The following is a 251,455-nucleotide window of genomic DNA, read 5'->3' on the forward strand; positions in this document are numbered from 1 at the left end:
GGGGGAAGGGGGAAAAGATGGGGGAGGGGCAAGGGGGGAGGGGAGGTAGAGGGGGGGGAGGGTAAAAGGGGGGGGAGGGGCAAGGGGGGGAGGGTAAAAGGGGGGGGGGAGGGGCAAGGGGGGGCTGAAGTTGCTGTTTTTGTCTCTTCCTCCTCTGATTGGTTTTTCTCTCCCCCTCCCCAATTTTCCTCCCTCCCCCCCTGCGATTTCTGCTGCTGCCCCTCCCCATCCTGTCCCCCCCCCACTTCCTGTCCCCCCAACTCCTTTTGCCTCCTATTTCCTGTCCCCTCTCTTTTCCTTCCCTTTCTCCTCCTCTCTTTCCTGTTCCCCCTCCTTCCTCCCCCCACTTTCCTTCCCCCCCCTCCCCCCCCCCAGGCAATGTAGTTCACCTGGTGGCCGCCGGGGGGGGCTCTCAGCACCCCCTGCTGGCCCCCCCCACGCAGCTCACCCTGCTGGCTCCGGTGGCTGCTGCCCCCCCCCCGCCGGCCCCCGGCCCCCCCCCCGCCGACCCCCACCCCCCCACCCCCGGGACCACCCCCCCAGAGCGGCCCTGCCCCCCCCCTCAGCCTGCCCCTGGCTGCTGCTCAAGGTGAGGGGGGGGAGGGGACAATTGGGGGGGGGGAGGGGAGGGAGGGGCTTGGGGTGCTCTGGGACCACCCCCGACCCATTTGGGACCCCCCCCAGAACCCTCTTGGACCCCAGACCCATTCCGAGTGCCCCATGGGAGCCCCTGCAGCCTTTGGGACCCCCCCCCAACCCCTTTGGGGGTTCCTTGGGGCCCCCCAGTCCTGTTTGAGCCCCCCCCAGACCCATTTGGGACCGCCCAGGACCCCCCAGACCCATTTGGGACCCCCCAGGACCCCCCAGACCCATTTGGGACCCCCCAGGACCCCCCCAGACTCATTTGGGATCCCTTCCCCCCTCCCCCCCAACCCTTTCCAGTGCTCCCAGGACCCCCAGGCCCGGGGGGGGGGGCTGGGGTCAGACTGGTTTGGAGTGGGGGGGGGGCTGGGGGGTGGGGCTGGGGGAGGGGGCTGGGGGAGGGGGCTGGGGGGGGGCTCAGCCTGGCCCCTGGGGGGGTCCTGACGGTTTCTCTCCCTTGCCCCTCCCCCAGTGCCGTCGCCGCTGGTGAACAGTGGGGGAGGGGTGGTGAAGATCGTGGTGCGCCAGGCCCCGCCCCCCGCGCCCCGGGACGGCCCCCACGGCCCCCCCCCGGCCCCCAGACCCCCCCCCCAGAACCCCCCCTTGCTCAGGGTGCTGCCCGCGGGGGCTGCCCCCCCCCCGGCCCCTCCCCACCCTCCCCCTCCCCCTCCCCTCCCCCACAACCTCCTGGTGGCCTCCCAGCCCCCGCCCCCCCCACAGACCACGCCCCCGGGAGCTGAGCTGATTGGTGAGTGCCTGACCCCCCCCCCCCCCCCACCTAAACATGGAGACCCCCCCCCAGACTGCCCCCTTCCCCCCCCCATCAGCACCCATAGGACCCTCTTGAAGCACCCACCCCCCCCCCAGCACCCTTAGGACCCCCCCAGCACCCATAGGACCCATCCAGCACCCATCTGTCCCCCCCCCAGCACACCTAGGACCCCCCTAGCACCTTTAGGACCCATCCAGCACCCACAGACCCCCCCCAGCACCCTTAGGACCCCTCCAACCCCCATCCAGCACCCATCTGTCCCCCCCCAGCACCCACAGACCCCCCCCAGCACCCATCTGTCCCCCCCCCAGCACACCTAGGACCCCCCTAGCACCTTTAGGACCCATCCAGCACCCACAGACCCCCCCCAGCACCCTTAGGACCCCTCCAACCCCCATCCAGCACCCATCTGTCCCCCCCTCAGCACCCCCAAACCCCCCCAGGCACCCATCCTCCCCTGGCCCTCCCCCACCTATGGATGCCTAAGGGGTGAGGTGGGGGCCCTGGGTGCCCCCCCTAACCCCCCCCCTCTTTTCTTCCTCCCCCCCCAGCCCCCCTGGGTGCCCCTCCCCACATCGCTGTCACTGTCGCTGCCCCTCCCCCACCCCGAGAGGAGCCTGAAGGAGGAGGAGGAGGAGGAGGGGGGGTGCTGGGGGGGGGGCCCAGCCCCCCCACCCCACCACCTCCTCCCCCCGCCCCGGCCCCCCCCAGCACCCAGCGGCCGCTGCCCCCCCCCCCGCCGGCAGCCCCCTCCCCCCCCGCGCTCCCCCTTCTACCTGGTGAGCAGCAGGGGGCAGGGCAGGGGGCTGGGGGCACTAGAAGGGGTCTGGGGGGCACTGAGAGGGGTCTGGGGGCACTAGAAGGGGTCTGGGGGGCACTAGAATGGGTCTGGGGGCACTGAGAGGGGTCTGGGGGCACTAGAATGGGTCTGGGGGCACTGAGAGGGGTCTGGGGGCACTAGAAGGGGTCTGGGGGGCACTAGAAGGGGTCTGGGGGGCACTAGAATGGGTCTGGGGGGCACTAGAATGGGTCTGGGGGCACTAGAAGGGGTCTGGGGGCACTAGAAGGGGTCTGGGGGGCACTAGAAGGGGTCTGGGGGCACTAGAAGGGGTCTGGGGGGCACTGAGAGGGGTCTGGGGGCACTAGAAGGGGTCTGGGGGGCACTGAGAGTGGTCTGGGGGCACTAGAATGGGTCTGGGGGCACTAGAAGGGGTCTGGGGGGCACTGAGAGGGGTCTGGGGGCACTAGAATGGGTCTGGGGGGCACTGAGAGGGGTCTGGGGGCACTAGAAGGGGTCTGGGGGGCACTGAGAGGGGTCTGGGGGGCACTAGAATGGGTCTGGGGGCACTAGAAGGGGTCTGGGGGGCACTGAGAGGGGTCTGGGGGCACTAGAATGGGTCTGGGGGCACTAGAAGGGGTCTGGGGGGCACTAGAAGGGGTCTGGGGGCACTGAGAGGGGTCTGGGGGCACTAGAATGGGTCTGGGGGCACTGGGAGGGGTCTGGGGGCACTAGAAGGGGTCTGGGGGTTTCTAAACTAGGTGTGGGAGGCACTGCAGAGGGTCTGGGGTCTCTCGAATGGGTCTGGGGTCCCCCATGGTGTTGCTGGCGGCCGGCGGCCTCAGTGCCCCTCGCTGGCCGCTGGGGGGCGGCCGCGGGCGCCGCGGCTCGCCTTTGACCCGCCCCCGGCGGCGCTGTGCCCAATCAGGAGTCGCTGGAGGCGAGGCGGGGCCGGCTGCGCGCCGAGCGCTTGGAGCGGCTGCTGCGCCTCAACGACCTGCGCTGCCGCCTGGCCCCGGTCTACGGCAGCGAGGTCCTGGCCTTCTGCACCCTGCCCCCCGCCCGCCGCCCCCCGCCCTGGGCCGGCCTGCCCGGCGCCGTCCTCAGCCCCCCGCAGCGCCTGGAGCAGCTGCAGCCCCTGCTCGACAGGTGAGGGCGGGGGGCCCGGGGGGGGGGGTCTGAAGGGAGCCAGAGGGAGGCTAAGGGGGTCCTGGGGGGGGGGGGGAGGGAGTCGTGAGGGGGCCCGAGGGGGTCTGAGTGGGGCTTAAGGGGGTGTGAAGAGGTCTTGAGGGGGGGGAAGGGGGGGGAAGGGGGTCTTAAGTAAGCTCAAGAGAGAGTAAAGAGGTTCTAAGAGGAGCTGAGTGGGGGCTTAGGGGGGCTTGGCAAGGGCTAAGGGGGTCTTAGAGTGGCACAGGGGGTCCTGAGGGGGCTAAGGGGGTCCTGAGGGGGCTAAGAGAGGCCTGAGGGGGTCTTAAAGGGGGCTGAGTGGGGCTTAAGGGAGCTGAAGAGAGGCTGAAGGAGTCCTAAGGGGGTCCTGGGGGGGGTGTAAGGAGGCCTGAGGGGGGTCCCTCTGTCCCCCTCCCCCATCCCCTCCCTCTCCCTCTGTCCCCCCCATCCCCTCCCTCTCCCCCTGGCCCCCCTGACCTGTCCCCATCCCCTCCCCCAGGTTCCTGGTGGCCCTCCCTGCGGTGCAGTCCCCGGGGGTGTCCCTGGCCAGCTGCCGGCCGCTGCCCTGGCGCCTGCGGCAGGCGGCGCTGCTGGGAGAGCGCCTGCGGGGGGCGCTGGAGCCCAGCCCCGGCCAGGGAGCTCTGCAGCGCCTCCTGCAGGCACAGCGCTGCCACTTCCCCGAGCTGCGCCTGGTGCAGTACGACTGCGGTGAGCAGGGAGGGGCTCTGGGGAGTGGCAGGGGGGCTCTGGGGCGCCCCCTGCAGGCTCAGCACTTGGTGACCCAGCTGACCCCTTGGTGACCCAGCTGACCCCTTGGTGACCTGGTTGACCTCTTCATGACCCAATTGTCCCCATGGTGACCCAATTGTCCCCTTGGTGACCCAACTGTCCCCATGGTGACCTGGTTGACCTCTTCGTGACCCAACTGTCCCCTTGGTGACCCAACTGTCCCCTTGGTGACCTGGTTGACCCCTTGATGACCCAACTGACCCCATGGACACCTGGTTGACCTCTTCATGACCTAGCTGTCCCTATGGTGACCCAGTTGTCCCCTTGGTGACCTAGTTGACCCCTTGGTGACCCAACTGTCCCCATGGACACCTGGTTGACCTCTTCATGACCCAACTGACCCCATGGTGACCCAGTTGTCCCCTTGGTGACCTGGTTGACCCCTTGATGACCCAACTGACCCCTTGATGACCCAGCTGTCCCCATGGTGACCCTGTTGTGCCCCCCAACAGGGAAGCTGCAGACCCTGGACCTGCTGCTGCGCCGGCTGAAGGCCGAGAGCCACCGGGTGCTGATCTTCACGCAGATGACTCGGATGCTGGACGTGCTGGAGAGGTTCCTCACCTACCATGGCCACATCTACCTGCGCCTGGATGGCAGCACCCGCGTGGAGCAGCGCCAGGTGGTGCCCAGGGGGCGCTGGGGGGCACCCAGGGGGCAGCTGGGGGCTCCTCGGGGCCAGTCAGGCGCTCGGGGAGCTGCTGGAGGCAGCTTGGAGCCACAGCTTGAGGGGGTCCTGGAGGAGCCTTGGTGGCCAGGGAGGAGCTTTGGTGGCCTGGAAGGTTCCTGCTGCCCCCAGAGGTCCCTGAGGTGGTCCTAGGGGTCCCTGAGGTGGTCCTAGGGGTCCATGAGGTGGTGCTAGGGGTCCATGAGGTGACCTCAGCGGCCCAAGACCTCCATGAGGTGGTCCTAGGGCTCCCCGGGGTGGTGCCCGCAGCCCCCCAGCTGTGCCCGCAGCCCCCAAGCAGTGCCCACAGCCCCCAGAGCAGTGCTTAGCCCCCCAGCTGTGCCTGCAGCCCCCCGGGCAGTGCTCAGCCCCCTGGCGCTGCCCGCAGCCCCTGAGCTGTGCCCGCAGCCCCCCGGCAGTGCTCAGCCCCCCGGCAGTGCCCGCAGCCCCCCGGCAGTGCTCAGCCCCCCGGCAGTGCCCGCAGCCCCCCGGCAGTGCTCAGCCCCCCAGCTGTGCCCGCAGCCCCCCGGCGCTGCCCGCAGCCCCCCGGCAGTGCCCGCAGCCCCCCGGCTGTGCCCGCAGCCCCCCGGCAGTGCCCGCAGCCCCCCGGGCAGTGCTCAGCCCCCCGGCGCTGCCCGCAGCCCCCCAGCTGTGCCCGCAGCCCCCCTGGCAGTGCCCGCAGCCCCCCGGCGCTGCCCGCAGCCCCCGAGCGCTGCCCCTGCCCCGCAGGCGCTGATGGAGAGGTTCAACGCGGACAAGAGAATCTTCTGCTTCATCCTCTCGACGCGCAGCGGCGGCGTCGGCGTCAACCTGGCCGGCGCCGACACCGTCGTCTTCTACGACAGCGACTGGAACCCCACCATGGACGCCCAGGCGCAGGACCGCTGCCACCGCATCGGCCAGACCCGCGACGTCCACATCTACCGGTGGGGGGCGGGGCCTGGGGGGCGGGGCCTCGGGGGCGGGGCCTCGGGGGCGGGGCCTCGGGCCTCCCGTCCTGGCTTCGGGGCAAGGCCTCGAGGCCTCAACTGGGCTCTCGTTTGGGGCAAGGCTTTGGGCCTTGGCTTTGGGGCCTGGGTCAAGGCCTTGAGTCCTCAACTGGACTCTTGTTGGGGTCTTGACTTTGGGGCTTGTGTCCTCAGTTGGACTCTTGGGTTGAGGCCTTGGGGTTTGGGGTGAGGCCTTGGGTCCTGGGTCATGACTTGGGGTCTTGGGTCAAGGCCTTGGGGCTTGGGTCGAGGCCTTGAGTCCTCAACTGGACTCTTGTTGGGGTCTTGACTTTGGGGCTTGGGGCAAAGCTTTGGGGCTTGGTCTTGGCTTTGGGGCTTGGGTCGAGGCCTCAAGTCCTCAACTGGACTCTGGTTTGGGTCTTGGCTTTGGGGCTTGTGTCCTCAGTTGGACTCTTGGGTTGAGGCCTTGGGGCTTGGGTCGAGGCCTTGAGTCCTCAACTGGACTCTGGTTTGGGTCAAGACTTGGGGTCTTGGGGCAAGGCTTTGGGGCTTGGATGCTCTCCTTGGGCCTGGGGTCCCCAGCTGCAGCCCTGGGCTGAGGCCTGGCCCGGTGGTGCCCCCTGCAGGCTGATCAGCGAGAGGACAGTGGAGGAGAACATCCTGAAGAAGGCCAACCAGAAGAGGCTGCTGGGGGACATGGCCATCGAGGGAGGCAACTTCACCACCGCCTACTTCAAGCAGGTACCTGGGGAGGGGGCCCCAGAGCCCCCCCTGGACCTCCCCTGGGGAGCCGCAGCCCCAGGATCCTCCTGGCAGCCACATCTCAGAGGCTTCCCGGTGGCCACTCTGGACCCAGGGCTCCAGGCACCTCCTGGTCCCCCCTCGAGGCCCCCTCGGGGGGGTGGGCAGGGGGTGACCTCCGCGGCCTCGTCCCCAGCAAACCATCCGAGAGCTCTTCGAGATGGCCCCGGAGGAGCCTGGCAGGAAGGAGCTGGACAGGGACAGGGATGGAGAGCTCCAGGAGGAGGATGAGGACCTGGTGGCCACCCGCAGGACTCACATCCTGGAGCAGGTCTGCAGCCCCCTGCCCCCAGCCCAGGGGGTCACCTCCTGGCCCCCCTGAAGCCAACCCCCCAGAGGTCCATCTCCTGCCGGGGAACCTTCAAGGGTTCCTTGGTGGCCGCGGTGGGGTCCTCCAGGGGGGGCTTCTGACCTCCCCATGGGGTCCTTGTCCCCTCCTGAGGTCCCCATGGAGCTCCTGAGGTCCCCCTGCTGTCCCCCTCCCCTCCTGAGGTCCCCCTGCTGTCCCCCTCCCCTCCTGAGGTCCCCCTGCTGTCCCCCTCCCCTCCTGAGGTCCCCCTGCTGTCCCCTTCCCCTCCTGAGGTCCCCCTGCTGTCCCCCTCCCCTCCTGGGGTCCCCCTGCTGTCCCCCTCCCCTCCTGGGGTCCCCCTGCTGTCCCCCTTCCCCTCCTGAGGTCCCCCTGCTGTCCCCCTCCCCTCCTGAGGTCCCCCTGCTGTCCCCCTCCCCTCCTGGGGTCCCCCTGCTGTCCCCTTCCCCTCCTGCTGTCCCCCTGCTGTCCCCCTCCCCTCCTGCTGTCCCCATCCCCTCCTGCTGTCCCCCTGCTGTCCCCCTCCCCTCCTGGGGTCCCCCTGCTGTCCCCCTCCCCTCCTGAGGCCCTATGGAGCTCCTGACCCCCCAGTGGCGCCCCCCAGGCGCTGTGTGGGGCGGAGGACCCCGAGGACATCCGCGCAGCCTCCCAGGCCCAGGCCGAGAGGGTCGCAGCCCTGGCGGAGTTCAGCGACAGCCTCAGCCCCGAGGAGGAGCCCAGGGCAGAGCCTGAGGAGGAGACCTCCAGGGCTGAGCAGGAGATCGCAGCCCTGGTGGAGCAGGTGGGGCCTGGGGGGCCTGGAGGGGCCTGGGGGGGCCCTGAGCCCCCGGAGGTGGAGGAGGACCTGGGGGGGGTTGAAGGTTTGGGGGGGACCAGGAGGTGCAGGAGGCTGAGGAGGAGCTGGGGGGCTCAGAGGGTTTGGAGGGCACCAGGGGAAGGAGGGGGAGCTGGGGGGTTTGGGGGTGTCCCTGGGGTGCCCCTGGTGACCCCCAGGCGCCCCCTCCCCTCTGCCCCCCAGCTGACCCCCATCGAGCGCTACGCAATGAACTTCCTGGAGGCCTCCCTGGAGGACGTCAGCAGGGAGGAGCTGAAGCAGGCAGAGGTCAGAGGGGGGCGCTGGGGAGCACCCCTGGGGGGGGGGGGGCTGTGGGGCGGGGGCACCCATGGGTGGGGGAGGGAGGGAGGGAAGGGCCTTTAGAGTGCTCCCAGAAGCTCCAAGCTGGGCTTGGGGGCAGCCAGAAGAGGGACCCCAAGGTCCCCGTGGGGGGCACCCAGGGTGGGGCTGGCTGGGGGGGTGGTCAGTTCCCCCTGCTGTGACCCCGCCCCCCCGCGCCCCTCCCCCGGGGCGGAGCCTGAGGCCCTGTCCCCGCAGGAGCAGGTGGAGGCTGCTCGCAAGGACATCGACCAGGCCAAGGTGGCCGCCGGCCGCTTCCGGCTGCTGCCCCCTGCCGGGGAGGAGGAGGAGGAGCAGGAGGCCGCCTCGGGCCCCGCCCTGGGCGCGGGGGCCGGGGCGGGGCCGGGAGGGGAGGAAGGCTCCGCCCTGGGGCTGGGGGGGGGGCGGGGGGGGCGGTCCCCGGCGCCCCCGCAGGGTCCGGGGCGCCCCCAGGGCCCTCCCCGAGCGGCCCGGCACCCGCCACAGCCAGCGGCTGCGAGCCCACCGCCCCGCCCCCCCCGGCGCCCCCTCGCCCGCCCCCACCCCCGGGGGGTCCCCCACCCCCCCCAGGGGCTCCCCCACCTCCCCCCGGGTGACCCCCACCCCCCCGAGGGGGTCCCCGACCGCCCCCAGGGTGACCCCAACCTCCCCCCGGGCGTCCCCCACGGCCCCCAGGCCGAGTCCCGCAGCCCCGAGGGGGTCCCCAAGCTCCCCCAGGGTGACCCCCACGGCCCCCAGGGGGTCCCCAACCTCCCCACGGACCCCCCCCGCCTCCCCCCGCCCCTCCCCAGCCCCCCCAGCCCCACCTGTGCCGTCACAGCCCCTCCCCCCGGTGACGTCACAGCCCCTCCCCCCGGCGTCCCCCCAGCCCCCCCCCGGTAGCCGTCCCCAGCCCGGTGCCAGCCCCCCAGCCCCCCCCAGTGACCTCCCAACCGCCCCCCGTGCCCCCCCAGCCTCCTCCCTCCCCACCCCCCACCACCCCTCCCCTGCCCCCTCCTGCCCTCCCCCCCCACGCCCCTCCCACCCCCACCAGCACCACGTCCCCGCAGCCCCCCCCGGCCACCCCGCCCCCGGCCACGCCTTCCCCTCCTTCCTCCCCCTCCCCGCCCAGCCCTCCGGCGGCAGCAGCCCAGGAGCCGCCGGGCGAGGCCGGGGCGGGGCCGGGGGGCGTGGCGGGGGCGGGGCCGGGGCGTGCCCCCCGGCGGCGGCGCAGCGCCGACGTGGAGATCCGGCAGAGCCGCGGCCCGGGGCCGGCAGCCAAGGTCCTGCGGCAGCTCCCGGGGCGCTTGGTCACCGTCCTGGAGACCCCCGCCCAGGGCAGGCCCCGGCGGCGCCGGCACCCCCCCCCCCGCCCCCTGCCCCCCGTCCGAGCCCCCCCCGGCCCCCTCCACCCCTGCCGCGGCCCCCAGCCCCACCCCCACCACCCCCCCCAGCTCCAGCCCCGCCCCCCCCAAACGCCGCCGGGGGAGGCCCCCGAAGCGCCGCGGGGGAGGGGCGGGCGGGGGGGCGGGGCTGGGCGGAGGGGCGGGGGGAGGGCTCCGGCGCCGCCGTCGGCCCCCCCACCCCCACAGGCACCGCTGCCGCCGCGCCCCCCCGGGGCCCAACCCCCAGCCCCACCCCGAGGCCTCTGCCGCCAGCCCCACCCCCAGCAAGCGGCGCCGGGGCAGGCCCACCCGGGGCGGGGCCAGCCTCAGCCCCCACCCCCCCGGGACCCCTCCCAGCCCCGGTAAGAGGCGCCGGGGGAGGCCTCCCAAAAGGGCTTCCCCCGAGGGCAGCGTCTCCCCTCCCCCCCCGGCCCCGCCCCCGGCCCTGCCCCTCCCCCCCCGCAGCACCCGCCGGCACCCCGGGGCCCCCCTGATGGCTCCCCTGGAGCGGGAGCCCGGCCGGAGGCGGCGCCGCTGCTCCCCCACCCCCCAGCCCTCCTCCGCCTCCTCCTCCTCCCCCCCCTCCTCTCCTTCCTCCTCCTCCTCCTCCTGTGACGAGGGCGGGGGCGGGGCAGGCAGCGGGGACGACGGAGGCCGCCGCAGGCCCCCCCCGGCCAAGCGCCGGCGGCGGGCCGGGGGGGGGGGAGGGGCGGCCAGGGCCGCTGCCGGCGCCCCGAGGCGCCGCCAGCGCCGGGGCCACGCCTCCTCCCCGCCCCCCGCCTCCCCCCCGCCCCGGCGGGGAAGGCAGCAGCAGCAGCGGCGCCGGCAGCCCCCCCGGCGCTGCTCGGCGGCGCCCCCCGCGGCCAACACTCGCTCGGCCTCCGCGGCCTCCCCTGGGGGCTCCCCGGCGGCGGCGGCGCCCCCGGAGGTGGCCCTGCGAGGCCGCAAGGCCAAGACGTGACTTCCCCCCTCCTCACCCCGGCAAGATGGCCGACGGGAGGGGCCTGGGCAAGGCCCTCAGCGGTTCTCGGGGGGGCAGCCCCGGTGGTGGCGGTGGGGGGGGTGAGAGGGGGTGAGGAGGAGGAGGAGGCAGGAGAGGAGACGGAGGAGGGGTCGCTAAGATGGCCGCCGGGGTGCCGGCAGAGGAGGTGCAGGGCAAGGAGGGGCCCAGAGAGGCTGCGGGAGAAGGAAGGCTGAGAGAGGGCAGCAGCCAAAATGGCCGACGGGGGACGGGGGGGGGGGCTGAGGAAATGGCCACCGAGGGCAGAGAGAGCGCAGGGGGGCAGCAGAGAGAGCGAAATGGCCGCCCTGGGAGCCCGGCGGAGGGGGCGGCGAAAGGGCTGGCGGCGGTGCGCAAAATGGCTGCCGGGGAGAGCGCAAAATGGCTGCCGGGAGCGCGGCGTGGAGAACCGAGCGGAAGATGGCCGCCAGGAGAGCAGGGAGTGGACAGCTGAGGAGAAAATGGCTGCCAGGAGGCCGGAGAGCGGTCAAGAGGAAGGAAAATGGCCGCGGGGGAAGCCACAAGATGGCCGCCGGGAGACCACGGAGTGAGCGGCGGGAGAGAAAATGGCCGCCAGGAGCCCACAAAATGGCCGCCAGGAGCCCACAAAATGGCCGCCAGGAGTCTGGAGGGAGAGGAAGGGAAGAGAAGATGGCTGACAGGACTCTGCAGCATGGCTGCCCCGGCGCCTGCCCTGCGGCCCACCAGGAACCCCCAAGATGGCCACCTGGGCCTGCAGCCGGCGGCGGATTCCGATTGGCTGCGGCCTGGTGACATCACCGACCTGCGACGCGGTCTCGGCTCAGAGACATCGCTGCCGGCAGCCATCTTGACTCCAATGGACGTCACGGCCGGCAGCCATCTTGGGCTGCAGCTTCCCCCTCCCCCAGCAGCCGGCGGCCATCTTGCCCTCGGCAGCCCTGCCCCTCGGCGGCCATCTTGGCCGCGGCCTCCGCCCCCTGCCCCTCCCCCAGCCGGCAGCCATCTTGCTCCCAGCGCGCCCCGGGCCGCGGCCTTTGCCCCCCGAGCCGGCAGCCATCTCGCCCCCCTGCCGGCGGCCATCTTGCCCCCATCCCCCCGCCCCCCCCGGCAGCCATCTTGACTCCAGTGGAGCTCGCATCTGGTGGCCATCTTGCTCCCCCCTCCCATCTCATCCGGCAGCCATCTTGCAGCATGGGGTGGTGGAGGGGTGGGGGGGGGCTTGGGGGGTCCCGGGGGTTGTCCCCGGGTGGGGGAGGGGGAGGGAGGCTTTTTTTTTACCCCTGTACAGCCCCCTGTAAAAAGGTTTCCTTTTGAACTGAACTATGCAAAGGTTGCTTTGTGCGGGGCGGGGCGGGGCAGGGCGGGGCGCCAGGAGCGGTGGGGAGGGGCTCGGTGTACAGACTGCAGCTGTAAGAAGCAGACCAATAAAGGGTTGGAAACGGAGACTGATGGGGACCCCACCCTCCAGTGACCCCACCCCCCAGTGACCCCACCCCCCAGTGACCCCACCCCGTGCCCCTAGGACCCTCTGGACCCCTCCCCCCCCCCTGCACCCTTGGCTCTCTTTCCTGCATCCCTGGCACCCCCCCACGGCGCCAGGACCTCCTCCCAACCTCTAGGCCCCTCCCCCAAAACCCTGAGACACCTCCCCGGGACCCCCTTCACCCCCAAGGCCCTGAAACCCTCCCCCACAACCCTGGGACCCCCCCCCCCCATGCCCCCAGGACCTCCACACACTCCCAGGACCACCTCCCAACCTCTAGGACCCCCCCCAAAAAACCCTGAGAGTCCTCCTGCCCCCCCCCCCCCCCCCTTCCTGGGCCCCCCCCCCCCCAAGCTCTAACACCCCCTAGAACCCCCCCAAAACTCTGGGACCCCTCTTGCCCCCCCAGCCCTGCAATTCTCCCCCAACCCGGGACCCCCTTCTGGCCCATGGCACACCCCCCCCCCCAGCCCCTAGCACCCTTGGGAGCCCACCACCACCACCAGCCCCCGTGACACACCCCCCCCCCCCCCCCCCCCCCAAAACCCTGGGACCGCCCCCCTGGGACCCTCCCCCCAGCTTCTCACACCCCTGGGAACCCCTGGGGGGGGTTGGGCAATCCTCTGGGGGTCGCGGGGGGGGGGGGGGGGTCGTCGAAGGGGGGCATAGGGGCTGAGGGGGGGGTCCTTTTGGGGTCTATTTAAGTGGGGGTCCCCTAGGGGGTCTCTATGGGGCAGGGGGGATGCCTATAGGGTCTGCATGGGGCTGGGGCAGCTCTATAGGGGCTAGGGAGAGCCCTGTGGGGTCTCTATGGGGCTGGGGGGGTCCCTATAGGGCCTCGGGGGAGTCTCTGGAGTCTCTGTGGGGCTGGAGGGTTCCGCACAGGGGCTGGGGGGGTCCCTGGGGGCTCTCTATGGGCTTGCGGGGGTCCCCGAGGGGGTCGCTATGGGGCGGGGCCGTTTTGCGGCGTTGCCCTTTTAAGAACCGCGCGGGCCCCGTCCCGGGCGCCTCCGATTGGCTGCGGCGTTGCCGCTTTAAGAGCCGCGCGGGGCCACCTCCCTCCACGTCCCGGCCGCCGTCTCTGATTGGCTGCGTCGTTGCCATGGCCACGCGCAGGCGGGCGGGGCCCGGGCGCGGCGCATGCGCAGAGCGGCGGCGGCGCAGGGTGAGGAGCGGCCGGGCCCGGAGACCCTCCCCGGAATCCCCCTCCCCAAATGCCCCCTGCGGAGCCCCCCCCCCGGGACCCACAGACCCCTAGGGACCCCTCCGCGGCCCCGCGGCGGCCTCGCAGCCTCCCCGCGAGGCCTCGCAGCCGCCAGGCCCTGTGCGGCCTCGCGGCCTGGCGAAGCCTCCGGGCTGGGCCGGGCCTGGGGCGGCTCAGGGGGAGGCCTGGGGAGGCCTTGCAGGCCTCGGTGTGCAGCGGGAGAGCCTCACGGAGCCCTGCGGCCCCCTCTAGCCCCCCCGCCCGACACCTGTAGACCCCTGTGGAGCCCCTCTAGATCCCCCTGGGCCCCTACGGAACCCTATAGACCCCTACGGACCCCTGTGGAGCCCCTATAGATCCCCGTGGGCCCCTCTAGACCCCTACGGAGCCCTATAGAGCCCTACGGAGCCCTATGGAGCCCTATGGACCCCTACGGAGCCCTGTGGAGCCCCTATAGATCCCTGTGGAGCCCCTGCAGAGTCCTGTCGCTACCTGCGGGCTCCTACAGACCCTTACAGATCCCTATGCAGCCCCTGTAGCGCCCCCTATTGGCAGCTGCAGACCTGTCTGGGTTCCCCTTCTCCTTCCCTCTCTCCTTTTGTCCCCTTCCATACTCCTCCTCTTTCCCCCTGTTGCCCCTGCGGGGTCCCTGAGCCCCCCCCGTCCCTGTCCCCCCTTATTGCCTTCTCCCTATCTGCTGTAGGTGCTCTGTGGCTCCCCCACATCCCCCCCGGGTCCCCCATTCCCCCTCCCCATCCCCCACCCTAGTGCCCCCCCATAGACCCTCCCCCTTCTCCTCTCCCTCCTGTTCCCCCCTTGCCCCCCATCCCCCCCCTGCCCCCCATCCCCTCTGTCTCCCCCAACCCCTGTTGCACTCTGTCCCCCCCCCGGCCCAGGCCCCCATCCCCCCTGTCCACTCTCCCTGCTCCCCATCCCCTCTGGTCCCTCTCCCCCCTCACCCCTGTGTCCCCCCCAATCCTCTTTCACCCTCTCCCCTGTTCCCTGTGCCCCCAATCCCCCTCTCTGTTCTCCCCTCTCCCCCTCCCCTCTCCCCCTTCCCCCTCCCCCTCCATTCCCTCTCCCCTCTCTCCCAGCTCCTCTCTGTCCTTCTCTCCCCCCTGTTCCCCCCCCCCCCGTCTCCCCCTCCCCCTTTCTCTCCTCCCCCTCCTCCTCTCTCCCCTCCCCTCCCCTCCCCTGCTCTGTTCCCCCCCCTATCCCCCAGCCCCTCCCCCCTCACTCCTCTCGCTGTGCCCTGCCCCCCCCCAGGCCCCAGCATGTCCCTGGCCGGCTCCAAGCGAGGTCCCCCCGAGGCCGGGGGGGGTCCCTCCGGGGGGGGCCCCCCCGAGAAGAAGCCTCCCCGGGAGGAGCAACCTCCGACCACCCTGATCGAGCCCCTGCGGCTCGGCGGCATCTCCTCCACCGTGAGCGGGGGGGCGGGGCGGGGCGGGGCGGGGCCGGCTGGGGAGGGGCGGGGCGGGGGCGGGGCCAGCTGGGGCGGGGCGGGGCGGGGGCGGGGCCAGCTGGGGAGGGGTGGGGCGGGGGCTGGGGACACCTGAGGGGGGCTGGGGGAGGCCAAAGGTGGCCTTGGGGATCCCAGGGGGTGTCTGGGGGTGGTTGGGGGTCCTGGGGGGTGTCTGGGGGACCCAGGGCGTGCCTTGGTGGGGGGTGGTTGAGGGTGCCCTGGGGGGTGGCTGGGGGCAGTTGGGGATCCCAGGGGGTGTCTGGGGGACCTGGGGGGCGGTTGGGGTCCCGGGGGGCGGTTGGGGTCCCGGGGGGCAGTTGGGGGTCCCGGGGGGCGTTGGGGGTCCCAGGGGGCAGTTGGGGGTCCCGGGGGGCGGTTGGGGTCCTGGGGGGTCCCAGGGGGCAGTTGGGGTCCCGGGGGGCAGTTGGGGTCCCGGGGGGTCCCGGGGGGCGGTTGGGGTCCCGGGGGGCGGTCGGGGTCCCGGGGGGGCAGTTGGGGGTCCCGGGGGGCGGTTGGGGCTCCCGGGGGGGCAGTTGGGGGTCCCGGGGGGCGGTTGGGGGTCCCGGGGGCGGTCGGGGTCCCGGGGGGCAGTCAGGCCCCGGGGGGGCGGTTGGGGGTCCCGGGGGGCAGTTGGGGGTCCCGGGGGGCAGTTGGGGGTCCCAGGGGGCGGTTGGGGGTCCCGTGGCGGTCAGCCCCCGGCGGCAGGGCTGAGCGCCGCCCCCCGCAGGAGGAGATGGATCTGAAGGTGCTGCAGTTCCGCAACAAGAAGCTGGCCGAGCGCCTGGAGCAGCGGCAGGCAGCCGAGGATGAGCTCCGGGAGCGCATCGAGAAGCTGGAGAAGCGGCAGGCGACCGACGACGAAACCCTGCTGCTGGTCAACGGCTCCTGGGCGCGGGTGGGCGCCCTGGGGACCCTGGGGAGCCTGGGGGACCCCTGGGTGTCTCTGGGTGACCCCTGGGCGACCCCTGGGTGTCTCTGGGCGACCCCTGGGTGACCCCTGGGCGATGCTGGGGACCCCTGGGTGACCCCTGGGTGTCTCTGGGTGACCCCTGGGCGACCCCTGGGTGTCTCTGGGTGACCCCTGGCCACCCCCTGGGTGTCTCTGGGCGATGCTGGGCGACCCCTGGGCACCTCCTGGCCACCACCCCCTGGGCACACTGCCTGGGCACTCCTTGGGCACCTCCTAGGCCACCCCCCCGGGCACCCCCCCCGCCCAGGCACCCCCCCCCGGGCACCCCCTGGCCACCCCTGGGCGACCCTGGGCGCCCCCTGGGCACCCCCTGGGCACCTCCTGGGTGTCTCTGGGTGACCCTTGGGGACACCAAAGCCCCCCCTGACCCTCTCCCCCCTTCCTCCCCCCCAGCTGGATGCTGAGCTCCAGGCCCTGCTGTGCCACTATGAAGGGGAGGGGGCAGCCCCCCCGGCCCCCCCCGCCGGGGACCCCCCCCCAGAACCTCGGCCAGAAGGGGGGGGCGGGGCCCAACCCCCCCCGACCCCAACCCAGCCCCCCCCAAACCCCCCCGGGGAAGGAGAGGGGCAGGAGAGGAGGGGTGAGTGGGGGGGGGGGAGGGAAGGGGGCAGCTGGGGGCAGCTGGGAGCACTGGGGGGCACTGGGGAGGTACTGGGAGTCACTGGGGGGGCCCTGGGAGGCACTGGGGGGCCCTGGGGGGGCACTTGCAGGCACTGGGGGGGCCCTGGAGGGGCACGGGGGGGGTATGGGGGGGCACTGTGGGGCCCTGGGGGGGCACTTGCAGGCACTGGGGGGGCCCTGGAGGGGCACGGGGGGGGCCCTGGGAGGCACTGGGGGGGCACTGGGGTCACTGGGGGTGCAGCTGGGAGCACTGGGGGGGCACTGGAGGGCACTGGGAGGCACTGGGGGGGGCTCAGGGGGGGCCCTGGGGGGGGCCCTAGGACCCCCCCTGCTGACCCTGGGACCCCTCCTGCTCCTTTCCCTCCCCAGCAGAGCCTTGGCCTGGGCCTGCCCCGGGCCCCCCCCCCGGGCCCCCCCCCGCCCTGCCCCCCCGGGGGCCCTGCTGTGGCCTCCTTCGTGGCCACCCTGAGCCGGGGGGGGGCCGGGGGGGCCTGCAGCAGCCTCAGCTTCGCCCCCCTGGCCGTGGCCAGGCTGGTGGAGGCCCTGGCAGGGGCACACCGCAGGGCACACGAGCTGGGGGCCAGGCTGGTGGGCAGCGGTGAGCAGGGGGGAGGGGAGGGGAGGGGGGGAGGGGGAAGGAAGGGGTTAGGGTTAGGTGGGGAGGGGGTAGGAGGGGAGGGGGAGAGGGTGAGGGGGGGATGGGAGGGGGTGGGGAGGGGGTAGGGAAGGGAGGAGAGGGGATGGGAGGGATGGGGAGGGGATAGGAGGGGATGGGGAGGGGGTGAGGGGGGATGGGAGGGGGTGGGGAGGGTCTGGGGAGGGTCTGGGGGCACTCTGGGGGCACCCTGGGGGCGCTGGGAGGGTGGGAAGGGATGGGAGGGGGTGGGGAGGGGGTAGGGAAGGGAGGGGAGGGGATGGAAGGGGATGGGGAGGGGGTGAGGGGGGATGGGAGGGTCTGGGCAGGGTCTGGGGGCACCCCGGGGGTGCTGGGGGGTGGCAGGGGGTGGGCAGGGCCTGGGGGCACCCCGGGGGTGCTGGGGGGTGGCAGGGGGTGGGCAGGGCCGGGGGCAGGGGGCTGCAGGCCCTGCTGGTGACCCCTGCCCCGCAGGCGAGCTGGGGGAGCCGGGCAGGGCCCTGCTGCGAGAGCTGCTGCGAGAGCACCGCCGGCTGCAGGACCTCACCCTGCAGCTGCAGGAGAAGCACCACAGGGTGGCGCTGGAGGTACTGCCCCCGGCCCCAGGGGCCCCCTGCTGCCCCCTGGGTGCCCTCCCTGACCCCCCCTAGGTGCCCTCCCTGCCCCCTGCTGCCCCCTGGGTGCCCTCCCTGACCCCTGACCCCCCTGGGTGCCCTCCCTGGCCCCCTGGGTGCCCTCCCTGACCCCTGACCCCCCCTGGTGCCCTCCCTGACCCCCTGGGTGCCCTCCCTGACCCCCCCTGGGTGCCCTCCCTGGCCCCCTGGGTGCCCTCCCTGCCCCCTGGTGCCCCCTGGGTGCCCTCCCTGACCCCTGACCCCCCCTGGTGCCCTCCCTGACCCCCTGGGTGCCCTCCCTGACCCCCCCTGGGTGCCCTCCCTGACCCCTGGTGCCCTCCCTGCCCGCTGGCAGCTGGCAGAGCTGCAGGACAAGGCTGGCACCGCTGAGACCAAGGTGCTGGAGATGGGCACCACGCTGGAGGGGCTGCAGTGGGACAGTGCCAAGCGGCGCAAGCGCGAGGGCAGGCTGGACAGGCTGCTGGCTGAGGCCCTGGAGCAGGTGGGCACTGCCTGGGGGCACTGCCTGGGGGCACTGAGCCTGGGGGGCACTGCCTGGGGGGCACTGACCTGGGGGCCACTGAGCCTGGGGGGCACTGCCTGGGGGGCACTGACCTGGGGGGCACTGACCTGGGGTGGGCACTGACCTGGGGGGCACTGCCTGGGGGCACTGACCTGGGGGGCACTGAGCCTGGGGTGGGAACTGAGCCTGGGGGGCACTGAGCCTGGGGGGCACTGAGCCTGGGGGGCACTGCCTGGGGGGTAGAGGCTCCTGGGGGTGGGACCTGCCCCCAGCCTGCCCCCAGCCTGCCCCCAGCTCTCTCTGTCCCCAGCTGGCCTCAGGCTCCTATGGCTCCGGCAGCTCTGGAGGCTTCCAGGGAGGTCAAATCACTCTCAGCATGCAGAAGGTACTGGGGGGGAGCTGGGGGGGGCTTGGGGACAGCTGGGTCCCCTGGGTGGCAGCTGGGGAGGGTCTGGGGTCCCCTGGGTGGCAGCTGGGGAGGGTCTGGGGTCCCCTGGGTGGCAGCTGGGGAGGGTCTGGGGTCCCCTTGGGAGGGTTTGGATCCCCCTGGGTGGGGCTGAAGCCATCTGAGCACCTTGGTGGCAGCTGGGGAGGCTTTGGTGGGGGTGGCCAGGGGGTCGCCCAGGGGTGCCCAGGGTCACCCAGGGGTGCCCAGGGTCACCCAGGGGTGCCAGGGTGCCCAGGGGGTTCCCAGGGGTCGCCCAGGGTCGCCCAGGGGTCACCCAGGGTCGCCCAGGGTCGCCCAGGGTCGCCCAGGGTCGCCCAGGGTCGCCCAGGGGTTCCCAGGGGTCGCCCAGGGGTGCCCAGGGGGTTCCCAGGGGTTCCCAGGGGTCGCCCAGGGTCACCCAGGGTCGCCCAGGGGTTCCCAGGGGTCGCCCAGGGGTCACCCAGGGTCGCCCAGGGGTGCCAGGGTGCCCAGGTGCCAGCCCTTGCCCCACAGTTCGAGATGCTGAACGCGGAGCTGGAGAGCCAGCAGGAGTTGGCCAACAGCCGCATGGCAGAGCTGGAGAAGCTGCAGCAGGAGCTCCAGCAGGCGGTCAGGAGGCAGCAGGGCCTCAAGGTGCCGCTGGGGGGCGCTGGGGGGCGCGGGGAGGAGGCCCTGCAGGGCCCCGGAGCCCTCCTGCACCTCTGAGAGGCCCCAGGGGAAGGCCTGGAGCTCGGGGTGGAGGCTCTGGAGGGCGTGGGGGGGGGCCCAGGGGTCCCAGGGGGGGTCCCAGGGGTCCCAGGGCTCCTGGTGGGGGTCCCAGGGGGGGTCTCAGGGCTCCTGGTGGGGGTCCCAGGGGGGGGTCCCAGGGCTCCTGGTGGGTGTCCCAGGGGGGGTCCCAGGGCTCCTGGTGGGGGTCCCAGGAGGGGTCCCAGGGGTCCTGGTGGGGGTTCCAGGGGCCACAGGGGGGGTCCCAGGGGGGGTCCCAGGGCTCCTGGTGGGGGTCCCAGGGGGGGTCCCAAGGCTCCTGGCGGTCAGCTAAGCTTCCCTGAAGCTCCTCCAGGCCCTGCTGGAGCTGCTGGGGGCCAGCAGCAGGGGCTGGGGAGGGCTCCTGGGGCCCTGCTGGAGCCCCCAGGGGGTGGTGCAGCCCCCAGGGCACCTGAGCCCCCCCTGAGCCCCCCTGGGCTGCGCCCTGCAGGTGGCCCTGAGGTCCCTGCCCGAGGAGGCAGTGAAGGAGGCCCTGGAGTACAAGGTGCTGCAGTCCCAGTTCTCACTGCTCTACCACGAGAGCCTCCAGGTCAAGACCCAGCTGGATGAGGCCAGAGGCCTCCTGCTGGCCACCAAGAACAGCCACCTGAGGCACATCGAGCACATGGAGGTGGGGCTGGGGCTGGGGGCTGGGGGCAGGCAGGGCCTAGGGGCTGGGGGCAGGCAGGGCCTAGGGGGGGCTGGGGGCAGGCAGGGCCTAGGGGCTGGGGGCAGGCAGGGCCTGGGGCTCACCATGGAGGGGCTGAGGGCACAGCAGAGCTCTGGGAGGCCTTGGAGGGCACAGTGGCCAACCAGGGTGGGGGCTGGGGGGGCTCAAGGCCGTGGGGGAGGTCCTGGAGGTCAACCAAGGAGGACTTCAGGGCCCAGAGGTCCTGGGGGAGGTGGTGCAGAGCATTCTGGAGGCCTTGGAGCTCACAGTGGAAGTCCTGGTGGCCAACTCCTTGTCCTCTCTGTTCCCTCCTGCCCCTTCCTGATCCCTCCTTCCCCCTCCCTGCCCCCCTCCCCGCCCCCCGCCCCGGCAGAGCGCGGAGCTGGGCGCTCAGAAGCGGCTGCGCACTGAGGTCATCCAGCTGGAGGATTCCCTGGCGCAGGTGCGGAAGGAGTACGAGCTGCTGCGCATCGAGTTCGAGCAGAACCTGGCGGCCAACGAGCAGGCAGGTGGGTGAAGCTGGCTGCCCCGCCCCGCCCTGGGGTGCCCTGCCCCGCCCTGGGGTGCCCCGCCCCGCCCTGGGGTGCCCTGCCCCACCCTGGGGTGCCCTGCCCCACCCTGAGTGTGCCCTGCCCCTCCCTGGCTGCCCTGCCCCTCCCAGGGTGCCCTCGCCCTGCCCCTCCCTGGGGTGCCCTGCCCCTCCCTGGGGTGCCCCACCCCTGCCTGGGTGCCCTGCCCCGCCCCAGGGTGCCCTGCCCCACCCGGGGTGCCCTCACCCTGCCTGGGTGCCCTGCCCCTCCCTGGGGTGCCCAGCCCCACCCTGGGTGCCCTCCCTCTCCATCCCCTCCCTCTCCATCCCCTCCGCCCCCCAGGCATCCCCTCCCCACCCTGGGCATCCTCTCCCCCTCCCTGGGTCTCCCCTCCCCCTCCCTCCCCCCTCCCTTCATCCCCTCCCCCGCCTGGGGGTCTCCTGTGCTCTCTGCTCCCTTGGGTGCTCTGGGAGGCTCCTCCTGACCCCCACCCTGGGCTCCCCCTGAGCTGCTTCCCAGCCACCCTCAAGCCCCTCCCAGGCGGGGCAGGGGAGGTTGGCTGCGTGCAGCTGATTGGAGGGGAGGCTGAGGCCCCGCCCCCCGCCCCTGCCAGGGCCAATCAACAGGGAGATGAGACACCTGATCAGCAGCCTGCAGAACCACAACCACCAGCTGAAGGGAGATGTGCAGCGCTACAAGAGGAAGCTGCGGGAGGTGCAGGGCGAGATCAGCAAGGTGGGCGGGGCCCCGGGGGCGGGGCCAGAGCTCGAAGGGGGAGTGTGGGTGGGGCTCCAGGGGGAGGGGCTTAAGAGGGCAGAGCCTGAGAGGCTTGATGTGGTTGGAGCTGGGGTGGGGCTTGAGTGGGTGTGGCCTTAAAGGGGCAACGCCATTGGTTGAGGGATGGGTGGGGCTTGAGAGGGGTGTGGCCTCCACGGGGCGCCGCCATTGGTGGAGAGCTGGGCTGGAGGGGGGTGGGACAGGGGGAGGGGAGAGGCTCTCAAAGGGGCACTGTCATTGGCTGCCCTGACTCTGATTCCTCCCCCTTAGCTCCGCCTCCAGGCCAGTGGGGCTCCACCCCCCACCGCCAGCGCCCCGCCCCCTCCTCCTCCTCCAATCAGCTCCTCCGCCGCCGCCGCCTCCGCCCCGCCCCCAGAAGAGACCAATCCCACAGCGGGCAGCGCCCCAGGCCCCGCCCCCATCAAGGAAGAAGAGGGCGGAGCCCCCTCGGGCCCCGCCCCCCCCGACCCCAAAGCTCCTCCCTCCTCATTGGCCGCCGCGGAAGCCCCTCCCCAGCGCCGCCCAACGGAAGAGGAGGACTCGGCTGGGGCCCCGCCCCCCGCCCCCAGCGCCCCGCCCCCGGCGCCCCTCGGCCCTCCCCCGGCCCAAGCTCCGCCCCCCCGGGCGAAGGAGCCGCCCCCGACCCCGCCCCCTCCCCGGCCCAGCCAATCGCGGGACAGGGAGCGGGAGAGGCCCCCCCGGGAGAGGCCCAAGGGGGGAGGGGGAGGGGGGGGGGGAGGGGCAGGGGCAGGACCCCCCCAGGAGGAGCCCAAGAAGAAGGACTCAGAGCTGCTGAAGCAGCTCAGGGCTGAGCTCAAGTGAGGAGGGGGCTGGGGGGGGGGGGGGGCGGGGCTCAGGGGGGGGGGGGGGGCTCAGGGGGGGTGGTTGGGGGGGGGAGATCCTGAGGGGGTTGTGGGATTGGGGGAGGGTGGGAGGGGTCCTGGGGATGGTTACTGGGGGGCTGGGGGCAGGGAACTGGGGCCCTGGGGGAGTCCTGGGGGGGGCAGTGAGGGCCCTGGGGGGGCAGTGAGGGCCCTGGGGGGCAGTGAGGGCCCTGGGGGGGCTGTTTTGGAGCCATCCCCTGGGATTTTGGGGCTGTTTCGGTGCCTCTGGAGACTGGGGGGGGGCATATGCAAATGAGATGCTAATGAGGGCCCTCCCTGCTGTCCAATAGGAAGGCTCAGGAGAGCCAGAGGGAGATGAAGCTGCTGCTGGATATGTACAAATCTGCCCCCAAGGAGCAGAGAGACAAAGTGCAGCTGATGGCTGCCGAGAGGAAGAGCAAGGCCGAGGTGACCTCTGACCCCTCCGTGACCTCCTCCTTGACCCTCTGCCCTCCCTGACCCTTTGACCCCCTGCCCTCCCTGACCTCTCCCCGCTTTGACCTCCTCCTGACCTCCTCCCTGACCTTCTTCCTCCTTAACCTCCTCCCTTACCTCCTGCATTGCCTCCCAACCTCCTCCCTGCCCTCCTCCATCCCTCCTGCCCCCTTCCCCCCTCCCTTGACCTCCTCCTGACCTCCTGACTCCTCCTCCCTCTTTGACCTCCCCCTGCCCCCTGCCCCCTGCCCCCTGCCCCCTGCCCCAGGCGGAGGAGCTGCGCTGCAGGGCGCGGGAGCTGGAGGAGAGGGAGAGGAGGGAGAGCAAGAAGCTGGCGGACGAGGAGGCCCTGCGGAGGCTGCGCCAGGCCGAGGAGCAGATCGAGCACCTGCAGCGCAAGCTGGCGGCCACCAAGCAGGGGAGCCAGGGGCGGGGCCGGGCGGGGCCGGGCGGGGCAGGGGTGGGGAGGGGGCAGGAAGGGGCAAGGGGGAGGCAGGAAAAGGTGAGGCAGAGGCAGGAAAGGATTGGTGGGGACACAGGAAGGGGCTGGAGTGGGACAGGAAGTGGGTGGGGGGAACAGGAAGGGGCTTGGGGGACACAGGAAGGGGTGGGGCAGGTGGTGGTGGCCCCTTGGTGGTGTCCCCATGCCGGGGTCCCCAGGCTGGGGTCCTGTGGCAGGGTCCCCATGGCAGTGCCCCCAGGCCGGGCCCCCATGCCGGGGTCCCTGTGGCAGTGTCCCCATGCCGGGCCCCTATGCCAGGGTCTCCACACTGGGGTCCCCATGCCAGGGTCCCCACGCCGGGGTCCCCGTGGCAGTGCCCCCAGGCCGGGGTCCCTATGGCAGTGTCCCCATGCCGGGGTCCCCATGGCAGTGTCCCCACGGCAGTGCCCCCACACCAGGCCCCTATGGCAGTGCCCCCATGCCAGGGTCCCCATGGCAGTGCCCCCATGCCAGGCCCCCGTGGCAGTGCCCCCAGGCCGGGGTCCCCACGGCAGTGCCCCCAGGCCGGGGTCCCTGTGGCAGTGTCCCCATGGCAGTGCCCCCACGCCAGGCCCCCGTGGCAGTGTCCCCATGCCGGGGCCCCCATGGCAGTGCCCCCAGGCCGGGGTCCCCATGGCAGTGCCCCCACACCAGGGTCCCCATGGCAGTGCCCCCAGGCCGGGGTCCCCACGGCAGTGCCCCCAGGCCGGCCCCCACGCCGCGCCCCCGTGACCCGCCGTGGGCCGGCAGGAGGAGGAGGCTCTGCTGTCGGAGATGGACGTCACCGGCCAGGCCTTCGAGGACATGCAGGAGCAGAACCTGAGGCTGCTGCAGCAGCTGCGCGAGAAGGACGACGCCAACTTCAAGCTGATGTCCGAGAGGATCAAGGCCAACCAGATCCACAAGCTGCTGAGGGAGGAGAAGGACGAGCTGGCCGAGCAGGTCCTGGCCCTCAAGGCCCAGGTGAGGGCTGAGGAGGCCCCGGAGGGCCTCGGGTGGGCAGGAGGAGGAGGGAGGTTAAAGGGAGCTGGAGGCCAGCAGGAGGCTGGGGAGGGGGAGAAGGTTGCTGAGATCTTGAGAAGGCCTCAGGTGGCCAGGAGAAGGTTAAAGGATTGGAGACCAGGAGGAGGTTGGGGAGATGGAGAAGGTTCTGGAGACCTTGAGGAGGTCCAGGAGGGCCTCAGAAGGTTGGGGTGGTGGAGAAGGTCCTCCCCATGAAGCTCCAGGTGGAGCCCAGGCATTAGGGCCAGGTGGGACCCAGATGTCCAGGTCCATGTTGACCTCCAGGCCCAAGGTGATGACCTCCAGGCCCAAGGTGATGCTCCCCTGTCGGCTGTCCCCAGGTGGATGCCCAGCTGCTGGTGGTGCAGAAGCTGGAGGAGAAGGAGAGAGGCCTCCAGAGCAGCTTGGCCGCCGTGGAGAAGGAGCTGGCCCTGCGCTCCCAGGCCCTGGAGCTCAACAAGAGGAAGGTTGGTGGCAAGGAGGTCACCCAAGTGGTGGCCACCACCCTTGGACCTTCCCCAGGAGAGCTCCAGGAGCCTGCTGCCGGCTCCCAGCTTGGAGCCATGGCTCAGGGAGCTTCTCCTTGACCTCTGCTTGGCCTCCTTGACCTCTGCTTGGCCTCCTTGACCTCTGCTTGACCTTCCTGACCTCTGCTTGATCTCTTTGATCATTGATTGACCTTCTTGATCTCTGTTTGACCTCCTTGACCACCTCTTGATGTCCTTGGCCTCTGGTTGACCTCCTTAACCTCTGCTTGGCCTCCCTGACCATTGCTTGACCTCACTGACTTCTGCTTGACCCTGGTGGCCACGCTGGCTCCTGGTGGCCACGCTGGCTCCTGGTGGCCACGCTGGCTCCTGGTGGCCACGCTGGCTCCTGGTGACCTTGCTGGCTCCTGGTGACCACTGCTTGACCTCACTGACCTCTGATTGACCTCCTTCATGACCACTTAACCTTCTTGACCTCTGCTTGACCGCGGTGGCCATGTTGGCCCTCGGTGGCCACGCTGGCTCCTGGTGGCCTCTGCTTGACCCCTGGCTGCCCCCTGGTGGCCTCCCCTGAGCGGTGCCCCCGTGGGGCTGTCCCCCCAGGCGGTGGAGGCTGCCCAGCTGGCCGAGGACCTGCGTGCCCAGGGGGAACACGTCCAGGCCAGGCTGAGGGAGCTGCAGGCCTGCGCCGCCGAGAACCAAGCGGCCAAGGAGAAGGAGTCCCTGAGCCTGAAACGAGCCCAGGCAGGGCGGGGGCTGGGGGGCTGGGGGGGATTGGGGGGGGCTGGGAGGGGCTGGGAGGGACTGGGAGGGGCTGGGAGGGGATTGGGAGGGGCTGGGGGGGGATTGGGAGGGGCTGGGAGGAGCTGGGAGGGGATTGGGAGGGGCTGGGAGGGGATGGGAGGGGATTGGGAGGGGCTGGGAGGGGATTGGGAGGGGATTGGGAGGGGCTGGGGGGGATTGGGCGGGACTGGGGGGGATTGGGAGGGGCTGGGAGGGGCTGGGGGGGATTGGGAGGGGCTGGGGGGGCACTGGGGGGGATTGGGAGGGGCTGGGAGGGGATTGGGAGGGGATTGGGAGGGGCTGGGGGGGATTGGGAGGGGCTGGGGGGGATTGGGAGGGGCTGGGAGGGGCTGGGGGGGATTGGGAGGGGCTGGGAGGGGATTGGGAAGGGATTGGGAGGGGCTGGGGGGGATTGGGAGGGGCGGGGGGGGGATTGGGAGGGGCTGGGAGGGGTTAGGTCCATAGAGGCTCTCCAGGTGATCCATTGGGGGTCCATAGAGATCTGTTGGGGGAATCCATGGAGGATCTATAGGGAATCCATAGGGAATCCCTGGGGGATCCATAGAGAGGCCACAGGGGATGCCGTGGGGGTTCCATAGGGGATCGCTTGGGGATCCATAGGGGATCCCTTGGGACATCATAGGGGATCCCTAGGGGGCCCCATAGGGAACCCACACAAGATCCATAGGGAATCCATAGGAGATTGATAGGGAATGCCCAGGGAAATCTATAAGGGATCTCTAGGGGATCTATAGCTGCCCCATAGGGAATCTACAGGAGATCCATTGGCAACCCTTAGGGACCTGTTGGGGATCCATAGGGAATCCCTAGAGGGATCCATAGGGATCTGTAGGGGTTCCATTGGGGATCTGTAGGGGATCCATACAGAGTCCCCAGGAAGTACATAGAGGATCCAGTGGGAACCCATAGAGGAATCCATAGGGGGCCCACAGGGGATCCACTGGGGATCCACAGGGGATCTGTGGAGAGTCCGTAGGGGATTCCTAGAGGGATTACAAGGGAATCCATGGGGGATCCATAGGCAACTCCTGTGGGATCTGTGGGGGACCCATGGGGATCTGCAGGGGATCGATAGGGGATCCCCAGGGGATCTAGAGGGTCCCTGTGCCCCCCCAGGAGGAGCTGTCTCGGCTGCGCCGGAAGCTGGAGAAGCAGAGGAAGGTTGAGGTCTACGCCGACGCCGACCAGATCCTGCAGGAGGAGATCAAGGAGTACAGGGTGGGGACCTGGGGGGCCCTGGGGGGCCCTGGGGGGCCCTGGGGGGACCCTTGGGTGGCCTTGGAGGAGCTCGGAAGCGTAGATCCCTGGGTGGGGTTCGGAGGCCCTCAGGGCGGCCTCGGGTGGGATCGGAGGTCCCTTAAGAGCCCTCCGGAGCCCTCTGAGTGCGGTTGGAGGCCTTCGGCCCCTCCAGAGCTCGGCCCCGGGCGGCGCTGAGCAGGGCGCCCCCCGCAGGCGCGGCTGACCTGCCCCTGCTGCAACGCGCGCAAGAAGGACGCGGTGCTGACCAAGTGCTTCCACGTCTTCTGCTTCGAGTGCGTCAAGAGTCGCTACGACACGCGGCAGCGCAAGTGCCCCAAGTGCAACGCCGCCTTCGGGGCCCACGACTTCCACAGGGTCTACATCAGCTGAGGGGCCCCGCCCTGCCCCGCCCCGCCCCGCCCGACCTGACCCGACCCCGCCCAACCCCACCCCGCCCAACCCCGACCCGACCCGACCTGACCCTGCCCAACCCGACCCCGCCCAACCCCACCCGACCCGCCCAACCCGACCCCGCCCAACCCCACCCCGCCCAACCTGACCCAACCCAACCTGACCCAACCCAACCTGACCCCACCCACCCCACCCAACCCGACCCTGCCCAACCTGACCCAACGCAACCTGACCCAACCCAACCTGACCCAACCCACCCCACCCCACCCAACCCAACCCCGCCCAACCTGACCCAACCCAACCCGACTCAATCCAATCTGACCCAACCCAACCCAACCCAACCCATGGTCAACCTTGGGTCTCGTTGACCTCCCAAGGGCCTTCCAATGCCACCCACTGGTCCTCTATGCCACCAGAAGGTCTTGGAGATGCCTCCAAGGCAACTTGGGGACCCTCCAGGGGCTTTGTGTTGGCTTGGTTGACCTCCTGGGTTCCCCCTGACCTCCTTCTGGCACCCCCCCCCACCCTTGGGTGCCCCTCGGTGCCCTCTGATTGGTTCCCCTGGCCCTCCCCTACCCAATAAAGAGCTTTGGAGGGCATAGCTGCCTCTGATTGGTGGAGAGCAGGGAGTGGGCGGGGACAGAGGGGGCAAACTGGGAGCACTGGGAAGGGACTGGGAGCGCTGGGAGCCAGACTGGGAGCCAGCCTTGGATCCCTATCGCCTCTTAAAGCGGCGACGCTGGGGGTGGGGCCCACAGGGAGCCTTAAAGGGGCAACAGCAGAACCCCAGCAGCGAGGGAACAGCAGTGGGAGGCAGACTGGGGCAGGATCTGTGGGGCAGAGATCTATAGGGCTGGAATCCATGGGGCAGGGAGCTGTAGGGCTGGAATCCCTATAGCTGGGAGCTATGGGGCAGTGATCTTGGGGGGAGGGGGGGAGGTGTGGGGCAGGAAGCTGTGGGGCAGAGTCCAGCAAGGTCAGCTGTGGGGCAGCCAAGCGAAGCCAATTGGGGGGCAGGGCCCTGACGTCTTGGGGGGGGTGTCCCACCCCAGAGATCCTGTGGGGCAGTGGGGAGAGATCACTTGTTGGGCTGGGACCTGTGGGGCTGGGATCTGCTGGGATGGGATCTATGGGGCTGGATTCTATGGGGCAGGGAGGAGCTGCTGTCAACCCCTGGGACCTGGGGGTCATCGGAGGCTACTTCGGCCTGGTTCTGGCCATAGGCCTGTGGGTGAGTGACCCCCAACTGCCCCCCTCTGCCCCGTCCCTGCCCCACAAGTGCTTCTCCTGCCCTATAGCTGCTCCATAACTGCCCCCTAAGTCCCTCTCCTGCTCCATAACTGTCCCCTCTGCCCCCTGAGTCCCCCTCCTGCCCTGTAACTGCCCCCTAAGTGCCTCTCCTGCCCCATAGCTGCCCTATAACTGCCCCCTCTGCCCCATAGGTGCCTCTCCTGCCCCATAGGTGCCTCTCCTGCCCCATAGATGACTCTCCTGCCCCATATCTGCTTCATAACTGCCCCCTCTGCCCCCAAGTCCCCCTCCTGCCCCATAACTGCCCCCTAAGTGCCTCTCCTACACTATAGCTGCCTCATATCTGTCCCCCCCAGCCCCCCAAGTCCTCCCCAAGGCTTCCTTGCTGCCCCCCAGCCTCCCCTCCCCCTCCCCCCCAGTTAATCTTTACTCAGAACCCCCTGGGGCTGGGCCCTGGGCCCCCAATTAATGAACTGGGGGCAAGTTAATGACTGACTGGGAGCCGGACTGGGAGCACTGGGAGCCGGACTGGGAGCACTGGGAGCTGGACTGGGAGCACTGGGAGCACTGGGAGCACTGGGAGCCAGGCTGGGAGCACTGGGAGCCAGGCTGGGAGCACTGGGAGCACTGGGAGCCCCTCTACTGCTCCTTACTGGTCCCATACTGGGTCATACTGGTCCATACCAGTCCCATATGGGGCCCAACACTGTTCCATACTGGTTTATGGTGGGCTGTACTGGTCTATGATGCTTTATACTGGTCCACACTGGTCCACACTGGTCCATGCTGGTCCATGCTGGTCCATGCTGGTGTCCCCAGTCCCTGCGCCGTGGTGGCCGTGGCACCGTCAGCGGCTACTTCCTGGCCGGGAGGAGCATGGCCTGGGGCCCAGTAAGTGAACTGGGAGCACTGGGAGGGAACTGGGAGGCACTGGGAGGGAACTGGGAGCACTGGGAGGGAACTGGGAGCCTTGGGAACCAAACTGGGAGCCACACTGGTTCCCTATAGGTTCCTATGGGTGGCTGTGGGTCCCCATGGGTGGCTGTGGGTCCCTCCAGGGCTCTCTAGGTTCCTACAGGAGGCTGTGGGCTCCTCATGGGCTGCCACAAGGGCAGCTCTAGGGCCCTATAGGTGACCTGTGGGGCAGCTCTGGGTGGCTGTGGGAGTCTATAGGTGGCTATGGGTGCCCATAGGTGCTGCCATAGGTGGCTATAGGTCCCTAGAGGTGGCTATGGGTCCCTATGGGTGCCCATAGGTGCTGCCACAGGTGGCTGTGGGTCCCTATGGGTGCCCATAGGTGCTGCCATAGGTGGCTATGGGTCCCTAGAGGTGGCTGTGGGTCCCTACAGGAGCTGCTAGGGAGGGGTATGGCTCCCTGTAGGAGCCTATAGGTGCTGCTGTGGGTGGCTCTGGGTCCCTAGAGGGCGCTCCAGGTTCTGCTCTGAGTGTCTGGGGGCCATACAGGTCCCTATGGGTGGCTGGGGGTCCCCTATGGGGCCCTGTGGGTGGCTGTAGGTGCTCTATAGGAGCTCCATAGGTGCGCTGTAGGACACCCATAGGTGCTCTGCTCTCCTGGTGCTCCGCAGGGGTTCCATAGGTGCTCCCCAGCTGCTCCCTGGGTGCCTGTGGGGCTCTGTGGGTGCCCCATGGGTGCCCCCCGTGCTGCCCACAGGTGGGAGCCTCTCTCTTCGCCAGCAACATTGGCTCCGGGCACTTCGTCGGCCTGGCCGGCACCGGGGCCGCCGGAGGCATCGCCGTGGGAGGCTTCGAGTGGAGTGTGAGGCCTGGGCCCCCGTGGGTGCCTCCCACGGGCACCCCGGGGACACCCCATGGATGGAGACCCTACAGATCCCCTAGGCACACCCCACAGGGCCCCTACAGACCCATGTGGAGCTCTGGAGCTCCCTATCGATCCCTACGGACCCCTAGAGGCACCTGGAGATCCCCCTAGACCCCCAGAGATCCCTAGAGATCCCTAGAGATCCCCCTAGACCCCCAGAGATCCCTAGAGATCCCCCTAGACCCCCAGAGATCCCTAGAGATCCCTAGAGATCCCCCTAGACCCCCAGAGATCCCTAGAGATCCCTAGAGATCCCCTATAGAGCCTCTGTAGACCCCTAGAAAGTCCTTATAGATCCCTACAGATCCCCTACAGATCCCCTACAGATCCCCTACAGATCACTACATAGCCCATAGAGACCACTATAGATCCCTACAGATCCCATATAGAACCCTATAGATCCCTACAAATCCCACAGAGACCCCTATAGATCCCCTATAGACCTCTATAGATCCCCCATAGATCCCTACAGACCCTCTATAGACCCCTAAAGATCCCCTATAAATACCTATAGATCCCTACAGATACCTTATAGATCCCCATAGATCCCCTATAGATCACTACATATCCCATATAGACCCCTATAGATGCCCCATAGATCCCCTACAGACCCCTATAGATCCCCTATAGATCCCCTATAGATCCTCTATAGATCCCCTATAGACCCTTCCTCCCCCACCACGGACCCTTCCCCTTCCCTTCCCTTCCCCTCCCCCCCCTTTGCCTCCACCCAGCTCAAGCCCCACCCACGTCTGGGGGCGCGCTCCGGCGTGGCCCCGCCTACTGCCGGTGCCCTCAGCCAATCAGCGTTTTGGCCCCGCCCCCAGGGGATGTTCATTGTGCTGCTGCTGGGATGGATCTTTGTCCCTATCTACATGAGAGCAGGGGTGAGGCAGCTCCCAGTGTCCCCCAGTCCCTCCCAGTCCCTCCCAGTCCCTCCCAGTCCCTCCCAGTGCCTCCCAGTCCCTCCCAGTCCATCCCAGTCCCTCCCAGTCCATCCCAGTCCCTCCCAGTCCCTCCCAATCCCCTCCCAGTCCCTCCCAGTCCCTCCCAGTCCCTCCCAGTCCCTCCCAGTCCATCCCAGTCCCTCCCAGTCCCTCCCAATCCCCTCCCAGTCCCTCCCAGTCCCTCCCAGTCCCTCCCAGTCCCTCCCAGTCCCCTCCCAGTCCCTCCCAGTCCATCCCAGTCCCTCCCAGTCCCTCCCAATCCCCTCCCAGTCCCTCCCAGTCCCTCCCAGTCCCTCCCAGTCCCTCCCAATCCCCTCCCAGTCCCTCCCAGTCCCTCCCAGTCCATCCCAGTCCCTCCCAGTCCCTCCCAATCCCCTCCCAGTCCCTCCCAATCCCCTCCCAGTCCCTCCCAGTCCCTCCCAGTCCCTCCCAGTCCCTCCCAATCCCCTCCCAGTCCCTCCCAATCCCCTCCCAGTCCCTCCCAGTCCCTCCCAATCCCCTCCCAGTCCCTCCCAATCCCCTCCCAGTCCCTCCCAGTCCCTCCCAATCCCCTCCCAGTCCCTCCCAATCCCCTCCCAGTCCCCTCCCAGTCCCTCCCAGTCCATCCCAGTGCCCCGCAGGTCAGCACCATGCCGGAGTACCTGGGGCTGCGCTTCGGGGGGTCCCGGATCCGCCTCTACCTGGCCCTGCTCAGCCTTCTGCTCTACATCGCCACCAAGATCTCAGTACGGAGCTGCAGGGGCCAGGAGCGGCCTGCAGGGGGCGCTGCGGGGCCGGAGGGGACATCCAGGGGGCACTAGGGGCGAGGAGAGGACCTCTAGAGGCGCTAGGGGGAGCTAGAGAGGACCTCTAGAGGGCGCTAGAGGGGCAGAGAGAACCTAGAGGGGGCGCTAGGGGACAGGAGGGGACCCCTAGGGGGTGCCAGGGGGTTATAGAGGACCTCTAGGGGGCGCTAGAGGGTGGGAGGGGACCAATAGGGGGCGCTAGTGGAGTTAAGGGATCTCTAGGGATCTAAAGGGATCTCCAGGGGTCTGTAGGGATCTGTGGTGTCCAAAGGGGATCTACAGGGGCTGGGAGGGATCTAAAGGGATCTGTATGGGTGTGCAGGAATCTGTAGGGTCCAGAGGAGAGCTCTAGGGGCTGGGGAGGGTATGGGGGGGGGGTGCTTGTGCCCTATAGCTGCTCCATGGGGGTGGGAGGGATCTAAAGGGATCTGTAGGGGTCTCTAGGGATCTACAAGGGCTGGGAGGGATCTAAAGGGATCTATAGGGATCTGTAGGGGTCTCTAGGGATCTACAAGGGCTGGGAGGGATCTAAAGGGATCTATAGGGATCTGTAGGGGTCTCTAGGGATCTACAAGGGCTGGGAGGGATCTAAAGGGATCTATAGGGATCTGTAGGGGTCTCTAGGGATCTACAAGGGCTGGGAGGGATCTAAAGGGCTCTCTATGGCTCTGTAGGAATCTACAGAGTCTGGAGTGGATCTCTGGGGCTGGGGGGTGTATGGGGGCGGTGCCTGTGCCCCACAGGTGCTCCGTGCTGCCCCACAGGTGGATATGTACTCCGGAGCCATCTTCATCCAGGAGGCTCTGGGCTGGAACCTCTACGCCTCGGTGGGAGCCCTGCTGGGGGTGACAGCGATTTACACTGTGACTGGTTAGACTGGGAGGGGCTGGGAGGGGCTGGGAGGGGCTGGGAGGGATTGGGAGGGGATTGGGAGGGGCTGGGAGGGGCTGGGAGGGGATTGGGAGGGGCTGGGAGGGGATTGGGAGGGGATTGGGAGGGACTGGGCTCATACTGGTCCTGTACTGGGAGCACTGGCATCATACTGGTCCATTCTGGTCCATATTGGCCTGTGCTGGGCTGTATGGGTCCACACTGGTCCATACTGGTCCATACTGGTCCATACTGGTCCATACTGGTCCATGCTGGTGCAGGGGGCTTGGCTGCTCTGATGTTCGCTGACCTGCTCCAGACCTTCATCATCGTCGCTGGAGCCTCAGTGCTGGCTGCATATGGTGGGACTGGGAGGGACTGGGAGGGACTGGGAGGGACTGGGAGCCACTGGCAGGGGACTGGGAGGGACTGGGAGGGACTGGGAGGGACTGGGAGGGACTGGGAAGGACTGGGAGGGACTGGGAGGGATTCAGGGTCCCCATACTGATCCATACTGGGAAGAGAATTTAGGACCTCTGGGAGTGCTTTTAGCTCCTCCCTGTGCCTCATACTGGTCCTTACTGGTCCCTTACTGGTCCCTTACTGGTCCCTGCTGGTCCTTACTGGTCCCTGCTGGTCCCTGCTGGTCCCTGCTGGTGTTGGGGTCAGTGTGGGGAGCTCAGAGTGCCTCTGGTCCACACTGGGAACGCTGAGAGGAGCCTTCAGGACTCTGGGGAGTGCTGTTTGCTCCTCCCTGTGCCTCATACTGGTCCCCACTGGTCCTTACTGGTGTGTCCTGCTTTGGCCCCGCAGCCCTGGGGGCCGTGGGGGGCTACGAGGGGCTGGTGCAGCGCTACCCCCTGGCCACCCCCCAGAACCTGACAGGGCCCTGCGGGAGGCCTCGGCCGGACGCCTTCCACCTCCTGAGGCATCCCAGCACCGGGGACCTGCCCTGGCCTGGGCTGCTGCTGGGGCTGGGCATCATCTCGGCCTGGTACTGGTGCACAGACCAGGTGGGACTGGGAGAGGACTGGGAGGGACTGGGAGGGACTGGGAGGAGACTGGGAGAGGATTGGGAGGGACTGGGAGGAGACTGGGAGGGACTGGGAGGAGACTGGGAGGGACTGGGCGGGGTTGGAGGGGACTGGGAGAGGATTGGGAGGGACTGGGAGAGGGTTGGGAGGGACTGGGAGGGACTGGGAGGGGACTGGGAGGAGACTGGGAGGGACTGGGAGGGGATTGGGAGGGACTGGGAGGGACTGGGAGAGGATTGGGAGGGACTGGGAGGGACTGGGAGGAGACTGGGAGGAGACTGGGAGGGACTGGGTGGAGATTGGGAGGGACTGGGAGGGGATTGGGAGGGACTGGGAGAGGATTGGGAGGGACTGGGAGAGGATTGGGAGGGACTGGGAGGGGTCTGGGAGGGACTGGGAGGGACTGGTCAAGACCTTCAACCCCAAGCCTTACTGGTCTGTACTGGTCCATCCTGATCCTTACTGGTCCCTACTGGCCCTTACTGGCCCCTTCTGGTCCCTCTTGACCCTTACTGGTCCATGTGCTCTGTACTGGCCCTTACTGCTCCGTGCTGCTCCCTGCCGGCCGGTGCCGGTCGGTGCCTGTCGGTGCCTGTCGGTGCCGGTCGGTGCCGGTCAGTGCCTGTCGGTGCCGGTCGGTGCCGGTCGGTGCCGGTCAGTGCCTGTCGGTGCCGGTCAGTGCCTGTCGGTGCCGGTCGGTGCCGGTCGGTGCCGGTCAGTGCCTGTCGGTGCCGGTCGGTGCCGGCGCTTACCGGTGCGTGCCGGTGCGTGCCGGTGCAGGTGATCGTGCAGCGCTGCCTGGCCGGCCGCTCCCTGTGCCACGTCCGTGCAGGCTGCGTCGTCTGCGGCTACCTGAAGGTCCTCCCAATGTTCCTGATGGTGCTGCCTGGCATGGCCGCCAGGGTCCTCTTCCCGGGTGGGCACCCCCTGGGCACCCCCAGGGAGCCTCCAGGGCACTCCTGAGGCACCTGGAGGAGCACTGGAAGCCACTGGGACTCACTGGGAGGCACTGGGAGGCACTGGGGGTTGACTGGGAGGACATGGGGGGAGCACTGGGAGCCACTGGGACAGACTGGGAGACACTGAGGAGGACACTGGAATGGGACTGGGAGCCACTGGGAGAGCACTGGGAGCCACTGGGGCAGACTGGGAGACACCGAGGAGACACTGGAATGGGACTGGGAGCCACTGGGAGAGCACTGGGAGCCACTGGGACTCACTGAGAGGCACTGGGACTAACTGGGAGCCACTGGGAGCCGTTTGTCCTCCCACCCCTGGCCCGCAGGGGGCTCCCTGCTGGCTGCTGCTGCCAGGGGCCGCAGCCCTCCCTGAGCCCTTTCCCTTCTCTCCGGCGCCCCCTAGCGCCCGCCGCGGGGAGGGCAGGAGGCGCTGCCGCCCCTGACCCTTTCCCTCTCTCTCTGGCGCCCCCCAGAGGTGGTTGGGTGCGCGGACGCCCAGCACTGCCGCCGAGCCTGCGGCACCCCCGCGGGCTGCTCCAACGTCGCCTACCCGCGGCTGGTGGTCACACTGCTGCCCCCTGGTGGGTGATCCTTAGCCCTCATCGGGGGAGAGCAGAAGATGATTAGGAGGCATTAGGGAGTTATTAGGGGGGTAGTAAGAGATCATTAGGGAAATTAGGGAGTAATTAGGGGGTTAGTAAGAGATCATTAGGGAAATTAGGGAGTAATTAGGGGGTTATTAGGGGATTACAGGGGAAATTAGGGAGTTATTAGGAAGTTGTTAGGGAAACTAGGGAGGGATTAGGGAAATTAGGGAAGGAATAGGGGGGTTATTAGGGGATTATATTGGAAATTAGAGGGTTATTAGGGGTTATTAGGGAGCTATTAGGTGGTTATTAGAGGAGTATAAGAAAACTAGGGCGTTATTAGGGGTTATTAGGGAGCTATTAGGTAGTTATTAGAGGATTATAAGGAAAACTAGGGCGTTATTAGGGGTTATTAAGGAGCTATTAGGTGGTTATTAGAGGAGTATAAGGAAAACTAGGGCGTTATTAGGGGTTATTAAGGAGATATTAGGTAGTTATTAGGGAATTATAAGGGAAATTAGGGAGTTATTAGGGAAGTTAGGGAATTATGAGGCAATAATTAGTGAAATTAGGGGAAAGTAGGGAGAAATTACAGCACTATTAGGAGACATTAGGGTGTAATTAGGCAATTAGGGAAATTAGGGAGGTATTAGGGGATTATTAAGGAGCTTATTAACGCCTATTGAAGTGCCCATTAGCCCCTTATTATCAGGTAAATTGCAGAGTTATTGGGGGTTAATAGGGGCGATTAATGAATTATTAGGAGTGATCGATATCTTGGGGGGGCTTCTAAGAGGTAATTTGAAGCTAATAGTGGGTTATTAATGACTATTAGAGGGGATTAGAAGTCATTGAAGACAATTAAAGATTATTAGATGGCAATTACCATTATTAAAGCGAATTAGCGCCTATTAACAGCAATTAAATAGCTATCAATTGATATTAAGTCCTTATTAACGGTTATTAGTGTCTATTAGATACCTATTGTCACCAGCTCGTAATTAATGGTTATTAACTCCTATTCATTGCCATCTGCTTGTAATTAATGGCTTTTAATGCCTGATACCTATTGCCATTAGCTCCTAATTAACACTTATTAATGCCTACTAAATCTCCCACTAGCCCTCTATTAACGCCTATTACCCCTATTAAATCTCGATGAGCTCTCATTAGTGCCTATTAACTCCTATTGAAGTGCCCATTAGCCTCTTATTAACGCCTATTAACGCCTATTGATTCGCCCATTAGCACATTCTTAACTTCTATTAGCGCCTATTAGCCCCTTATTAACGCACATTAACTCCTATTGATTCGTCCATTAGCCCCTTATTAACGCCTATTGATTCACCCATTAGCCCCCTATTAACTCCAATTAACGCCTATTAGCACCTATTGATTCGCCCGTTAGCCCTTTATTAGCCCCTTATTAACACTTATTGATTCACCCATTAACCCCCATTAACTCCAATTAACGCCTATTAGCTCCTATTGATTCACCCATTAGCCCCCATTAACTCCGATTAACGCCTATTAGCACCTATTGATTCGCCCATTAGCCCTTTATTGGCCCTTTATTAGCACTTATTGATTCACCCTTTAGCCCCCTATTAACTCCAATTAACACCTATTGATTCGCCCATTAGCCCTTTATTGGCCCCTTATTAGCACTTATTGATTCACCCATTAGCCCCTATTAACTCCAATTAACACCTATTGATTCGCCCATTAGCCCTTTATTGGCCCTTTATTAGCACTTATTGATTCACCCTTTAGCCCCCTATTAACTCCAATTAACACCTATTGATTCGCCCATTAGCCCTTTATTGGCCCCTTATTAGCACTTATTGATTCACCCTTTAGCCCCCTATTAACTCCAATTAACACCTATTGATTCGCCCATTAGCCCTTTATTGGCCCCTTATTAGCACTTATTGATTCACCCTTTAGCCCCCTATTAACTCCAATTAACACCTATTGCTTCTCCCATTAGCCCCTTATTAGCCCCTCATTAGCGCCTACTAATGGCTGTGTCCCCCCCAGGCCTGCGGGGCCTGATGCTGGCGGTGGTCCTGGCGGCCCTGATGTCCTCCTTGGCCTCCATCTTCGCCAGCGCCGGAGCCCTCTTCACCCTGGATGTCTACCAGAAGCTCCGGCCCAGGGCAGGCCCCAAGCAGCTGCTGCTGGCCGGCAGGTGGGGGAGGGGAGTGGGGGGAGGGGGCAGCAGGGAGGGGGACGAGGAAAGGGCAACCCAGGAGGACCCAAGGGACCAAGTGGTGGCCACCAGGAGCTCCCCGCAGCCACCAGGAGCTCCAGGAACCTTCTGGAGCCACCTTGGAGCCACATCTCGCGGGGGGGTGGTGTTGGGGTGGCCATGGTGGAGCTGCAGGAACTCCTTGGAGCTCCTGGTAGCCACTCTGGAACCAGAGCTCCAGGAACCCTCTGGTGCCACCTTGGAGCCACAGCTCAAGGGGTTCCTGGAGGCCACTCTGGAACCAGAGCTCCAGGAACCCTCTGGTGCCACCTTGGAGCCACAGCTCAAGGGGCTCCTGGTAGCCACTCTGGAACCAGAGCTCCAGGAACCCTCTGGTGCCACCTTGGAGCCACAGCTCAAGGGGTTCCTGGAGGCCACTCTGGAACCAGAGCTCCAGGAACCCTTTGGTGCCACCTTGGAGCCACAGCTCAAGGGGTTCCTGGAGGCCACTCTGGAACCAGAGCTCCAGGAAGCCTCTGGAGCCACCTTGGAGCCACAGCTCAAGGGGTTCCTGGAGGCCACGCTGCCCAAAGTGGATTTCCTTGGGGTGGAGCTCCTCAAGTTGGACCTTCTTGGGTTGGAGCTCGCTGGTGGTGCCCCCTGCAGGCTGTGGGTGGTGGCCATGGTGGGGCTGAGCCTGGCCTGGCTGCCGGTGGTGGAGGCAGCGCGCGGAGGACAACTCTTCGACTACATCCAGGCTGTCGCCAGCTACTTGGCTCCGCCGGTGGCTGCTGTCTTCTTCTTGGCTGTCTTCGTGCCCAGGGTCAATGAACCTGTGAGTGACCCCTGGGGAGGCAACCCCCCACCCCACCCCACCCCTTGGGGACAACCTCCTCCTGCTGGCCCCAGGGTCCAGGAGGCTCCTTGGAGCCACATCTCAGGGGGTTCCTGGTAGCCACCATGGAGCCAGAGGTTCAGGAACCTTCTGGAGCCACATCTCAGAGTGGGACCAGAGCTCCTGCAGCCTCCTTGGAGCCACATCTCAGGGGGTTCCTGGTAGCCACTATGGAGCCAGAGGTTCAGGAACCTTCTGGAGCCACATCTCAGGAGCGTTTGGGGTGACCAGAGTGGGACCAGAGCTCCTGCAGCCTCCTTGGAGCCCTATCTCAGAGGGTTGCTGGTGGGCAGAAGGGAAGCAGAGATCCAGGAACCTCTTGGAGGCTACCTTGGAGCCACATCTCAGAGGCTTCCTCCCCCTGCAGGGAGCCTTCTGGGGCTTGCTGGGTGGCCTGGGGCTGGGCCTCCTGCGCCTGGTGCCGGAGGTGGCCTTGGGGACAGGAAGCTGTGGAGCTCCAGGAGGTTGTCCCCAGGTCCTCTGTGGCCTCCACTACCTGCACTTCGCTGTCCTCCTGTTCCTGGCCTCTGGAGCCATCACCCTGGGGGTCTCCTTCTGCTACCCTCCCATCCCCCAGCGCCACGTGAGTCTGGGGGGGACAGGACACAACCTCCTGGACCTCCTTGGGGTGGTCCCTGAGGACTTCCCAGAGCTTCCAGAGCTCCAGGAACCTCCTTGGAGACAGATCTCAGGGGGAGCCACATCTCAGGGGGTTTGGGGTGACCAGAGGTCCCAGACCTCCAGGAACCTTCTGGAGCCACATCTCAAGGGGGCTGGTGGTGGCCACAGAGGAGTCTGGTGGCCATGGGCCTCTGCTGGCCCAGGGGTGGTCACCACCACCTCTGGTTGTCCCCAGCTCCACCGCTTGGTCTTCAGCCTCCGCAACAGCACAGAGCCTCGGATAGACCTGGGCCAGGAGGGCCCCAAGGAGGCACCTGGGGAGGTCCAGCTCCAGGGTAAGCACCAAGGCATGGAGGAGGACCTAAGGGACCAGGAGCTGCCACCCTGGGACCTCTTGAGGCCCAGCAGGAGCTCCAGGAACCTGCTGGAGCCACCTTGGAGCCACATCTCAGGGGGGTTTGGGGTGGTCAGAGTGGAACCAGAGCTCCAGGAACCCCTTTGGAGCCACATCTCAGGGGGGTTTGGGGCGTCCATGGAGGAACCTGGTGGCCAGGGGGGGCCCAAAGGACCTTCTGGGGCCACCCTTGGACCTCCTGGTGGTCCCCAGGCCCCACCCTGCAGCCACACCTCAGAGGCTTCCTGGTGCCTATGGACCTGAGACCTCCTCCCTCCCTTCCCCCCCAGATGTGGAGGCGGAGCCTGGCGGCCCGAGGCCAAATCCGATTGGCAGAGGGGCGGAGCCCGCGGCGGAGAGGGGCGTGGCCCCGGCGCAGGCCCCACCCCCAGCCCCCGCCCCCGAGGATCCTCGCTGGCGCCGGGTGGTGAACCTCAACGCCCTGCTCCTGATGGCTGTGGCTGTCTTCCTCTGGGGCTACTTCGCCTGAGAGACCCCCAGGCCCGGGCTGAAATCCTCCAGAAATGGGCAAAGGGCCCCAGGGGAGCCAGGGGAGGCCAAACCCACCCAGGTGGGCCCCAAAATAAAGAGGAAAGAGCCAGAAGTGGCTCCAGAATCAGCCTCCAATTGCTTCAGAATGAGCCTGGGGTCAGCCTGGAAGGACCCCAAATGGCCCCAAAATGCAACTGAAAGGACCCAAAATGCCCCCAGCTGAGCCCAGAACATCCCAAAGGAGTCCAAATTGCCCAAAAGAAGGGAAAATGAGAATCAAATGGCCCAAAATGAGCCTCAGCTGCCTCAAAATGAGCCAGACCTGAGCCTGACAGGACTCAGCCTCCCGGAACAGCCCAGGCTCCCCCACATCGATGTCCACCTTTGGCTCCTCCCCTTCCATCCACCTGGACCAATCAGGTGATGGGGGTGGGGAGGGGCCTGTCATCAAGGCTCCTCCCACTCGAGCTCCCATTGGTCGGCGGCCAGCAGGGGTCTCTCTGTCTGCCAACCAGCAGCTGCCAGCCCTGGGGGGGAGGAAGTGAGGTCAGTGGGGGGGGGGTAGGGGGGGGCAGGGGACCCCCGGGGGACCCCCATGACCTCTGCTGACCTCAATGGCCCTTGGTGACCTCTTATGACCTTGGCTTATCCCATGTGACCTTAGGTGACCCTTCCCAACCTTGGGTGACCTCCATGACCCTTGGTGACCACATGACCATAGGTGACTCCTCGTGGCCTTGGGTGACCTCAATGACCCCTTGTGACCTCTTCTAACCTTGGCTGACCCCCAGTGACTTTAGGTGACCCCCTAATGACCTTGGCTGACCTCCATGACCCTTGGTGTCCCCTCCTGACCTTGGGTGACCTCCATGGCCCTTGGTGGCCTCTTATGACCATGGATTAGCTCAGTGACCTCTGCTGACCTCTCATGACCTTGAATGACCTCCATGACCCTTGGTCGCCCCCAGGTGACCCCGGGTGACCCCAGGTGACCCCGGGTGACCTCACACCTACCCTCCAGGAAGGCTGGGCCCAGCCTCTCCCACAGCCGCGAGCTTTCGGCCACCGCCCCCCAGGGCACCGAGCCAGGAGCTGGGGAGGCCGAGAGAGAGGGACAGGACATGAGGGGACCCCCAAGTTGTCCCCCAGGACCCCCAAGTTGTCCCCCAGGACCCCCAAGTTGTCCCCAGAGGCCCCAAAATGGCCTCCAGGGGACCCCAAAATGGCTTCCAAGGAGCCCCAAGGGCACCCCAGAGCCTCCAAAGCTGCCCCAAGGAGCCCCAGAGTTACCCCAGGGACCCTCAAACAGTGCCCAGGGACCCCCAGTCCCCTCCCAATCCTTTCCCAGTCCCCTCCCAGTGCCTCCCAGTCCCTCCCAATCACTTCCCAGTCCCCTCCCAGTGCTCACCACAGGCCTTCAGCCTGCTCTGCAGCGCCCCCAGCTGGGCTCCCAGCTTGGAGCCTGTGGGCAGGACTGGTCCCAGTAGCTCCTCCAGCAGCAGGGCCTGGGAGCAGCCTCGCAGGGCGGCGTCAGGGGGGGCCCCACGCCGCAGCCCCACCCCCACCCAGCCTGCAGGGGGCGCCCCAGTGAGCACCAGGAGCACCCCCAGTGCCTCCCAGTAGCATCCCCAGTGCCTCCCAGGACCTCCCAGTATCCTTCAGCATCATTTCAATCCCCTTCCAGTCCCTCCCAGTCCCCTCCCAATCCCTCCCAGTTCCTCCCAATCCCCTCCCAGTTCCCTCCCAATCCACTTCTAGTCCCTCCCAGTCCCCTCCCAGTCCCTCCCAATCCCCTCCCAGTTCCCTCCCAATCCACTTCTAGTCCCTCCCAGTCCCCTCCCAGTCCCTCCCAATCCCCTCCCAGTTCCCTCCCAATCCACTTCTAGTCCCTCCCAGTCCCCTCCCAGTCCCTCCCAATCCATCCCAGTCCCTCCCAGTCCCCTCCCAGTCCCTCCCAATCCATCCCAGTCCCTCCCAGTACCCTCACTGGGTCTCAGCACTATGATGTAGTCTTTGGGGCTGCTCTCCAGAGCCTTCCTCAGCTCAGCCTCACTGAGGGGGGAACCAAGAGGGGACCAGTATGGACCATTTTGGACCAGTAGGCACCAGTGCCTCCCAGTACAAACCAGTAGCATCCCCAGAGCCTCCTGAGACCTCCCCCAGTGCCTCCCAGTATGCCCCAGCATGGACCAATAGCACTCCCTAGGCCTCCCAGTATGGACCAGTAGCATCCCCAGTGCCTCCCAGTATGGACCAGTAGCATCCCCAGTACCTCCCAGGACTCCCCCAGTTACTCCAAGAATGCACCAGTATCTCCCAGTATCATCCCAGTATACCACAGAATGCACCAGTATAGACCAGTAGCATCTCCAGTGCCTCCTGAGACCCTCCCAGTGCCTCCCAGTATGAAACAGCAGCATCCCCAGAGCCTCCCAGAACTCCCCCAGTGCCTCCCAGTATACACCAGTATGGACTAACAGGCACCAGCATGGACCAGGAGCAGCTCCAGGATCTCCCAGCATCATCCCAGTGCCTCCCAGTATGGACCAGGAGCAGCTCCTGGGCTGCCCTCACCTGGAGACCAAGCGGTGGAGAGGAGCTCCCAGGTGGAGCTTCAGGCGAGAGCTGGAACCTGCAGGGGGCACTGGTGAGAGCAGGGGGGACTGGGAGGGACTGGGGGAGACTGGGAGGGGACTGGGGGGGACTGGGGGGGACTGGGAAGGGACTGGGGGGGGACTGGGGGGGGACTGGGGGGGACTGGGAAGGGATTGGGAGGGACTGGGAGGGAACTGGGAGGGGACTGGGAGGGAACTGGGAGGGACTGGGAGGCACTGGGAGGGGACTGGGAGGCTCTGTCAGTGTCCCCCTGGCGCCCCCTGGCGGCAGCTCACCAGGCAGCAGAGGCTCCCTGGGGTTGACATAGTCAGGGGAGGGGACTTCGAAGGTGGCCCCGCCCCCTCCAGCCCCGCCCCTCAGCGCAGCAGCCAATGAGAGGCGGAGGCGTGGCCGGTTGAGGGTCCGCAGCCGCAGGGCTCTGACTGCAGCCAGGTTGGCCCCGAGGTGAGTGGCCAGGAGCAGAAGCACCGCGGCCCAGGTCAGCCTAGGGGGGCCCCAAATGAACCCAAAATGAACCAAAAGAGACCCAAATTAACCCAAAACGAACCAGGAGACTAACATGAGACCAGAATCAGCCCCAAAGACTCCGAAAAAGACCCAAATTAACCCCAAATCAGCCCAAAATGAACCCAAAGAGACCCAAATTAACCAAAACGAACCCAAAGAGACCCAAATTAACCAAAATGAACCCAAACAGACCCAAATTAACCAAAATGAACCCAAAGAGACCCAAATTAACCAAAATGAACCCAAACAGACCCAAATTAACCAAAATGAACCCAAACAGACCCAAGTCAACCCCAAGTCAGCCCCAAAGGCACCAAAAGAGACAAAAACGAACTCAAAGAAGCCCAAATCAGCTCAAAATGAAGCAAAATCAGCCCCAAATGCCCCAAAATCAACCAAAATTGACCCAAACTTGGTCCCAACCCAGCCCCAAATCCTCCCCACCCCCCCAGGCTCCGCCCCTTTAACCCTGCCCCAAGCTCTGCCCCTTTCCCTTTAGCCCCACCCCTTCCCCTTAGGCCCTGTCCCAGGCTCCACCCCTCCCTACAAACCCCACCCCTGAGCCCCACCCCTTCCCTTAAGCCCTGCCCCCTCTATAAGCTCCACCCTCCCCCATCCCTTCCATTAAGCCCCACCCCCTCTTTAAGCACTGCCCCAGGCCCCGCCCCTTCCCTTTAAGCCCTGCCCCTTCCCCCAGGCCCCGCCCTCACCAGGGCCTCCCATCCAATAGGGGCAGCAGCAGCAGGGCCAGCAGCAGCCCCGCCCCGTTCACCAGCGTCTCCTGCACCGGTAGGGACCAGCCAAGCGTCAGCAGCGCCGGCACGCGCCGGCACGGCGCCAGTCACGGCCAGCAAGTCACCAGCTGGGACCAGCACAGCACCAGCAGCCCTCTCCCAGTGCCTCCCAGGCCTCCCAGGCCTCCCAGTGCCTCCCAGGCCTCCCAGTGCCTCCCAGGCCTCCCAGTGCCTCCCAGTGCCTCCCAGTGCCTCCCAGTGCCTCCCAGTGCCTCCCAGGCCTCCCAGTGCCTCCCAGTGCCTCCCAGGCCTCCCAGTGCCTCCCAGGCCTCCCAGTGCCTCCCAGTGCCTCCCAGTGCCTCCCAGTGCCTCCCAGGCCTCCCAGTGCCTCCCAGTATGGCTTCCCAGTGCCTCCCAGTGCCTCCCAGTGCCTCCCAGTATGGCTTCCCAGTGCCTCCCAGTGCCTCCCAGTGCCTCCCAGTGCCTCCCAGTGCCTCCCAGGCCTCCCAGGCCTCCCAGTGCCTCCTAGGCCTCCCAGTGCCTCCCAGTGCCTCCCAGGCCTCCCAGTGCCTCCCAGGCCTCCCAGTGCCTCCCAGTGCCTCCCAGTGCCTCCCAGTGCCTCCCAGTGCCTCCCAGGCCTCCCAGGCCTCCCAGGCCTCCCCCGGTCCCCTCCCGGCGCCTCACCTGGCTGCCGTCCTTGGCGGCCACGTCAGCCACATTGTCCCTGCGGGCCTGGTGCAGAGCCAGAGCTGCCCTGGTGGCACCCCCTGCCACGCCCACGATGCACTGCAGGCACCGAGATGGACCAGTAGGGACCAGTACAGACCAGTAGGGACCAGTCCGGACCAGTACGGACCAACTGCACCACCCCACTCTCCTTCAGCATCCCACTGATTCCCAGTAGCTCCCAGTATCATCCTAATGTTTCTCAGTAGCACCCCAGTGCCCCCCAGTGCCCCCCAGTGTCACCCCAGTGCTCCCTAGTATCACCCAAGTGCCTCCCAGTATCACCCCAGTATCAACCCAGTGCCCCCCAGTATCACCCCAGTGTCCCTCAGTATCACCCCAGTACTCCCCAGTGCCCCCCAGTATCACCCCAGTGTCCCTCAGTATCACCCCAGTACTCCCCAGTGCCCCCCAGTATCACCCCAGTGTCCCTCAGTATCACCCCAGTACTCCCCAGTGCCCCCCCGTATCACCCCAGTGTCCCTCAGTATCACCCCAGTACTCCCCAGTGCCCCCCAGTATCACCCCAGTGTCCCTCAGTATCACCCCAGTACTCCCCAGTGCCCCCCCGTATCACCCCAGTACCTCCCCATGCCTCCCAGTATCATCCCAGTACTCCCCAGTGTCCCCCAGTAGCACCCCAGTGTCTCTCAGTATCACCCCAGTGCCCCCCAGTATCACCCCAGTGCCTCCCCATGCCCCCCAGTATCGTCCCAGTGCCCCCCCGTGCCCCCCAGTCTCACCCCAGTGTCTCCCAATCCCCCCCCAGTCTCTCCTGCCCCCTCCCCTCCCCGCGCGCAGCAGCTCCAGGGGGCGTTCCCGGGGGGCGTGGCCACGCCGGGGGGGGGGGGGGGCGTGGCCTCACCTTGGTGGCCGCCGCCAGCGTCAGCAGGGGCAGGGCGGCGCGCGGCCAGAGCGGGGCCAGCAGCTCCAGCACGAGCGCCGCCTCGTTCAGCACGTCGGCCGCCAGCCTGCGTGCGCCGGAAGGGGCGGGGCCTCAGGGGCCGGCGGGGGCGGGGCCGGCGGGGGCGGGGCACGGAGCGGGGGGCGGGGCACGGAGTGGGGGGCGGGGCACGGAGCGGGGGGCGGGGCGAAGAGAGAGGAGAGGGAGGAGGAGAAAAGGGGTTGGGGTGGAAAAGGAGACTTGGGGGGGGGGGGGAAGGAGGATTTTGGGTCACTTTGGGGTGAAAAAGGAGGATTTTGGGGTCGGTTTGGTGTGAAAATGGAGAATTTGGGGCAGGGAAAGGAGGATTTGGGGAAAAAGGATTTTGGGGTGAAAAAAGAGGATTTTGGGGTCAAACTGGAGTGAGACAGGAAGGGGCCAGGGCTTAGGGAGGGGCAATGGTTTGGACCCGAAGTGGGCGTGGTTTGGGGGGACATGTGGCTCGAAGTGGGCGTGGCTTGGGGCGGAAATGGGCGGGGCTCACCGCCACTGCTTTGCCTCACAGTCCAGGCGGCTCCTGGGGGGAGAGAGAAAACCAATGAAGGCCTCCCAGTGCCCCCAGTAAGGACCACTGTGACTTCCCAGTGCTCCCAGTAAGGCTCCCAGTCCTCCCAGTGAGGTCCACTGCCACCTCCCAGTGTTCCCAGTAAGAACCAGTAACTCCCAGTAAGGTTCAGAGCCCCCCCCTGGTCTCTCCCAATCCCCTCCCAGTCCTTCCCACTCCCTCCCAGTTTGCTCCCAGTCCCCTCCCAGTCCCTACCCCTGCAGCCAGGCGAAGCTGATCCTGGTCACAATCCCAACTCCATCTGCAGGCAAAGTTTGGGTCAAACTGGGAGGGACTGGGAGCAAACTGGGAGGGACTGGGAGGGGACTGCAGCCTAACTAGGAGGGACTGGAAGGGGACTGCAGCCTAACTGGGAGGGATTGGGAGGGGACTGCAGCCTAACTGGGAGGGACTGCAAGGGGACTGCAGCCTAACTGGGAGGGATTGGGAGGGGACTGCAGCCTAACTGGGAGGGACAGGGAGGGGACTGCAGCCTAACTGGGAGGGATTGGGAGGGGACTGCAGCCTAACTGGGAGGGACTGCAAGGGGACTGCAGCCTAACTGGGAGGGATTGGGAGGGGACTGCAGCCTAACTGGGAGGGACTGGAAGGGGACTGCAGCCTAACTGGGAGGGATTGGGAGGGGACTGCAGCCTAACTGGGAGGGACAGGGAGGTTTGGGGGCCAAACTGGGAGAGACTGGGAGCAAACTGGGGGATTTTGGGGCCAAACTGGGAGATTTGGGGGCCAAACTGGTCCATACTGGGAGACTGGGTGGGTTTGGGGCCAAACTGGGAGGGCTTGGGGCTAACTGGTCCATACTGGGAGCAAACTGGGATGGTCTGGGCCCAGCCTGGGTGATCTGGAGCTCTACCTGGCTCATACTGGTCTGTACTAGTTTGTACTGGTGCCTACCCCTCAGCAGCCAGCCCAGGGTGGCTCCGGTGGCAGTGGCAGCTCCGTCCCCAACCCCCACAGCCTGCAGCACAGCTCTGGTGCCCAGCGCCCCGCTCAGGGAGCTGCACAGGGCCTGCCCAGGACACACCAGTATGGACCAGTAAGCATCACACCCCCACCCTAGTCCCCTCCCTTCCCCTCCCACTCCCTTCCCAGTCCCTTCCCAGCTCCTCCCCAGTCCCCTCCCAGTCCCTCCCCAGTCCCCTCCCAGTCCCTCCCCAGTCCCCAGTCCCTCCCACTCCACTCCCAGTTCCCCCCCCAGCCCCTGCCCAGGCCGTGCCCAGCACTCCCAGTTCACCTGCAGGCTGTCCCAGCACTGGTACTGGAGGTAGTCCCCAGAGACGCTCTCAGGGTAGCCCTGGGGCAGCAGCAGCTCCTGGGGGGGTTCTCAGTAAGCTCCCAGCAGCCTCCCAGTATTCCCCAGTAAGCTCCCAGTATCCACATTAACCCCTCCCAGGTCCCCCAGTGAGCTTTGCCAGGACCCCGCTGACCTCCTGGTACCCTCTCAGTACCCCAATAACCTTCCCCGGGACCCCATCGACCTCCCAGTAACCTCCCAGTATCCCCCCAGTCCCCTACAAAGCCTCACCAGGACCCCACTGCTCCTCCCAGTACCCCATTACCAGCCCCACCCAGTTACCCACCCACAGGACCCCAGCAGCCTCCCAGTATCCCCCCAGTGCCCCACTGAGCCTCACCAGCACCCCGCTGACCTCCCAGCCCCCTCCCATTAACCCTGCTCCCGCCCTCACCTCCAGGGCCCTGCGCAGGGCGGAGCCGGTGCCGTTCCCGGGGGTTTGGTCTCGCAGGAGGCTGCCGCGGGGCCCCCCCCGGTACCGAGCGGCCTCGCGGCGCCCCCACAGCTCCCGGCACAGGCTGCGGGCGGCCGGCCCCGGAGCGGAGACTGCCTGCGGCCGCTGCATGCCGCTGGGGCAGGCCTGGGCCGGAAGCGCTCCCTGGGCTCTGTGGTCCAGACCGGAAGTCCTCCAAGGGCTCTGTGGTTACTATGGCTCGGCCCGGACCGGAAGTCCTCCAAGGGCTCTGTTGTTACTATGGCTCGGCCCGGCCCGGAAGTCCTCCAAGGGCTCTGTTGTTCCCATGGCTCGGCCCGGCCCGGAAGTCCTCCAAGGGCTCTGTTGTTACTATGGCTCGGCCCGGACCGGAAGTCCTCCAAGGACTCTATCGTTGCAGGGCGGAAGTGCTCCCAGGCCTCCATGGTCGCTGTGGGGAGGCCTCGGCCTCAGGAGGCTCTGACCCCTGCAGGGCTCTCAAGTGAGGCCTCCAATGAGGCCTGGAGTGGCTCTGAGGCCTCGGGAGCAGCAGAGAGAGGCCCCCAAGGGGGTCTGGAGTGCCCCACAGCTGCCAGCCACAGAGATCCTGCCCCAGTCCCTTCCCAGTGCTCCCAGTTTGGCTCTCACTGCTCCCAGTATCATTCCCAGTGCTCCCAGTTTGGCTCTCACTGCTCCCAGTATCGTTCCCAGTGCTCCCAGTTTGCCTCCCAGTGGTCAAGAGAGGCCCAGCCTTGTGCTCCAGCCCCCTCCCCAGCCTCATGGCCCTTATCTGGCCATGTTCCAGCCTCTCAATGTCTTGGGTTAGTTTTGGCCTGGTCCTAGTTCAGGTCTGTCCCCAGTTCAGGCCTGATCCCACCCCAAAAGGGACCAAGAAGCTCCAAGTTCACACCACCAAGACCTTCTGGACTGGTTTATTATGGGAGCCAGCAGCAGGCAGAGGCTCCTCAGTGGAAGAAGAACCAACAGCATCCAGGTCCTCCTTGGCAGAGGAACTGGGAAGACCAAGGTCTCTCTGCTGGTCTTTGAGGTCCTTCAGCCACAGATGTCCCTCAAAGCTCCGTGCTGGTGTCCTTCTGGGCTTGCAGAAGGTCAGCCCAGGGCTATTCTTTGGTGCTTCCAAAAGCAGGAGAAGCTCTGGAAGGTTACTTCTGAGGAGAGCATCAACTGGGGGTGAGGCTGCAAGATTGTCTTCTGGTATGGGTCCACCAGGTGGCTTCATCTACTGCAGGGGGTAGATAGGGGCTTCCACCTCTGTCCTCATCAGCTTGGAGGCATGGCTGGAAGAGATGAGATATGGGTGGCCACCAGGGTGAGATATGGATGGCCACCAGGGTCTTCCTTGGGGAGCAACCAAGAGCTTCATTGTGATCCTGCTTTGGAGAGGAACCAAGAGCTTCAAGGTCCTCCTTGGTGAGGAACTGACAGCTTCAAGGTCCTCCTAGAGAAGGAACCAAGAGCTTCAAGGTCCTCCTTGGAAAAGGAACCAAGAGCTTCTAGGTCCTGCTTTGGAGAGGAGCCAAGAGCTTTGTGGGCCAAATGGGTCTATACTGGGCAGACTGGGTTTGGCCTGGGTGAAATTGTTTCAGCTTGACCTGGAATGGTCCAACCTGACCTAGAATGGTTCCAACCTGACCTGGAACGGTCCAGCATGGCCTAGACTGGTTCCAACCTGGCCTGGAATGGTTCCAAGCTGGCTAAACACATGAGAGAAGGACAGCCAAGGAGAAGACACTCACCAGTGGAACGTCCTTGGCTTTGGCTCTCAGTCACTGTGGATGAAACCAAAGAAGATGGAGAAGTTCTTCTTGGAGGCCAAAGAGCAAATCCCTGGGTGCCCCATGGAGTTTGGACCCTACACCCTTGCTCTGCCCATGGTTGCACCACCTCATGCTTCCACCACCTCTTGCTTCCATCACTACCTCAAGCTTCCATCACCTCACGCCTCCACCACTACCTCAAGCTTCCATCACCTCATGCTTCCACCACCAGCTCATGCTTTGAGGAAGGTCTCCAGGGCTCACTCACCACCCTGTGAAGTCCTTGGCCTTCCAGGCATCTACCACCTCCCCAATGCTCCTCATGGTCCGACCGTCAGGGAGCTTCAGGTCATCTCTGGGGTCTCCGTTGAAGTTCCCACATGGAGCACAGAGCTGATTGACCAAGGTGGCCCCAACGGTCACTGTCACCTCCCCACCTGGGCTGAAGAGGACATCCAGCCCTGATGGGTGGGAGATTATGATGTCCCCCAGGGCTTCCTTCAAGGAGATGACTTTGGCCACCACAGCTGGAAGTGGGGTGAAGAGACCATTGACCTGCAGGGGGAGAAGAAGCCCCATGATGGGTTGGAGCCTGCCAGAGGACTCCAGCTTCTCCTTCAGGTGGAACTCCTGAGAACATCTAAAGGACAAAGAGAGGACTCCCACCCCACTTCCATGTCTCCTCCAAGATGGTTGTCCACCCTCCCCTGCAACTCACCCACACCTCCCCATTGGCGTTGACCCTGATGAAGGCCTCCCGGAAGAAGACGAAGGTGGCCGTGGCGGCAGGCACTTGGTCCTCTCTGCACTCGCTGACCTCCACCACCACCTTGAACCAGCTGGGGGACTGCTCCTGGCACAGGGAGGCCACCTTGTAGGTGCCACTGGCCAGGAGCTTTCCGCTGGCGCCGTCGAAGGTGGTCAGGGTGGCGCCGGGGCGGAGCTGGCAGCGGCCTTCCAGCCTGGTGCACCTCTGAGCTCCGTCCTGCGTGGTGCAGCCCTGCCCCGGGGGACAGTTGGTGTCCTGGCAGAGGAGGCCTCGGGACAGGTCGCAGCTGCAGCTGGTGGAGCAGTTGTTGGCCAGGATGGTGTCGCCTGCCTGGGTAGGAGAAGAGCAGAGGGCGGTGGAGCAGCTCCAGAGCTTGAGGTGCTCAGCTAAATCCAGCTCCCTGCAGCTCGAGCGGAACTGGAGACGATGTGGAGGTGATCTGCAGATGATCTGGAGGTGATCTGCAGACCCATCATCTCCCTAGAGCTGGAGACTATATTCACACCTCCAGATCATCTCCAGCTCTAAGGAGATGAAGATGATCTGAAGATGACCTGGAGAACCACCTCCAGATCATCTTTAGATCTCCAGATCCTTTCCAGATCATCTTGATCTCCCTAGATCTGGAGATGATCTGGAGAAGATCTGAAGATTCATCTCCCTTGACCTGGACAGGACCTGGGAGTGGAATTTTCCACCTTCAACTGGAGAAGGCATCCCAGAGAGAGAAAGAAGCAGCAGGATAACCCAACTCGATGAAGACTGACCTCAAGATGGTTGCATCATCCAGATTGGACAACCCAAGGCCTGAGGCCTCCAACCAGCTCCACCATCCAGGTGGGACAGCCCAACCCCACACTCCTTCATCCCCCTGCTCTCCCCCCCTGAAGCCAACCTCACCTTGAGGTACCTTCCATGGTGGACACAGCCACACCTCTCCAGGGCCACGCAGGCGCCGCCATCGAAGAGGAAGCCTTCGTCGCACTCGCAGCCTTCGAAGCAGCTCCAGCTGCAGGGCACCGATGCTGTCAGCCCGGCACAGGTGAAGTCACAGGTCCTGGTGCAGAGCTCGTAGTGGCTGTTGGGTGGGCAGGGGAGGGCTGGGGGAAGGGTGAACAGTGAGGAGCCAGGAAGGTGCCACCTTCAAAACCTCCTAAGTTGGTCTCGGTGGACCTTGAGGAGCCTTCAGAGGTCGTTTGAGGCAAATTTGGGAGGGTCTTGGGCATCTCTGGTGGCTTCCAGAAGAGGTCAACCCAACTGAAGCCTGAGTCAAGGCCCATATTGAAGGGTTGCCATATCTTGGCGGCCCTCAACAGTTAAAGGACAGCGATTTGGAGGTCATTTGACCCAAATTCTGGCTGTCTTGGGCATCTCTGGTGGCCTCAAGGAGAGCTTCAAGGGGGTCTTAGGGTGGATGACGTGGTTTAGGTGGAAAGCAAAGGCAGAAGTGACTCCAGGTGGACCTTCTGGAGAACTTCAAGGGGTTTTTAGGGTGGAGGATGTGGTTTTGGAGGACACCAAGGGCAGAAGTGGCCCCAGGTGGACCTTCTGGAGCACTTACGGCAGAAGGTGGCCGTTCTCCACCTGCCGACCTCGGCGCCGGCGGCTTGGCACGCGGCCGTGTAGGCCTGGAGGCTGTGGCAGAGGACGTCCCTGGCTCCTTCAGCAGCACAAAGGTCGTGGAGGCAGTGGTTGAAGTACTCCACAGGGCTCACCCTGGGGTGGCAGGCCCCAAAAGGTCCCTTGGGGTCTTGGATGAGGCCGCAGGAGTCGGTGGCTCTGTAGGGGGCAGCGGCGGCAGCGGTGATGTCACAGGGGGGGCACTGCTCGGGGGCGCAGCCATCAGTGCAGGCTGCCCCCTCCACCTTCCAGGAGGTGACAAAGTCTTGGGTGCTGCTGGCCAAGCTGCCACCGGGCAGCCGGAAGTCATCCCCGGGGTCGCCGTTGTAGTTGCCGCCCAGGCCGCAGACGCGGCCGCGGTAGGCGTCAGGGATGGTGAGCAGGAGGTAGGAGGCTGAGTTGTAGAGCAGGCGCAGGCCCGCGGCTGTCTGCAGGACGATGTTGTTGCCCTCCTGGCTCACCTTCAGCTTCCTGTCCTCAGTCACCAGGGGCAGGGTGAAGAGTTCTCTGTTCACCTGCCAGGCACAGGGTGAGGGGGGTCGACCTCATGGTCTACGTCTGGAGGGTTGGGGGAATGTCAGTGGGTGTGGGGAGTGAGGAGGAGGAGGAGGGAGAGGGGGAGGAGGAGGAGGAGGGAGAGGGGGAGGAGGAGGAGGAGGGAGAGGGGGAGGAGGAGGAGGAGGGAGAGGGGGAGGAGGAGGAGGAGGGAGAGGGGGAGGAGGAGGAGGAGGGAGAGGGGGAGGAGGGAGAGGGAGAGGAGGAGGAGGGAGAGGGAGAGGAGGGAGAGGGAGAGGAGGGAGAGGGAGAGGGGGAGGAGGAGGAGGGAGAGGGGGAGGAGGAGGAGGGAGAGGGGGAGGAGGAGGAGGGAGAGGGGGAGGAGGAGGAGGGAGAGGGGGAGGAGGAGGAGGGAGAGGGGGAGGAGGAGGAGGGAGAGGGGGAGGAGGAGGAGGGAGAGGGGGAGGAGGAGGAGGGAGAGGGGGAGGAGGAGGAGGGAGAGGGGGAGGAGGAGGAGGGAGAGGGGGAGGAGGAGGAGGCAGAGAGAGAGGAGGAGGAGGGAGAGGGGGAGGAGGAGGAGGGAGAGGAGGAGGAGGAGGAGGCAGAGAGAGAGAGGAGGAGGAGGCAGAGAGAGAGGAGGAGGAGGAGGCAGAGGGAGAGGGGAGGAGGAGGCAGAGGGAGAGGGGAGGAGGAGGAGGGAGAGGAGGAGGGTGGAGAGGTGGAGGAGGAGGAGGGAGAGGGGGAGGAGGAGGAGGGGGAGGAGGAGGAGGGGGAGGGGGAGGAGGAGGAGGGAGAGGAGGAGGAGGAGGAGGGAGAGGGTGTGGCCGTCCCACTTCCTAGCCCGTGGAGACCTCTCCCCCCGCCTGCGTCCCTTCCCCACTCACCATCACCTCCCAGCTGCGTCCCCGCTCCATGCTGATGGTGGCGCCGTGGACGCTGACCTGCACCCTCTTGACCAGCGCCAGGCCCCCGTGGCCGCCCGCGTCGTGCTCCAGCAGCACCGAGAAGTTGGCCAAGCGCCGCTGGGGGCTGCAGACCTGGGCCAGGACGTAGGTGCAGGAGCCGGGCAGGTGGAAGGCTCTGCCGTCGAAGGTCAGGTAGTGAGGGTCTCCCGACACCACCAGGCGCCCGTAGCTGGCAGGGAAGCAGCCCAGGACCCCATCCTCCACCCTGCACTCCTCATGGGCGCCGCAGAAGACCTCCTCACACTCCACCAGCCCTTGGCCTTTGCAGAGGCAGCGCTCCCGGCAAGAGGCTTGGTAGAACTCCTGCCCCTTCTGGTAGTATTGCCCCTGGTGGTCACAGCCACACTCCGCGGCCGGGACGCATTGGGCTCCGCTGAGGACGAAGCCTTGGTCGCAGAAGCAGCCTTCGGTGCAGGGAAGCGAGGAGCAGCCCTCGGGCTCGGCCTGGGCACCACGGCAGGTGGCCTGGCAGCTGGGGCCACACAGCTCATAGTGGGAGTGGCGAGGACAGGATGGACCTAGAAGGAGAAGAGGAAGATGATGAAGAAGAAAAAGGGGAAGGAAAAGAAGGAGAGGGAGATGGCCATAGTGGCCATGGCTTGGTGGTGGCCATGGCTTGGTGGTGGCCATGGCTTGGTGGTGGCCATGGCTTGGTGGTGGCCATGGCTCTGCTGCCTCAACTGTTGGCCTTGCTGACCTCCAAGACCTTCTCCACCCCACCCCAGACCTCCCAGGCTCTGATCCCAACCTTTCCCTGTGACACCCACCCTGGTGTTGCTGCTGCCTCTGCTGGTGGCCTCCTTCTCCCCAACTCACCACAGAAGGTGGAGGTCCTCCAGGGCTCCAGGGCCACCCCCTGGCTCTGGCAGGCGGTGACGTAGGCGGCGATGGCCTTGCAGAGGGTGTCTCGGTGGCCTCGGTAGTGGCAGGAGTCAAAGGCACAATCCTCAAGGTAGGACCTCGGGTTGAGTACCTGGTGGCAAGCCTTGAGAGGTCCTTCAGGGCTGGAGATGACTCCACAGTACTGCTCCCCACGGTAGAGCTCCTTCTGCTCTTGGCTGCAGCTTGGGCAGTCCCCGACGCACCCTGCGGAGCAGCCAGGAACTTCTCCAACCTTCCAGCTGCTGCCCAGCTGGACCTCATCAGCAGCCCTCTGGCCCTGCGGGGTGGCGAAGTCGTCGTCGGGGTCGCCGTTGGCGTTGCCGCAGAGGCCGCAGACGGCGCCAGCGTAGGCCGCGGGGAGGATGACCCTGGCGTAGCTGTACCAGTCGAAGCTGACCCGCAGCCCGAAGGAGGTCCGGACGAAGCCGTGGACGCCGCTGTGGTAGACCTCAAAGTGCTCCTTGTGGCCAAAAGGGAGCTCCACGAAGGCGCCGTTGACCTGGGAGGAGAGGAGGGAGAAGGCCAGAGGTGGGAGCAGCCCATGGGAAGGTCTTGAAGGGTAGAGGTGGGAGCAGCCCATGGGAAGGTCTTGAAGGGTAGAGGTGGGAGCAGCCCATGGGAAGGTGATGAGGTTGGGCTGAGCCTGGAGAGGAGCAGCCTGAAAAGGACCTTCTCAATGCTCTGCTACACCTCAAAGTCTAAGAGGGTGGGGCCAGACCCTTCTCAGTGGTGCCCAGGACAAGGGGCAACAGGCACAGCCTGGAAGCTCAGGAGGGTCCATCAGGAGAAACATCTGGACCTGGAGGATGCCAGGGCCTTGGACCAGGCTGCCCAGAGAGCTTGAGGAGTCTCCTTTTCTGGAACCTCTTGAGGGTCCATCAGGAGAAACTTAAGGACTTGGAGGAGCCCAGAGAGGTTGTGGAGTCTCCTCTAGAGAGGTTCCAAGCCCACCTTGACGTCATCTTGGGCAACCTACTCTAAGAAGTGCCTCTGGTGGAGACTTGTGGTTGGCCTGGAAGGTCTCCAGATGTTCCTCCCCACACCCACCAGGGTGGAATTCTGGGAATTTGGTCCTGTTTTGGCCACCTTCAAATCTCAGGAGAATTCTGGCATCTTGCAACAATGTTCTGGAGAAGGGAAGACATTTCCACCCAGCTCTGGTTGCTCAAGAGCTGGACCTCCTCCAGGAGAACCTGGCCCACCAAGAGGACAACAGCCAAGCGTGGGCTTGGAATTTTGGCTCCTTTGGGCCAGGCTTTGGACCTCTGCCCACAGCTCCTGAGTAATTTTTTTGAGGAGAAGCCAAAATCCAGATGGAAGCAGAAGCCCAAATCCAACATGGAGACAAAAAAGGCCACCAGGAAGTGGACAAGTTGGGACCTGGCTGGTGGTGGCTTTTGGATCTTCTACTTGAGGAGGGACAGTTAGAAGACCTGAAGATGTTGAGTGTGGAGGGGAGAAGCCTAAAAAGGACCTCAATGCTCTGCAGCATCTCAAGGCCCAAGAGGATGTGGCCAGGACCAGGACAAGGGGTAATGGGCACAGCCTGGAAGCTCAGGAGAAACATCTGGACCTGGACCAGGCTGCCCAGAGAGGTTGTGGAGTCTTCTTCTTTGGCACCTGAAGAGGTTCCATCAGGGGAAACTTCTGGACTTGGTGGAGCCCAGAGAGGTTGTGGAGTCTCCTCTGGAGAGATTCCAACCCCACCTCGATGTCATCTTGGGCAACCACAGGGGTGCCCAAGACCACCAGAATTTGGGTCAAATTACCTCCAAATTGGTGTCCAACTTTTGAGGTCCACCACAATATGGAAGCCCTTCAGCTGGGATCTAAACCAGGCTTCAGCTTGGGTCCAAACCAGGCTTCAGCTTGGGTCCAAACCAGGCTTCAGCTTGGGTCCAAACCAGGCTTCAGCTTGGGTCCAAACCAGGCTTCAGCTTGGGTCCAAACCAGGCTTCAGCCTGGGTTGACCTCTTCTGGAAGCCATCAGAGATGCCCAAGACCACCAAACTACCTTGAAGGTCTTCTCCAACCACCCTCCCACACCTCCAGCTGCTCAGTGGGCGCCCACCCGGGCGGTCACCTACCTGCACCTTCTTGGGGTGCTCCTGGCTCATGGTGATGACGTCGCCGTAGACCTCCAGGGTGACCTTCTTGGTGAAGGACACAGCCTTGCTGCCGCGGTTGTTGTTCTCCACGGTGACCACGAAGGGCACCAGGCCGGGGCCCTGCTTGCAGAGCGCAGCCAGCTGGTAGAGGCAGGTGCCCTGGAAGTCGAAGCGGAGGCCGTCGAAGGTGGTGTAGTGAGGGTCTCCTGTCCCCACGCAGGTCAGGAACCTGGCAGGCTGGCAGCTGGGGACGCCCTGGGCCACCACACACTGCTGGTGGGCTCTGCACCCAGCCTCCCTGCAGGTGACCTTCCCGCCGGCCTCGCAGCGGCAGCGGCGCCGGCAGCCCTCGTCGGCCCAGAACTCCTCCTGCAGCTTGTAGGAGCTGCCCTGGTGGGAGCAGGAGCAGGACTCGAGGGGGACGCAGGTGGCCTCCCGCAGCACGAAGCCTGGGTCGCACTGGCAGCTCGGCCTGCAGGGCTGCAGGCAGGAGCTGGGAGCCTGCGGCTGGGTGCAGGTGGCCGGGCAGGAGGTCCCACAGGGCTCGAAGTGGCTGTTCTGAGGGCACCTGGGAGCTGTGGAGAGGAGGTTGGAGGAGAAGGTCTCAAAAGGTCATTGCATGGAGAGGCTGAGCTTGGCTTGGTTGGCTTGGTGTCTACCAGGGGGTTCTGAGAACCTTGTGGGGGTCCTGAAGGAAAGCCCTCCATGAAGTCTTGGTCTTGTGGACATCTAAAGTCCAAGAAGGTGCAGTTTGGGCTGGTTGAGCATGCAAGGACCAAACCTTGGTCCTGGAGGTGTTGGCTGATATCTACAAAGGGTTTGGTGGTCCAGGGACACTTCATGAGGGTGGTCCTTGAAAAAAGCCCTCCATGAAGTCTTGGTCTCATGGACGTCTAAGGTCCAAGGAGGTGCATTTTGGGCTGGTTGGACATGCAAGGACCAAGCTCTGGTGATGGAGATGTTGGTTGACACCTACAAGCCTCCTGTGGTGGCTATCAACTCCCACATACCCTTGACCAGACCTTCATGAGGTCCTCTTCTTCCTCCCCTCCCCCCACAATGCTTGCAGGCCTCCCCATCGGAGCTTACCACATTCTCCTGTGTCCTGCAGCACCTCCTGCTCTCCACAATGGACCTGGCAGGAGGCATCTTGCCAGCTTTCAACCCACTCCTCCAGGCTGGGAGCTGGAGTCCCACCAGGAAGCTTCATCTCATCTTCCAGGTCCTCGTTGAAGTTGCCACAAAGGCCACAGGTGGCCCCGAAGTAGCTGCTGGGCAGGGCCAGGGCTATGGCCCAGGCTTCGTCGTAGGTCACCTGGAGCCCAAACTGGGTCTGGAGGACAATGTGACCTTGGCTGCGGAAGATCTGCACCTTCTCAGCCCCCAGGGTGGTTGGGAGGGTGATGGCTTGGTTGTTGACCTGGAGGAGACAAGGAGGAGGAGAAGACTTCATGGCGTGATCAGCTCATGCAGTGCGTTGGAGGTTGGAAGAGACCTTTCAAGGTCAGGGACATCATCAAGCAGAGAAGGTTGGTCCAAGCTCCACCCAACCTGACCTTCAGCTCTGAGGTTGGAAAGGAGCAACCAAGGCCACCCTGAGGACATCAGCAGCAACTTGGTTGCTCCAAGCACCACACAACCTGCCCTGGCCTTGTCCCTCTGGTCCTTCTTCCCCCTTCTGCTCTTCCTCAACCACCTCAACATCCTCCTCCTTCTCAGGGGTTTGACTCCTGCTGCTGCCTTCTCCACCTTCATTTCCAGCTCCATGTCCATCTCCACCTCCATGTTCATCTCTGATTTCACCTTCTTCTCTATCTCTACCTTCACCTCCACCTCACCCCCACTTCCATGTCCATGTCCACTGCTATCTTCACCTCCACTTTCACCTCCTCCTCCTCCTCCATCTCCACCTCCTCCTCCACCTCCTCCTCCTTCTCTCCCTCTTCTTCTCCACCTCCACCCTCCAGCTGAGTCTCCACCCAACTTAGTCCAGGGTGAGACCACTCCAAGTCTACCTTGATGTCACCACTTCCTCCTTTGTGGATGGAGATGTTGTAGCCATAGACATAGATGTTGGTCAGCTCCTCCTTGAGGTCACCTTCAGTCCTCTTCTCCTCCACACTGAAGGACTCCAGGGTGGGATCCTCACCACAGTACTTGGCCAGGGTGTAGGTGCAACCCCCCTGGGTGTGCAGGGTCAGGCCATCAAAGGTGTGGTACCGGAGGGGTGATGACCCCATGCAGGTGCCCATGTAGTCATGGGCACAGAGAGCTTCACCCTTCTCCACCCTGCAGGTCTCCTTGGGCCGGCAGCTCACCAGGCGGCAAGGATCTGGAAGAAACCAGAGGTGGAGGTGACCCTTGGTGGCCTTGAGGACAGCCTTGGTGGTGATGTCACCATGGGTGAGGGAGGGGAGAGGGAGAGGGAGACAGAACTAGATGGAGGTGGAAATGAGATGAGAGGGAGAGAAGAGGAGATGGAGACAGAGCTAGGTGGAAATGGAGAAGGAGATGGAGCAGGAGAAACAGAGGGAGATGGAGCAGGAGAAACAGAGGGAGATGGAGCAGGAGAAACAGAGGGAGATGGAGCAGGAGAAACAGAGGGAGATGAAGGGGAGGCAAGCACTGAGCACTCACCGCTGCTGCAGATGGCCACCAAGCCGTAGGCCTTCTGCTCCCGGACCCCAACACTGAGGAGACCAAAGGGGGAGGTCTCATGCTCCAGGGTGTGGACACCAAACTGCCTACCCAAGTTCAGCCCTGCCCAGGCATAGTCGGTGCCGGGGACAGGCTTCCAGGAGAGGTTGCCCAAGGGTCTTTGGTTGAGCTTGAGCCCAGCCGTGGCCGAGGCCTGGGCCACCAGCAGCCCATAGTTGTCATAACCTTCCAGGGTGAAGAGTTTGTAGGAGCTGCAGTAGCTGGAGACGTCTGGGATGGTCATAAAGAAGGGGTCGTAGGAGATGTCACCTTTGAGGCCTCCATCTGAGAAGAAGATGACCTGGACACCGCGGTCAGCCTTGAGGGTCAAGGCGTTGGCGGCTTGGAGGCCGTAGAAGGTGGTCCTGCCGGCGCGGAGCGCTCGCACAGTTTTGGTGGCCCCGTGCTGAGCCTCCACCGTCGTCTTCTGCGAGCTGGAGACGTAGACCATGTCTGACTGGGCCTCAAAGGGCAAGGGAGGCACGATGAAGGTGGTCCCCCAGCTGGACACCGGCTGGAGCTGCTCCACCAGGTGGTCACAGGTGGAGAACCTGGCCAGGCAGGTGTGGCCGCTGAAGACGGCGACCGGCCTGTCCGAGGTCACCTTGGTGCCGGACAGGTCTGCCGGGCTCTGGAACTGGGCGGCCTGGAAAGGCTCCAGCCGCAGGGAGATCACCGAGCCCCGAGGATAGGACCTGCCCTGGAAGGTCACCGGAGCCTTGAGCTGCACCTCCACCTGGGTGGCTTCGTCCCAGGCGGCCACCGCAAACTGGCCGTAGCGGTCGGTGCCCACGCCGGGGGTCACCACCTGGTACTCGGTGCCCCAGGCGTGGACCGGGGCCAGCAGGGCGGAGTCCACCGAGGTTGGCTTCTCGTTGACCATCACCACGGAGATGGCGCCGGAGGCCTTCACCGCCACGGCGTTGTCGAAGGTCCTGCTCCCGACCATCTCGGCCTGGGGCGGGATCTTCACCAGCACCGTCTGGCCGGCAGGCACCTGCAGAGTCATCCTCAGCCCAGGCTTCCTCATGGAGATGGTGACCGAGGTGGAGGGGGAGGAGCCGCTGAGGAGCAGCCGGAGGTCGCTCTGCAGGCTCTGCTGCAGCTCATTCTGCATGAAGGCCACCAGGAAGTTGTCCCCGAGGTGAGGTGGTGCTGCCGTGGCCACGTGGAGCAGGAGGAGGAGAGGGAGGAGAGCTGGAGGAGGTCAAGGAGGAAGAACATGAGGAGGAGGAGGGAAAGGAGGAGGAGGAGGAAGGGGAGACTGAGGAGGAGGAGAAGGAACGGGAGAGGAGGGAGAGGAGGGAGAGGAGGGAGAGGAGGGAGAGGAGGGAGAGGAGGGAGAGGAGGGAGAGGAGGGAGAGGAGGGAGAGGAGGGAGAGGAGGGAGAGGAGGGAGAGGAGGGAGAGGAGGGAGAGGAGGGAGAGGAGGGAGAGGAGGGAGAGGAGGGAGAGGAGGGAGAGGAGGGAGAGGAGGGAGAGGAGGGAGAGGAGGGAGAGGAGGGAGAGGAGGGAGAGGAGGGAGAGGAGGGAGAGGAGGGAGAGGAGGGAGAGGAGGGAGAGGAGGGAGAGGAGGGAGAGGAGGGAGAGGAGGGAGAGGAGGGAGAGGAGGGAGAGGAGGGAGAGGAGGGAGAGGAGGGAGAGGAGGGAGAGGAGGGAGAGGAGGGAGAGGAGGGAGAGGAGGGAGAGGAGGGAGAGGAGGGAGAGGAGGGAGAGGAGGGAGAGGAGGGAGAGGAGGGAGAGGAGGGAGAGGAGGGAGAGGAGGGAGAGGAGGGAGAGGAGGGAGAGGAGGGAGAGGAGGGAGAGGAGGGAGAGGAGGGAGAGGAGGGAGAGGAGGGAGAGGAGGGAGAGGAGGGAGAGGAGGGAGAGGAGGGAGAGGAGGGAGAGGAGGGAGAGGAGGGAGAGGAGGGAGAGGAGGGAGAGGAGGGAGAGGAGGGAGAGGAGGGAGAGGAGGGAGAGGAGGGAGAGGAGGGAGAGGAGGGAGAGGAGGGAGAGGAGGGGAGGCTGGCATGTGTGTCGCACTCACCCTGGGCCCTGACAGTGCTGCTGCTTCCCTCCATGGCTGCAGGGGGTCAGAAACTGATCCAATCCTCAGGTTTTCAGCCCAGATTCTCCTTTCATTTCCTCCTGGCCCCAACTTTGGAGGCTTTTGGGTTTCCACAGCACACAAAAGTTATTTTTTGCTCTCAGGCTCTTTTTTCCCCTCCTTTCCCCCTCCCTTTCCCCCCTTTTATCCCCTCTGCCCCCCCTTTTCCTCTCCTTTTCCCCCTTTCTCTCCCTTCCCCCTTTTCTCCTTCCCCCCTCCCTTCCCCCCTCCTTTTCCCCATTCCCCCTTCTTTCATTTTCCTTCTCCCCCTTTTCTCCCTTTCCCCTCACATTTCCCTCTTTCCCTCCTATTCTTCCCACTTTTCCTCCCTCTCCCTTTCCTATTTTCCCTTTCCCTCCATTTCCCAACCCCTTTTCCCCACTTTTCCCCTCCCCTTTCCCCCCCTTTGCCATTCCCCTTCCCCCTCCTTTGTTCTCTCTTTCCCCCCCAGCCCAGCTCACATCCCCCAGGAGCAGCCCCAGGAGCTGGAGGGGACTGAGGGCACTTGAAATCTGTTGCCATTTCCAAACCTATTTTCCCTTCCCCCCCCCCCAAGATGTTTCTTTCCCACTCACCTCCTGCTTTTTCTCACCGACCCCAAAAACCTCCTTTTTAGCCTCAGACTTCCACTCCCCCCAGGCTCCCCCCTGCCCCCCCCCGGCTCCTGCTCCTCCTTTTATTATTTAGGGAAACAAAACCAAAAAGGGAAAAGAAATAAAAGCTGAAAAATCCCAAGCCTGCCCCCCCCAGGGAGATCCACACCCCCAAATGACATCACTTTTGGGCCAAAAAAAGGGGAAATTGGGAAAAATAGCTTTTTTTTTTTTTTTTAAAGAGGAGGGGGAGGAAAAATGGGGCCAAAAAATACAGAATTGGGCAATTGGTGGGAGGGGCAGGAAGGGAGTGGGGAGGAGAGGGGAAAGGGGGGGGGGAGGAAGGGGAGAAAAGGGCAAAAGGGGGAGGGGAAGGCACACATCCAAAAATGACCTTTTTGAGGGAGGTTTGCTCCCAAAATCACTTTTTATAAGGGGAGTTTTACCCCAAAATGACCTTTTGGGGAGGGTTTCACCCCAAAGTGACCCTTTTTACCCAAAAGTCAGCTTTTGGGGACTGGTTTTACCCCCAAGCACCTTTTGGAGAGGTTTTCATCCCCAAAATGCTCTTTTTTGGGGGCAGGATTTAACCCAAAATTCACTTTTTTTTTGCAGTTGGTTTACCCAAAAGTTGCCTTTTTAATTTCTTCTCCTTTTTAGGGTTTCATCCCCAAAGTGACTTCTCTTTTTTTTTTGAGAGGGGTTTACCCCAAAATGACTTTATTTGGGGTGGGGGGGTGGGAGGGGGGGTGGTGTTTAGCCAAAGATCAAGATTTTGGGGGAGTTTTAAGGAAAAAAATGACAAATTTGGGCAAAACAAAGAAGCACTGAATGGATTGGGGCATTGCTGGGCCCCAGCCTGTTCGATAGCTGTATTGATGATCTGGACCAGGGGATTGAGTCCACCAGCAGCAGGTTTGCAGAGGACACCAAGCCGGGGGCAGGAGTTGATCTGCTGGAGGGCCCTGCAGAGCCACCCTGCCAGGCTGCATGGTGGGCAGAGGCCAATGGGATGAGAGTCAATAAGGCTAAGTGCCAGGCTCAGCACATTGGCCACAACAACCCCAAGCAGCACTACAGGCTGGGGACAGAGTGGCTGAAGAGCAGCCAGGCAGAGAGGGGCCTGGGGGTGCACTTCTTAATGCACCCCAGGATCCCATTGCCCTTCTCGGCCACAGTGGCACAGCCTTGTCCCTTGAGCAACTTACTGTCCACCTTCTTCATGGAGCTGCTTCCCATCAGCACCTCATCTGTGCTGGTGCATGGTGCTGCTCCTCCCCAGGGGCAGGTGGAGTCTCCATCCCTGGAGGTGGTCAAGAGGACACTGGACGTGGCACTTGGTGCCATGGTCTGGTCATGAGGTCTGTGGAGACAGGTTGGACTCGACGATCCTCGAGGGCTCTTCCAAGCTTGGTGATGCTGTGATACTCTGCACTGACCTTTGCTGCACTCCATCAGGTTCCCCTCTGCCCAGCTCCCCACTCTGTCCAGGTGCTGCTGAATGGCCACACAGCCTTCCAGCGGCTCAGGCAGGCCTCCCAGCTTGGTGTCACCGGCAGACGTGCCGAGGGTCCGCTCTGTTCCCTCATCCAGGTTGCTGATGAAGATGCTGAGTGTGGCAGCCACTGTTCTGAGGGCAGCTGCTGGATGCATGCAGAGTGCACAGTTCCTTAGCTGACCACTTCCTTAGCACACTGTGCAGAGCAAAACAATAACATCCTGCGGGTGCCAAGAACAACATTCTCACGTCAGCAGCCTTGGATTGGATCATCCTGCGGGAGCCACCTCCTCGACCTGCTGGCTCCTCTTACTGGGAAAAGATTTTAGCTTCCATGTGTGGTTGTGTTTTACTGGTGAAGGGGGTGATAAGGAGTACAAAAGCCAACCACTCTGAGCAGCAGGGACTCGCTCTCTCAGGTTAGGAACTTTGGAAGGAGTGGCTTTGGTTAGGGCTCCCAGAGACTTCTGCTGCTGTTAGCTGCTGCTGCTGGCCAGGGCTTCGGTGTCAGGATGGTGCAAGGGATATGCTTGGGACTTACACTTCTGTTAGCTGCTTTGTCTGTTAAGGGCTTCCAAGCCTGCTTCTGTAAGTGGGACTCTGAGGCTCAGTAGTGCTGGGGATTCTACAGCACAGCAATAAAGGACTTCTGGCAAGAACTTCTGAGAGGCTCTGCCCTCTGCATCTCCGGGATCTCATTGCTATACAGCCGCAGGGTTTGTCACCCAATGGTCTCCTGAAGCAGGGGGGAAAGAAAACCAATTGGTCTCTGGTTGCTGATCTGCCCCAAACAGCCTGCAGCACCAAGTCATCAGTGCTGACACTGGCCTTGCCATGTGCACAGCTCTTGGGCTGTGTTCATCGATGTGCATCTGCTGCAGGGAGGATGAGGAACAGCTCTTGCTGTGTGTAAATTGCTGAAGGGACTGCTGCCTCACTCCAGCCTCCAGCATCACATTTGCCCTCTCAACACCCAGGGCAGCAACTCTGCTGTCCTTTTTTCTCATCACTCTGCAGATTTTGAACTGGCTTGTGTGAAGCCTCAGCACGCAGCAACACAAGCCCTTGGCCAGTGTCAAAAGAAAGAGCAAGATAGAATTGCACAGGCAATAGAAGCAGTGGGACAATGGTTTTAAAGTGGAGCAGAGTAGGTTTAGGTTGGACACGAGGAAGGTCTCTACAATGAGTGGTGAAATACTGGAACTGGCTGCCTGGGGATATGGTTGAGGCCCTGTCCTCGGGGAGGCATTCAAGATTGGACTCAGTGTGGCCCTGGGCAGACTTACCGAGTTGGAGGTGTCCCTGCTTACAGCAGGGGAGTTGGATGAGATGACCTTTAGGGTCCCTTCCAACCCAATGCAATCTGTGACTCTGTGAACAAAGGGCAGAGAAAGAAGAATTAAAAACTGGGGATACAGAGCCAGAGAGAGAGAATAAGGGAGACAGAACTGTGAAGGGCAGATGGAGAGGCGTTAAAAAAATCTGGATAGGAAGGCAGATACACCGAGAGAGAAGAGAAGTATTAACTGGCTGCAGGACAGAGGATGGGGAGAAAAGGGACAGGGGAGAGCGCAGAAAGAGAACTGCAGCACTGCAGTACCCACAGTGAAACACCAGGCGGCAGCACCGATCCCCGCCGGGAGCCCGAGCAGCGCTTACCCCTGCCCCTTGCCAGCCCCCCGGCGTGCCAAGCCACGGCAGCTGGCACAGGGGCAGCCGAGAGGCACGCAGGCAGTGTGTTCCGGGTGACCGCAGCGGCCTGGAGGTGCCGTCCTGGCTCTGCGCTCCTAGCCGCACCCTGCCGCCAGCAGCAGCCCTGCCTGTCAGGCCGAATGGACTCCTGCCGCTGTGTGTGGGGGAGCAGCTCGGCTGCCTAACTCCTCCTTAAGACGATCGCGTCAAGAGCCGCTTGCTTTATTTCACACCCCTCTAGGGATGCTCCTGGCCTAAAACCCATTTCCCGATAGCAACACGGCAGAAACACAGCGCTGAAATCGAGCTGTCGCCTCACTCTGACCTCAAAAGGCTTCTTTGAGTCAGGGATTTGGGGCATTTCTGTGCCGTGCTGGTGTCTTCTGCCAGGTGGAAAGTCCCTGTCTGGGGCAATTTGGGATGGGAAAAGGGGGCAAAGGGGGGGGGGGGCTTTTGAAAGCCTTTTTCTATCTTGGACACGGAGATGTTTAGAGGGGAGGGGCAAGGTTTTAAATCCTTCTTATAAACAGCACTTACAGACATTTTAGACACCAGGAAGGCTCCCAGACTCCACAACCTCGCTGAGCAGCCCCCTCCAGGGCTCCAGGACCCTCACAGCAAAGACGTTTTTCCTCCTGCTGAGGTGGAATTTCCTGTGTCCCAGTTGGTGTCCATTGCCCCTTGTCCCTTTGCAGGACACCACCGAAATAAGGCCGGCTCCTCCTTCCTGACACCCTTCACCTCTTTGTAAACAGCATTAAGGTTTTCTCCGGGCTGAAGAGCCCCACGGCTCTCAATCGTCCCCCATCAGGCAGATGTTGCAGATCCCCAATCAATCATCCTTGTAGCCTCCACCTGTCCCTCTTGCAAGCCAAGCTGGTCCCTTGCTGGAGGTTGATGTTCACAATGGAAACTTTGTTCAGCTAAAGGGAGAGTCCAGGGCACAGAAATCCCTGGGGGATCTCTCCAGGCGCTGGGAAGCACAGCGTCCCTTTTACCCTAAATTCCCGGATGCAAACTTCCCTTTCCCCTTGGCTCAGGTGCCTGGCAGTTAGAGTCTTCCTGATCTGCCTGCTACACGTACCCCTCCCCCCCTTCCCCTCCCCTGCCTCCCCCCTGTTAAATTAACATTGTAGGTTCGTTTCAATTAGGCTCTTCGCTTCTCGCAGCAGAGGAGTTAGTACTCCGTTACCTGTTACGCCTGCTCCGTCCTCAAAGCTCAGCAGTTCAGGCTGTGCTGTTTGCCGTCTAGGCAGGACAGCCTCCTGCTGCGTTACAGCAAGCCCCCTGGAGAGACGTCCGCAGAGGCTCTTTGTGATTTACACCTAACAGAGACAAGCCTCAGAAGCCTTGACTCGGGTGTGATGAGCCCACCTGTGCTCAGCTGTCTTGACTGCCGTTCCTGTGGTTAACAACACTTGATACGGTCCACACCACCTCGCCACCGATGGTGCTTCCTTCCCGCGACCCTTTTGCCTCTTGTCGCTCTACAAGATCCATCTACAAACGCGTTTCCCCCCCCGGCCAAGGCGTATCCTGCAGCCCCTCCCTAGCTCGGCTTTGGAGATCTCTTACTTGAATCCAGTCATGAATTTCCTCCAAGTCCCTCCCCTCAGGACCAGTTAAACAGGGCGCTGGGTCAAACCCTTCTCCACTTCTTAGTTCTGAATCCTCCTGTTCCACTAAACAAGTTTCATACTGTAATAACCTAGTCCTGGTCACCTGCTTAGAAGCTCTCTCAGTTAACGAAGCCTTAATCTGATGTGAGACCTTAACGACGAGAGGTCCCCCTGCCGTCAGCCTTCGGGCCTCAGCTACCATTCAAGCTGTGGCTGCACTGCGGCGTCCCGCCTTCGGTACTGAAACACCCGGAGGTCCTCCCCGCCGCGCTGACCGCCAGGAACCCTGCCGGGCACTCAGACACCCCCCTCCCTTCCCCGAACACCGGCAGCTCCCCTCCCGCCTTAAGGCGCCGGCGCACACCCCTCGCCCGGTCCTGCCCGCCCCGCCCCGCCCCGCCCCGCCCCTCCTGCCGCAGTCGCCGCCGCCGGGACCGCTCCTGGGGAAAGCGGCGCCGGGGAGGCCGCGCCGGACCGGGCGCCGGGGCCATGCTGGGCAAGGACTACATGCTGGCCATCGTCCTCGTCAACTGCGACGGTAAGCGCGCCGGGAGCCGGGCCGGGCGGGGGTAGGGCCGGTGCGCGGCCGGAGCCGGGCCGGTGCAGTGCAGAGCGAGGACGGGTCGAGGCCGATGAGGGGCTGAGGACGGGTCGGAGCCGATGCGGAGCTAGAGCCAGGCCGGGGCCGGTGCGGGGCTGGAGCCAGGCCGGGGCAGGACCGGTGCGGGGCTGGAGCCAGGCCGGGGCAGGACCGGCGCGGGGCTGGAGCCAGGCCGGGGCAGGACCGGTGCGGGGCTGGAGCCAGGCCGGGGCAGGACCGGTGCGGGGCTGGAGCCAGGCCGGGGCAGGACCGGTGCGGGGCTGGAGCCAGGCCGGGGCCGATGCGGAGCTAGAGCCAGGCCGGGGCAGGACCGGCGCGGGGCTGGAGCCGCGCCGCTGCGGCGCTGTCCGCGGTGCTGAACGAGGCCGCGGGGTCCGGGCCTGGCCGCGGCGGGCCGCGCCGCCTCCCCTCCCAAGGTCGCGGGGGGCACCCCTTCCTTCCCCGCCCCCTCTCCGCACAGGGGCCCCGCGGGGGCTGGGGCAGAAACCGCCGCGCAGCGCTCGCCCCGCGGGATGGGCACCGAGCCCCGCGGGTGCGGGCTGCTGTCCAGGCAGAGCTCGCCGTTGTGCCGCACCGCGGGCTCCTGTCCGTCACGTCCCCAGGGCTTGGGGCTGCTCCTAGCTCCAGTCCTCCGAGGGTGCTCTCCCACCTCCCATTCGTCAAGGATCTGTGCCCAACCCCTTCCCTGGGCCAGACTGGGAAGAAGCATCTCTCATGCATCATGGGGTGTTGGCAGAGGGCTGGGGAGCACACGCTCCTGTGCACCCATGCATGGTGCCTTCTGCGTCAGGCTCACGCTGTCTGTATTCTCGGTGCCCCTGACGGGGTCACCCCGGCCCTCCATGCACCAATGAGGCAGCTGCCTGCACTGATCACTTGCCTGGGGTCCACCACGTTCTGCACCCTCTCTGGTGGCACACCAAGCCTTTGTTGTGCTTCTCTCCTGGGCCATGTGCCCAGCTGTGTTTCTAGAGGCCACTGCAGGACCCTTTGGATGCTGGATGAAGCTACTTGTTTTTGTGGGTCCCTGCAGCCGAGAGCATTTCCCACCTTTGCTTCACACAGACAACCTCTGGAGTGACCAGAACCTGGAGACAGACCCTGACCTCCCTCCAGGCTGGAGGAAAATCCATGACTCTCTGGGCACCTACTACTGGCATGTGCCAACCGGCACAACACAGTGGCAGCACCCTGCATGCACCATTAGCCCAGGAGGGCATGGGACAGCTGATGGAGATGAGGCACTCCAGAGAATGGTAGAGGATGTGGGCAGAGAGGTGAGGGCTGGTTTTGTACCATGTCCCCCAGGCAGAAGCCTTTTAGGTCCAGCCTCCCTTGGAGCAGGCCTGGCTCTGCCACCACAAAGTCCTGCTCAGCCCAGCCAGGGTTAAGCTCCTTGAAAGGTTCCAACAGTGCCCAGGGTGGGGGGAACTCATGGGTGCCCCATGGCCCATGCTGGCCCACACAGATGCCCACAAGCCGAGCCACTGTTTGTCCTTGGAGGAAGGGCTCCCGCCTGATGTCTCCTGACAGCCTCTCTTGGCTGCCCTCACCCCTTTTCTCTTCTCTACCAGGACTGCCAAACCTCTGAGGCAAAGTATTTGGCAAAGGAGAGGCCCATTCCCAGCCCCATGGCTTCGCTGTCGCGGAGGTAGGGCTGCCCATACGCTCTGCTGGCTTGTGAGGCACCACTGACACTTGGCTGCCTGGCTGCTGGGACCCAACGACCCCATCAGAGCAGCCCCACACATTGCAACCAGCAGCCCCACGCTGGTTACCTCCCTGGGCTGTTTCCCACATGGTGGCACGGGGGTCTGCCAGGGTACCCTGGTGCTTCCCTGGGTGCCCCAGGTTCATTCTGCTGAGCGGGAGCCATCCTCTCAGTGCTCTGTCTCTCTGCAGGACCTCACTGCCATGGCACGGAGATGATTTCCAGCACAGCATGGAGCCTAGCTCCAAGGTACTGAACCTGAGGGCTTCACTGTGGCATCAATGGGCTGGGGCTGGCAGAGGTGGGAGCAGACAGCAGCTGGCAGGGACAAGAGCAGGGTAACCACACTGGCACGACGATGAGCTGTGCTGGCTGCGCAGTGAAGCCCTTTGTGTCTCTGCTCAGTGCTTTGCTGTGCGCTCACTGGGCTGGGTGGAGATCCCCGAGGAGGACCTGGCACCTGGCAAGAGCAGCATTGCTGTCAACAACTGCATCCAGCAGCTTTCCAACAGCAAGGGCCAGGGCTCTGCGGAGAACCGAGGCGAGGTGAGAGCCTGGGACAGTGCTGCCAGGCAGAGTCCCACCCTGGGGCCGCTGTTGCTGAGGCTGGCTGTCCTCACCCCTGGGGACCATGCCCGGTGCAGGGAGTGGGACAGGCGACACTGCTGGAGTCATCTCTTTCCATGCAGTGGTCCCAGCTGTGGGGCAGGTTGGGCTGACAGAGCTGTCCCTTGGGGGTAGTGCCTGAGCTGCCTGGGTGGGCTGTCCTCACCCATGGGAATGGCACCCAGGAAGGGCTGGCCTCATGCTTAGGACAGAGCAGGCTGGGGGTGATGGGGATGTTCTTACATGTGGGCTGGGTGCTTGGGGATGCCCAGGCTGTCTGCTAGGCTGACCCTTGCAGGGCCAGGACCTGGTGATGATCCTGAAGAAGGACACCATGAGCCTGGTGGACCCCCTTGACCACAGCCTCATCCACCAGCAGCCCATCCTCAACATCCGTGTCTGGGGCGTTGGTTGCAACAATGGCAGGTACCAGGGGCTGGAGCAGAGCTGGGGGCTGAAGGGTGGCTCTGTCCACCGAGGGGGGAAGCATCCCAGCAGTAACCTCTTCTCCCTTCCTGACTGCCGCTGCGGCTGCAGGGACAGGTAAGGAAGCGTGGGACCAGGGCACAGCATAGGGACCAGGGAGGCTGCCTCTGCCAGAGTCTCACTGGCTGGCTTGTGGCCTTGCAGAGACTTCGCCTTCGTGGCCAGTGATAAGGACACCTGCGTCCTCAAGTGCCACGTCTTCCACTGCAACGTGCCCGCCAAGGGCATCGCCAAGGCCCTGCACGAGATGTGCTCCAAGGTGGGATGCAGAGGCCCTGGTGGGTGTGGTCATGGCCTGGGAGTCCTGGGATGAGGGAAGGCACCCAGGACCTCCACATCTTGCAGATCATGGCTGAGCGAGCCGTCGCGAGCAGCGGGCTGCGACGTGCTGCCACGCTGGAGCCTGTCTCTGCTGATGATCTGCCCCTGCAAGGTACCATTCCCTCAGCACTGCAGAGCTGCCTGTGCCTGCAGTCCACCTTTGGGCAGTGGGATGCCTGGCAGCCGTAGCTCTTTGGCCTGCCTGGCTCTGTCCCTGGGGTTCCTAGGGACAGGACACACACACACACACACGAGTCTGCCAGGGTTTCCTCCCACCACCACCTCTGCTGTCCTGGCAGTGGATATCCTGGAAGCGGTGAGGCAGTCGATGCAGACTTACGAGGCACTGTACATTGGCAGCCTGCCCGTGCCAAGGGCTATGGGTAAGCCACTGGCCCTGCTGAAGATGGGGCACACCCAAGAGCTCCTTGCTGCGGGGTGGCCGAGTAGCCATGCCCTGGTGCCAGCTGGGGCCTGCCTATGCGGCTGGCTGACAGCAGCCTGCCTGCACCGGGGGCAGGAGCCAACAGGATGGGGTCTCCGGCTTCCTAGGTATGGATGTGCTGAACGAGGCCATCGAGAAGATGACGAGGGGCCCTGGACGGGAGCAGTGGACACCCTCCCTCATCCACGTGTCTGACACGGCTATGAGGGTGCACCCTGTGCAGGTTGGGAGGGGTATGGGAGGCACTCTGCTTCCACAGGGCTGCTGCAGGCATCCCTCATGGGGGGCTGGCCTGCCGGCGGAGGGGACCTGGTGGGGGGTGGCAGGGCTCCCTGGGGCGTGGCCAGGGGTGGATGGGCCCACGGGGTCCTCTGCAGGAGGACGAGGATGCAGCACACATCTGGGAGTGCCAGGTGCGGTACGTGACCTTCCTGGGAGTGGGCCGGGACGCCCACACCTTCGCACTCATCGTGGACACGGGGCGGCGCTTCCAGTGTGCAGCCTTCTGGTGCGAGCCTGACGCCGGCACCATCTCGGAGGCGGTGCAGGCAGCCTGCATGGTGAGCGGCAGTGCGGTGTCCTTCAGTCCTCCCAGCTTCCCGGCCCTCTGGGGACACGCGGGAGAGCAGGCGAGGGCTGGGGCCAGGGGAGGGCGAAGCTGCTGGCCCGGGCGGCACGCCCCAGCCCCGGGGAGGGCAGCAGAGTTACCGCCGTGGTGCCGTGTCCAACCCACAGCTATGCCCCCTGGGCTGTGTCCGACCCCAGGGTGATGCCACTGTGCTGCGTGTGACAGCACTGCGATGTCACCTCGTGTCACGACCCTCATGTCCCTGCAGGTGCAGTACCAGAAGTGCCTGGTGGCCGCTGCACCAGGGGCTAAGGCGAAGAAAGGCCGAGGCCGGGCCGGGTCATCAGCCTCGGGGGACGCTGCCGGTGGCGCCGCCAAGGCGAGCGGAGGCAGCGCGGGGGCGGCGGGGCCCGGGGCCCTCAAGCGGGGCCTCTTCGCCTTCCTGGAGGCCTTCCGCCTCAGGCGAGCCCTCCTCCACACCCCCTAGGGGGCCGGGCCGGGGGCCGGGGGCCAGGGCCGGGGGCGGAGCGCCCGGCCCCCGCCCCCAGCCCCACGCCCGGCCCCCGCCGCCGCGGCGGGGCGGGGCCACGGGAGGCCCCGCTCCCCCCGCCCCGCCCCGCCCCGCCCGGTCGCACGGAAGGGGCCGGGCCGGGCGTGACGTGGCGGCATGGCGGAGCTCTACGTGAAGCCGGGTGAGGGGGCGCGGGCCGCGGGGGGCACTTCCGGGACGGCGGCGCCGCGGCGGGGCCGGGCGCGGCTGCGGGGCGCCGCGGAGGACGGGGGGAGGGGGCGCCCGGCTGGAGCCGAGGCCCCGTGCCGAAGCCCTGTGCCTGGCGGGCGGGGGGGGGCCCGCAGGTCTGCCTCTGGTGCGGGGAGCCGGGGGAGCCGTGCCTGGGGAGGGGGCCCTGGAGGTGCCGTGGGTGGAGCGCCGGGGTACTGGGTCCCTGTCCGGGTGGTGGGGCGCGGGGGGCAGGGCGAGCCCCGTCCTGGCGCAGGGGCCCGAGCTCCCATGTCTGCGGGATCCGCTTTGTCTCCCACAGCGAATCACTCTGCGCTTTGCTGCCGCAGGGAACCAGGAGCGTGGCTGGAACGACCCTCCCCAGTTCTCCTACGGGCTGCAGGCGCAGGCCGGGGGTTCCAGGCGCAGCTTGCTTACCCGCCGGGCCTGCCCTCCGCCCGAGGGGGCCCCTCCAGGTTAGCACCCGCAAAGCCCTCGGCCCGCCTCGCTTCGCCTCTGCCCTGCCGGGGTGCAGGGCTGGGTGCCGCTCGCCGCTTGGCTGCGGTGGGTGTCTGACTCCTGCTCCGGCGCCGCGGCTGTGGGGGAGCTGGCCCAGGGGCACCTTGATGCCAGCCCCGGAGCCAACGACCGGGCCGTGCCAGCACAGCAGTGCCAGCCCTGCGCAGGCAGAGGGGCAGCGCAGGCAGGGGGGGCTGGGGTCCTGAGCCCGGCCCCCGTTCTGCTGGGCCTGTTGGGGGGTGACAAACGCGCGGTCCCTGGCGCCGGGCTGACGAAGGCTTCTGCGCGGCTGCCTCTTCCTTGCAGGGGCTCCTCCGGACCCGGCCCGTGCCCCCAGCGTCCCCGCAGCTCCGCCCCCACGAGCGCTGGGGCCGCACCCCCCCGGGGCCGCCAGCCCCGCTCCGCGGGCGGGGAGCGCGGGGACGAGCGCCGCGGACTGCCCGGAGGAGCGTGGCCTGTCCGCCGACGCCGTCCTCGCCCCGCTGAAGGAGGCCCTCGATGCCTGCCGCGCCAGGGTGCAGGTGAGGCCCCGGCCAGGGGAGCCAAGCAAGGGCAGCCTGCGTCCGGGCTGCCTTCGGGCAGGGCGAGCCACACCTGCCCCGGGGGCCTCTCAGAGCCGGTGGGGGACATCTCCCCACTCCATCTCCTCTCTGCTTCCAGAAACAAGTGTGTGATGACATTGGGCGGCGTCTGACCCTGCTGGGGGATGCCTGGGCTCAGGGGAAGCTCTCCGCACCGGTGAGGAAGAGGATGACCCTCCTGGTGCAAGGTGAGGGGCAAGGAGGGGTTTTATCCAGGCAAGCACTGGGCATGAGGCAGGGAGCAAGCTGCCGGAAGGCTGGGCCCAAGCCCCTGACTGGTTCTCCTTTCCTGGCAGAGCTCCAGCAGCAGCACTGGGATGCAGCTGATGAGATCCACCGCTCCCTCATGGTGGACCACGTGAACGAGGTGAGCCAGTGGCTGGTGGGCGTCAAGCGCCTGATCGCCGAGACCAGAAGCCTGCCAGCTGCGGAGACAGAGGGCAGCTCCGAGGCTGACCCAGGCCAGGAGGATCCCTGATGTCAGGCATGGGTCTGCAGACTGTGAGCAGGGGAGCCTGTGCCCAGGGCCAGCGCCAGAAGGGCCCGAGGGTGCCCGGACACCTCCTCTGCTCCCACTCCTTGCCCAGGGAAAGGGATTTTAATCATGTTGACATTTTAGTGGCAATTCGCTGCCTGGTTTACCTGTTTAATAAACAGCACTAACCTGCCTCTGGCCACAGCCTGGCCTGGGCTCCTGGCACTGCTTCTCTCCCAGGAGCAGCAACAGCTGGGACTGCTGAGCAAGACCAAGAGGCCATCCTGCCCTGGGAGGCTGTTCCCAGCCTACAAGACAGGACAGGAGTAGCTCTGTCAGCAGCCCCAGTGTCAGCCAGGTCAAGGGGGCAGCAGTGTGTTTCCCTGCCCCACTGTTTGGCAAAGCCTGGCCCCCTCTGGCCTTGCCTGGAGCAGGGTCGGGCCCCACAGCAGCAGACCCATGGCTCAGCAGATGACGACCCCTGAGCTTCAGGGTGGCTGAGCTATGATCAGCAGCCTGGCAGGACCAGGGTTTGTGCTGCAGCTCCAGCCCCTGCTCCCAGGAGCTCCTGCCTATCTTAACGACTTGGACTCAAGTCTGGGCCCTGACAGACCTTGATGGCCTCAGGGTCAGGGAGCTACAGGTTAGAAACGCCATGGTGCTAGTGATGTCCACCAGGTCAGGTAAGCCCCAGGGTACTGGCAGTGCACAGCAAGCAGGCTGCAGTGTGCTGCACTCTCCCAAGCCCCGGAGCAGCCTGAGGCCCCTTGCATTCACTACTCCCAGCCTGTGGTGCAGGAGGAGCATGAGATCCTCTGCACCCTCAAAGGGCTTCTGATGCTGTTTGGCTTCTCTTAGCTTCCCTCCCTGGGGCTCTGAGGACCCAGGTGAGACCCAACACAGAGATGAGCCAGGTCAGCAGGGGGGTTTCATGGTGTTTATTGATCAAGCATGAGCTCCTAGGCAATTGCACCAGCCAGTTGTGCTAGAGCCTGAGGTGTCACACATCCATCCCCAGCATCAGAGAGGGCTGCAGCCAGCTGGTCATGGTGCCAGCACCTCCACGAGGCCCAGGAACAGGCCCAGCCATGGCCTGGAAACTCAGATGTCCATCTCAAACTGGTCTTGATCTGCAAGGGTGCAGAGGGATAAAGGAGCAGGGTTAGGATGGGGCTGCCTTGGGGGACACATGCAGGCAAAGGGGGCAGGAGCTGTCACTAGGGCCAGCCCAGGACTGCCCCTTGCCCAGCAGCCAGGTGGGAGCCCCAAGCCTCAGGCGTCATGGAGGCAGGGGCTGTGTGCCTGGGCAGCTCACCTGGCATGATTCCTTGGCTCTCATTCTGCTCCTTGCCCTCCGGCTTGACGAGGCTGGACGGGGCCAGGGATGTGGCACCGGGGGTCTGGGGCAGGCAGCAGGGAGGGGTCCTGGCCGCGGGGGAACTCTTGCACTCCAGCAGGGACTTGCGGTCGTAGATGATGTGGGTACCTGCCAAAAGCAGGGGCTGTCAGGAACTGCTGCTGCCTGCCTGCCCCCTCTCAGCACCACAGCCTGAGCCTGCAGCAGGGGGGTCTGGGGCCACAGCCAGCTCTGGAGGCAGCTGGCCCAGGGGTGGCTCCCAGCAGCTTAAGAGCAGAGGCTGGGTGCACCTCCACTGGCTGCCATGGCTCCTGTCAGCTGAGCCTGGAGCCACCCTGCTGTGCCCTGCACAAGGAAGCTGCTGGCTTTGATGGGACACTACAGTGTGCCAGCCTGCTGGGTGTACAGCCCCAGAGCAGTAGCCATGTGGGACACCTGCTGCCTCCCCTGTGCCCCAAGTGGCTGCCAGTGATTCCTGGGGTGTGCCATGTCTGCTGCCTGCACCCAGCCCAGGCCTGCCTTCCCTGCCAGGTGCCACCGACGATGATCCCAACTTGCAGCAGTATCTTCCTACAAAGCATTCCACTCCAGCTCAGGGCTGCCAAGGGAAGCCACGAGCCCATGGGTCTACCTGGATCACCCAGAGCAGGTGACCATGCCACCAGGGCCCAAGATGCAAGGTGAAGAGCCCAGGAAGGAGCTGCCTAAACTAGACAGGAATGGTGGCGAAGAGAGTGGCACCTGGCGTGGAGCTGTGGTGACTCCCTGGGATGGGGCTGGAGGAGGTGGCTGTGCTCACTGCAGCCATGGAGCTCACATGGCTCAGGTGAGGGGTAGGCCTAGTGCCACCCTGCCCTCCTCTCCTGCCACTCACTCCAAGAGCAAACCTGTCTGAGCACTGCAGCACCTCTGTTCTCAGTGCCACTGCTGTCAGCAAGAGCCAGTCTCTGCCATGTGCTCTGCCAGTGGGCAGCAGCAGTTCAGTGTTTTGTGTTTCCTCCTCAAATGCCAGGAAAAAGAGCTGGATCTCTCCCCCAGCAGCATCTCAGAGGTTCCCTTGCCCAAGGCACTCTGGGTTTTCAGTACTCCTTGCTCATGGCTTTCCTGGGGAAAATTGCTACTGCATGTAAGAATTTGTCTGGAGAAGGTGGGGGAAGGTGAAGTCCCCATCTGGTTTGCCAGACCACCAGAAGTGGTCCATGAGATTGGACAGCACCTGCACTGTAGCTACCTGCTTGAGGAATGGACCAGACCTTAGTGTAGCTCCTGCACTGCCCCTGAGCAAGAGCAGAAATGAGCACAGCCCAAGTGCAGAACGCAAAGAGCTGCACCTGGGTAGAGAATGGAAGTTTCTCTTCTTCCTCTAGGAAGGGCCTTGAGGAGCCTGATTGAGGGGGCTGTAAGAAGCTCAGAATAATCTGTTGTGTTTTCTGTGGTGGGAAAGGGTCTGTGCTGTGTCAAGAACTGCTTCTACACCACTGGTCACAGCAAGCCAAGCAAATCAATCCTGCCTTTACCTCTGAGCCACCTCATTACCTTCTGCAACTCAAGATGCCACTAGGTGCCACGTTGTCAACTCAGCCCTTACTTCCAGCCCCTGAACAACACCTGATCTCTGTGGCAACCCACCTGGAAAAGGAGTGCTAGCAGCAGCAGAACTAATGCAGAATGGAAAGAACAAACCAACCCCAAACCAATGCCCAACTATCTTTACACACAGAAAGTGACAGGCTAGCAACTGTAGGGGAGGAGGACTCAGCAGCAGAGCACTGCAGATCAAAACCCTCACCCAAACCCTGGCTGTATCCATGTGGTAATGACATGACCTTGAAAAGCTGCATCACTGGGGCATGGCAGCAGCTCAGTGACACCACACAGCCCCCTCCAAATGTCTCACACACAACCTAAGAATCCTCTTTGCCTTTTATTGAATGCCCAGGTAAATGTTTCACATTGACACAGGCTCCCTTCAGTGGAGCCACTACACGACAGGAAATCCACTCAGCTTTTCCTTTTCAGTATGTGAACAGTTACACATGTATTCACCCCCCTAAAAACTTGCACTCCTGTGGTCAGCTAAGTCCTGTGCTACACACAGGGAGCATTCAGGTAGTGTTCAGCCAAAACCACTGAGCTCCAGCTAATCTTTAGTCCAAAATGGCTAAACTGGGAGAAGAGGATCAGTTTGTCTAGGCAAATCCGTTTGCTCTTACACAAGGGGCAATCCAGTTTCCATTGCTGCAGCCCCCAGAGTGGGTGAGGCAAGTTAAAAAAACATCCCCAGGGCTCTTCAAAATCATCAAGATCCCCAAACAAGGCTACAGAAGGACTGACCCCCCCCCAAATCAGTTGACGTACTTGAGATGCATGTTTCCAATGTGAGGTGCCCAGGTGCCAGGCCAAATCTACAGCAAGAAACAAAAAGACAAGTCTATTATGCACACAAAGAGGGTTCCTTTAACAGAGCATTTAACTGCTGGAGGGCAAGCATCAGGCTTGGCCCTAAAGTACAACCAGGCCTCTTCAGTTCTGGCCAAGGTTTGACTGACGAGCTGCAAGGTGAGGATGGAAATCCATTCATAATAGTTATTTGGCTGAGCAGTCTTGAAATGCTGCTTGCTTTACCTGGAAGCTTTGGTACAGAGAGCACCACAGGTGTTTTATAAACACACACAGAGTGCAGGGGAGAAGCTCTGCAAATGATCTCAACTCCCCTACGAAAGCACTGAAGACTAAGGACCCTACCCCAAAACAACCCCCCCCCAAAGCACAACACTGTAAGCAGCCTCAGGAAGGCAAAGGTGGGAGAAGGGAGCCATGGTACCTGCTGAGCATCAGTACATTCTGTTGAGTTCTGCACAACTTTGATCATGGGATTCCAGGCAGGATCTGGAGTGTGGAGCCCGTTGAAGAGGGGCCCCCCCGGGCCATCCGCTAGCTGAGGGTGCGAGGGTATTAGAGTGCCGCCATACATGGAAATGGGTAGGCCCTGAGGGAACAAGAGGAAGCACCATCAGTGAGGGCTGTGGCTGTGCAGGATGACTCTTGGGCCGTGCTTGCCTCACACCCACACATCATTCACCTACTGTCAAACCTCTCTGCACCCTGAGGGAACAGGGCACTGCTGCACACCCAGGCAGGCCGGGCACCAGGGACCCTCCAGAGCTCCAGCTCCAAGGCACTTCACATTCCTCTGAGGCTGCACCTTGCCAGGGTGCATCAGCCTCAGCACAGGGCTCCCAGCTGACCCCATAAAACCAGAGACAGCAGCTGCACAAAGTGGCCTCAGTGCTCTTTCCCCTCAGCTCTGCAGAATGATGAAGGCAAACACTGCAGCCAAGAGGTTGTACTTCAGCACACCCCAGCAGCAGCTTGAGCCTGAGTGACCCCAGGCTGAAGATGTTCTCTACACTGAAAAGTTACAGAAATCCTCTTCCAGTTCAGAAGGAGCAAGTTACAGAGCAGCCTTCTGCAATTCTGGGATCTCTCTCCTGTGTGGGAATGATTGCAATCTGCAGTTCAGAAGGTCCCAAGAGCACATGCTGCAAGCAGTTCTGCTGTTGAACACAGCGGAGGAGGATGTGGCTGAGCTGACTGTGGCTGGGCTGCATCTGTCTGCCTCAAGCTGCTTTCCAGCATTAAATACACAGGCCTCCAGTGGCCCTCTCATCCTGCTGCTTCCCTGAAGGCATCTAGCATTCACTGGCATGATTTGTACCCAAAACATGAACAATTAGCCTCAAAAGCTGAGCAAGCCCTTATGACACATTCCAGAGCAACTGTGCCTCTGAGAGGGGACATACTGGAGAGTGGTGGAGACCTTAAGCTACTGGGCAGGAAAACTTCTGCAAGCTGCCAACTGTGGCTTTGTGGCAGCAGGCTTGGGCAGCCTCTCTGATCAGCAGAGGAAGGAAAGAAGGTTCAGGCCTAGGAGTGGTAGGGAATATAAACAGGCAGAAGAGGAGATACAGCAAAGTCAGCTCCTGGTGATTTTATAGACTCCATCTCCCCTCTCCACCCCACCCAGAACTTACTTTAGAAAAATCCACAAAACTATTTGGCATAGGTTGGTGGAAAATATTTGAGGGAGCCACAATTCCAGAATCATCTCTCTCCATTGGCTGATGCTGAGAAAACGTGCCTGGGTCTGACAGCTGCTGATGCATTGGATGATTTCCCATGACAGGCTGGGACCAACCTGACAAGCCTTCTGGAGAGGAGATGGAAAGTGGTGATTACAATTCACTGAAGGCCATGGAACCCAGCAGCTGCACACCTGCATCCACCCACCCCCAGCACACACAGCTCTGAGCACAGGCAGGCCCTCCACAGCCTGCTGCAGCACCAAGGCCTCTCCTGGGGCAGCTGCAGAAGGCAGCACCATACAAGGCTGGCTTCACACACACAAACACACACTTGTGACAGGGGTGTCCACAGGGAAAAGAGAGGCTGGCAAGGCCAGGGAGGTTTGCCCAGATACATGCCAACTGCGTGTGCATTCATCTGGATCCTCCAGGCAAGTGTGGGGATAATGGGGACCAGCAGTCCTGCAGGTTCCAGGTGTCCACAGCAGATCCAATAAACTTTTGAGTGCTGTGAGCACACAGAAGCTCTCCTTGAAAACAACCAACCTCAGCAACGCTGAGACATTAACCTCACCAAGGTATGGAGGGCTTCAGTGAAACATGGAAACAAAACAGGAGCATTTGACTTGACACCAAGTGCTGCAGCTCCTCCTTCCCTCAGGCTGTCAGGACACTGAATGCAAAACTGCAGCTGTTTCAAAGTCCTTCTTTGGAAACTGGGTCTGCCTTCAGCAGAAGTCTCCCCCAACTCCTGGGAGTCTGAGATCAATGTGGAGCTCAGCATGCACAGTCAGTGCTTCTGGAGAGGGTAGCTGCACCACAACTCACAATGTAACCTGTTCATGGAGAGCCAGCCTTGGACAGAGGCCAAGGGTCAGCCTTGGAACTGGGCCCCCTGAACTTACTTTACATTCTGTAGCATTCCCCAGAGTTCCTACCACATCTCTGAGCAGCTCTCAGGGCTGACAAGTGCATGCTGCCAGACAACCACCCAGGCTGGGTGAGAGCCACCTACCCAGGGAGAGAACAGCCTCAGCACTCTCACCCACAGGCAGCCTCCCACCACCCCTCCTTCAGGCAGCAGGAGCCGCTGGCAGGCCGTGGGACTCGATTGCCCCTCCCCAGCTCCCTTCTCAGACACAGCACCACCAGAAGGCCTGAGCAGCCGCTTCAGCTGCCCCAGGCCGGGCAGTGGCCTCACCAGAGACGCTGTTGACTCCGAAGGACCAGATGCCGCTGTGCCCGACAGGGGCTGTGAAGTTGGTTCCCAGGGGCGTGGGAGTGACGGAGCCTCCCTGCCGGATGCGCGCCAGCCGCTCCGTCCCGATGGGAGGAGGCACCTTGCGGTCTGGGTTGGCACTGCCCCCCTTGGGCTGGCCCAGGTTGGAAGGTGCAGAGGCAGCTGAAAGGGGCGAGGGCGATCCTGAGGAAACTGATGGAATAGGAGATTCACCTGCTGAAGAGAGTATTTCTCTGGCTTAGTTACACACAGGGCACAGAGGCCAGCAAGCACAAATGCACCAAAGCTCTACACCCCCCTCAGTGGCACCTCAAAGCCAATGGTAAAAAGGTTTTGAAGGCTCTCTGGCAAGCATTCCTCAAGGCTTTCACAGAAATTCTGTTTAACTCAAAAAAAATCAGCCTAGTAACACAAATGCCATCAGAACGGAGGGATGTTCCCATGACATAGCAGCACAGGTAAACTAATGACAAGAAAGAGTAAGAAACGTGGAAGAGTTTCAGGAAGAAACATCAGCCAAAACACCGTGAGTATCTAACCAGCCTGGGTTTGGTATCCACCACTGCCAGCAGGAGAGAAGTGAGACAGCTTCCCAAAGCTAATGGCCTAAGCCCTCCCAGCGTCACTGCCTGGGCCAGGCTCCGCTGCCCCTGGCTCTCTGGGGAATCCCAGCCTCCTCTGAGCACTCACTGAACCCTTTTCAGCTCTCAGCCCAAAGTGGCAATGAGGCTGCACGCAGCGTCGTGGAGAGCCTCCTCATTTGAGGTTCTGAAATGAAAGCTGTTTTTCTGCAAGGCTGCTTCCACGCTCTTCCTAGCAGGAGGAAGAGCCACTGCTAACCTGGGTGGTGCCTGAAGATTTTGGAGTAACACAAAATCATTTCAGAATCCAAATAAAAGAGAGAAAAAAAAAACCCAACAAAAAAGGGGAAGGGAATAAAAAAAGAGGCAAGGAAAAAAAAAAGGCAAGTGTACCTTCACAGCTCTGGCAAACATGGCATCTTCTCACCTAATACTGCACTGCAGAGAGGCAGCTCAGCTCGGTGTGATCACCTCTGCTCCCCCCACTGCCTCATGCCCTCTCCTCTCAGAGCCTCTGATGACAACATTGCTTTGCCTGAGTATGCTTTTAGTGATGCTAGCAGAAGGAGTGGCATTGGACATGGGGCAGCCCACACCACAGCACAGCTTGGGATTTCCACACCATCCTCACAGCTGCCAAAAGCAATTGGAAAGCATTTTTTTGCATCACTTGGCAGTTTCCCCTCCAGTTACAAATCTACCAGAGACAACAGCTATGAATTCATAGTTAACTAAGACAGACCCACGGAGCTCCTACATGAATTTGTTGCGCTTGTCCAAGGATGTGGTGAAAAATGCTGTCTGTTAAAGCTGGGAGTCCCAACAGGCGCTGGCCCTTGAAGGTAAACCCGTGCTCCTTGTATGTTTGCTGAAAAGCCTGTCAAAGGACCTGAAGAAGAAGTTGTAGAGCTGTTGGATGGATCTAGAGAGGGTAAGCCTGAAATAAACATAAATTTGATTAAATATCTCTCTTTGGGAACCTGCTTCAAAGCACCAGAGAGAGCTAATACTCATAATTAAAGCATCTCACCACCTTTGGGGGTATCTGCACGTAGCAAGCTCACGTTAGAGGTGCAGGGTTCTCCCTCAGGAACTGGCAGAGGGCACCTCCGTGTGCTTCCTGGGCTGGGGCTTAACAAGAGCAGCCATCCCTTTGGCCACTGAAAGGCATTCTCATAGCAGGGAGGTCGAAGGAGGGAAGCTGGAAGTGGCAAGGATCTTGGCTTACAAAAAAGAGCCAGGCAAGTCAAACAGGGGTACAAGGCTCTGTGGGAGTCCCAGGGGAACCTGGCACCAGGGTAGTTCACAGCAGACAGCTTTTTGCTGTCCTGTTGGTCCACAGAGGCTGGGCAGAGAACGCCGTGCCCAGAGAAACAGCCGGCACGGCAGGCGAGGGGGCTGCCTTCTACAGGGGTGGGAGAGGAAGGCAGAGGTGGAGAGGAAGTTCAAAACCCCACAAGAATTGATTAGCAAGGGGGAGTTACAGTTTTTCAATGAGCCAAAGCTTGTAAGCACTTTTCCATGACGCTGTGGAAGCTCTCATCACATGTTATTACCTGACAGCACAAACAGGCACGGCCAGATGTTCACCTGAGGTTTGGGTTTAGTTTCAAGGGCCCATTAAACAAAACTAGTTTCAAAACCATTTAAACATTTTCAAATGACCACAACCAGGACCAGTTTCCCTTGCTGCAGAGCAAGGCTGAAGGTTGTACCTACTCAGAGCCCAGAAGTCTGCAGGCAGCAGTGGTGACAGGCAGCTCCTTAGCTCATAGACCAGAGGTGCATCCTTCACCCCAATGCATTCCTGAAAGCCAGGCCTTCTGCCCCACGGTATCACCAGCCAAGTCAACCTGACCTATTGCTTCCAGAAGTGCCAGAGCCAGCCTGCTCACTTTGCTGCATCTGAAGGAGACTGTTTTTCTCACTAGCCTTAACCAAAAGATTAAAATGGAGCAGTCTCTGTTAAAGACAGGGAGAAACACATCACCACTACCAGCAGAACACAGGGGGCTGAAACAAGGGAACCTGAGCTTGGGAGGAGAATCCTTCAGGGCTTGTCTCAGCCAGAAGTGCAAGAGGCCACAGCTGTGAGTGGGATACTAACACCTGTGCAGGCTCTAAGCACAGTGTGATTGATCTGCATTTGTCTGGAGCTACAGACTGGCCTCCAGCACTGAGCCCGGACTGCAGCACCTCCAGCTGAGAGCCCTCCCTGTGCATCTGCCACAGAGCTACCAATGGGACGCTCTTGCTAACCCTCCATGCACAAAGTCAGCTCAGAGCTGGTCAAAAGGTCCCTGTGGTGACCAATTCCACCATCCAAACCAGGGCTGCAGCTGGCTGACAAACCACCAAAGACCCCAGAGTCTCTGCCCCACAGAGAAGCAGTCACAGAGCTGCTGCTGCCCATGGGGACTGCTGACCTCCTGAACAGCAAACGAGGCAAAGATCATGACAAAAATAATCACAGAATCACTTTGGATGGCAGAGACCTTGAAGATCATGGAGTCCAACCATTATGCCTGGCTGTGTCCTTTGAAGGCTTGGTAGAACAGCTTTCAGGCTACACAGCTTTCCAAGGGCAGTGACTGAGCAGCCCAGACCACTGCAGCACAGCTGGGGATCTTCTGCAGGCTGAAGGAAGGGGGACAGCCAGAGAGGCACAAATTCAGCCTAGTCAGTGTGCAGGTTGTAAAGAGCACTTCCAATCACTATCTTGCCTTTCACAGAAGTGGATGAGAACCTCTGCTCAACATCAAAAACAGCTTCTCTGAACAATGACTTGGAGCATCCTGGTTTCAGCAGTGAGTCTCCTGTTTACTACTTACCAGCACCACCAGGGTTTGTGAAAGTAAAACCTTCTGCAATGCCAAACTTTGCAGTTACTTGTGCCATGAATGCAAACTCTTCAGTGTGCTCTGGAAGCCTAACAGAGCTTTTGAGGCTTGCACATGAATCCCACACAAGCTCTGCTCAAAAGCAAGTTGCTCAAAGCCTCCAGGCAGCGCTGCAGAACCTGGTTACCTTTAGAGAGCAACACTGCTGCAGCACCTGGTCAAAGAGGGAGCCCAGCCCCTTCAGGCAGCTTCACACTCGTGCTGCTTCCTGAGCTGGTGTATTGCCAGCTTGTGCTACACTTCAGTGCCAAGAAGCAAGGTCTCAAAGCCCTTCTTAACATGCAGAGGGAAGTAGTAACAAATAGACTTCTTTTGGTCTTCCTCACAGCCTCCCCAAGTGCTCTGGCTACGTCTGCCCTCAGTCTGCAAGAGGTCTAAGGAGCGAGACAAGAGGCCATTGCCAGCACAGACCCCTGGCAGGTGAGGAGCTATGCAGGCGTCTCTGTGCCTCAGGGGAGCTGGTGAATCAGGGAGAACTCAAGCTGCAGCTGAGCTTGCCCACAAAGAGGAAAAGCAGAGTACCCAAACTCCACCCCGAGGTGACAGCTTAAGAGGATTGTTAGTGCAGCAAATGAGATGAAATCGCCCCCAAATCAGCTTAGAGCTGATCACCAAGAGATGGTGATTGGTGGAGAAGTTTGCCACAGCCCAACTCTGCTAGACAAGCACAAAGGACAAATCTCTGCTGTCAGCTGTAGACTCACAGCTGAGATCAGAGGATGAGTGTGCAATGGCTTGATGGCCACTAATACTCTCTTATCACATAGAAGTGAGCCCAGGCTGCTCCCTTGCCCACTGCACTGCTGTGGCCAAAGCATAACCCAGCAGTGTCTGCTCCCTTCTCAAAACTCATGAAACCCACCACCATACCCTACAGCTAAGGGAGTCCTCAGTTCAATCCACCTCAGAGGCTGAGCTGGGCAGGAAGGTCTGTCCCCCACGACTGAGGTTGGTGGACAGACCACAGGCCCCCACTTACATTCCAAAGGAAGGCACTGGAGAGGTCTGCAGTCTACCAGGCTCTCTCCTTTCCTCACAGTAGCACCCTCAGAACACTCTTCTCCCCAGGCTCCCCTAATGTCTCTGTCCTCCTATGACAGGGTTTAGATTCTGAAATGAAGGTGATCAAATGCAGCAGGAAGTGGAATGACATTGAAGGAATAAACTAAGGCCTAACTAAGCAGTCACTTCCCACCAGGCAGACTTTCCGTGGCACATCTACCTGTCTGCCGTTTTAATTCACTTTGCAACCAAATTCCAGCTCTCAAAAGAATGCACTGTCTAAAGAGTGCTGCTCTTCAGCTGAGAGCTTCATAGCTACCTCCCCAAAGTCAACCACATGAGCTCTCTCTGGGTCTCCACCAAACCTTCCTAACTCAGCTGAGAAACAGACTTAAACTCCCTTTACAAAACTAATAGCAATTTAAGGATATAAAAGGACCGATACATTTCCCCCAAGAACAAGCAGATGACCTTAGCACAAGACAAGAGTGCTGCTATGGGAGCAGCACTCCCATAGCTGCTGTTTGGCTGCTATGGGAGCCCCAGTCCTATTTGCAGATCCTATTTGACACAAGTTTCCTCCCACAGGGGTTATCCCAGCAATGCCAGATCCCGGTTCAGACCACTGCAGAGAGAAAGCTCAGGCAATGCAAAGTGTTTCCCAAACCTGGTGAGTGGCACCTGGCAGTTATTTTATCAGCAGCCTGATGACTGGGGTCCAGTTTCTTCACTTTCCACAGCCTCAGTTATATCAAGGTCTGCTTCCAGCACCAGGATTGGATGTTGCACAAGAGCTCTGGGTACTCACTTGCTTTGCAGAGCTCTAGAGCCCAAATTTAGCCACTAAGAACTCCACAGGCATAGCAAGCATCCAGTTTTGTGGCTGAAGCAAGTCAGAGAGCAATGCTGTGGTTCTCAGAACATGTTTGCAAAACAACCAAGAGGAACAGGAATGCTGAAAATCTTCTGTCCTCACCTCCATGTCTTCCAAATGCCCTCTTCTCCTTTAGTCTCAAGTCCAATCCAGCATCCACGTCCTGCAGCACTCACCCAAATACCCAGCACACAGCGTGGGTGCAAATGCAGCCTCAAAGCAAGGCCCTGTACTACCCAGCTTCAAGGCATCATTACAGCCCTCATGGCAAGAAAGCAGAGAACAAGGTGGCACAGACTACACCTCCTGAGGGTCCCCTCCAGCCAGTTTGAAGGACTGAGGAACCAAGATCCTTCAGGCAAAGCATAGCAAGGGCAGGGAGCTCACTGAGTGTTCCTAGCCTGTTTCACACACATGCAGACAGCATTGGCCCTGCTGTGCTTAAGGGCAGGACCTTCCTAATGAAACACCATGCAGCAGTACATCTGCTTCCCAAAGCACAACATGAGCCTCTTCAAATCCCAGAGACATATCAAGAGACAGAAAGTGCAGAGTCTACCTTCACCAAGCCAAGCTGGAGTCTCAGATAAAACACTGAACAACTAACTACACCCAGCCACTCCTGCAGCTGGAACCTGCAGTGACAGGCTTGGTACCATCCCACCACATGTTCCATCCCAACTCCAAGTTAAAATCAAGGACATTCTGAATTCTACAAAGAGCTGGAAGCATTCCTGCTTCTTACAGAGGACAAGCAGTGCCATGTCTGCAGTATTCCCAGCACCTAACATCCTAGAGGAGCTGGAGAGAAAATAAATCATAGTCAGCAATGTGAAGAGCACCTTGGGAAGAAAACCCAGGCCATGCTCATCACAGCACAGTATCAGCATCCTTTGACATCTCTAAGTTACCTCTCAGCCAGTCTGGGATGATCAAAGCGTGATGGCTGGAACAAAGACTTCTGCCCAGTGCTTGATCTCCATGACTTACCTACAGGACTAGTTGAAACCCGCTGGGAAGCTGGTCTGAAACCAGGAGCCTTGGAGTTGTCAGGATGCACATTTTCCACATGTCCTAGCACAGAGTTATTCAGAAAGGTAGACTGAACTGTAAAAGGTTGGTCAGCTGCTGCTCGGGTAGAGAGTGGGCAGTCTCCCCATCCTGGGTTAGCTGGCACCTGGTTACTATCAAAAAGACTACTAAAGTGATTGAAGAGAGTTGCTGGCCCAAAGGTAGGAGGCAAGGATTTGTTTGCTGGGTTAATGTGCATCTGAGAACCGTTCACCACGTTCACTGCTGACGAAAGCTGCACTGCAGCAGGTGGGCCTTGAGAAGGTGTTAAAGGAACTTGATTTGTAACAAAAATAGACTGAGGATCTTGATGGAGGTTTGCATTTGGTACCACTGAATAGAAAGAACCTCTGGACTGCATCCTGTGAGTAACTCGAGGTGCTGGTACAGCTACTTGAGGTAAGTTACTGTTGTCCTGATTATCTGCAACAACTGACCTGGATGATGCTAAGCTTAAAGGTGGAGTTTCTGAGCTGGATGAAAAAGGCATTGACATCGAAGGGCTGATCTCTGCCATGCTGGTTGGCAGGACCTCATCTTGGGCACCGCTCGGTGGCGCGGGGCTGCCGGCGGCATGCGTCTCGGTGCCTCCCAAGCCGCCGCTGGCCGGCGTGCCGCAGCCGCCGGCGGCGGAGGGCGGCGCGCACAGGCTGGCCGCGGGCGGCTCCGGCTGCGCCGCCTTCTCCTTGGGCGCCGAGGCCGCCGGGAAAGAGTCTGCCTTAAGCGCGGGATGCTGCGGCGGCGCGCTGGGGGGCAGGAAGGGCGTGGGCACCTGCCCGCCGCCGGCGGGGGCGGAGGGGGCCGAAGGCAGGGTGCTGCAGGTGCTCGTCACGGTGGAGATCGCCGTGGCCGCAGCGCTCGTCTTGGGGACGCAGGCGAACAGCTGCTTCCGCACCGAGGAGGGAGTCCGGCTGCTGGTGGCGCACAGCGGCGGGGCGGGGGCGGCTGCAGACGAGGCGGTGACCGGACAGCTGGAGGTCGCTAAGCCGGGCGACTCCGTCTGCAGCACGTTTCCGTTCTGACCGCCGACGCGACTGGAGCTATTATGCTTGGGAGAGCTGTTTGTGCTGCCAGGGTTCACTGGTCTCACCGGGAATGGTCCCCAAGTGTTTGGCGAAGGTGAAAAGGTTCCTCCAAACTGGGCCATAGGTAAGCGAGGGTGCCGGATCTGTTGCATAGTTTGGGCAGCCAGCAAGGCAAAATGAGGGTGAGAATAAGCCAGAGGAAGAGACACAGGGAAGGAGGAGCGCACGTTGGCCGGGACGTTCTTGTTCAGTTTGGTGGTAGGCTGGAAAGTGGAGAGCGAAGACGACTGCGACGTGACCAGGGGCGGCGCTCCCAGGGGAAAGGAGTTCTTGTTGGAAGCGGTGGCAGTGCTAACGCCGGAGGAGAAGCTTGCATGGATTGATTTGGTGCTGGAAGCAGGTGTTCTTATGTGAGTTTTAGGGATCAGGTCTTCCAGCTCCTTGGCAGGGTCTTGAATAAGGGCATTAATGAGCTGCACCGCGTATCGCGTCGACTCCGTTCCGCCCCTAGGTCAAGCACAAACAACACTGAGCTTCTGCAGAGGGAAACCTCACAGCACACCACACAGCCACTGCAGGTTTACTGCTGTCAGTTAGTGCTTGGCTCATTTATCTGAACTACTATCTCATGGCCTAAAAAAGACCTTCAGCAGATCCTGGCAGCAGGAGCACCTGCTCTGTTCTAGTACCAAGAAGGTAAAGATGTCCCCTTTTAAAAAGCAAACAGACTGCTTGCTGGAGGAGTCCACTGGGGACCAGTTCAAGACTTCAGTTTCTAAACACTGTACCTTATAGTGATCATTCTCTCTCCATTCTTATCTTTTTGCTTATCAACGTCAATGTGGGCACCAGTGACATCTTGAATTGCTGTGATGTTGCATCCACCTCTTCCCATGATTCTGGACACGACAGAAGCTGGGACAGATAATTTCTTTGACCTGTATCACAGAGACCACAAATCTGTGAAGTTCATTCAAACTGCACCGCTGCACACAGCTCCCCTGCTGACTGACACCAATATTCCTCCATTTTAGGGCAGCAAGAGGGTTCTTTGTTCATTTTTTCTTCACCTTTTGGAGCCTCTCTGAAACCCTCTAACACACCCAAATTACCCAGCACCCTCAGCACCTGCCAAGGCTGCTCCAGCAGCAGCTATTGTAGCAGATGTGTGCCTCACACTATTTCAGGAACACCTTTGGGTTTTGTCTTACCTTCAAAGTGAGACAAATCTTTAGCTTATCAACCTAAATAATGCTGCTTCAAATCTCAAGGCCCATGGCTTAGCTCATCATTTACAGCAAGGGTTTGCAGAGCAGAGCCTCCACTGTCACCTAACTTTCAAAACGTGCCCACATTACTCACAGGGTGCCTTGGTCTGCTTCCACCTCAGCCCTCTAGGAACCCCATGCCACCACCCACAAAGCCATTCCTGCTCCAGGATAGCTCACCCCGGTGACCATGCCCCTGGCCACCCATCACCCGCTGCTCTTTCCCTCCTTGCCCACCCAGCACGGCAGAGAGGTGCCCACAGCGGTACCTTTTCGCTCCTGAGCAGCAGCGGCCTCCTCTCTGCAGCTGGAATTGCTCCATTGGTGCTGGCTGCAGAGTGTTGCTAGGGGCAGGGTCTTTCAAAACTCTGCCCACTTGCCTGCAAAAGGCCAGAAGGGATGTTTCCATTGGTTACTTTTGACAGTCATCCCTTCTAGGCAAGGGGTTACTCAGGAGAGACTTCATGAGAGGAAAGCATGCAGCTCCTGGGCATTCTGCATCTGAAGTCACCAAAAAGCTTCTTGGCAGGATGCATGCTTCCATCAGTCAGGGCATAGCAAACACCAGTGCAGAACACTTTAGGAACCTGTTCTTTATGATGCCAGGTTTTGAGTGCCATCTCTAGAACCCTACCATCTCCAGCAGAAGAACAGACAACACCCAACCAAGCTGTTGAGTTGAGCCTGTGAGACTCAAGAGACCCAGGAGGAGAGATGGAGAAGCTCCAGGGCTGATGGCAGGGTCTGTTGAAGAGTCAGTTGCCTGTTTAATGGTGCCCCCATGACTCACCAAGCAGTGGGCAGCCTGCAACCACACATTCAGCAAGGCCATGTCACTGTGGAGAACCCCACCAGCAAACACAACAAAAAGCAAAGACCAAGCCACCACTCTAAGGGGTCAAACATCTACATTTTCAGAGGAAACTGCCTTTTCAACATTTATTAACAACAGGCTGTGGCTTCCACTACTCTGAGTGCATTAAATCCTCCATACTTCCTTGGCACATGGCTTAAAACTCCCTACAAGGTGCATACTTGGCCACTGTCACTGTAGGAGGGCAGCACAAGCACACCTGAAGCACCTGGCGCTTGTTCATTCCTTTTTGACACAGACCACCACAGAGGACAGCCAGATGATGATTTCCAGCTACAAGCAGCAGACACCATGAAGGTGACAGGAGGACACTGGGGTGTCACTTCTCATATCATAAAGTCCAGCAGATTTCCAACGGGAAAGTTTGTGTTACAGAAGCTCTTTCAATCTGATTGCACCTCTGACACTCGCTGTGAGGCAGTAACACTTTCCAGGGACTCAGTAATCAAGGTCAGGGCCCAAAGCACAACAAATTCTAGCCCTGAGGAGATCATTCACCTCTGCTGCTAACACACATCCTGCCTCCAGCTCGTGCACAAGCAATCATCTGCTGTGGGGGCTCTTCTTGTCATCTGCTCCCTCTCCCTTTTTGCTTGTTCCCACACCAGTTACTCTGCTTAAGTAAAGGTTCAGTGGAGAGGTTCCCTAGTGCTGAACAAAGTGCTTCTGTCACACTGGTGTTGAGCTAGTGAGGACTTGCCATAAACTAGGACTGTAATTCATTTTCACAGCACTGCAAGGGTAAGGCAGTGGATTTCTTAGCAATTCATTCTACAATCCCATAAGCCTGCTGGACATTGCCTATTGGAAAATCATTTACAGACTAGAAAGGTCACAGCTTTTAAGCAAAGAATTAAAGTCTTTACCTTCTAACCACTTCTTTCCAGCCTTCTTCTCTTTTCTGGCCTCTTTTTGGACTAGTCAGATTCAGCTTCACATTTGGAGAGGTCAGAGGCAGGGAAACAGGCTTGTAAGCAGCTGACAAAGAATTTGAATGACCTTCACCGTCAAGCCTGGGGACAGAAATGTGCTGATTACAAACAACAGAGTCAGGGGACAGCACCACAGCCCACACCTTGTGTTCTTGATGGGTGTTCTGCAGAGCAGTCCCCACACCCTCTCCCTTCCCTTAGTGCAAGAAGAGAAAAAAGGACACTACAGAGGATGGGACTCATACTACTTAGATACCAAAATAACCAAAAGACCACAGATGCAGATGGTGACCTAAGGTTTGGATGCAGACCCAGCAGCTAGTCAGAAACTGGTGTTACAAAAGTGATTAGCAACCACTCATACGGCCCCTGTACATGGACTGAATCATTCTTCTGGCTCTCACCTCTGGCTTGACAAGGTTAAATCAAATTGTCCATCAACCTGGCAGGTGAAATGCTCAGAGTCATCAACTTCTTCCCTCCTTAAAAGAGATTGCAAGTCAAATGAGTTAATAATTAAATCATCAACCAAAAGGTACTGAAACCAATTTTACACACAGGTAAGCTGGCACTTCCCTTTCAAAGTGCCAGCACATTCATCTCAGAATCTCTTCTAATGAAGCTGACAACGCAGCAGGGATGCCTGAACAGTGCAGAGCAATGCAGCTGCTGAAGCGGTGTTCGAAAGCAGCCAGCAAGGGCAACAGCAATGTACAAATAAGCTGAGCTGTGCAATTTTAAACAGGTTGGTTTCTACACACTTGACAACAGCAATCAGCTCTGCAAAGAAAGCCAACTCAGTCTCTCAGGACTTTGGGAAGGCACCACCGTGTGTAAAGCTTAAGTCAGAGAGCCTGTGGAAGGCCAGGGAGGCAAGGGGAGGCTCACCTGGCTGGAGCCTTCGGGGCCAAGGCGCCGGGTTTGTCATCCTGAGAGGGGCTGAGCAGGGAGGCGTAGCGCCGCTCCGAGGAGTTGGTGTCCATCGTGAAGTTCAGCTCCTGGCTCTTCCCCCCACTGCTGCTTTCGCTGTTGCAGTCTGTGCTGTCCAGGTTATCTGAGTCACTGTTCCCACTGGCGCCGCCGCCCCTGGGCTCCCCGTTGATTTTGTTTTTATCTGCCTTCTGCTGTGCTAGGGATATGTGCTGGTCTGGCAGGATGATCTGCATGTTCTGAGGAGTCTCTTTTGTTTTGTTCTTCTTGTTTTTTCTGTTTGTGCTGGGGGTGGTCACAACATTGGCTCTCTTCTTCCCAAAGGCAGTGGTGAAGGTGGTGGACGTGGCAGAAATTCCAATTGTAGTGGTGGTAGTCGCGCTGGGAGGCTCTATAGGGACCTCTTGCTCCACTGAAAGGGAAGCAGTTGAGACACAATCAAACCCCACAGCACACAGACATCAGGGCCCTGACTGAAGACTCTACAGCTCCTTGGTGAGCTGTCAGACTCTCTGCTGTAAATTCTTTCAGCTCTAAATCCTCCAAGGATGAAAGACTTTTGGGAACAAAGGAGGGGGGAAGTGAACAAAGGAGTTTCATGAGGAACTTCTGACTGCAGAGGAAAGGACTGGGGCAGGAGCTGTGCAACAAGGTCCCAGTACCAGAGAAGGAAGCTTTCAAACAGCTTCCATTACCTATGTGGTTAAAAAAGTGCAGCCCCACAACCACACTGCTCATAGAAACACTTGTCCTTTACCTTCATCATCATTTTCTTCATCATCATCATCTTCCTGCAGCTCCAGAGTTTCTTTAGGCTTGTTTTCTTCATCCTCCTCTTGTTTTCTTTTTTGTTCCTCTTTCTTCTTCTTCCTCTTTTCCTTTCTTTTCTCCCTTTTAGCTGCAAGAGCTTGTTTTCTGCTCTCCTCCCTTGACTGTGTAGGGGAAAAGAATCCCTGTTGTTAAGTTTTCAGACATACTAAGTTGCATTTCGAGTTCAGAACTCCCCTACACATCTGGGGCAGAGGGAGAAAGGAGAGGGCAGGACAGACAAGGAGGACTTTGTCAGATACTGAATCGTTCCTGACTCAGAACCTGGGCACACCTCTTACAGAGCATCAGGACCTGTGGGTCCCAAAGCTTCTGAGGGATAAGAATAAAACCACCACCAAACCTGAAGCACTACAAAACCAGAATTTTCCTGGAAAACCAGCAAAAGCTCTCATCAGCTCAGTCCTTTCACCACCTCATTTGTGCTCTTGCAGCAAGGTTCACATCTTGGACTAAAAATCAGCTCCCAGAAATGCTGCAGGAAAAAAGCTCCCTTCCTGATTACTGCTGTTGAATACATGGAAACAGGGAAGTCAGCTCTGCTATACTGCAGCCTTGCACAGGAACTGATGGGTGTGTAAAAAGTCAGCAGCCTGGAAAATGAGAAAGAAACTAATTTGGAAGTAGTTTGTCAGAAACTGTAAGAGTCTCCATCGAGAGAGCCCAATGAAGGGTGCTCAAGATGTCACATCTGAGACACTTCAGTGTCACCAGTGAGGGAGAAGCTGATTTTCCCCACTACCTGCTCAACTCAGCCAGCTTGTAGGCTCTGCTTTGTAACACTGAGTGGAGGTGCACAAAATGCTTCTGGACTGGGTCTGACACAGTATCCAGAACACATCAGGCACGGCACCAATGAGGCTGAAGAGCTCCCTTTTCCACACCTCACCTGCACTGAGGCAATGTAACAGAGCTGCTACACAAGGGAGCTGCTGTTAAGCCCAAGCTTTCCCCAAAAGGAGAATGTGGTGGCTGGAGCCAGTTCTGATTTGTCACATCCTCAGTATCTGCTTCAGTTTTTGTGTATTAGAAGGACAAAAGCACATACAGTCACAGATCAAGAACTGCTGTCCCAAGAAGCACCAAGAACCTACAGATTAATAAATACAGAGTTCAAATAATTGTGCTACTGTGCCACTTTAACAGAGCATTTCCCCTACAACATAGGAGTGAAGGAAAGGAACACAAAAAGCTCTGGGTTGAGATAAAGAGTTGAGACATGGTAAGAGTTTACCATAAAAGAGCTAACAGAATGCACGACCACCTCAGCCTGCCTGCAGAAAAAGCACAGCAGAAAGCAGCAGCAGCAAGCAGAAGGTCAGTGAGCTAAAAACCAAAGCCAGGAGCTGCTCCCCCATCTCTCCCTGTCCCACTATCATCCAACACCCAAAGAATGGAGCCTAAAAGCAGCCACGGGAACAGGAATCCTCTCATGTTACAATCTGAACCTCAAGCCCCACAACACTCTGCTCCAGCCAGCACTTTCATTTTGAAGCTGGCATGAGGCAGAAGGGTTTGAAGAGCAGCAGACTAAAGCTCAGCCTATGAGAGCAGCACAACAGCACTCTGCTACTCACTTTTTCCAGGTCCAGCTCCTTCAGCAGTATAGTTGCATTCTTATTTGCTTCTGCAGCCTGCTGGTCTTTAGCTTTCACAATTGTCTCCACACACTGGTGGCACTTTTTCAACAGGTCCTGAAATACAAACTTGTTTTACTACCTCCACAATGAACTGCAAAATAAAGCCTCAGAGTGAGGCTTGCTCTACAAACCTGAGCTCAGCTTCCCTGTCACACCAACAGCTCCAGCTGAAGACTCTACATTCTGCCGGTGTTTTATTCAAGCTCTGTATTAAAAAAGGAGCCATGCCCAAACCTCCTAATCAAACCTACTCAACCCCTCCATGCCCATTTCCTCCTGTGTTTCAGGAACTCTTGTGGGTATTCTCACTGAGACAAGGGGCAGAGCCTTTCCCCAGGGCTGAACTCACCTTGTCAGTAATGGTTGCTATGTAGCGCATGCACTCGATGTCTGAAGGGAACTGGTTCACTTCTTTCACCAGGAACTGAACCACTTTCACATGCCCCTAGAACAGCCAAGAAAATCCTTGCTCTTGCACACAGTCAACACTCAGCATCAAAACACAACTTTATCTCTTAGTCCAACACATAAGCAAGAACATTTATGGCAAGCTGCTGTTTGGGAAGCAAGGCTGTCACTGTCTCAGCAAGAGATTCTGGACAGGGGCTAAGTGGAAAGACTGAAGTTAACCTGGTTCATGGCATGGCTGCTACCTCTCACAAATGTGATCATCTGTACCCTTCACACAGACATCTCCTTCCCAGCTGGCACATTACCTGCCAGCAGTTCCTCTGTTCATCCAAAACAAGCCTTCAGGCTTCAGACCAAACGCGAAACTCTGCTTTGAAGCACCCAGCACTGAAACACCAAGCGAGGTCTGTCTCCTACCTTGCGAAAGGCTGACATGAGGGGTGTGATTTTCCGGTTGTCTGCAGCATCCACATCTGCTCCTGCCTGCACCAGCAGCTGCACCACGTCGTAGTGGCCTCCGTTAGCTGCCAGCCACAGGGGGGTGTTCCCCTTCTTGTTCCGGACGTCGATGTGAGCCCCTCTGAGGAAGGATGGGGTGAAGGGAGGTGAGACCGGGAGAGACCAGGGGGCAAGGGGCTGCGTAGGGCTGAAATCCAGGGGCTAGAGAGAGAAATTCTGTCCTTGAAATCTGAGTTTCAGTTGCAGCATGGCGCCACGGGGTTATTTAAAGCTCCTTACAGGGAGCCTTGCTGCACCGTACCTATGAAGCTACCACAGGTCCTTCATCACTCATGTGGGAGCTCCTCACAGGACAAAGCAGTCCCTTGGGATTTTAGCACCACTTGGAGCTATGCTTGAAGAGCTTGAGAGCTACTTCCAGGCTCTGTCCCACAGCTGACAGCAGGAGTTGCCAGATTGCAATGGATTGCTCAGGTGGGAACTGCACAGCCAACAGAGCCGCCGAGCCAGATGCTGCTGGCCCACCCCAGACCCAGCTGCCTGATTAGCTTAATGAACACTGGAGTAGCAGGATACTCTGGGATGACACTGGAGAGTAGGGAACAGATGCCACATCCTGTTTCCAAAGCTCACTATTCCCTTTTCACTCTCAGCTGCATGAGGCAACACGAAGCAGGGCACCCTGACCCCAGCAGAATGCAGCTACAGAGCAAAGGATTAAAGCAGAAGAAACACTTACCGGTTAATCAGGAGCTCACAGAACTTGTAGTGGCCCTTATCTGCTGCAATTGTTAAAGCTGTATCTCTTGAGGAAGGCACAGGTGGAGCATTCACATCTGCTCCTTTATCAAGGAGAACCCTTCCAACTTCTGCATATCCTCCTGAAGCTGCTTCCATCAGAGGCGTGAGACCGGTCTGTGCCAAGAGAGGGAGGTGCACCGTGTGAAATGTGTGCAGTATGCTTCAGACAACATGCATGGCTCCTACACCAGGAAAGCAGGTTTGTTTATTTAGCTGCTCATATTTAGGTTAGGAGCCTAACTTCAATCAGTCCTTCTCAAAGAAGAAGGAAAAAGGACCCAGACGAAGAAACAACCCCACAACAAACACCAAAACACTCCACAGAACTAACACCACCAACACCACCACAACCCCAACAAAACCCCAACGCCCTTGAGCTGGGACTCATACAAACCCAGGAGAACTGGTGACTACCACCAGATACCTGTCTCAACAGCAAAAAACAAAGTTTACAACAGGATCTCTAGAATAGGGGTTAGAACAGATCTGAAGGAAGACACAACAGGTGCTTCTACAGAAAGGCTCCAAGCTGACTGTGTAGCTCTTCCCTAGCCTCCCTTAGCACTGAGACTCATCTGGGCCCAATTAAGATGCCAGGCTAGAGTGTTAAATGAACTTACACCAGCTGCTACATGCCCAACTGACCATTTGAGAGCTGGCTTTTATCCATATCCCCTTTTCTCCAGCCACAGTCACTCCAGAAGCAGGCAGGGTAGACAGACACAGCAATTATTTCAGCAGCCTTAGAAGTTACCAAAAATTCCTTTGTGCTGGGGAAATCAGTCTGGCTGTCTACACAAGCTTTAAGCTTGCTTTATGGCAGGAGACACAAAGCTGTCCCAGAGTACCAAAGGATGGGACCTGTGGAGTATTTCAGAGGCACAGAAAGTCACAGTACTGAAGCCATGGGTTCCACAGCAAGGTAAAATCTTCACACAGTCTGAGTGCACCACTTCTGTGGCAGAGATGAAGTCTCCAAGCAACTCCTCTCTAAGCTCTCCACCTGCTAGACTTCACTGAAGTGTCTTCACTTTCGAGTGAACAAATATCATGTCAAGCTTAAACCTGAGAGGTTTATCACTACAGAACAAGAGTTGATCTGTTTCATTAGGACCTCAGAGCATCAGCCAGGCTTTGCACAACCCCTCCTCCCCCCCAAAAAAGAGAGAAAGAGTATTTCAGAACATTTGATAAGTCCTCTGAGCCCTGAGAGGGCAACCTGAAGAGACTTGACGACTCAGAGGAATGAGCCTCTTGAAGTCAGCAGTAAGGAAAGGCAACTCCCAGACTTACCTTTGCCCTGTGCTCAACGTTGGCCTTCCTGTCCAGGAGCAGGCTGACCACCTCTGCCCGGCCCTGGAAGCAGGCCAGGGTGAGGGCTGTGTTGCGGTTGGTCTCGATCTGGGCGTTGATGTCGGAGCCCATGTCCAGCAGCAGCTTCACGGCAGGCACGTGGCCGTTCATGGCGGCCAGCATCAGAGGGGAGATCCCCAGCTTGCTGCCAGTCCTGCAGGGACAGAGACAGCTGCAGTGCCCAGAGCCTGAGCAGCACCCTGGGAACCCCAAGTGCATCCAGGAGGGACAAAAGGCTTTCCTTTAAGCCAGAGAGGTACACACAACACACAAATACGGACAATGACCTGAAACCCCAGCAGTTACCAGTTGGGAGAAACCAGAGTGACCACAGGCAGTGAACAACTGCAGATCCTGAACAAGGGCAATGCATTTCTGCTCTGCTCAGTTCAGATGACTGCACAACACAAGCTACATACACTGAAAACTAAGGCTGCACCTGAGCCATTCAGAAGCAGCATGCTCCTAGCACAGTTTAGACTTTCTCTGGTGTCAGAATGTATGTAAGCATTCTTGAAATGAACAGAGGAGGCTTAAGAGAGAGCTGTGCAAGTGTGTTCCTCTTCCTGCAAAAGGTATCTTCAAACAGAGCTGTTGTGAACACTTTGGCTGATTCCTCTGCTTGATTTCACTGCTAGATCCCAGAATGGCAGAGAAGGGCAAGGGAAGGGAGAGGTTTGCAGGCTGTAACAATATTTTAAGGATTTTTGGTATAAGAAAGATGAAGCTCTTGACAGTGAAAGCCACTTCAAAGCATGAAATTAACAGGAACAGAAAGGGTAACACCAGTGCAGAACACTGCCAGGAGGTCTGAAAGCACCAGAGATTCCAACCTGTGCCTCAGTACATAGCCAGCAATGGAGTGTCTGTGCCACACTGCAGTTCATCTGGTGTACATAGCACATTACCTTGAATTAATTTCTGCCCCAGCATTGAGAAGAATCTTGATGATATTGACATAGCCACCAGATGCAGCAAGGCTCAGTGGTGTGTAATCAGACACATTCCTATGCTCTTTGTTAGCTCCCCGGGCCAACAGCAGATCAACCACCTGAGAACACAGCACACACAGTAAGAGAGACACAGGGCCTTTGCTGTTATCCAGAAGGGAAAATGATATTATCATGTCTTCAGACCTTCCAGCCTGCTACCAGTTTCCACAACTAATAGAGAAGAGAGTAAAGGAAACCCTCTATCCTCCTTTGCTTCACTTTCCATACACACTGTACACACGCAGCAAGCCAGGAGCACATCTGTTAGCCTGCATGGCTTGTAGCGGTGCAGGAGGATTATTTTACCTCATCAAAATGCAAGGCTTTGATGTGAGCTCTTCCTCTGCATCTTAAGTTTGCAAACAAGAGCTCTAAGCCCTCATCCCTTTCAGAAACTCCCAACTTTACACTGAATGACCCTTGAGCCACCTTTGCCCATCTCTGTTCAATGGCCTCTCCAAAAGCGCCCACGGGAAGAATGCATCAGACTGACATGAAGGAAACAAGCACCAGCAGGGACTTCCCTCCCCTATCAGAAGCTACACTAGAGACAGAAAAGGGGGGAAACAAATGTTGCTGGGGACATACTGTACCTCAGGGGGCCTCATTTAATCTACCCAGACAGGCTAGGTGGTTTTCAAATGAGGCAGAAAAAGAGGCTCCCTTCACAAGTCACTAAGCCAGAAAGAGAAGAGGAAGATTTCTGGCATAAGGAGAGCAGCATTTCCCCTGCTAAAGATCTGCAATTCCAAAGTCAGAGTAGCAGCTTTCCAATTTTGTCCAACTGTTTTAATCCCTACAAGTTCCAAAACTTACCCCTCCCCTAACTGGCACAGGGCCCTTCCCCATCTCCATGCCAGCTTCTAAGCCAGCATGCCCATGACTACAAGTTGGAAGGATTTAACAAACCTCAGTTGGACAAAAACCAAACCAAAACACTTTTTAAAACCAGGCAGCAGCTGACAGAAAACTGAAAGGTCTTTGGGAGCCCAGTGGAAAGTGCCCTGCACTGCACCTCTGCTCACCAGCCCTGCACAGCACCACTGAAACTGTGCTGCCCACACAGAATTCCAGCTCTTGCCGATCCCTGCCGGCAGTGGCTGCTTCAGTGTTGAGTGGGGAGGATGCACGAGGGAAGCATCTGGTGAGGGCATTAAACACCTTGACCTCCCTCACCAGAGCTCATATCTTCAACTCTCAAAAGAAGAATGACCACAAGTTCTAACAGCCATTAACTGAGAAAAGTGGGACAGCCAAGAAAGGAAAGAGTCGATTCCATTTCCTCTGGGAAGCAGAAAAACTCTGCAATTAGCTACACTTAGAGGGGTTAAAAACCTTCCAGAAAAAGGATGATTTATCACACCATAAAACAACCAAAGACAACAAACCCCCCTGCACAAAAACCTGTCTCTAACCCCCAACTCTGAGGGGGGCTGTCCTCGAGGCCAAACGTGTCTGTACCTCTTGGCGCCCACCGGAGCATGCCAGCGAGAGCGGAGTATCCTTTGTGCGCTCGGACTGCGCCTCGATATCTCCACCTTTGTCCAGCAGAATCTCCACCACACCAACGTGCCCAGCAGTTGCAGCCAGAATCAGAGGAGTGAACCCTGGGAACAAGAGCTTCTGTTAAACCCTGGAGAATCTCAGAAGCATTCAGGAGAGGAAATAGACCAAAGGGTTAATGGCCAATGACATCTCTTGATCAGACATGTCTTCCTCCAACTGGAGGTCTCCTGGGATGGGTGAGCCACCAGCTCAGAACCTTTCTAACCCTGACACATCAAGGCTCTAACTCCAGCCAGATATAATGGAAGGCTCTTCAAAACCAAGCTCTGCCAAGATTTCACTCAGCAGTTTGGGTTAAGTTCTGACCAACTGCCCTCTCTAAGAGAGGTCACAGCTCTCCATTCCTGTTTAACACAGCTCCATCAAGTGAGCACATCAGCACTAGGCACGTTGCTTACCTGCAGTGATTTATGCCAGCTCCAAGGAGTGGCAGGGTGGGTTTTTTCCTCTGCTCTAAAAGAGCTGAGATTTTGCTGCCTCTATTATTGGGCACAACACGAATCACAACCTGACAACTGCTCCCTGCTAGCTTTGCCAGCCAAGGTTTGATACTGACTAGCTGCTGACGAATATGCTAAGGTCTTTTGTAGGAGGTCAATCATAGGGACAAAAGCACTTCACATTTCACAAACCCACTTAAGACACCACTCAGAAGCCTTTCCTTGCACAGCCAGAAGACAGCCAGAGTCCCTGCCTTCACATGGCCAGGACTTGTGCATGAAGTGCAGGAAGGAAACTCTGCGTTTTTGCAAACTTCAGTGATTTTGTGAAGCAAAAAAATCCCACACCCCAATTGGCAATGTGCTATTTCAAGTTGCAGTTGATGGTCAAACCGTGCCCTGGCTTTAGCTTACCCTTCTTGTCTCTGTGTTCAATGTTGGCCCCACGTGCTATCAGCACTGACACCAGTTCTTCGTGACCCCCCGCACACGCCAGGGTCAGAGCCGTGTCGTGATTGCTTTCGGTCTTCACAGGTGGGAAGGAGAAGAAACACAGTCAGAAATTAAAGATACTTTAAGAGAAGCTTAGCACATTTCAGACAGTACAGGATCAATTTTATCTGCCTTTTAGAACTCAAGAGCAAACACACCCCCTGCAAGCCCCTGGCCAGGACTCACATGCGCATCGATGTCAACCGAAGGGTACATGGGGAGCATCGACTGCGAGGGCACATTGCAGGCTGCCTGTGAGCAGGGCTCAGACGCAGGGGACTCGGCTGTGTGCAAGGAGCTGGTGGAGCCGCTGGGCACTCTGCTGTTCACAGCTGAAAAGGAACACAGCATTATTCATCTGCTCTTAGCAAAGGCACTTCATAGTGAAAAAGATTTAGCCCTGTCAAACTGCAACAGTCTAACATCCAAACAGCAGGAGGGGGGAACAACGAAATCAAGTGTCCTTAGACCACGCAAGCTGGAGCCTTGCACAAAGCAGCTGCCTGGCAGTTAAACACTGTGAGCATTGCCTCCAAACTGTGTTAAGTTGGAAAGAATTGTGTGCATTAGTCTGTGTGCATATTGAGCATGAACTACGAAGATTATTGGCTACCACTCTCAAACAGTAACCTTCACCATCAGAGCTCTGTCGTGTGCTAGGTCGAAGAAGGCAAAGCACAAACCTCATCACCAGGAATTCACAAGTCCTTCACCTAAAGGCTAGTGCACACCTAGGCTCCAGAGAGGGCTTCCAATGGAGGCTGACCCGTGGCAGCACACACCACTGATCAGGTCTCAGAGTCAAAACAACCCAGGAAGGGCAGAAGGGAAGCAGACAGGAGGGGACAGTCAACAAAAATAAGCAAGCTGAATGTTATCTGTGCTTCCTAGAACTCCTCCTTACTGACTCACAGCCTGTAAGAGATTTCATCCTGCAGATCTAGAGCTTGAAAGAATGGACTGGCTTCAAATGCACTTTACCTACAGTGAGTGCAAATATGGCAACTGCCTCTGACAAGCCTTGTCACTGCTGGGTTGTGACTCTTCTGCACTGTGCAGAGGATGGAAGCCCTGGTTTGGATGATTTCAAACCACACAGTACTTTTGCAGCCTTCCTGGGATGCTGATTAAAACCACTAACCACTGAAAGCAAGAAACAAGCAGCAGCATTTTGCTGTTGCCTGATTGTTTCAAGCACTTCAGGAGGCTGAAGGATGAAGTCCAACCTGCAATGCCTTTGAGAGAGATTTTTACACCTTTCCCACCTCAACCTTCCCAATTCCACGGACAAATTGCACAGCAGGAGTTCCTCAGAGGGAAGAGCCTTACCAAAATCCTCACCATTGATCACCAGCACCACTCAGCCAGCCTGTAGGCCTGTGTGTGCATGACAAGTATACAGGGGTCACTTCAGCTGGGGTCTGGAAACATGGCAGGATGGTTGTCACTGAAATTCCAGAAGGTGAAACTTCCCAAGTGTATTCTGTAAGTATCCTCTCTGGCATGCAGGGAAACCAGCATTAGGGTTTGGCTGCCAGAGTGCAGCAAGAAAGCCTCACACCTGAGTTCAGAGCTGCCACCCTCATGAGCAACCCAGGTTTGGATGAAAGGTTTCAGATCAGAAGGGGCACACTTCCTCTGCACACCGTGGAGCACCACTGAGAGCAGCAGATGAGCATCAATTAATGCAACACAGTTACTGCCCTCCTCCTCACTGCACTGAAGTGCAAGACACTGACTGGATTTCTAAGGATTACTCCTTCCAAAATACAAGGCACCCAATGACCCTGTGAAGGACTGCTAGTATATCAATTACATATCTTCTATTGTATCTTTTAGATAGATACATCTTCTATTACATCAATTTTATATCTGTATCTGTTATAGCCTCCTGAAAGACACTGGCTCAGCACTCTCAGACCCTGCAGCTCTAGACATCTGCTATATACACAAAGCAGAGGGGCACAGAGGGGCTCAATTTGAGCCAGTTTAAAGGTCTTCAATGTAACCTATTTACTGCTGTTACAGGTTCCACAGTTCTCTACATTTCACAGCCATGAATAAAAGGTCCAAGGTATTTGATGCATACTTCAGGTTACCTTCACATGCTTGAGCCACATGAGTGTGTGCTGAGCACTTAAAACTCAGAGGAACAACCATGTCAGCGTGAGGGAGCACAGAGAGGGCAGGAGAAAGGCAGAGAAACCCTGCACTGATCCCCCAAACTCTTGTTTAAACCAAAATCTAACATCAAATAGTCTTCCAACATCCACTGGTTCATCACCCCTCTAACTACTGAGTCTACAGACACTTTAAAGAACATCCTGAAGGTGTTTTTTTTGTTGGCTTGGTGTATCTGGCAAGCTGGCCCAATGCAGCCTCACACTCTGTGGAGCACAGCATCCGAGAGCCTCTCCCTCCAGTTTCACAGGGCTGATTCAGCTCAGTCTAACACACAGATTCTTAACTACAAGATGACCTTGCAGCAGTGCTTCCACCATCCCTTCACACACATCTGCATGAAACTGGCATTAACTCCTATTTCCCCAGATCCAGTGATGGATTATAAATCTCAATTACAGGGAACAGGACAGCTGCTCCTCTTGGGAATCCCCTGCAGGCAGAGGAGATTGTCCTGCCAATGGGACACAAGGCGAGAGCCACCTCTGCTTCTGCCTCCCTCTACCAGGAGGAGCCAGACTGTGCCCTCATGGATGGCTTCATCAATCTGACATTGGCCCCAAGGAAGCCGAGGATGTCTTGCCAGTCTTCAGCAGCTCACACTGGCACTGCCAGAAGCTCATGTGCCACCTCCCTGAGGCAATGCCACCACACCCACTCCAGGCTTTCAGCTCACTTCACGCAGGACCAGCGAAGCACTGCAGCTCAGTGCAGAGCAGAGCAGCACTGGCACTGCCCAAATCCACAAGGGGAAAGGCTGGCTGGAGGGCATAAAATCAGCTGGGGGAGGATGATCACCTTCAGCACCTCAGGGCTGTAACAGACCAGAAGAATGTGCAGCTTTCATCCTCTGGGCAAACTGGGAGGCAAACTTTCCAGCCCTCAGGCTGCTTCCTGCTGAAGAGGTGCTCTGGCTTCTCGCTGATGAAAAACAACTAAATCCAACAAAACTCAATTTTCAAAAGGTGGACCTCACATTCCTGAAATCCTTGTTGTGTGGCATAGCTTTTGGATGTTCCCACAGGCCTTGGAACTCAGAAGAGTTGTATTACATCAAAAGGTGTAGAAGCACAGAGGAAGCCCAGGCTCCCGCCACTGCAGCTGCCCAAAGGGACTGTCTCTGAGTGACTGAGAGACTGAAGGTGATTCCTCAAGGACATGGAAAAATATCACAGGGAACAGGAGTAAAACCAAAGGCAGCCAGGGCTCGGTATGCTACCCAAGCACAAGTCTGGAGGCACTGGCAGAACGTGGAGCAAGCATCTCTAGAGGAGATTGCAGCTGCAGTCTGAAACGGAATCTGCCTCACTGCTGTCACGCCGTGAGCACGGCCGGGCAGCAGCACTGGATGTGGATTTCACTCCCTCTTCCCATGGCTTTTCAGGACCAGTACACACTCCTACTGCATGATCATGCAGTCTTGCAGCCTGTGCATGAAGCTTCAGTAGCACGAAGGCTTTTGCACCTTGGGCACTGTATCTGGGCCACCGGTTCTCAGCTCCAGATGTTCCCAACAACCAGCTTTAGTCCAAAGAGCAACCCTGAACACAGTGACTCAGATGTCACTTCAGACCTTCCAAACCATTACTTCAAACCCCTGCACAATCACACACCACCAGGATTTCAGAGCCCAGGAACAGGTAACAAAAGTGTCTCAAAACATGGCTTGCAGGAGAGTCAGAGGCACAGAGAGATGTCACCTCCTGACTAGAAACACAAGCTGAGCAGCAGACACAGGAAGAAAAACATTCCAGCTATGCACAAAACCCAGCAACAGAAGGAAGTTCCTCATCCTGAATACCCTGAGGCTCAGCTCAGGTAGTGCCAACTGAGAAACATCCTACAGTAAATGCATACTGGAACCCCAACTATCCCAGACAAGATGCTTCCAGAAACCAAATCTGAGTAATGGAAATGAGATCCAAAGTGTCCTCTGCTGTTGGAAGAGAGGATGCAAAACAGTTCCTTGCCTTCCCACTCTGAACTGCACAATGCCTGCATCTCGTTTGCAAACCCAGTTGAAACTGGGACTGTGGTAAGTCACCTTCAAAGGCAGGATTCACTGCAGGAGCTGTGCTTCAGCACACCCAGATCAACTCCATTACAACCAAGACATGCTGGAGTGCAAAGAGCTGCCCCATCTGTATGCTTCCCTTGGCTTCCCAAAGGTTACTCCTGCAGAGTTTTATGACAGAAGGGACACATCTACCAGGGACTGACTGCTCACTTTGCACCCTGACATTGACCATCTCAACAGCTAGCTGCTAACAAAGGATGCCAGCAGGCTGGCAAGAGAAATGCTCCATCTATGTGCACTGCCACCACTGAGTTAGTGAAGCTCTGTCGACATGCAAGCTCTCCCTCACCAGCAGGCTCAGCTGAGGTGCCTCTCACATGGCCACTGCTAAGGGCAGCAGGAGCAGAAGGGAAAATGCTGACTGAGCCTAACAGCTGCTTTTTGCTCTTCTGAAGCAGACCCAATACCAGCTGGAACTCTGAGCAGCAAAAAAACATATTCCTGCCTCTCCCAAACCCTGCCACTCACCAGTGGCACCTGTGACCAAGGGAGATGCCTCACTGGCACCATGGCAAGACACACCTTTAATGGTCCAGCAGAGGCAGGTGGCAGTTTCAAGGCAATAAACCAAAGCCTGTCCAAGGTTATTTTGAAAAGGTTCTCCTGGTCGTTTGCCAGCAGTTTGCAAACAGCTCTTGGTGCTTCCAGACAGGGTTTTGGGGTGAACTTTGTGGAGGAGGATCAATGGTTGGACTTGATCCCAAGGATCTTTTCCAACCTGAATGATTCTGAGAGTGCAGCAACTGTTCATTTGGGTGCAGTGACCATTGTGGATGCAAGATGCAGCTGCTAGCAATGGAAGGGTGTACAGGGTCAGGTGCTGGTCCTGTTCAATCCTCACAAGAGGAACCACTCCAGGGACTAAGCCCTTGTTGAGTAGGTTTGCATTAATCCTGCAAGTTCTTCCCCTTGCCCAACCCACTAATAAACCCTGAGCAATAAAACCCCAAGAATAATCAATCTGCATTTCTGCTTTAATGTTGGCTGCATACTCTGAAGAGCAAGGGAGAATGGGGGAGGGAAGGAGGCAGGGCAGCCAGAAAAGGAGGCACTTGGACCTGTGGTCTCTAACAGAAGAGCTCAACTGCCCTGGACAGCTGAAGGGAGCTGGTACCACACACTGCACTATGCCTGTGGTTTTCATGGGAGGTTAGACCCCACATTCATGAGCCTGCTGCAGTCACCACTCTGAGTTCACAGGCATGACTGGCCAAAAAGCTATTCCTGTGCTTCCTACAACCTTAAGATGAACTGAAAAGGACAGGGCAGTGACTACAAAGGGAAGGAGGAGAGGGAAGACAGGAAGAAAAGGGCTGAGGGATGCACACAGGTGCAAAAAAAAGAAGCTGAAAAGCACTGAATTAAACCCCAACAAACTACAGACCAAACCCACTGGCTACGTCCTACATACCTCCAGCTGCAAACCCATGCAAGAGCCAACCACAGCAACAGCTCTTGCTGCACAGGGGGAGTCACACAACCTGATGGGTGGGAATTTCCACTCCTCTTCACACCCTTCCCAACCAACAGGAGGATGTTTGGACTCTTGCTTCTCATCCAGGCCACAGGACACATTTTTGCCACGTCAGAGCTAACAAGCAGATGCTCCTGTACAGCAACCAGTGTTGAGAGGGTGCTCTGACAACAGGAGCCATTACAGAGCGAAGCAGTTAGGTGCTGATTTCAGGTGGTGTTTAAGCACAGCAACACCTTGAGCAGCAGAGGGACACACTGGTCCATACCAGTGACAACAGTTTGGTTTTTGCTGGAGATGGCTTCTACACTGAAGAGTGTCACTGAGGCCGAAGCCTGCACAGAAAATTCTACAGAAGGCATCAAACTGTCACACTTTCAGGTTTCCTAATGGGCCCCATGAATCACTCATGAGAAGGCTTTTGCAAGAAGCACAGGAAAAGATGAGGCCAAAAGGGCTAAACCAGGTCTCCAGTACAGGAAGCTTTGCCTTTGGTAACAAGCTGTTTTCAGGTCTGAGGTTAGAATTGGGAGTCACTGTTAGGATTAATAGCACCGATCAGGAACTTTATGCTTATGCAAGTATTCCCAAACTGGAAAAGCCCAAGATGTTGTTGAGGGAAGGAGAGAAGGGGAAACTGAGCACACAAATCAAGGCAAAAACAGGCATAGTGCTTAACCCACCTGCGATTAGGTCATCAAGAGTGTCGGTAAGCGTCTGGGCTGGAGTGGCCACCATTAATCCGTCTGCTTCTTGAACTAAGAGCCCCTGCCCAGCAAGCTGCTGCTGCTGTCCTACATGCTGCTGATTCCCTAATGCTTTCTGAAGTTCAAGAGACTCTGTCCCATTATAACCTAAGTTACCAGAGAAATGACATTGCGGTGCTGGCAAAGGCTGGATGGGCACAAAATCTATTTGTTCAGCAGGTGCTGGAGACTGGTGGTGCTCATCATCTTTAGACAAGATTGTGTCAACCTGAGGTAACCCTGAAAAGTTATCCTCTGGCAGACCCTTATCAGCTTCCACTTCTGGGAAGACCCCTGGAAGTGGGCACTGCTGCTGCAGGGACAGTGGTGTGTCTGTCTGACCTTTGGTCTCCAAATATTCTTTGGTAAACTGCTGCTGGGTTTTCATCTGCAACTGCCTTTCCACCTTCTGCAGCTCCTTCAATATTTTCTTCTTCTTCTGTACTTGTTCTTCTCTGTTCTTTTTAAGTTCTTCAATCTTATCTTTATTTAAAGGTTCACCTTGGATTAATTCCAATGATTTAAGCTGTGCTTTTTCAATGGCACTAATTCTCTGTCCAAGTTCATTCAGCTTGCCTTCAGTCTCTTCTACTATGCATTCCAAAGGCTGGTATGGGTGAAAAGGTGGCAGTAGGTCCTTATCTGCTACCTGCAGGGAACTTGACTTCTGCTTGGATGCACCTAAGCACATGAAAAATGTTTGAAAAAATGCCATGCTGCAGATACCCCAAACCTCCCTCTCACCCACCAACAGGAAAAAGAAAAGAAGCAACATTAAAAACAACAACAAAACCAAACCAATAATTAAGAAAGCAACAACACAAAAAAAACCAAACCCAAAACCCCACCAAACCAAAACCCCCAACCAAAACAAAAGAGAACAAATCCCCAAACCAACCAACCAAAACCAAACCAAAACCCAAACCAAAAACCAAAAGGCAAAACAAAGAACCAAACAAAAACCCCAACACAACCAAACAAAAAAACTCTTTGCAACCAGGAACTGCACATCTGGCAAAGCACAGAAGGGTGAACCCTGCTCTCCTGATGGCAAGGCAAGAAAGGACAAAGCACAGAGCTGGAACTGTCAGGGTTGATCCTCTCCTCCCTTTGCAAACAGCCATTTTAACCCTAAGAAATAAGGAAGCTTTCTGGTTTCTGACACGCCTGAGAGTGCATCTGGAAAGTGAAATCAGCAAGCAGAGCAAGGGAGTTTAAGTCATTCACCGAGTTCCCAAAGCTGTTCTGAGGTGCAGAGCAATCAGAGTGTTTTCCAGAGGCTAACTTGCAACAGCAGGGCTGCAAGCAGAGCCACAGCAGCCTGCACTTGAGAGAAGACGACAGCTAGAGCAGAGTCCTAACCACACCACTGCTTCCCCAGCTGCTGCAGCCTGCCAGCTGTGCAGGACTAAGAGAATCCTGAGAGTGCAACCCTCAGAGACTTTGGAACTTTAGCACCTTTTAAAAAAGGTCTGAGTCAAAATTAGCAGGCTGCTTGTCCCCCTCTCACAGCTCCCACAGCTCCACTCACTCAGATGACTTTAAACCAACCTTGGATAGGCACCTGGCGAGGACACCAAGGCAGGGCAGCGCTGCTGAGCGCTCACTGCCTCTCAGCACCCTGAGGCTGCTTTCCCACAGCCACCCCTGACCCCTCCTGGCAAATCTTGCTGGTAGGACTCTATGAAGTGCTGAAATTTTCATTATTACTTCAGTGTCAGGAACTTTAACTTGCTCATTTTGCTACACCAAACAGCTCAAAACCCCCACCCAAGCAAAAAGAGCCACCCCCAAACCACAACAGCCCAAGGGAACCCCCCAAACCCAAACCTTGACAAAGGAGACTCCTCCAGTCACCCATTAAAAGGGGAATTAGGTTGGTTTTGAACCATGGCTTAATAAAGCTACCTGAACATCACACAGTCAAGTGAACATCTGGGTGCAAGAACCAAGCCCCAGATCAGTCACCAGCTTTACAAAGACTCGGTTTCCTAACACAGATGCATGCCCCTGTGCCATCCTTCACCCAAGAAACAACTCTCAGGTGACCTTGCTGCATTGCTACATAAAGAGAAGTCACACAGACCTCACGTGGAAATGAATCCCTCCTGGAAGAGCCAACTGAAAAGGCAAACACAGGTCAGAATTGTCCCTTGAAAGAGAATTTTCTTCTACAAAGAGAGCAGGCACACTCAAACAGAAAGGAGACAATGCTGACTGCCTTCACCAGACTCTGAAGTGACAGCAGAGCAGATCCAGACTTAAGGGAAACAACAAACAACTTAAGCCCAGGATCTCAAACACTGCTGGACAGCCTCCAGGAACCTCTGCACCCACCTGTACTGAGCAGCTCAGCAGTTCCAGATGAGGAACTACTCCAAGCACTGCTGTTATTTGGGCCCTGAACCGTGAGCCCCCATACAGAATTTGTCTCCATGCCTTGTTTGTGGTGGCTGGTGGGCACTTGGCTCAAGCCTGTGGCTTGGCTCTGCAGTGTACTGAGCCCCAAACAACCCAGCTTGGAATGGTTCCAGAAATGGAGCATACCCCACATCTCTGTGCCAGGGTCTCACCACCCTCACTGTCAAATGTTTCTCCCTTCTCTCCACTCTTAATTTCCCTCTGTGAGTTTCAAACTATCCCCACTTATGCTGTCACAACAGGCCCTGGGAAAGAGTCTGTCCCCATCTTTCTGCTCAGCTCTTGAAGCACTGAAATGCCACCAGAAGGTCTCTCAGCCTTCTCCAGGCTGAACAACCCAAACTCTCTCAGCTTGGCCTCACAACAGAGGGCTTCCAGCCCTGCCAGCATTGCTGTGGCCTCCTCTGGCCCTGCTCCAACACATCCCTGTCTGTGCTGGGCTGAGGACTCCAGAGCTGCCCCAGCACTGCAGGGGAACTCTCAGCAGAGTGAAGCAGAGGGGCAGAATCCCCTCCCTGCCCCTGCTGCTGGTTGGCACCTGGGCTGTGATTGCACACTGGCCATTCATGTCCAGTTTTTCATCCACTGGTCTCCTCAAGTCCTTCTCCACAGGGCTGCTCTCAATCATACCAGCCCCCAGACTGTAGATACTGAGGACTGCCCCAACCCAGGCACAGGACCTTGCACTTGGCTTTGCTGAGCCTCACAAGGTTCACACAGGCCCACTTCTCCATCCCTCAGGCCTGCCTCTCCAGCTTAGAGAGAAGGGTGCAGGAGGGGCTGTGCCAAAGGCCTTGCACAAGTCCAGAGAGATGACATCTGCTGCCCTTCCCTTGTCCACTGCTGTGGTCACTCCACTGCAGAAAGCCACCAGGTTGGTCAGGCAGAACATGTCCTTGGTGAAGCCATGCTGGCTGGCCCCAGTCACCTCCCGGTCCTCCCAGTGCCTTCTCAGAGCTTCTAAGAGGATCTGTTCCACGATCTGCCCAGGTACAGAGGTGAGGCTGGCAGGTTGGTAGTTCCTGGGCTCTCCTTTCTGCCCTTCTTAACAATGGCTGGGATGTTTCTCTTCTTCCAGTCTGCAGGGACTTCACCTGACTGCCAGGGCTTTCCAAGCAGCATGGAGAGTGGCTTGGCAACTCCATCAGCTGGTCCCCTCAGACTCTGGGGGGCATCTGTTGGGGTCCTGCAGGCTTCTGTATACTCAGCTTCCTCAGGCAGCTCTGTGCAAATGTGCAGATCACAAACCTGATCTTTTACAGTGGGAAAGATTTTGCCCTCCAGGCCCCTGTATTGCAGTCCATTGATTAGGGAGGTGTTGCCAGTGAAGACTGAGGTAAAAACCATCTCACCCTCAGCTTGTCCATTGTTACCAGCTTGCCATCCTTGCTCAGCATGGAAACCTGCTTTCTTTCCCCCTACCTTTTCTACCTGACACACCTCTTGGAGCCCTGCTTGCTATGCTCTGCATCCTTTGCCTGTTTGGTTTCAGTCACATCTTGGCCTTCATGACCCCATCCCCACATGCTCAGGCAGTGCTTCCACTGCCTCTGCAGTTCCTTCTTGCCTTCTAGCTTGACCAGCAGGTCTCAACTCAGCCATGCAAGTCTCTCACTTTGTTCCACTTGGGTATCAAGGTGCAAGACAAACACTTCCCATCAGTTTCTCTGACTTCTCTGCAGGAAATAAGAGGGAAGTGTTTCCTGTGGAAACCTCCTGCATTCCTCCCTTACACTGCAGGTCACCTCGTGAGAACCTTAGCTGCAGGAGTCCATCCATCCAGAGGAGTCTCTCCCAGGCAGCACTGCTTGTCACTTAAGCACCCAACAGCATGCAGGCAGGACACCATCCCCAGCTTTCAATGCCTTCTAGCTGCTTGCAACCTTCAAGGTCCTAGACACTGAGCAAGAGTTTGGAAAAACAACCTCCTTCTTTACAGTCCTCAGCTGGGTCTCCTAAGCCATTAAAATCTTCTCCTTTAGAGTTGCTTACAACACACTCACTCCTCCTAGGGTTACTGCCTATGGGTAAGGCTGATGGATTTCATTCCAAGTGCTTATGATTCTCTTCTAGCCAGGACTTGTAATCTATAGGATGTCTTCTTCTCCCAAAGGAGAAACAACTGTTACACCCTTGCACAACCAATCAAGCAGCACAGCTGAGCTGCTAGCAACCCAAAATAAACCTCCTTAAAACTAGCTTATTGCCCCCAATGCCACTCTCACCAGATCTGCTGTCTGCACTTGCCAACACCCAAATGGCAGCCTTGCACTTCCCAGCTGTACCCCAGACAGGTACCTCTGCTGTCCCCTGCAAGTCTGGAGACTTGAGATACTTACTTCAAGGAAATGTCTGAGAATCAAGAAGAGAGAAGAAATTTCTTATGTAAAGTCTGCCTCAGAGCTTGCCCTAGAAGTACCAACTGATGAATCTCAGAATCACAGAGTGGTAGGGGTGGGAAGGGACCTGCAGAGATCATCAAGTCCAACCCCCCCTGCCAGAGCAGGGTCACCCAGGAACACATCCAGGCTGGTTTTGAATGTTTCCAGAGGAGGAGACTCCACAGCCTCTGGGCAGCCTGCTCCAGGGCTCCAGCACCCTCACAGTGACAAAGTTTTTCCACAGCACCTCCTCTGCTCCAGCTTGCCCCTGCTGCCCCTTGTCCTGGCACTGGACATCCCTGAGCAGAGCCTGGCTCTGTCCCCTCCACACTGCCCTGCACATCTTCATCAACAGGAATGAGCAAGGCCAAAGGCTTGGTTTGACAATCCAGGATGCTCTTGAGGATGTTTGTAAACACAGCTCGCATCTTGGCTGAGGGGGCTCTCACCTCAGGCCCCCCAAAGCAGTTCTGTTGCACTTCACTTTTGATGAAATCAACATTTTGGGACTTGACAGCTCCCTAATGTCTAGAGCTGTTAAACAGGGAGAACAAAAAAAAAGGGACCCAAATGGCAACAGTTCAATTACAAAACATGGTTCAAAGGCATCTTCTCTGCTGGAGCTGAGTACAGGAATCTTTATGAGTCTCCATTTGTCCTGGTAAGGAAGAGTCTGTCAAATTCTACCTAGAACTTCAAAACAAACAAAACCCCTTGAACAACCACCACAAACCCCCAAACCAAAACTGCAACACCCCCCCCTGCCCCGAAACCAAACCCCAAAGCAACACCACCCCTCCAAAACCTCCACCCCACAAAGCCAACCAGACTAGATTCAGGCTGCTCCTCATATGACAACAGGCAGATGTTAGGAAGCACAAACCCAGCCCAAGACCTTTGCTTTATTAACAGAATTGCTTGTCCACTCTTCTTGGACTTCAGGGCTTCTTGACACATCAGATTGTAATCAGAAATGCTGAGTGAGATTTGCAGTCTGCAGCTAAAATACACCACTCTCATCAACAGGAGTAAGATGAGCTCAGTATTGAACTTTCATGGGAATTCCGTGCTCAGCTGCAGGAAATCCAGTTGGTAAGAAGTGCAGCTCTGAGAAGGTGGGGACTGGGCACCCCCTGTGCACAGCTTTATGCACACAGCACAGTACTGTATTGCCTGGGCCCAAAACCCCCAGCCCACCTCCCTAGCCCGGGGAGCTTGACCTGCCACACTCTCTTTGACACACAGAGAACTCTTCAAGCACAGGATGACCTGTGGGGCACTGAGTGACAAGTCTGCATTTCCTCCTGTGCACCGTGCAGCACTTCTGCCAATCTCTCCCACTCCTGCAGCCACCCCTATGGCAAACGTGCAGGGAACAGGGGCAGTGGCACCCAGCAGGCAACAGTCACAGGGCTGAAACCCAGCCAGACCCAACTCTGACATTCACAAATCCCAGTAACTTCCCAATCTGTGTCTTCCCAAGGTTCCTCTGGTGGCTACCTGACTGGACAACTGCTAAGATGCAATTCCATTAGTCAGTGGCAAGCAGGTGACTCAAGCTTCCAAGCAGGAAAGTTTCAAAGACCACTGAGAAGACTCTTACACACTCATGCTCTTGGGGATCTACATGTCCTGTCTGCAAACCTTCTCTCTGCACTGCAGAGAAGAGTAACAGGTCTGCTGCCTCTACCAAGAAAGCATCAGTGAAGTCAGAAAGCCACAAGGCTTGTGCTTCACAACACATCCCAGGCAGCTGGGGCAGCTGCTGACCCAGGCTGAACACACAGAGGAGACAGCAGGAGTTCATCAGATGATGTTGAAGCACAGGAGATAGCAAACAGGATGCTGAGCTGTGTAGCACAGGAGTATGAAAGGGGTCAGAAGGGAAAAAGAGGACTCTCCTTTTGCCTTTTTCATGCCTTCTCCTCAGTGGGAACATCATTTCTACTGAGAACATCTTTAGTTCTGCTGCTAACCTGGCCCCTAAGTCACACAGCGTAGGAGAGCTCTGCCTGCCTGCAACTGCTCAGCCTGACAGTGGAGCCAAAAGGATTTACTCAATGTGCAGCTATTAAAGGCTACCTGGAGTTTGTCTGTCCCCTTTCTCCAAGCCATTGGACTGTTAGGTTAGCACAGGGGGTGCCAGGTACCAAATGCCTAAGTTTAAGAACCAGCAGATTCCACAACTCGTACTGAAGGAGTCAGAGGCAGATGCAGGCAGCTCTCCTGGCAGCCACCACAGCCTCCTGGCCCATGCACCCAAACGAGGAAGAGGGCAAGGCACTGCTCATGTGGAACCAACAGCAGAGGAGGTTTTAAGCCCAGTTCTAGATCAGCTATGACACAAAAGAAACCTGGAGGGAAATCTGCAAGTTAACTGATTCTTCAGCTCCAGAAGCAGCTGCCTCAAGTGCTGGTGTGTTTAAAGACCACCTTGCATGCTTCCAAGTACTTCCAGTAGTGAAACAACCCTGCTCCTCACCACGCTGCTGCTTCCCAGCAAGGCTCCACAGATGTGGGTTCAGGCTGCAGGCTCCCCAGGCACACTCTGCAGAACCAACCCCCACTCCCAGAAAGCAGGAGCTGCCTTCACAAGCTGGGCACCATTACCAACAGCAGCACCTGCAGATCTCCTGATGAAACCCCACAGGACCACCTTTGACCTGCCCCTGCCATGAAAACACAAAGCTAAACTTCACTGGGATTTCCCTTTGACACGGAACCTGCTAGATGCAGTGCACTAAACCCAATCCTTCCTAAGCACCTAAGAGTGGAGATCTGCTTAGTCCCAACCAAGTCAGTCTTTCTCTTCTCTGATCTCATTTTAATTCAGCCAATTACCACCTTTGCAGATCACCTTTACCTGAGGCTTTCTGGACTCACTGTCAGCTCTCCAACGTTTCTCTTTCCAGTGCCTAAGCACTGATATGAAATGATTTGCAAAAAGAACTATTCAAATGGCAACTGCTTGATCTTCCTTCCTGCTCTGCTGAAGAGCCAGAGTCATTCAAAACCAGGCCATAAACTCCTCTTGAGAAGCCTCCCAGCCTGTCCAAATGACAGCAGTAACACCCAAGCTCCTTCTGGTGCTGTACTCATCAAGAATTCATCAGCAACCAAGTTGCTGCTATCCCACTTCTTGCCAAACTAATACAGCTCCTTAACCCCCAGACCATTTTGGCTAAGCTTAAGGCCAGCTGCTCCTTGCCTTCCTTCCTTAACAGTTTACACAACTCATGGGGCCACAGATTGGTCTTCCCCAGGATAAACAGTTCTGCCACAGAGGAACACCAGAGTGTGTGGCCCCTCATCCATGGAAGTGCTGACTGCCCTCTTCTGTCCCCTGTCTCCAAGAAGTCTCACAAGGAAAGCCCTGCACATTAAAGCTCTGTGTGCACAACACATTCAGAATGGAAGCTCCAGCAGAGGTGGTGAAACCCAGCCCAGAAGCAGGGGAGTGCCACCACTATGATGATCACATCATCATCATCATCACAGAGACCACTTCTGCCCTACAGATCTAAGAGAGAAGAGCTCTGCACACCGTTTTCAGCAATGTTTCATCAGCCCAGTGACACATTTTGGATTGCTCCATCTCCTGCAATGCATCACAGATTAGTTCTGCTTACAAACACGAAGCATGTCCTGAAACACTGAGAGCAACTAGATCTGTGCCAGGTCCAACACTGTGGCACTGCTAAAAACATGCCCAGAGTATGCACTGCCACCTGCCATGAGGGGGTTCTTCAATGACAGCCACTCCTTGAATGACAATCATTGATTAAACAACAGGAGACTAAGCTTGTCACTGCTGTCTTCTGACTCAGGATCAGCTCATCTCTCAGTGACTCCCATGCACCCCACAATGTGCCTTCACAGCACCCACCCACTTGGCAATCCCAGCAGCTGCTGAGCTGCAGGGGCACAGGTACAGGCTCAGCTGTTTTACTTGAAGCAGAAGCTGGACATTCTGTTCATTTGACTTATGACCTCCAAAGTTTCAAGTCTTGCACATCCTAGGAGAAGAGGAGCTGCATTTGAGAAGTCACACATGGCACACATGCACAGAGGAAGGCAGGGCTGCAGACTTCAGCACCCCTGAGTACACGAGTTTTGTCTCTCTTCATTTGTGCCCCAGGAAGCACTGAGCACTCTCAGAATGAAGGAGCTAAGTAAAGGTAGCTAACAGAGCTTAGGAGACTGTGGTGCTTGATAGCCCTGTCCAAAACTGTGCATCATCAGGAGCTGCAGGTTGTAACTTTTCAGCTGAGAATCTGCTTCTCTTCCTGAGGTGACTTTGCAGACACAAGAATTTGTTACAGGATGCACTGCTGGCAGCAAACTTCTACCTCTGCCATTTAGCAGCCACAAATAGTTGTAACCAGTCAGTTCAACCATGCTCAAAGCAAAACCCCTTCCTTTTTCACTTGCAAGAGAACTATTACAAGAAAAAAAAATCTTCTCTAAGCAGACCTGCAATGGCATTTTACAGTGTCAGTGTGTTTGTATTGCCAGTGTGGAAGCATGAAGAAGCTGGTACTGCAAGTGCATGGAAAAGAGTTGCAACTGTTCTAGGTGACCCAGGAAGAATATTGAGAAGTTGACACCACATCCAGATTTTCTTCATGACTGTTATCAGTTCTGCACTATGGCAGCTAACAATGATTTTCTTCAGCAGAGTTCTGACAAACCAGAACAGCATCATAAGGTGTTGAGTGACCAGCATCTACCTGCATTCTGTACTGCAGAACACAGGGAAGCAAGGAAAGCCTAAGCACTACACAAACCAGCTTTGAGTTATACTTCATTGGAGGTGTCCAAGACTTGATAGAGTGGACTACCCTATACATAACCTCTAATAAGGTTCTCCCCAGCCCAGCAGTTTCCATCTGTTCTCTGAGTGGCTACATACTGACCTTTCACCACGCCCAAGAGAGGTGGAGAGTTCTCTTGAGGAGTCCTGTCTGGCTCCTGGGGAGGTACAACCATAGCAAGTGTATGTACTGGCACACGGGGGACCTGAAAACACAGCCAGAGTCAGGCAACAGCAAGGAACCCGCAGCACACAACAAACCCAAACCCGCTGCAATGGATCAGATCCTGAAGTGTTACTACAAAGACATTTCTACAAGAGACCTCCATCACTTGGCCTCTTCAATGTCTTTACCAATGACCTGGGTGAAGGTATTGAGGCACCCTCAGTAAGTTTGGCACCAAACTGGGTGGCTGTGACCATCTGCTGCAGGGGAGGGAAGCTTTACAGAGGGATCTGGACAGGTGAGAGCCATGGGCCAAGGCTCACTGGATGAAGATCAACAAGGCCAAGGACCAAGTCCTGCACCTGGGTCACAACCATGCCGTGGTGAGCTACAGACCTGGGGATGTATGGGTGGAAAGCTGCAACAGGGAGAGGGATGTGAGGGTGTTGGTTGCCAGTGCCCAGGTGGCCAGGAAAGCCAATGGCATCCTGGCTTCAATCAGAACCAGGGTGGGCAGCAGGGACAGGAGGTGACCATCCCCCTATGCTTAGCACTGGGGAGGCCACACTTTGAGTGCTGTGTACAGCTCTGGGCCCTCACTACAGGAAGCACACTGAGGGGCTGGAGCCTGTCCAGAGCAGGGCAGCAAGGCTGGAGAAGGGCCTGGAGCCCCTGGGCTATGAGGAGAAGCAGAGGGAATAAAGCTCAGCATTCCCCAGGACCCTGCAGACCACCACTGCAGCCTTTTTGCAATTCCACTGTCTCTGCTCACACTGCCAGGAGTGTAAACTCCTGAGAAAGTGCTGCTTTGCCAAGACCTGCTCCTGCCTCACCTGAGACTGATCCTGAGACGGAGGCGTGAGCTGCGCCAAGTCCGCGGCCGGAACCGAGAGGACGTTGTTGGGGTAGTCCAGCAAGTAGGAGACAACGTTTGTGTGGCCTCCCTTGGCGGCTTCGATGAGCATGGTTGAGCCATCCTGAGAGAGTTTGGGAAACAAAAAGCCAGCAGATTAATTCTTCTCCCTGGTGCAGCATATAAGACATGCACCAGACCACTGCAAAGCGGCCCTCTGCTGCCCCATGCAATCAGCTCAGCGCCCAAGCCAACGCCTGGCGTCAGTCAGTACCTTGAGCCTGTGAGTGGGATCCGCTCCGTGAGCCAGGAGCAGCTCAACGACCGCCAGGTGGCCTCCCGCACAGGCCAGCGACACCACCGTGTGGTCGTTATTAGCTGTAGCCCTGTTCACGTTGGCACCTAGGAAGAGAAGACCTCAGAATTAAACACCAGGAAATTCCTCCCAGCATCAAGGCTAAGCACATCTTCTCTGGAGCCGAGATGAGCTTTCCCCCTTCTACTCTTCCTAATCCATTGCACTTCCAGGTAGAAAGCAAAGGATTTGGAACAACCACTGGCTTCTACACCCCATCATCCTCACCTTGTAAAGCACAGCAGCAGTAAAGAGAGGAAATGCTCAGGGTATACAGACCACAGCTTGGACAATTTCATTCTAAGCACTTCTGAGTCCCTCTCCATGGTGCAGGGCACCCCAGGGCTGCTTCTCTTCAGAAACTGAACATCTTTGCTGCACCTCAAAGCTATTTATTCATCTCAAAGGAGTGACTAGCAGAGTATTTTGTGACTCACTGCATCACAAACTAAGTTAAAGAGCCCTGGACAGTTTGACACATGCACACACAACCAGATTACACACACACAGACTGGGCACACACACAGGCTGGGCACACACACAGACTGGGCACACACACAGACTGGGTCTTGTCTTTGCTTTTCAAACTGCTGTTTTACCTTTGCTAATAAGGAATTGCACAGTGCATAAGTGGCCAGCCCGTGCAGCCTTCATGAGCGGCGTTCTGCCACCTTCAGATTCATGCTCCTGTTGGAAAGAAGAGACAGCAGGTGTATGCATGGACACAACAATTCTACCATTGTTTCAGCTTTTGGTGGGAGCAGTTTCTTGTCTCAGCAGAAGATCTATCTTACAAGCTGACTGCAATCAATACAAGCTGACCGTAATCAATGACCTTCAACACAGAATCACAGCATCAAAAAGCACTAAGACCACATCCTTTGGTCTGACAAACTGTGAGCACATGAGGAAGTTTTCCCTACTCACAGATCCATTTTGAGGTTCACATGCATAACACTTGAGAACAGCAGTGTCCAGTTTCCTCCTCCACACGGGGTATTTTAACACAGGTGTCACCAGCAGGAAGCAGCACAGAAATACCTACAACTGAGAGCTGCCAGGTGCTGCATGGCAGACCTCCCAAACCTCAACCACATCTGGAGTGCAGACAAGGTTTGTGAAACATACTGAAGAGGATTAGCAATTGGAATGAGACAATCACTGCAGGTCACAAAAAGCCTCCTGTGAAGAGGACAGGAGAGTGAAGGGGAAAACACAAGAGGATGACACAAAGCAACGAGACCAGGATGGACAAGACAGTTTTCATGTAAGAGCTGTCTGAACAGTGGAAAAATGTGGTTGAACAAAACTGTTGGAGAGGTAACAGGAGTGAGGCATTTGCCTGCTGTGCAGACATGATCAACAGACAAAGAATGCTGACTGACAATACACAGGAACCCTCCCACAGCACCCAGGGGGGAGAACGCCAGGGGAGTGCCTGTGTTTGTGCTCTGAATGTTCACTCTGAGCAATAACATACACCAGGACTGGAGGGTCTGTAATTACATATCTGACAACCCAAGCTCTACATTCACTTTTAACTCCCAGAACTTCAGGTGTATCTGACAGTGAAAGCATTTAGCAGTGGCCTGCAGTGCCATTATAAACACAAAAGGACAAGAACAGATCTGGGAGAACAAATCAACTCCTCCCCAGAGCGTCAGCACTCCTGAAAACTCCACATATGTTCTCTGACATATGGCTGGCTTTGTTACAAGCTGCACCTTCACTTAGCTTTCTGTTCATACACCCCAGGAAGAACTCTTGACTGGATCTTCTGTCAGAGACTGACCTTGAGGAGCAAACAAACCAATTCTTGGCCCTAGTGTGGGTTGGGCTGCTCCTGACCTCCACAAGAACTCTGCATCGCTGTGCACTGCCTTAACACGCATTCGAACTCCACGTTAGCATCTCTTTGGTTGCTTGCTAGTCTAATGGCTCAGTGCACAGAGGCTGAGAGGAAGCCTTGCAGAGTTCACACTGAAGTCACTCCTCAGTGTGTTTAGATTGCCCTGGCAGAGCAGCACGTGCTGAGCTGTCTGCACGGCAGATGCGCTGGCAGCTCAGCAGGCTAGCGTGTGGCCCTGTGGCATGCAAGAATCGGTAGCATGCTCCTCAGCTCTGATGCTTAGCTGGGCATTTGGCATCTTTTGTCCTTCCTCAGCCACTGCCATAGAAAGCCAGATGCTGCAGCTTGCCTTGTGCACAGCAAGCCCCTGGTACTGCTGGCAAATCACACGCAGAGCAGCAGTGGATACAGAGAAGGACCAAACACCACTGCACTCACTGAGCAGCAGCAGAGCACTGCTGCCCAACCAGTTACTGCGCACTCCTACATGGCAAGAAGCAGAGTTTAGTTTAGGTCATCTCAGCTGCATTCCAGACACTGGTAAGTGACCTCATCTGGCACTCAAACACAGCACTGCAGATCAGCACCAAGGCATCACCGGCTGCAACGCTCTCCATTCTTAACAGACCTCACTGGCGAAGTCTTACCCACGAGTGTCAGGAGGCTTCCTCATTGAAATGCAGTGCAGTTCTTTTGCCCAGCTTAACCAACTGTCACTTGGCAGAACTTGTTCCTCAACTATTATGCACTTCCAATGCTTGCAGTACCATACCCTTCCTCAGCCCAGCCAAAGGAAAACCATTTGTGTGCCCACCTGCTGCAGATCTTTGCAAGCTCCTGCTTTTTGACAGTGTTTGTCACATCAGAAGATGGAAATGCATACTTTATTTTCTGAGGAAATCAATCCCATGGCTTCAGCACTCTATTGAGCCCCAGTAAAGACTAGCAGACAGCATCAACTCCATTTTTAAGGGAAAATACCTAGAACAAGCCACAGTAAGCAGCTGAGCCAGTGCAGGGCTCATGTCCTTTCTTCTACCTGGAGCAGCCACAGTTGTTGTTTTTAAGCTGCAGTAGACAATCAAAATCAAGACAGAGAACACGAAAGCTGTCCAGAAGCATCCCCCATCAGCTTTCCAATGCTCTAGTTCCTTGTATTAACAGGAAGGAGATGCAAACCCTTACTTTGAACACAAACTAGCAAGGAGTGCTCCTCTCCACAGACCCCTGCTGCCTCACGGTAGGACCCACAGCGTTCTGCCTCTCTTTGCTGCTCCAGACCTGAAGCACACTGCAGCAAAAGGGAGGAAGCAAACACCTCTGCCAGCTCTGGCTGGAAAAGCCATTCTCTGAACACCAACTGATGTGCTCTGCTGTTAGCTCTGCCTGAGCAGAAGCAACACCTGAGAAGAATTTCTGCAGGTCTGGGTACCAGATAGAAGGAATGGCAAAGTGATGTGTTCTACCCAGACCAGGCAAGAGCTGACATCATCTGCACCTTTGCCACTGGGACTCAAAGAGAAGAGGAGAATCCAGTTGTGGATTAGTATTTCCTTTCCAGATAAGCCCAAAGTCCAGAGAGCAGAGCAAACAGTCAGCAGAAACATCTTACAACAGTCACTAGTGTTTTTTTCTTCTTGAGTTCTCTGGTTCAGGCAGCTCCAGGACTGGTTACCTGAGGGCCTCTCCACTTCCCTTACTCTCCTTGGTGACAAGAATCTGTGGTTGGCAAGGATTGTTCACCTGGACATGCACTTGAGTTTGTTTCCAATCTGCATTTCCAAACTCAAGGTCCAGCTGCTCTCTTTAGCTTTCAGACAAGCCTCTCTCATAAATCATCACAGAATGCTTTGGGTTGGAAGGGACCTCCCACCAGCCCAGCTTGCTCAAGGCCGAGTCCAGCCTGGCCTTGAACACCTCCAGGGAGGAGGCAGCCACAGGCTCCCTGTGCAACCTGTGCCAGTGTCTCCTCACCCTCAAGAATTTCTTCCTCATCTCCAGTCTCTATCTCCCCTCTTCCAGCTCAAAGCCATTGTCCCTCAGCCTGCCACTCCCAGCCCTTGTCAGAAGTCCCTCCTTTTCTTGCAGCCCTCTTCAGGTATTGAAAGGCTGCTCCAAGCTCTCCCCAGAGCCTTCCTTTCTCCATGCAACAGTGAGTATTTCACAGAAATCTAAATGCTCTTCTAAGGAAAATTATTTAGACCAAGTTTCTGATACAAGACAGCAGCCAAACAGTGCAGCCTTTACACTGGGCCACTGTGCTCACTTTCAAGCCTGAACTCCTCTCAAGAGCCACAGCATCCTTGCACTCAACAACCTAATTGTCCCAGATACGATTCCTGAGGTACACAGCAACCAGCACTTCGGAGGCACCTGAACACTCAACCAGGCCTCAAGCTGGAGTATCTGAAAAGGGAATCTCTCAAAGAGGCTGGATGTGGACACAGCTCCTTGTGCCAGTAGGCTCAGGGAGGCAACTCGCTGAAGGCTGAGACAAAGTTTGTTAAAAAGTAGTTTGGAAAACCCCAGAGAAGGGCAAATGCAAGACAGAGACGAGGTGCTGAGTCTGCACTGCCAGGCTTTGGAGCTCTGAAGAAACTGAGATGCCTTAAAGCCATGCTTGCTGTCAACATTGTGTCCTGAGGCTGCAGCTTACAAGCATCAAAGGCCAGTCTCACCTGATGCTTGCCCGGCTCTATGCCCTCCAAAACAGTCTTCTTTATGTCCTCCTGCTTGTCCTGCGGAAGGAAAGAGAAGAACTCACGGCTCTGGTTCTACAATAAGCGTGCTGCTTGGTCATGAAGACCTGGAGTGTGAAACCAAATGGGTCAGATCCATCAGCTGAAAGTCTTCTACTGGAATTGGGCAAGCAAGCAGAAAGTTAACACCAAGCAATGCAGCTCTGGCAAGCTAGAACTCCTACCACAAGCCATTCATATTCACGGAGACAACACAAAGGGCACAGCCAGCAGCTTGCTCAAGGGAACATCATTCTGCTCTCTGTTCAACAGAGCATCCTCTTCCTCACTGGCAAAGAGAGGATTTCATAGCACTTTGCACGATCTAGAGGCTGCACCACAACACCCAGAGTCTGCCTCTGATGCCTTTTATCTTCTGCTTTATTTGCAGAAAACTGAAGGCCAAACCTAAACACACCTGAAAGCTCTGACCTTCCCCTGGTGGGTCGAAAACAGCCTGGGAAAACCAGACAGCTTCTCAGATCCCTCACTGTGCTGACAACACAGCCACCTCCAGCCCTGTTTCACCCAACTCTATTAAGCAGCAGCCCTTGGGGTAGCTGTTCCACCGCCGTGTGACCGGAGAGGCAGCGTGTGTCACACACAGGAGAGAGAGCTCCCAGTGAGGGAACCCCATCAGTGTGAGGGATAATCCCAGGTGGAGACAAAGCAAGGAGCCCTGCACTGACAAAAACATCTTTCTGCACAAATACTTTGTCACAGAAGCAGTTTGGTGTGCATGCACTGATTCTCTTTTCCAGTGAAGTTATGTGGAGTGCAATTCTAGCAAGCATAAAGAGCTCTGGGAAGGTGCAAAACGAGAAGACTGCAAAGACCAAGCTGCCCTGAGGGTTTTCTCTTCCCTCTCTCAATGCCAGCACAAAATGTATCGTGCAGTACAAAGGTAAACTCCATCACTAGATCAACTCTCCCGTGGAACAGAGCCTCACACACAGCTGCCAGCCAGCCTAGGTTAGACAGCCCCAATTTAAACCTCTTCTCTGTACTTGGCAGCTGAGAAAAGCTGTGACCTTCTCATTGTCCAAAAAGCCACTCTGGGACACAGACACAACCACCTTGTCAGGAGCAGCTTCACTGTCACAGAGGAGACAATCTCCACTGTAAGCATTTCATCCAGCTCTGCTGCTACACTGAAAGGCCACAGGTACCTAAACAGGCACTGTTAAGGTGCACAGCCCACAAGGCAGACTCTCACTAAACATCACCAATACTCTGTGAGCTCTGAAGTCCTTAACCTAGTCCTAGGATCACATGACTCAAGTTTTGAGGTGAAAGTATCTGCTAGTAAAGACACAAGGAATGAAAGAGACAACAGAAGTCTTTGAGATTAGACCAACCCTTGCCACACAGGTAAGTAACAGCGCTGCTGTCGTGCCGGTGACTTCTCCTGGAGCTAGCAAACCATACCACAGTACAGAAAAACATGAGCAGATTGAACTCTATTTTAGAGTTCTGAACTCCAAAGTTTTACTTGTGTGAATCACAAAACCTAAAGCAGGTGATTTGTTCCCACAGGGAAGTTTGTAAACAAGCAAAACTTACACTTGGTCCATGTGGCAGGAGCTCAGACTAAGACCCTGAAAGGCTCTAGTCCTGCAGGTGACAAACAACTCTAACGCAGCTCCGGCACAGATGGGATCACAAGCTGAAGCTTTCAGACTGAAGCCATTCCCTTCCTTGGCAGAAGCAGCCAGTGTCAAATGCATCCATTAACAAGGGAAGGGGCAGACCTGCCATGCTGGCTCTGCCACAGACTTTCACAGGGCAACTTTGGCCCTTTAAGGACACGAAGGCAACAGACCCCTTAAAGAAAGGCTTGTGAGAAGCATCAGAGGTTACAAGCCAGGCTTCATAAGCTGTTAGTCACAAGGAGATACAAATTCATCAGAATCCCATGCAGGGATGAGCAGCTCTCCAGCAGAAAGAGCTGAGCTCTGACACTGCTCATCAGCAGAGCTTGCACTGCAGTCTCAGAAGGTAAAATTCACTACTGACCAAAGACATCTCACCTCAGCCATCATTCTCTTCTCACAATGACACCCTGCTTTATGAATCTAGCAGAGTTCTCAACATCTTCCCTGCTCCTAAACTCAATCAGGTATTTGACACCCAGGCTGCAAGAGCAGTCCCTGAACAGCACACTCCTGCTCTTCTGCTTGCAAGAGCTGCAGCCTTGCTCTGCTGAGATGTGGTGGCAACAATCGCTCCCAGTTCAGACACAGCTCTGCTGGGGATCAGAAGCACTCATGCAGGGATCACAGAACAGTGTGGGCTGGACAACCTCCAAGTCCACTCCCTGCCATGGGCAGGGGCATCTTCCCTTGGTCAGGTTGCTCAAAGTCCCATCCAACCTGCCCATGACCATCTCTGGGGATGGGTAACCCACAGTTCCTCTGCAAAACCTGCTGCAGTGTTTCACCACCTTCATCATAAACCACACTGGGACTTCAGCTCAGGGTTCCATGTGGAGACTGAGAAAGCCTCAGCTGCATGTGAGCAAGGCACAGCAATCAGGTCAGCAAACTGAGCTGGACAGCTTCAGTTTTCAATGAGCACCACACAGGAACTTCCCTGCAAGGAACATCTCCAGCTCTCTGCCAGTTTGGCTAACACAGCAGGAAAGAGGCTGCTCTTCACACCTGCACTCTCAAAGTCTGCATCTCAAATCCCACTCAGTCCTGACCTGCTGGCAACTGAAGAGACACCTGAGAAGTCAGGAACAATTTGAGGTCTTAAAGGAAACCCTGTGCTGTGCTAATCATGAGATAAAAGCTCTTCATTTGGGAGAGGTGGGAGAAGTGATGGATCTGTGAACAGCCAGTGTTCACAGCTCCTTTGACTCAGGAGCATTTGGGTAAGAAAGACCCAACTCAATGCAGAACCAGTGCCCTCAGAAACTATGCTCCTTGCCTCCCTGGTCTGGAAGAGAACAGCCTATGCAGGGGACACACAGAACAGAGCAAAGGCAGGAAAATGCAGCAGTGGCTACATCTCTGCAGGTAAGTAAAGCAGGGCCAGCAGAGCAGCTTAGGCAGGGGTCCCCAGACACTCAGTGTTTCTGTGCAGCCTCCTCAGCACAGCACTCCCTGTCAAGAGCCACAGGGGAGGCCAGCACCAAGGACTGCTCCCAAAAGGCAGCATGGAAAATGTGACATCTCCACTTCTCTCAACAGGCCTTGCATCCTCAGGAATCCCTTCAAGCCCCTGTCTCACAACCCAGGGCTGCTCACTGCATGCTCCCAGCACTGCATGAGAACCCCTCTGTTGGGCTGCAGAAGAGCCACTGCCACCTGTAGAGACAGGGGCACAGCTCCAGCCTCCATCATCCGACAGGTCCAGGGCTGCACAGCATGGAACACCCAGGAGGTGCCACCTGTCCCTGCTATCACAGATCACCCCTCAGCCCTCTTATTTTACTGTTCAGGCCATAACCAGCATTTTCATTACAAAGGACCCACAGTGGGGGAAGATGTTGGATGTCCAGCTCCTCATTGACTGTGATATAAATCTCAGGTACAAAGGGTTCTGGAAAACAATGAAGCATCACAGAACACATCCAGCTGGCAGAGCCCTCCAAGCTCATCCAGTCCAACCCTCCACTCAGCACTGCAGGCTCAACACCAAACCATGTCCCCAAGCACCAGGCCCACAGCTGCTGGAACACCCCCAGGGATGCTGACTCCAGCACTGCTCTGGAGTGGCTAATGCTCAGTACCCAGCACTGAACTGAGCAAAGTGCAGCAGCTGTGCCAAAATCCCCCCAGACACCCCCCCCCCCCCCCCCAACATCATCTTCCTCCTTGCTAGGAACATATGAAGCAGAACTGAAGCAGAATTAATGACCTGCAAAAGAATATATTCACAGGGCAGGGTGAGGTGTTGTTAGCTCATGCTTACAGCATTTACTGATGTCTGTAAGTGTAAATTAAAACCAAAACAACAACAACAAAAGCCCCACCAAACAAACCCAGCTGCATTTAAGACTGAAGGATGCTGATTTGGTAGGCTCAGTGATAAACTCTTTGTATTATTCTTATATTATTGCTATTATTTAAAAAGTAATGGAAAAACCACACCACAACCCACCCCTAAGACATCCAATCAGAACTCCAAGGCCCTCCCCAAGCCAAAAACAATCCCCCCAAGTGTGGAGGAAGAAAGGAGAACAGTGGGCAAAACCACAGAAAGGCTACCAGAAGAACCTGCCTCTGCCTTACTGAAATCCTTAAGACTAAGGCATCAATTGCCTTTTGCTACCTGAAAGCCAAACACAACTCAATCCCTGCAGCTGACGAAGAGGCAGGGTCCAGAGTATGAAAACAGCCCAGGAAGTGCAGTAAACAACTTAGCTATGATTAAATGTATCACAGAAAAGAAAGGCTGGGAGAGCAATAAGCTAAAACCAAGGTGCAAGAAAGAGAATGAGTTGAGGAGCACAGGAAAGAGATCCTCTTCTGCTGGTCACTGAAAAGGCACTGCTCAGTTTGGGGGGGTCCCTGTGGCAGTTTCAAAGAGGTGAGAGCCTCACAGTGTGCAGAAACTGACACTAAAAAGGAGCAGCAACAGCTTCTAATACTAACATCTTCTCAGTTCAGAGCAGCAAAGCAGGTAAACTGCTGGATTATGCTGAAATGAAGAGTACCAGCTGTCATGAGTCAGCTACAGCTCAACCTTTTCCCTGAGCAGACAAAAGCTTACCCCAGGAGCATGCTTCCTCCTCAGACCAGCCTGCATGTGCAGCCTTGTTTGCAGAAGTTTCTTCCAAGCCTTTTCTTTTCACACTCATGTATGAATCTCCATTGCTCAAACCAACTTTCTGCTCCATCAGCATCTAAGCTTCAGCACACTTTGAAACCAAAATCATTTCCCCACAAGCTGCAGCAGAAGTCTTACCAGATCAGCACCGGCCTGAAGCAGCACATCTGCAACATCTGTGTGGCCATTCTCGCAAGCATAGGTCAGAGCCGTGTCTCCCGTGGCGGTGGTGGCGTGAACATTGGCTCCTGGAAGCAAAGGATGGATTTTCTCTTAGTGCACATCTCCTTACCAGGTATCTCACACCAGCTAGACTCAAAAAGCAAGGCACTTCATCTGTGACAACAGCTGTGCTCTGCTGACCAATGGCTCGCACGGCCCCGGGGCACTGCGCTCAGGGGAGAAATGGCTGCGGCAGTAAAACTCCTCTAGAGGAGGGGATGGAGGCCAAGGCTTGGAAAAGCACAGCTGGCAATCCAGGCACCTCACCTCACTTAGTCCCAGGTTCCCTCTGCAGCAAGGAAGATTTCAGTTGTTACCCTAAGTCAAAGTACATCCAGATCATGGTCCAGACCACGGCAGGAAGCTGCACGGCGCAGAAAGCCAGGCCCGATGCGTGTCACCGAATCAGGACCAACAGCACAAGCCCAGACACCTCTGAAGCTGTCACTTCTTCCCTCCTCTTCAAAATACTTTTACAGTGTTTTTGTGGAAGTATTTTTACTGGCTCTGTATACCCCAGCTGCATGAAGCTCTGCCTGCTCCGTGCTGTGCGATGCCTCAGTCTGCCCCAACCATGCCAATGCCATTACCCATTTCCTTATTTTCAAGGTGTGAGATATATTTAGAGACTCCCTGATGCCAAAGCAAGGCTCCCCAGTTAACTTCCTGCATTATCAGAAGTGGAGTGCAAGCAGCATTCCAAGTGAGCTGGTGATGGGTGTCACATGCTGGTGTCACTGCACAAAGAGACACAGTTGTTACTGTCCCTCGCTGAGCAGGGAGCATTGCTTTCTAGAATTACAAATCCAGCTAATTTTATGCTTATTCTTAGAGAGGAGCACACAGAGGAACAGGCTCCCAGAGCAAGGCAGAGCTCCAAAATGTAGCCTTTTGTTTACCACTTTAAGCAGGGTTGACACACTTCAGTCTCTACCAACTTTAAACTGACAGATTCATAGGTTCACAGAATGCTTTGGGTTGGAAGGGACCTTCAAGATCATCCAATTCTGGCTGCCTGCCATGGGCAGAGACACCTCCTACCAGCCCAGGTTGCTCAAGGCCTCATCCAGCCTGGCCTTGAACACCTCCAGAGAGGGTGCATTCACAACTTCCCTGGGCAACCTGTTCCAGTGTCTCCCACCCTCACTCTCAAGAATTTCTTCCTCATCTCCATTCTCAATCTCCCCTCTTCCAGCTCAAAGCCATTGCCCCTCCCCACCCCAGCTCTTTTATATCACTCTTCTCCCTCTTCAGGTACTGAAAGGCCACTCTGAGGTCTTCCTAGAGCCTTCTTTTCTCCAGGCTGAACAGCCCCAACTCTCTCAGCCGGTCCCCACAGGGGAGGTTCTCCAGTCCTGCGATCATCTTGGTGGCCTCCTCTGGACCTGCTCCAGCAGTCTGATGCACACCTAAGTGTCATTTCCAGCAGGATTTCCTTTTTGATGCAGCACTCCATCACAGCAATGCAGTGGTTATTCAGGGAGGGAGACTGCACAACTGGCTTCCTCAGAGCACAGAAACCCAAGCATTACCTGTAGTAACATTCTGTGGCAACTGCAGTTAGCTGGGAATAAGTCCCTGAGAGCCCTGATGTTTCCAGATGTGCAATGGAAGCCAGTGCTGCTTGAGGCACTTTCCTCCATTACAAGTGTCAGGCAATCAGGAAGTCTAACAGATGCTTTTTTCATCGTGCTAAGGTGTCTAACAATGTTCTTTGTTACAACACTGCCACCATCAAGCCAGGTATCTTATAAATCACATAGAACATGAAGTCTACAACTTCTGTGGCCTAGACCATTTGCACTGCACACATACCTGCTGCCAGCAAGTATTTCACCAGTTCAAGATGGCCCTCCTGAGCAGCTTCCATCAAAGGTGTTGAGCAGCCAAGTTCTATATCAGCTCCTGCCTTAATAAGGAAGTCAGCCACTTCAGAGAACCCTCCACAGCACGCCAGAGTAAGAGCTGTTTCCTGTGTTTCTTCTGTCTGTGCATTTATATTTGCCCCTAGGAAACAAAACCACTGTTACTTTAACTGATCAGACACAGGAGAGGCAGGAAGGAGAATGCTCATCAGCTCCAGGAGGGGAGGTTTAGCTTTGCAAGGAGCTTTGAAAGGGTGGTTTAGTGACAGCGAGGAGCAGGGACGGCCACAGGCTGCACAGGAGGAGCCTGCACAGAACACCTAAGGGCAAACAGCCAACACCCAAGGGAAGCCTGGGGTCTCACCTTGTGCCAGAAGCAAGGCCACCATCTCCTCGTGGCCTTCCCGGGCAGCTTCCATGAGAGGAGTGTAGCCTTCATCGTTGACTTCCTCCAGATTAGCTCCCCTCTCGATGAGGAGGGCTGCGAGCTCCACGTGGCCCCCACAGGCCGCCAGCGTGAGCGGGGACTCAAAGGAGTCCGCAGGCATGTTCACCTGGGCACCGCTGTCTAGCAGCAGGCGTGCCACTTCCACGTGCCCATCCTGTGAACACAGCAACACCAGTCACCAACAGCTGCTCACCCCATGCTGCACTCAAACCCTGGGGCTGAAAACCCTTCTGAAGCCGGGGTCCTTCCACTTGTGATGGTGCCGCAGTTTGGGTAACGCTTGGATTAAACTGACATTTAGTTTCCACCTACATCTAAGTCAGGTTTAAATTGATGAGGATAAAAAGTAGATACATGTGGGGATTCCCCCCCACCCCTTTTCCTAGGGGAACAGGGCAAGAGTTGTGGAATGGAACTTGCTTAAATATCCAGCAAACTAGCTAGGACACAACAGAGGTGACAAACCAGCGCCCTAAGCAAGGAACTCACTTCTTGACTAAACCCCAAAGCAGGCACTGGGAAAACACACAAACCCATTCTGTCTGCAGCTGATTCATGGCTTATACAGACACATACAGGGGGGGAAAAAATCTCCAACTGGCATTTTGTAGATTCTGGGAAAGATGTCTGCAGAGAAAATCTGTTACACTGAGGGAGGTAACAAGAAGAGGGAAGACTTGAATAAACCTTTAAGACGACTGGGAAGTGTTTGGGATGAAGCAATAGAGGGAAGGGAATGAAGACTGCCAGAGCAGTCCCTCTGAGTCCCTACCACTCAAAACACATAAATGAAACTGTCAGCTTCCCAAGAAACTATTAGAGAACTCCTCAAAGTTCCTGGAAATAGCTAAAGTACCAAAAAGCCTGAAGAGGTTTGTAGAGAGCCTCAATCTCCCTGGAAAGGGAAAAAATGTAAGGAAGTTTAAGTGGTAGGAAAGAAGAAACTCAGAGGGCTCTTCCCCCTCCCCAGCTTAAGAAACTGGAACCCAAACTTGGGGAACAATTTGAAGGAGAGATCTTGGAACACTGACACAGATGACAACAGCTAATGGAAGGGGAAGGCTTAAGTCATGCAAAGAGTTCTCAGAAACAGAGGGTCTGAGGGTCTAATCAGAGGACACCTCGTCCTAGAGCAATTAACAGAGCAACAGGGATGGGAAGGGAACTCAAAGTAAAAGGCTTGAATTGAAGCAGGCTCTTTGTATCCCTCAGTGGAGAGAAAACCACTTTCTGCTTTGTGTGCTGCAAGTGCTGAGGTGTAAGCTGCATCACCCTGGACACCACTTGACCTCAAGGAAATGCAGGGCTCTTCCAGGAGCTGTCAGCTGGGGTTCAGGAATTGGAGCCCTGTGTCTTGACCCAGTGGTTCTCATGGGATTTGGGTTAAGATGGACTCATTCTCTAAACTAGTCCAAATGCCTGCTGACAGATTTTGCTACAGAGCTAATGAATGCTTCTGCCTGAAGAAGAGACAAAATGGGCCAATTTCAGTGGTAAACAGTAGCTGTTTTTATACTGCATCCTTGGAGGGAACCTAAAGCTGGGCAACAACGACACTGGCAAACCCCTCTGCCCATGGCTCAAGCCAGAGCTGTCCAAGCTCGAGCACTGATCCTGAGGGGTGATTTTTGAAGTTACAAAGCTAAGAATTCCACTGATCCCCAAAATCAAAAGAAGTTCTTCCACATTAAGATCAGCAGCCTCAAGCACACTAACAGCTCCCAATTCTAACTTCAGCAGAACTGCCAGCCAGTAGCTTCAACAGCTAACACAGAGCTAGAGGAAAGGGAGCACGAGGCATACCCAGCACACCACTCCTGTGTTGCCAGGAAGCAGGCAGTAGCTGGGAACACTGGCTGCCATCCTCAGAGAAGCTGCCTAAAAGCCAACCACCACCTCATCTAACTGAAGGTATTATCCTAGGTGTGGCCTTGTGCCTTGACCAAACCTCAGAGGCACTTCAGTATCGTTGGTGATTAGAGAACAAACATTTCAGCTTCCTGTCTTTGCAGCATTCAGTAGCAGGAACACAGGGAACACCAGGAATGTCACAATCCTGTGGGGCAAAGGTGCAGCCAAAAGACAAGAAACAAGCTCCAACGCTGAACTCAGGGTTGGGACTTCAAAACAGAGCAGAGGGCCAAGGAAAACATTTTGAGTTTGCAATCACTACAATCTCCTTTAGGTGACAGCACACACCCCCTGCAGCTGCACCCTGGATTCTGGGGTCAACAGCAGGGAAGCCTGTTCCAGGCACCATCTTACCATGGGGAGCCTTACACACAGCTTGGGACATTAGAATCTAACCTTGGCCACTTGATCATCACCTTGGTGCACTAAAGGAAAACTTGACCCTCCAGCCCTCAGAAGCCTGAAGGAACACTGCAGCTATCTTCTAAAGATTAGAGGCTACTGGAAGCAAATGAAGTTTTCCTCTGCTTGATGTCTTCCCACAAAACCAGGGGCCTTGTTTTTCCTTCAAAGAAGCTCCCCAGCTTGAAGAATAGATAGAAGGTCGCCCAAAGTCTGCTCAAACCTGGCTGAAGATATGTGCTCTGACCCAACAGCACACTCATCCTCAGGATGAAACTCTTGGAATGGGAAGTTGTTGTCAATGCCTGTTTTAAAACACACAAGTTTCCGAAGAGCTAAGAACTAAACTGCTTCTGACCCACTGCTTTGTCGAAAGAAAACCTCACAGCACCACTTACAGAAACCTTGCAAACCATCTCCACATGCAAAACACTTCCTGCAGTGGTGAAAAGACAAGTGTAATCCTTTAGTCATCCAGCTCCATGCACCTCTGGAAGGCTCATACCACAATCATCTGAGAGACCTTATTTGTAAAGACAAAGGTTGGGAACTCACTCCTACACTGCAAAATAAACAGTGACTTGGGCTCAACCTGGAATAGGTTGAGCAGTGCACTGCAGATTGGTTACCCTCACACTTCCCATGGGGAGCATTTAAAGCAACACATCACACTCTCAACAGACAGAGTTAACTTTTCCCCACAAGCAGTCGACTAAGACCATCAGCAGCTGGCCACCCATGGGAGCCACAGTAAGTTTTCTTCCTATCAAACTAACACAGGCTCACCTGCAGGCCCAAACCAGCTCATTTGCAAAGGCTCACTTGGGTTTATCCCCCCTTCAAGTCCCCTCTCACTGAGAGGAGAGCAGTACAAGCAGAGGCTATTTACCATGCAAGCCTCCATCAGCGCCGTGTGCATCTCATCTGTTTTATGCTCTTGGTCAGCTCCGGCTTCCAGCAGAAACCGAACCATATCTAAATGGCCTTCGAATGAAACAGAGTAGAGTGAGTGAGGGGTTAACACCACAAGCATTCAGCAGTCAGGCAATACATGAATGACAGCATTCAGATCTCCACAGTTTGCTAGCACAACTTTTACAAGCTCTAACTCACAAACCTGCTGGTTTTACACACTCACAGAAACACTCTTGCAAAACCACCAGCCAGGCTTTGGTCTGTGCCAAGGGCACTGCCCAGCCAGGAGAGGAACACAAACCTCTCTGCTTCAGGCTTGTGCAGCAGGAACCTTCCCTTGTGACTTCAAGCTGTAACAGACTGCTTGTTAGAGTGGCAGACCATTAAGTGTTCCAGGGCAGCATACAAATGGGGAGGGAGGAGAGGAATTATTTTTTAGAGATAGATCCAGGTGGATCTGAACTTTAAGCTTCTTAATCCCAGCACTAACACACACAATGGTTGGAGTTAAGAACCACATGTTGTGCTACAGTATCTGACACTAGTTGTAGAAGCTTCTACCAAACTTTCCCAGTACTTGTTTTCAGCTCAGTCATGGCTTCTGCCATCTGTGAATTTGTCCAAGTTACATTTTCATTGTCTCAACAAGCATCCTCCTCCAAGACATGAACTGATAGGAAAGCAAGGCAGCTTAACCATCTTGCCTAAGATAACAGTCAGTGAAGATCTGGCACTGTGTCACTCTGTCAAAGTTTTAGGTCACGAGAAACAAGAACGTTCCTCCAGCATCCCCAGGAGTAGCACCGCTGAACTCTCTCTGTAAGGACCACCCTATGCTGCAGGCAATACATGACAACTTCAGATGCAGGTTTGCAGATGGCTGATACACAGCCTCCCATTCTACCACAGAGGAAATGCCTCAAGTCACTCTGACAACAACCTGCATCCTTAAAGCTTGCACTAGGAGAAAAACAACTGTTGGAAGTTTTATGGAGGTTTGGAGAAGACACAAATAAACAACCAACCCCCCCCAACCCTAGACACATATTGGCTTACCACTGCACTGAGTTACTTGGGATAGAAGCTTAAATACAGGAGAAATTAAGTGGAAAGTCCACAGTTCATTGTACATAACCATTCACAGACACCACCCAACATGCATCCAGGAATAACACATCAGGCCTCCCAGGAACATTCAGCCTAACTTCCCATCGCCCTAACAACTAACAGAGATGTTCTCAGAACTTGCAGATAGTTGTGAGGGGGATCTGAATAAAACAGGGGAGGTGGCAGCAGGGGAGGGGGAGAGTGGTGGTGTGTCAAAGCACAAGGTTGGACGCAGCCAGTCACAAGTTTTCATCTGCAGCACGTCGGGTGCACGTCCACTGCGTTGGGACACAAGTAGACAGGCTTAACACCACTACACCATGGATCAGCACTGCCTGACACTGAGGTGAAAGCCACAGTCCAGTTCCTTCACAGCTCTAGGAAAATATTCAAATTATGGCCAGAACCTTTTGTTGGATTAATCCTAGCAAATCACTTCAAAGAGAAACACAAAAGAAGGCGAGAGACAGTACCTTTATAGCATGCAAGTGTAAGTGCACTTTCTTTGAACTCGTTGGAGTGAGTGTTGATTCCTGCACCATATTCCAGCAATACTCTTGCAACCTCAACATGACCTGCACTGGCTGCTTCCATTAAGGGGGTATGCCCATTCTCATTGTGGTCTTCTATGTTAGCACCGGCTTTCAATAGCACCTTCACTACATCAACAAAGCCCCCAGCACAAGCGTAAGTGAGAGCTGTGTTCCCTGCAGAGAAGAAGAAGTTGACATGAAAGCCCTTTCCATCACCCACTCCTAATACAGGAAAAGAAACCAGTTTTAACACCTCTGAAAAACAACAATCAACAAGTAACTTTCATACTCACTGCAGAGCTGGGGGGTGGCTGGGTGGTTGGGTTTTTTTTGCCCAGGCCTGTACTGTAATCCCTTGAAAAAAAAACTTACTGGATGGATGAAAATACATTTCCAACCCTGGTATTGGAAGTGACAGACACTCACATATGGCCTGCATTAGAAATGCTGCAGTCAGTTTTAAGGTAAGTTCTGCCTAATACGGCTAAACATCAAGATAAAAAAACCCATTTCCTAGTTCAGCTCCCCAGTGTTTTCAGAAGTATAACAAAGTTTACATTCATTCTACCTTAATATGAACAGAATCCAGCTGCAGGTTAATGCTCTCAGCAAGGTTAGTTAAGCTGTGGTCAAGCATCAGCAACGTGGACAACATTCAATGCTCAAGGAACCTTCTCTATGGTAAAGAGCAGTAGCTGCTCTTGACCAGATGTGCCCCATGGTCATCTTTTACTGGGTAATTTTGGATCAGACAGCTGAGACAAAACTGAACTCCCTGTATTTTTCTGCTCATCTCCCACCACAGTGGTTTGCACAAAGCAGCGCCTCCTATGACACGGTACTAAAACCAGTCTTCAGTAACGGCCAGGTAAGGCACCGAACACCTGCCCTGTGTGCTTGAGAGTTCTGCTCTTAATAGTTCCTGCTCTGCTGTCCTGTGAATGGAGCCATCAGGCACAAAGATGTTCAGAGCAGGTGCAGGCCTCCTGCTCCTCTTTTTAACTCCCTGTGCTCCTGCTTCCGTTACCTGTCGAAGACTGCGCGTTGACGTCCGCGCAGTGGACAAGGAGCAGCTTCACGATGTCTACATAGCCTCCGCTGGCAGCTGCCATTAAGGGAGTGATGTCGCCTTTATTCCCTCGATCCTCAACGTTTGCATGCATTGCTAGTAGCACCTAGAGGAAAAAGTTCACTCTGATGAGTAACAGCAACATTGTGTGTTCAGTTCAGTGAGCCTTGTAACAGCAACTCTCCAGCCATCCCCTTCAGTAGCACCCCCAATGCTGAGGCACAGCAGCACTCCGCAGGACCTGCTCTGTGCTCTGCTTCAGGAAATGCTGGGTTTCTACATCTGCTCAAGTCAGCATCACATTACAGTCAGCAGAGACACTGCAAACTTGCAAGCCTGCCCTGGTGCAGGCTGTGGTCATTAGAGCAGGTACCAAAACACACAGCTGGTCACTGCCAGGACTTGCACCATAGCATCTTCAGAGATGCACAAATCCCACCCTTCGATTCTAGAGTACCAAAGCCAAATCCCAACACAGATTTATGCACTGCTGATGCACATGGGATTTTAAAGAGCATGGAGTGACTGAGCCTTGCAGCATTTGATTGTGCTGCTACTTGAGATCCTCTTGCAACGTCTGTTGACGGAGCAGCTTGGCTGCATCCACAACAATGCCACAGAAGTAGATACATCAAAAAGCAAGGCACGTTCCTCAGAAATCTGCATGACCTAAAGGCCTGGAGAGAGTGGCAATTTTCCTTAAAGACAGTAACTGGAAGCCCACCATGAGTGGATTAACTTAAATTCTAATACATAAAATAATCTTATCAGAACAGCTCCATTGTTTACCGAGCAAAGAAGCTCCTTCGCCAGTGCTTCCCCAAGGGTTCATGGGGACTGTGTGAGGTACTTACTTGTGCCAATTCATAATATCCTGCTGAGCAAGCCAAACAAAGGAGGCTCTCCCCTTCTTCAGTGTGCTCGTTCACACTTCTTCCTTCATCCAGCAGCTTCCGGACAGCATTGACATCCCCATCTGAGCATGCTTCTGCCAAGCTGCGACTGGAAAAGCAGCCACCACAAAGAGAGCTCAGAACACATCCTGCTGGGTAGCCTCCCCGTGCAAGGAATCTACACACCTATTAATTGCACAGGTGAAGCACACACTGTATCTCAATTAGCTCATCCTCATCAGCTGGCAGCCCACACAAGCTCTCACACAGACTAGGTGAAGGAAGAGTGCTCACAGCAAGGTGATTCCTGGTGTCCACAAGATACAGAAATCAACTTCACTGACACTACTCCCGTGTCAGTGCAATGCCAGATGCACAGAGGCTGACAAACTACTCACTACAGGGACCCAAACAAGCTTCTAGTAGAGACTGAAGGCAGTGAGTGAACAGGCCAGGACAGCAGAGAGCACTAACACTGAGCGCTGCAACGAGACCAACGTCTGACCCCTCTCTCCTCTTGCAGGACTATCTCCTTCACTACATATCACAGAATGCTTTGGGCTGGAAAGGACCTTCAAGATCATCCAATTCCAACTCCCTGCCATGGGCAGAGACACCTCCCACCAGCCCAGGTTGCTCAAGGCTGAATCCAACCTGGCCTTGAACACCTCCAGGGAGGGGGCACCCACGACCTCCCTGGGCAGCCTGTTCCAGTGTCTCCCCACCCTCACTCTCAAGGATTTCTTCCTCATCCCCAGTCTCAATCTCCCCTCTTCCAGCTCAAAGCCATTGTCTCTCATCGTATCACACAGGCCAACTGAACCTCATGATTTTTAAGCAGCAGTAACAGCACAAGCCCTACCTTGACTTCTGCTAACTCAAGAAGTGGTAAGAGGCAATTACCACTACAATCATAAGCTACATGTTAGAGGGGAAACACAAGACATCTACATCTGATATCCAAAAGCTCAGCAACCCAGAAGCACTCCGTTAACCTCTGAAGCAGAGAAGAGTTCATTTCCCCTGAGACCTGGGGAAGGGCACTAAACAAATCTTGGCCTCTAAATCTTTTTCCAAAGAAAAAGTCCATGAGGAAAGACAACTGAGAAAGTACTGCTGAGCACAAGTGCAACCAACAGCAAGGCATACTAGATACCAGCTCAGCTACCCCTCTCCAGCTGCTGACACAATGACAGTTAGAAAACACAGGCAAGGGATCACAGCCCCCCAGCCAGTGGGAAACCAGTCAGTGCCCTGGCAGGACGGGAAGGGAGGAAGAGCCTGCTGTGATGGATAGTGGTGGAGTGTGCCCAGTGCACTCCTCTCAGTGTGCAGGAGATGCAGGCTTGCTGCTTCAAACAAAACCTGGTACACTGAGATTCACCAAACCCCTCAAACTTCTAAGTTTTTTTCTGCACAACACACAAGTCCACCCAAGAGATTAATTCACAATGAAGAAAGCAACAATTCCAGCACCAAGCTCCCTCAGGAAAGCACACAAGTTTCAACTATTCAAAGCCTGATCATTAAACTATAGCAAGCCTAAAAAGGACTCATTGACTAAACCTCAACAGAAATGTGGTTAGCACCTACTAGAGAAAAGCTGAGATCTGACCTGATAAGAACATCCAGCATCTGACCACTTCCATGTGCACTGTAACCACCGAGTACTTTGAGCAAAATAACTGCTGTTTTGGTGAAGTTGGTGATTTGGCTATGCAGCCAAGTCCATACACTGAAGCATGGGATTCAGCTAAGGGGCTGGGAGCAGAGCAAGGGCCAGCTGCGTGCTCCCGACACAAGCAGCCACACAGCCCTGCTGCAGCCCACCCCTAAGCAGACATCTACAGCTCAGGTTCTGGTGGTCGTCTGGAGGAAAGGGTGGAGACTCCTGCACTTCTGCACACACACAGCCTAGCCACAACAAACAGGAACCATCCAACACCATAACTTGCAAGGCAAATCCCCAATCAGATCATCAGTCTCAGGAGATGACCTTGAGCCACCTCCTGTAACACAGAACTGCTGTGCAACCAGATATGCTCTGTGACCAAGCTATTAAAACAGGACTGGGTGACTGCCACCTCCAGAGATCCCTCAGCTTTGCTCTCTGCTCAGCTTCCCTTTGAGATATTTCCACAGTTTTTGAAAAGTGCAAGAGTGCCACTGGGAAGCCCTTCCAGATGAGGCATGGAATGCTGCTGGCATTTGCTCCAAGGTGGGCTGCTGACTCATGTTCAACCTGTCCACCACAGAACTCAGATCTTTCTTCAAAGCTGATTTTCAGCCATTCAGCCCTCCCCACTCATACCAATGCACAGAGATATTCCTCCCCAGGTGCAAGACATTAATTTCCCCCTGTAGCAGCTCAGGAGATTTCCTGCTGGTCCCTTTTTCCACCTTGTCAAGGGTCCCTCTGAATGGCAGCACAACCACCTGGTCCTTCAAGTGCTCCTTTCGGGTTTGCATCAGCAGCAGACTTGCTGAGGATGCACTCTACCTTCACACAAATCATTGATGAAGACATTAAAGAGTGCCAGCCCAACACCATCCCCTGGAGCACATCACCAGTACACTATGCCCTGGAGTACACCAACTTGCCTTCACCTGGACTTCAAGCTACTACAGCTGGCAGTTCAGGTTTTCAATCCACCACACTGCCAGCCTAGCTGGTCTGTACTCCAGCAGCACGTCCCATGGGACACTGCTCTCACACTGTGAGGCAACACCCACTGCTCTCCACTCACCTGCTAACACAGCCATCTCACTGGAGAAGGCTAGCAGCCCAAGCCTGATCTCTCCCTTGCAAAACCATGCTGACCACTTCCCATCATCATTTTGGACAGACTATGCTGGGAAATGGCACCCAGAAGGATTTCTCCTCTACCTTTCCAGGGACTGCTTATAATGTCCCCTGAATTTGCTGTGGCCCTGGGCAGTCTGATCTAGTTGGAGGTATCCTTGCTGACTGCAGGGGGGCTGGACAAGACTATCTTTGAGGGTCCCTTCCAATCCAATGCAATCTGTGAACCCTCTTTCTTGACCTTCTTGAGGACAGCAGTGACATCTGCTTTCTTCCACTCCTCAGGAAACTCCCTCACTCCCCACTGACCTTTCCAATAAATTGGGACTGATCTCACAGTGCCATTGGCCAGCTCCTTCAGTACTCATGGGTGCATCCTAGCAGGTCCCATCAACTTGCTCACTGGGCTATGTTCAGCCTATTTAAATGCCTCCTGACCGGATATCAACCAAAGGCAAGCCCTCCTTGGTCCAGATCTTCCCACTCATCTCAGAGGCTTCACCAGTAAAGTCCAAGGCAAAGGCAGCAATCACTCCCTCCTCCATGGCCCCTGCCAGATTCTGAGGGAGGCCTTCACCCTCCTTTTGCAGCTCTAGTTTATCTAGCTTGCCTTTCATGCCCTTTGCCAGATTTCTCTCCAGGTGGGCTTTGGCCTTCCTAACCACATCCCTGTATGCTTGGATATTTGTGTCCATATCCCCCATGGGCCACCTGGTCTGCTCCCACCTTTTGCATGCTTCCTTGTTATGCTTCCCCAGCATCTTTTCATCTCCTCCTGTTTTGATCCACCTATAATTTATCTAGCTGCAGGTAGGAAAGGAAACTGCATCTGTCCCATCTCTGTATGAAAACTGTGCTCAGTGCCTCAGGACTGCTCTCCCTGTCAGCACTTTGTTTTGCAAATCCCAAGTCTGTGTTCCAAGAGGACATTCCACTTCAGACTTTCGTGTTTTGATCCTAGATCACTATAGCCAGGAACACCCCAACAGCTTAGGAATCATTTGCATCACTTGTCAGAGCACAACACATTGCAAGACTCCTAAAGGTGCTTTGAAATTCCCTATGCAGAAGGAAAGCTTTTGATGGCATAGGACAAACCCTCAGTTCTGCCACCAGGGGAGTGAAATGCCACCCTCCTTAATTGCCAGTTACAAAAAGTTATCAAATTACAGAGGTTTTTTCCCTTCAGTTTCTGAGCAAGATCCTGCAGCAAACCACTGCCCTGCACATCGTCTTACAGTGTTCTCTTACAACTTTTAACACAAGGAACTACACGCATTCAGTTGCCAGGGAAGTGTGCTGGGGCAGTAAAGAAGCAACTCTTCTACAGCTAAGAATCCATCTCCTTTTTGAAAGAGAAATCACTTTCCAGTACAGAGAAAGAACAGCAGGTTAGAAGTCACACATTGCTGTACTTTTGCACTTGGAAGCCCATAACCATAATAAGGCATATGGAGGTGCTGGAAGGTGTCCAGAGCAGGGCCACGAGGATGAGCAGAGGGCTGGAGCACCCCTCCTATGAGGACAGATTGAAGGAGTTGGGGCTGTTCAGTCTGGAGAAGAGAAGGCTCTGAGGTGACCTAATTGTGGCCTTCCAGTATCTGAAGGGGGCCTACAAGAAGGCTGGGGAGGGACTGCTCAGGATCTCAGGTAGTGATAGGACTGGGGGGAATGGAATGAAGCTGGGGGTGGGGAGGAAGTTCTTCCCCATGAGAGTGGTGAAGCCCTGGAATGGGCTGTCCCGGGAGGTGGTTGGGGCACCGTCCCTGGAGGTGTTTAAGCCCAGGCTGGATGAGGCTCTGGCCAGCCTGATCTAGTGTGGGGTGTCCCTGCCCATGGCAGGGGGGTTGGAACTGGATGACCCTCGTGGTCCCTTCCAACCCTGACTGATACCACGATAACCTGACAGCACAGTAGTTACACCTTGAGACTCAGCCTTGCTTCCGCCAGCAGCGGAGCAGATACCTCACCGACCACAAGAGGCACCCAGTTTGAGCCTGAAGACACCACCTTCCCCCCCGGGCTCGGGCAGCCATCGATACGTACTTGTCCACTTGTCCTGCGTTGTGATTGTTCTCGGCCCTCATCCGCGTCAGCGCCGCAGCAGCCTCGTCCAGCGCACAGCTGACGGACGACGTCAGTCTTCGGAGCACCTCCGGATCTGCGAAGGCTTTGCCATCGGCAGTGGACAATTTACCAATCCCTTCGGGCGGGTTCGTTCAGTCAGGTTAGTAGGGAGGTCACACAAAAGAAATGCAAAGACACTGGTTTAGATTTCAGCCACATGCACTATTAGTCACAAGTCATTTGCACACATGCCATCAGATCAGCTCCTGCAGGGGGACTGCTCACACGGGGCGGCCGGTGAACTGCTCCTCAGCTGGCAGCCTCGTTGCCTGCCCCAAACTCCCAACCCAGGCCCCTAAATCATTTTAACATCACAGTTCAAGAAAAAAATGACTAATCTCAGGGGAATAAGGATAATGCCAAGGGTCAAAGCCAAAAGCAGAAGTTTGTATTGCTCCACGAGCTTGGTTTAATATTTTGAATGTGACTACTCTTCCAATTTCAAATGTGCAGTCGGTACCTCTCCCACCCACTTCTACCCAAAATGAAGAGGGCTTAGCTCTGAACACCTTTTCCTCAAGAGCTGGAAGGAAAACCAGTATCAGCTGACACTTCCAAGGGTTTCACAGGCTAAATCGCATGGCACAGGCACAAAGCTTCTGAAACGATGTCTGGAGTCTTGAAGATGTGTGAAATCCATGCCCCTGCTCCACCAACACCACAGCAGAAACGCTGAGACTTAGCTTTTGCAAGAGCTTTGGTTTTGAGGTGCCTCTGCTGCAGGACTGAAGGTTAAGGCCAGCACAGAACAGCCCCATACGAAGGTGTTTATGTGACTCCTTCACAGGACTGACACACCGTGGCACAGAGGAGCAGTTTTACTCCACCTAGCCCAGCACAGCCTCTTTGACACACACACAGACCCCTGCGTGGTTCCCTCTGCAGCGCAGACAGGGCTGAGATCTGCACATCAGACGCTGTGAGGTATACAATGCACCGAGGAATGGCACACACCTGACCCACCCCAAAACATTTCACATGCTAGAGAAGGCAAATGATCACTGGTGCACACATGAGCTACCCTCACCAATGAGCAATGGGTAACTGCTCGAGTCCTTAGCTGTTGCACAGGGTTGCGTTAGATAGAAGCCCTGTGAATAGCAGCTCAGAAGATTTGCTGCCTGCTACATGCACATCTCCGCAGGATTGATGTGCACTGTCTCTCCTACAACCCAGCTCCTAACTATTACAGAACAAACACTGAATTACTACTTTGGAAGTCTGAAACACTGTCTCCAGACAATGCATTTCCAATTTGTTTTTCATTAATGTAAGAATCAATACTTACCAAATTTCTCTGCCCTGACAATTTCACCCAGCATACGCCAGGCACTTGGCCCATCGCCCTACCTCACTGCCGCAGTGCTTCTAGGGGCTGGCTTACAGCATCCAAACTCAGCATTGCTGGAAATAAAGAATCCCTGTCCCAACATCAAGGCAGACATCTAGGAGGGGAAGCAGAACTCTGCTTCGCTGACTGAAACTGAGCATGGGCTCTGAAGGCTGAGATGAGCTGCTTAAGATCCAAGAGCACTGCCTCCCTGGCTTCAACATCCTGCCTGAGACCACTTCAGCATTGTCAAAACTTACAATAACTTGCCCACTCCACGACAAAATGTGCACTTGCAGCTAGGCCTGCCCACACCACATCCATCTGGGTTGCAAAGTCTGCTTTGCAGTGCACTAGGCAATCAGAGCACGCAGCCATGGACTTTTGACCCCGTGTACTCCAAGAGGCTACCAGCCGCGTGCCCCCTTCCAGCTCTGGACACCAGGGGAGACCCTGCAAAACCATGCCAGGGATCCAGCACTGTGTACACAGAGCAAAGTTAACAGCTCTGCTTCCCCAGCACAGCTCACAGCAGCTACACAGATGTTTACACTGGCTAATTCTGGTGGCACTGCTGGCTTACTCTAGCTTCTCGTGTACACAGAAGTACTGCCTGAGGAAAGGGAACGAAGTCTTCACAACTCAGCACTGAGGCCCCATCCAGGACTGAAGCTGAACTCTGCAGCAAGCAAAGTACAAACATTCTTGGGAGAAATCCACAGGATTTAGAAGAATGACCCTTGAGCAGAGGCTAAGAAAGCAGAGATAAAGCTCATGAGGGACAGCACAGCAGCAGCTTCCTCCCACTGAAAAGGCTCTCATGAAGGAACTGGTAAAAGGCTCTGCTGCTGGCAAACGTAAAACACAGTCCTGTCAAACAGACCAACCAACCAGCAAACAAACAAAAGGCCACCCAAAACACAACAAAAACCCCACAGGAAGCCCAAAAAACCTACCTGTCTGTCTGAAACCAGACTGAGTATCTCCAGCATTTCAGATCACTGTGGTAAGGGATCAGCCAGATCACCTGGAGACCACCTCCCCTTGCCTGCTCTCTCCATTTTCCAGCCTCCTTGCCGGCTCATGTTCTGCTGGTTGGCAACCAGCACCCCCAGGTCTTTTCCTGCTGGGCAAATTCCAGCCACTCTGCCCCAAGCCTGGCGCATTCACAGGGCTCTTGTGACTCAGCACTTGGCCTTGTTGAAGCTCATACAACTGTTCTCAGCCCACTGACCCAGCCTGGCCATGTCTCTTTGCAGAGCCTTCCTACCCTGCAGCAGATCAACTTAGAGTCCTCTGCCCCAAATCTCTAACTGGTTTTGGTGTCCACATCTTCAGTGTTCTTATGTCACTCTGCCAGGTGTTGTAAGATGCTTCCTACACACAAGGACAGCAATCTGTTCTACAGGATGGACTAAAACTCTTATCTCCTCCTATCCAAGGAATACTAAAATCATCCAAGACCATTCTCCACATTTGCTCAAACTCCTCCTCCTTACACACAGGTGCTCACACCTTCTCACATTAGCCTCCTGGCATATGACTGATCTGACACCACCTGAACTGAAACCCAGCTGTCTGACTTTCTGTGCTTCCTGCAGGCCAGTGGCCCGTTTCAAGTCACCACAGAGCCCACGGAACATCATGTTTGCATGGAATGATCACTGTGGCAGGACAAGAACATGGGCAACACTGCAAATTGTTCTTTAATGCAAAGAGTCTACACCAGCTGACCACACAGAGATGGTGCCACTCCAAATGCAAAGGTCCAGCTCCCATTGAAATGATTAAGAGCTCGTTCACAAGCACACCACAAGGACGACCTTCAGGAATACAACATCAGCTGCCATGCAAATGCCAAAAGGTGAGTTAAAAATAACCTGTAGGGCGACAGAAGGGCCAAGCTTCACAGCAATACCAAGAGCAGCCGCCCTGGAAGCCACTATTTAAGGACAGCCCTGAATAAGAGATTGCTAGAAGGACAGAGAGAAGAGAGATCATCACCTGTACTGTGATTCTCACTGCCTTTTCCTCCAGTGTCCTCAGCAAGCCCACTGCAGGGCACACCTTCAGCCTGCCTCTCTGGGACAGTTCTTCTGCTGAAGCCACAAGCCGGAGTGTTCAAAAACCCTGGCAGGGCCAAGGCCAGAAGCATTATCCAACAACTGAGAAGAGAGCTCTTAACCATTCCCAACACTCCATCAAATCCAGCAGGGTTGGATTATCTTATATGCTGAGCTTAATTTCTGTGCTACTGCTATCCCCCCCTTTTACCAAGTGATTTGCTTACAACTGGCTTTGTCCTAACTGGAAAGAGTTTTCCTTTCCAACAAATCCAGACAGCCACAGCACCTCCCAAAGTTTCTGAACCTCAGCTGTCACCCAGGCACACTTCTGGAGAGCCAATGCCATTCTTTATTACCATGCAGACTGAAAATCAACCTCTCTAGAGGCAGTGCCATTCCCTGGAGCCAGGGCTTGAGGTGCAGCCACCACGGTGTGTCACAGACTGTACCAACTGCCCTGGCAATCGCTTCCTGCAACACAGCTAACTCCTCTTGTGCAGCAGGCATGGCCTGCCCAAGCATGGTGCAGCTTGACAGACTCTTCAGCAGATGATTTGTCATCCAATAAAACCAAACAGAAAACCTGAGGCAGGAGATCATTCTTCCCAACTGTATTGTCCTGCATTTACCAGCTTTTAACTCTGTGACATTCCCAGACCGAAATCCTAACCCTGAAGTGTCCTCCCGCTGCTTGCTGCCAGTTTTTGATTGGTTTGTTGGTAAACCTTAAATGTGGAAGTTCAGGATACTAGAAGGTGATGTCATGTATCAAAAATACAGCTGGGCTTCTGTCCCAGCATCTCTAAGATAAACCTCAATGAATAAACATCTAAACCTCCACCCTTGTATCATAACAACTCCAAATCCTGCATCAGTAAGAATCTAGCTTCCAGTTAAGATACAAACACCTTTGGGTAAGTGCCAGGTCAGCAGTTGGCTATTCCCTCCCTCCAAAGGCCAGACTCTGGGGAGAATTCCAACTGCAAGAGGCTTCAGCATGGGGTCACATTCATTTCCCCATTCTTTCACAAAGGAAGGGCAACAAGGCAGGAGAAGGGCCTGAGGGAGCTGGGGGTGTTCAGGCTGGAGGAGGCTGAGGGAGACCTCATGGCTCTCTACAGCTCCCTGAAGGGAAGTTGGAGTGAGGAAGGGGCAGCCTCTTCTCCTTAGTGGCAAGAGACAGGAGCAGAGGAAATGGTTCCAAGCTGCACCAGGGGGGGCTGAGGCTGCAGCTCAGGAAACCTGGGCAGGGATGCCTCTCAACTAGCCCAGGTTACTCAAGGCTCACGAGAGGGCATCCAAAACCTCTCTGAACAATCCATTCCAGAGTCTTGCCACCCTGGTAGTGAAGAATTGCTTCCTAAGATCCAATCTAAACATATTCTCCTTCATATTCTCCTTCTCCTTTTCCCCTTGTCCCCTCAGTGGACACTCTTGTAAGCAGTCCCTCTCCAGACTTCCTGTAGGTTCCCTTCACGTATTTGAAGGCAGTTATAAAGTCCCCCCAGAGTCTTCTCTTCTCCAGGCTGAGCAACCTCAGCTTCCTTAGCCTATCCTCATAGCAGAGGTGTTCTCTCCTCCACTCCTAAGCCAAGTTATCCACGTGCTTACCTCCTCATGCTTTGTCTTCTTTAGATTCCTGACTATGACAGACATCATCTAAATGTTCCTATCAGATGGATTTTGTTCAAGATGTCCATTTTGCCCCATCACAAGACAACTGAGTTACCTTTCCTGAAGCTGAAACAACAGGAGCTGCCAGAAATGACTCAGTGCTCCTCCTCTGCCCGGCTTGCCTCAGCTTCCTACCCCACAGCAAGAGGAATCTGACCAGCAAAGGCTCTTCCTAAAGAGAACTGCCAAGAGGAGAGAAAGCTGTGCAGCCAGGAACGGAAGATTCCTGTCTGGTGATGACAGCAAACGGGTACTAAACCACCTTGCACACCTCTTCCCTGTGCCACTCACTGCAGCTGTCCAACTTTGTCTGTTCCCCAGTAAAGTATCTTTACAAAGAAGCCAAACAAGCCACATTTTCAAGGCTTCTATTAAATCTCTAGCACAGACACATTTGCCTTACTGCAAGGTGACAAGTTCCCAGACAGTCCTCAGCATTGCTGGTTCCTTGCAGGAACCAGGACCTTCAGACACAGTCACTCACTTATGTGCATAGAATCACACTCCTCACTCCACCAAATGCACTTTGACCCCATCCATATGACATGTAATTAATACAGGAACATTGTGAATTGCTCCTGTGTCACAGTTAGAGATGTACTTCATCAGCAAATTGCTTTCTCACCCAAATCACTGCAGATAAGCATCTGGGAGAGCTATCTGCCTTTTTAATTACCTCATGCTCTCAAGAAGCAAGTACAATTAGAACAGAAGTAGCAATACAGGGGAAAAAATGGCAAGTTCTGGGGCAGTCATCATTTCAAGAGCAATTCAGTGGCTGAATTGCATCAAACAAACAAAAGCTCAGGTATGAGAGGGGTCAGAGTTCAACACAAAGTATGAAAACCTACATTCAAATACAAGCAAGGGCTCACATTTCCTCTAGCAGAGGACTGAACAGACATTAATGCTGAACTTGTCTAGATTGGTGTGGAACAGCCACTCATTCTCTCCCCATTCTGGGGTTTCATTTGCTTGAAGTACCTTTGGAAGAATTAAGCTTTAGTTCAAAACACAGCAGGTTCATTCCCAGCTTGCATAAAACACTCAATCCCTCCTACTGGCTACTCACAGCAGCCCCTGGACTGAGGTTCTTACTCTCTACCTACCAATACCTAGGCTTCAATCAACACCTAACTGCTAGCTTATTCCTTACTTGGCACTATTCAAGAGGCAACAAGACAGAGAGGGGTAAGGCAGAAAGGAGGGGAGAAAGCAGCATCTTCCTCAGCCCCAGGATTTTGTACAGGAAAGGAACTTTGGTTTCCTTGGCCCTTTTTGTAAAAACAAAAAATAGGGCAAAAGAGATGAAGGCAAAGACAGCTCTGCGGTGCATGGCAAGAGAGGTTCACTCAAACTATCTGCCTTTTGGCTTGCCAGACACAGGGAGCTCTGGATTCAGCCTTGGAAGAGGAAAACCTTCTGATTATTCACTGTGAGTTAAAAGCAAAGGCAGAAAACCAGTCCAGCAAACAAACCCTGACCACCACCAACCCAAAAGCCTGGCAACATCAGAGGGTCTGCTAGGTGAGACTGCAACAGGAAAGGGTCAGACAAAATTACTCACCAGCAAATTGCTCTAACCCTGAGGCAGATACAACCCCAGGCACATGCCAAGACAGGGATGAGTTCACTTCAGTGACAGGACTGTGGCTTGTGTTTTGTATTTTATCATCACTTTCTACAAGGGCTTGCAGTGACAAGGTGAGGGGGAATGGCTTCATGCTGGAAGAGGAGAGATTTAGACTGGATATTAGGAAGCAGTTCTTGACAGGGAAGGTGGGGAGGCACTGGAACAGGTAGCCCAGGGAGGTTGGGGATGCATCCTCCCTGACGGTGTTCAAAGCCAGGCTGAACAGGGCCTTGTGCAACCTGGTCTAGTGGAAGGTGTCCTTGGCAATGGCAAAGGAGCTGGAATTAGATGGTCTTTAAGGTCCCTTCCAACCCAAAGTGTTCTTTGATTCTATGACTCTAACCCTGAAGCACAAACTACTCCTCCTACATTTTCTCAGTCTGCAAAGCTCCCTACAGGAAAGTCCCAGCTCCCTGAGCGCCCTCATCATAGGCAACAGCACCAGAGAGTGCAGCAGTGTCCACCAAGGCCTGGCAGGGTGGTTGTTTTAACTTGAAAAGTCACACAGCAACAGCCAATTCTGCCACCTCCAGTAAATCCTTGGCATTTGCTCTGCTGTTTGCTGCTTGTTTTCCATTCAAAAAGCACTTTCAGCCAGGGCAGCTAAGGCCTCCTCTCTCATTTGTTTTGGATCTTAGGAAAACATAGAGCCTTGCATCTGAGAGGAAGGTTCAAAACACAAAGCTAACTCAAATGATGAAGGACAAAGGTGGGATTGAGTACTGGTTTATAAGCATCTAAATTACTCTGGACATGGCTTGTTCTGGTGCTTCTCTAGGACCACATGGGAGGCACTGTTAGAGCTGAACAGGAGCTCACCACCTGATATTTTAATGACCAAGTCAGGGAGCTTTTTAGGATTCTTTTCACCCTTAGCAGATTAAAGACAGCAACACACACCCAGAAACATTTGCCACAGCAGCACAATCACAGCAAATCACTTGACTGCCTGCTCTTTTACTCATTGTCATCCTTCTCTTCCCTCTGTCACTGGCTCCTCCTGCAGCACCTTTCCCAGGGCCACAGCACCAGCCAGCCCCTGTGTGCACTTCAAACAAATGCTCTGCCAGTGCCATCAGGCTTGCCAGCATCACTGTGATGATCTAAGGGAAAACTTCAGGCACCAGCAGAATCGTTGGCCTGGCTTTGTTTGGCTTTTTCAGGGCCAGAGGCTCAAACGGCAGACTCAGCACGTCCCCAGGCCGGGCAGTCACCTGCTCACCCGGCCAGGCGAAGCGTGAGGGCACGCACAGATGCCAGCACACAGCCAGGGCAACGGCAGCATGAGTGAGCCTGCAGGAGCTGCTGGCACCCACCCAGGGCCTCAGCAAGAGCCACAGCAGACAGGCTCCTAATTCAGAGCTCTGACACTCCTCCAGTTCAAGCAGCATCCATGCTAGAGACTGAGAAAAAAGAATCAGACTGCTCTGGCTGCTTACACATGGAGCTGCTAAACCCCCACCTCACTCCCGGGTCATTGACTGGAGACTGCAGAGCTTACAGCTCTAAAGGCAGCAGCTTCGTGGATGATCCGGAAGCAGAAATCACAACTTCAGAACAAATGCTGTACTCCATGCCATCAGATACAGGAAAATGGACAAGGTTTACTGCTTGTTTTACAGACTAGCCATAGAAAAGTATTATTCAGTTCCTGGCCCTTCCTTTCATGCCCTCTCAGAGACAAAAGGTACTCTGATTCCTCATTTCAAGTCTGACAATGAATTGCCTCCAAGAATCTGACAGATACACCTTGATAAGCCAAGTCTGCTCCTGAAACATGGAAAGGAGGAACATGGAAATGTAACTGTCCACAGTGGGAGGGTAAGGAGAAAAGAAAAACCTCACATACCCCTGAGAAACATCAAGGGAAGGGCAAAAAAGGATTGCTGAAGAGGGTGCACAGCTTTAAGTCTCACCTACTCCAAAGTGTCTCACCTTTGACAACAAGCTGGTTTACAGGCACTCTCACCTCCTTGGTGAGAGAAAGAGAAAAGAATGGAATCCACATCTGCTCTTTGAGTAATCTAAGGCACATGGAGGGATAGTATCATAGCCCTATGGAGACTAACAGCACTGGAGTCCAGAGGAGGGCAACAATGATAATCAGAGGGCTGCAGCACCTCTCCTGCGACACAGAAAACAAGTGGCCAAAGCAACTCCACTGAAAAAAGAAAACCAAACCAAACCAACCAACACAAATTGCTTTACTACAACTTTCTTCCATCTCTCCTGAAGCTCTTCCAAAGCAGCTGAGTGCCCCCTTCGCCCCCAAGGTACTTATTTCAGCATGCAACAGTGAGGTGGCCTCAGTGAAGTCTTCTCATTCTAAGGACTGCAGGTGGCTTGGCAGGCTAAGGAGCTGCCAGCACCAGAGATCAAAATCATTTGCCTAACCAGTTCTTAAAGCCACCAGTCAGGAATGGCACAAGTACAGCTGAATTTGCCTGGGAAAAAGGAAGAGCAGGAGGCAAAACCAGATCTGTTGAGATTTCTTCCAGCCCTACTTTTCAGAAGGTTTTAAGATGTTGTACAGAATTTGAGGAAGAGGTGATGGCTAACAGCAAGCCAGAAACTGCTGCTTCAGATTGAGCTTGGTGACACAGGGAAAGAAGGCTTTGCAGACCTGCACCGACTTGTGCTCCCACAACAAGGAGCCTCTTGCTGGCTACCAAAAAGGGTAATAACTTCCTCTCTATGCAGTGCTCCAATTCAAATAACCTGCTATGTGTTGAGTCCTCAAGTACTGAAATACTTCCTAGCCATAAAGAATACAAGCTCCATTTCTGTGCAAGATGCAGCAGGTACTGTAGCTGATGCTAAATCAGGAAACTTGAGTTCAAAAGATCTTTTAAAAAAGCAGAAAATTATTCACAGAACCACAGACAACATCTGGTTGGAAGAGACCCCAAAGATAACCCAGTCCAACCTTCCCAGTTTAGGGCCAATCCTAAACCATTTCCTCAAGTGCCAGCTCCACAGCTGCTTGAACATCTCCAGGGATGGTGACTCCACCACTGCCCTGGGCAGCCTGTTCCCTCTCTTGGAAGAAGTATTTCCTGTCTGGAGAAGAGGAGGCTGAGGGACCCCTCACTGCTCTCTACAGCTCCCTGAAGGGAGGTTGCAGTGAGGAGGGAGCAGCCTCTGCTCCTTGGTGGCAAGAGACAGGAGCAGAGGAAATGGTTCCAAGCTGCCCCAGGGGAGGCTCAGGCTGGATCTTAGGAAATCTTTCTGCCCTGGAAGGGATCTCAGACACTGGAAGAGGCTGCCCAGGGCAGTGCTGGAGGCACCATCCCTGGGGGTGTTCCAGCAGTGTGTGGGCCTGGTGCTTAGGGACATGGTTTGGGGCTGACCCTTCAGTGCTGAGTGGAGGGTTGGAAGGGATGAGCTTGGAAGGCTCTGCCAACTGCCTGTGTTCTGTGATAGCTTGCAGAGGTGATCTGCACACTGAAAAAAGCAACAGCTTTACCCATTGCATCACATACTGTAAAGTATTAATAACTCATTACAATCTGTTGCTCCTGAGACTTAAACACTCCCCAATATTTAATGCCATTATTACACCAACAGAAAAAGAGCCCACAAGAGCTCAGTTAACCCCTGCCAAGCATCCAAGGACACTCGTCACAGCAGCCCTGCTTCCAATATAGTTAATGCTCCAGAAGGGGTGGCTACACACCCAGCCTGCCAGCCTGACTCACTGGTCTGGTCAGTGCCCAGCCAAGTGGCTGGCAAGAGTCACCACCACGGTGCTTTGCCAGTGAGTTACAGAACACAAAAAACCCCAAAACAACCCAACCCAACCTGAGTGGGGAGATGCAGATCCAGCCCTCTGCACACTCTGAAGCATTCACTTCATACACAAACTCTGCTCTGAACACTTGTGAACTCTGGTTTTATCATCATTTGCTAAGGAAGCTGCATGGCTGACAGATGCAGAAGAACAAATATGCAAACTTAAACCCCAAGTATGTGAAACTGAGTGTTCTGCTGAGCTATGAATGCAGCCTTACAGGAGAGCCAAGCGAGACACAGGCTTGGGATTAAAAGTGACCCCCAAGGTACATATCTATAAAGAGAAAGAGAGGTATAAATATGCAAACAACTTAAGAGATCAAGGGGTTACAGCTTATAACTTTTGGTCTCATCTCTTCTCATTGGGGGTGGGAAGTGGGAAGTGAGAAACTTTGCCAAAGAATTCCAGATGGGTATTGTTCACAGCTGATGAACAGCTCAGCTGTCTCAACACATTAAGGCATACCTCTAAGTGTTACAACTATGAAACTATTCTTCCAAGTAAGATCCAACTGAGAAGGGGGGGAGGGGGAAATGAAGCTAGTACATTTCAACACACTTTCAAAAGTAGGGAAGTTAATGTGACTGAGAGCAGGATTAGACTAGAGTCTTTTCTAATCTAGACTACTAGATTAGAAAAAGAAGTTGAACTCATGCAGAGCCTCCAGGAACAGCAGTAACAACTCAAAGACATGCACAAAACTCAGCTTCTCCAACTTACTCCAAAAGCACAACACATCTGTGTGTTTCACATACCATATATTCCTTCCCACTCTGAATCTTTAGGCGGTGGAGAAAGAAAATAAGCAAGGCTGTCATGTGCCAGCATCTCAAAAGGCAAAGCTTTCCCTCTTAGTAAGACAGTGGCCCCTTGGGCAGCAGCACAGCTCTGACCTCTAAGGGAAGTACTGAACTGGGGCCTACTCACACTTCCTTAGCCACAGCTGCTTCTCCTATTTGACCTCTAGGCTGCAGCCATGTAACACCAGGTACTTCAGATCAGATCAAGTTACAGTGAAAAGCTTATTTTAGGTTTTAAACCAAGAAAATCAGTCAAAACAGTTGGACTGAGGTAAGACTTTGGCCCTGCTGAAGGTGGCCAGGCACTTCAAATTTGATAGTGCTGTATTTTCACCATATATTCTGCTCCACTTTTGCTTCAAGCTTCTTTGCTCCAATTCTAGCAATCCTTTCTTGAATTCTCCTCAGTGAAGACCCCATCCTTCTGCTTTATTCAAGAACATGGATCTAGAAATGTATTTGTTACACTCCCTGAGCACAGAAGTGCTTATCTGCACTTCTACCCTTTAGAGGTGAAGTTTCTCATGAATTAGATGCCCACATGCATTTAAAACACAAGTAAGCTACTCATCAGCCCTAAGAGAAGAAACACCAGGTCCAGAAATGAGTCTTAATGATCATAAACAATGATTAAAGAATTTATCTATCTTAGTCTGTGATGCTTCTCAAGGAATCTCTCCCAGGCAGGATGAAAGCAAACTGTGCATCTTCTGAGCTGTTTTCAGACCTCAGCTCACTCACCAGTAGTGCTGGCTTGTCACATTCAAGCCCTCTAACGTTGGGAACAACAAATACAATTTACTCTGTCAAAAAACCTGTGGTGTTAGTGGATAATGATTGAGTTTGGTCCACCACAGCAAAGGACAACAAAAAAGCAAAACATAAAAAAAAAAAAGGAAGAAAAGGAGGGAAAAAAAAATCCAACCCAAAAGGCAGGTCTGGTCAACAGCTTGGCAAGCCAGTAAATCTAGACACACACACACAGAGGCAAGCATTCAGTTCTACAACTGCTGAATCTCAGCCTATCCTTTCAGTTTATCCTAAAGCAGGCAGATTTTATCTGTGCCCATTCAAATCCGGAATGTGTTCTGTGTGTGCACTAAGTAGGTGATTACTTTCCCAGTTCCAGAACACACAACCCATCCCCCCATGCCCATCTCTCTCACCCCACTAGCTTTCCACAGAGCAGCAGCAGGCTCTCCTGTTTGAGTCTACTACTGAAATCCACCAGGTATTATCAGCCACTTGTTACTTTCTCTTTCACCCCCACATATCACAGAATCACCAAGGTTGGAAGAGACCTCCAAGATCATCAAGTCCAACCTTATTGATTCTGTGATTCTGGGTTGAGGGACTCAGAGGAACCTGCAAGATGAGCAAAGGCTCTGAATGCTGACAGCAGTAAGGAGCCCTCATCCTCCCTGCTGTCCCTACAAAGGAAATTCAATTGGCAACCTTACTGAAGATCCACAAAGAGCCATTATCACTCAGAGGTGGAATATGATTGAGTAACAATGGAATTCAAAGTTTCTAGTGCAGAACAAGAATCCACTGTCAGGACACTAAGGATATGTTTAAACACCTCCAAACCCTGTGGTTCTCCTTTGTAGGTTATTTTACCTCTAAATCCCTTCCTTGCTACTTGGAATCAGATTGAAGGTATACAAAGGACTTGGTTTGTTTAGGAGAATGTCCCCAGGGACAGGATTTAATTGCTTTCATTTATCATCTGTCTCTGGAAATGAAAACAATTCCCATTGCTGATGTTCACAGAACAGCTGAAGTCTCTGGTCTTTAGAAAATAAAGTGATTTGCTGTGAAGGAAGTCAGGCACTGACAGTTGTTCACTCACTACATGCTGTGCTTTGCTTGAACAGATGACAGAGGGAAGTGTGTCTGTCCAAACTGAAGGGGACCAGCCAGGTTTTAAGAAGGTCCTAGGAAAGCTCTAAGGGCTGTTGGTGTGCACATGGACATGCACACCCATGTACCCTTGCTGCTGTGTTAAGGAGGGTGAGGCACAGCTCTTGCTAGAATTCTTTAAGGCTGTCACTCTTAGCATCCAAAACCCACAAAATACTTTGGAAACAAACTAAACAAGCTGAACTGTGAAAAAATAGCCAGCATTCTTCTGATGGGTAAATACAGGAATGTTCTGGGGAAGTTCAACCAGTCCCTGGCCTTGTCCCTTCCACATGCAGGCCTAGCCAGCTCCCAAATCAAGACAGCTACTTAAAACCCAAACCACCTTCCGTAAATCTTGAGAGTGCAGTGGTTGAAAACCAATTCTGCAGAAGGAATGTGAGGAATATCCCATCTGGCTGCAGCTGCCAGAATGTACCTTCCACAGCTGATGACCAGCATGTCCACGTGAGATCTGAGCATTAAAGATTCAGGAGAAGGAGCCAAACCAGTTCTGTAAGTCATACTCCTTAAGAGCCTCATGGTGCAGCCACGAACCCTGCATGTGAGAAGCCCCAAGAAATCTGAGCCACTGCGTGCAAGGCTAATTTCCCTCCAGGTTGTAAGCTGGGAGCAAGCCTCACACAGGAGAGGTAATCATCACAGAGGCCAAGCCACCCTGCAAACCACATCAGACAAGGCCATAACTAAACTACTTCTTTGAGTAGCAGCTCTGCCATCTACTTTTGCAAGCTATTCTTAGTGCTGGCAAATAAAAGGTGGCTAAAATACCAGGAGAAATCACTTGCTTTTGCCAAACTGCAAATCAAAGACCCAACAGAAGGCTGCTTTGATGCCACAATGGAACCCTGGAAGCTCACTTCAGGTTACAAAGGGTATTTCTGGGCAAATCAGCCAGAGAAGCACAGTGAAAATCCCAGAACATCTTCCAGATACATGAGCTTTTCCAAACACTTTTCAATTATGGGGCTTTATTAAATGAATTCCCAGATTTTCAGTGGCTCCTTTAGGTTTGCCTAATAGCACTTCCAGTGCCCAAATCTGCAGTGAGAAAGATAATTACTGCTTAACTGGAAGATTTTAAGAGTGTTTTCAGTCTTTTGATCTCACACATTCATCAAGTGGCATTAACTTTGTCTAGTCTTTTCAGAGAGAGATGGAGCCAGCAAACAAAACTTTTTTTGCTCTTCTTTCCAGATTCCTTCTTTTCTGCCCCTCTGCTATATCCCTAATCCAAGGACTCAGGGAATCAAAGCATAGAAACAAACTAAAACCAAATAACCTAATCCTAAGGACGAGTGTCCAGCTACTGTATGGAAGTCTAAAGGAAGCATCCTCCCAGGCATGAGAAAGTCATGGCACATCCTAGATTTCTTCAGTACCATGAAATCATTTTTAACACCTCAGCCCCACCTAGCACAGAGGCTGCCTGCCCTCCCCAGCATGGCCATCAGACAACTGGGCTGGCAGTTTATGGTGCCCAGGACACATCAGTCATGGGGTGTATGGGAAACATTCTCAACCTGCTGAAGAAGGGATCAGAGTATCCAAATTCCCTTGATGTCAGAGTTGCCCAGAAGCAGTCCATCTTCCCTGCAAGTCACAGCTCAGACCCCAAGCATTACAGGAGCTCAGAACAATTTTAGGGGACCACCTTTAACTAGGCTCTTGCAACTTCAAAAGCTATGCTGTGTTCTAAGTGGGGGGCAGTGTTCAAACTCCAAAGGCAGAGACAGCCCAAAGCCTCAGTTTCTTTCCACCTCTGCTTCCTCAGAACAAATTTCTACTGTAAGACTGTCCACAGATTTACTTCCAAACACCTGCACATGAATGATACTCTGCCTAGCTCTTTAGTGTGTTTGAAGCTAAAGCCTCAGAACTACAATTTCAGCACACTGCTCCTAGTCCAAGTATGCACCCACAACGATCAAACAAGACTTGTTTCAAAGCATGGTTTTTACATCCTTTTGCCCTGGGAATTTTGAAACTGAAAGGATTTTCAAACCCACTGCAAACACTCCAGTCACAAACCTTAGAAAGACTTAAATCAGTCAAGCTTTCACTAGAAAAGCAACAAATGCGGTGGCATTGTGGTTATCCAGTCTGGTTCTGAAGCATGAACATTAAGGATGTTTAATACCTCAGAACTACATAAAGGAGTAATAGGTTTTGTGCAAGTCAGGCTAGAGCAGCAAGTATTTCACCTGCAATTTCTGGAGTAATTCATAATTCAACAGTGAAGGGGAAAAAAAACAAAACACAAAACCAAAACCTCATTTTAGCAACCCTACTTCCTGCCATTCTCTCCCCTTTAATCCTTCCACTAGTAGCTCACAATCTGTTCTGGTCAGTGAGATCCCATTTCATTCAAATGAACTTTTCTAGCTTTGTGTGTACAGAAACTGTGGACAAAGCAACTCTCAACATCTGCAAGGATTATGAGCTCGTTCTTCACGTCTCCCTGCTCCCACGCTCACCACCACCAAGGGAAACTTCCAGATCTGTGCACATCTTACTAAGGTCAGAATATACAGATTGACAGATCTGTGTGCAAGAAAGGTTGAGACATGAACTACAGAAAGTACCTGCTGCTTCCAGTAAGGCTTCCAGTCTTGCTTGTGTTTCTGGATCCACAGTTCTCAAGTCCGCACCTTCCGCAGCGCTCGACAAGAATAACTCGGATGTGGTTTTCAGCACCGGGTTATCAAGGTCTTCTTGGTCCAAAATAAATGATTCAACCTATTGGACAAGGCAGAAAGAGAGTTTCACCATTTTTTAGCTTTTATACTAAATATAAAACATTAACAAGGGTGGAAAAAAAAACCCCAAAACAAAACCCACAGCACCCACCAAGCCCACAACAAAACCACCCACAAAACAAGGGCATGAGTTTAAAACCCATCTGCTCAGCTCACCCAAAAGGGACTTCACGTCACAGAAGGGAGGGGGGGGAAGAATCAACATGAGAAACAGTTTATTGTGAAAATTACAATTAACAAGATCCTAAAGTACAGCAAGGGCAACTCAGATTAAACACTGAAAAAAAGTGTTCTGCCTGTCTGTACAATTAGCCACCAAAGGAGGCTGCCAGAAGAGGCTGCAGCACCTCTGTCCACCCTGCCACCACTAATGACTTCGGTGTGGCTGAACCTGAGAGCCAGGGAGGAACTGAATGGTTTCCCTAGATGCCTTTCAGTTCTATTTTTGAAGTAATTTCAACCATTGCAGCATAAGGAGTTTGTTTGGTTTGAGGAGAAGCACACCAGCTGACTAAAATTCAACCCCAAAACACCCCTGTGCAAGCTGGCACATGGTAGTACTCAGTCATCAACGTTTTCTACACACAGAACAAGGAAGCAAGCAGGCAAGCAGGCATCCCAACACAGCAGCAACAATGCTGTCCCACACCAGCTCTGAAGAGAAGCTCAGAGAATTTCTCAACACATGCTGGAGGTTTAGGAGAGCTTGCCAGAGTAAACAAGGAGGATACCTGAGTCACACTCTAATGAGAGTACAACCACGTTTCAGAATCTGCCCCAAGTTCAGGCAATTTCAAGCAATATTGGCTGATAAAAACACCATTTCAAAATACCTGCTCAACACTCTCAATGCCTTAAATACACCATGGAAACGAGACACATGCAATACACATCCACAGCTGCCCTTTCCCACTTTATGCCCCAGCCTCACCCTCCTGGTTTCCCCCAGTGTCTTCCCCTCTCTTCCTGTGGACAGCCATAAGCTGCCATCACAGTATCACAGTATAACTAAGGTTGGAAGAGACCCCAAGGATCATCAAGTCCAACCTGGCACCACAGACCTCATGACTAGACCATGGCACCAAGTGCCACATCCAATCCCCTCTTGAACACCTCCAGGGACGGTGACTCCACCACCTCCCTGGGCAGCACATCCCAATGACGAACGACTCGCTCGGTGAAGAACTTTCTCCTCACCTCGAGTCTAAACCTCCCCTGGCACAGCTTGAGACTGTGTCCCCTTGTTCTGGTGCTGGTTGCCTGGGAGAAGAGACCAACCCCTTCCTGGCTACAACCACCTTTCAGGTAGTTGTAGAGGGCAATGAGGTCACCCCTGATCCTTCTCTTCTCCAGGCTAAACAACCCCAGCTCCCTCAGCCTCTCCTCACAGGGCTGTGCTCAAGGCCTCTCCCCAGCCTTGTTGCCCTTCTCTGGACACATTCAAGTGCCTCAATGTCTTCCTTAAACTGAGGGGCCCAGAACTGGACACACATTCAGCCCCATCAAACACCACTTTAAAAAAGTGATAGTCTATACTTTTAAAAGATCAAATCAAGCCATTTGCAAATTCCTGAAGTGCCCCATGACGTGAGGAATGTGAACAGGAGTCTGGAGAGCTGCACATAGCTATTCAAGAGCAACCGTGGTGATTTCTTCCCCTTTTTGATAGGTAAATGCTCTGTAACATTACTCCTGGTGCCCAGGCCAGTCTGGGGTGCCCATGGAAATGCAGGGATAACCTAGGAATGTAATGGCTATGGGGAGAAGAGTGGCTCTTGGGCACAAAGAACACAGGGCCACATCTCAGCAGCTAGCTTACAGGTACCAGCTCTTGTGTCCTCACACTAAGGCAGCAGGCTCTCATTTAGGGCTTAAAGCAGCAGCATCTCCAGATCAGTTCAGACAAGGGTCCTAAACTAAGAGAGCTGAACACACAGACAGTTAATGACTTGCACCAGTGATATACACTTATACCACAAAGAAGAGCTATTTACAGCTCATGGCAAAATGCTTCCCTACAGGAAGGTTCCCACCTGCAGAACTGGCTGTGTCTGCCCCTCTGCAGCGTCAGGCTTCGTCCACCCTGCCAGCCTCAGGCCTCCCTGCTGGCCTAAGCCCCGATGCCAAACTGATCTTTGGAAAAACTCGAGCTTACCTCCAGGAGCAATTCAGAGGTTTTTATGCTCTCCACCAAGACTACCCCAGGCACTCTGCCTCAGCAATGCACTACAAATATCTTCCCACTGCAGTGTGTGTGGCCTGGCCATCAGCAGAAAACCCGCACCTGCCTACGAGGCTCTTCCTCAACCACAGCTGAGAATCTTCAGTTTGAGACATTTTATTACATGCTAATGGACTTTTGTTTCTTCTTCTCCCATTACACCACACCGTTTAACAGGAGCTCTCCCTTCTGAAGGGATACTGACAGGGCTAACAATGCTGCCTGCCACAGAAGCACCTGCAGAAGTACTGCAGAAGCACTCAAGGTGGTTCCCAGCATCAGAAGAGCCTGAGCACAGGCACGGGCAAGCTCGTCGGCCTTGCATCAACCTTCAGAAGGTCTCTCTGCAACTTTAAAACTTCAGGCTCTGAACTTCAGTAAAGCCAGGGACCACCTCCTCTAAAACCACTGCCATCCCACACCCACTCTGCTATCTCACAGGACGCTGCCTGCAGCAAGCACCCCTGGGACCTACATCAACATTAACTCAGCAGTCACAAACGTTGCAGTGACTTGCCAGGGAGTTCTCTCCCCTCCAGAGGAAGCACAAACACCTTACTCACCAGAACCTCCACACCAGCCTTTAACACTGACGATGCAAACACCACTTCTTACAGTGCAGTACAGACCCACCTCAACACCACTTCTTACAGTGCAGTACAGACCCACCTCCTAGGGTACAAGCAGCACAGCAGCGGAGCGTTCTGTTCAGCTCTTCACTGCCCTTCGGTAGTTCTCCACACCTGCACACTGCACTTCCCCAGACCTTGCACATTTCAAGCCTCACACAAAACTTGCCTCACACACAGTGTGTACATCTTGTTTTTGTATCACAGCAAGAGAAGGCAGCTGCCTGCATTCTTCCTGCACATGCTGAGCAACGATTTTTAGCTTGGTTTGATTTTTCAGTAAGAGCTTAATAACATCCCCACGATACAAACAGAACTTGTGTGAAACGACTGCAAATCTATATGCAAAGTGCTCCAGTTGCACCAGGGCCAGGCTCCCACAAGTTCCAATGCATTTCAGATCAGATTGTCTGACATTCCTGCAAATCAAGGCAGCTTCTCCCACACTAAGACAAGGCTGGAGAGAATGATCACTGTAACAGAGTACAAAATAACCTAATCAGCCAGATGTCTCCTGTGAGCAGAAGGATCTGCAGTGATCTTAATAATTGCTTTTAAAATACAAATTACAGGTTAAAAAAAAAATAAAAGAAAAATCCAACTACCCTAAACAGACCAAATAAATTTTACTTTTTCAACACAAATAAACTTTGGCGGGGGGGGGGGAACAAGCCACAACCATTAAATGACCAAAATAAGCAACCAGATTTCATGTTGGCATTCCTGGAAGCCTTAATGCACTGTTCATGTGGCAAAATTTAGGCACTCTGCTCTGGCCTAATCAGATCTGCAGCAGAGTGAGAGAGTAAACAGTCCCAGTGCTATTTTTGGATTATTTTGAGAGCTGCTTTGGGCAGTTAATAAGCATCTTACTTGGTAAGGCTCATTAGGACCACATGGATTCAAGACAAGACCAAACAACTGCACCGAGGAGTAACTCCCAGTCAAAGTCCCAAAAGGCTGCCAGCTGCATGGGGCTGGAGAGCAGGGTGCTGCTCAGCAGTGCACCTCGCCCCACCGTGCTTCACAGCAGCGATGGACCTTGGCTGAAGCTCTGCCCAGGACTGCAGCAGCCTCACAGTTCTGCATATCCAGTTACACCACTGGCTCCTCCCTCCACAGCAGCTCCATTCGCACCTATTTGGGTTCGACTACATCGGTATTTGTATGTTAACACCACGACTGAGTTTACCTCAGGTCAGGGGTATGAAAGGCGACTTTGCAAGCACTAACATCACCACTCACACCAGCAATTCTTCCAAGATGGGCAAAGACAGTGCTACAGACACATTTCTCTTAGCGGGTCTAAGCAGGCTTTCCTATGCTGCACACCTGGGAAAAAAAAAAGAGTAAATAGTACTTTTCTCCACTTTTCCCAGAATAGATTGGGCCTGCTTACAAACAGCCTGCTACTGACAGAGACTACAGAGGGTGGAAAAGCTTCCTGTTGTAGCTGTACCAGACTTCTCTTCTGCCTACTGCAAGCAAGGGCAGCAGCAGAGACAGCTCATTCTACCCTCTTCCATCTGTCCCAAAGGAGTACTTCTGCAAGACCATCCTTACCAAAAGTCTGGCTAGGAGAGACAAAGCTGCTACTACACCTTTTGTTTTCCTGGGATAATGATGCTCCTTGCTCTGAGCTTGTGGAGTGACTGCAAATGAGAATCTGAGCCCTGGACTAGGACTCCTAAACTCCTATCTACTCCTCAAATGAATGACTACTTGATTTCCTCTTTTGTGTCAGGCAACCCTTCCTAACTACTTCTCTAACAATTCCATTTGGACATATACCTAAATACATCTGAACACATGCAGCAGCACCTTGGCTTCCTTAAGGCTAACACAGGCTTGTAGACAAGGCTGAAAGGTGACCCAGATGAAGCTGAACATCTCCAGTTAAACTTATTCCCATAACTGACAAGATGTGCCATGCTGCACTAGGATCACACTAGAAGATAGCCTGGTTTCACCTGATACAAACCAAACCTCTGACACTTTGTTGTCTGTCCTTTAGTACCAGTATCTGATCACAAGCTCCTGCAGGATGGCCAAGGGAGCAGGCCCAGCCAGCATGGACTTAGGAGGGGAAGGTCCTGCCTGACCAACTTGATCTCCTTTTACAATCAGGTGACTGCCTGGTGGATGTGGGGAAGGCTATGGATGTAGTCTACCTGCAAGCTCCTGGCAAAGCTGGCAGCTGGTGGCTTGGATTCACTCTGAAATGGGTCAAGAACTGGCTGGAGGGCCGGGCCCAGAGAGTGGTGGTGAATGGTGCCACATCCAGCTGGCAGCCAGGCACCAGTGGTGTGCCCCAGGGATCAGTGCTGGGCCCCAGCCTGTTCAACATCTTTACTGATGATCTGGACCAGGGGATTGAGTCCATCAGCAGTAAGTTTGCAGATGACACCAAGTTAGGAGCTGATGTTGAGCTGTTGGAGGGCAGGAGGGCCCTGCAGAGAGACCCTGCCAGGCTGGATGGGTGGGCAGAGGCCAGTGGGATGAGATTTAATACGGCTAAGTGCCAGGCTCTGCACACTGGCCACAACAACCCCAAGCAGCACTATAGGCTGGGGACAGAGTGGCTGAAGAGCAGCCAGGCAGAGAGGGACCTGGGGGTGCTGGTAGATAGCAGGCTGAACAGGAGCCAGCAGTGTGCCCAGGTGGCCAAGAAACCCAATGGCATCCTGGCCTGCATCAGGAACAGTGTGGCCAGCAAGAGCAGGGAAGTCATTCTGCCCTGTGCTCAGCACTGGTTAGGCCACACCTGGAGTCCTGTGTCCAGTTCTGGGGCCCTCAACTCAAGAGAGATGTTGAGATGCTGGAAGGTGTCCAGAGAAGGGCAACAAAGCTGGGGAGGGGTTTGGAGCACAGCCCTGTGAGGAGAGGTGGAGGGAGCTGGGGTGGTTTAAACCTGGAGAAGAGCAGGGTCAGGGGAGACCTTATTGCAGTGTACAACTACCTGAAGGGAGGCTGTATCCAGGTGGGGGCCGGTCTGTTCTCCCAGGCAACCAGCAACAGAACAAGAGGACACAGTCTCAAGTTGTGGCAGGGGAGGTTCAGGCTGGATATTAGGAAGAAGTTCTTCCCAGAGAGAGTGATTTGCCATTGGAATGGGCTGCCCAGGGTGGTGGTGGTGTCACTGTCCCTGGAGATCTTTGAGAAAAGCCTGGATGAGGCACTTAGTGCCATGGTCTGGTTGATTGGATAGGGCTGGGTGATAGCTTGAACTGGGTGATCCTGGAGGTCTCTTCCAACCTGGCTAATTCTATGGTTCTGTGACTACTTCCACTCTTGCTCTCTGAGTCTGGGGGAAAGCTGATAGGACACTAAATTAAGCCTGAAAAGGAATTTGTATTTCAGATTTGACACCAAACCCCTTTAGATTCCACACACATAAACAGCATCAAGACTATCAAAAATAATTATTCCAAGGAGAAAGTCAAATGCAAAATTTTGTCACTGACATGGCACTCCTAGGAGCTTCTCATGACAAGTGCATCCACTACATCCCTGGTGGAGACTCTTCACACCAGCAAAACATCTGCCTTTGGTTTACCTGAGAAGTATTTTCAAGCACTGTCAGTGAAATACCTTTTTCCTAGTCAGTCAAATATTTTTGCTCCTACTTAAGGTATCTTCCCAGCATTATCACTTCAGTTTCAAGAGATGGTGGAAAGGAAGAAGAAAAAGCCACACACTAATGGAGCTGTCTTCACAAAAGCTTTCAGTGGGACCTCAGTACATTGCCCTTTATTGGCACCTCAGAGTTAGAGCAGGAAGAGAAATGCTTCAGAGGAGCACTTCAGAGTCATTACATAGCAACAACATGCAATTAATGTAAACAACAGTGCAGCCATAATTAGGGACAGAGGACCATTCCTGCTCTATTAGGGCTTGAACTCCAAGTTCTGAAGATAGTTTTTGCAGTTTAAAACAAAAAGTTTCAGTCCAAGAAGGCAGAAGCCACTGAGATCTGTGAACCACCAAAGATCATCTTCCAGTGCTACCCTTATGGATCCTGTGATACCAAAGTACCCTAACAACTATGGGGAGTTACAGGGTGCTCAGGGACATCACCACCCCAAGGGAGAATGAATGAAGAACAGAATAGGGGAGACCAGGTTGGAAAAGCATCTGAAGCACCATTTCCAGTCGCTGCTCATCTTGTGACAAGCCAGGCAGCTCTCAGACACTTTACAGATTGATTTAACACATCCAAAAGGTAGAAAACATGGAGGGAAGCAAATCATTTTCCACCACTTCAATGAATTTCCTGGGTTCACAAAGGCACCTGATGGAACATCATTCCTCTGGGAATACCAAGCCATCAGCTCAGCTCCCTGGGAGGCAACACAGCCCACTGCCCCCCTACCTGCCTCAGCTTAGCAGTCTACAGCAGCAGCTTCGTAGGCAGCACATTAGATCAAGAGGGTGAGGGAGAGGAGGGCTGCAAATCGATTCAGCTCCAATTACAATAGGAAGTTTAATAACTTGAGTCAGGATTATCTAAAGGACAGCCTTTATTCCTATATATATATTAAGCAATTATCAGCTAATGAAACAAGCAGCTATAGGTGCTGGGCTGTGAGAAGTTCATTTCCAAACAGGTTTGTTGGGCAAACACTGCTATAGATACAGTGTAAATAAAGACGGAGGCAGCGCTGTGCTTCCTCGTTGGTGGGGAGGGAAGTGCCTCTGACAGTCTCACACTCAGGGACAAAACTCTGTGCTATGTTCCAGGTGTGTCAGTGGACACTCCAACTGACCTCAGCATTAACTTCAGCTGGCCAGACCAATGGGAGAGGCACCTAGCAATGGCAGGCCTGACATCTGGGTGGCAGCTCCCCCCTGCTCAGGCTGGTCCCATCAAAGGGTCTCAAGTTGGTACCACAAGTCACTGCTCTGTTCTCAACACTATGGCCAGTATTTGAGACCTGCAGCAAAACAAATCCAGCATCCTCTTGGGCTGCTCTAAATCATGTTTTCAGGGCTCCATCTCCTCCACACGCTTTAGGATTCTCTCCTGCCCTTCATTTTTCCTAACTCAACAGTCCTGCAGTCTCAAACCAGCAGAGTGCCAGCATAACTCAATACTCTGACTTAGTAGAGTATAAACCAGGATTGGGGCAGAGCTTCCAGCTGGGATTCCTGCTCAAGTATTGCACCTCAAACAAAGTGAAGAAACTTCAAAATGAAGATGAACAAATGCCTTTGTTTGCTTACACTCCTGCAGCAGGGTGAGTGTTCAGGGCACCTCTGTGACCTCCTCAGTCCAAAGGGGCATGTGCTTACAAAACCCACACAAGTGGATTCCATGAACATAGTCCAGTCTGGTAATTCAATAATCTGCTCCCAAGCCAATCTGTATGTTTCAGGCAGCAATGAATCTAAACATTCAGAGTGATTAATTAACTTCCAGTTCTCTAGAGGCTTATTCCAAACTGAAAATCATATTGGGCTTCCTGCTGGCACTGAGGCTAGCTGCAGCCAAACCTGTAGGAGCAGGTTTGTGCATGCTCTACTACCGCAAAGCCAGCAGAATCATGCAACTACTGACCCACCAGAGAGCCACTTAAACTATCCCAAGGAGTAGCACAGTACAGATCCCCATCGACTGAAAACCCAAGGGGCAGCAGCACCTATTTTAGAACAATTAAAAGATGCACCTTCACATTAGGTATTGACCTCACCCTAACAAAGTCCACATGTTAAGTACCCACTTCAGAGACTCCCTTTTTCCCCTGGCTGCTGTGGCTGAACACATGCTCTGAACAGGCAATGAATGCACTGGAGCCACCAAGACTGAGGAACATGTCTTGGAAGAAGACCACTGATGAGCTCTTTTCCCCTTGGTTTGAAATACCCCTGAGTTAACACCTACCTGCCACATGGCAACATGAGTTTTAGTCATGATTTTGGAGGAGTTCAACAAGGTTAGGGATTTTCCTAGAGGAAAAGCTTAGTTAATTAGTAATCTCCGAAGCCTAACACCTGTGAGACATTAAAACAAGCAGAGAGGTGCTACTGTTCATCAGCCAGCAAAATGCCAGGGTTTTTGTCTTTTTACTTGAAAATAGGGAAGCATTTTTCCTGCAGGATAGGTATACTGTTAGAGGACTCTCAAAAGCTCCCCTGGTCAGACACATTCCTTCTCACCACCAGCATTCTGACAAACACAACATAGCAACTTGACCATGGGCAAACCTTCTCAGACCCTCGTCTGAGACCCCTTCAGACTCTGGGGTGCACTGGGGAAGCCAGAGATGAAAAGGAGTCTGATAAAAGAAAAAATGATGTATGACTCCCTCTTGAAACCCAAAGGCAAAGAGGACCCAGTGGGCTCATCCCATGAACAACAACTCAGAAGTAGCAGAACCCACCACAGGAGCAACTGTTTGAGGGCAGCAGGTGTTTTCTGCATGTATTTGAACAGAACATGCACAACACTGCAAAAATGGAGAAGCCTTTCCAGTATGTCACAGAAGCTTCAAATAACCAATGGCAACAAATAATCTAAGGCAGTATTCTTCAGTAATGAATTGCAAGGGCAAAAGGAAGACATTATCCTCTTACAGGATGCACTTCCATACATTTCATTGGCTCAGCATGTCTCCAAAAATATGCAAAGTGAGCCCCCTGCACCTTCACAAGAGAAACAGGAGAGCTGGCAGTCAAGAGGGGAAAAAATGAATACAGGAACTATCTATAAATCACAGATTCACAGAATGGCTCAGGTTGGAAGGGAGCTCAGATCATCTACCCCAGCCTCCCCATCATGGGCAGGGATACCTCTCAACTACAGTCAGCTGCTCAAGGCCTCATCCAACCTGGGCTTGAACACCCCCAGGGAGGGGGCATTCATGACCTCCCTGGGCAACCTGTTCCAGTGTCTCCTCATGCTAAAGAGCTTCCCAAGATCCAGTCTAACTCTGCTCTCCCTCAGCTTCAAACCATTTCCCCTCGTCCTGTCACAAGACAGCCTTATGAAAAGCCCCTTTCCAGCCTGCCTGTAGGATCCTTTTAGGTACTGTAAGGCTGCTCTAAGGCAGACCAATATAAATTAGGTATACCAAAAGGTTAAAGCTCAGACCAGCACAGCATCCTAACTAAATGAGCCCTTCACTAGAAATATTTACCTCTATTTTTTCCCCCTCTTACTGGAAGGAAAGCAGCAAGGATATATAACACTGACTGCAGTAACAAGGCTGCTACAAAACCCAGCATTTGTATTATTTGAACTCTAGACTGACACTCAGAAGACCAAGGTCAGATGAGGTATCAATGGAAAAGTTTCAATTTAACTCTTGGGTTAGGATAACTCCTAAGTTTACAAAGGTATTGGAATCAATCACCCATCTCTCAAGTTTTGCTTGCAGTAGCCCTAGGGAGATAAGCTTCACACCAGGACCATTTGCATGGTGCAAGGGCTGCTATCAGGAAAGAATCCACAGAAGGAAAATGCAAGCACCCTACTGAAGACTGATAGTTTGGAGCTTACACACTGAGCTCTGCAAAAGCTGCTCAAGATGCAGAAGCCTTTTTCTTGCTCCACGAAGTTTTAGGTGGGGAAACAAATCTAAGAAAGGTTTTTTTTTCAGTGTAAGTCAGACTTGCCTTTCCTTTAAATCCAGAGCCACTGTTACCTCCCCTTTCTGTGACGTCTTTATATATGTAAAAAACTTCAAATGGCCTGCTAAGATCAAAGCTCTGAGGCATCCTCACCTGCAGGGTCTAAATCCCGGTTCAACTCCTTCCCCAAGCGTGCCAACACTGCACTGGGGCTGCTCCCACCTCCCAAGGCCAGGCCACACATGCACATAGAAACAGCAGCACCGGCATCATCCCTTCCCTCCATCCCTACCTTTCTTTCAAGGGAATGTCACAGGACAACACTGCAACGGCATGATCCAGCTGTCCTTAGAGCTGCTCCCAGGCAAGGAAAGGAGGAGAGCATGCCAACATCAAGCCCCCAGGTGAGCAGCTAGATAGCCCCAGTTTAAATCAGAACACAGGAGCTCGTGACTCGGCAGCCCTAGTCCTGCCCTGTGCTAATGCTCAATGAACCCTTCCCCCTGCCTCTGACTGTCACTGGTCCACTGGTTGAAACCTAAGTGCAAACACCAAACTAAATATAGATGTTCAGCTAAATTTGGTAAATCTTTCCTTACCAAGGAGTTGCACTACATATTTATATAATTACACAGTAGTATTTCACATATTTCATTTCTACAGCTATCATTAGAAAATGGTTGCTGACATTTATTTTAGGTCATGTACTCAAGTGGGTCAAGCTGCACTGAAAGCAAGTTTGACTTCTGTAAGAACCTTCAGAGATCAGTTCATTTGTAAGTGTTATTACATGGGAAGGATTAACCAGCACTAGGCAGCTCGTTCCTGGCTACCACAGGCCAGACTTTCAAAGTTACTGAGGTATCTGCCAAGATTTTTCCAGAACTCAGATGTCTAATCAGACTGGGAAAGGACACCCCACTAAGCAGCTCCCTGCACACTTAAGCATCACCTCAATACTTTGGGAACCCTGAACCTGTTATCCCTCTGCATTTCCCAAGCAGGGAATGGTTCCTGAAGAAAAAGCTGGGCAAAGTAAGAAAAACATCACCTCTGAAAGATGTAAGTTTCAGTTTAGCAGCAAAGGCTTTTCTACCTAGTATCAGAATTTACATCAGTTTCTTTGGAATCCTGCTCCTTGTGGTGGAGAGAATGCTGCCGTTTGTATTGTTCCAAACAGAAAGCAGAGCACTAAACTGTGCAAGCATTCAGTTACCCTCCAAAGCCAAAGATCTAAGAAACAATGCCAGGTTGAGAAGGTTCTCCAACAGAGAAACTTTCATAGGCTACTTTGCCAATTTCAACCAAACTGCTGAAGTGTTGACGCTGAATTCAGAGCCCAGTTTGAAAAGCAAGAGACCTCGAGTCTGGGGTGGGGATGGGTAGACTAAGCCCCAGACGAAAATCCCCAAGTCCTGAGCTGATCTGGAGTGCAGGCCATTCAGTTCTGCTCATGGCAGGAGGTAGGTTGGGTCTGACTTTTAATTATGCTTTATGTAAATATCCCCAGAGGCTTATGCAATAGGCACAGGCTTAAGTAAGGCAAGCCGGTGGGGGCAGGAAGGAAGCCGAGTGCTGAGCTGCCTCCACAGTCAAGGGGTGGACGAGCTCCAGTTGCCACTGAAGGCCTCCAAACACCCCAATTACAGAACACAAGACACTTGCTACACTTCCATGCTGACTGCCAGAAGCCACTTAGTGAACCGAGATCCAAGAGCTGCTGGTACTTTTGTCAGCACAGCTGGCTTCTCCTGCTTGATTTACAACAGATCAGCAAACCACACAAGCCTGGGAGCACTAACACTGCCATATTTATCACTGCTTTCAACTCTCCCTTTCTGCTGCCCAGTTTTCCACCATGAGCTGCTGGTAAGAACCTGGGTGCTCTGTGGCCAGAAGCCCTCAACCACCAGGAGCCCCATGGACTTCACACACACTATTCATCACCTTCACCTTGACCTACAGACTTCACTGGTCTGCAGAAGGCTGTTTAATGCTCACACCTTTGGCACCATCTTACGTGCCAGCAAAACTCACCAGAAGTGGTAGTAACACACTTCAAATTACACCAAAATCTCACTCTAAAGTTGCAGGCTGCCTCCAAACCCTGATCAAGCGTTGAAGCCAACCAAGTAACTACTTAGAGGGAGGCCAAAATTGCCTCATTTCTCAGACTGCAACCACTGGGAAAGGTTCTCCAAGTGCCCAGGAGAGCCATGGCTTCCCCTGGTTGACACAGAAACAGCACAAAGCCTCCCAGCCTCGTCCTCCATGCCCAAAGGCGTGCTTCAGCTTGCAACTGTTTCCATTTGCATGGGATAATTTTAACTGGTAATTCGAGAAAATGTTCTATAAGGATGCATTTAAATTCCACCTTGCAGACCCAACAACTCTTTCATATGGAATCCACTTCAGCTTCCCAACCAGCAGACTGGTGACTACCATAAGCTGCCACACACTGAGCTAGGAAACAGGCAGCTCCCATTTCCCCCCCCCAGTTCTGCAAGGCAGGATGAATGCAGAATGTTCTCTTCACTGTCTTCCCCTGCAAAATGGGGACAGTACTCCCACTGTAAGGTACTTGAAGATCTGAGGTAAAAAATGCAGTATTCTCAAGAAAGTTGAGGTGAAACATATTCCTCTTCTCATTCTCTAAGTACTTCGCTACACTCTTCACCAAGCACTTCCCCAGTGAGCTGCTTTTCTACCTAATTTACCATTTTGACTAATCCAATTACTTTGCATATTAAACTCACAATAATGCAAGGATACAAAACCTAAATACCACTGCAGAGCCTACAGAATAACGTACCATTACTTTAATGCCTTCAAAAGCAGAGACAAGAGTAAAGGATCAAAAGGGTACATGGCAAATGCTTGATTTTGTCCTTGCTAGTTCTAATTCAGCTGGTAACAGCTGAAGGCAGACACCAAACTCCGGGCACAAGACCATAGTCCTAGGTTTGCAAAGCAGTGCTGGCCAAGAACTGCAATGCTCCATCCCAGGAACTTCATTGCCTTTTCTTTGGGATTTGTTGGATTGTTTTAAAGTCAAACAAACCAACCAAGCAACCCATCACTCACACAAAACCAACAACCCTGTGTGACAGCAGCTGCTTCTTGAGCTCTTACACACAGAAAAAACTACAACAGACTCTTGGTCCTCCCAGCTGCAGCCCAGGGTCTAGCCAGGTAACACAGGCAGGAGGCACATCCTTCCCACCTCTGCCTCTTCCCCAGGTTAGCCTCCACAACCAGAAACACAAGACAGAAGGACTCCCCAGGCAATGCTGACTTTGAGATTAGCCCAACTCCTCCACCTGTCTTAATTCTTACTGTTTTTTTCTTTCCTCCTTTAATTACATATTTTAAATGAGGCTTTTCCCATGTTTTTCAAATGAGTAACTTTAACAGCTGTTTGGGAACCTTTATTTTTTCTGACCTCGATGCCAACCTCCCAGACACATTATTTGTAATAGGCTGTCTTAATGCTCGCTCTTAGTCAAGAGATGAATGGAGTGCTTAGTAAACACCTTAGCTGTTGAATCTTCCCATCCTTTAAATAATAGGGTGGGTTCTAAGGGGATAAGCTTTCAAAGCAGAACTCTGCCCATCTTGTAAAGAGCTACAAGCACTCCATGCAGCCACACCAGCCCATCACCCAGGATCTGTTAACTATTGCTTCCAATCTTCGAAGATATATTAACATGCAACATAAAAGATATCCTAGAGAGAGGAAACTTATAAATTACTTGCATCCTGTTCTATCTATAGCAGGCCCTTTCAGCTCCCAAAAACAGGCATGTTCTTGAACACACAGTCCTGTATGCTCAGGATACCAATCACACACCTGCCCGGCCCTTAGTTGTGCCATGTACTTAAATGTCCTGCCCTTAATACGATTTTTAACTGAGATCAGGTGGTCACAAGCAAAGGGAAAATGTGAGTCTGCCTCAGTTTAATCACAGTTTTTTATTCAGGTAAGACCTGTCAGACCTTGGGTTCCAGGAAGGCTGGACAAAAGAGGCTCAGCAATGGAAGGCAAAAAATTCAAACCTAAGAGATGCATGCAGGCTTCCCTCTTCCCATTTCTTCAGAAGAAATGCAGACAGATACCCAAGTGCTCACTCCTGGCCCCCGAACGAAAAATGGCATGCACTGCTCTGGCTAACATCTTCTCCTGCCTGCAGATGCACAGAAGTAGAAACACTGAAACTGCAACAAGCTTGCAAGTGCTGGTCACTTGCTCCTACCAAGCTATCCAAGAACTGCAACGGCTCTATGATCTCAAGTTTTCTTTCTGAAAGGGGGAAGTAAGGAAGATTCACCCTTTAGTACAGGATGAGCAGTGAAAGACAAAAGCTTTTATTTATCTTCCCTCCTTAGGCTACAGAAAGCAGTATTAGATGCAGGCTTGCAGGCCGAATAACGCTTCATTTGGGTTGGTATAAGGCTCCATTCCCTCCCCCACATCCTTTCCTTAAAACTCTCTGCAGGTTTGGAAGATCAAAGGAACACACCTCCATTACTCTCTTCCATTTTGTTGGCCAAGAAATATTTCTTTTGCATAAAAGCCTGTGTGTATCTATGCATATATACAATCTTGGGATTTTAACAGAACCTAGGAATCCCATATCCTTCCTCCAAGTCCAGAGCAGCAACACCGGGAGGTCAGACGCTTTACTTTGTTCTCCGCTGGGTGGAGGATCTCGCTTCCCCCTCCGAACCTGGTTCAAAGTGGAAAACGCTCCTAGAGGTCAGGAGGCAGCCGCACAGGAGACATCTTTCCCCCCAGCCTCAGCAGGCAGAGGCAGTGGCAAGCGGAGCGCTCGGCCGCCCCAGGAGGGTGCAGGCGGCGCGCCCAGCCCCCTTCTCTCCGGGGCCCGCCGGGAGGCGCGGCGGTGCCGAGACCCCCTCCTCCCTCCCTTCTGCCCGACCTCAACGCAAGGGCCTAGGCCGCCCTGCCCGAGCGGGGCCATCGGGACCCCGCCCACACGGCTCCGGTGCGGCCGCTCACGCCCATGGCAGCGGAGGCCCGGGCCGGGCCGGCGCGGGGGAGGGGGGAATAGGAGGGCGGGGAATGGGCGTGTGGAGCAGCCCGCGACCCCCGCGCCCGGTCGAGGAGGCGCCGAGTGCCCGCCTGGCAGCGACGGGCCCGGCGGAGCGAGTGGGCGGGCGGGCACCGGCCCCGGTCGGGCCTGTCAGGAAGCAGTGGAGGGGAGGGCCGGGCCCGCCGGCGGGATCGCTCACCTCGGACACTTCGTCCTCGTCGCTGCCTGAGCCGCCGCCGCCACCTCCGCTCCGCAGCACCGCGGCCGCCAGCTTGAAGTCGAGGGCGGCCTCAGCGGCCGCAGGCGCACCAGGACCTCCCGGCCCGCCGGGCCCGGCCTCCCCGAAAAGGCGCACGGCCCGCAAGCCCAGCGGGGAGGGCCCGACCGCGGCGGGCGGCTCGGCGGCAGGCGGCGCGCGGGGAGCGACCGAGTCGATCTCCTCGTCGCCGACGGGGGCGGCGGTGCCGTCCGTGAGCATCGCGCTGATCCGGGGCCGCCGCCGCTCGCAGAGCCCAGCCGTCTCCGTCCCCTCACGGTACCGCAGCAGCGCCACTAACTTCTCACACCCTACCCGGCCGCGGGCGCCGCGCCGCCCCCCCGCCGCTTCGCCAGCGCTCATTGGGCACGCTCGGCCGACGGCAGCGCGCTATTGGGCTCGGAGCCCGCCACTCGCGGCCGCGTCACGCGCTCCCAGCATGCTGCCCTGAGAGCGCACGCCGAGGCAGTTAGACTCCGCCGCCCCGCCCCTCTCCCTCCGCTTCGCTTCCTGAACTTTCCGTGAGCTGACTGGTCGCTTGGTTCATCAATCACGTGCCCTGACAGAGCTCTGGACGCCGATGGGGTGAGCGGGCTGTCGATCAAAGCGAATCCGGCAACAGCGGATTCCAATTGCTCGAAAGACACATCGCTCACAGCGCACCGCGCCTGGCGCCGCCCGATTGGTGGCTTCTGTGTCCTGAGTCTGGCCTCCCCTTCAAACCCCCCTGAAGGGCTCCGTCAGCGCGAGAGATCCTCACAAGCCCGCCCCTCCCTAGCGGCGATTGGGCCGCGGCGCTGCCTGTCGAGGCGAGCCGGTGCCGTCCCCCCCCCCCCGACCAGCCCCGCCGCCTTCTCTCCCGGCCCGAGCCGGGCTGCCATAGGCCGCGCTGCTGCCACTCTGGCTGCTGTCCCTCTGCTGCTGTCCCTCTGCTGCCGTCCCTCTGCTGCTGCGCCCGCCCGACGCCGGCGCGGCCGCGTGGCCGCCGGCGCGGGGAGAGAGGCGCGGAGCCGCTTGTCACCGCGGCCCCGCCGGGGGGCCGCCGTGGCGGGACACGGGGCCAGGGCTGGGACACGGGAAGCCTTGTGGGGACTCGGGGACAGGCCGCCGAGGGCCCTGGGGCCAGGCCGGACGGGCAGCCCATCCTGGTGGGAGATGTCATGGCTGCTCCGTGAGAGTCCCTTCTGACCCAGGCTGCGCTGAGGTTCGATGCTGTGAACAGTCGCTGAGGACAAGTGTCTGCCACGCTGGAGGGGAGCAGGCAGGCCCTGCTTCCTCTGCCCCTTGCCGTGCCGGGCGCCCCGGCTGCCATCCTAACTCACGGAGATGTTGATCTCTGGTCCTTGGCGATGCATCAGCTCAGACTGGAGGGAGAAGAGGGAGGCAAGACTGACAACACTGAGCCCTTGCTCCCTCCAGCAAGCTGCTCGGTCCCTGCTCAGTGTAGCCTTAGTTCAGGCCTGGCGCATCTCCCCCATTCAAGCATCCCTGGGGATGGCTGTGAAGGAGCACAGCAGGCAAGACATCACTTACCTCCTCGCCATTGCATCCCCCCACCTGCTGCTTCCTAGGCTGTCTCCCCTCTGCCTCCTTGCTGGCTGTGTTGGGCAGGAGGCTGTCCAGCCAGCTCAAGTCATGCAGGGAGAAGATGCACTCCAGTCCCTTCCGGATCCCCACCAGGGCCAGCAGCTGGGGCCAGGGCAAACCATGGATCAGCATCACACAGTGCTTGGGAATGGAGGCCAGGGAGCAGACAACGTAATCCATGTCATGTCCCCTCCATCCCTCCAGCACATGCCAGGGAGTGGCCCTGCAGGAGCTCCACCAGGCCTCGAGGGTCTGAGCATATACCACCCCTACCCAGAGCAGTGCATGTGTCCCTTGCCAAAGGCAAGCGCTGAGGCACTGGTGATGCTCAGGGCGCCTGTGAGCTTCACCCACCCTGGCACCAAAGCTGTGCCACCCCCTTAAAAGTGATGTCATACCATTACTGGGAAAAGAATAGCTGCCATGCTGGACTTGATAACCCAGAGCAGAGCCAGGCAGAGCAGCTGGATGAAGGTGAAGAGGTGCACTTTGTGCAGGGGCACATGGCGAAGGTAGGCGAGGTCTGGCTGGTGCTTGGCTGGCATCAGGAGCAGCCGCACGCGGTCCGTGAGCTGTGATAAGAGGATGGACAGTTAGCCAGCACCTCCCTGTTGGGACTGGGCCTGGCAGCATGGCTTCTTGCCATCCAGCTCTCCTGCCACCTGTGCTGGCGAGCAGTGTGATGCCTGAGCAGGTGAATTTGTCTGCAAGACAAAGGGTCCTGGTACCACCATGGCTCCAGGCCAGGGGAACAGTTTCCAGGCAGACATCTAGAAAGGACTCAGGCTGGTCTTAACGGGTTGAGAGATGACAACCCCTTGATTCCCCTGTCATGCTTGCAGAAAACTGCTGCTGGCCTCTGCCAGAGCACAACTTTGGATTCCCCAAGCAGAGGGAGGGAGGAGGTTTCCCAGCCTGCCATCCAAAGCAGGGCAATTGCAAGGGAAGTGTACAGTTTAGAGGGGGAAAATGGGGTAGACATTTCTGGTGTGGGGATTTTTCCCCTCCATGGGTTGCTGAGAAGAAATATTGGCAATGCCAGGACCAAAGAAACAGTTCCTAGCTCAGCCTGCAGCTCCCACTTGAGGATGAGAGCAACTTTGGGTTATTCACTGGTCCCTTCACCTCTTCCAAACCATGTGATCCGCCAGTGCAGCAGTCACTCACGCTCCTCTGCATCATCTTCCTCTGCCCCTACAGGGGATAGAATCCCTCTGGCCTATTTCCTGGGCCTGATGATGTGCCAGACCACGCATGGGCCAGCTGAAATCCAGGCTGCACTGCGCAGCTGGTGCTGAGCAAACATCCTGGCCCCCAAAACAGCTCTGACCATCAGCCCCTTCTCACCTGGATGCTGTTGAGTGCCGCCACCCCCATGTGCAGGAAGACTCCATAGAGCACTGGCATTGGGATGTGCTGCAAGACACCAGGGCAAGGCTCAGCAGGATGCCACTCCCAAGGGGCCTGCACTCTCTGGGTGTCCTCTGTCTGGAGGCCTGCACACTTTCCCATGGCCTCTGCTGCCTTCATTTTCACTGCCCAGGTCGTTTTGTGGCTTTTGCATGTCTTATGCCTTCGAGGGGCAGATGTGCTCCCACCTATGCTGCTCATGCTGAGACACTGCAGTCTTCAGAGAGGGGGAGAAAGCTCTGAGCTCCTTGCCCTCTTTTGCAGCACATGATGCCCCCCCCTCCCCGCCCCCCGTTTGTGTTGGTACTGGGGGTTGCCTCGGCCCAGGTGCAGGACCTCACAGCCGGCCTTGCTGGGCCCCTGTTCTCCGAGTGCCCTCTAGGTGGCGTCCCATCCCCCGGCGCATGCAGCCTGCCGCAGCCGGGCCTCGGTGCTGATCGATCCCACTGTCCATGCTGGGGATGGAGATGCTAAATAGTATTGATCCCAGCAAGGGCCCTTGAGGGACACCACCCGTTACTGGTTTGCACTTGGACACTGAGCTGCCGACTGTACCCCTTGCAACGTGGGCATCCAGCTGTCTAACAGTCTGCTCAGCAAGCCCAGATCTTTCCAGTGTGGAGGTCAGCATCTTATGGGGCACCGCAGCAAAGGCTTTACAAGGTCAGTCTCACCTGGACCTCCCACCTGCCCCCCCAGATTCCTGTGGCTGCGATACAGTGGGGTGACCTCTGCCTAAGGTGGCAGCAGCAGCAAGGGAGAGCCAACACCAGCCAGGCTCAGGCTCCCATGTGATGGTGTGGAGGGTAGTAGTGAGGTGTGCTTGGGGACCACAGGGGTGCCCAGTGACCACAGGATGCTGGGCAGCTGACAGCTGCTGTGCCAACCGTCCTTCAGTGCTCCACCCAAGCCCCTTGCCCAGGCTCTTCCCAAACAGCTCCCTGCCTGTCCACCAGGCTTCCCAAGACAGATTGATGGGATGAGGGACAGCATGTCCAGGGACCCCACAGCCTTTCAGGGCACAGCCACCCTCACCTTGGGAAAGAGACCAAAGCCAGCAGCCAGGCTCCCTACCTTGAGGACAGGTGCCATGAAGACAGAGACTCCCATCAGGGTGAAGACAGTCAGGCCAGTCAGCCTCTGCTCCCTGTGGGCAGCAGCCCCCTTGTGAGCCCACAGCCCCTGTCTGTCCCACCAGTCCCCAAGAGCTCTGCTTGTTTCAGCTTTGATGTCCATGGGGACCGGTGGCATCCCCAGGGAGACACAAGCATCCCCAAAGCCAGGTTCCCCTGCCAGCATGGGCACATCCCTGTCCCTCGGCTCCACAGCCATGGGTAGGGAGCCCCTCAGAGCAGAGTCCAAGCTCCTTGGGTACCTGATGCCCAGAAACTCGGGCTGCTCGCCGGGAGCTGAGGCCATGCTCTCCTTCCTCAGGCTTTCCATGTGTGCCAGGGAGATGACAGTGGCTGAGACATACCAAGGGAGGCCGGTGGCAGAGGTGACAACCATCAGGAGGGAGACACAGAGGAAGTCCAGGTGAAAGCCTGCTCCTTTCTGCAATGGGAGAGGCAGCAGGGCTGGGGGCAAGCTGTCTGCTTGCAGCATCAGAGGGGTGGCAGTGAGGTCTGCCCACCTTGCTGGCCAGTTCAGGGTGATGCTTCCCTTCTGGCTACCCTGCTGGCCCGTGGGGTCCAGCTGGGACCTGCCCATCCCTGTCCTGCACTGACCTGCAGCTTGTACTCCCTGCGGTTCAGCATGACAGCCGTGATCTGCTGGTCCATGAAGATGAGGATGGTGGCGAGGATGGCAGGCACCACAGACACCAGGCAGACCCACCAGGGGTTGGCTCTGAAGGGGAAGACGATCCAGCCGCGCTCCGGGTTCGTGGGCTGCAGAGAGCAGAAGGGTCACAGCAGCTACCACCTGCCTAAGGGGTCTGTGGCACGGCCAGGTGATGGGACCAGCCCCTGTGCCCAGGCAGGAGCCCTGCAGGCACCCAGGGATGCTCCATTTGGGCAGGGGAAGAGCATCCTGTCTCAACCTGGGGGTGATCCTGAGTAGTGTGACCCACCAACCACCCACAAGGACACCCCAGCTGTTGTGGAGCCAGGAGGTGGGCATGTGCCCCTGGGAGTGGGTGGAAGAGGTGACGGTGGGCATTGATGATGGCGAGCTCAAAGGGGTGGCAGCAAGCATGGGCTGCTCTGAGGTGCTGCCAGTCCTGCTCCACACCCAGGGTGGGGAGTCAAAGCCCAGACTTGAACCTGTGGCTCTCACTGCAGCATGAGCTGTACCATGACGTGGTTAGTCTGGGACTGGGCCAAGGTGTTTGCAGAGCCTGGCATCAGCTGCTGTTCAACCCCTTCTTGTGTGCTGGGGCACAGCCCACGTGCCCATAGGCCTGGAGCCAGCGGTAGGAGGGACGGCAGTGGCATGGCAAGAAGGTCACTGCAGGGCACACAGACCACTCCCCGACAGCGTTGTGCCCACCCCACCTTGAGCTCGCTGGGGATGAGGAGCTTGGGCGTCTCCAGGCCCAGGGCAGCATCGACAGCGCATGAGGCGAGGATGGCCAGGACGATGGCGAAGTCGCTCACCAGCTTCCTCACCTGCAGAGGGAGAGGGCTTGGCCCGGGCTGCCTGGGCTGGGGGCTGCCCCAGGAGCTCTCCGGGGTCACAGCACCTGGAGCTGTCCCCACACTGCTAGGACAGGTGGCCACGCTGAAGGGCTCTCACCCCTGCAGGGAAGTAACGGCTGCTCCTGAAGAGCTTGAGCACAGTGCAGGAGAGGAAGGTGCCCCCAAACAGCAGGAAGGAGAAGAGAGTGACATCAGGCACATACTGGCAGCTAGTCCCCAGGAGGTGCCCACCTTGATCCAAGCACTGGGTCCGGCTCAGGCCAGCCAGGGCAGCAGGAGGCTGTGAGGACAGGGCAGGTGGTGAGGCAGTGTCACACACAGGCACCTCAGGCCCAGGCTGTTCTCTGGCTTGCAGCAGGAGCTGTACCTGCTGGGGGTCCAGGGGTGAGGGCAGCAGCGTTCCGTTCCCTGCAGAGCTGTGACCTGCGAGACGATGCCGGTTAGGGTGCCAGTGCCATGGGGACGCTCCACTGGCGTGACTGGCACCGCACTGCCATTCACACGGCTCCCCAGGGTCTCCCTGAGGCCTCATGTATGGAGCCCCATGGGACCCTTGAGGGCCTGGCACCAGCTGACACCCAGGGACACCCCTGAAAAGGGATTGACAGGAGCAGCAGCCACTCACACACCGTTAACCCAACCTGTGCCCAGCACTGATGCTTTTGGTACACCATGTCCCATTTGCAGGATCAGTGTGGACACATCTTCAGACCCCAGGAAACAACCCCTGAGTTACAGGCCAAGCTAGAAATGCTCCTGGCACTGTCCTGTCTGGTGCCTGGGCAGTGCTAGGAATCAGGGATGGATGGATAGATGGATGGGTGGATGGGTGGATGGATGGATGGATGGATGGGGGAGGGAGTAGAGGAAGGTGCTGGTGTGGTCAGGGAGGTGAGGACAGTATGGAGGAGTCTCCTCCCTCCAGCACATCCCCTCATCTAGCTGGGTGGCAGGGTCTCAGTAGGGTCCCAGGGCAGCAGCCTCCTGCTCCACACCAGCCCTGCAGCTGCTTGGGCTCACCGGGGCTGGACAGGTTGCAGATGCAGCTGTAGGAGGTGACGTTGTCCAGCCGGTACTGCCAGTTGATGGGGAAGGTGTCTGCCAGGCTCAGCATCTTCTTCAGAGAGTCACAGATGAATATCAAGCTGATGAGGGCACAGAAGCCCTCCTCAGTGAAGCGGGTGAAGTACCGCACCAGGTGGCTGGCCTCGGTGGCCACCAAGACCACGCCGAAGAAGGCCACCCAGAGCCCAATCCAGAGGCGAAACTCCAGGTAGTCCAAGTCGTGGTCACTGGTGGGAAGGGTAACCCAAAGCCTCATCAGTGACACCCACCTGGCACAACAGTGGCCCGTGCACCAGCCAGGGGACAGCAGCCCGAGGGACTGTGCCTGGCAGGCGACTTACTGGCTGAAGGAGAAGAGGAGGCGCTCAAAGACCAGCACGGGGCCGGTGCTGCTCAGGATGGTCAGAGGCTGGCCAGAAAAGAGGCAGAAGATGGAGCCGGCAAAGGCTGTGCCAAGGAAGCTCTCCATCACTCCCTGAAATGCAGGAGAAAGGTGCCAGGCAGCAGCTGCAGCCGCAGACAGCTGCCTACATCCCTGTGTTGCAAGGTACAGGTCAGCGCTTGGAGGCCACAGAGGCCAGGGAAGGATGAGGATTTGGGGTGGACCAATGGGCTGGGCAGACTGGGGCTGGTGTGGGGCAATCTGCCTCAGTACCAACCTGCATGTTGGCAGTGGCGTCCCCCAGCATGCCCCCAAAGGTGATGGCATTGGTGACTGTTGCCAGGTAGATGTAGAGCACTGCTGAGAGGCACTGGGGGTGCAGGGCATCAGAGAAGTCACTGCTGTACCATGGCAGCTTCCTCTGGATGTCTTGCCACAGGCCCCCAAAAAGCCTGGGGCAGCAAAGGGAGATGCAGAGCAGGTCCCAGGTGCCCATCTCCCTCTGAGAGAGCTGGGGCAGGGGACCATCCCTTCTCCAGGAGACACCATCCCAGAGTGGTTTGGATGTGGTGGGGAAAGCCAGTGTCCTGTCCCAGAGCTGGCATCCCACTGCACCTCCCAGTCACCCACCTGCCTGTCCTCTCCAGCTCATCCCCAGAGTGTGAGTGCCTCAGGCTGGCTCTGCCCGCAGCTGCTGCCATGTCCCCATTGCTGTGGGGCTTCCAGTCTGACACAGTGGCCCTGTGACAGAGCAGAACCTGAGACAACAGGCTTCAGAATGGAGCCCTCGGTAATCAGCTGTGTCTAGGAGGACAGGGAGGATAGAGGGGGTGACAGGGGTACGAGCAAGGCTGGGAGGACCTCGATAATGAGAGAGAGGAGGAAGATCAGGAGGAGGAGGAGAGATGGGGCATGCATCTAGATGATCTTCAAAGGTCCCTTCCTCCCTCAGCAAGCCCTGAAGCCAGCCCTGGGAGGACTGACTTTGGTGGAGGAGCTGAGCAGAACCAGAGGTCTCTTGCTCAGAGGATGAGGTTCACATCCAAATGTGTTCCCAGCAGCTCCTGTCTGAAGTGCATGAGCAGCAGTGTTGCTGTCCCTGGTCAGGTGGGACAGCAGAACTAAGAGCAGTGGGGGTGAAGGCTGTGGTCATCAGCCAGAGCTGCAGAGAGGCTTGGCTGGAGGACCCCACTGGCTAAGGCTGACTCCTGGATGACTCCATCCCCATGGAGATAGAGCTTTCAATGCTACAGGCAGAAGTCTTCACCTGGGACCCCGTGGAGGAGCTGGCAGAGGCTGCAGGTGTCCTCCCTCCAGCCTACCTGTGTGGAGGCAGTAGGCAGCTGGGTGGAGGAATCTGAGCACTGTGATCCCATTTTCCAGGAGGAAGCACAGTCAGCTCATCCAGGAATGCCTCCATGCCTGCCAGGAGGTCCTCTCGGCACTCAGCCTGCCAGGCAGCCCTGCGGAAGTGCTGTGGGGAAGGCCATGGTTTAGCTGCCCTGTCCCTGCAATCGCCACTGGGAGCCTTCCTCCCAGCCTGCAGCCATCATCAAGATCCACTCCAGTGTCACAGGTGCACCTACACCCTGCAGTCCCACCTACATCCTATGCTCCCACCCCAAACCTCTGACTTCTTATTCTGGGAAAGGGAGGCCACCAGCTCACCCCATCCTCTGCTTCCCCACCTCCAACCAGCAGAGGAGAGGGGCCCCAGTGCCCTCAGCCTATGCTTTACCCCAGGTGCATCCCACCCATGGGAGCTGTACCAGGCTCACCTCATCTGTCAGCAGTGTGGCCATGGCTCTGCCAACCTCATGATAGGCTTTCACTTTGGTTTGGGGACCCAGCAGAATGAAGAGGAACCTGTGGGCAAGAGAGTGCATCTCCTGAACAGCCCTCTCCACGCTGGAGAGGAGACCGTGGTGCTGCTGGGATGGCAGCTAGGCAGGCCCAGGGGGACTGCTGCCGTGCTAAGGAGTGGCCACCCTACGATGGGGGCTGAGGGCAGAAGACAAGACACATCTACTGCCCACTTCAGGGAAGATCAGGGACACCAGGACCCTGGCTGGATCACAGGGCCTGCAGAAACCCAAGCTGGGACTGGGAGCAAGAGACAGGACAGAGCAGATGTCCTCGGCAGGGGATGTCTGTGGAGGTGTGCTCTGGGGTGGGGACAGGCTCTGGGAAGGGGACATCTGTGGGATCAGAGTCTTCACAGTGGCTGTCTTTGGGGTCATGCCTATGGGAACGTTGCTCACAGGCAGGATGCAGAAGGGTCAGCACTGGGACAGAGAGCTCACAGCTGCATATGCAGCAGGTTTGACAGGACTACAGAGACACAGGAGGAGATTGGAAACTCTGCCCAGAGTCCTTGAAATATGGCTAAAATCCCACACCTCAGAGGGTACTGCACTCAGCAGCTCCAGAGGGAGAGCCCTTCCAGATGCTGAACCAAGCCCTCCACTCCTTTGGGAAACTGTCCAGAACAGAGCAGTTCCAGGAGCAAACCTCCAGAGAGGGGGGAGGGAGACCGCCCAAGCAGTGCTGAAAGTGGCTCAGCAGAACTGGCTGCAGCCCTGATGTGGAGCATCAGTACTGGAGTCCTCCCACAGCCTGCTCTGAGCCACCTGGGATTCCTTTCATCCGGGCACCTTCATCAGTGGGAAACTTGGGCAGTCGGTGTTGTTCCCAGGGCATAGCCCAGGGTGGACAGCAAAGGGGATGGCACCATGGGAAGGGGATGGCACTGTGGAAAAGGGATGGGTAGGGACAAGCTCGCCTCCCCCTCCTGTGTAGGGGAGGAAGACACAGCGTGAAGGGTTGTGATGAGTCCCTTGAGACCCGCGGGGGCTCCCTGGGAACCTGCCACCCATCTCCCACCGAGAGAGCAGCAGGTGGGTGGCGTCCTGCTCCACCCAGCTCTTGGAAGCTGAGCGCTCCGGGCAGAGTGACCAGGAGGTGGCAATGTCCCTCCTGCTCCCCGCATGCCTCCTCCACACACCCGCTAAGGAAGTCTCACACCGAGGGGCACAACGACCATTCTTGCTTACAGCTTTGCCTCAGCCACGAACGAACATCTGCCCTGCTCCTTTCCCCCTGTGTCAACAGTGCTGCAAGAGCCACCTCGCCACGCAGGAGAGCATCGCAGGGCAAGAGGCTCCTGCAGCCCTGGCTGCCTTCCCAGCCATGAGCCCACATGCTGCAGGGCAGGAAGTGAAAAGTTTCCAGACCCTCCTAGGAAGGAAAGGGAATGCAAAGCCCAGGTGGGGATGACCCAGGGGATGTCCCCCTTGGCTGCCCAGCAGGTGCTCCATTCTCAGCCCATCCCGGAATGCTCTTGAAAAGCTGAGAAAAGTAGGAGGAGCAGCAGCACAGCAGGGTTCCAGGACTGCATCTGGCATTGGATGCCATAGCCTTTACTTCTGCCAAGCAAAAGCTTGTCCTGTGCAGCAGGGAGCAGGGGGACAGCAGCACAAGGGGCTGCAGGCCGTCGGCCATGCTCCCTTTACCTGCTGGGGAGAGCAACTTCGGCCAGTGAGCCGAGGGCCACCCCTCTCCTGAGGCGGACGAAGGCTGTGAAGGGCTTCTCCAGGAAGTCAACTTCACCCACGGCAACGTGGGCTGCTTCAGTCCCCCGTGGGATCTTCTTCTGGAGTCGGTTTCTCAGCTGAAAGGGAAGGGGTGCAGCAGCTGTGCACCTGGGGTGCAGCAATGCTCCAAGCCCAGCGCCATCCTGCCTTACCTGCTCCTCAAGAGGCGTTTCAGAGAGCTGGGCTCCAGGCTCAGGACAGCTTTTGGCCTTCCCTGCAGAGAGTGGGAGCGAGCAGCACGATGCACCGGCAAGCAAAGGGCCATCATGGGCACTGCCCCGGGCTGGTGGCAGCAGAAGGATGCCCAGCAGGAGAGCTGCGTCACCACCCAGGGCTGGGTGCCCTGCCTACCTCGGCAGGGAGCGACGCCACACTCGGCAAGGAGCTGCAGCAGGGCTCTGGAGGGCTGGTGCCGTGGCTGGAGCAGCAGGAGGGCTGCCAGGCGCTGCCGTAGCTCGGGCTGCAGCCCCACTCCCTCGGGCTGCCCAGAAAGCACCTGGTCTGCAACAGGGGTGGGCACAGCCCTGAGTTCCCAGGTTTGCTGCCCAGGGGGGGACTGCCCAAGGAAAAGCCACCCCGCTAGAGCAGCAAAGAGCTGCCCTGGGTACCCAGCCTGCATGCAGCTTTGCTTTTGTGCAGGGACAGCATGGTGACCTGGTCCCTCTCTGGTGACCTGGTCCCTCTCTGGTGACCAGCCCACCCCAGGAGGTGATTTTTGCATTCCCTCCTACCAATTATTTCCTTGAAGCTTGATGCATCCAGGTCCAGGAGAATGGTTCCTTCCTGCAGGCACACCCTCAGCTGGAAGAGGCTGTGCAGCTGGAGGGCTGGGACGTGGGGTGCACTCCAACGCCCCCCACCATCCTCCACCTTCTCCTCAAACTTCATCCACCTGCCCAGGAAGATGTGCTGGGTCAGCAGCAGGGTAGTCCCATGCCCCATGCCAGGCAGCAGGAGCTGGGGCTTGGGGCCATCCATGATCTTGACAGGGAGGGGCTTGGGAGGCTCAGAGACATCTGCAATGGGGCTCATGCAGCAAGGACAGAAGGGCAGCCTCAGTGGTCATGTCCCTATTCCTGCTGACCCACATCTCACTCTGATCTCCTGACCAGAGGTCATGGCATCACCAAATCATCAGGGGCCTTCACAGACCATCCAGTCCAACCCCCAGTGCCATGGGCAGGGACATCTTCTGCCAGCTCAGGTTGCTCAAAGTCCTGGCCAGCCTGACCTTGAACCTTTTCAGGGATGGAGCATCCACAGCTCTTCTGGGCAGCCTGTCCCAGTGTCTCACCACTGCCATTGTACAACATTTGTTCCTTGTGCCCAGCCTAGCCCTGCCCTCTGCCAGTTTGAAACTCTTGCCCCTTGTCCTGGCACTACAGGCCCTGGCACAGAGTCTCTCTCCATCTTTCTTTTATATGCTGAAATGCCTCAGCAAAGTCTCCCCTGGAGCCTTTTCTTCTCCATCCTGAACAATCCCAACTCTCCCCACAGCAGAGCTCTCCCAGCCCTCAGACCATTTCAGTGCCCTCCTCTGGGCCCACTCTCACAGGTCCAGCTCTGTCTTGTGCTGGAAACCCCAGAGCTGGGCAGCATGCTCCGGGGGTTTCTCACCAGAATGAAACAGAGAGGGACAATTCTCTCCCTTGACTTGCTGGCCACACTCCTGGTGATGAAGATGGGGAGACACTTGGCTTTTTGGGCTGTGAGTGCACATTGCTGGCTCATGTCCCATTTGCCACCCACCACTATCCCCTGTCCTTCTCCACAGGGCTGCTTCCAACCCACCCATTCCCAGGATGTGCTGGGACTGGGGGTTACCCTGGCATCATTTTTGACTCAAAAAAGAAACATCTTGAGCTGTTGGGCATGCCTGGGCTATGCCAGACATTTTAATGCCAGTTGCAGACAGACCTCCCTGTGGGGGATTTTGTCCCCTGGACTGGATGATTGAAGATGAGAACCTGCAAGGAGAGCTGCAATGGGAAGCAGCTGCAGTGGCTTAATAAGCAACTCCTGCAGATGAGATAAGAGTCACCTGCACTACCTTAATAAGTATTGGCAGCCAGTGAGAAGAAGAGGAGGTTAACCAATGCCCTGCAAGCACAGCCAGAGGAGAGCTATGAATGCAAGCTGCATGGAGGCAGGAGTTAGTCTGGTGGGCTTGCTGCCACGGGCAGGAGCCCCTGACCTGGGCACTCCCTACCCCCCCAGCTTGAATTCCACCCTCGTGGCTGTGGGTGCTGCTCTGTACCCCACAGCGACACCTCCCCTTTGTCCCTATCTGTGGGCACACTGCTGTGGGGTGGCTCAGCAGCAGAGCCCATGCCCCAGCAGAGCAGGCTCCTGCCAACAGGCAGCCATGCCAGGGGCAAGAGGGCTGGGTGCTGGGGAAAGCTCTTACAGCCACAGCACGGTGGCTTGGTTCCCCCTAGACTATTTGCCCCCTGAGGCAGATGCATCACCGCTCCCAGACATCTGCAGCCCACGTTCCTGTGCCTGCTGAGCTGTGGAAGGGTGATGTGGGGCATGGAGACATCTTAGCTGTGCACCTGCCCCACTTGGACTGGCAGCAAAGGTGGGAGCAGAAGCCAGGAGCAGGTCACTACATGTGCACTACTGACCCCCTGTCCTTTCCCCTGAAACAAGTCCCTGGGCAGGGGCAGTGTGGGCATCAGTGGGGGCAGAGGGCAGGAAGCAGCTCTGCTTTAGAGCTGAGGAACCACCAGGCGTGGGAGCTGCCGTGGGTCCCATCAGAGCTGGGCTTTTGAAGGCTGGGCTTCCCAAAGCGTAGCCAGGCAGCTTGGCCATTGTGGGCATGCCTACCTGGCTGTCTCTCTCCACTCCAGCCCTGCTGGGGTGCTGAGGAGCTGGTTGAGCTGGATGAAGAGCAGTGGGCAGATGGCATCCTGCTGTTCCTCCTGCTGCAAGATGGCACTGGCTCTCTCAGATGCCAGGGCTGTGCTCGAAGGGAAGATGCTGCAGCCAAAAGCCTGGCAGGGAGCTTCAGGGTTGCTTCCCTCTGCTCTGGGCTCTGAGTGGGCATCTGCCACCTGGAGAGTCATACCAGCTGCTCCAGGCATGTGGGCTAGCATGGCTGCCAGCACTAGCAGCCACAGGCATGCCCTCTGTAGCTTCTGGCTCTGAGGGCATCACGCTCCTGCCAGACCTTATAAAAGCTGTTGACCAGTTTAAACTGGTCACAAACCAACACCTGGCAGCCAAGCCCAAAACAACGACCTCAAAACACCGGGACCCTGCAGGCCCCCGTGTGGCCACGTCCTGCCACCCCCAGCCACTGCCCTGAGCCAGAGGCCATGGGGACACCCCCCACGCCCCCCCGGCCTCCTTCTAATGACCCACACGGACAAAGCTGCACTGCTGCTCTCAGAGCTGTGCTGTGTCCAGTTCTGGGCTCCTCAGTTTAGGAAGGACATTGAGATGCTTGAACATGTCCAGAGAAGGGCAAAGATGTTGGGGAGGGGTCTGGAACACAGCCCTGTGAGGAGAGTCTGAGGGAGCTGAGGGTGTTTAGCCTGCAGAAGAGGAGGCTCAGAGGAGACCTTCTTGCTGCCTACAGCTACCTGAAGGGAGGTTGTAGCCAGGCGGGGGTTGGGCTCTTCTCCCAGGCAATCAGTGGCAGAACAAGAGGACACAGTCTCAGCTGCACCAGGGGAAGTTTAGGCTTGAGGTGAGGAGAAAGCTCTTCACAGAAAGAGTAATTGTCCAGGGGAATGTGCTGCCCAGGGAGGTGGTGGAGTCACCGTCCCTGGAGGTGTTCAGGAAAAGATTGGATGTGGCACTTGGAGCCGTGTTCAGTTGTCAGGAGGTGTTGGGTAATGGGTTGGACTTGGTTATCTCTGAGGTCTTTTCCAGCCTGTGTGATTCTGTGATGTCCCTGTGCCCACCCCGTGCTTTGGTGAGGGGACAGCAAGGCCACCTCTGGTACCAGCACCAGGGTGACTGTGCCCACAGCAGGAGGGGTGGCACAGCCCTGGGGCAGCTCTTCCTGGAAAAAGAGGATGTGAAGATGTGTGCTGGGGAAGGATGTGTCGCTGTTGAGGAAATCCAGAGTGGGGCAAGAGTGGTCTGCGGGTGCAGGGCTCATGGCGTGGTCACTCCTGCGTCAGGGCTGCAGCCAACCCGGCGTGCAGACGTTGCAGCACATGCAGTGGAGAAGGATGTGGGCACAGCTGCATCACCCTGCCGGGAATGCAGAGATGGCACAGCCTGCACGGTGCTGCCAGCAGAGAGCAGTGCCCTGCGCTCGCTCTGCCTGCAGCGTGCCTGTGGTCACTGTCGCCAGGCCGGGCTCTGGCTCCACGCAAACAAGCAGCTGGGCTGTGTGCAGTGCAAACACGGCAGCAGGCAGCACAAACACACGGCCAGCGTGGATGGGCTGTGCTGGAGCCTGCTGGCCTGGGCAGGATTCAGCCCTAGGGGCAGTCTGGCACAGGGCCAGGCACTACCACGTAGAAAGTCACATCCTGGGGCAGTGCAGTGGGGTGCTGGTACCTGCCACGCAACAGGTGGGCCAGGAGCTGAGGCCAAGGAGCTGCTGGTGCTGGATCCAGCTCCAGCGGAGGTGTGAGGGCTGTCACTCCCCATCAGCCCCAACATCACCAAGTGCAACAAACTCTCCCTCATCCCCTGCCCCAGAGTGGACTTCCAGGGCTTCTTCCAGCCCCACAACCAGCTTCACTCCAGCACCACAAGGCACCCAAGGGTTCTGCCTCATCTGCTCCCCTTGCACAGGCAGGAGGGATAAAGGCATCAGCCTGAAGCACAGTGGAAGCTAGGTAACACTGGGGCACCCTGGATGCCAAGGTATCCCCCAGATGTGTGGCACCAAGTTCAACTTAGGCCACTCCTGGCTCCTTGGAGACCCCCAGCTCCTCCTGGGAGGCTGACCCCGCCTCACCCCGATGCCAAAGCCCTTTGGGCCAGAGCAGGCGGAAGAAAAAACATCCAACAAACAATGACAACAATCAGGTCTGAGCAAGAAAGTGAGCGAGAGGCTGACAGAGCCGACAGTGCTCCCTGCAGATGCTGCCTGCATCGGCAGCAACGTCCCACCGCATTCCCATGGCCCAAACCGGCAGCCGGGGGGGCTTAGGACCTTGAGGAACCAACAAGGGGCCGCAGCCAAGCCGAGGGTGAGCCGGGACAAGACTTTGCACTCGGCGGTGCCAGCATCAGCAATGTGTATCTGGGCTGTCACCTGGGCTGGGGATGAGGCCAAACACAACCAGTGGTTGCCAGAGCAGGGGAGGGGACAGAGAAGCGCTGGCAGCCACTAACACAACGGCCACGGGCTGGGAGGGAGACAAGGACAGCGGCTGGCTAGGGGATTGCAGGATGAAGCTGTGACTGAACTGGCCAGGCCCTCCATCGGGGTACGGAGGTGGCTCATGGACAGAAATGGTCTCTGACACCATCTCAGGCTGCCACCGACACCAATCTGTCCTTGCCAGCGGCGCGTGGCAAGAAGTCTGTCCCCTCTTGGGACGTCACCCCATCACCAAGGGCAGGCGGACGTTTTGGAGCTGAACCGCGAGGTCTTCCCTCTTGCCTGACGCCCCTCTTGGGATGCACGTGTGCCTCCCAAAGCCTCCCAAGGTCCCCTTTGGCACTGGTGCCCCAGCCAGTGTGGGCGCACGGTGCTGTCCCCGACCAGTCAGGAGTTTCCAGCCCGCTTTCCCGAAGCCACCTCCTCCCCTCCGGCTGCCCGGGCTGCGCAGCGCTGGGTGTCCCGGGCGGGGGTCGGGGTACCGGCGCTGGCGGCTCCGGGGCCAGGGAAGCCCTTCCCGGGGGCGGGCAGCCAGGCAGCTCCGCCCCTCCCCACCCGCCCCGCCCCGCCCCGCCGCCTTCTACCCGCCGCGGGGCCGGACCGCCGGGCAGTGGGGCCGGTGCGGCGCCAAGAGGAGCGGGGTTTGGGCAGCGGCCGGGACACGCGTGGCCGCGGGCCATGGACGGGCGGGCGGTGCTGATCCACGCGCTGCTGGCGGCAGGTGCGGGCACGCGTGGGCAGGGGCACCGGCACCGGCACCGTGTTCTGGTCCTGGGCAGCGCAACCCCAGCGCCGGGCACGCGTAGGGGAGGGTGGTCCTGGGCAACGTGGGCACGGGCACGGTCCCCGTCCCGGATGGAGGGTCACGGGCAGGGGCAACGCGACCCTGGTCCCAGCTATGGGTGGGGGCAGACGGAAAAATCAGCCCCGGTGGCGGACACGCGTGGGATGTCCCAGGTAGGGTCAGCCTGACCGTGTCCCCTTGTCTCCTTCCCGCAGTGTGCTCGGTGGCAGCGAGCGGTCTGGGTCGGGACGAGCGGCACAACGAGGTGCTGCGGAGGGGCGGCGGGGCGCCGGTCCTAGCCACGGCTCCGCTGCTCGGACGCAGCCTGGAGAAGGAAGGTGGCGGAGCGGCCTCAGGGGACGATCTCAGCGAGTTGCCGAGAGGTAAGAGAGCGAGAACCGCGTCTGGGGGCCCTGGGGGTGGCGGCTGTTGCTCCCGGAGCGAGTCCTGTGGCGGGCCTGGCAGGGCGGGTTGGGGTCGGTTGGACCCACTAGGGCGCGGAGGGCACGAACTGGGTTCGGCTCAGCCCCGCGGGTACCCCGGCGGCAGCTCCGGTCCCGCTTCGCAGGGAGCCGCGGGGAGCCCCGATTCCCGGGTCGGGACCAGCCCTTGGGCAGTGGCACGGAGCCACCGTGCTGTGGCAGCTCCCGCCCCGTGTCCGAGCCTTGTATCTGAAGTCCCTGGCGCGGGGGTCCCAAGGCCCCCCTGCTCTTCGGCCACACGAAGGCAGAGCTCCCCCGGGAGGCGCGGCAGCCCCGGCCCGCGGGTCCCAGCTGCCTCCGGAATGGGGCCGTGATGGCCGCTGGCGGGGGCACCGCTGTGACTCAGCCGCCGCCTACACACGGCTGCTCCTCATACCTAGGCAGGGTTAGTCAGCGGCACCCCAGCTCCGGGGGTGGGGGGCACACTGCCACTCTGTTCAGCTCCCTGCCTGGCTCCTCTGCCCCAGCTCCGTGTCCCAAGTGCTCTCGTGGGGGTGGGACGGCTGCCCATGGCAGGCTGGGGAGGGTGACTTGTACCTGTGCCTCGCACATGTGACATGCTGGGATCGGTAGCCTGGCACCAGGAGGAGACTTCACCCTCCTCTTCGCATGGTCTTTGCTTTTTGGCTATGGCAAAACCCTGCCAAACCGGGCTGATGAAGCCCCTGGGAAACCTGATTACTCCTGATTGAAGAGAGGTTCCAGCCCCCTGAGGAGGGGAGCCTATCCTGGAGCAGATGATATGGCAGGTGTGGGACGACCTTTGCCTGTGGGACAGGCTAAGGGGATGGCAGATGTTTGGTTACTTGAGGCTGTGGCCTTCTGGAGCAGTTTCTCGATGCCTTGAGCTGAGCTATGGTCACAAAAATCTGGCTTTTCTGTTGCCTTCACCTTCCTCTGAGCTGCAGCCCTCCAGGGTGCCTGAGCTAAGAAAGAGGGGCAACAGCCCCCTGGGCCCACCTGGCCTGGACCAGTTTCCCTACCTTCAAGATCTTGTCTGGCAGGGACAGAGCCCTGGAGAGAAGGGGTGGTGAGAGTGGAGACGGCTTGAGGGGATCAGCAGCACAGTGTGTCCTCTGGCTGCCCCCAGAAGATAACCTTTGAGGGGAGGGGCAGCCTCTGTGGCCAGCCTGTGGCAAAGCCCCAGGCCTCACCCAGGCCCAGGGGCTCCTGCAAGCCACAGAATTTCCTGGAGTATCAGCTTTCTCCAGGCACAGTGTGAACTACCTTCGCTAGGTGTGCAGCCGGCGTGCTGCAGCACCGGGAGCACTGGTTGCGTCAGGCAGTGGCTTGAGAAGGAACTGGGCAGGTTAGAGCTTGCCAGGGTAGACTCAGCTGCCTCTACTCCAGCACCACAGGGTTCAGTTCCTATTTCCTTGGGCTCATCAGGGTTGGGCACCATGGTTTGGGAAGGAGGGAGCCCAAAAGTCCTCTGTGGAGCAGTGAGTGCTCTCTGGCTTCTCAGCACCTTGTCAGGTCAAGCTGGGGGATGATTCTTTGGGCAACTGCATGTCTTAAAGCTACTCCAGTGAAGTCGTTGGGTTCAGTCCATGTCCAGGAGAGGAATTCAGGGCTCTGGTTCCCCCCAGCCCATCAGGGAGCTGGCCTGGCACCAAAGCCAACTGCTTTCTGCACGGCAATTAAAACATTCCTTTTTAATTCATGGGAGTGCTGTCCTTAGCATCTCTTTGGCTCTGCAAACCCAAAACTTAAACCAGACTTGCTCTGGGTCCACAACCCATCCTTGTACCCCCACAGGAAGGAAAATCCATCAGAGCCATGAATAGGGTCTTACAAAAGACCGTGCTCATCAGGGAAGTACGAGGCAGATAGGGAGGCAATTGGCAGTGTTCTGTGTCCAGTGGAAAGTTGTGCACACAATAGCAACATTTGAGATGCAAGAAGCTCTGTTCCACACTGCGCCTTGTCCCCATTCCTTTCTTTCCTTCAGAGCTGTTCTGATGAATTGGAAAGGCCGTGGTATTTGAGAAGCTGAAAAGACAGTAATGGAAAACCCCCTCAGTTCCAGGGCAGGCTGCTGCACAAAAGGCTGTGGGAGGGCCAGGGCCGAGCTGGCTGCAGCAGCCCGAGGGCTGCCGCTCTGCCTCCTCTGGCTTGACACGGAGGTGATCTGACTGCCGTTTCCTTCTCACCGAATTATTTTCCAGTCGCTTTCCTGTCGAAGCCTCAAGGCCTGGTTACTCCCAAGAAGAAAGGGAACGGGAATAAAAGAAGAAAAGGCAAAGGGCTGGGGAAGAAGAGGGACCCGTGCCTGCGGAAGTACAAAGATTTCTGCATTCACGGGGAATGCAAATACATCCGCGAGCTGGGAGCGCCCTCCTGCATGTGAGTGGCTGGCGTGTGCTGCGCCGGGGGAGCCTTAGTCACGGTTCCTTCAATTCTCTGGGCCAGGCAGAGGAAGAGCGGAGGAGATATTTTTAGTGCATGCTCTCTGCCCATGCAGGGACTGCTCTGACTTGGCCTCTTTCCTTGTGCTTCTTGAGCAGCGTCCATCCCCCAGCATCCCCTGCCGGTGCAGAGGCTTTGGCTGAGCTGCTGCGTGGAGGCTTGCAGCGGTAGGGTTTGGAGGGTGGTGAGCAGGGGCTGGGGTCTCACAGACAAGGGCTTCTGCAGGCCTGGTTTGCAAGACCCCCTCCTGACTCTGTAACCCTCTGGCCCCCTGTTCTTTGATGTGTCTAGCACTGACGGAGAGCCTGGGGCTCCTGCAGCTGGTGCAAGCAGGAGGAGCACCTCTGCCATGGCACCAGCAAGGTGGATTGGAGGTGCCATCTTTGGGGACAGTCTGCCAAAGCCATGCCCAAGCTGTCCTTTGTCTCTGATGAAAGGACAGGGCTGTGTACTGCCTGGGATGCAGGTGAAGAGCAGGGACTAGACAAGGCAAGCAGAGGAGAAAGCATTTACCCACTGCCAGGGCACCTGGATCCAGCACCACTACTGCAGGAAATACCCAGGAGTGGCACATCTGATCCCCACTGACGTGGGCAGAGTTGAGCTGGCAGCTATATAAGAGGCTTTGTTCTTTGCTATCAATCCTCTGAGCCACCCAGCCCTGTGCCTGGAGCCCAGGAAAGATAATAGCTCCCTGACTTATGGTGCCCATGGGATCTCATGCTCTGCAATCTGCATAGCTCTTTGAACCGCTTAGTTTCTCTCTGTCTGGAAGCTGTCATGGAGTTAGGGGCTCAAGACTGCCAGCAAGGGATCTCTGCTGGCTCAGCTCGAGCTGGTGACCCAGCACACCCTGCCTGGGACTGGGACAACCAGGTGCCTCCTGCCCTTCCCAGATCTCTGGGGCTTAGGGAGGACCTGGGACATGGATAAGCAGGAAGGGTCCAAGGACCAGCTAGGACTCTTCAGCCTGGTGGCCCATCCTTGGGTGACTGCTCCCAAGCCATCGTGGGTTTTAGGAACAGCAGCCAGCTTTCCCTGTCCCCTCCTATAATGAGGCTTCATTTTGGCTGGTGTCAGCTGGTTGTGGCTGCAGGATTCCCTGGATTGTCACTTCCTTGGCCTGGTCCCCTGGGTGCGGGGTGGGGTTGAAGATGCTGCCAGACTGAGTCCTGCACCTCTGCCTTGTAACCAGCCTTGCTGCCATGGCTGGGCAGCGATGCTGGCATGCAGTGTTGTTGCAAGCTTGAAGGTTGGTGGCACTGGGCATAGCAAGACATGGTGGCATTGCTGCACCTTGCCTGGCAGGGAGGGTTGGCAGCCTGGCAGCTCTGATGGGCAGCATTATTTCTGTTATGTGAGTAACCTCCTGAGTCCTGAGGGAGGTGGCACCTCTCTGGCTGGCAGTGTGCAGAGTTAGCCTGCTCCAAGGGAAGTGCTGAGGTCCAGTCCAGCTGCCTCTCTGCTCCTTTCTGTGGGACTTCTCTCTCCCAGAGGTGGGCTGGGCAGTCTGGTTCTAGACTGGGAAGAGCACAGCCAGATGAGCTCCTGGGGGGAGCTCATCTTTTCTAGGAGCTCTGACTTGGTGCTTGGGCAGGAGAAACTTAGTTTACCAGTATGAAGGAGGTGATGGTGACATCAGCTCTCCCACCTCAGGGGTAGGGGACCAAGGGGAAGGGCAGGGTGCTGGCTAAGGCCAGGCAAAGAGGCAACTCCTCTTGTCCCTCCATGCTGGGGGATGTGAGGGACCCAATGACCTTCAGTGCTTGGTCACCACCAACCTTTCAAACTTCTCTCCCAGATGCCAGCCAGGATATCATGGAGAGAGATGCCATGGCCTGTTGCTGCCCGTGGAGCACCCCCCCAGCGCCTACGACCACACCACGGCGCTGGCCGTGGTTGCTGTCGTGCTCTCCTCCCTGTGTCTTGTCATCATCGCAGCCCTGCTGATGCTCAAGTGAGTGGGAGGGGCTGAGCTGGGGGATCCCCGTCCTGGGAAGACTCCACGCAGGGGAGGGTGGCAGGGATTCCTCCATGCTCTGAGCACCTCTCTGTTTGGCCTCACAGGTGTCACAAGAGGGGTGTCTACGATGTCGAAAACGAAGAGAAAATCAAGCTGGGCATCACTGTGAACCACTGAGGATGCCAGGTGCTGGCGAGGTGAGCCCTCGGCTGGGCATGGGGCTGGCGGGCTCTGCTTGCTCATGCTGGCTGGAACTGCTCTGTGAACCACGTGCCAGAGCCAGGCAGGAGCTGAAGGCAGTTTTGAGCCTGGAGAAGCAGCTCACTGGATTTCTGCCCACGAGGCTGCCCCGTGGGGCTCCAGTCCTCTTTTCTCTCCTTCCTGTCCAAGTGCCTGACTCCCAGGCTACCAGCACCTCCTGCTCTCTAACTTTAGACTCCTCCTTTGCCCTGTTGAATGCTTTGGGGACATTTAGCAGTAGGGAAGCTGCTTGTGGTGTGGTTTTTTTTCCTCCCCCCCCCCCCAACTTGTTCTGCTCCCTCTCTGACCCTCTGAGTCACTTCCCCTCCTTAGATATTGCCTCTATTTATATGTATATAAAAAACCCCACCCTTCCTTTTCACTCCCACTCTGCTCCTCACTGGTACCAACATAATGCCTTGCAGCTGGGCATGGGGGGGATCCTCTGCCAGCCCATGCCATGTTAGTGTGGCTGGGTGATGGGGCTGTGCTCTGTCCCGGGACTGGCCACGTGGCCAGGTACTGGAAAGCTTGCAGACTTCCTCTGGTCTGGTCCAAACCCCGATGTTAGCTGTGCCCACACATTACAGCCACTTCTCTTTTTGAACCAAGAAAACGGTGATGCTGAGGTAATGCCTTCAAGGAATCTCTGCTGTGTGGGTAACTGTGGGTAGCTGCTTATAGCAGTTGAAATCTGGAGAGGAGGCTTCAGCACAAGGCTTTTGTCACTGCCCCTCCTGCCCTGGGGATCAGTGGGGTGGATGTGAGCAGGGGGAATGGAAGGGCAGCACGGTGGACGTGCCACTTCCCTGGCATCCTGTCCCCATCTGCCCAAGGTGACAAGTGGCTGCCGCTGCTGTGATCTCAGTGGCCACAAGGGAGTTTCCTGCCAGGCTGGGTGGGACAGGTACCTTGGTCCCACCCCGCAGGAACCCCTCTGCGGGCTGAGCAGCCCGGGGCCGTGTTGTGAGCTCTCCTGCTGTTCTCTTGCAGGGGCCGGCACTGATGCACTTCTACCTCCGTGAAGAGGTGAGAGCCGTGGAGCCAGCGCTGTCCCGCAGGCAGCTCGGTGGCCGTCTCTGGGCTGAAGCCGGCCTGGGACAGGCGCTGGCCAGCCAGGTGGCTGCACTCCAGAGATTCTCTGTGCCCCATTGGGGGTGCAGGGCTCCCCAGCGGCTCCCCAGCACCCCGCGGGGTGCGAGGGGCTCCCCAGCGGCTCTCTGTGCCCTGTGGGGTGCAAGGGGCTCCCTAGCAGCTCTCTGTGCCCCGTGGGGTGTGCAGGGCTCCCCAGCACCCTGTGGGGTGCGAGGGGCTCCCCAGCAGCTCTCTGTGCCCTGTGGGGTGCAAGGGGCTCCCCAGCAGCTCTCTGTGCCCCGTGGGGTGTGCAGGGCTCCCCAGCACCCTGTGGGGTACGAGGGGCTCCCCAGCAGCTCTCTGTGCACTGCAGTGCGTGCTGAGGAACAAACTGTGAAAGAAGAGGAGTCCAGGCTTGGGGCTTTCTTAGGTGCAGGAGGGGTGGGAGGGTAACAGTTATTTAACAAGATATTTTTCTTTTTAAATTATATATTTATTTTAGATAAACTGTACATAGTATTTATATTTATTGCAAGCCTGGCCCTGCAGCCTTCACCTGGGCTTGAGGTGACAGGGCCAGACCTCCCTATTTTTTAAGTGCAATGTAATGTTCTAATAAATAACACTTTGTTACAAACTCCTGGCTCGTTAATCTGATGGCAGAGGTGGAAGGGAGTCGGAGCTCTGAAGGCTGCACGCAGCGAACGGGGGCAGAGATCCTTGCGTGTGCAGGGGAGGCTTCTGCCATCCCTGGGGGGCAGCAGAGTAGGCTGCTGGAAGGGGCTAGTGGCAGAGTCTGTCCTGCAGGAGCCCCGGGAGGGATGTGATGTTTGGGTGTTCCCTCATCAGGCAAAGCTGCCTCTGGTATGAGTGAAGCCACTCTGGCCACTGAGTGACTGACATAGGACTGATTCCTGGCTTTAATTCAACACCTGGCTAAAACAGCCAGAGATGTACTCAGGCCTCAGCAGTTCCTGGAGTGGTGGCTGGCTTCGGGGGCTGGGGTCATTCCATCATTCCAGATGGCTGTTCAAGACTTTGCAGTAAAACCAGGCCTCAAACCATCTTTCCTCTTCCCTGATCTTCTCCAGGGTGAGCTGAGATCAGGGTGAGACTCTGGCTCTAGGAGAGAGCCTTGAAGCAGAGACAAAGGGTTTCCTCCTGCAGGGAACCTGCTTTTCTCCAACCCCTTTTCCTTCAGCAGATGTCCAACTCCAGCGTTCAAAGAGGAGTACTAAGCTACTGCTTTCCACTCCTCCTCAAACATGTACTAAAGCCAGGCAATGAGTAGACTGCAGAGCTTTGGGGCCTTATTTAGCCCAACCTTAGCTCTGGTAAAGTATGAAATAAGCAGTTACTCCCACAGTCAGCATAAAGCTCAGGAAGTGAGTTCCTGGGTTCATCCCTCTTGCACAGCTGCGGAGTTTTGTGGTAGCAACAAGACCTGGGGCATAGAAAGGGGGAAGGCAGCAGTATTTCAGCTTTCCAGTGCTTCCCAAGACAGAAGGACTAAAGTACAGCAGATGGGAAGTGGGCTGGTGACAACTGTCACCTGGGGAGTGAAAGCCCCAGCAGTTGCAATGGCCTGCATCCCAGCGACAGGGAAACAGATCACTGGCTCTGGTTTGTGCAGACCTGAACCTTAGTGCTGTGGGAGTGCCACTTTAATCAGGGACTCCACACTTTGGCTTTTTTTCAATGAGTATTAAGCAAATAATGGCTCCAGCTGCTGTGCAGGAGGCCCTTCTGCTCCAGGTCTTCACCTGGCTGTGTCCCTGCCCTGCTGTGTCTCTGCTGCTCCCCTTCCCAGAGCCCTTCCCTTCACTGGCTCTGCTGCTTTTCTGCATCTCATTGTGGGCAGCTCTGCATGCCAGCAGCTCCAGCCTGCCCCAGCTGCCCTCTTCCCTTGCCTGCAGGGACATGTGAAGGGAAAGAGAAGAGGAGGCCAGGCTGCTCACCTAGCTGTGCCTGCAGGAATGGGACTTCAGGAAAGGAGTCTTCACCATTCTGCCATCTCCCCTGGCAGGAGTGGGCAGCCAGGCTGAGCACTGGCAGGGATCCTGGTGAAGGCAGGTGGTAGCCTCCAGCAGTCCCAGCCCAGCAGCCTAGCCTTTCATCCTACTCTGGGCATAGACCCAGGAGCACAAACATGCCACAGCTGCAGCATTTCCTGACTGCCAGTGTCCAGCCCACTTGCTGCCTCTGACACGGACTTCATGCTGTGACCTCTGGCATCTCCTTCCAGAGCCTGGGTTGTCAACTGGAGACCAGACCTGTGCCCAGCCACTAAACATCATCACCCAGTGCATTCCCCAGAGCTCCCCCTGTGCTCTCTGGGTTCCCCTGCAGATAGAGATTATGGAGGAGAGTTGTGTGGCTTCTTTTGTCTCTTCTTCTCCAGAGATGATTTGCTTGGCTGATTTTCTTCCCAACTCGGGTTGTCAGCTTTGCCCACCTCCTCCACCAGCTGCTAAGCCCTGAGCCTGGGAGGGCCTTTGCTGCAGGGAAGCATCTTCCCTGGCTTTATTCCTTCTTCAGAAAGGGAGACACAAATTCCCCCCAGGCACCTGTAGAGTTGGAGGCATAGTAGAAGGCTGCCCTTGCAAGCACAGGCAGTGGAAACTCTTCCGCAGCTCTGCAGTGGGCGAGCAGCAATGCCTGGGGATGGTGAGCAGCTGTGGTAGGTCCAAAGAGCTGGGGAAGGCACTGAAAAGGGCAGCTCTGGGAGCAGGTGGCAAGGAGACCTGAGAGTCATTGCAGGCTGGCTCCTTCACACCAAGAGGGGTGCTGCAGCAGGTTCCCCCTGCTTGCCCCTGGCTGCAGAGCAGCGCTCTGGGCGCTCCGGGACCTCGCCGCTTACCGGAGCCCGCCCGCGCAAGCCCCGAGGGAAGCTCCGGGAATGGAGGGACCGAAGGCAAATCCCTCGGTGGGCAGAGGGAGGCTGCTGGGAGCCTCCTGACGCTGCCCGGCCCAGCACCTGCCTGCCGGGCACGCCCCGGTGCCAGCCTGCCCTGTGTGCCACTGCAGCCCTTTCCCCGCACCTCCGTGGGGCCGGGGCCCCGCTTTGCCCACGGCGCTATTCACAGGGCACCTCCTGCTGCCCTGTGGTCTGTACCTGCCGCTCCTCCTCTGCGGACACTGGAAGCCTCTCCCGGGGCCAGCCGGGGACCCGCACTGGTGCTGGCAAGGAGCTGGCAACGCAGACTCTGCCGGCTCGGGCCGGGCTGCGGTAGCCGCCGGGAGAGGCAAGCACCAGAGCCGGGCTAGCACCGTTCCCCGCGGCTGGGCACCCCCCAGCTCCGGGGATTAAACTGCACCCGGGCCCGCAGGGCTTCCCCCGGCAGCGCGGCCCCCGCGGGGCGGCCTTGCGCGGCGGCCCCAGGCAGGCGTCCGGCGGCCGGGCAGGCTCCGCCCCCCGGCTGCGCCCCGCGGCCGCCCCCGCCGCAGGCTCCGCCCCCGCCGCAGGCTCCGCTCCGCGTCCACGGGCACGCGCAGGCGCTGCTGGGACCCAAGATGGCGGCGCCCGTGGACCTGGAGCTGAAGAAGGTGTGAGCCCCTCCGGGGCGGGCGGCCTGTCCGCAGCGCCTCCCGTCCGCGTCCTGCCGGCGCCCGCCCCCGCCTCCCCCGTCCCTCTTCCCCTGCCGGTGGGCTCGGCTCGGTCGCGGCGGCGCGGGGCCGGTGAGCGGCGGCTTGCCGGGGCCGCCCCTCTTCGCCGCCCCTCACCGCGGCCGCTCTCCCCCCAGGCCTTCACCGAGCTGCAGGCCAAGGTGATCGACACGCAGCAGAAGGTGAAGCTGGCCGACATCCAGATCGAGCAGCTGACCAAGACGAAGAAGCACGCTCACCTCACGGACACGGAGGTGATGATGCTGGTGGACGAGACGCGCATGTACGAGGGCGTGGGAAGGATGTGAGTACCTGCCCGGGGCCGCCGCCGCCGTGCCCTGCGCCTCTGGCCCTGCTGCCCGCCGCCCAGGGCTGCGGTCCTGCGCACGGGGAGGCCCCCAGCCTTCCTGTGCTTGTGCGGGAGGGTATGCCCTTCACAAGGAGCGGGCCAGCTTTGTCTCGGCAGGTTTACCTGGTGAATTTTGTGCCTTGTCTTGCGTGTTTCATCGCAGCAATCGGGTAGGGAAGGCAGTGAGGCTTACCGGGGCTCCTCTCTGGCTGTCCTGGAGAAGGGTTGCTGTAATGGTGTTGGGTTTGCATGGTTGTGCTTGCTGGCTCTGCTCCTGGCAGTGCTGGTCTCTTCTGGCACTTCTGAGAAGCCTGTAATCCAGTGTCCTGATGACCAACAGCCTTCTTTCTGAGAAGGCTCTCACAAACCCAGCCAGCTTCAGTCTTTGCAGTGCAGTTCCCATCAGACTCCTCGAACACCTCCCGTGCTCGCAGAGCTGTTCTGCAGCGATGTCCTCTGCAGTGTCCTGCCACAGGATGCAGCTCGCTGGTGTTGCCCACATCTCTTCAAACTTTGGAAACGATGGCATTCAACAAGTCCAATGCCAGGTGCTGCACTTTGGCCACGGCAACCCCATGCAGAGCTACAGGCTGGGGTCAGAGTGGCTGAGAGCTGCCAAACAGAGAGGGACCTGGGGGTGCTGATTGACAGCTGCCTAAACATGAGCCAGCAGTGTGCCCAGGTGGCCAAGAAGGCCAATGGCATCCTGGCCTGCATTAGGAATAGTGTGGCCAGCAGGAGCAGGGAGGTCATTGTGCCCCTGTACTCTGCACTGGTTAGGCCACACCTTGAGTACCGTGTCCAGTTCTGGGCCCCTCAGTTTAAGAAGGACATTGAGACACTTGAAGGTGTCCAGAGAAGGGCAATGAGGCTGGGGAGAGGCCTTGAGCACAGCCCTGTGAGGAGAGGCTGAGGGAGCTGGGGTTGTTTAGCCTGGAGAAGAGAAGATCAGGGGTGACCTCATTGCCCTCTACAACTACCTGAAAGGTGGTTGTAGCCAGGAGGGGGTTGGTCTCTTCTCCCAGGCACCCAGCAGCAGAACAAGGGGACACAGTCTCAAGCTGTGCCAGGGGAGGTTTAGACTCGAGGTGAGGAGAAAGTTCTTCACCGAGTGAGTCCTCCATCATTGGGATGTGCTGCCCAGGGAGGTGGTGGAGTCCCCATCCCTGGAGGTGTTCAAGAGGAGATTGGATGTGGCACTTGGTGCCATGGTCCAGTCGTGAGGTCTGTGGTGCCAGGTTGGACTTGATGATTCTTGGGGTCTCTTCCAACCTTAGTGATACTGTAACGAGCATGAAGCTCTTGTGGGTGGTCCCAGTGCACTCACAGAGGTAGAGGTGGGGTGGCTGTCAAAAGAAACAGCTGAAGCTACAAGTATCACTTTGAGTGACTTCCATAGTGTGCTTCTGCTTGGCCTCAGCAGCCTCTGGTGGTAACCATACAGAGTGGTGCTAGCTCAAACAGAAGCTTACACGATAGATATCCTTCTAGCTCCTTCTGCTTCTGATGTGAGAGGGCTATGGGGCTTTGCTGGTGTCTGTTGTCAGTTGGGTAACAGCCATCAGTTGGGTAACAGTGACGACTGCTCAGCTCAGTTTGGGGGTTTGTGACGCTGACTCTGCTCTGACTGCTGTCAGAAGGGGTGATTGCATCAACCTCCTCCCTGTTCTGTGTTGAAGTGGATGATCACAGGGCTCGGTGGTGAGCCAGGCCAAGTGCCCTGATCCATCAGGATCCAGTGCATTGAAAAGCCAATGTCATTACAGCCTTACAAAAGGGCAGGAAGGAGGACCCTGGAAAGTGCAGGCCACTCAGCCTCACCTCCATCCCTAGAAAGGTGATGGAGCAGCTCTGTCTGGAGCTCTAAAGGTTGTCAGGAATAGTCAGCATGGATTCAGAGAGGGGAGGTTGTGCTTGATGATTCTGATAGCCTTCTGTGATGGTGTGAGCAGCTGGGTGGGTGTGGGGAGAGCAGTGGATGCTGTCCATCAGCAAGGCTTTGGACACTGTCTCCCCTAAGGTCCTCATGGGCAAGCTCAGCAGGTGTGGGTTAGAGTGGACAGTGAGGTGGGTTGAGAGCTGGCTGAAGGACAGAGCCCAGAGGGCTGTGATCAGTGGTGCAGGGGCTGGTTGGAGGCCTCTTGCTAGTGGTGTTCCCCAGGGGTCAGGGCTGGGGAACACCAGGGCCTTGTTCAGCCTCTTCCATCAACCACCTGGATGAAGGCACAGAGTGCAGCCTCAGCCAGTTTGCTGATGGTACCAAACTGGGAGGGGTGGCTGACATCCTGTCAGGGTGACCTGGGCAGGATGGAGAGTTGGGCAGAGGTGAACCTCACCAAGTTCAAGGGCAAGGTGAAGAGTCCTGCCTCTGGAGAGGAACAACCTCCTGCAGCAGTACAGGTGAGGGGGGACCTGCTGGAGAGCAGCTCTGTGGAGAAGGACCTGGGCGTGCTGGGGGACAAGAAGTTCCCTGTAGGGCAGCAATGTGCCCTTGTGGCCAGGAGGGCCCCAGGGCATTCTGGGGTGCATTCAGCTTGCACAGCTGTGGAGTTGAACTGCCAGAGGCTGGCATGCCACTGTCAGAGCTCTGCTGGCTTTCAGTTTGCTCTGATTGCCCGTGCTGTTCTGCCCACTTGCTCGAATGGTTGAATTCTTTGAGATGACTTTGGGGCTCAACAGTTGTGTGTTGGTGGGGTGGGGGTGTGTGTCTGTTTGTTGTTCTCAGTCTTTAACTCATTTCAGCTGCTGCTTAGAGTCTGGCCTCTGCTAGAGTGTTTGTGCTTTGCTCTCCAGCTGTGATGCTGTGCAGTGTGTGCAGGGGGCTGCTGTGCACCCTGCTGTAGGATGAGATACTGCAGGGCTTCGTGGAATTTGTAGGCTGGAGGAAGTGTGATCATGTGCTGCATCCTGGGAGGAAGTTTGATGGGTTCAGTACTTGCCTCTGCACTGCCTGGAAAGCAGTTGTGTGGCTTCTATTCTCTGAATCCTATCTTGAGCCTCCTCCCTTTCTGAGAGCCTTTCCCTGCCCTGCTGACAGATGTCAAGGTCTGTTTGTCGCTCCTCGCCCAGGACTCCGTGTTGGTTCCCCCTGCCTTAAGTACTGTATTTGGATGGCATGCAGAGGCCTTGCTGGCCTCCACGTGTGGGCCTGCCTTTGCTTTTGCTGGAGCTGGGTTTTGTTGGCCACAAGCAAGGTCAGTGCCACATAGCACTGCACGAACCCGGGGGGCTGGGCTGGTGCTGGCATCTTGCCCAATGCATTGCAGTTCTGTTACTTCATACTCCTTGGAAAGGCCTCTTGCGTAGCCTGGGACAGCTACTGCTCTGCTGGCCTTCTGCTTGAGCTATTTGTGAGCTGATCTCATCAGATTGCTTTGAGAGCTATGCTGGAAGGTTAAGCTTCAGACTTCTCTCCGAGTATTTCAGACCTTTCCCTTTGCATTCTTCAAGCCCTAACCTGGGCAAGATCCTGATTTACAAGAGAAGAATGCCTGGCACTTGTGCTGGGCACACTCAGGAGGGCTGTGCAGTTTTTCCATGCCCTGCTGAAACAGCCAGGTTTGATTTGATCCTGCTTTATCATCAGTTTGCTTCCACAACAAATGGCAGAGCACTTACAGGAATAACAGCTAAGGGAGTAAACCCCAGGGAGATGCTGCAGCAGAACTTTGTGTTGTGAGGACAGCTTTAATGATGTGATTCTGGCTGTTTGGTGAGGAGTGGTTCAGATTTTTGTTGGCTGAGCCAGATGCAGATGACAGCTGAGAGAGGATTAAATTACAGAGCCATGGAATGGTCTGAGTTTGAAGGGACCTCCAAAGCTCATGCAGTCCAACCCCCCTGCAGTCAGCAGGGACATTCTCCACTAGAGCAGGTTGCTCAGCCCTGTAGAGCCTCACCTTGAGTGTCTCCAGGGATGGGACCTCAACCACCCTGGGCAACCTGTTGCAGTGGCCCAGCACCATTGTGGTGCAGCACTTGTTCCTCACATTCAATCTAAATCTGCTCTGCCCTGGTTTGAAGCCATTGCCTCTGGTCCTGTCCCTTCAGGCCTTTGGGAACAGTCCCTCTGCAGCCTTCTTATAGCCCCTTCAGGTACTGGAAGGCTGCTATTAGGTGTCCCTGGAGCTTTCTCTTCTCTAGGCTGAACACCCCCAGCCCTCTCAGCCTGTACCCATAGCAGAGCTGCTCCAAGCCCCTGATCATTTTCGTGGCCTCCTCTGGATCTTCTCCATCAGGTCCATGTCCTTCCTTGATGAGGGCTCCAGAGCTGGATGCAGCCCTGCAGGGGAGGTCTCAGCAGAGCAAAGTGGCAGAATCCCCTCTCTCCATCTGCTGGTGATGGTTCCTGGCATGTGAATGCACTCCAGCTTTTGCTGTGGTTCTTGGCTCCTCCCTCGCTGTCAGCTCTTCTCTGAACCTCTGCAGACAGCATGGCTCAGTACAGCTGCCCCAGATGTACTTCTTGTGTGTTTGATTCACAAGCACAGAGCACTGCCTGCATCCCACTCACTTCAGAAAACTCAGAGCTGAAGGACACCCAGGGCTTAATCTTTACAGTTCAGTTGCTAACTATAGGCTGCTCTCTGAAACCTGAGTGGTTTCTTTACTGCCCATCTCCTTGGGCAGGGTTTGGTGTAGAGCTGGGCTGCTGAGAAGCTGACAGGTGCTGCAATGCTTAAATGAGTCCAAAGGACAAGCGTGCTGCTGTCAGCCTCTGCTCAAGAGGTAGTCTGTAAACTTAAATGAAGTTGATTTTTGTCTCCCACAATCAGTCTGGTGTGTTGACCAAGTGCAGCCAGGCACTAATCTGGGAAGGAAACAATATTTGTGTCCAGCTCCTCCTTACTTAGCTACTTCTGATGCTGCATGCTGGACAAGGCAGGGGTGCCATGAGGTTTGCCATCACCCATTTGCTTTTTCTTTCAGGTCTTCTCAAGTCTGAACTTCTGGTGCAGCTGGACCAGTGTGGTTCACAGTGTTAAGTGGGAATGAGCCTAGAGAGCTTTGCAAGGCTAGAGAGCAACACTCACAGTGTGTGTAGGTGAGGGCAGGGCTGTTCTGTGCAGGGGCCTTTGCCTTGAGCAGTGAAGTGTGGGCCAGCAGCTGGTTGTCATCCTCCTCCTGGCTGATGGAGAGCATGGGAGAAGCAGAGCTGGGCAGTGGGCTCTGTGGTTAGCTGCTGACAGCAGTGGGACCCTGCAGATCAGCAGAGGAGCTCATTCTCTTCAGCACAGGCTCCTCTCCAACTTGGTATCTTCTCATATCTCAAGCAGGCTCCCCTGCCCTTCCCCCACCTAGTTCTTGCTCCTGCTGCCCTGGGCTGGATATCTTGGTCCAGTTCTAGCTCTCCTGCCCTGCTGCTCTGTATAGTTTCTCCATGCAATACTGAAACTTCAAAGAAAAGATTTCCATGGTTTTCATGCAAGATGCCCCAGGAGACAGCTGCTTTTCTCTGAAAAATCCCCTTTAGACACAGAGCTGGCACCCCTTCCCTGCCTCTGAGAGGTCAGTGTTTGTCAGATGGATGAGCAGCAGGAAAAAAAAAAGGTCTTAAAATAAAAATAATAGCTTAAAAAAACCCCCCCAAGGTGTTTTACTTAGCCCTGCTTGAAATAAACCTGCTGGTTATAGCCCTCCCACCTACTCCAGGCACATTGTGATCCAACATTAGCACACAGATTGTGCTTGGTGCTTGTCTGCCTTGCCTGGAGACATTAACTCTTTAGGAGCAGTTTCCTGTTGAGGCTGGGGTTATGACATGGAGGCAAATCAGTTCCATTTGGCTGTTCTTTATCCCTAACTTTTCCCCTGCCTGTTGCCTAGACAACACAGAGGAAGCAGCTGGCTGAGTGAAGAGATGAAACCTGTTAAGGGTCAGAAGAGAGACAAACTGTTAGTGCTGTCTGCTGTTGCTGGAGGGGCAGTTTGATCTGCTGGCATCCAGAGGCAATGTGCCAGAGCCTTCAAGAAGCATTGCACTTGCAGGACCACGCTGTGGAGGTCAGGCTGTTGTGGGGAGGGAGGGCTGGAGTGAGGCACCTTTGTTCTGTCCCTCCCTCTAGGAGGAGGCCTTTTGAGGTCTCTTGTGAATGCAATCCATCTGTTGCTTGAGTGGTACCTGGTACTCTTTGGCCACATGCTAGTCAAGCATTACGTGTTTTGGGGACCTTGAACTGCTGCTGCTTCTGTGGCTGGCTGTGCCAGGTGACTGCAAACAACCACAGAGTGTGGCTGGCTGATTCCTGAAGTTCTGTAAGCACATAAATGTCACTCTGATGTTCTGGAACAGCATGGATCATCCATTTCTTGTGGTGTTCAGTGGAATTCAAGTTCTGTATTTTGAGTCTTTTCCCCCCCTTGCTTTAAGGAGAAGCTGGGACCAAGGGTTAGAGTCTCTGGGGAGATGCTGAGTGCCAGAGCATTTCTTTCAGAATACAGGGCTGGTTCTCTGGCTTATCACAAGCACCAAAATTTGACTTTCCTGTGGCAGAGGAAAATGGCCAACTCCCTGGACCCCAGAAGTTCTGGGGGGGTCCCTCTTGCACCTTCCAGGTGTGGTGTCGGTGGGTAACTGGCTGCGGGTCAGGGGCTGACAAGGTCACCAGCACTCAGGGCCCGGAGTCAGCCTCTGATCTGATACCCACACAACACCAAAGCTGTGAAAATGTGAACAGCCCCAATAGAGATGAGAAATCTCCACCTGAGCACCCTCTCACCTGGCTGCCTACTCGAGGCCTGCAAGCAGGGGAGGTTGATTCACGACCCCTACATTAAAACCTTGATGGAAAGTCTGAGGAAGGCAATCCTGTGGGACGAGGTCACTGCTGGACACGAGCTGAGTAGGGAGACACAAGGAGCAGAGGGCTGAGCTCAGGAATGCTGCATCTGCTGTCTTGAGTTTTTGTTTTCTCCAAAACTATTTGCTGAACTATCAGAATGTTTCAGCCAGTTAAAGAAGAACAATCAACAAAACCCAAGCAGCAAAGCCCCCAGGCTAAAACATCCCATCAGGCTTCCTGAGGAGAGGCAGCTGCCCAGAGTATCCCCCAACCTTTCCCCTCTACAGATGCTGATTCTACAAAGTTTGGGGCCTTATTCCTGGAGATAGTCAAGGTGGGGCTGGGCAGGGCTCTGGGCAACCTGATCCAGTGGAGGATGTCCCTGCTGAGTGCAGGGCGTTGGACTGGGTGAGCTTTGGAGGTCCCTTCCAGCCCAGACCGTTCTGTGACTCCGTGAAGTTTGTTGCTGATTAGGAAGGAGCAGTGTGATTGATTGGTTTAGTGCTGACAAATTTAACTCCAGCATCCAGAAATGCCTCTGTGTTGGTGTTCTGCTCCAGTTCTGACTGGGTTATCTCCCCATCATCTCCTGTGGTGCCTGCTGCATTTCCTTCTTTGATGCTTTGTTGGTGCAGGATGTGCCACGTGCAGAAGCCAAGGCTGCCTTGTTTAGCAGCCACAAGCTGGTGGCTGTTTGTTCCTCCTCACTTAGCATTTCAAAGGTTTCTTCCTGGGGCAAGGCACAAAGAATGACTTCTTATTTGATTTTATTTTCTCTTGCAACCATGGATGGATTTGCTTTTCAAGAGTGCTGCTGACCTTGCTAGCTTTGCTTCTGCTGCTGCTGGGGAGAGTGAGTGTAAGTCTGCCTGCCAGAGAATGGCAGGATGTCCATGCCTCTGCCTTCCCTGCTGCCAGCTTCACCTTTCTGAGCACAGAGCATTTATGAATGGGAAAAAAACCTCCTTCCAAACAGAAATTTCCCTGGGATTGCTTGCCCAGGGTGTCCTCCCCCATGCTTGTGTTTTCCTAGCTGCATGGTCACTGGGTGCTGGGGCCAGGGGGTGGTGTTTAGAACATTCTTCCTTGGGAAACTGGGGAATTCCAACAACCACATGCAACTTTCAAAGTGAACCTTGGTTTCTTACTGTCTTCTGCTCCTTCAGCTCTCTCACATGGTGCAGCCTAGCCTGCAGCAAACCTGTTTGAAGTGCATCTGCATCAGGTGGGATGCTGGAGTTCTTTGAGCTTCCTTTGCTCCACAAGCTCCAGGTCACCATTGCTACGTGCTGAAGAAGTGCATTAAAGCAGGGATATGGTGAGGAGAAGCTGCTCATGGAGACTTCACCTCCATCAGCTGCAGCCAGCTGGCAGTTTTTTCCCCAGTGATCTGAATCTCAAATACTAGGAATTCCTGCAGCACAGGGAGGAGGCTTTTGCTTGCCCTTCCCCCCCCCTTCTTTTTTAAAATCCCACTTATGCCAGTTGAATCCTCAGAAAGAATTGGTGGTGTTCTCACAGCCCTGCTTGATTATTTTGAGTTGTGCTATGTTTAATGCACACTCAGAGGTACAGTCCTGCTTTTGCTTTTTAAAGCAGCAAGCGTGGACAATGGTATAAATCTGCCATCTAGTTAAGTGTCTGGCAATGCAGAAACTGCTGTTTGCAAGCTGTGTTACTATCTTGGCTTGAGGTAATGTAATATGCTGTAGCTATTGACAGATGAAAAAGGGAGAAAGCTCAATGTAAACATGGCCTGAAGTGCAGAGCAAAGCCCAGAGCCCCTCTGCAGGGCAGGCTGGAGGCCTTGGGCCAGCCTCTGGAGAGCTTTGAGTAAGCAAACAGTGTGGCACTTTTTGTTCTTTTCCTTTAGCTCCTTAAAGTAAATAGGTTTATGGCTCACAAATGTTCAGCTGAGTAAAAGTTACCCTTGTTGTGGCCTACATAAGACTTGGTTTGGACTGCTGCCAGTGCTGCTAATCCTGGTCTCTGTGCGGGCTCCAGTGCTGCCAGGCTGTTTGCACAGCTCCTGCTGCCCACCAGAGATGCTGCCAGTGTGCTCTGGCCCAGCTCCCTCCCAAACAGCTCCTGCTGCAGATCTGCCTCTGGGTGCAGGAGTAAAATTACATGTGGACTGTACACTGCTGCTCCTGGAATGTGTCAAAAAAGAATCCTCCCAACATAGGATGCAGGATTTGTTTTGCTTGAAGGGATGTGCTCCATCGGCAGGGCCAGGGGAAAAGGTTAGGTTTAACTATGCTGAGGGTGCCCTGATGTGCTGACTGACCACCAGCCCTGAGCCCACCACAGGAGGAGCTGCAGCTCAGCAGTTCCAACTCCAAATGTTTCTGAAAGCTCTCTGGCTAAGGTGTGGGAGCTGCCCAGTGGGAAACTCAGAAGCAGACTGAAAAGTGTGAAACCCTTAGCCATGAACCACAGGATCACAGAATGCCCTGAGTTGGAAGGGACCTCCAAAGCTCATCCAGTCCAAGCCCCCTGCACTCAGCAGGGACATCCTTCACTAGAGCAGGTTGCCCAGAGCCCTCTCCAGCCTCATCCTGAATATCTCCAGGGATGGGACCTCAACACCTCCCTGGGCAACCTGTTGCAGTGTTCCAACAGCCTCCCGGTGCAGAACTTGTTCCTCACATCTAGTCTAAATCTGCTCTGCTCTCATTTCAAACCATTGTCCCTGGTCCTGTCCCTGCAGGCCTTTGTAAACACTCCCTCTGCAACCTTCTTGGAGCCCCCTTCAGGTACTGGGAGGTTACTGTTAGGTCTCCCCGGAGCCTTCTCTTCTCCAGGCTGAGCAGCCCCAGCTCTGTCCTCCTAGCAGAGGTGCTCCATCCCCCTGATGACTTTCGTGGCCCTCAAAGGATGGCAGCACAACCTCTGACTCAGGATTTCCCCCCTTGTTTTTCTCTCCTTTTTTCCTTTCCTTTCCCCCCCTTTCCCCCTTTTCCCCCCTTGTTTTGATATCACTTGCTTGTCTTGTTTGGAAGGGTAGTTAATCTAGGGTGTCTAAAACTGGAATTTGCTGGGGTATGAGCAGTGCCTGTTGTGATCCACAAAGGAGCATAAGCAGACCCTGGGAGAGTGGAAGGGTGCATGCAGTTGTGCATAGCCAGCTCCTGTTCAATCAAGCTAGATTGCTTGGGATCAGCTCCTTGGAAGCCTCTCTTCCACTGGCTTTGAACAGTACTTAAAATGCAGTAATCCCCTGCTGAGTATGCTCAAAGCTTGAGCAGCAGTGCAAGTTCAGAATTAAAAAGCATCTTTAAATAGATAAGGGCATGACTGGGCTTAGCTCAACTGCTCTGCTGGAGCAGCCTCATGGAAAGGCTTGGATTCAGGGTGCTCCATGGAAGTGGCTGTGCTGGGCTACAGCACAGCATGTTGGGCTTTTTTTTTTAGGGGTACAGTAAATGTGTGGCAACAAAGCTCTGGCTCTGTCCACAGCTGATAGTTTTCAGGATCTTTATTGCTGAGATTTTGCCAGCTGCAGTGGGAACCACAGACTGGGGTTCTGATCAGCTGGGCTGGCAGCCAGGCTGCATGGGCTTTCAGGTCTGCTATTTTTCACTACTCTGGCAAAACAGCACCTGTAAAATGCTCTCCCTGAAGCCAGGCAGAGGGATGTACCCCAGTGTCAGGCAGGGGGAGCACAAAGGCTTCCCTGGTATCCCACCGGGTTCCTGTAGCAGGGCTGCCAGGGGCTCAAGGGGGAAGAGTTGCCGTGCAGGCTGGTGGAGCCCCATGCTCTGCTGTGTGGCTCCTTCCCTCTGGCTGTCATTCTTTGATACAAACAAGCTCTTGCTGTGCAGGAGAAAGCCTTGAACCGTGTTCCCTAGGCAGAACAGGAGGAGGAAAGAGTGCTCCTGTCTGGGCCAGGTGCCTGTCCCTGGGGGCTTGAGGGGCAGAGGCTGAAGCTGGGTGCAGCGGGCAGGAGCCGAGCAGAGGCCTCCTCATGGAAAAGCTGAGATCTGAGCATCACTGCCGCCCCACCTTTAATAACTGCAGTGACTTGGGTGTCATGATGAAGGCTGGTGTGTGCTGAACAAACATCTCCATAACCTCATTGGTGAAGTGAAGGATCTTCCAGTGCCTGCTGTGTCCTGAAGTCAAGTAAACAGGCAGAGTTTGGTGCAAACAGGCTGGGCTGTGGAATTACTGACAGCGTCCGGCCAGCGCCGTGGGTGTGTGCCTGTGACACAAAGAAGCAGACAGATGATGCAGCTGACAGCATTGCTGACCTGCCTGGCCAGAGCCTGAAGACATCACTGACCAGGGCATAAGGGAGTGCTGTGTAAACACTGCCTAAAGGGGCACCAGGGGTAGAAATCTGTCACGGGGAGGAGAACCCTTCAGAAAGCAGTGAGCCTCAGAGAGAAGAGAAGCCACCTTTCTCTGCCTTAGGGAAACAAATCCCCATGTGGAGCTAGCTGAGAGAGGAAAATAGAACCCAGTGGGAATATTTAGAGTGGGATTTCTCTTTCAGTTCCCTTGTGCTCTATTTCTGTTCCTTGTGTTGCACTGGAGGAGCGGCAGCCAGTGGGAGCCTGCAGCACAGAGTTGCAGCCGGTTCCGATGCTGCTGGTGTTGGCAGCCCAGGTTTGACTGGGCATGGCTGGCCTCGAGCACCCCACACCTCTGAACCTTTCCCTTCTCATCTGCTTTGGTTTGAATTTTTACTTCTGTCTATGGAGCCCTGGAAAATGGTGAAGTATCCAGAACAGGGCAGGACCAGATGTGGCTACACATTGGCCACAACAACCCCAGGCAGTGCTGCAGGCTGGGGTCAGAGTGGCTGAGAGCAGCCAGGCAGAGAGGGACCTGGGGGGTACTGGCTGACAGTAGGCTGAACAGGAGCCAGCAGTGTGCCCAGGTGGCCAAGGAGGCCAATGGCATCCTGGCCTGGATCAGGAACAGCGTGGCCAGCAGGAGCAGGGAGGTCATTGTGCCCCTGGACTCCGCACTGGTTAGGCAGCACCTTGAGTCCTGTGTCCAGTTCTGGGCCCCTCAGTTTAGGAAAGATGTTGAGCTGCTGGAAGGTGTCCAGAGAAGGGCAACAAGGCTGGGGAGGGGTCTGGAGCACAGCCCTGTGAGGAGAGGCTGAGGGAGCTGGGGTTGCTTAGGAGAAGAGGAGGCTCAGGGGAGACCTCCTTGCTACATCATTTCCTTAGGTAAAAGCTTTGACTGAGATCTCCATAGTTGAAGCTGGAAGTGCTGATGAGTGTTTTGAGTCCTTCTGTTGTAAAGTGAAGGCACAGTTGTAAGCAGGTAGTTGTGGCTGGGGATTTACAGCTTCAGTCTTCAAAACCCTCTGACAGCTTCTCTGGCAGCACCTCTGTGTTGAGGGCTTCTGTCAGGGAATTCAAGTGGGTGGCTTGAAGTTGACGTTGGTGAAGACCTTCTGAAGGATGCTCCTGGCCAAGGCAGGGACTCCTGAGGCGGTGTGTGAATGGGCACAGGGCCCAGCCTGCTCTTTGCTGCAGGGAGAGCTGGGGTGGCTGTGTTGGTCCCCCACTGCCCACAGGAGTCTCCTCAGTGCTAACTTGGGCCCTTCAGTTGTAGTTTGCTGTTGCAGGTCTGCCAGAGCACTGCAGGAGCGTGGCAGGGAGGATGCTTTCCCCAGTGACTGCTGTTGGCATTTGCAGCACAGCAGTGGCCTGTCTTCAGAGGCCTTACTGCCCATGGTGGCTCTCAGCTGGCTGAGGTCACTCAGTGCCTCTGCCCCAGCAGGGACCCTCCCAGCTGCAGATCAAGCTGTGTTGGGGGTTAACTTTGTTTCTTAGACATGAAGCCAAAGTGATGAATCTGGCTGCACAGTTTGGGGAAGCAAATTAAAAGGGATTCCATTCTTCTTTGCTGCCCTCACAAAAAAAGGAAATAGTGAAGGAAATGTTCCTAAGCACAGGCTCAGGAAAGCTGTGACGTGGGAGAGGGCTGATGGCTTTGTTTGCTGAGGGCATCTTGCAGCTTTGAGCTTTCACTGGTGGCAGCTACTGCAGAAGCAAGGCAGAGTTTTAGCCTTCACCCCAGAATCTCCAGGGGATATGTGTGTGTGAAGGCTGCTGTTTGTTCCTGCTGGTACTGCAGGCTCAAGGTTGCTGCTGACCCTGAGCAGTGTCTCCTGCCTGGCTGGACCCAGAGGCTCTGCATTTGATAGCTTCTGTGTCCCGGCAGCATGGTCATGGCTTTGATTTCACAAGACAGCAAACCCCACATTTGAGTTCAGAAGTTTGATGTGTGCTGAAACCTGAGAACATTACCACTGTGTGGAAGTGGGTTGTGGGGGCACTCAATGGAAAGGGGGTGACTGAGGGGGCAGAGTGTGAGCGAGCTGTGCCACCAAGAACAGGAGCAGGCACAGGACAATGACCCCAGTAGGAAACAGGAGGTAAGGCTGGGAAGAAAGGAGGAGAGATTTGGGAAGGTGGCAGTGTGAAATATGCAGTGAAAGTTACTGTAGAGAGGGAGGTGAAGCAGAGCAAGGGAGGGGAGTGGGAGGAAGAGGAGGAAGCAGTTGGGGAGTGCAGCTACTGGAGGCACTGAAGAGAATCTTAATTGCAACCCCGTGCCAGTGACCCTTGGTTCCACTCCCCTGAGCTTCAGGAGTGCAGGGGGCAGGTGGTGTTCTGCTGGGCTGCTGCTGCAGAGCCTGCTGGCTCTCAAGCCATGGCAGATCCCTGCTCCTGTTTCCCAGGCCCGGAGCAGGCACGTCAGTAATGTCACTCGTCGCGGGAGGTGGCGTTGCAGGCTGGCTGCAGATTCTTCTGGAGCAGACAGGGAATGCACTCTGATTCTGCCCTGTCTAAAGCTGCTCATTTTAACTGTGCAAGCATGAGCTCTTGTCACCTGGCAGGAAGACACTGACCCTCGTTGAGGCTGGAGGGAGACCTTGACCTCATTGGTATGACCCGTGGAGGCTCCTTCTAAATCCCCTGGGGGACTTTCTAAGTAGGGAAGGGATGAATCTGTGGCTTGTACATTCTTTATGTCTGGAAGGATGAAAAACAATCATGGAGGGTTCCTAAAATTCATTTGGACTTAGTTGTCCTTTACCTCTGTGTGGGATGCCAGTGCCATGTGCTCGAGAGCTGCTTTGGATGCTCGTGCTCCTTCAGAGGCTCTTCTGAGCAAGTGGGGCAGCTCTTGGCATGCTGACAAGCATGACTGCACAGCTAAGATGTTATGGATGCATCTTTCAAATCCCAGAACACATGAAAAACAGTGGCTGCAGTTTCAGTTAGAAACAACCACCACACCCCCACAGCAAAGCCTTCTGAATGGAGAAAGCATGGGAGCCTTGGAGGTCAGCATGAACTAAAGTCAAGCCCTGAGCAGTGGGAGATGTGAAAGCTCAAGTCAAGGCAGGTGTGCCATGGCCCTGTGAATCTGGTGGAGGCTCCTGGATCTCTCTCATTGAGCCACAAAATGGTTTGGGTTGGAAGGGACCTTCACAGACCATCCAGTCCAGCAGCCTCCCCCCTGCCATGGGCAGGGAAATCTTTCACTAGATCAGGTTGCCCAAAGCCCTGTCCAGCCTGACCTTGAACAGAAGTGGTGCATCCACAGCTCTTCTGGGCAGCCTGTCCCAGTGTCTCACCACTGCCATTGTACAACATTTGTTCCTTGTGCCCAGCCTAGCCCTGCCCTCTGCCAGTTTGAAACTCTTGCCCCTTGTCCTGGCACTACAGGCCCTGGCACAGAGTCTCTCTCCATCTTTCTTTTACTGCAGAGATGCTTCAGTAAGGTCTCCCCTGGAGCCTTTTCTTCTCCTGGCTGCACAACCCCAACTCTCTCAGCCTCTCTCTGTGGAAAGCTTTGGTTTTATTGTGCAGATTTGTTTAGCTTGTGGGCACTAAAATGCTAATGAGTGGCTTTGAGCCCTGGAAAGAGGCTTCTCTAACTGCCATCAACTGTCTGAGATCCTTTTGAAGGGATGAGAGTCTTCTGGGGCCATCTGTGTGCAAGCCAGGCTCAGCGGTCGGTGTGAGCCTTCCCGGCAACTCTTCTGCCTCTGCACAAAGTGCTGCGAGTTGAGGGTGAGCTCCCTGCGGTTCAGTCTGCATGCAGCTGGGTGTGCAATAGGTGTTAAAAACCACTCAACAGTTGTCTGTCTCTTTCTTTTTTTGCTGGCAGGTTTATCCTTCAGTCCAAAGGAGTGATTCACAACCAGCTCTTAGAGAAACAGAGAATAGCTGAAGAGAAAATTAAGGAATTGGAGGTAAGTTTGTGGCAGGGAGCAGCGAGGAAAGCAGAGGGCGGGAGGTCACCAAGATGCTGTTTGCTGCATCCCTCCCTTGCAGTTGGTACTTTGCATCCTGGAGGACTGCAAGCAGGTGAAGTGTAGAACCTCTTAACAAGTGAGCTACAAGTGGCTCATGTCACTTGGTTTCTTTGCTAGATCTGCCCCCCCCCAGCAGGGACTGGCTGATTGCTCTGTGTCCCGATGTGAACAACGGGGGTGAGGGATTCAAGTGAGATCAACAGGACCATAAGAGTGTGTGTGTGGTTATGTGCAGCAGGTAGATGATGTGAAGCTCTGCCAGTGCTGTGGATGTTGCAGGTTTACTCTGGCTCAGGACCATTGCACAAATTCATGGAGGAGAAATCCATTGAGAATTACCAAGCACGTGGAAATGGCATCCTGCTCAGGAAGTCCCCGAGCTAAAAATGTCTGGAGGCTGGGAAAGCATGAGAAGGAAGCAGAGCACTGCCCTCCCTGGCCTTAGACTCTGCCCTAGGCATGCATTTGTGGCTGCTGTTGAAGACCTGATCTAGGGGGAGATGGGAAGATGTGGTCAGAGCAGTTCTGTGTTGTTTGTCAAGGCAAAGAGGAATGTGTGGAAGTGGGGTGTGTGCAGGCTCCAGTGTTCCAGCACACCAGCTAGTGGGGCTTGCCCACCTTTTAGTGCCTCCATGTACAGTGCACAGCTCTGTGGGGAAGATGCTCAAAATGTTCTTCCCCAAGGCCAGCAGTGTATTTAGTGACCCTAAAAGACAACTGATATGAAGCCCCATTCCTTAGTTCTAGGGAAAGGACAGAGAACCAGCTTGACACAACTCAGTCTTGGCTTTATCTTGTTTGGGGAAGGTGAGTGTGTGACACAGCTAGGCAGGGAGAAGCAGGAATAGGAGGTCAGTGTTCAAACCCACTTGAGCCTGTGCAGTTCTGTCTCTGTTGTCTCCTGCTTATGGTAGAGCAGAAGAAGAGTTTTTGGGGTTTTTGTAATTCCCTCTTAAAACTCAGCTTGCCTGGGCAGCTGTGGGCAAGCAATCACCATGGACTGTGGTGCCTGCAGTGTGCTCTGGCCCAGGCACTGAGGGGCTTCTGGCCAGGACAGCTTTTTCTGCACCCTCCATGGACAGGCTGCATTTGGAAGGTGCTGTTAATGCAGACAAGGTACAGGGTTTTGTATGGCCATGTGATAAAAATGATTGCATTCCAGCTACTCTGGAGCCATCCCAGGTGCCAGTGGCTTTCTGCAAAGGCAGCCCTGCAGCTGGGCTTGGAGAGCACCATAGGAGAGTGTCTGGGTTTGGAGGCAGCCTTGGTTACAGCCTGCCTGTTGGGTCCCCTACTGCTGCGTCCCTTGGGCTGTGGTCAGCTTTGTGGCTGCTGTGCTCTGCAGCTGTGCAGCTCAGTTTCTTCCTGTTCCTGGTGGGGAATGATCTGATTCTGATGACCTGAACCTCTGATTGCTGAGTTGAGCAGAATGAATGGAATTCCCCCCAAATTATAACCCTTGCTGTACCGAGCCCAAAGCTGGTTGCTTTGCAGATGTGTTTGTCTGCTTCCTAGCTCCCAGCTGTGTGAGCCTCTGGTCATTGCCACTGAACTGGAGGTCCCAGCAAAGGTGGGAGGAGTGGGAGGGTGGCTGCCACATGGATTGGTTTTTCTTTCTAACCAGCATAGGTAAGGCTCAGGTTGCCAAAACTGCCAGCAGTTTGAGTGAACATTCAGGGCCAGCTTTTAACTACTTTGCTTCCAGCTGGCTGACAGTTCTGTGGAAGAGGGTTTTCCTTAAGCTCAGGATTCCCAGGGAGGAGGAGAAGCTTTTAGACTGGCAGCTGCTGGAAACTGAGGTCTCAGGGGAAGTACCTGAGTCCAAGTCAGAGTAGGGGATTTTGCTGTCCTGAAAGCAAGTTGTGAGGGAAGCAGGAAAGAATGTGAACCTTTGACCTTGTGCTTCCACTGCATTCTTGTACAATAAATACCAAACCAAGAGAGGCTGAAACTTCCCCCTACCTGTCATGGGAACCTGAAGGGTTTCAGTGCTTGGGTTTATATTTGACACTGTTAACCACCACAGTGCTTGCTTGACTTCCTCACTTAGTGTAGTTGATTGGAGCTGCTCAGGGGCACTTCCATCCATCCCTGTGGCTGTTCTGGCTACCCCTGGAGAGTGAGCTTAAGCCAGTTAGGCCTTGCTGTCAGGATGCTCTTGCCAAGGCGTTGTGGTATGTGTGCATTTGATACCAGCCTGAATCGGAGGAACGCTCTCGCTGCTTGCCTGGTGCTGTTTGCAGGGAAGCACAGCACAGAGGGCTGTGTTCACTGAGCTCTTCTGTAAATGCAGCCAGCTGCTTGGCAAGGAGGGCTCTTGAGTACTGGCTGTTGATGCAGATCTGGACTTTCACCTGCCTCAGAGATGTCAGCTGGGTTTCCTGCCATTCACTGCTCCCACAGTGCACTTTGAAAGCTGTGAGCTTTTGCATCTGTAGTGAAAATTGCTCTTCTCCCTCCTCTGCCAGTCTCCCCTGCAGAGCACCATTGCTGTTACTCTTTGCCTCACTTGCCTTCTCTTCACTTCCCCTGCTGTTGAACTGGTGCATTGAGGGGAGACCACCTCACTGTCTGCAGCTGTGTGAGAGGAGACTGGAGTGAGATGGGGCTTGGTCTCTTCTCCCTAATGACAAGTGACAGGACAAGAGAAGAGGCCTCAGGCTGCACCAGGAGAGGCTTAGGTTGGACATTTGAAGGAACTTCTTGACTGAAAGGGTTCTTGGACAGTGGCACAGGTTGGATCTCCATCCCTGGAGGGGTTTCAGAGAGGCAGAGGGCTGTGGTTTAGCATCAGACCGGGTGAAGCTAGGTGGTGGCCATGGCTGCTCCTGCAGCACCAGGGGAGGTGGCTGCTCAGCAGCAGCGATTGGATTTTTCCAGCCCTGATACTATCAGATTCTTGTTGTGCTTCACAGTCAGAGGGGTATGTGTTCAATCTATTTTGAAAGCATTCTAAAGGGATGAGCACAGACTCTTTTTAGCTCAGCAATGTTTGTGCAGTATTAGGAGAAAAAGCAAGTAATGTTTTTCTTGCCTTGTTTTGAAGGAAACCTGATCTGTGAACAATGCTTTGTGTCAGGAAGTGTTATCCACCTCCATTGTGGGGCTGGAGGGATCCTGGTTTCAAATGGGGCATTTTCAAAAGAGCCAGCTCTGTGATGTTCCAAAGACATGGAAAATTGATTCTTGGTCAGGGGTGGGGAGAGTGATTACCGTGGTGTGTTCTCTGCTCCCATCTGATAGCCTGGCTCCCCCCTGCTATATTCAGCACATTTGGTTGTCAGGCGTTGGCAGCCCAAATGGCTAAAAATAACAAACAAGGAGGGGGCTCTGCTGGGCAGCTCTGTCCACCCTGTGCCACTGAACTTAGCTGCATTGTGGAAGGGGAAAAAGCAGCCTGCAGCCTCTGCCTGAACTGGGGTTTGGTTCTGACCCCTGAGCACAGGATCGCTGTGTGTTTGTCTCCCAGGCAGTGAGGCTGAATGTTGGCTGCTGGTTGCTTGCCTCTCTGTCTGCCTGGAGCAGGACATCTGAGCAGGAAAGCTGCCCCAAAGTGCTTGGTTTCTAGCTCAGGAATTCCTCACGTGAGCCCTGCAATTCTGTCTCCATTTGCCCTGTCCAACACAGAGGATTTCTTTGCTCTCATTGATGGTGGACGCCTGTGGCTTGGCTGGTGCTGCAGGGCTCCTTCCTGGCCAAGTCAAGCAGTGTCTGCATTGCCATGCCTCGTGGTGAGCAGACACCAGAGGTAACAACAGACTTCTTCCCTGGTGCTGCCTGGGCACGAGCTGGCTCGTGCTGCAGCTTCCATTCTTCTAATCTTCTTTCTCCAGGAGCTTTAAAGTGGCTTTGCTGCCGCCCTGAGACGCAGTGGTGGAGCCCCCCTTCTCCAGCAGTCCACCAGGGCATTTCTGGTGGTTGCCACAGCCATTTTTGTACCCTGTGGGAGCAAAGATTTAAGCAGGCAAGGTGTGGCTGGGGGGAAGTGCTTGAGCCTGGGAGTTGGTGTCCTCTGGGCTGTGGCTGGGGTGGACCTGCTTGGTGTGGCCCTGACGTGCTGTGTGGCAGCTCCGAGCAGCCCTTGGGCTTCGGCACCGAAAGCAGCAGGCTGGAGGCCAACCCTGAGGGTGGCTTTAATGATGTGAAAACAAATCTCTTGAGTTTTGTGGTGAAACCTGCAGGCCACTGAGCAGCTGTCAGAAGGTAGCAACTGTGAAGCTGTTCCCAAGAGACCAATTTCTTCCTGCAATTGACGGTGCAGGAGCTCATCCCATGGTTAGCTCCAGGAATGTGTGAGGGGCTCTCTAAATAAACAGGGGGCAAGAAGGAATGCTGCTGCTTGCTTTGGAGAGGAGCAGCCTCAAGAGCAGCCCTGTGTGCTGTAGCCTGCAGCAGGCTTTGCTCTGGCTGAGTGTGCTGTTCTCCTGTTCCATGGCTGGCAGGCAGGCACGTACCCAGCACGCTGTGTGAAGCAGATGCTGGCACAGAAGCTTCCCCTTCTTAGCAAGTGTGTGCATAGACAAGGCCAGTCCCTGGCCTGCCTTCAGCCCTGTTGGCTTTCTGACCTGAGGAAGGCCAGTGTGCTCCTGTGGAGCCAAGCCTGGGGCTCTGGCTGCCATTGTCCTTTGCAAAGGTACAGAGCTCCTCTGGCAGGGGGTGTGCAGGTTTGGGGCATTGCTGGGGAGCTGCTCTGAAAGGTGGGGTGTTGCAGGGTGCCTTGCTTTGGGGGGTTTTGTTTGGGTTTTCTGTTTGAATGTTGGTTTGGTTGGTGGGGCATTGTTTTCCCCCTTCTTCCCCTCTGGCTTTACCATATCTGATGTTTGGGAATTCAGAGTGGTGGTATCTGCTCCTCTTGCCCCTGGATCCCACACTGCAGTTTCATCAACTCTCTGGCCATCTCCAGATGTTGCCTGCACTCACAAGGGATGCTTCTGGAGGGTCATTCATCCTTGGAGCTGGTGATCTCCCTCTGTTTGCTGTGGAGGGAGGCTGAGAGCTGATGTGGGGCCAGGTGGAACACGGAAGTGAAGCTATCATGTAGGATTAACGTTTGGCCTAGCATGAATCCATGCAAGGAGGAAACTCTGGAGACTCCAGGGGTTGTGGAGGTTGGTGGGAAGGTGAGTTGCAGAGCCTCATTGCACCCTTCTGAGGACCAGGTCAAGCAGTAGCCTTCATCTGCTGTGATTTTGGGTGTCTGAGGCAGCTGCATGTGTCTGGGCACAGCCCTTCGGGCTTGGTGATGTCAGTTCCTGGGAAGTACATTTTATCATCTTGTGTTGGCTTCTGTCATCCAGGCCTGAGTCTGTGCCCTCCCTGAGGACTTGCTCCTGCTTTTCAGGCTGCAGAGCTGGAGGCTTAACTTGCTTTTGGAGGACCTGGGTGGTCCAGCTGCCTGCCTAATCCTGCTGTCAGCTGGGGAGCATCCACAGGCACAGCCTGCAGGGGCAGGCTCCCCTCCACGGAGATGCCTGGTTTGAAGAAGGGAGTATCTGAGGCTCATTTATTCCTCTTTCCTTCTTGGAGGCATTCTCATTCCTCAGCTTTGACATGAAACCTTTCTCTGAGGAAGAGGAAAAAGCAGCTTTAAAATGCTGGGCAGGTTGAGAATGTGTGGGGAAGGCCTCTGAGCTTGGAAGAGACCTCAAGGATCATCTAGTTCCAAATGCCCATGGCAAGGGGGTTGGAGCTAGATGATCCTTGAGGTCCCTTCCAAGCCTCACAATCCTCTGGTTGGACTGGGGCCATAGACATTTAAGGGAAACCCAGGGGGAGCTGGGGCATAGCTAATGCTGCTCTAGTTCTTTCTGTTCCCTGAACCAACTCTCTGGTTGGCAACATGAATAACAGGTCTCACTGCTTGCTCCCAGGGCTGTGAGGAAGGAATGACTTCACTCATTTCTTGCTGTTTAAAGCCTTCCAGCCTGCCCTGATGGCATTTGTCACAGCACAAGAGCTGCATTCTTGCAGCCCAGCTTCACCTGTGCTTGGTGCTGGTTCTCTTCTGCACAGGGCATCACCTCTGGTCCCAGACAAAGGGAGGGTAGGGTGGTTGTGTGAGGCACCTTGAAAGGGAGCAATTGCTCCTCAGCAAGCACAGGAAAAGGAGGTGTATCTTTTTGAAGCACTAGTTCTGATGTGTTAGATAAAGATCAAACACAAATATGTTCTGCTTGGCAAATTGCATAAGCAGCTTGCCCTGTGTTAAATGGAGCACAAGTCACTGGTTGCAAAACATCATCTGCTGATCTTCCAGGCACAGAAAGGAGGAATCACAGCTGGGAGGGGATTCCCAGCTCTCTGGAAGGCTCTCCCACTGGGATGGCTGCTAAAAACTTCCACCCCTCATGAGGTTGTGGAGAGTGGCTGTGGCTGCTGCTGCTCTGGGTGGCAGGAGGTGTTTTTAGAACAGAATAAACCAGGTTGGAAGAGACCTTCAAGATCATCGCGTCCAACCCATCAACCAATCCAACACCACCTAAACAACTAACCCATGGCACCAAGCACCCCATCAAATCTCCTCCTGAGCGCCTCAGTGATGGTGACTCCACCACCTCCCCCGGCAGCCCGTTCCAATGGGCAATCGCTCTCTCTGTGTAGAACTTCTTCCTAACGCCCAGCCTAAACCTCCCTTTTAGAGCAGCAGGGGGCAGGGGGCTGCCTTTGCCAGCCCGGATCTGTCCTTGGGGCTAATCATTCACTGCCACAAGTCTTCAGACTCTCTTTTTCTTGCAGGCAACAGCTTAATTAGTAATTCTTTGTTAGTCTTCCCGGCACTGAGGACTGCAAAGTAAGCACACAAAGGAGCTGAGAGGGCAAAGACTTGAGGAAGGGAGGGCTGGAAGTTGATGACTCTCTCTTTTCACTGCTCCCACCTTTATTCTGGGTGGATTGTTGTAGATTTCAGCAGCAGGAGAATGTTTGCCGTGGGTGTTGATTGCTTCCTTTCAAACCCTTCAGGAGCTGGGTGCTTCCACAGTATCCCAGAACTCCTTTTAGGAGGGGTTTTCTTCAGGGGGGTCTGTGCTGATTTTGCCAAGGTTTAGTTGAGCAGATGGTGTTGGGTGATGGGTTGCACTTGACGATCTCGAAGGTCTTTTCCAACCTGATTAATTCTACTCTGTTCTGTGTTCATTTATTTCAATCTCCTGGAGAAAGCCTTTCCAGCCAACTTTGACAGCATGCTTGCATTTCTTTGTGATTCACAGGTAAGTGGAATCCCCACTATGCATTCATCAAACACCACTTCTGCTGCCCTCTCTCAACGATTTTTGTCTGTCCAGGGCCTACATTTAGTCATCTGGGGCTGGACACATTGCCTGTGTTCTGTGGTTAGCATTGGGCTGCTTTTATGATTGCACTGAAATCACTTTGACACAAAGCTGGTAGATAAGTCTGTCTTTGTAATTTTAAAGCAGGCTCTGATTCATTGTCAAAGCTCTCCTTTGTGCTTGGCTGCAGAAGTATCCAAAGCAACCAGCAAGCTGAATGTGGGTCCCTCTCCAGATTCCTCCTGCCATGAGTAATAGTTTAGTCACAGCCCAGTGCTGCTGCCCTTGCCTTAGTCACCAGGCCCTGCAGTCGTCCCTGGCTGCCCTTCATGCCAGCAGCTCTGGGGAGGGGGATTATCTGTGCCTGATAAACCTCTCTCCTGCCCCCATCTCCTCCATCTGGCCTGGGGAGAACAGGAAATGATTCTTTGGAACGCGTGCCCCTGCCTGCAGGAGCCCAGCCCCAGCCCTGAGTCAGCTTGGCAAAGCCACACCTTGCAGGTATGTGGGGAGGCCCTCAGCTGCCTGCCAGCTGCCCTCCTCCCTCTGCAAACCTGCTGCTTGCCAGGCAGCAAGTTCAGGGGTGCCTGGAGTAGGGGGAGTGTGGTTAGCTGGGGTTGAGTTCCAGTGGCTGAGGCTTTGCTGTAGTTTTCCCTTTGCAATGGCCTTGTTTGGGCAGGAGGTGAAAGGTGTGGGGTGACCGCAGAGGGTGACCTAGCACATTGCTAGGAGGTGTTCTGATGAACCCTGCTGGTTCAGCAGGGCCACAGAAACCCAAGCACCACATAAGGGAACTTACCACATGTTGCAAGAGGCACTTTGGTGAGAGGCTTCCTCCAGCCCAGCCCAGGGGAGTGTAGGCAGTCGGGTGAGCTTCCCCCTTCCCCTGTTTGACCTGGCTGTGCTGTTGGCAGGGCTGGCTAGGCTGCAGTGTCTGACCCGGAGCTGTGGTGCCCCTGAAGGTGTGCTCTGGGTTGATCACACATTGCTGCTGCCATCTGCTGAAAGGTTCCAGGCAGGCTTTTGTGGTGGCTGGGGCGCAGGAGTTGACAGGAACAATCCCTCACTTCCCAGCTGCAGAGAGCAGCTGTCCTCCCTCCTCTGCAATGGGCTGTCCCATGGCAGCAGGTACATGCAGTGTGTTCTCAGCAGGACTGGGGCCTGGGGACAGGAAGACTGCTCTGCAAGCATCTTTTCCTGCCCATTACCCTGCCCCTTCTTCTCTTGAAGATGGCCTGCCTTGGTAACAAGCATGGCAGGTGCTTCTCCACGTGAGCTTCAGAGTGTGCTTCTCGGGGTTCCAGAGCACTGGTAAGGATGGGAAGCCCTGCTGGTGGTGCTGTAGGTGGGATTGATACACAGTGAGGGTGGGTCTACACCCTGTGTTCTTTAGGCAGGTGCTTGTAAAGATCCTCCTGAGTTGGCAAGTTGTCATGATCTGCCCTCAGCTGGCAACTAAGCCACACACTCACCCTTCCCTGGTAGGGTGGGAGAGAGGTGGAAGGGTAAAAGAAAACTCCTGAGTTGAGGTCAGGAGTTGAATGGGTGAAGCAAAAGCTGCATGGACAAGCACAGCCAAACAAGGAGATTGATTCAGCAGGCAGGTGTCAGCCATCCCCTGGAGAGCAAGGCTCCATCACCTCTCCCAGTGGCTTGAGAAGACAAACACCAGCACTCCAAGTGTCGTCCTCCCCCCCCCCCCTTTCCTCTTCTGTCCTCAGCTTCATCTGCTGAGCACCATGTCCTGTGGGCTGGAGTATCCCTTTGGCCAGCTGGGGTCAGCTGCCCCAGATGCTTGTGCACCCCCAGCCTGTTTGCTGGTGCAGAAGAGTCCTTGCTGCTGTGTGAGCTCTGCTCAGCTGGAGCCAGAGCATCCCTGAGCTACCAGCGCTGTTTCCAGCCCCACACCAGCTGCTGGGAAGCAAATGAGCTGCCCCAGCCCAAAAAGCACATCAGTGCACTTGGATGCTTGATGTCCTCTCTGCTCTGCTCTGCTCCAGATGGTTTTGAAGCAAGTGAGGGTCCCCATTGCTCTGTGGAAAGAATGGCCAAGGGGAAACCCAGCTGAGTCATCACTTCTCTTAGGTGAATGGCATCATCATGCAGTCAGCAGCTGTCAGCAGCACCCGGCTGGGCTCCCTTCCCAGGGCAGGTCACTCACTCTTGAGCAAACCCTGGGCAGCTTCCTGAGAGCAGCAGAGCTGCTTGGAAGGGCTTGGAGTGTATCTAAATATTTGGTGGTTGCTGTAGCCTGGCAATTCCCAGTGTGTACATTTGCCACAGTGTGGGACTGGGTGAGGACCGGTGCTGGGTGGACCCAGCAGGGCGTAGGGCTGCCTGCAGAGCCACCCCACCCTGCTGCTGGTGCCCCCTGCTTCAGCTTCACCCAGAGCAGAGGCAGCTGGGTGCTGTTTGGCAGGTCCCCCTCCTTCTCATGTATGGATTCCAGATGAAATCCCCTCGAACAGGGAGTGTGTCCTAGGCACATCATCAGCCCTGCCAGACCAGAGTATTTGTCTTGCCTGCACTGCCTGTGATGAGGGCTTGGAGGGTGTGGGCACCTCCAGCCAGCCTTGCAGCAGGGCTGGCTGCAGGAGCAAGGGCAGCCCACACTGCTGCTGCTGCCTGGCCCACCATGTGCTGCTTGCTTTGCTCTCAGAGAGGAGCCTCCTCCCCAGCAGCCTGTGCTCCCAGCCCTGTCTTGGGATCTGCTGAGCACTTTCCTGGGGAGTGTGGCACAGGGCCCTTGAGGAAGGCTGAAAATGCCCCTGCTTAACTTGAGCTGCAGAAACTCAGCTGGCAGGTTGATGGAGCTGGTGTCACCAGAGGAGCTGTCTCAGGGCTCCTGCTTGACCCACTGCAGCATGCCTGAAGCCTGCAGCATTCGAGGAGTGGCTCCCAGCGCCGGGCAGTGGGGTGGCAGCGCTGGGCAGCTGCTGGCTGGGTGTGTGGTGGGCCCTGGGCAGGAGTTGTTCTTGGCGGGGGGGGATCCTGCCAGCTCGGTGTGTCCTCAGCAGCTGGGTGTAAAGCAAGTCTGTAGCAAACAGAGGTCTCAATGAGAAGGCTCAGTCCGGCTGCAGCTTCTTACTTGTCCTTGGAAGTGTTGTCTCAGCCTAAGCATATTTGTGTTGCAGGGCAGGGACCGAAGCTCCCTTTCTCTTGCTGAGGTGAAGAGAGAGCAGCAGAACCAAGACTGAATGAGGAATGCTGCTTGGAGCAGGAAGCTCTCCTGGGAGCGCGGCACGGCGCGGCCGCGGTGGCCGCCGGGACGGCTTCCCGCGGGAGCAGCTCCAGGCAGGGCCCCCCGGCTCTGGCCAGCCCCTGCCCGGCTCCCTCTGAAGGCAGAGCTATCTGAATCACAGCGCTGGGGCAGTGTGGTGCTTTGATGGTGGAAAGCTCATCCAGGAGGGGCTGATGAAGGGGTTTTTCTTGCTGTGGAATCTGGATGCTGGCTCTGTCATGGGCCAGGAATGCGAGCTCCAGGTGCGTCACTGTGTCTGCAGCGCAGCCCTGGCTCCGCTGCCTGCATGATGCAATGGGAGGAGAGGTGGGAGGCTGAAGCAGGAGATGACTTCCCACCGTGTCAGAAGGCCAGAGGCCACCTCTGTTAACCACAGCTCCTTTTCTTCTCTGGGTGTGAGCTGTAGTTGTGTTTGCATTAATCCAGGGCTGCCTGTGGCAGGGACTGCAGGGGCACAGCTGTGGCACGGGACCACGGCAGGGGCATCGCTCTTGCCACCCCCACCCCCACCAGAGCACAGGCTTGCTCTGCAGTGCCTGCCTCTGGGAAGCCCAGGCAGTGTGGGGTGCTCCGTGGGTGCTGCCTCATGTAGGCTTTGGACGAGGCCAGTCAAGCTGGAACCTCCAAGAGCTTCTGCCTCCGATGCAGGCACAGCAAAGAGGCAGCCAGGGCTGCCTGCAGCTGCCCAGTGCTGCCCAGCACAGCATATTGCCAGAGGGCATCACAGCCCACCATCCTTGCTGGGTCAGGGTCCCACACAAAGCACCTGCCCTGCCCTGCTCTCCTTGTGGGCAGGAGTGGCACCGGTGGTGCCCTCCCTGCCATGCCACATGGCTCTTCCCATGGGGCTCCAGGCTGCACAGCCACCCTTCCTCCTGGGGAGGGGCCCTGGGCTGTGAGCACATGGGAGATGCCCTTCTGCTCAACCACACACAGGTTAGAGCCTTGCCCCACACACCTGGCTCAGGAAGGCTTGGAAATGGGGAAGGCTCCCAGACATTGGGAGAGGAGAGTAAGGACCTGGCTCAGTGGGATCAGGTGCAGGAGAGCCTCAGAGCCCAGCTTCAGAGCTGCTGCTGGATGCTGGGAGATGCAGCCAGCCATGTCCAGCTGGTCTCTGCTGCCCAAAGAGGAGTCCTTGGCCATCTCCTCTCCCCTTCCATCTCGGTGCTGGCAGTCATTAGCTACTGCAAAAGGCAGATTTAGGTGGCAGCATTTTCTTTAGGGTTGGTGTTCAGACACCCCAGCAAAGCTGGGCTTCATCTTGCTCCAGGCACTGCAGCCCTTCCTGGCTAGGGAAGGTGACTTGCTGGCAGTGGCACGGGCTGCAAGGCCTCACAAAGCTAGGGATGGGGAGGCAGGGCCTGCACTGGCTTCTGGGGGCATCTCCTGCAGTCTTGCCCCCTGCCCCCTGTTTGCACCTGGCCTGGAGCTTGCAGCAGGAGTGTTGGTTTCGTGTCCCAGTGCAGGGGCAGTGTGGGGCAGCAGGGGGACTGGGGGGCCGACACTGCAAGTAAGGAGTTGGATGAGAACTGGAGGGTGGTCTGTGGTGGCAACAAGTGAGGTGCAAGAGCTTGTGCTGTGCAGGGGCAGGGCAAGTGGCTTGGTTGCAGGGTGCATGCCAGGTGTGTTCCCCACCTGGAAATCTGCAACTGCAGCTCCTGCTACCTTTCCCTGTGCCTTCAGCCACCTGCTGCTGCCCTTCTCCCCTCTGTGATGGAGGGGCAGGGCCTGCAGCCCCGGGTCCTTCATCCCTGCATGGTGCATGGGAGGTGTTCCTGAGGCACCCAGCACTGCAGGCTGGCAGGGGCATGCCGGCTGCCCTGCCAAGGGAGTGCTCTGAGGCTGCTGCCTCAAGCGTCAGGAATGCTCAGAAGCTTTCTGCAGGTGCCCAAGGAACCAGCCCCTGGCCACAGCTGGACCCCTGGGCTGGCAAACAGCTTCCTCCATGGCTATGCCACGCTGGGGAGACAGCAGCACCTCCTGGCACTGCCCAGGCTCGCTGCAGAGCAGGGCCCTTTGTGAGCCATGAGCTTGGGCCTCCGTGGGAGCAGAGTGCCACCGTCACCCCTTTGCCTCCCCAGTGCCAGTCCCCTTTCTTGGTGCTGCCTTTAGGCTCTGTGGCTCAGCACTGGGATCTCCTGCTGGTTTGGGTACCTGCCTTGGCTGGCCAGAGGCCTGCAGGAGCTGGTGAGGAGGTGGCTGGCAGTGCTCCATGGCACTGCTGGTGTGGGAAGTGGGTAGGAGCTCTGAATCTGCAGCTGGTAGGTTGTGCAGCCTCTGAGGTCTCCAGGGCCCTTGTGCTGCTGTGGCCTGCTGGAATCCTGACTGGTGAGTACTGGAGGTGCTGGTGTGGAAGCAACAGCAGAGGCTGCAGAGAGCAGCAGCCTGTGGTTTCATGAGGCACCAAACCCAGCAGTGCACCTTGGCTTTCACTGGAAATTTGCTGCTATCTCTACTTGTCTTGGCACAGGCAGCAGAGAATTAGGAGCTGGAGCAGTGAGCAGACCTTGAGAGGAAACCAGGCAGCTCAGGGGGAGATGAGACAAAGCCTAGCAACCAGGGGCTGGCCCAGACAAGGGTTAAGGAGGGCTGCAAGGCAACAGCAGGGCCGATGAAGGCATGAGTTCAGGGTGGCTTGGAGGTGGGGTTTGGGAGGCTGTGAAGTGTTTGTCCCCCAGGGAGCAGATACCACCAGCCTGGCAGATCTGGCTGGACTGGAACAGCCTCCAGGATGACTTCAGAGCTGTGCTGTCAGCCTGTCCCTGGGCTCTGGGAGCTGGTTTGACTGGGCAGCTTGCTCATGGCACAGCTCCCTGGGACAGCACACAGGGGAGAGATGGAGTTTCCTGTCTAGACCCCAGTAATCGTGGGCAGGAGGGGTTTGCATGCAAGCTGCTGCTCCTTTGATGACCAAAGCAGAAGCCAGGCCCCAGCTGCTGGGGAGGGAACACCTCGCTCCTCCGTCTGCTCCTTGCTCCCCCTTGGCCCGGGCTGAGTCACAGCAGTGAGGGCTCTGGCACTGCCTGCTGCCAGCCTGCAGCAGAACTCAGCAAGTTTGCAGCCCCCCAGCTGCAGGTGGAGAGTTGCACTGGATGCTCAGGGGATGCTCCTTGAGCCCCTGGCGGAGAGTCAACCTGGAGGCTGCTTTTCACAGCATCAGGACCAGCTCAGTTCCTCATGGCTGAGTGACTGAGGGACATAAAGTCTGCCTGGGACTGCAGACGATGCCTGGCCTGAAGCACAGCACTGAACCAGCCCTTGCTGCAAGCTGTGTGGCTCCAGCACCCCTGCTCCCCGGGGCAGGGCAGAGCACAGCCGCGTGGGCACAGGCAGCCTCCACGTGCGTGGGCCAGGGCAGCCGTGAGTGCTCCTGCTCTGTGTCAGGCCAGCCTGGGGCTCAGGGCCCCTTATCCTTGGGGCCCCAAATGGTTGCCAGCACTGCTTCCTACCAGGGAAGGGTTGAAATTCCACTGCCCTATGAGAGCAGAGCTGTTGGCACAGCCTGCCAGCTCCTGGCTGCTGGGGAGGCTTCCCTCTGTGGCAACAGAGCTGCCTCGCTCGGTCACTGCCAGGCCACCCTGTCTGTGGAGAGCTGCTCTCTGGGAAGGTGGCCTGCTGCTTCCTGAGGGGGTGTGGAGGGAACAGAGAACCAGAACCATTCTGTGGATGAACTTAACCACATTGACAGATGTTTTAGTGATGAATGAATGAAGTCAGCTCTCCTGGTGCCAGTCTCCTCCAGGCAGCAGGGTGAGATGGAGCTCAGCCCCATGCAGGACTCTGAGACCTGCCTGCCCCTGCAGCCTTCAGGCTCAGCTCCCCAGCTGTGAGGCCCCTGGAAGTCTCTCTGCGTGGTGCCAGAGGGCAGGGCAGTGCAGGGGCCCACGCGGTGCCTCCTCTCCCCATGCCCTCCTGAACAGCAGCCCTTGGGCCTGGGGCCCATGGCAGAGCAACAAGGAGCCCTTTGCCCTGCCCACAGCCCTGGCTCTCGCTTGCAACCCTCCAGCTTGGAGAGACAGGGCTGGAAGAGATGTCCTCATGGCATGGGCATCTGAGCTGAGCCACAAGGGTGGCTGCTGGTCCCCTGTGAGGGGACGGAGGGAGAGCGCTGGCAGCAGGGCTGTGCCTTGTGGCAAGGAATTTTCCTTCAGCTTGTGCCCCAGCTCCCTGTGGCTGCAGGAGTAAGGGGGAGCTGCCAGTGCTGCTGCAGTTTGCTCTTGTGGCTGCTGGAGGCCTCAGCGCTTTCATTCCTCCCCCGGCAGGATCAGATTTCCTTTCCCTTCCTTACCGCAGTTACTGCATCGCACTGGTTGCAGCTCTGCCCTCGCAGCAGCTCTGAGGAGAAGGTCTCAGAGGAAACAGAATTCAAAGGCTGTGTAAACACTGCCCAAGCTGAGCAGCAGTGGGTGCAGGGTGTCTCTAGAAATGCACCACCGCTGGTCTCACTTTGGGACGCCTGGGGTTGTGTGTGGCCTCAGCAGGCTGCCTGCAGCTCTGCTCTCAGCATGCCACCAGTGCCGGGGTGGACATTAACTCTCCTGGGGGTTCTCTGCCTTGCAGCAGAAGAAGTCGTACCTGGAGCGCAGCGTGAAGGAGGCGGAAGACAACATCCGGGAGATGCTGCTGGCCCGCAGGGCGCAGTAGCTGTGCAGCTCTCCCGCAGCACCTCGGGGTGGCTGGGGGCAGCTTTGCCGCTCGGCGCTGCTGAGCGAGCCCTGTTCTGCAGCAGCAGCAATAAAACCTTCCTGAGCAGCCCAAGCTCAGCTCCTCTGCCTCCTCGGTGTCTCGCAGTGGCTGCCCTCCCCGTGGGGGGGTCTGAGGGAGAAGGGGCTGTGCAGGGTGGGGGCTGTTCAGGAAGCCTCCTGCACAGCAGCCACAGCTCTTGGGCTCCAGAGGAGCCTGTGCAGCACTGAGCACCAGTGGCTGCGTTCTGCTGGAGCAGAGCTGCTGAAGGTGGGGCAGGTGAAGTGGTAGGCTGGAAGGGTGGGGGTGGCAGTCACAGGCAGGCCCATGATGGTCATTTTTCTGTCTGGTCAATGACAGGCCCTGGTTCCTGCCTTCACGAGGGCCTGGCAGAACCCCAGTGCAACAGTAAGGTCGTGGAGGGGCAGTGCCACCCTGTGCTTCGTGCCTGCAGTGCAGCAGCCAAGCCTCCTCTATGCCTGGCTTTGGTGCTTTTCTGCAAGGGAAATGTCTCCTCCTGACAGCACCTTTTGGGCTCTTGGACCAGGCCTTTTCAGGTCCCATCACTGGTGGTGGGCACCCCAAGGAGACTCTGGCCCTGTGTGTTAACACCGGGTTTTGTCCTGGGGCGAGAGTGCAGGCCTGGGCAGGGTGGCTCAGGTTTGTCTTGCAGGCAGAGAGAGCAGCTGTGGCAGGCAGCTGGGTGGGAAGGACTCCTAGGGTGCCCAGCAGCAGCTTCCCCCCTTTTCTGCAGAGGAAAGGTTTTTGCCTCTATTCTGGTCAAGTGTACCATGGAACAGCTTCAGCTATTGCTCCTCAGCACTGAGTTAATCTGTGGCCTTGTGTCCCCTTGTCCATTAATTTCTCCACCCCGCAGACCTGCTCTCTGCAGCAGGGGGCTGATCGCTGCTCAAGGCTCTTGAACAGGACCAGTCCCTCCCCAGGAGCTGCTGCTGCGCACAGGCAGCACTCAGCACCTGCTCCCCTGGCTCACTACCACCCCGGGTGCAGCTGGAGAGGCCCCCCAGTCCCAGAAGGGAACCAGCCCTGACCAAGCAGAGGGACAGGAACCCGAATGAGTTGTACAGGGTGAGGGGTTGGTGCCAGACATGGGTGCTCCACCTTCTACTCCCCAGCCTGTTTGCGCTCTTACGGCTTACACCGCAGGTTGCTGCACAAGGTGGCTAGTGCCAGCAGGGCCAGACCCCTCCTCCCCCACCCCAGGGAGGGGTCGAGGCACAAACTTGTGCAGTAAAGCTGCTGGAAGCTGCTGCAGCGCAGCCGCTCGCCCTGCCGCAGCCAGCGCAGGCGGGAGGCCAACAGACGGCGAGGGCGCAGCGCCCTCTGCTGGACAGATTCATTGAGCCGGCCAGGACCTGGCGAGGAAAATCAACTCTTGGCTTTAATTACTGCGGACGTCGTCATCTGTAGGACCAGGACAATTTCAACCGATAAATACACATTTCATCAGAATGCCTTGGGCTGAAAGTTGCCAGCAGCACATTCTTCAAAGTTACAACAAAAGTCTTAGAAATAGTAAAAAGGGATTTCGTGTTCTCTTTACTAAAATAAAGGAGTGCACCCCCCACCCCACCAAGGCGCTAGGACGGACAGACGGACTCCGGGCTGTGCAAAGCAGAGCGTTGATTACAGTAACAGAAGTGGGGACAGGAGTGGGGAGCCTGCATAGCACTCGTGAGAGGTCCGGGTGGCGCGCTCAGGTCAGCATGTCCCAGAGGCAGCAGCAGCAGAGCGCGGTCCAGCAGGCTGTCAGGCAGGCGCTCTCGCCCGTGTCGTCCCTCCGCCGCTCCTCCACCACGTACACTGCGGGGACAGGAGAGCTCGGTCAGCCCCGCGGCGGCCAGCCCTGCCTGCTGCCCCGGGGCCCAGCCCCTGTGCCCTGCTGGCTGGAAGGGAGGTGCCGAGCTCTGTGCCGGATGCCCAGCCCCTCAGCCCTGAGTTCATCGGGGCAGCAGCACCCCGCCAGGAGCCACTGCTCCCCCAGCACTGCAGCACCCCTGCGATGGGAAGGGTCCTGGGGGAAGTCCTTCCTCCACATCCCAGTCCAGGCTGCACTAACATCTTGGCACACACACAAAAGTCAGGCAGGGCCAGGCTTCTGTTGCACCACACGCAGCTCCTGAGCGAGAGGCTCAGCTTCGAGGGCATCCCTGGAGCTGAGCACCCCGCAGGTATCCCAGCTGAAGCCAACAGCCCTCCAGGCCTGGCACAGCCACCCTTACCAGGCAGAAAGGAGCCCACCCGGGCAGTGGTTTGTGGGGGAAACGTGCTCCTACAGCCTCTGGGGTGCTGCTGAGGAAGCAGGGCTGAGGAGGGGGGTGGGTCAGACCTGGCTGAGGGCCAGAACCTCTCCCTGCTCCTCCCCAGCAACACAAGGGGAGGCAAAAAGGGTGAAGGCGCTGGTGGGTGGTATAAAGGCAGGGAGATTGCTCAGGTATGGCCACTGTGGGCAAAAGTAAAGTAATTTATCACCAATAAAATAGATTGGGGTAGTGAGGAAAAGAGACACACAGTAAACCATCACCTTCCCTCCTGCCTCCTCCTCTCCCTCCCTCTGGCAGCACAGGGGACAGTGCTCCCTGCAGCTCCTGCCAGGAGAGGGGAGCTGTGTCCATGCATGGGGGCAGGGAGCTGTGTGCCAGACACATTTGGAGGCAGCATCAGGCACCTGGTGATGGAGAAGGTGGCTCGAGGCTGCCAGGAAACAGCACTGAGACCAGAGGGAGTAGCTGCCCTGGGCCAGCCCAGGTGCCGCTGGGGGCTAGCCTGAGCTCCAACACAGCACAGCCTTTGGGCACCCACGCAGGGTCCCTGCCAGGGTGGCTTGCTCCAGCACAAGTCCTCTTCATGGGCTTCACCTTCTCCATAGGTTGCAGTGAACACACAGAGCACCTCCTCCTCCTCCAACTCTCTTCTGTGTCTCGCTCCTTTGTTCTCTCCTCTCTCTCTGGCCACCACAGCATGTGGTGCCCTTGCTCCAGGAATGGCAGGGTGGAAGCACATCCCTTCTCCAGAGGGCCCCAGAAGGAGATGGCAGCACACTGCAGTGCTGTGCCAGCCTGTGCTGGAGCAGGAGAGGTGCCACGTGCTCGCCTCCCCCAGGAGCTGCTGGCCCTGCCTGCCCCTGCCCAGCCAAAGCATGTAGGAGCAGACCAGGACCTGATAGAAATCGGTCCCTGGGCACAGACCAGGGCCTGGCAGGCCGTGGGGCAGTGCTGCAGGGGTGCAACCACCTCCTTCCACTGCCACTGGGGATGTTTTTCCCCCTGGATCCAGGACCCTTTGACCACGCTGCTCATCCCTGGTGCTGTTTCCTCTGAGAAGGTCCTGTTACAGTGAGGCAAAGCACAACTCAAACACTCCTAGAGTCCTGCATAAGATGGTGTTGTGCCACTGTTGGGCAGGGCAGAGGGCACACACAATGGGCTCTCCAGAGTCTGCTACCAGCCATGATCTCCTGCCTGTGCCCAGCGGTGAGAGGATGCCTGCCACCTCCTTCCATCCCTCAGAGCCAACAGCTGAGGCTGCTCAGAAAGCTTCCCAAGCACTCCTCTGCTGGAGCTCTGAGGCAGCTCTGGTTTCTAACTAGCTGCCCTTTGAGCTGTCCTGCTCTGGAGCCTTGGAGAGCAGGCTTGCAGATGCAGCTACCACTGACAAGTGCTGCATGGTAGCACACTGAGCAGCAAAGGATTTTGCTGGTTTGTCAGCAGCTTGCAAAGCAGTCAGATAACTGAAGTGTGCTCTGCTGGACAGCTTCCTGCATCCCAAAGCAGAGCAGGAATGGCTGCTGCAGCTCACAGTCAGCTGTCTGCAGCTGCAGGCACACGAGAAGAGTTTGCCTCAAGTATTTATGAATCCCTCAGAAGCTTTAAGCCACAGCCAAGCGTGGAGGACATCCTGACCAAGCCTGTTCCAAGCATGTTCAAAGTGCTGTTATGAAAGACCTGCTGCAATATTAAACACCAAGGCTCTCCCAAATGTGGGACAGGCAGGTGGCAGCGGGCAGTGCCATGCTGCTGCCAGCAGCTCCTGCTGCAAAGGACTGCGCCGAGGGGTGACAGAGCCATCCGGGGCTGCGACACGAGCAGAGGCAGCGAGGGACAGCAACCATGCCAAGAGCTTCCTGGGACTCACCATGGGTTTGGGGGTGCAGCCTCGAGAGGGTAGGCTAAGAGCAGAAGAGATGAAGGCTGGTCAGCTATTCACTTACAGCTACCAGCCTGCACAGGGTAAAAGAGCAGCCCAAAGGAAGGGTAGATGAACTTTATTGCCAGCCAAGCCTCTCACTAGGCTGGGGGCATCCTGTACCAGTCTGCTCATTGTGGACACGCAGCCAAACAGCAGCTTCGAAGCACTGACACAGTGACAGAAGTACCCAGGGCAATCAAGAGGGTGCGAGGGCACCTTCGTTCCCTCCTCCCAGCACACGCATCGGCACGGCTGTGAGTGCAGAGGATGCCCTGCAAAGAGGGGGTGCAGGCTGAGCAGCCCCTCCCCTCTCTAAGCAGCGCCCCGGCGCGCAGCTCAGAAGGAATCCCCGCAGGGCAGCAGTCCCTGCGGCGCCAGCCAGCGCAGCCCAGCGCAGACGGCTCCCACCTAGCTCGGAAAACAAACACTCCCACACCTGACTCCTTCATGCACGGCCTCCTTTATCTTAGCTCTACACGCTTTGTTTCTTCTCACACCTAATTATGTGTTAATCATTAGCTCCGCGGGGCAAAGGCAGCGCGGTACTTTTCACCCAGCTAGCTATAAATGACAATTGTGACCTTAGCCCCACTGTGCTTTATCGGGTCTGCAGGGAGTGCAGTACAAGGACGTCGGCTGTGATGCCAGAGGCAGCCCCTCCTGGCTCAGGCACGGTCTCAGTCACCGACTGACCCACACGGAGAGCCCCCAGAAAGTCAACCCCACAGCAGCTGAGACCCCGTGAGCTCTGCAGCCCTCCCCCCAGGCCTGGCTCAGCCTTGGCCCCTGCCTAGGTATGTCAGGTATGACTGCAGGCAGCAAGCACAAGCTCATCCCAGCTGAGCTGAGGGGCAAGATCAGCCCAGAGTCAGCTGTCCAGGAGAAGCAAGGTATCTGTGCCCCTGGTGGGGGGAGAAGCAAGGTGTCTGTGCCCCCAGGGTTGGCCCAGTCTGGCCCAGGGGCTCTGCTCCTACTGAGGTGGGAGGGCCCAGAGCAGGGAGAAGCAGTAAGCCCTGAAGATGACTGCTGCTTCAGCTCCAGCTGTGTGCTAGCACACAGGCCAAACTGCCTCCAAACCCATTACCCAGCTGCTTAGGCAAGGTCTGGAGCTCACAAGAGGAAGGAATAACAAGCTGTTTACCAACCACCTTCCTGTGGTATCTGAACAGCTGTTTGCCATAGTGACAAATGCCCAGAGCAGCAGCAGTGGTGAATACCAGAGTCATCTTCTCTGGGAGGAAGCATGCAGCAGATAAGGGACCAGTAAGCCTTTGTCCACATGTGAACAAAGTGGCTTTTATCACCAGCCACTTCTGCACCAGCAGCTTTGGTTTTGTTTGTCCAGCCAGCAAACAAGAAGTCCTGCACAAAACTGCACCTTACTGATTTAGTAACAGCTGCTGACAGGGCTGAGTGCTGCCTGCCACAGGTCAGCCTCTGCCTCTGCTTCCACCTTCCAACCACTCCTACCCACAGCCTTCCAAAGCCTTTCTGTTCAGGATGGGGCCAGAGAAGGGAAAGTCAGCACAGGGGTGTTAGTGGCAGCCAAGGGATGCAGAGGTGACACTGAGTAGAAAGAAGTGTTCCTGAGCCACTCTGGGGTGTACACTCAGGTCTGCAGACCCAGCTCTGCAGGAAGAAGGAACACCCAGCCCTGACCTCCCAGCCAGCCACATGTCCTGGAGGAAATCCCCCAGAGGCACAAAGTGCAGAGTAAGAGACTGCATGGAACAGGGACCTAGAACTTCAACTGAAGTTGAAGGCCCCCCTCCCGTGCCCACAAGACCTCCAGGGCAAAGCTTGGGCACAGGTGAGATCCAACTCCCTTGGCAAGGACTCTCCTCTGTGGGGATATTTGCCGGTGCCTAACAGCCGTCTCATCACGCTCCCTGGCTCCTCAGCCCCTTCCTGCCCGGGCTTTCACTCCCTGCAGTCTCTCCTGACACCAGCTTGGGATCTCAGGAAACCCCTCCAGCATGCTCCTGAAACAGACACCAGCCAGAGGCAGGTGGAAACACAACAGCCTACTTCCAAGCAAGAACGTTGCAATGTTGCACTATGCTCAGAGCAAGTTTCACAAGCCCCAGCTCCACACACAAGCAGCTTTCCTGTCACTCGTGTTCCCAGCAGGGGTTGGGTCTGATCACACAGCACACCTGGGGCTGGGAGAGACCTAAGGCTCCTCACCTGAGCACCCTGGGATGAGATTCAGAGATGTTCAGGGTGATGGAAGTGACACTACCCAGCATTTAGGGAGTACAGATATGCCCAAGGAGGATTCAACACCTCTTAGAAAGGTGCTCCAGGCAACTCCTCACAGCAGAAGAGGGAACCTGGTGGAGCAAGTGCTCCATTCTCTACAGGGTGTCAGCTCTCCAAGGCACTGCAAACCCCATCAATCATCACACAGGTCAATAAATGCAATAGGAGACCAGCTGCCTCCTGTCTCAAAATTACAGTCATTCATGGCTTCTAGACTGGACAGACAGACATCTCCTAAAGCTGCAGATTGAGAACTTCCTCCAACACTTTTTTGCTCACTGAAATCTTAATTTACTGCTAAAGCAAAGAGGCATTTTCCAAGTCAGCTGGAGAGCTGAAAACCACACACTCCTCAGCTTGAGGCAGTGAAACTCACCATCAGTCATTGATTTAAACAAACCCTGGCTTGGAAGGCTTTACACAGCACAAACTCAGGCTCAGAAGGGTCCTGGAGGGGTGTTCGGAGTGGCAGAGAGGACAAAGTCCAGTTTTAAACCAAAGGAACATGCCACAGCAAGTAGTCACTCGGGGAGGCAAGACTGTCCTTCAGCAGTCCTCCAGGGCTCAAGCACACAGGCAGTGCAGCTGCTGCAAAGGGTTGACACCGTTCACGCCTCACCCAGGCCAGGCGCCCAGCTGACAAGGACTGTCCAGGGCCGCAGCCTCCTTTAACTTGGCCTGCCTCAGAGGCAGCCTCAGCCTTGTTTGGGCAGTTTGCCTGAGCATCTAGTCAGACGCAGGACCTGAATTTGGATAATCCTTTTCTTTGCAGCAGGGTTTTCTCAGATCATCTCCTCCTTCAGGATGGAAAGCTGGGAAGGGGAGGTCACACATCAGCCCCAGGACAGCACTGTCTGCCAGCAAACAGCCTCCACTGCTTCTGCAGTCAGCTGACAGCCAGGGACAGAGGGAGGCATGAGACAGCAATCTTGGGGGAGGGAGGATGCCAGGTTTTAATGCACACTACAGAACGAGAAGCAAAGAGGAGGACAACTGCCAAGTGAGATTTTCTTTCTGGCAGGACACCAGCTGCCTGAGTTGCAGGACCTGGAGGTAAAAGAACAGTTGAGCTAAATGCTCTGCCAGGCTGCTTGGAAAGGGTCAATACACAGAGAAAGCCTGCTGGAACTGCCCTCCCAATGAATTTCTGCTAGGGAAGCCTCACTCAGCAGGGTTTGAGAAGTGAGAAGGTAGCCACTCAGCAGAGCAGTTAGGGTCCCCTCCCTTCCAGACTCAGGTCCCTAAAGAGGAAAACTTCACCCTCCTAGCAGAAGGCAGCGACTGTATCTAGGTGACCTGCTTATTCCCGCTGCTGGCCAAACATTAGGCGGCAGGCAGCATCCCTCCACGCCTCTTATCGCAGCCGGCTCTGCCCCAAGTAATCAGCTCGCAGCCCGAGCCTCCCCCTGCCCCCTTCCCCCTGGGGCGGGCACAGCGCCGAGCTGTGTTTGCCTTCCTGGAGAAGGGCTGCTGGCGGAGCCTGGCTCCCTTTGGCACGGCACGGAACACCCTCGTCCATCACGCTGTTCCGTGCCAGCAGGCTGGGAGCGGCAGGAGGGAAACGGGGCCAGCTGCTGACCGCAGCTAGTGCTTCCCGACCGAGTGTACGTCGCTTTGTACTTTGGCCCAGCCCTCTTCTTTTTACAGCACACCACTATCTTTAAAGCACACCATTACCGTACAGCTCACCTCCAGTCAGCAGAGACAAGACCCTGCCTGCTGACCAGGCAGCAGATACTGGGCTTTGCTTATGCCAGCCGATACCAAGCTATGCTGTAATGAAAAGACTGGTGGGGAAACGAGGTGCTTTCTGCAACGAGAGACGTGTTCTTCCACCTAAGCAAGACCCTGCTGCTGGAGGCCTGGCTCCTCCTGCCATACCCCATGCTCCCACCACTGCTCACATCCCAGCTCTGTTCTGGCTCAGGCGAGTTCCCTCCAGCTACCCAAAGCCTTGTGTGATGCTGAATGGTGGATGTGTGGTGTGGCAGAACTCACACCTGCACAGACTGTGTGCAGACAGACACAAAGACAGCAGGAAAGGTGCAAAGAGACATCAGAGCGAGACAGTTCACAGAGCTAGGAAGTTGGATCCCTTAAGGATAACACCCCTCAGGCTCAGAACAGGAATGATCAGCTCTAAGGTAAAGGTCAAGTTGTTTACTTGCAATGAACAACAGCCAAGCCAGCTGCTAGCCTTGCAAGATCCAAGGCATGTTGTTTCTTTGGGGACTTTGCTATCAGTAGCCTGTGCAAGCCTAACAGCCAGCTATCAAAACCCCAGATCACCAAACCCCCCAAACCTTGCCATGACATCTTCCATGCCACCTCAGCAAGTCACCCAGACTCTGCGGCTCACTGTTCCTCCACCTGGAGAAGAAATACCTGCTCCGAGGCCTTTTGTGCCCAGCAGTGTTGAGGTAACTGGGGTGCCTCTGAGGGGTAGACTGCATCCACTCCCTGTGAGAATGGAGAAAGGACCACCAGCTGCCACTGTCACCTGTGGCCTTCCTCTTCTACAATGCAGTAACACACAGGAGTCCCACAGCCACCACTGCCACGTCTTGCTGTGCAGACCCCAGGCTGACTGGGGCAGCTCTGCCTGCCATGGTGGGTAGCTCACTGTGCACAGCCAGCCTGCTGTGGCAAACACTTGTGCTCCATGTTCAGCACTGTGCTGGGCTGTACTCCCCCCTCTCCACCAAGCCCTTTCTATATTTACTGCTCCCACCCCTCCTGGGGACGTGGAGGATGGGTGCTGCGGAGCACGGCTGCGGCGCACACGCAGCCTAACTCACACCAGTGCTGCTCAGCCTGCAGAGTCCTTCAACAGCAGCCCTTGAAACAAGGCTCAGTGGTTCATGAGCTCTTCTGCAGCATGGGTGACAAAACCAGCACTAAATTTAAGCTGTTTTCTTCTTACATCTCAGATGAAGCTTGCTTTTCACTGCAGCAATGATTTTTCCCTTCTCCAGGGGCCAAGCAGGCAGGCTGTGTCCACTGCTGCTGTGGACAGGCCACATGCTGTCAGATTAAAACCCGCCCTTGCTGCCTTCCAGTCGGATTTTGAGAGCTCAGCAGTAATCACTTCCATCTGTGTGATCCACTCAAGACCAAAATATGAGGCACAGTTACTGCTACACATCAGCACGTCAGCTACAACCCACAACACGGAGCCCACTCTGCAGTTTGCCTACACACTGAAGTACCTGAGAGCATGGAGCAGCAAGGGCAGCAAACCTCCTGCTGTGCAGGGTGCACACTTTGTGCAGGAACACTTGGAGCAGCTTCATTCATGGGATTAAGCAAAGTCATCTAGGAGATCAAAACATCTGCTCCCGAAGGAAAGCATCCACACAGGAGCTCTTCCCAGAGAACTGCTTGGAAACACCCCAAGAAATGAGGAGCCACGTTGGATCTCGCCAGCCCTGCGGGACAGACTGCAGTGACTCAGTTGGACTGAGAGGTCCATTTGCCATGTGAGAGACTCAGCCACACTAACAGGTAGCACCAGTGTAACAGAGCTTTGGAAAAGCAGCTTTTTCAGGGACATCCCTTCTGCATCCCACACTTGTGGAGGTGATCACTAAACAAAGCCTCACTGAAAACCCTTTCAGAAGGCCTCTGTTAAAGCGTCACAGGATCAGGTTCCAGTTTGACAGACTGGCCAAAATGGGCAAGAGGGAAAAGGTGCCTAACAGCAGCAGAATCAAGAGAAACTAAAAGCTTCTGCAGACAAACAGAGCTACAGCCCTGATTTCATCTTACATTTATCAAAGGTTTTGTTATACCCACTTCAGCAGAAGCAATGCAGCCAAGAGGCTCCAAAGCGGGGGTTCAGAGCCTGCACAAGGCCACAGGAAGGCAGCCTGGACAGGACTTCCCAAAGATCTTTGGCTTGGGGGTTAGGGTGCTGCTTCTGCAAAGCTGCACTTGTGTTAGCTTAGGTTTAACAAGGAGACTGTGCCTCCTGCAGTGCAAGCTCCCAGTGAAAGGGGTACTCAAACTCTACTTGCCCTCTCCAGTCTCCACCCTACTCCTCTGCACTGGTCCCCAGGTTTGCGAGCTGAGCAGAGCCCTGATCAGAGCAGAGAATGTTCAGCGTCATCAGTTCCCCGATTCAGTCTGACAGGAGATCCTTTAATCCTCCAAGGCAACAGAATGGGCTCAAAGCCAGACTGCCCAAAGCAGCAGACCACTTTCCCTTCAGCTTCTGCTAGCACATCCCTTTTTCCTGGCTATGGCAGCAAAGCAACCATGGCACCAACCAAAGACGTTCCACATGGGAGACAAGGATTTTTTTTCCCCTCAGTATCATGAGCTGCCTGTTGGCCACCCCAAACCAATGTGCATTTCCCAGGGAAAACCCTGCTTGCACTGCCAGTCCATGTGGTGCTACTGATGGGAAGCATCACCATGCTTCCCCAAAGGCAGGCCCTCAAGAGGAAGTTGAACTCATGACTTGCACTCGTTCAGGTTCTTATTCACTCCCACCTATTGTTTGCTGCTTCTGTTTGGGTCTTTGGTCAGACCCACACCATCCTACATCAGCTCTAAACCCAGGCATGCTTTTATATGCACTGGTCAAGTTGTCCCCCATTTTAGCCAAGAATATTGGAGAAGAGTTCATGAAAACATCCTCCCCACAGCTCAGCCTGTCCACCCACCTACCTCAAGTGTTCCTTGGATTCACTGTGGTGGAAAACTCTTGCTGGGAACTTCCAGCTTCCCACAGGAATGAGAGCTTTGGAAAGCCTTTTACCTTACCAAGGGCATGTCCTGCCTGACCAACCTGGTGGCTTTCTGCAGTGGAGTGACCACAGCAGTGGACAAGGGAAGGGCAGCAGATGTCATCTCTCTGGACTTGTGGAAGGCCTTTGGCACCCCCCTCACAACACCCTTCTCTCTAAGCTGGAGAGTGTGGATTCCATGGGTGGACTGTTGGGTGGATAAGGAACTGGCTGAATGGTTTCATTCCAGAGGACAGCAATCAATGGCTTGATGTCCAGACAGAGACAGGTGACAAGTGGTGTCCTTCAGGGGTCCATACTGGAACTAGTGTTGATTTGCTGATTATGTTGTGTTGGACCTCAACAAAAGAAGGATACAATGGAGCAGGTCTAGAGAAGGGCCACAAAAAATTGTCAGGGGACTGGAACACATCTCCTACAAGGACAGGCTGAGAGAGCTGGGGCTGTTCAGCCTGGAGAAGAAAAGGTTCCAGGGAGACCTTAAAGCAGCATCCCAGGACCTGAAGGGGACTATGGGATAGCTGGGAAAGGGATGTTTTCCAAGGACTTGCAGTGATAGGATGAGAGACAATGGTTTGAAACTGTACCAGGGTAGGTTTAGATTGCATGCTAGAAAGAAACTCCTCGCTATGAGGGTGGCTGGAACAGGCTGCCCAAGGAGGTGGTTTAGGCCCCATCCCTGAAGGCATTCGAGATGAGGCTTGATTGGGCCCTGAGCAACCTGATCTAGTTGGGGATGTCTCTGCTCACAGCAGAGGTGTTGGACTGGGTGACCTGTAAAGGTCCTTTCCAACCCAGTGCATTCTCTGATTCTGTGAATGATTGCAGTGGCACTGTTGGATCACTCAGGTAGCATTTTTCTGGTCTGTAGTCCAGCAGCAGCAGTTGAATTTTGACAGTGTTTAACTGCAGCTTTGCACGGACGCTTCTCATCCTGCCTGCCTGTTGGCTGATAGCTGTGGCAAACCTAAAGCCAGCAAAAAAGCAGGGGGAACAACCTGGGCGTAAGGATGGCCTTGGGGGATCAACATTAAAGATGCTCAGCAAGATCTCCAACAGCTGAAGATCTGTCAGAGGCACAACAGCAGAATAAAGCAGAACAGGCTGCAAAGAGAAGCCCCTTGCAGCACATCTCCAGCTCCCCCACCTGCCCTGCTAGGCATACCTGTGTTTTTAGGCCCGTCTGCATACATGGGTCCTGGAGGAGGAGGAGGTGCATTTTGCCATCCATACTGGGGGTAACCTTGGTAACCTGGCTGGCCTGGCTGGTATGGCCCCGTGGGTCCAGGAGGGTAGCCTGGGTAGGGGCCTGGAGGACCACCCGGCTGCTGGGCATAGGGTGGGTAAGGGGCGGTCGGGCCCGGGCCGGGGTAGGGTGGAGGATTCTCGTAGCTCATGTGGGATTCAGATTCTGTCCTGCAGAGGAAGGAAAACAAACAGAGAAACAGTTTTGCTTTGTCTGCTTCAACCACCACCAGATCATGCCCATTTCAGACTGCTCTCCAGAGGGCCCTGCATGAACTGTAAGAAACAGACCTCAGAGTACCTGTACAGCAGTGAGGTTGTTTTAACCCCAGCACAGCGGCAGAGCTGGAATGGTTTCAGTCACAGGAGCTCAGCTGAGCAGCAGCGACTCGCTGCTTTCCAGGCAAGCATCAGCTGCTCCCCCTAAGTCACCAAATAGTCCTGCAACTGCAAAGCAAAATCCTCTGCTTCCACTCAGGATTAAACTGCTTTTAGAAGAGATTTAGAAGTGCTTCCTTCGTGCTGCTGTTGGGATTAAGCAACATGCACAAATGCATCCCTGACAGGAGAGAGCAAACACACAAGCCCACCACACTGCTGCTAATTGTTACAAGCACCTCCACCAGCACTCTGGAGCAGGGCTGTGTGTGAATGATTTCCTGATGACACCACAATCAAGCTGCACTCTTCCAGTAATATGCAGCTGAATCATTAAGCAGCCATACACAAGCAGGACCCTGGGCTTAGTCTCATTCAAAAAGCAACATTAAAGACACTTCAGGGAGCTGACGTTCAGAAAACCTAATGTATTACTCATGGTACAGCCATCAACACTGCCACAATGGTGCGACTTTAATCTGCAAGCAGCATGACTAAGCAAACCACTTCTCCCATTAGGTTTCTGAAGCTTCTTCTTGGTAAAGAAGGAGAAGTTCTTGGTACCATGTGTTGAGGAAACATCCCGACTTCAGCCACTGCATCCTGATAGTTTCTTTTTCCATTGCAGGGTGCAGAAAGGTCATCCTTCCCCTCTGCTGCACATCATCTCCTCCCACACACCACAGGCTTCAAGCAGAAGTACCAGGAGTCTGACTTGCCTCCACTGAGGCTTGCTCTGCCAGCATGGAGCAGGAGATGCTGACAAGCAGGATCCTCTTTGGGCAGCGCAGAAAGGGGCAAGGAGCTGGGCTAGACTGACCTGGGTGCTCAGGACTGCACATCCACTCCTGGGGCCCTGCAGATTTCGAGTCCATAAGAGCCCTTCAGCACATCCAGCCTGAGCAGTGGTGTGAGGCAGATTGGAGAGTTTCACCTTTGTAACTCTAGAGCCAGCCCAGAGCAGTCATCTCCAGGCAGGAGCCAAGCCAGCCCAGGCTGTGGGGCTATGTTTAGCTGCAGCAGCCCCGACTGTTGCAGTGAGCTCTGTTTAGAGCTTGCCATTTCATCAGCTCAGAGCTGCCTGTCCCTCCCCAAGGAAGGATCCCGAGGCTCCCTGCTTCATTACAGGCTGCCCTGGCTGTGGTGAGCGCGGCGCCGGCTGCCACGCAGGCTCCCCGGGCGTCCCCTGCAGGGACCAGGCTGCTGGCACTCTGTCCCAGGAGAGCACTGCCCACCCCAAACCACTCCAGAGGCACACCCCAAGGGACCAGGGGCGACTTTGCTGCCACAAGGACACCGAGAAGCCCTTCAGTCTTGGCAGGCTGGGCCTTTCCAGGCCTCCTCAGCCTGCAGTTGCCATTCACCTGAACTCACTGTGATGCTCCTCTCGCTCTGCCAGCCAGGCATCGCCCCAGTGAGCTGCCAAGGCAGGGCTGTTACCTTTCAAATGGTATTTCTTAATGCTTTGATGAGTTCTAACTGTTTAACCAAAGCTAAGGATTACAGGAATTTTACTTACTTTTCCACTGCCAGACCACTGTTGTAGTTTGAGCTGGGTGCCCCCCTGGTGCATTCACTTCCTGTGTCCAGGAGTCCAGCCCAGAGGGATGGACACAGGAAATTGTGTATTTCCTACCATAATTCTTTGCACCACTATAAGATCCAGTGCGGAGTCTGGCACTTCCTCTTTCCTTCCCTCTCCGAGACTTGGTAACTGGGGGAGAGATCTCCCGGCCATGGGCCTGATTGGGCCCAAGGCCACAGGGGGATGGGCAGTCTCAGGCCTGGCCAGCTGAGACTAGCCCAGCAGAGGGAGGGGGAAGAAGGAGCCCTGGGGGTTTTGGATGCACCCTCAGGTGGGGATGGGATCTTTCTTTGTCACTGCGCTTTGGGTTTTCTGTAACATTCACTGCTTTCTATTTAAACTTTCATCACTTTTGCAATCCGTTTGCCTGAGTCGTTATTTCTGCCTGTGGTGGGGAGGGGATCTGCCTCAACCCATTACACCACCCAGACCACTTCTCTGTTCATTTCCAAACAGATGAGCACAACACATTTAACCCGAGGTTCTTCAGCCCCTGTACTGCACTGCCGTGCCTCTACCTAAGCTGCAGTAAGGCAGCTCTCCCTCCAGAGCAGAAAGGACAGGCAGCAAGCCCTACAACTCACCTCAGTGCAATGAGCTAGAGAATGGACGTATGAACAGGTCAATAATTTTCATCTAACCCATAAAATCATCCCAAAATAGCAGCCAAAAGCAAATTCCCAGGGAAGAACAAGGACAGAGGGAGTGCATGTGTATACCTACAGAGCTGCACATGGCAGGGTAACCATTTGGTGCCCACACCAGACAGGGCCCAGGCAACCCACAGACCCCTGTGAACACCACCAGAACTGGCACACAGCGACAGTGCCTGTTCCCAGCATGAGGGGATCCAAACCTCTGCTGTGTGGAAAACTGCCTCCTGCCCCACTGGGCTGACTGCAGGAGATCAGCAGTCACCCTCCTGAATTTAGGGATTCACCAAACCAAGGAGGAGGCATGTGGGATCCCGTGTTCCAGCTCAAAGAGCCCCAGCCTGCTGTCTACTCCTCAGGCAAGAGCCTCCCCCTTCTCTGAGCCCCTCCAGGTCTGTGCTAGGCTGGCACCCTACAGACAGACAGACAGACAGAAGGCAAACCTTTTCATGAGGGAACCCCCAGGGCTCAGCTCACTTTGGTGATCAGTGCCAAGCTCCATCAAAGTCACATTTATTGCTTGGGTTTTCCAAAGCCCTCCTACCTCAGCAGGCTCAGCTCGCCCCCTCCCCTCCCAGTGCTGTCCAGTGAAGTCCTTCCTTCTGTCCCCTCACACACCTCCATTCAGTTCTCTATGGTCAGTACCATTGTTGTGCCAGTGCTGCAGCAAGGCTCAAGAGCTGTTGTGATTCCCCAGCTGGTTGTGAACTCCAGTTCAGGCCAGGATATCTTAACCTCAGCCACCACAATGCTCCTTGCCACAGCAGCTTGTGCCAGCATCCCTGGGGACCACCTCCCACCCTCAGGGCTGGCCATCCACTCCCTTCCCTGCTCCCTTTGGTCCCCAAACAGGAAGCCTGCCACTACCCCAGGGCTGCCTGGTTTCTGTACAAGCACCCAGTGTGGGACCACACCGAAAGGCCTTCAGAAAGCGGATACAACTGCCAGCAGAAGCTCATGGGTAGGAGAGCACCTCTGCAGGAAGCTCTGGGGTGGGTGCCAGTGTACAAGGCTGTAACTGCTAAAGCAGACAGAAGGAGTTAAAAACCTGACAATGGCTTGAGCAAACAGGAAAATGTTGACATGGGGAACAAAAAGGAAGTACCCGTGCTCTTTGTTCCACAGCCTGTCCCAGCCGTGGCAAAACAGGTTTTGGAGAGGAGGCTGGTTAGCACCTGTTAATGTGGGAGAGGGACAGAGGAGAAAACTGAGGAGTCTGCTGAACACCAGAGAGATGCCTGGGCTGAGACCTCAGAGGAACAGAACAGTGGAAAAACTGAAGAAGAGTGGGATTAAGAAGTGTACATTCCACCTGGGCAAAGTTACTTTTCCTCCACGCCCAAGGGTAAAGTAACAGGACTGAGATTAGACAGGAAGAGAGCATCTGACCAAAGCAGTTTCACGATGAAGAAGGAAACTCCTGAGCAGTTTATGAAGGTATCCAACAATCCAGGAGGTGGTTGCAGAAACCAGGTCTGCCCATCCCTCCCAGCCCCACCTCAGCTGTAAAGGTCAGCCTTCTCACCACAGTCTTTGTCCTCACTTAAATTCTTGGGAGGCATTTTCCCCTTGTCCCCCACTTCCACTCTCAGTTACTGCCAAGCACACATCCTTCCCTATTTTCCCTTTCTGGACCCTGTGACAATGTTCATGTTTGCCTCATTCTCACAAACTCACACATGATTTAATGTGCTAGCCCCAGTTACTCACCTGGGCATTTGCTAGGCAGAGCCTTGAATCATCAAGCAGATACTTCTCAGAGACATACTTGAGCTCCTGGTCAAATGTATTATCAAGCTTTGCTGCAGGCTCTCACCCCAGCCAGTAATTCCATGAGAGCTGCAACCAAAACCACCTCCTGGGACCTTGCATCAGGGCACATACCTGTGGATTTCCCAATGAGCACCTCTTGGGAGGTGCCTGTACAAACTCCCTGGTCATTCATAGTACCACAGTATCAGTCAGGGTTGGAAGGGACCACAAGGATGCTCTAGTTCCACCCCCGCTGCCATGGGCAGGGACGCCCCACACTAGATCAGGCTGGCCATTCCTGCCACCCGTTGCTGTGCTTCTGGTTTCACCTTGTCTGAGGAGCGAGCAGGCTGTGTGAAGCTCTGCTGTGTGGTGCTACAGCAGGCTTCTGCTTCCCATTCTGTTCCCAGCCCACTCCCAGGACAGCTCTCGCACAAAGAGCTCGGGCTACACCACACTAATTGTACCTGCAAGGTCCCTGTGAGCGGACAGGTGGAGCCTGTCGCTGCACATGCACATCTAGGATCATCATCCTTTTCCCACTGCTCATGGCAGAGCTGATGCAGAGTTTCACTGAGCAGTTGTCGCTCTTCTGCAAGTCTCTGCAAACAGCCTTGGCTTCACCCTGGGAAAGTCTCAGCATCCACAGCTGCCACTGAATTACCCCTTTTTACAGGACAGCATGTGCCAGATTATGAATCAAGCGAGATCCACCTTTATCCCATCCATGTTTAGGAATCACTGGGAAGGATTTTCTTTTCCCCCTAAACAAGGGGTGGGGGAAAGAAATCAGTAGCCTCATTTAGGTATCTGACTACTACCTGACTTCACAAGAGGAGCCCTGCAGCACAGCACAAAGGCCCTGAACAGGCTGGACCTTTGATCAGAAGATAACACAATGCAGGTAAACAAGAACAAAGAGAACATGGGCAAGAATGATGGAAGGAAAGCTCTTCTGTTAGGTTCTCAAACAAAGAGCCTTCAGTCCTTCCCAAGAAGATCCAGTTACACCTTTTATTCTGCTTCTGTGTGATGGTACTGGTGACACCTCATTACCCTGGCATAAATGAAGCATCTACATATTTACTCAGTAGGTGTTCACAGCTGCTAATCCACCTGCAGAGAAATACCAGTCCCTACAGACAGCTGCCTGGAAGTCAGATGCAATCTCCTGTGCAAGCCAATCAATTAAGGGCAAAGCTGTGCACGCGTCGGGGAGAGGGCAGCCTGAGCTGGGCACTGAAGCAGGGTTAGCTGCCTCCTGCTGCTGCTGCTGCTGCACAGGGAACAGGGCAAGAAACAGCCCTGTGAAACAAACCATCCCCAAACAGAGAGCTCCAAGGCAGATCAGCAGCCTGGAACATTCAGAGTGCCTCCTGCCCCTCAAAAATCTCCAAACAACGAGCAGATTTTAGCAATTCAGAGGCAAGAAGAAGTTTGGTTTGGGGACAGCAGGACAAGCACCACACCTCCTAAGCTCCTCCAGCCAGCAGGGATCACGTTTGTCATGTCAGACATCGACTCAGCTGGCCTCTGCACAGATAAAGATGGAGGGCACAGTGCGAGGCACAGATCCTGAGAAGGGCAACTGGGGCACCCTGATGTAACCCACCCCTTCAATGCCTGCAGCACTAGGAAGTAGTTTTCCAATACAGAGCTCTAATGGAAAGTACATTTAACATCAACAATCCAGCTCCTGGCAACCAGCCTAGCATTTAAATCACATTTCATATGAACAGCCTCCAAATGAAAAAAGCACAAGTGGCTTTTAAGTGGCACTGGTTCTGTGTCTCCCTCTGCTTCTCTGCCAGCTCCATTTGATGATTGCAGGAAAGGTGCATTGAGGATAAATTTTAAGTGATTCCATCCTTGCTCAGTTTGCTTCCAGGAAGAGTCACCTCCCTGTCTGATCTATCCCTATCGGCCCACCCTCTTCACCAGGCAGCACCATCGAGCCTGGAGTCATAGCTGAAGGGGAACTGCACGAGCCCCGCACCCACCTTTTCTGACAAAGGCTGCTCCAAACTGGTTTACTTCCCAAAACACAGGCCTAGGCAGAAGTGAAAAGCCCAGCTCTGTGCCACCAAAGGAAAGCTAGAAAATGCTGCTTCCTTAAAACCTATTTTCTCAGGAGGGCTCCAGGGCTATGGGGTGCTCCAGGGCTATGGGGTGCTCCAGGTCACCAGGAAGAGCTGCATCTCCTCACACTTAATTTGTGGGGCTGTACAAAAAAAGCCTTAGCTGCTGTTCCAAGTGGCTGAAGCAGGGAGCTGGGCAGAGTGAGCAATAGTGGGCTAGATGGAGAAACATCTGACCTTGAGAGCTCCTGAGCCAGGCACCCCTGCCTCCCAGCATCCTCTAAGCCCTCCTGAGGCCTGAAGTCTGCCTAGCTGTGCAAATGGCGAGCATACTTCATGTGTAAGGCTGACACTTGCATCCCTGCAAATGGTCTCGCCTCTTCAGTCCTGCCTTCTTCAGAAAACCAGGTCTGTTTTCAGTTGGGTTTGGTTTCAGGAATCAGGGGGATGATCAGTTCTAAAGGGCCTGTGGGCATGCTGACAGTATTTGCCTCAGACACAACGTCCTTCGTTTGGCAGTCACAGGATCTGCCTGTCCTTGATGCTCTGTCTCCACAGGACTCAGTGCAGCCTCACACTTCCACAGCTCTGAATGCCAGGGCTGTCCTTCTGCAGACAAGCTTCAGTGTCTCACCAATGCTTATGGACACACAAAACCATACCACTCAGAACTCACTGCCTAGTTTTTCTGCTCAGGATGTGCTGTCCACCATCCACCTCCACGTTTGGCATGGCAGGAGCATGAGGCTGAAGCAGCTGCCTGTGTAGCTCCTACAATAATAGTGCTGGTGAACAAAAATGAAACCCAGCACTCTGCTACTGCTACTACAGGAGCTCCATACTCATGGGGAAAAGCTCTCAAACTAATCAGAGGTCTGATGAAAGTTTAAGAACACGTGCTTTAACCCCAGAGACAAACAACTACCATGCTGGGACATACCCCAGCACAGCCCTTCCAGTGCCACAAGCCAAGGCGTTTGCTGCTGACACACCAGGTGAGACACTCAGCTACAGAAGTCCTTGGGGCAAAAGGTACCAAGGAATGGAAGCCCTTTATACAGACCTCACTGCAGAGAGGGGCATTCCCATCTTGGTTCCAGTGTTTGGATGCTTTTGCACACACTGCTCTTGTTCAAGCCTTTGTATAATGTGCTGTATTAGATTACCCCAGGAACACATATACGTATTTTGCTCTTAAGACAGATTTCAGGTGCAGCAAATACCAAACCCAATAACAACATCGATGAAAACAGCCAATTAGCAAGTTAAACTAGACCTTGCAAATCACAGCCATTAAAGAAAGAAGCTTGGTTGGTCCAACTCAGAAGAGAATGTGAAACAAACAGTATGACTGGCAAGAAAATTTGTAAGCAGAGATAATAACTTCATATGTGCTCTCAGCTGGTGCTCTGGCAGCACCCCAGCAGGGACAGCAGCAGCCTCTCACGGCAAGCCCCCGGCTCTGACACGCTCCCAGATTTAGCTGCTGGACCGCACGTGATTTCCTACCACCCCCAGCAGGAACACACCAAAGGGCAGCACACACATTCTAAGGGAGAGTGAAGTCAGTGCAGGCAGACAGAAGCAACACATTACTCAGGAAGATTTTTTGTGACAGGCTGGACAGAAGTTTTCTTTCCCCCTCACACTTCTGTTCTTCCACGTCCCACAGGCAGTTGCAACGCTGACGCTTCGCTTTGCCTGCAGGGCATGTGCAAGAATCCTCTTTAATGGCTGCTCCTCACATTGCACAAGCAAATTTCTCTCATACCACTTGTCAGGAAACCAAGAATGCCTTTGCCTTACTCTGCCAGAAGTTGAAAGGCTATTACAGTTCAGGGCACTGCCCTCAAAATGTTCCAAGTCCAAATTATGCCTCAACAATACATTTACAATGCTAAGGTGGAAATACATCTTTCTGACACACAAGTGAAAGAAAGAGCAGCTTTTTGTTTAGCAGAGATAGCGCCTGGGCAAGGAATAGAACAGGGCAGACACTCCCAAGCAGGGGCATTTCCCAGGCCCCCAGGTGGGCTGTTGGGGCACAACCTTGCTCCCTCTCCAAGGCAAGCAGCTTCCATGGAACTGGGTGCTGGCTGGGAAATGCACCCTAGGATGTGACCACGGAGATGGCACTGCACACACCTGCCCTGCAGCAAGGGTGCAAGGCCAG

The 251,455-nt window shown here is 56.3% G+C and overlaps 12 protein-coding genes across 13 annotated transcripts; 7 read left to right on the top strand and 5 right to left on the bottom strand.

Annotated features, from left to right (window-relative positions):
* Positions 1-2,807: 2,807 nt before the first annotated feature.
* On the top strand, positions 2,808-10,351 carry LOC128899327 (helicase SRCAP-like). The gene is made up of 12 exons (XM_054177718.1): positions 2,808-2,831; positions 3,121-3,341; positions 3,859-4,067; positions 4,601-4,770; positions 5,545-5,741; positions 6,392-6,506; positions 6,703-6,837; positions 7,478-7,654; positions 7,892-7,975; positions 8,246-8,388; positions 9,060-9,347; positions 10,195-10,351. The coding sequence occupies exons 1-12, from the start codon at positions 2,808-2,810 to the stop codon at positions 10,349-10,351; spliced, it is 1,920 nt and encodes a 639-aa protein (XP_054033693.1).
* A 2,659-nt stretch (positions 10,352-13,010) lies between these two features.
* On the top strand, positions 13,011-26,758 carry RNF40 (ring finger protein 40). Its single transcript, XM_054177705.1, has 20 exons — positions 13,011-13,020; positions 14,326-14,480; positions 15,249-15,416; positions 15,885-15,993; positions 17,221-17,333; positions 17,716-17,862; positions 18,194-18,268; positions 18,824-18,943; positions 19,506-19,685; positions 20,098-20,233; positions 20,868-20,989; positions 21,302-21,371; positions 21,507-21,849; positions 22,206-22,323; positions 22,619-22,764; positions 23,578-23,794; positions 24,175-24,300; positions 24,925-25,065; positions 26,242-26,343; positions 26,578-26,758. Exons 2-20 carry the CDS (start codon positions 14,334-14,336, stop codon positions 26,752-26,754), a joined length of 2,757 nt encoding a protein of 918 aa, XP_054033680.1. The 5' UTR covers positions 13,011-13,020; positions 14,326-14,333; the 3' UTR covers positions 26,755-26,758.
* Positions 26,759-28,887: 2,129 nt separating this feature from the next.
* Positions 28,888-39,639, top strand: LOC104304657 (sodium/glucose cotransporter 2). The gene is made up of 14 exons (XM_054177710.1): positions 28,888-28,917; positions 29,699-29,803; positions 30,694-30,753; positions 31,434-31,538; positions 32,363-32,468; positions 32,750-32,830; positions 33,282-33,481; positions 34,283-34,418; positions 34,935-35,042; positions 37,089-37,239; positions 37,906-38,074; positions 38,502-38,717; positions 38,991-39,077; positions 39,529-39,639. The coding sequence occupies exons 1-14, from the start codon at positions 28,903-28,905 to the stop codon at positions 39,637-39,639; spliced, it is 1,650 nt and encodes a 549-aa protein (XP_054033685.1). The 5' UTR covers positions 28,888-28,902.
* A 382-nt stretch (positions 39,640-40,021) lies between these two features.
* Positions 40,022-47,619, bottom strand: RUSF1 (RUS family member 1). Its single transcript, XM_054177711.1, has 14 exons — positions 47,421-47,619; positions 46,967-47,044; positions 46,627-46,741; positions 45,928-45,973; positions 45,652-45,684; positions 45,090-45,195; positions 44,183-44,284; positions 43,475-43,545; positions 42,533-42,741; positions 42,216-42,273; positions 41,623-41,693; positions 41,050-41,211; positions 40,656-40,733; positions 40,022-40,168 (listed from the first exon to the last, which is right to left on the bottom strand). Exons 1-14 carry the CDS (start codon positions 47,589-47,591, stop codon positions 40,089-40,091), a joined length of 1,380 nt encoding a protein of 459 aa, XP_054033686.1. The 5' UTR covers positions 47,592-47,619; the 3' UTR covers positions 40,022-40,088.
* A 1,020-nt stretch (positions 47,620-48,639) lies between these two features.
* On the bottom strand, positions 48,640-60,890 carry LOC104304656 (IgGFc-binding protein-like). Its single transcript, XM_054177706.1, has 12 exons — positions 60,778-60,890; positions 58,693-59,949; positions 58,071-58,387; positions 57,145-57,475; positions 56,035-56,630; positions 53,882-54,446; positions 52,985-53,583; positions 51,547-52,120; positions 50,886-51,085; positions 49,935-50,402; positions 49,485-49,771; positions 48,640-48,736 (listed from the first exon to the last, which is right to left on the bottom strand). Exons 1-12 carry the CDS (start codon positions 60,809-60,811, stop codon positions 48,679-48,681), a joined length of 5,286 nt encoding a protein of 1,761 aa, XP_054033681.1. The 5' UTR covers positions 60,812-60,890; the 3' UTR covers positions 48,640-48,678.
* Positions 60,891-66,640: 5,750 nt separating this feature from the next.
* On the top strand, positions 66,641-72,124 carry APBB3 (amyloid beta precursor protein binding family B member 3). The gene is given in 14 exon segments (XM_054177716.1): positions 66,641-66,777; positions 67,906-68,117; positions 68,415-68,491; positions 68,743-68,800; positions 68,957-69,097; positions 69,456-69,583; positions 69,656-69,700; positions 69,788-69,902; positions 69,989-70,076; positions 70,264-70,347; positions 70,517-70,782; positions 70,784-70,969; positions 71,246-71,669; positions 72,018-72,124. Coding segments are annotated over 13 exon segments (1,668 nt in total). The 5' UTR covers positions 66,641-66,728; the 3' UTR covers positions 71,465-71,669; positions 72,018-72,124.
* SRA1 (steroid receptor RNA activator 1) lies at positions 71,645-73,485 on the top strand. Its single transcript, XM_054177707.1, has 5 exons — positions 71,645-71,669; positions 71,833-72,171; positions 72,521-72,735; positions 72,875-72,983; positions 73,092-73,485. The coding sequence occupies exons 1-5, from the start codon at positions 71,645-71,647 to the stop codon at positions 73,271-73,273; spliced, it is 870 nt and encodes a 289-aa protein (XP_054033682.1). The 3' UTR covers positions 73,274-73,485.
* Positions 73,486-76,972: 3,487 nt separating this feature from the next.
* On the bottom strand, positions 76,973-173,544 carry ANKHD1 (ankyrin repeat and KH domain containing 1). Of its 2 annotated transcripts, XM_054177713.1 has the most exons (37): positions 173,164-173,544; positions 157,321-157,474; positions 141,436-141,592; positions 136,548-136,695; positions 135,652-135,799; positions 134,565-134,798; positions 132,959-133,053; positions 129,673-129,910; positions 129,259-129,450; positions 127,360-127,469; positions 122,386-122,445; positions 118,458-118,545; positions 117,778-117,905; positions 117,484-117,627; positions 116,588-116,690; positions 106,807-107,550; positions 100,578-100,723; positions 100,314-100,425; positions 99,355-99,500; positions 97,810-97,952; positions 96,842-97,055; positions 95,487-95,662; positions 94,706-94,868; positions 94,227-94,322; positions 93,815-93,931; positions 92,167-92,341; positions 91,368-91,821; positions 90,884-90,961; positions 90,414-90,560; positions 88,943-89,053; positions 88,194-88,343; positions 86,300-87,912; positions 81,291-81,470; positions 79,914-80,168; positions 78,662-78,837; positions 77,452-77,616; positions 76,973-77,032 (listed from the first exon to the last, which is right to left on the bottom strand). In XM_054177713.1, exons 1-37 carry the CDS (start codon positions 173,440-173,442, stop codon positions 76,973-76,975), a joined length of 7,899 nt encoding a protein of 2,632 aa, XP_054033688.1. In that variant the 5' UTR covers positions 173,443-173,544. The 2 variants fall into 2 exon arrangements, with proteins under 2 accessions (XP_054033688.1, XP_054033689.1); XM_054177714.1 differs by lacking the exons at positions 76,973-77,032; positions 77,452-77,616; positions 78,662-78,837; ... (22 more) ...; positions 118,458-118,545; positions 127,360-127,469 and having other exon boundaries at positions 122,369-122,445.
* A 1,125-nt stretch (positions 173,545-174,669) lies between these two features.
* On the bottom strand, positions 174,670-187,052 carry SLC4A9 (solute carrier family 4 member 9). Its single transcript, XM_054177709.1, is given in 21 exon segments — positions 174,670-174,909; positions 175,206-175,379; positions 176,155-176,223; positions 177,292-177,364; positions 177,593-177,771; positions 177,945-178,106; positions 178,713-178,826; positions 178,954-179,136; positions 179,224-179,279; positions 179,877-180,148; positions 180,263-180,396; positions 180,581-180,755; positions 180,934-181,014; positions 181,578-181,777; positions 182,082-182,169; positions 183,816-183,973; positions 184,049-184,110; positions 184,248-184,397; positions 184,628-184,788; positions 186,726-186,878; positions 186,967-187,052. Coding segments are annotated over 21 exon segments (2,970 nt in total).
* Positions 187,053-189,786: 2,734 nt separating this feature from the next.
* HBEGF (heparin binding EGF like growth factor) lies at positions 189,787-196,210 on the top strand. The gene is made up of 6 exons (XM_054177717.1): positions 189,787-189,910; positions 190,189-190,356; positions 192,624-192,801; positions 194,666-194,821; positions 194,932-195,024; positions 196,061-196,210. The coding sequence occupies exons 1-5, from the start codon at positions 189,868-189,870 to the stop codon at positions 195,002-195,004; spliced, it is 618 nt and encodes a 205-aa protein (XP_054033692.1). The 5' UTR covers positions 189,787-189,867; the 3' UTR covers positions 195,005-195,024; positions 196,061-196,210.
* A 3,427-nt stretch (positions 196,211-199,637) lies between these two features.
* PFDN1 (prefoldin subunit 1) lies at positions 199,638-230,397 on the top strand. The gene is made up of 4 exons (XM_054177712.1): positions 199,638-199,687; positions 199,885-200,051; positions 215,024-215,108; positions 230,247-230,397. Exons 1-4 carry the CDS (start codon positions 199,655-199,657, stop codon positions 230,328-230,330), a joined length of 369 nt encoding a protein of 122 aa, XP_054033687.1. The 5' UTR covers positions 199,638-199,654; the 3' UTR covers positions 230,331-230,397.
* Positions 230,398-231,916: 1,519 nt separating this feature from the next.
* On the bottom strand, positions 231,917-243,008 carry CYSTM1 (cysteine rich transmembrane module containing 1). Its single transcript, XM_009905412.2, has 2 exons — positions 242,757-243,008; positions 231,917-232,193 (listed from the first exon to the last, which is right to left on the bottom strand). The coding sequence occupies exons 1-2, from the start codon at positions 242,986-242,988 to the stop codon at positions 232,087-232,089; spliced, it is 339 nt and encodes a 112-aa protein (XP_009903714.1). The 5' UTR covers positions 242,989-243,008; the 3' UTR covers positions 231,917-232,086.
* Between the last annotated feature and the right edge of the window lie 8,447 nt (positions 243,009-251,455).

This window comes from Dryobates pubescens, chromosome 44, assembly GCF_014839835.1.
Source record: "Dryobates pubescens isolate bDryPub1 chromosome 44, bDryPub1.pri, whole genome shotgun sequence".
NCBI lineage: Eukaryota > Metazoa > Chordata > Aves > Piciformes > Picidae > Dryobates > Dryobates pubescens.

Excerpts from the sequence above, each read along its gene's own strand:
- LOC128899327 (XM_054177718.1), top strand. The coding sequence starts at position 2,808 with ATGGGTCTGGGGGCACTAGAAGGG. Across the intron at positions 8,389-9,059 it reads GGCGCGGGGGCCGGGGCGGG|CACCACGTCCCCGCAGCCCC; the intron begins GCCGGGAGGGGA and ends CACCCCCACCAG. Across the intron at positions 9,348-10,194 it reads GAGACCCCCGCCCAGGGCAG|GCAGCAGCAGCAGCGGCGCC; the intron begins GCCCCGGCGGCG and ends CCGGCGGGGAAG.
- RNF40 (XM_054177705.1), top strand. The coding sequence starts at position 14,334 with ATGTCCCTGGCCGGCTCCAAGCGAGGTCCCCCCGAGGCCGGGGGGGGT. Across the intron at positions 25,066-26,241 it reads TGAGCCTGAAACGAGCCCAG|GAGGAGCTGTCTCGGCTGCG; the intron begins GCAGGGCGGGGG and ends GTGCCCCCCCAG. Across the intron at positions 26,344-26,577 it reads AGGAGATCAAGGAGTACAGG|GCGCGGCTGACCTGCCCCTG; the intron begins GTGGGGACCTGG and ends CGCCCCCCGCAG.
- LOC104304657 (XM_054177710.1), top strand. Across the intron at positions 32,469-32,749 it reads AGCGATTTACACTGTGACTG|GGGGCTTGGCTGCTCTGATG; the intron begins GTTAGACTGGGA and ends ATGCTGGTGCAG. Across the intron at positions 34,419-34,934 it reads CGCCAGGGTCCTCTTCCCGG|AGGTGGTTGGGTGCGCGGAC; the intron begins GTGGGCACCCCC and ends GGCGCCCCCCAG.
- RUSF1 (XM_054177711.1), bottom strand. The coding sequence starts at position 47,591 with ATGCAGCGGCCGCAGGCAGTCTCCGCTCCGGGGCCGGCCGCCCGCAGC. Across the intron at positions 45,196-45,651 it reads TGTGAGGCAAAGCAGTGGCG|GCTGGCGGCCGACGTGCTGA; the intron begins GTGAGCCCCGCC and ends CGGCGCACGCAG. Across the intron at positions 40,169-40,655 it reads GGGCCCAGCCTTCCTGGAGG|GGCTGGCAGCTGCTGGTTGG; the intron begins GTAGGTGTGAGG and ends CCTCCCCCCCAG.
- LOC104304656 (XM_054177706.1), bottom strand. The coding sequence starts at position 60,811 with ATGGAGGGAAGCAGCAGCACTGTCAGGGCCCAGG. Across the intron at positions 58,388-58,692 it reads GGTGGCCATCTGCAGCAGCG|ATCCTTGCCGCCTGGTGAGC; the intron begins GTGAGTGCTCAG and ends GGTTTCTTCCAG. Across the intron at positions 52,121-52,984 it reads GACGCAGCTGGGAGGTGATG|GTGAACAGAGAACTCTTCAC; the intron begins GTGAGTGGGGAA and ends TGTGCCTGGCAG.
- SRA1 (XM_054177707.1), top strand. The coding sequence starts at position 71,645 with ATGGCGGAGCTCTACGTGAAGCCGG. Across the intron at positions 72,736-72,874 it reads CCTGCCGCGCCAGGGTGCAG|AAACAAGTGTGTGATGACAT; the intron begins GTGAGGCCCCGG and ends CTCTGCTTCCAG. Across the intron at positions 72,984-73,091 it reads GATGACCCTCCTGGTGCAAG|AGCTCCAGCAGCAGCACTGG; the intron begins GTGAGGGGCAAG and ends CTTTCCTGGCAG.
- ANKHD1 (XM_054177713.1), bottom strand. The coding sequence starts at position 173,442 with ATGCTCACGGACGGCACCGCCGCCCCCGTCGGCGACGAGGAGATCGAC. Across the intron at positions 107,551-116,587 it reads TCTCTTGGGCGTGGTGAAAG|GTGCATCCAAGCAGAAGTCA; the intron begins GTCAGTATGTAG and ends TCATGTGCTTAG. Across the intron at positions 88,344-88,942 it reads TGCTGCTCAGGAGCGAAAAG|GTCAAAGAAATTATCTGTCC; the intron begins GTACCGCTGTGG and ends TCTGTGATACAG.
- HBEGF (XM_054177717.1), top strand. The coding sequence starts at position 189,868 with ATGGACGGGCGGGCGGTGCTGATCCACGCGCTGCTGGCGGCAG. Across the intron at positions 192,802-194,665 it reads CTGGGAGCGCCCTCCTGCAT|ATGCCAGCCAGGATATCATG; the intron begins GTGAGTGGCTGG and ends CTTCTCTCCCAG. Across the intron at positions 194,822-194,931 it reads GCAGCCCTGCTGATGCTCAA|GTGTCACAAGAGGGGTGTCT; the intron begins GTGAGTGGGAGG and ends TTGGCCTCACAG.
- PFDN1 (XM_054177712.1), top strand. The coding sequence starts at position 199,655 with ATGGCGGCGCCCGTGGACCTGGAGCTGAAGAAG. Across the intron at positions 199,688-199,884 it reads TGGACCTGGAGCTGAAGAAG|GCCTTCACCGAGCTGCAGGC; the intron begins GTGTGAGCCCCT and ends CTCTCCCCCCAG. Across the intron at positions 200,052-215,023 it reads TACGAGGGCGTGGGAAGGAT|GTTTATCCTTCAGTCCAAAG; the intron begins GTGAGTACCTGC and ends TTTTGCTGGCAG.
- CYSTM1 (XM_009905412.2), bottom strand. The coding sequence starts at position 242,988 with ATGAGCTACGAGAATCCTCCACCCTACCCCGGCCCGGGCCCGACCGCC. Across the intron at positions 232,194-242,756 it reads AGACGGGCCTAAAAACACAG|TGTACGTGGTGGAGGAGCGG; the intron begins GTATGCCTAGCA and ends CTGTCCCCGCAG.